Source organism: Camarhynchus parvulus, chromosome 3 (genome assembly GCF_901933205.1).
Source record: "Camarhynchus parvulus chromosome 3, STF_HiC, whole genome shotgun sequence".
Lineage (NCBI taxonomy): Eukaryota > Metazoa > Chordata > Aves > Passeriformes > Thraupidae > Camarhynchus > Camarhynchus parvulus.
In genome coordinates, this window is record NC_044573.1 from 34,693,985 (window position 1) to 34,982,342 (window position 288,358).

At 40.0% G+C, this 288,358-nt stretch overlaps 6 protein-coding genes and 1 long non-coding RNA gene across 14 annotated transcripts; 3 read left to right on the forward strand and 4 right to left on the reverse strand.

Moving 5' to 3' along the window:
- The first annotated feature begins 5,051 nt into the window (after positions 1-5,051).
- VIT (vitrin) lies at positions 5,052-57,790 on the forward strand. Of its 4 annotated transcripts, XM_030946460.1 has the most exons (19): positions 5,052-5,299; positions 13,517-13,935; positions 18,796-18,865; positions 20,586-20,651; positions 21,621-21,777; positions 23,633-23,766; positions 28,350-28,427; positions 31,777-31,857; positions 33,598-33,798; positions 34,310-34,360; positions 39,083-39,121; positions 39,881-39,943; positions 44,030-44,077; positions 48,492-48,554; positions 51,205-51,352; positions 51,962-52,065; positions 52,562-52,788; positions 54,811-55,324; positions 55,652-57,790. In XM_030946460.1, the coding sequence occupies exons 3-19, from the start codon at positions 18,835-18,837 to the stop codon at positions 55,828-55,830; spliced, it is 2,184 nt and encodes a 727-aa protein (XP_030802320.1). In that variant the 5' UTR covers positions 5,052-5,299; positions 13,517-13,935; positions 18,796-18,834; the 3' UTR covers positions 55,831-57,790. The 4 variants fall into 4 exon arrangements, with proteins under 4 accessions (XP_030802320.1, XP_030802319.1, XP_030802322.1 ...); XM_030946459.1 differs by lacking the exon at positions 13,517-13,935; XM_030946462.1 differs by lacking the exons at positions 13,517-13,935; positions 44,030-44,077.
- Positions 38,626-49,744, reverse strand: LOC115902732. The gene is made up of 3 exons (XR_004060630.1): positions 48,783-49,744; positions 39,336-39,442; positions 38,626-38,734 (listed from the first exon to the last, which is right to left on the reverse strand). It is a non-coding gene; the product is annotated as an uncharacterized LOC115902732 (long non-coding RNA).
- A 3,544-nt stretch (positions 57,791-61,334) lies between the features above and the next one.
- Positions 61,335-129,139, reverse strand: STRN (striatin). 3 transcript variants are annotated; one of them, XM_030946457.1, is made up of 19 exons: positions 128,749-129,139; positions 115,883-115,986; positions 108,607-108,680; positions 106,178-106,256; positions 104,178-104,342; positions 92,676-92,811; positions 90,719-90,854; positions 86,901-87,011; positions 84,519-84,605; positions 83,818-83,961; positions 81,529-81,665; positions 77,751-77,926; positions 76,749-76,796; positions 75,954-76,075; positions 74,941-75,108; positions 72,587-72,727; positions 70,201-70,305; positions 69,266-69,352; positions 61,335-69,179 (listed from the first exon to the last, which is right to left on the reverse strand). In XM_030946457.1, exons 1-19 carry the CDS (start codon positions 129,049-129,051, stop codon positions 69,010-69,012), a joined length of 2,493 nt encoding a protein of 830 aa, XP_030802317.1. In that variant the 5' UTR covers positions 129,052-129,139; the 3' UTR covers positions 61,335-69,009. The 3 variants fall into 3 exon arrangements, with proteins under 3 accessions (XP_030802317.1, XP_030802315.1, XP_030802318.1); XM_030946455.1 differs by having other exon boundaries at positions 70,201-70,308; XM_030946458.1 differs by lacking the exon at positions 84,519-84,605 and having other exon boundaries at positions 68,806-69,179; positions 70,201-70,308.
- A 3,052-nt stretch (positions 129,140-132,191) lies between these two features.
- HEATR5B (HEAT repeat containing 5B) lies at positions 132,192-188,356 on the reverse strand. 2 transcript variants are annotated; one of them, XM_030944415.1, is made up of 37 exons: positions 188,078-188,356; positions 187,370-187,464; positions 185,426-185,594; positions 184,791-185,002; positions 183,109-183,217; positions 181,989-182,138; positions 181,339-181,510; positions 180,801-180,958; positions 179,659-179,908; positions 178,012-178,167; positions 176,373-176,623; positions 175,806-175,917; positions 174,426-174,578; positions 174,035-174,134; positions 173,556-173,665; positions 172,496-172,659; positions 170,257-170,432; positions 168,895-169,000; positions 167,312-167,502; positions 165,622-165,781; positions 163,210-163,399; positions 161,718-161,887; positions 159,284-159,428; positions 158,165-158,404; positions 156,053-156,304; positions 153,911-154,092; positions 152,746-152,814; positions 150,409-150,588; positions 149,503-149,740; positions 148,603-148,863; positions 147,527-147,654; positions 147,197-147,341; positions 142,486-142,755; positions 140,374-140,598; positions 137,913-138,064; positions 134,780-134,993; positions 132,192-133,146 (listed from the first exon to the last, which is right to left on the reverse strand). In XM_030944415.1, the coding sequence occupies exons 3-37, from the start codon at positions 185,549-185,551 to the stop codon at positions 132,842-132,844; spliced, it is 6,222 nt and encodes a 2,073-aa protein (XP_030800275.1). In that variant the 5' UTR covers positions 185,552-185,594; positions 187,370-187,464; positions 188,078-188,356; the 3' UTR covers positions 132,192-132,841. The 2 variants fall into 2 exon arrangements, with proteins under 2 accessions (XP_030800275.1, XP_030800274.1); XM_030944414.1 differs by lacking the exon at positions 187,370-187,464.
- A 23-nt stretch (positions 188,357-188,379) lies between these two features.
- Positions 188,380-196,886, forward strand: GPATCH11 (G-patch domain containing 11). 2 transcript variants are annotated; one of them, XM_030944417.1, is made up of 9 exons: positions 188,380-188,853; positions 188,946-189,172; positions 190,012-190,053; positions 190,133-190,253; positions 190,948-191,038; positions 192,168-192,272; positions 193,022-193,103; positions 193,682-193,766; positions 196,431-196,886. In XM_030944417.1, exons 1-8 carry the CDS (start codon positions 188,813-188,815, stop codon positions 193,735-193,737), a joined length of 765 nt encoding a protein of 254 aa, XP_030800277.1. In that variant the 5' UTR covers positions 188,380-188,812; the 3' UTR covers positions 193,738-193,766; positions 196,431-196,886. The 2 variants fall into 2 exon arrangements, with proteins under 2 accessions (XP_030800277.1, XP_030800276.1); XM_030944416.1 differs by having other exon boundaries at positions 188,381-188,849.
- On the reverse strand, positions 194,701-215,588 carry EIF2AK2 (eukaryotic translation initiation factor 2 alpha kinase 2). The gene is made up of 16 exons (XM_030944738.1): positions 215,503-215,588; positions 214,829-214,955; positions 211,281-211,395; positions 209,977-210,155; positions 208,993-209,095; positions 207,230-207,291; positions 206,326-206,416; positions 205,852-205,892; positions 205,550-205,684; positions 204,998-205,117; positions 203,806-203,913; positions 202,016-202,208; positions 199,263-199,388; positions 198,445-198,540; positions 196,793-196,855; positions 194,701-196,702 (listed from the first exon to the last, which is right to left on the reverse strand). Exons 2-16 carry the CDS (start codon positions 214,930-214,932, stop codon positions 196,583-196,585), a joined length of 1,656 nt encoding a protein of 551 aa, XP_030800598.1. The 5' UTR covers positions 214,933-214,955; positions 215,503-215,588; the 3' UTR covers positions 194,701-196,582.
- A 3,184-nt stretch (positions 215,589-218,772) lies between these two features.
- NANP (N-acetylneuraminic acid phosphatase) lies at positions 218,773-223,206 on the forward strand. Its single transcript, XM_030945329.1, has 2 exons — positions 218,773-218,945; positions 219,127-223,206. Exons 1-2 carry the CDS (start codon positions 218,856-218,858, stop codon positions 219,820-219,822), a joined length of 786 nt encoding a protein of 261 aa, XP_030801189.1. The 5' UTR covers positions 218,773-218,855; the 3' UTR covers positions 219,823-223,206.
- Positions 223,207-288,358: the final 65,152 nt, after the last annotated feature.

The following is a 288,358-nucleotide window of genomic DNA, read 5'->3' on the forward strand; positions in this document are numbered from 1 at the left end:
GTATACATCCATTTAGCCAAGCATGCCAACATTATGCATTCATTTGGCCCATGAGGTCTCCTCATTCATAAAAAAGTGAAAACAGAGCCCTGGCTACCCAATGGCTCTAATTATTTAAAGATGTTTCTGATGCTGGCAAGGACTACAGCACACATAATTTAGCCTCCCTACCTTTCTCAAAAACTAGACAAACACATCAATGTACTTTATATAAGCCTTACAGAACATTGGTTGTTTTATTTACCTCAGGCCTATTTCAATATAAGTGCTTTAAGTAGCTAAAGCCAAACAATGTTAACCCCCTAGTTGCCTTGCCATCACAATTACACTAACTTCCCACTCTGTTGTCGCTGACTTTTTTTTTTTTAGGTATAAATGGTTTTTAAGAAGAATTTGCCTTAAGTGTAATAATGCATAAATTATGATTTTATTTAATGGAGTTTGAGAAATGTGGAAAAACTGCAGAATTTGAACTCCACTTGTTAGGAGTTAACTCTAACATGTGCAACCATGCTCTTTGAACAGAGCCAGCACTGCCAGGCTGTGCGTGACATCTTGGGGTGTTGTAAGATTCTGCTCTCTGATTCCTGTGGTAGTATTTGGTTGAAAAGGCTCGAGGGTAATTGCTTGAGAGCAGAAAACTTTTTCCTTTCCGTCTAAGCACCTGGATGGGATTCAATGTGGCATAGCTACATGTTGTCTTGCAGAAATCATTTAATTTGTGTTTTCTGTCCTTGCATGCAGTCAGGACTGCCTTACTAAGCCCGCCCTGATAGCTGAGCAGGTACATTCAGCACTTGCTGTGTAATTATCACAAGCCAGGTAGTTCAGTCTTGGGTCTTATATATTTCCTGTTCATAACCTGGAGAGCAAATGATTCCATGGTTTTAGAAGAGTGGCCACAGCCTCATGCCCGATGAGCAGTGTGCACTTTGGGTCCCACAATGGGACAAAGATCTGGTATGTGAGAAACTCTCTACCTTCCAGTAAGAAAAAATTCCCAGACAAAGTTTTGATTTCTCTAAAAATTGTGCAGGCATATCTTGTTTTATAACATACCTGAAGAGTATTTTCTTTGCCTATGCCTACAGCAGCAGAACCAGAAATTCCTCCTGAGTGTTGGGGAGAGGAACAGAATGGGTTGGACTGGTGCACACACCTGAATCTATATGCCTGTCAGCCCTTTGCACAGACCTCTTGGAAGCAATTTATGGCCTTTGAAATGACCATCTTCTGCTTTCACTTAGATTTTGACCTACTCTGTGAACCTATTACACAGTAAAACATTTCTCTCTTTCTCTTTCAACAAAAGTTTGACCTATTCATGTGAATCACTACAGAAAGGCCAGCTATGATCAAAAGATAATGGACCAAGTCAGTAATGAACTCGGACTGAATTTAGACATGTAAGCACAAGAAGTGCAAAACTACAGCTTTTTCTGATGGTTCCCCCACAGTAGCCTCTTCTCAGATCAGGGGCCATAGCAGTTGGTGAGCATCAAACCCAGAACATGTGAGTTAATTGCATTTCAAAATAGGGCAGATTTTCCCTTTTTCATTTACCTGTGAATGACTGCATGCAGAGAGAGGGAATCATGAGGAATCCTACATTTTTGTGTTGGCTGAAATATGTAAGTCCACTAGTTATGTTGTTAAAAAATGCTTTGTTAAAAATTGTTGAAGTCAGATTTTAATGAGGATTAGATTAAGTCCAGTGAGCTTCCCTTTAGTGAAGTCAGATTTTCAGCTGCCACCACCTAGCTCTTACCCAAAGCAATGGGTGACAAACACTGAGTGCCTTAAAAATTCTGCATGACAGATGATCTCAAAATGCAAATTTATTTAACGGTCTGTGACTAAGGTCTCTATCAGCAAGTGTCTAGTCTTCCAGGTTGCTGCTGCCTCTATTTGAAAATACGAAACTTCCTTACTGAATCTTGGCCAGATTATCTCCTCTGTCAGACCTAACACTGCCTACATACATCTTATCTCTCTTTCTGCTGTTTTATCTTCCAGAGTGAAGTTAATATCTGAGTAGGTCACTACATTTTCTTCAAAAACTAAAGGACCTTCTCAGCTCTCTTTGACTCGCTGGTCTTATTCACCGGCTGCTTCAGGGGACAGATGAGAGGTCTGCATTCTTTTGCTTTCAGGCTTTGTTTCAATGGATCATGATAAATCCTACTTTAACTAACATGCACATGAAAATAGAGCACAGTAAAACTCAAAAACTACTACCACAAATACTACTAAGATTTAGCAGAAAACTAACTGAGGTGGAGGCCTCAGACTCGAAGCAAAGGTGGAAGGCATGAACACATACAGATAGGGAGCACTTGTCCATCCCCTAGACAATCATGTTCAATACCTTTTGTGTTCAGATTAGTGGTTTCCTGACTGCACAGCCATCTCTTTTGCAAACAAATCTTTCCCTGTGGCAAATCCCTGTACCAAAGTAGAGCCATTCAACATGGTCTACCTCTTGTTTCTGCTCTTTGTGTTGTCAGCTCCTGGGTGGCTGGAAATTGCCTCTGTCAGGAAAGAGCACAGGCGACAGCACTCGGAAATGTTGTGATAAAAAGAGACAGTTAGTGCCCTCCTCAGTCTTTTGTTTTGATACTCCTCAGTTCTCCATTACAATCGATAATGAGAGGCTGAATACCCTGAATAATAACAAACCAGATAGTTTTCTTTTTCTGCCTACTCAGTGTTTCTGCTCCACAGTTCCTGGGATGCTCATTTCCAGGATGCCAGGTTAACTCTCAGGCAGCAATGCAGAAACATGCCACCCAACTGGCAGCATTCTTGACCCTGAGCCAGGAGTGGAGCCAGCAAGGCTGGGAGAGTGAGGTGGGTGCAGAGTGGACAGGGCTGCACCATTGCTGTGTTTCTGGAAGCAACAATGCTGTCTTCTCACACCACTGCATTTGAGCAAAGTGCTGCCAGGACCATGCTGGCTTCTTGCCCGTGGTATAATTTACCCACAAATAAGATAATTCATCCATGGAAAATGAAAAGTGGATCTATCAGCTGTTTCTTTTGTAAAACTGCCACCCTGCAGCAACAACAAAGCAGCATGACCTTGGTCATGCCCTGTTGCTCTTGCTTTGATGCCTTGTTGACAACATTCCACATGCCAACAGCTACAACCCTCAGTGAGCTGACACAGGCAGCAGGAGCTGAACCTCAGCAGGACTTTTTGCCTGTACCATCATCCCAATCATCTCCTGTGTCTGCCTTCTCAGTTCCATCACTCAACAACACCAGTCCAGCTGGTTTGATGCAGTCCTGTTGCGTGCTCTGCAGGTGCCTCTGCCACCCAGCCATGGTTTGGTTTGCCAGCTTAGTCTTCAGTCCTCTCACTTGCACTGGTTTGAGATCAAGATTCCTTGGTAACCCACTGACCTGAGACTGTAAAGCAATACAGGCAAATCAGCATCTACATAGATTCCCATGGATTTCTGAAAATAAGCTGCTTGAATGGAAAGTAAGTGGCTAAAGACTAGTGAAGGTCTGTGCCCAAAGATTTTTGATCCATCAGCATCTGCAGGTAAGGAGTTGTCATGGAGACTTCAGTCTTTCACCAGCACTGGGAAGTGGCACATAGCCACTTAGCTACAGAACCCCAGTAGTTAGATATTTGTCCCCTTCTACCTACGTACCTCTAAACCTGCAGTCCTAAGATCTTGGTCCTTTTGTCCCTCATTGTCTGCATAATTAAACCTCACAAAGCCTTATAACAAAGGTGATAATATTCTGAAATTGTTAACTTGAATTAACAATATGTGGGGCACTGGGGGGGGGGGCGGAGTTTCAGGGTTTTTCCATAGATCTTCTAGGTAGAACTGCTAACAGGTTTGCTGTCTGAAGAGGCTTTTTGCCAGTCCAGTGCATCCTGCCTTGCATGGACTCACCATGGCAAGCCAGAGCTCCTGTATTAAGAGTATCAAATGAATTATGGATCATTATATCCTAGTGACACAGTTGGAGCTTGCTGATAAACTTTTGATATTGTACTGTGTATTAATATGCTGAGCTGTTACACAGTTTCTGCAGGTACTGGAGCAGATATTTACAAGTACCAGGTAATCACCTTCCCTTTGAACTAAAGGCATTTAGGAGACTGTTAAATCAGGAATTACATTTCTTTCTAATGTGTGTTTTGAAGTCAATCTCCTGTATTTATATTAATTTTTTTTTCATCCATAATGATCTTAGATTAAACAGTGTATGTTCAGCCATGGATGTTATCTATACACTTCCAAATACCTAAGTAGAATTGCATATTACAGTTTACATTCTAGTATCTTGGAACAAGATACCAGCACTTTCTGTGATAATCCCATAAATGCTATGATCTTCATTATCTTAATGCATTTTTCTTCTTAAAGTTACCTAAGAATTTTAGGACATCTGCATACAGATACTTAAAGAAACTAGTCCTTTTGTATATCTCATTTGGCCAGGTCACACTTAAAAAGTACCAGCTTTTTAGCCTTTGAGAGCATTTTATTAAATCCTCACATCCAACTTCATCAGAAAGAACCCTCATGCAATACTTCTACTTCTCTGTGCCCAGACTTGCAGAGTTATTCTGTCACTAATCCTCTGTCTTCAGGGAAACTGCTGGGGGAATACGATGCTATTCACATAAGTAAAGGCATCACAGTCTGTCTCTTCAAAAGACATTTTTTTCTCTTTAAACCTGATCTGCATCTAACTAAACTGGTAGCTATAATCTTCAAGGCTGTGTGGTTTACTCTCATCTACTAGTTCTAGTCATTTCACCACAGTGCTGAACTGCACGGGGAGACTGAAAAAAAATGAACCACAACATCAGTTGAGTAAAGCTTCACTTCCCAAAAGAGAAAAACTTGACAAATCTGACAGGCTAGTGCAAAAGGAGCATAGAAATCCCTACCAAAAATATGTGGGAGGGAATGTATATTTAAAATAGGACCGCCTAATTCAGCTGCTAAATCAGTGTAAGGAGCTCTGCAGTCCGTGTGTGCGGGAGGGAAAGACAGAGAGAGAGAGACAGAGAGGGAGAGAGGAGCAGAGGGAAGGAGGGGGGGGGGAGAGAGAGAGCAATGTGCCTTTCACAGAGCTCGGAGCTTGATGGGAATGTTTGATTAGCTCCTCTCTGAAAGAAAAAAGGTGTCCAGGCCTCCCTCTGCTGCCCGCCTCTCCTTCTCTAGAATAATGTTGGCTGGAGTTTGGGATACAGAAAAGCTTGGAAAAAAACCCACTTTCATACTGTGTGGAGAAAAGGAATAAAAAGTTGCACACCTCAAGCAAGGTAATTCTGATGTTGTTTTTCTGCTACATTTATTTAGCGGGGAGAGGGGGAAGTTGTGCTTTTTGCCTGTTGATAATAGTTAAATATTTTCAGTGCTGGGAACTGTAGGGACATAATGTTTTATTTAGCATTCCAGCTATGTGCTTAGGATCAAAGACCTGAGAAGATGAAGACATAAATGTAGAATGAAACTGTACTTTACTATATACTTCATAAAGTATTTATGAAAGCATTAAGCCCCTGCTGTTAAAGTGGACACATATACTCACTGCTTGAACAGCGAAGGCTTAACTATGTGATAAAGAATGATGTATATAAGCCACACACCAATAGCCATTTATTCAAGCCTTCTGTTCAAATAGTTTGTGATAGGCAATGCAACTTGTTCCTCAGTTTAAAACTGTTTTGGTTTCAAGACTTTTTCACAAACTCTTTTTGATCAGTAGGAAGGTGTGTTTTGTATCATTAGTAAACACGACCTGATACTGGGGAACACTAATCTCCAAGGCACAGAATGGAAAATGGTATTATTCCAGGGATGTGTGTTTCTGTGTTGTGAACTCTCTTGGTAATGGATCGATACAGAGTGTGAACAGTACAGTAGCCTAGACTCCATACATCCTTTTGTGCTGAGTGCTTGTTTTGGTGGTGAAGCTCCAAAAATGAATAGCATTGTCAAGCCTGCCACAGCCATTCAGCTCTCTGCAGAGAGATTAGAGTCTTGATAAGTCTCTTCAAAATGTGATTTCTCTCCAACCAGTACAAACATGAACCAAATGCCCCAAGCTAAATATCAACTCTAGCTAATATTCTAGAGTTTATGGGACCTACACCACATTCAGAGCAAAAAGCAAAATTACACTTTACAGAGGCAAATCCTCCTTAGAGCACACTGTTTTTGCTCTAACCCCTCCAAATTTTAAACAAAACATCACAACAAGAAAACACACAGAGAAAATTTTGTTTAGATGTCTTTTAAAATACATTTTACTGAGAAAAGCCATGGAGTTGTATATGTTTATAGCTTGTGTTTTCCTACATACATCCTGAAGTTAAAAACATTTTGCATTCTTGTTCTACACTCAAAGAAAATCTATGTTTTTCTGTGTTACCATATTCTTCAGACTTTACTCAGTTCATCACTTGAACGACAGTTGTGACTGTAAGACTGGTCTCCTTCAGAGATGCAAAGAGAACTCAAGCAAAAATAACTGCATTACAAACACATTGATTTTCAAATACTAAGTATCTTATATTAAACAGATTTACTTTGCTTGCATGTTTTGCTTAATCCTTTGAGTTGCTGGGATTGTTCTCACTGGGATGATAAAAAGGACTTCCTGTCTTTTAGTTATTCAGTACATAAAAAGTATTTTTTAAGAAATATTTTTTAATGTACTGCCAATACTTTGTTTCCACCTGAAGTAGTAATATTGTGTTCTTAACCTGGACTTTAATTGTTCATACCTTTACTTAATGTAAGACATTACTATCCCTAGTGGTCTAATAGCAGCACTTACCACTGAGTGGTTGAACCAAGCAATTTTACTAGCAACACCAGGTTTCCTCACACTTGGAATGCAAGAAAGATACTCCTCTTGGAGTCTCTTTTATCTATAAGGATAAGATGATACAAAAGCCTTTCCTTTTGAGGAGGCATCAATAAGGTGTTCCCTTTTCACCTAGTTACTGACTTTCACAGAAGTAGTAGGAAATTAATTATTACACTCCTTTTTGTCAAAATTAATTGGAGTATTTCTAAAAGGGCACTACCTGAGCCACAGTGAACACAGAAGCTGAAAAACAGGCCAATTACTTCATGTGAAATGTCGGAATTATTTATTATTTCTGGCCATTGCTTCTTAGAAAACATTGCTAAAAATAAAACCAATGTTTATGTAACAATGGCATCAAAAACTTGACTGTATCTGGTCTGCCTGGAGAATTTTGAACTTTTCCCTTTCCCTCTCTGAACCACAAATAAAACTCTAGTTAGAAAACACTTCACATGACATCCACAGCTTCTCTGGCCAAGCTGTGGCAGTGCCTCAGCACCCTCACCATGAAGAATTTCTTCCTAATATCTAATCTAAACCTACTCTCTTTTAGTTTAAGTGTTGATAGTTAAGTCATTTAAGGCACCTGGTTGAAATGAGCAAGAAAAAGTGATAACTCAGTTTCCTACCTGCAACTCTGACTGTATTCCTGAAAAAAAAATGTGCTGTGGCACTTGTAGACATGAACTGCTCCTATAGTGGGACTGGCACGGGCAGGGGCCAGAGGAGAGAGCTGTGTGCTGGTCCACTGCAATTGGCTGGGCTGGCAGGGTCTTTTCTGCATGGGTAATGAAAAACAAAAGTCTGGAAATTCCTGGCAGTCCTGGAGGGATGTCCTGGCCCCCTGAAGCTGTGGGTACACACCAGGACTCCTCCAGCCTGCTGCAGCATCAGCTGAGGTTTAGGTTTCTCATTCAGGGCTCAGGAAGTGGACGCTGAACATATAATATGTCCTTCCTTCTGAAAACCTGTCCATCATACAGATTCCATTAATCTGTGTTGAAAAACAGAAACATAGAACTGCAAAAGTGATGGTTTGGGGTTTGATTTTTTTAAATAAAAGAAAAATAATAATCATAGCATGCATTGTACAAAAAGCAGGGAGAACGCAGCTGCAGTAGTTGCAGATCTGCCCTCCACATCTTGTGGAGTAGATTTTTAAATCCAGAGTCGGGGAGAGAAATAGGTGCTTAACACCTACTTAGAGCACTTCAATTCCTCTTTTGAACTTGCCGGGGCACAAGGAGCCCCCTTGTCCCAGCGCTGCCTGGGGAGCCTGTGCCGGAGCTCAGCTGGGACCCGGGACAATGCAGCCCCTGTTCTGGGCCCGGCTGTCGCACAGGGACTATAATTATCTCTCTTCTAATGACCAGCCAGGCAAGATAACAGTTTTCATGCTATGTTTAGAAAACAATGTCTTACTACAAATTGACGGTTCATTCGTCCGTAAAAGAGCCTCTCTAACAGTCCTAAAGCAGCTGCCACTCTTTTGCATCCCAGTTCCTTTATTTGCTGCACATTTCCCTCTTGGAAAACCTGGGTAAATGCTGCACAGGCAGCACAGCTTCCTGCTGCCACATGAGAGGCTCAGAAAGGTGCAGAAATGCCCAGAAAATCTGTGGCTGTTTAGATTGTATCTGTTAGGAAATTAAACTCTGCCTGTCTGTCCTGCCAGAGCCTGCGCTGCCCTTGCGAACTCTCTAAGCCCCCAGCTCAAAGGGGCTGCAGGCAGCGCTGGGAGCCCAGGGCAGGAGTAAAAGTGCTTTGTGATAATGCCCGGTGGAAAGCAAGCTGATGCTAAAAGAGGGATGTGAAGGGGCTTGTTCAGATACAACGGGAGCATGAACTGATAAACTTTTCTTCCAGCACAGTGGCCCATAGAGAAGCCAGGATCTACTGAAATTCTGTAGGCTCCAAAGGCGCCAGTGGGGCAGCTGTACTGGCCAGCTGTGATTGCAGCTTGTGTGGGTGTAGCTGCCCCTTGCAAACACCAGGAGCTGCCAGGTTTGGGCAGTCCTGGCAGCATGGCACTCATGGGCTAGCTACCCGAGTATTTGCTCTGGCTCTGCAAACATTCTGCACCTAACTCTGTTCTGGGGCAGCTCTACATTTAGTGCTGTCTGAGGGCTGCTACCACATCCCCTGCAGGTGCCCTGCCAGCAGAGAACAGAGCCCATTCCCTCATTCTGCAGCTAGCTCCCCCTCATCTCTCTTGCCATCTTCTCCGTTCTGCTCTCCAGCAGGACTTAGCTGTGTTGTCTTGGGCTGCCTTTCCTCTTTGGGCTCATTTTTCTGTGACTGAGACCTGAGAAAAAAAAACCAAACATACAGAAAGTGTTGATCAGAAAGAAAATTTCCCAATGGCTTGGAAGCATCAATACTTCTCATGAAAATTCATTTTAATTTAAAAAAACCAACCAAAGAAAAAATAAACAAAACCAAAACCCAAAAACAAAACAAAAAACCCAAAACCAACCAACCAACCAAAAAACCCCCGCCCCAAAAAAAAAACCACTATCTGCAGCTTTTTCCTTCCCTTTTTAAGCAGAACACCCAAATCTATATCTCATTTCCTGAATTGGAAATACATTCCCATTTGGAAGAGTATTTATAACCATCTCTGGTCCATTCAAATTATCTATGCTTAAGCAGTTCTTAACATCAGTCTTGCTGTAGAGGCTGAACAGACTTCCTAGCACCCATGAAGTCCATCCCATCTTTGCTTTATCTCCAGAACTTCAGAGTGCATTAAGAGGTCAGTGGCACATTAAGTACACAATCTGTGTCAGTTATCCTTTATGTGCCTCATTCTACTGAACATCCCACAGACACAGATATAAAAAATACATTCAGCTTGCACTTGTAAACTGTTGCTCAGCCTATCACCTTATAAAATATTTTTGTAAATATAAGACATGTAACACAGCAGCCAGCAGTCCTTCAGCTGGCAGCCTGTTTCATATGAAAAAGGCACAGAATTGCCAAGTGACTGGTACACATGCGCCAAAATGTTCGGGAAGATTCTGAATGTTCTTGTGTAGCTTCACGCAGTCCTTTAATGTCCCCACCAGGATGATCTGGGGATTTCCAACACCTTCAGGCTTGTACACAAAACTGTGGAAATTTTTACCTCTCAAAAATCATACATTTACAGGGAAGTTTGGACACGGCCATGTCTGTGCCTCTCCATCTCCCTGCCAGGTTCCTTTAGGGACTCAGAAGGCTCCATTCTTTCTTGTTTCCCCCAAATACATCATTTACCCTTCAGCCCATAGAACAGGGGTGAGACATAGAGGAAAGCTGGCAGCAGGGCTGTGTATTCTGGCTGTGGACAACGTCAGTGAGTCAGAGCTACAAAAGGGTAAGCACTCCCTGACTACAGGGCTATTTTCACAGCTGCCAGCCAGCTGAGGATGATGGGAATCCATCCTGCTTGCCTTGGTGGGAGCCCATCCTTCTCACCTCTTCTGCAATGCATCTCCAACACTTGAAAATTTTGTCCTTCTGGGCTTGGTTGAAGAAGTTTTAGGACATGAAGCACAGAAAGAAAGAGACTGTTTGGAAATGAGGCTGCATGGGAAGGAGAGGAGTGTCCGGATGTGGGGGGTGAGAGGTTAGAGAAGTTTAGAGTAGATCCAACGGAGCAACTTTGTACAAATGTTATAAGGGCAAATATTGACACCACGTAAGTCATAAAAGCCTACTTGCACCCTGTTTTGGAGAAAGCCTTTCCACCAAACTGCATCTCAGAATAGGTGGTAATTTGGGACAGAAACTCAGTCTTCTGTGGTCTACATCTTCTATTATTGTTGGTGAAATCTGTATGTAGAAAGAAATACATAGGTTAGGCAATAATTAGATTTGAAGTAGAAGCTCATATGGTAATCTCCTGAAGCCAAAGTTCAAAATTCCTGAGCATGGAAGTAGATTATGCAATACTGAGGACTGTAGGCTTCGTTTGTTTTCAAAACAAAAGACCACAAATTACAAGTTCCTGCTCCAAGTCCAAGTGGTTTCCCTTTTTGATCTTGGTCGCTCAGAAACAGAATCCTGTGATCCACCTCTATGCAAAACAGCAGGTTTTAAAATACTCTAATATGCAAAATTAGTAAAACAGCGTTAGCCTGGTTCTAAGATACATTTCTCAGCAATTTCTGGCTGCACCTACACTGTCACAGTATCCAGGACTGGGCTCTGAAGGCCACTTTCTCTGCCACCATGTTTTCTAGCTTTTCATTTCCCCTCCAGGGCACTCAGATCCTGAGGAATGTAGTTTTGGAAGCTTAGCTATTCCTCAGGTTGTCCACATGACCCATATGTTAGAGAGACCAGTGCTGCCAGTTGCCAAGGGCTGCCAGCACTCAGACCATAAGGCTGCACAGCTTGGCCCTCACCGTGTCTTGTCTCTCACCAGCACCTCCACCAACAGCATGTCTTCAGGAAACCAGCATAACTCCTAATAGCCTCATTTATAATGCTGGCACTCATTCCAATCCATAGCTCACTTTCCTCCCAAAAGCAGCTTGGAGCCCTGAGATGTCTTCTTCAGTCATCAAAAAATGGAAACACTACTCATTGGTCCACAGTTTCCAAACTGTTCCCCAGAACAGCCCCATCAGGTGAGAGACATCAGCCTGAGTGCCCCTGTTGGGTTGCAGTGGGCTGCAGAGCAGCACCAGCAGTCTGTAGCAAAGCCAAGGCAGCAATGACCACTGCCTGGGAAGGGCCATGGGCAGCGTGGCCATGCAGAACATCCTGGGATGTGGGGCCGGGCATCCTGGCCCTCAGCAGCTGACCCTGCAAGGAGGCAAGCCATTGGGAGGTCCCAACAAAGCAGCAGTAGAAGATGACTGAGGGGCGGAAGGTGGTTTGGGGTTGTTTTCTGCTTTGCATTTGGTAACAACCTCCCTTGTTGCAAAGGTTGGTTTTTTCTAAGCTAAAGGTATCAGAAAGATATTTAACTGAGAAGGCTTGGAGAAAACATTTCCAAACAGAAGTAATGTACTTTTGAAAAGTACAAAATATAAAAAGGAAAATGTTATGCAGTGCAAGGAGCATGAGACTATCATTTTTAAGAGATTGCAAAAGTGAAACTAATTTCTTAACTTCAGTTTACTGGTTTCCACCACAGAACTGAATTTCAGCTTAGCTTTTCAAAATGCTTTCTACAGCATTCCCATGCTTCCTGATTTGCTGGAGACCTTTCATGAAAGATATTTCCTTGATCAAGCTGTCATTACTAGACATAAATGAATTTCATTGCTTCCTACCTTACTTCAAACAAGTGCTAAATGCCAGGGTAGTTCCAGGGGTTTATTTTGTTTTTTTTTAATTACAAATGTTTTCTGAATCCTTATCCAACCAGTCCTTGGCTTTGGCATGGGACATCACTAGTAATACTAGCTGTAGGAGATACTGGATCAATAAAAGTTTTCTGTGAGCTGTTATATAAATTTACTAGCATGCTTAAGGATGAGATTGGCTTTTGATCTAGACATATAATTCACTTTTTTAGTAAAGGGTTATGTGTAGCTTTAAGCAGAGAGTAAACATCCTACAGTTTCTCTAAATTTCTGCTTCTAATTTTCCACCTAAAAAAAAAATGTTGTTTTGTTTGAACATGCTACAGAAATTCCAAAACTATCCCCAGGGTTATGTGCAGCTTTTTCAGTGCCTTTAACAGAAATTCTTTGCTTTTAGACTAAATATGTACCTTCAGGGCAATTCTGACACACGACACTAATTCTTAGTTTGCAGGCAGCACAATAGCATGGTTACTCAGTGCTCTTTATTGTGCATCCAATCTGAGAAACCATGTATTGCACTTTAAAAAGTCACTTTGACTTGTTTAAACCATCTGTTGGAAATAGAAAATGGCACATTTTCTAAAAAAAAAAAAATAAGAAAAGGAAAGAAATGTGGCCACAAATCTCATGCTACAAAGCTAGCACAGCCCTCCGGCAAGGCTGAATTGCAAGTACTTTCCTCTGCCCTCTATTTCTTGGGGAAATTGCAGTGCCAGAGATTGATGGCACCTGGCTGTGGTCTGAATGATGTTAAGCAGAAGTAATAGTCAAACTAGAAAAGTAGGAAAAGTTTGCCTGAGAGTGAGTGGGGCAGATACGTGAGCAGACAAAAGCCATGGTGGGGAGGAGAACAGAGGGAGGAAGTTTTCTGGACAGGGATTCACAGGTTTAAGCAAACAGCAATTCCCAATGAGGCATGAAATCTGTGAATCAAAATGAAAAATTAAAGCATAATACATTAGCAGAAACCAGGAAAGTACAGTGTAATGGCCCCCAAAGAAATCATAATCCAGATAGTCCAAATTATATTTTCTCTGTGGGTGGGTGACATATTCTAAATGTATCTCTTCCTTTGCTGGAAGGGGCCGGTCAGACCAATATAATTGATGGTTTTCTTGCTGAGACAGATGAAAATGTATAATCATTGCAGTTTTATTTAAGCTCTGAGAAAGGTCTGGCAAGTTGAATCACATTCTAGTCTTAAATAAATTACCTTCTGAAAGAGCTCTGTGGAAAGCAGAGAAGTCATCATCACTGTTACTTCAAACTTATGTTTTAATTTCAGGGCATTGCATGAACACAAAATGAGTACTGCAGGGCTGCTTACATGTTTCTATTTGTCTCTAAATTTTTAGGTATATCATCTCTTCATTATACCTACCTGAATGAGAGCTATTTTGAACTAAATTCTTCTTGCCAACCTGCATATAAACATTTGTTTAACCACCTCAGAAAAAAATTACTCCTGTGCCCAAGGTGCAACTTAGGGAGAATTCAGACCTCTGAATCCACCCATACCTCACTTCAATGACTTGAGAGTGACTTGACAGGTACCCCACAAGAGGTACTGGCTGCCAGCGGTCCCCACAGCCCTCTTGAGAGTCAGAAACCTCATAAAGAAGAGCAGGCACCATTTAAAACATTATGTGGCAGCCACAACAATCCATATCTTGTCATAAGAAGCAAGTGGTGAGAACCCTTAATCAGGGATAACTGTCCATGGCCTAAGGGAATTTGGACCCATGTTTTCCTCATCACAGAAGAAATATGAAAGGTGAGTGTTCACTCACCTTTTCTTATGGCAGCAGGTGATGAAGTCTATGATATTTTTAAATTCCTGGATGCATATATTCTATTTCAGACCACACAAAGAGTAAAGTCTATGCTCCCATGCAGACAAGCTCACCTCACAAAATAGCACCTTGGATCTTACATGTTGTGACCTGGCCTGGTACACCTACAGGTCAGTCCAAGCCTCCATAATGAGCTATAGCTATCAATTCAACCTTTCTGTCTCAACAAAACTCAGTTCCTCCAGTTTTTCAAAAAACAGCCACTTAGATACTTTTTTTAATGTACAGACTTTCAGAGCAACGCAGTGCACTGAGGGTACATAACTTCATCCCTCTGACAAGAAAGGGGGTGAAACAAAATCACGTGGGGCCAGTGCTAGTCATATCACCAGGGGTGCTCCAAAACAAACAGTTCTTGCACTGCCAAACAAGGTACAATACCATGGGTATAGAGTATGAGCATGAAACAAAGAAAGGGTTAAACAATAATTAAAAAAAAGGCGACAACAACAACAAAAAAAAAAGAAATCTAAAACGTTTTCCTCTAGAAGATGATGATCAGCTCTTGTTTATCTGAACCAGTTTACTCACACCTACACCAAGCCCACTTGATTTTCCCAGAAAGGGCACATATTTAACTCAACCCACAGTGCTTAGAGATCCTGCTGCTAACTCCACGCTACTTGCTCAAATAGATTTCAGACAAAGTCCACTTCTGTTTTTCTTTATGGTGTCAGTGTTGCTGAGATATTAGAACCCCTTGAAAAGGGAAACAATGACACACACTATTGTGGTACAAAGAGAGTATACAAATTAATTTCTGTGGCACAGGAGATTACAGGAGATAAACTGCTTACTCCTGCAGAGGCAAAGCACATGGCACTAGCAAAGAATTTCAGCTTGCACATGGAACGGACAGCAGTGCCTGACACCAAAAATCAAGGACTTACAATCTGCACTTCCTCCAGAAAATGTTGCAGTTTGCCATACAGTGACAGTTATGTGCATTTAAACCATCTGTTTGTTTGTAGTACATAGCAGCTCTCTCCAATCTTTATAAAAGTCAAGTTGCTAATAAAAGGTCAGTATAAAAAATCTCACTTTATACACAGAAAGAATAGCTTGCTAATTCTGTCTCTTCACTAACATTCAAGAGTTTTCAAGTGTTTGTGGTCAGGAAAAAGTAATCAACATTCCTTCAAAAAGGACTCTGACTTTAAAAGGTAAAATATCAGCAGCTCTGGGAAACACTGAAGGAGGTACTTCTTACTACATTTGTACTTAGCAGGAATTGAAGCACATGTTAATGTAATGCATATGTAATAGCTTCTCTGGCATAAAGGTAACTGCTGTTATGACAGTCTGAAAGATTTACATGGGAACAGGTACTCTGATAAACAGAGATCCAGCATACAATTGAGGAGATTTAATAGTGTGTAGTCACTTCTTCCCAGTTCTGACTGGGACTGTAAATACTGCCTTAACAGAAATCTAATTAGGAGAAGTCTCAGCAAAACTCATGCTCCAGACTAGTACAAAGCAGAAACTTTTCAGTTTGTTTTAATGGGATCTATTAATTTTGTAAAGGAACAAAGGAAGTACAACTTTGTATTTAATAGCAAAGTGTCATTCTTGATCTACAGATAAAACATCCCCAAGCCTCTCAGTGGATCTACACAGACTAAAGTCTGTTGTAGGCATGGATGGGAGCCCTGCTTTCCCTTTCCTTCCCAGAGGAACAAAAAAACCCACTGCTTTTTTCCAAGCTGTTGCTCCCTTTAGCAGTGTGAAGGAGCAGATGCCACACTAGTGCACAGTGTAGGAGATCTCACACAGCTTAAATCAGGTGACACCCTAGGCCCCAAAAACAATGAATGCACACAGATTACCACTACAGAAAGCCTGGAGCTTCTATGCCTGATACTTAATAGGCAGCAATGTAAATCCTCCTGTGCATTTCCCCATGTGACAGCGCAGGGTCTGAGGGCCAGGACCACCCCTTGGAGTGCTGTCACCAGAGCTGTGTCACAGGATGTCTGTGCATTTCTCCTGATATGCAGAAATTATTATAGTGGCAAAAACTAGTAAAAATATAGTAGAAATTATTATAGTGGCAAACCCAAGTTTCTTTACTATTACAATTTATTTCCATGAGGATACTAGCACTAACACAGATACAGAGTCCACAATAAGATGTTTTTCTGTTTAGCTGTGACAACAAAGCTGTTAAGTAAATCTAACAGCCTTGTCTAAATGCTTCCAGTATTTCTTGTTGATAAACATCTGTTATTGCAGGCTAAGGGATTGGCTGAACTCAGCTGAACCCCTGACAGGCTTTAAGTCTTAAATCCTTTTAGATTTACTGGCTTCTTTCCACAGTGAATTCATAATAATTTAGGAATAAAAGCCCACTTTCTGTTACCTTGACAAGAAATGCCCACCAGCCAACTAGGCAGAGAATGCAACTGGAGCCAAGCCGAGGGTGCTGTCACCCAAGAGGACTGGGGTGGCTCCTGGGGTGGTTGGCCATGCCCCGGGGACAGCAGGGCTGGGGACAGCAGGGCCTCCAGGAAGCAGTGGGAAGTCTTGTGCAGCCCTGGTGATACAGGTGGTTATATGTTTTGTAAGACAGGAAAAGTTAGGCACTGTTGGACTCTCCCCACACAACACACAGCAGCCCACCCATGAAGCCAGATTTTACATGGATGCTTTACCATCTCAGACCTCTTCTGCTGTAATTAAACTGGTGATGAAAAACATCTCAGCATCAAGCCAAATACTGCCACGAAAAATTCCCACAGATCTCTTTGACTTTAAATAAAAATGCCAATGCTGAATTTATTCACCGCAAATTTTGGGAATGCTCATATTAAGATGTCTTTTGCAAAGTCTAAGCCAGTGTCAGTATAATCTTTAATGGTGCATGGTAGTTCTGCAAATGAATTGCAACTCTTTTTCTGCCTCTTCTTTTTCTGTGATTGACTTAAAGTGAGAATTCATTGAAGGGGAGCAATTGTTTGATACCTCTGATGTGTTAGTGGGTTGAAACATAAAAGAAGGAGAAAAGCATCTGAGCTAAGTTTCTCTGAGCATTCTTCTACATCTTGGTGCTATTTCTTTTAACAGCTTCACAGTAGAAATAAACTTCTGGAAATGCTTAAAGTGGATTTTTGTTCCAAAAGATGGGCAACTCTTTTTAATAGAAACTTACCATGAGAGCAGAATATCACCACTTAACTGCTCTTGCTGATATGGCTTGCACAACCAGGGGTCACCCCCACTGCACTGCCCACGTTCTTCAGAAAGACACAGTGACTGTGTTGAGCCACTTTCCATGTCCCCCAGATTCAGTTCAGTGGCTTCTGAGAAACCTCTGCCACTTTCAGCTTTAGCAGCCTAGCAGGAACCTTTTTCCAGGAGATCACCAAGGAAAGACATTGTGCTCTTAGGAAGTGACACTGTTAGTATGCCCTGGCACTTGAAGTTCTCCAGCTGGAGCACAGAAGTAAAAATCAGAGGTGGATCTGCTCTATGTAAAAAGAATTATAAATTATATAGAGCCAGAACTGGCTGAACTCAGTTTAGATTAGCATACTATTTTAGTCATCCTCATTCATAGCATGTGGCTTGCTTGAAAAAGAAGAGCAATTAAAGTAAAAATATGGAAACATTTTATATGAAGACAGAATGAAGATATTTTTTTCTCTTACTCTCCTCTATCTTCCTTGTTCTCTAAATTTCTTTCTGGGGTTACCACAGCCCTGCTTCTGAGTATATGAATTGCTATGTGAAATCAGATTAAATCTGCCATTTTTCCAGGAAGCAGATATCTTGCTTTCCCTGGTCATAACCAGCTTTAGCATTCTTATTTAACATTCCTATTTTCTTTCTGGATAGCTAGCTCTTTTTTTTTTTTTTTTTTTAACAAATCTTTCCCCTTGTAAGCATGTAATAAGTTTCTCTGAAGATCAAGTTTATTTTGATCCTTGATATTCACCCTGTACAACAGACAAATATATTCTCCCTTTCAGACTTTTTACTCTATTTGTCAAATATCATGTAGTACTTTAATGACTATGATTAACTCTGAGTGCCCAACACCGGATTCCCTCAAGAATCATGAAATAATAGCAAAAGCAGCAGGTGATGCTCAGGAGGGGCTGAGAGGGGTTATCTCTGATAAGTTTGAATTCTTGTAGCCTGGCCAAGAGCTTCAGGGATGGCAGGGGTCATGAACCATGTATGCAGACCCAGAAAAAATGTTTTCCAGATGTTCTGACAGAATCCTCTTAATCTCAGGTGCTCACATATAAGTACACACATACACATCCTCAGAAAAGGAAAGAAATCAGTAATTTGGCTCACAAATGATGGAACAATTGCAAAATACTTCATGCAACATCTTTCAGGAGTAAATGGATTTATGTTCCCCTTATCTATGTGAGATTACCTGGTGTGCTTTGATGTGCAGAAAGGACGATTCTTTGATCATTTCTTAGAAGAGCAGTGAACAGATTTGAGTAGATGTCAGAACATGTCCATGCCCACCGTGCCCGCTCCTGACGCTGGTTTCTGAAATAAGTATGTGAAATCTTGGTTTCTGGAGCAAAAGACAAATTTTGGAGAGAAGTAAAAATTATTCCATGGCAGTGTGATAGCCCAAACACCACCTCCTCTGGGGATATCAGTTGTTCTAAAAAGTGTAATAAGAGGATGCCGCATGTGAGGACTGTGAAAGGTTAAAGAAGAGCACACAGTCCCTCTGTCCCCAGCATTTCAGTGTCATCTGCCTTACCTCCAAATGTAGGTACAGCCTGATGTACTTGTCTTTTCCTTTTCAGTGCTCCTTAGTGACGTATCCAGATTTTGCTTCACTCACCATGAAGGCCACAGTCATTGCAACCTTCTTTGGTAAGTACAGTTGATGTGCTGCAATTTGTAGTTCATGGGTTTGTACTCTCCCATCCTGGATGCCCAGTCGCTACTGACTGTTTCTCTTCCCTTTGGACTCCATGGCTGATGAAGCTCTCAGCGGCAGGTGTAAGCCTTGGCACAGCTTTTCAGAAACGGGCTACACAAACTTCTTGGCTTTGGTATAGAAAAAATATTAATTACTTGCACAGATCTCCAAGTATATGAGCAGTTACATGCAGTCCATATCAGGTGGGCCTGAAAAGTGCCTGTAATGTAAAGATGCCCTCTAAAGAAAAATCAGCTCTTTCAATTCTCCCTGTTCTTGTTCTTTCCATGAACAAGATGGTACCAAAAGGTTATAAATGTGTCTTATTTTCTTTCCCCTGGCAGTCAGACAGGATCTCACTTTTTGGGAACATGTAGAAACTCCAGAACTTGCAATTCATCTTACATGAACACACTGGCTGTGACATTCCCAGGCAATATTCCCTCTAGCTGTTATCCTCAAGTCTGTCAGGACAGTTGTTCTTAGTTCACATTACAGCCATCTATGTAGTTCTTCTACATAAATTAACAGATTACTTTCCCCACATTAGATTGTGCTGCAACATTCCAAGTAGTTGAGATATTGCACTTTATTTTCCACTCATGCATTCCCTTTTTTTCACTAACTACAATTTTGCCTTGGTTACACAACTGCACAGGCGACAAAAGGCCCAAATATTGCCCCCTGCACTGTCACTTCAGACAGTGTGAGACTGCTTTAAGTTTTGAGCAAGTTCTAGGTGTGATTAAGTCTACAAACTCTCTGCAATCAGTCTAGGGGGAGAAGAGCATAAAAGAAGGAAATTACTTCTGTTGCATATTCTAGTAATATTAGTTTAGCAAAGGATAAAAGGATCAGCTGACACATTATAGAGAGTTTCAATTCCCTTTGAAAGCTCAGAGAAGGGAAAGGTGAATAGGAAAGTCAAGATATTTGTAATGAAGTTATCAATTACCCATAATACAATGCTTACAAAATAAGCACAGAGAATAAAGAGATTTTGTATGTTATCACTTAGCAAGTAAACATAACATGGTAAGCTACAGGCATATATTGGGATGTAACTTTTAAAGTAACAGCAAATGTCTCTTTTACACTTTTCAAGTCATAATCCTGCTTACTGAAGAAAATGGGTACCCTTACTGGGACATGCCACCCTAGAACCACCCACAGACTGTAATGCTGCCCAGTATCCCTCACCTGCTGCCACCAGTGAGTGAAATGTCACAGCACAACATTACAGAAAAACCTTCCCAAATGGTTATTAAGAAGAATTTTTGGCTCCCGAAATTCCCAGTTGCTTTAAGCACAGAGCACATTTTTTCATTAACATCCATATTGCACCAATTACAAAGAGTTCCCACTGCTTGTGGAAATATTTTTGTGGTTTTCTGGACCACATGGACTCCATGGCATCTTTAGATAGTAAATTACATAGATGAATGTGTGAACTGAACTGACCTTTAATGCCTTTCAGAGAGCTTCCCCACAGCAGATGCCATCTTGACTGCAAAGTTAACCACCAAGTAGAAACCTAAATGTGTCTGAGAATATTCCTATTTTAGGTTTTCACCCTGTTAATTCAAATTTGAGAAATCTCATGCAGAGGAGCTTGTGGTGACTGATGTTGATAGCCCACCTTTTTCCTGATACTATGTTTATTTGTTCTAGGTGTGTTTCTTACATGTACATACACAGCCAAGGAAGCCACAAAGAAGACAAAAAAGGCTAAGCTGTGTAAGTGGTCTCAGTATAATTTTGGGCTGTTTTACAGCAGACATGTCCAGTGCATAAGAAAGGTGCAAAATAAGATTATATTCTGGTAACTCTTCACGGCTGTCTAGAGTCAGTGGCATTATATGTTAGTTAAAAGACTCTTTAATTGAAAACAAATCATTGAGTAAAGTGTATGCCACTTAACATTTATAAAGGGAAAATTTTGTAATTCACTGCTAAAATGTGCCTTCATAGGTCATTAGGTAGCACACAAGGATCATAGCAAGCACTAAGGTTTTCACAGAGAGAGAGAGAAATAAATATGTGAAATAGACCATCTGTAACACAAAGCACATGTCGCTGATTGGTGTGACACAAGTGGTGCATCTCTGTGCACTAGCATGTTTAACTTTCAGCTATTCTGCTGCAGGAGCATTTCTGTCCACAGATTATTTTGCTCATGTAGCTGACAAACAAGCCTGCTGCAAGGTTGTAAACACACACTTAAATCCCTTGTCCAAAGTAAATTGTACCCAGCAGAAAGTTTTAAAAATTAAGGGCAAGATAATGGGCTGTGACTTCAGCCTGACATAAAGATGGAATGGAGCTACATGAGCACAGTGGGAGGCTTGGGAAGCATCCCCACCCCCTCCTTCCCACGTGTTAACCACAGGCTGGGTGACTACACTTCTTTCTCTCTCCAGCCAAGTGTCATAACAGATATTTCCTTCAGAGAAGAGAACACTGAAGGTCAGAAATACCCACAGGCCTCCTTCTTCCGTCCTTAGTTACTGCCACATCCCTTGGTATAGGGGTTATTATGTGTTATGTTGTAGATGGAGAAGACACAGATGTCTTGTATCCCAAAACCATTGATATGAAGGCTTGGTAGGAGGGCATTCCTGTCACTCAGTTACTCACTGTTTCATGACAAGATCTCTCAGCCATAAAAGCATTCAATCTGACTTGACCAAGATTTTGTGCTCACAGATGTACCCCAGATTGATTGTGATGTCAAGGCAGGGAAGATAATCAATCCAGAATTCATTGCAAAATGCCCTCCTGGATGTCAAGATGTAAAACACCGTGTTTATGGCACAGACATTTATGCTTCTTTCTCCAGTGTCTGCAATGCTGCAATTCACAGGTGAGTGAGTTGACATGAGTGAGGCACTCAGACAAAATTGTCATTTCAGTGCAGGGAGATTCTGACTTTTCAAATTCTTTACACTTCCCACTTGTAGGTTTGATTGCAGGCTGCTGTAGAAAACCTGAGACAAATTCCATGTGTGATGGCATGGATCCATTCTTACAAAGTGCTGTCAATCCTGTAGTCCTATAGAAATTTGTTGTGTTTGAAGAAATTTCTCAACTTTTGGAGAAGTGTCTTGAGATTTCAAGATCTCTCATTCATGCATAACAAATTACTATTGTACTATTATTATTCAAGTGGAAGATAGAGATGGAGCTGCTACAACTAATAAATCTTCAGAAAAAAATAGGCATATCACCAGTGATGAATACATATAACTCACATACTTCTGGGATTGGTTTGGTTCTCTGGGTTTGAATTTAATTGTCCTTGACTTCAAAGACTGAATAATGTGCTTTCCTGCTACATAAAAGGACACTGCACAAGGAAATGACTAACATAAATTTTGTAGCAAAAGTTTTTCAGAGTTTTATTAGCCATGCAAAAATGTGCATAAAATTCTAACGGAGAATAACTGCACAACCAAAATACACTGCAGCTGGAGCTGGGATGCACAGGCAGGATGCATCCAGCCAAAAATGCAGCAAGAAGTTCTAAAGCCTGATTGACAACTTGACTTAGTTCAGAGTTATTTGAGCTATGCCGTGCTCCCGGTTCTGTGAAATGCCTGGGATCTCGGCAAAGTGGGATAGTTAAGGCTTTGGGATTTCCCCCCTTGCCCAGGCTGAGGTGCTGTGTGCGCGCAGCGCTGCCGCCTCCTGGCTGCAGCTTTGCCCTCGCTGCGGACACGACTGCCAGGGGACGGCTTTCCAGCCGCAAATCCCTCCCTCACATACTGGTGCACAATGGGAATTGTCTCGGCGGGCAGAATTAGTCCCAAAGGGAAGTTAAAAAATACTGGTAGCAATACTGCAATCTCCCTGCAGCCTGGCTGCCTGTATTGTTACAGCGAGGACTTCAGTTTTTCTTATTTGACAGCTGGGTTTGGCTTTGTTAGCTTGCAATTCCACAGACAGTGAATTTCTTCTCCATACATTTATTTTAACAGCAGCTTCTCACCATTACCACAGCAAAATGCACTTCTAACATATTTTTCAATCCTGTTTGCTGCCCAGTACTTATTTTCCTGCCTGCTCATTACTGCCAGCCCTACAATTCCCCTGCAGCTGCAGCTGGTTCCCAGCTGACCTGCTGTCCTAGTGATGCCAGAGCAGGCTGCATACACTGCAGGATTCCTGTTTGTCTGGAGGTACATGTTACAGTGTGTGTTAAACACCATTTGATGTGCACCACACCTGGAGTCTGCCAGGTTTTCTACAGTTTCCAGCAATATTGTGTCCAGTTTACTCCAGGTTGAGGTCAGAAATGTGCTTGGATTTTTGCAGAAAACATACTGAGAGTCAAAGAAAACACTTTCTGTCTTGAGTTTGGCCTGAAAGCTCCTCTGAGAACCTCTGCTTGCATCTTGAGTCATTCAATCAAGCTTGCAGGAATTGTAAAGAAGGCAGTAGCTTTTCCTTGTGTGCAACTAGGTCAAGCTTAAACAGAGGACCAGCAGATCAGTGGGAAGAGCAAACAGATCCTGACAGCACTTTGCAACAAACTGCTCTTCTTTATGTGGAAGGAGCACAAACATTTCTTAGCAGCAGGCTTAGTAGTGACATCCCAGCACCACCACCACCCCTGGTTTAAAGGTGAAAGGAATCGCTTCCTACCTCTTGCACTGTAGAAGGTTTTTAAAGGTTTTTGTGGCGTTTGTCCCCTCAGACACTTTGTTTCCTCCTTGCAGTGGTATAATTGACAACACAGGTGGGAAGGTTCTTGTCCAGAAAGTCGCCGGGCACTCTGGTTACCGCGGGAGCTTCTCCAATGGTGTCCGGTCCCTGTCACTGCCGCGCTGGAGGGAATCCTTCCTGGTGTCAGGTACAGTTCTGGGCTGGGGCACTCCCCTCCTGCTCCCCACCACTGAGTGCTGAGCAGCAGTGGGCAGAGGGGGAGGCAGCCTCTCGTTTTGCACACCTGGTTAATCACCACAGGCCCACCCCCCAGCTTTGGCAGGAATAGTGCATTTGAAACACTTCTCCTTCTGGGCTTCCCCTGTAGCCTGCAAGGAGACCTGCACCCTGCCAGGGGCGTGCTCAGCCCAGCCCAGGTCTGAGCCCACTGCAGGAGGTGATGGCTGCTCTGGACTGAGCCTTGGAAGGCACCTTAACTCCAGTTCTTGATGCATAGAATCTCCTGCTCTTCACCCTGGAAAGCAGTGCTGCTGAGGGAACTGAAAGGCCTTTTGGCCATTTGAAACATCCTCAGCCTGCACCTGAGTTTGTATCTCCTGAAATTACTTCAGACTTATGTCAAGCCCCATATAGCTCTGCTGTATGTATGCAAACCTTATATTAAGCAACTTGACTGGTGCATCCCAAGTATGTCAGGAACTCTCTCCACCTCTGTTAGTCAAATAGTTTTGATATCTAATCAGTGCAGGTCAATCCATCTTGCTTTAATGCTCATTCCCTTTTCCTCCCCATAGTATATATAGGAACACACTTGGAATTGCCAACAAAATTCACAGATAAGGTTTTTTTGCAAATTAGATCCCCTTTATACCAGCTTCAGATTATCTTAAACCCACTTGCAATCACTCCACCTTTGTGAAAGAGGTTTTGCTTGACCTTGCTTTCCATGAAAATTCTAAATCCAACTTCTTGATACATTGGGCCAGTTCTTGCTGGTCTGCACTTTTGGAGGTTTAAGAAAGGCACAACCAATTGATGTTAGTTAACTACATCATTCCTGGAAAAATCAACAACTCAAGCAACTGAACAGCTGCTAAAAATAATGTCCTTTTCATGTGAAAATCTGTAGACAGCAAAAGAGGTCTGAGAAACAGACCAAAACAAACTGTCATCTTAATTTTGCATTCATGTATTTGGATGCACTTTTTTACAGTAGTCTGCCATGGGTATACCATATTATGAGAAGGATTTATTTTGGATGAGTGGGAATTTCCTGGAATAGCTGAATTGCTATTTGTACTTGTTGCAGTTTATTTCTCCAACAAACAGCACATTGTAATTCTGGTACATAAGTGGGAAATTGGATTTTTTTTTTTTTTACCTCAGCAGCTGCTCAGTTGTCATCCTGTAAAACTGTAGAAATTCTTCCATGAAACTGTAGTAATTTTTTATTTATGATAATAAGACTTTATTCTTAATTAATGAGGCACTATAAAAGAAGATACAAGAGAAAGTTACAAGAGCATATCAAAGGAGATGATGAGAAAGCTAGGTATGTGTAGGCAGGATGAGATTTATCCCCTGTGCACTTAATTCTAGGCATACTGAGTTCTCTCACTCATGACAGTAGAACTCTTAATTTATAAACTAGCTCAAATGTAAATCTCACATATCATATAACATACATTCTGTATTTTATATATGAACAGGAAGAAAACTTTCACCATACCTACTGAAGATGTGAGAAATTTTGAATTTTAGAGAAATTTAGAATACTAAAACCAGGAAGGCTGTGCTACTCATCTCAGCAGCCTGAGGCTGAATGCATACAGATCTTTTCAGAAAGAGAGGAGTTGGGGATGGATTTTTTATGATTATGAGTCATAAGAAGCCGGAGCTGCATAAAGCATTGCCCAATAAAAATATAAAGTCACCTAAGGCATTAATTTCAGGACAGCTTTAGAGCTTTAGAATTGAGTCCCCTATTCTCCAGCTGAATTCTCTTTCATCAGAGCAGACCTATGTACAATACTGCACTCTGGAAATGTGCCAACAGCTTACTCCTAGTTAGGATATTGTCACCAAGTTTGTGATGTTTAAATTGTGAATGAACATCTACACAAAAGAGCACAGAAGAGGAATCCTTGGGGGACACAGGGAACAAAGTGGCATGATTTAGGGGCAGTGGAGAAGGAGGTCTGTCCTCTGCCATTAAAGCAGCCAGCACACCAGGAGGTATGCAAACGCTTTGGTGCTCACTTTCAAGCACTGAAATGCCTTGGCACTCAGCTGAATGACTCCATTCAGTTTAGTGGGAGTTTTGCAGCTAGTGGGTTAAGAAAATAGTCCTGAACTTCTGGGTTTGCTAGTCACAAATAAGTGTGAGAGGGCGAACAGCCACTGCACTATAGCAGCCACCATGCCACAGCTTGTATTTCAATGGCCACAGCTGATGTTTTCAGCCCACAAGAAAACACATTTTTAAGTATGTTAAGCAAACTCCAACCTAGATGTAACTCTTTCCCAATAGTGAAAAAGACATATTAGCATTGCCCCAGAGAGCAGGGCCAGATTCAGGTCAGGCCTCAGGCCTACCTCTTAGTCACAAATGGGATGCAAATTGCTGTTGATCAAAAATGCCAGAATCCAGCCTCCCCACCCTAGCTGGTGTATTTTCACAGCAGCAGGCTTCAGGTTTGCATTAGAAATCAGTTTAGCACAGAAATATACCAAATTAAGATCAGACTATCATGCTATTGCTGCATCCATGTATCAATTGCTCATACTGACAACTCATTCTCTGTTTGGGATAAAGGAAAGCATTTCAAAATCGTCTGTGATCCTGTAACTTTTCTGTCTTTCTACCAAATTAGCAGATCTCCCTAGTCTTTCTTGGCTCTTGGTCCCAGTTTTAGCTAAGAGGGAAGTGGATGTGAAAACCTGCTGCCCTTCACTTAAACCAGCTTCTGTGAGAGAAGCCCAGAAGGCAAGAAGGAATCCCTTTCCATTTTGTCCACTCATGCTAACTTACCAGCTCTGGTCTCTGGTGGATCAGTGTTGAATTTAGTGGAGCTGCTCTCAGCTTACATCACTGTAAATGAGAAATGGAATGGCTTTTTACATCATTACCTCATTAATAACTCTAACTTCTTTATCTGTGGTTTTGCAATGACATCTGAAATTTCAGAGAAGAGCAAAACAAAGGAGATAAAGACATGAAAAGGGACAGAAGACAGGGACTCTGCAGCTCCATGGACATCCCTGCCCATTAGAGTTCCTCTAGCATGTACCTTTCTTTCTGTGCCATTGATGCCTTGGAGGGGCCACCTAGAGGCTGGACAGAGTTAAGAGAATAAAGTAGGTGTTCATTAAAGGCCTTCAATAGATACACCTTGGGCAGTGCAAAGGCCTCACAGAGGTTACACCCCAGATGGATGACAGTCCCCAGTTTCTAAGACAGTATAAGTTTGGTCTATTTGTACATCAGAGGCTAATTGTCCAATTATAGCTTCAGGTAAGGAAGTCATATTCCCCAGGTTTGCTTCCTCCCCTGATTCACTTTTGTTTATACTTTCTGGAGTCTGAGACAGAAGGTGTCCTTTGTTTTCAGGTCTGTAAGGATTGTTTTTACCTGATAAAAATGTGAAGGGAGCTTACTAATACTCTGTATGGAGTTCAGAGTTATACACTAATTCAATACCAGTTCTGAAAAATATAAAAGCTAAAAACTTAAGGCATCACCATCACAGGAGAAACAGTCCTCAGTTCCCAGGAGTGGCTCAGTCTGTAGGAATTCATTCTGTTCAGTGCTGTTGGTCTCTGTATTAATCACCCAGGAGGACAACTGGCATGCTTGCAGAGCCATATGTACCTCCTGAAAGAATCCCCCAAGGGAATAGAGGAGGGATCATCATGACTCAGGTTTTGCAGGACCAGAGGTGCTCCAGATACATGACACAGCACAGCATCTTGTAGAGACAGTCACCAGGGTCTGGAACACCTACATCCCTCAACTCCTAGAGGCCAAAGCAGTATTCCCTGCTGGGCTTTTCTGCAACACTTTTCACTCAGTCATGCGTGTGATTGTAAAAACTGTCCCAAGAGATGGAATTGCATGGCCACACGTACTAACAGAGATGGTGTCTGCTCTGGCACGAAAGAGATTTGTGGTTTAAAGCTTAACTGGGAAACGTACCTCATTGTTTCAAGACAGGACTCTCATTTTAGATCTAAATATAGGCACCATATGTTCCCACACACAAGCACAGCCTTCTCTCACTGTTATTACTGCAAAAGACTGTTGCCAGAAATGGCATCTTGCAGAAGTGAGGTCAGAGAAGAATGCTGTGTGCATGATGAAATGAATCCCACATCAAACATGCTTTCCAAGTCAACTGCACAGACAGGCATTGGAGAAGGCTGCCTAGGGAAGCTGTGGGTTTAATTAAAAGTTGTACAGATGTCTTTCAGGAATGGTCCCCTTGTGCTTAATATCATTTGAGAGCAAAAGAATGAACTAACTGGCCTCTGCAAATCCTCCCCAGTACTATGTTTTCATGCTTTCTAACTCCTTTTTTATGATTCTGGATTTAAGCACCAATATTTTTAGTGGTATGGTCTTGACATTCTACCATCAGATGAAAGAAATCTTTATGAAAATGAGTTGGGCAGTAAAGAAGAGGGATCTGATTCTGAATGCTTATGTTAGATGAGAAATTTATGAAGAAAACAGAATATTTTGTGATGCCTTCTAATATATATTTTTTGTAGAGGGCAAGCCAAGAAAAGGTGTGACATATCCATCAACCCTTGAATATTCGTCTTCAAAAAGTACAGCTGTTAAATCAGGCAAGTATTTGTGACTGACTTTCCCTTACATCCATTCACAACTATCTGTCATAGCTTCTCAGTTGTATATTACAAAGACATAACTATTCAGAGGCAGAAGCTCATGCATCCATTAGTATGCCATCCAAATCCCTCACGGTATTTTTTTATCTTAAGCATATGGAAATCATCTCCGACATTTTCTATTTTTTGGTCATACCATGTTTCACAGACTTCCGTTTCCAAATGCTTTCCCCCTTGCTTTAGATCTGTTACTGAATATGATGGTGGACTGGTTATATGCAAGCATTTGAGGTTACATATGTTGTTTTCTCCTAATGCTACTCATGTTATCTCTTGGGATAGTCAGTGCTGAGAGTATAATATTAAATAGTAATATAATACAAATGAAAGAAATGGGAATGCACAGCAGCTTAACTAAGAATGCTACAATTTATAAATACTCTGTATAACCATTTTAGTCAGCATCCTACTCTGTAAGACTCAATTCAGTTTAAATAATTCAGTTGTCTGAAGAGATCTTTGATCAAGTTTCACACTGGTGGGTAGCTGACATTCAAATGCACATGGATTACCTCTGTCACTGAAATGACACTTGGTTTTGCTCCCTGTTACAGCTATGTAAGGTTCAGACTCTCCCTTGGGGATGCAAACAAAAAGAAAACAATGTCCCATACTACAGTGCACTTCCCTTACACAGTCCTTTTGCTGATTGCTGAGCCTGAGCCTTCCTGGGCATATCCACTGTGAGCTGTGGTATAAGGAAACATGCTGTATCTTCATGAATTCAAATGCCTGGCATTGGGTGCATTCATCCAAGACCACAGAGAGGTTACTGGGAGACCTCCTCTTTTCCTGTACATTATTGTTTGGTCCTTGGAAGAAAAGTACAGAGCTCTTTTCTCACAGAAACATAGAATCACCATGGTCAGAAAAGGTCATCAAGTACAACTCACACTGCCAGGTCCATCATAACCCTGTCCTTAAGTGCCACATCTTTCAAATATCTCCAGGGATGGTAACTTTATCACTTCCCTGGAAAGCCTGCTCCAATGCTTGATAACACTTTCTGTGAAGAAATTCTTTCTAATATCCAGTCTAAACCTCCCTTGGAGCAACCTGAGGCCATTTCCTCTTGACTGACCCCCACCTCACTACAACCTCCTTTCAGGTACTTGTAGAGAGCCTTTAAGTCCCCTCTGAGCCTTGGGATTTTTTTTTTCCAGGCTAGAACAACTGAGTTCCCTCAGCTGCTCCTCATAAGACTTGTGCTCCAGCCCCTTCACCAGCTTTGTTGCCCTTCATCTTTATATTTTCAGTTAAACAAAAGCCAATTTAAATCTCAAAGCTGTAGTTGTTCAGACCAAATATGTGCAGCTCAATTACATGCCTTTAATTTGTAATACCTTTACATTTACAATCAAATAGGTACAGATTTGTATATTTTTTGACCACATATGCAGAAATTACTTGACCCAAATATTATGCTCTGTTAGAAGGGAGGGCAATACCTTAGGAATCTTGACTTTTTCTGAGAAATGTTCCTTAAATCACAGCTCATCATTCCCAACTGTAGCCACACTTGAAACATCAGCCCAAACATTTCAGAGCAGACCAGAGACAATCACAGCCAGGACTGAGCTTAGCCGGCAGTAAGCAATGGTCTCTTCCACCAGTGCCAAAAGCCATGTAATGTAAGAATCAGTGTAGAGATGGGGAGCATCATCAGTCAGGGTTCTGTCATAGAAACAAAATACCAGAAACTTGTTCCTGCAGCAAACCAAAGACACAAGTCCTCACTTTGTTCCTGAATCAAATAGGGTGAATGAAATGCCAGGATTCTAACAACACAGACAGTGCATTCATGCAGAGAAAGGCCAGGATTATCAGAGGAGCAAGCAACTGTTACATCAAACCCAATGCCACTGCCTGATTTTGCCCATCCTTGTCCCACAGGTAACAAAGAGATCCATTGTTCACAATCTATCTTCCTCAGGCCCTGCTTGGCCCTATCAGCCCTCCTTAGATCTGCCACCTCAGCTCAGCCATCTCAGCTGTTCTCTGTTAGAAACAGCATGTCTTTCAGATAAAAGTCTCTGCAATATGCAGCCACGGCCATTTTGTGAAAGAGAATTTCCTACTTACTTTTTAATATTAAAGAAGCTACTTTTTTCTTTTAATTTAATTACAGAGACCACACTGTTCACTTTGATACTTAAATCCATTATCTGCAGGAGGCAAAAGCAGTCCTTTGAGTATTACACTCACTGCTGTCAGATTAACAAAAAAGTCCTGCTTCATACCTGATCAGCTGTCAGAGATGCAATTTTAGTCCTCATCCCAGAGATGCCAGAGATTCATAGTCCCTGACATTTCTTTAAATGCTCCTGGTGGTTACAGTGCCTCTCAAATTCTGGGCACGGCAAGAAAAGCCTTCCCAAAATTGTAACTCTTCACAGCTGCTCAAAACTATTAAAAGATGTTTAGAAAAAACAGTACAAAATTTTAGGAAAACATTAACACTGCAATAAATTCTCTAACAGTTCAATGCTGCCAAAAGAGCTAGAGAATAACAAAAAAAAAACCCGAAACAACAACAACAACATAACCAACAAAAAATAAAATCAAAACAAAAAACCAACACAAAAAAAAACCAACCAAACAAACAAAACAAAAAAAAAAAAAAACAAGAAAAAAGGGAATAAGAAAATCCTCCAGTACTCAGTCAGATTAAAAAGCAGAAGCAGATTATTTTGTCAGGTAGCAGTAAATAAACTAAAATAAGTGTTCCAAGTATTTTGGTGTCTCTGGGTCTTAGAAATAAAAAAAGAACAAAAAAAATCTCCCTTTTCCTTCTAAGACAGTCCATGGCATCCAGGATTTGGCCCCATAATGATCTCAAAATGTCAGACAAGAAAGAAATACATCTGAACATGAAGTAGTGACTGAAAGATTACACATTAGCAAGTATTTCCCAAACAACATACACACATCATGACCCTGGTTCTCAGAACATGCTCCTGCTCAGAGGAAAAAAATATGATGCATTAAATCTTATGAGTATTGGCTTATTGGTGGCAAACCCCCATACTTCAGAAATTCTATGGATACTGACAGGAGCTTTTGGGCTGTAAAAATGCCAAAGTTTGGCATGAAAGATAGGGGGTGACTACTCCTTAGTCATCACTTTTTCCCAGTAGGTGATAAAGCTCTGTTTGGACTGCCAAACCTTCCTAATGGCATGTGACAGGACGCCTTCCTTTGGGGACTGATAATCTCTAAATGGGAGACTTGAAATTATTTTCTTTACACCTTTACACCTTTTCTAATGTGCTCAATTTTGCTTCAGAGCCCAATAAACCAGAGCAAGACCTAAAAGGTACGAAGAGTGCAGACCCTGCTAACACATCAGAAAAAGCATCAGATCAAGGTAAGGGCTGGGGATCTTGGTGCTCTTTACAGTGTCCAACCCACCCAATCTGCCTGCAGGTACTTATAGGGAGCGTTTTGACACTGGTTACACAGACAGCTTTACCTCCCCCATCCAAGCTCCTTTCCACAGCCCCTTTCCTACCAAACCAAACTGAAATGGAGCTTGAAGGGCTTCTGGTAATTCCGAGAAGAGGGCACTCACAGAGTTTAATTTCTGCCTGTGCTTTGGATGAGTTCAGGTTTTGTGAAGTTGAAAACCTTGCATTATGGTTCTTGGCAATCTCCTATGCAGTGCCCTGCAAACCCTTTGAAGATACAGTGAAAGAGATGGGTACCCAGCCTGCTGGAGCACTGGAAACAGCTTCCTCTTGTGTTAAAGGATCCACGAGAAACCCAGCCAACATGCACCAAGGCAACAGCTTTTCTTTGCTCTTACTATGCTGCTTCCTCAGCTTTTCTGCTAATACTGTTAGCTTCCAGCTTCCTTGCTCCTCACAGGCTGGGGTATAAAGCTGGCCAGTGCGCCTGCTCCCTACTCCAGCAGCACAGGATCGCAGGGGAAGACTCACTGTGCCCTCTGTTTTCTTTTTTTAAGCACAGTTTCATGGAGCAGTGCACTGTTCAGCCCAAAAAGAGCCATTCATGCTGATTTTTTCAGCTGAGTTGTTTTGTTTTTCTTCTGAGCCCTCTTTCAGCATTATTCCATTAAAACTGTCTGAGATCTGAGTTTTTCACTGCCTAGCATTAGGTGATAATTAATCCACCAGACAGTTTCACAACGATGCCTTCCAAGAGGAGAACATCCAGAAATAGCAGTAGAACACAAGCTTGTGTTGTGCAGCAGTGAATGGAGTGTGCACCATTCCCTTTCAATGTAAACACTGTGCCAGGCCATCCCCAGGGCTATCAGCAGCGAGGAGAGGAACGAGACCAAGGTTAACATGGAATATATTTTAGGGCAGTTTTTTGTAGCTAGATGGAAAAGAAAACAGTGAAGAACCTTTTTTGATAAAATGACTTGGAAGAATCTAAACTTGTTGACTATTTTTATAAGGATATTTAGGATGTATATTTTGCGACTAGAATTGTTACTGTTCTCACAACAGATGATATATTTTAAAAGTAGTAGCAACTGTGAGATGAGTCAATCTTAGATGAGATTGGCAACCTCCAGGTGGTGATCTCCCCCACTCTCCTCAGCCAAAGCCCTGATACTCCCTGTTCTGGCTCTGACCCTCTCCCCCAAATCATCCTTATCTAAAACTTGTCTTTCTGTCAAAAACATTTCAGTGCTGCAATTTTTTCTGGTCTATGACTCAGATTGGCCATCTTTACTACCAGATGCCAGCTGATTTCCATTTATATGGACCTTCTAAGTGCTTAATTACACTGAGAAAGGAAGATGCCAAAACAGAATCTGCAACTGGCTGGTTGAACCATTTCATAGGTCTGAGACATTTGTCAGTTTGATGAGTGTTCCTGGGCAAAGCAGAAAAGTGTGGGGGGAGCATTAATGCTGCAACAGGCTGCTGTCAGCGCCCTCTGAGAGCAGAGCATCACACAGGCACCTGCGCTACACATCCACAATGAAGGCACTAATGGCTCCACAGATGAGGGTGCTTGTAGGCATCCTGAAGAGAGTGCCAGTTTCTGGGTTACCTTAAACATTGAGTGCTGCTGCTGACACTTCCATACATGTCACACATCCAGCCACAGTGACACGTCAATGTTCCTACAGGGGACACAGCCCGCAAAGAGCATCAGACAACTCCAGTGCTGACCCCAGCCACAGAAATGGCCACCACCACCCCCACACCTACCACCACGACGACAGAGCCTTCCACCACAGTGCCACAGCCAACCACAACCCCTGCAGCACCCAGAACCACAGCAGCTCCAGCCAAGGCCAGACCTGGACTGCACAGGGGCAGAGATATGGGTCAGTAGCATGGATGTTTGCATTGCTTTCCTCCTGACTGACAGCTCTCCTAAAATTTAAGGAACAAGATATACAGCTGGATATACCAGGATTTAGAGGATCATGAGTTCAGTAATTCAATGTAGAAATACTAGGAGTGGGAAAAAAATTTTTAAGTCCAGCAGACCAATTCATGTGAGAGTAAGCTCTCCATCCCCAAATGCTGTGATGATTTTCAGGTATAGAAGTCAATAAATAGTTCTTTGATTCTCATGTCTAGACTGAGAGATCAACAGATAGGTGAAAACTCATTTTAGAATTAATTTTGTGATAACTTTCAATAGATTAAAGCTGTAATATATTTTTTGTAACAGCTTTTGAATTTTTAAGATTAAAACACTGTGAAGGAATTATCATCCTTTTTTTTTTGCACACCTGATTTTCCTTAATCTTTCCTTCTCCATTTATTGTTATTCATTAGCATTGTAGGGATTCACTTCAATAGCTGAAAATTAAAATCTCTTCTTTTTAGGTTCTAGCAGTGTCCACCCAGCATATGCATCTGTGGTAGCTGCAGCAGCAAGTAAGTATGGTGTAGTAAGTAAGTATGCCACAAGGCATGCAGCACAGTGGGTTTTAGGGCAGCAATGATTCAATGAACTTTTAAACCTCAGCAAACTCAATGACTGAATCCAAGTCTGGATTTAAACTGAAAAAACAGATGCTTGTCCTGAATGTCAAAGATGCTGATCACCCACAGTTCTGAGGAAGTGTTTCTAGTGAGTATCTGCTCATTTCAGCTGTGACAAAAACTGGGCTTTGCAAAACTTGAGACAAAGATTTTGCTGTTTGAATCATGTTTCCCTATTACTTCCTTCTATCATACTCTTTCAAAAGGAGGCTTGGTTTAGTTGTAAAATACACAATGCAGAGGCCTGCAGAGCCATCTAGGCTTACGGCTGAAAGCTCTGAAATGCTGACATACTTTAAAGCACTTCTCTCAAAAATCCCGGGCTGTGGTTCTGAGCCTGGCATACATGTGATGTTATTCCTGGCTTGCCACTTGTTATTGACAGCAGGATGGCAGCTGCTCAGAGCTCTGCATCTCAGTCCAGGAGCCTGCTCCCAGCCCAGCCCACAGCCTGCAATGCAAGTGTATAGAGGTGTTTTCCCATACACTGTGCAATTGCTCAGCTGTGCAGTCAAGAAAAGGAGAATATTTTCAACTGTTTGAAAGGTTCTGAGCATGGGGATATGATTGCTTTTGGGTGAAAGGGAGCTGGGCTATCATTAGCTTTCATGCTCCATAGCTATTTCTGAGTGCTTTCAACTCAGCTTTCCTCTCACATTACTGCAGTCATCCCCAGTGCCAAGTAATCCACAGCCAAGAACATGGCAGGGCAAGTATCTTTTGGGTAATTCAAGTCTTGAGGGGAAGCACAATTAAGTAAAATTTAGTTGTAAGTGCAGAATAAAGGCAGGGGCTGGAGGGGTTAATCTTATCAAGTCAAATGTGCAGGTAGGTATGTGCATGGCAGGATTTACAGAAGTGACCACATAGTTCAAAAGGGTTTAAATTCTGTGGAAATCTGCATCATTCAGTACCTAATGTGCCTGCTAACTTGGTTCTGCTTGTTGCTTTCTTTTCCATTTCCTATTCCTACAGGCTGAGTACAGAGGAAGCCTTTATTGTCTTTGCTAGCAATTAGGTAACCCTGTTAGAGGTTCCCCAGCCAGGAAGATATGCATGTTGAGAGTAGAGTTTTGGCAACACTGAAATCAGTGGGAAGGTTGTATTTGCTTTAATAAGACAAGTAATTTAGTAAAAAAAATTGAAGACAAACCCCCCCCCAAAAAAAACAAAACCAAAAAACCAACCAAGGACCCCAAAACAAAACCTTCACTAATTTTCCAATGTTTTCAGTGGTCACTTAATTGTAATTTGGATGCATCTTTCTTCACTATTTTCTTCACTGAAGTCCTAAGCATAAATTAATTCCCAAAATATTAAAGTGATCACAGCTAAGAATGGGTTATTGTGAGCTGGAGTGGTAGAGACCCACTTCTGATTCCACAGACTTCATTTCTAGGATTATGTCCAGCATGTCAGTACCTGATATTCCTGAATTCTCCTGACCCCTTCTTGATTCCGAAAGACAAGAGCTGGATAAATTAAAAAATATAGAAAGTACAAATACAGTCTTGATGTCATGACCACATATAAAGCAGTTTTCTCTGTCTGAGGAGCCTTTAGGACCCACTGCTATTAGTCAGGCCAGAGTTTCTGATTGTTGATATTAACCAGAGTTTGGCTTGACTGAACAGAATCAGATGTTCTCCTGTCCATCCTGGCTCACAGAGACTCACAGATCTACCTCTCACTGTGCATTGGTAGCTTGCCTGCAAAAGACACCTCAAAAGTCAACAGCTATGAAACAGAGCACAGTCAGAATGAACACACCCTTTCCATTTCCAGCCACTGGCACTGGCAATAGTTCACAGGAGCAAAAGAAAAGCAGCAGTTTTAGAGCACGAGATTTAGATTAGAGCATGAGAGCAGGGGCAAAACTGCTGCCCTAGTTCTTGCTGTTCTTTCCCCTTTATCTTCTGCTTGTCAGAGTAACATAAAAATAATGGAGACTCTGCTCCATTGCCAGACCCCTGCTTCAAAGACTTGATGTGCCAAAACTGCTAAATGAAAAACACTGATGTGACTAGTGTGCCATGTGACAGCTGGTTCCTGCCTGCCCTACCAGGGCTTCTGCCTCTGTCCAACAGCAGCTAACCCAGCACACTCCCAAGGGCCACAGGCTCACTTTTCTCTCGCATTCCAGCTCTTCAAGCAATCCTCTCCTGCACAGCAGTTTGCACCCTAGATGAGGCTTGGGTCTAAATCCAGTGCTTCTGTGAGCACTGCAATCAGAAATCATGTCATGATCCTTGGTGCCATGTCGAAGCACTGAGCTTGCAACCAAGCATGAGGCAGCAAAAGCCTGGGCATCATCAGGTGAGGTGCTTTCCTGTCCTCTGTGTCTAGATGGGGTCAATGTTTGCATCTATTTTCTATTTTCAAACAGGGACTCTAAGCTGGGCACTGCCTACCATGGTGCACGACACAGATTTCATCCCCAGCTGTGCCTTAATAGGGCAGTAAACAGAAAAGTATTGAAAGGACATGAGACAGTGTTAGAGTAAGTGCTGGAGAGGGCATTGGAAGCTCTTCTCCAGCAGGAACACCAGTAGGGCTCATGCCTTCAGGAAGCACTGGACAAACATTCCGTCCTGGCACCAGGGAGAACAGCTGGTGTTTATTTTTGGATGCTGCCTTTCTCCCCAAGTTATCCCTGACTACTTAACCCATCAAGGGTGCTGACCAAGGTGCAGATGGCCAGGCATATTTTGTGCACAGAGTAGCTCCTTTTATTGTCAAATCAGTTCTCATTATTCACAAGGTTCACTCTAAATTGCACTTAAACTGCTGTCTCATAATTTCCTGCTTCCATGCCTCCCTGCTCACCATAGAACTTGCCAAACAAGGTTTCTCTGCTTCACTACTTTGATTTTTGACATGATTCTTGGAGTTTGCCTGGGACTGTCCATCCCCAGTTTGTTACAGACTTCTCCTAGTCCTACTTGGCCTCCAGCTTGCACAGAGCTCTGTTCTAATGAACACATTTTCCCATGCGACAGCCTCACTGGCATCTCAGATTTGAAAGAAGAACAAGCCTTGCAACATGGAAGTGCAATTCCAACTTTTCCTCTTCTACCACCTCCATGTTTGTCCTAGCCAACAAAAGCATGGCAGGAAGCCGCTCACTGCGGGGATGGGGGTAATGTGCCTTTGGGAGGTACAGCAAGAGGGAGCAGCTCTGTGGCCCAGCACAGTCAATAAGTGCACAGAGAGAAATCAACATTGCTAACATCAAAATCAAATTTAAAAGTGGCATGAAATACTTGGATACTGAGGTAATCTCTCCTTTACCCTCTTGTACTCAGTTTCCTCTGACCTTGTAAAGAGTGTTAGATACACACTGGGGCTCAGTCATGGCAAACATGAGACAAGGGCAGCTCTGAGACCCAGAGTTGATTTTCTACCACCCCTTTGGCACATACTGATCTCCTGTGTGCAAAGCCTGCCCTGCACTATCCCATACAACACCGACTGCTGCACACACAGATTTTCCCCTCCAAAATCTGAATACTCACCCTGGTATAGCTGTGGTCCATCTGGAGCCTTACAAGCTTAGAGTTTAAAAGCCTTGCCAGTTTTGGCAGATGAGCCCATTACTTCCATAAACAGGATCTCTTTGGCATTTGGAGTTTACAAGGTCTCTCAGGACAGCTCCTAGAAATCCCATCAAATGGCTTCTAGTGGCCTGGAAGGTTCAAATTTGGGTCAAACACAAGCTACTGACTGTCACCTAATTTTGCAATGTCAAGCTCCCAAGGAGCAGCAATTCCTGTTTCCTGAGACAACCATTCAAAATGGTCTCATTGATGACATCTTATTGATCAAATAACCTCCCAGGCCCTTGCCAGTGTTCACAGAGTCCAGTAGAACATTCCCACTGATTTCACCAGGCTTTCAAAATAATCTTTCTGGGAAAACTAATGAATAAAGGCTTGTTAAAGGATAAGTTTGTTAACAGGCTTCTTAAGAATAATTAATTAAATGAACGGCATTATTAAAGACACGGTTTTTATCTGCAAATGATTTGAGCCTTTAGTATTTTTGAACAATGGGAATTTAATAACCCAATCACCTTTAAAAAAACCCTTTGTGTAGAAGACATGTCAGACACATGAATTCTCCCACATTATTTTTCCATTGTCTCATTACTTACGGTCTGCCTGCTTGCTCATATCCACTTAATCTCTGCAGAAAGGGTACTATCTGGTCTGGGGGGTGGTTTTGGGGTTAAAACCTTCCTCACACAACCAGGACAATTGGATGGTACTGAAATAGAGATAAACACAGATCACCAGTGTGAGTGGGAGAAAGAAAATTACAAAGGAGAGCAAATCACAGAGGTAACTGCAGATCTTTTAAATGCAGACCAGAGACTTGTAGAAGTAATATCCATAACTAAAGGGAACAGACAGATCTGTATGACAGACAGAGAAGACAGTCCTTTTTTAAGCAGGCTCAAAATATATCTAAGAAAGTCTATTAATGACAACTCTATATATGAACCATTAATTCTGACAGCTACGAAGTGAGACTCAGTGAAAAAGCTAGGTAGCAGTAGTAGTGAACCAAACATGGTGTAATAAATCACACTTTTCCACTTTGATGTCTACTTAGGACAGGTTCAGGCCGCACAAGGAAGAGGACAGAATACAGGTATGTTTAAATTTAACAACAACCAGTAGATTTGTACTGCTCAAATACTAGAAAACCCTGTGTTTAAGTTCCATGTGCTAACCAATATAATATTTTAAAAGCATTCAGGGGCACTTCCACCTCTGCAAGTAACAGGAATATTTTACTACACAATACAGGTAAAAGGATTACAATCCTCCTCTATTTCCTCCCCACAAATATTTTTACCACTTACATATTCCAAGTCATGCAGTAACACACTGTTTTTCCCTCCTAACCATGTTCATAGCAGGCTGCAGTGAGAAGAGATATCACAGCGGTCGTTGAGTGACAACAGTGTAACTTGAAAGGAAAAAAGTAAACAAGATTGATTAAGCATAGAATTGTTCTCAAAAAGTAGTCTAAAATCATTTATAGAGGTCTTTTATAACATTTGCTGTTGCAAACTGAGAGGAGAACGTTGTGTCTGTGTAAGTGTGCAGGACAAAGGCCTGACCCAGCTCGCAGGCCCTGAGCACTGTCAGCATCCCAGGACCCACTGCCAGCTGTTCCAGAGGACCAGCCAATAGCTGAATGTGCAGCACCTACTAACACCTACACTCTTTTGCCAGCCTCTTTCAGCCCTTTTAAATTAATTCATAATTTCCATCTTCCTTTTCTGTGTGGTTTGAAAACATGCAGAAAGACAGTTTGGGACCACTGCATTCCCTGGGATGATGCTCCTCTCTCCCCACCCACTGGCATCCATTTAACCTCTTGCCTCTTTGTCTGATCATGCAGGTACTCAGCACCAAGAGCCTGTTGCCACCTTCCAGAGGGCTGCCAGCTCTCCAGTCCACCTGGGTGAGCAAGACTGCTAGCAGCAGATTTTCCACTCTCTTTAACAGTTTTAGCAACCACAAATTAGCACTTGTACTGCACTTTGTTTTCCTGGAGGAGGACCAGGGCAAGACACGTGCACTGAACACCAACTAGCAGCTTCCTGAAAGGGGAAGGCAAAGCAAAGCTCAGTCACAGATGACCTGGTGTTTCAGGCCGTGGGAATCAACATCTACAAAGTGTTTTCAATTTATCTTATCTGTTAGTCAAAACAGGAAACAAACAACCAGCTCTGTGCAGCCCTTCAGGTCTTTGGGAGAGCTAGTTCCTCTGTTCCTGTGGTTTCCAGAAACCTCTAGGCTGACTGTGAAAGTAGAGGCTGCTTTTAATACTGAGAGTTGAAACATCACCTGTACTGTTCTCTCTTCCTGGAAGTGCAATTGACCCTTCCCCAGCAAGCAGCCCAGTGAGCAGGCACTTCCCAACAACTTCCCAGGGGCTCCAGAGCTCTCAGCACACACACCAATCACTAACTCTCCCATGATGGACAGCAGAGTTTCTCAGGGACAGATTTTGCCTGGGAGCACCCGGCAGGGGGGGCAGGATGGGAGCCAGGTTGCAGCAACCTATGCAGGGCTGCACCGAGGCTGCAGGGCCACAGAGCCCCACAGGAGCAGCAGAGCAGGTCCAGGGGTGGTTCCCAGAATGACCTGACAGCCCAGGCTGCCAGGCAAGTCCCCAGCCATGGGGCAGGTCTGACCAGCTGAGGCAGGGCACCAGGTAAGGGAGGCAAGGTCTGGGCTGAGATAGTGCAGCACAAGCCTAGGCACAGGTACAAGGAGCAAAGGAGAGGGTGTGCACCTCTGTGCTGTCCCATGGATGCTTCCCACAGCCCTGGCCAAGGCAAGGGTTGCCATGTACCAGTGCTGACCTCTGGCATGGGCAGCCAAACCCACTGGGAGGGAGAGACTGCAGCAGATGAGGGTGTCCCTGGGCCCCGAGGGCTTTGGTGAGAACCGGGAATCACAGGAGGAGTATTGTGGCAGGGAAGAGCCAAGTGGTCATTCACATTGAGGTTAGAGGATGTTATTATGCAGGATATGTTATTATCTTTCCAGATAATTTCAGTCAAGTAATCTCACCCAGCAGTCTCTTGGTCAAAATGACAATTTGTAGTTGGTCTAGTTGCAGCATATTTAAAATGCACTTGTCCTAAGATGTACTCCATTCCCTCACTTTTCTACTCCTCATTTCAATCTCCTTCTCTTCTTTCTGTTTTCCATCTGTGTTTGTCTTTTTCATACATTTTTGTCCATACCAAATGATGTGCTGGCTAATTCTCAGGCTAGCCAAATCTTTGCCAGAAAAACAGGAGAATACTGCTGAGTCTTACTTAAATCAAAGTCACTATTTCACCCCACCTAATTGCTTAAGGCACCTTAAGGTCACCCTAAAGAGATTAAAAGGTACAAATTTTCCATCATAAATTATTCTGCTTTCTTCACCACAGAACAAGAAGGGAAAAAAATACAAATGCATATTTGCTGTATTCCCAGTAAGTCCTGATCCTTTTTTCAGTCCAGAATGTGGCAGCTCAGATGTGTTGCTTTCAAGCAGCAAACTTTTCTAACAATCAAAGGAAAATTCCTGAACAAGTCCTTGCTTTCTTGGAAAGGCAGGTTGTTCTTAATCCCACCAAGAGCGTGCAAACAGCAGAGATCAATCCTGAGAGCTTGGCCATGATGTTGAGGAACTTCCTCTCATCAGCTCAGGCTGCCAGAAAAGGAAAATGCCTTCCCCAACACACCAGTTACTTGTGCAATGCACATTAACTCCCTTGAAATCCCATACTCACTTAGTCTTGAGTTTTTAAGAATGTTTTTTAAAGCAATTATACTGAATAGTTTTGGTGGTGTCTTTTTTTTTTTTCAAGAGACCAGTCTTGGAGTATCTTAAAAATCAACCCTTTTTTTAATGGGCATCTTCGAGCGAGCCCTAGTTATAAAAATAATAATTTCACTTTCAGATATACATTTCATGGACAGCTTTCTTCATTATGTGTCTAGGACAATATGCAATAAATAGAGCTTTATCCTGGATAAACAGGTCTCTCAAAAAGCTGTATGCTCTGCATATTTGCAGCCAGCTACTCCAAATTCTTATCCTGTACTTCTCTTGTGTGCTTGGTACTTATCTTCTTCATTAGGATAGTAAACTGCCACAGAAAGTTCTAAATGGGTGAACCGAGAAGACTGGTTGAAGAAACATCAGACAGCTACCCACAGGGATTTGGACAGACTAGAGTACCTGTGGACATCTGAGCTAAAGAAGTTGTTAATTGTAAATCTAGAAAAACCTCACCATTGTTCCTACTGATAGAAACCAGTCTTTTTCAGCATCTCCCTGTCTTTCTGAAAAGCATCTGCCTGTAACATAACAGAGATGTTAGAGAAGCCTGGTTTCTGAGGGCGCTCCCTGACAATGAGGTGGCAGCAGAAACAAACCTGTGACACGTGAGATGAGCACATTCCATTGCTCTGATCCTTCAGCTCACATCCCTACATATGAAGAAGAGAAAAGAGGGCAAATCTTTGTGCAGCTCCTCAGCTGGTCCCATTTGCCATACAGTTCCTACTGGTTTAAACAGGTTTGCCACTGCAACTCACAGAGCACCATATTTGTACAGAAGATTTGAGAAGTGCAGGGTCTTCTTCATAATTTGCTCTTTGTCTGTTTTTTCTTTTTGGCTGGTCAGGATGAAAAGCAGCCTCATATGAATCTTCCTTTCCCACGGTCACTGGTGCTCCTCCAGCCTGGGAGGGGGAAGAACACCTTTGGAGATTATCTACTCACAAACTGGTTTCATTGACATTTGTTCTTCTCAGCATTCAGGAGACATGTTGGCCACTTTGATAACAAATGAGCATCAGCCCTTCTCTGTGGGTAGGGTCCTGTGCTCTGCAACCATCACCCCTAGCTCCTGTTGGTGCTGTTTGCTCATGGCTCTGCTGAAGGATGTATAAAACTGGCAAATAACACTGCCAGAATATAGAAATATTCCTCCTGGTTTTCCTCTTGTTTCTTTTCCCATTACCCAGGTCTGCCCTTTCTTTACCTGATTTCTCCTTCTAAGTACAATCACAAAAAAACTTCTGTGTGCTTCATGATTGACTTAGCCCTTTGCTGTCCTCAGTTTTTAGATCCTTCATAGGGTGTTTAAGTAGTGCTTAGCATAAGGAGGGAAATTACCCTACCCTAAGGGAGACCACGCACCTTATTCAGCCATCAGACTCATCCAACAAGTCTTCCTCCCAAAGAGAAGCTGGCAGCTCCTCATGGGAAAGGCAATCTAAGGACAAGCTCAGTGCTCTCTAGGCTGGAGGACACTGGCAAGCTCATGCACAACTTTGTTGAAGCCTATATTGTAGTTCACCCACTGCCTCTGGTCAAGAGCACGCCAGCTCTGTGCAGCTTATTGAGTCTCCAATAGAGTTAAATCTTTTCTTCCTTGGATTCCCAGGAACTGTTTCTGTCCTAGTTAGATGCAAGGGCATTCATCTGGCTGCAACCCAGATGCAAAACATCACTTTTGGAAACATCTGTCAGCAGGTTCCAAAAACAAAGACATTTTGGGGTTTATTTATAAGGGTAGAAATTTAGATGAAGTTATCTATGCCTAATAACTGTGAAGCAATTTTTAGAGAATTTCTTTGTGCTTTAGTGGGCTGACAGGATAGAGAAATCTGTAGGTGAGAGGTCCTCGCAGATTTTCAGTGAGAAACAACTTAAACAAAAAAATATACTGCAGTCTCTGCCTCAGTATCAATGCAATTTAGAGGAACAAGACCAAAACAGATCTAGTGAGGTGTATTCAAAACCTTAAAAAAGGTTAGTGCTCGGAGGGCAGGGATACAATGCTCCTAATTACGGCTTGAAATGTGCACATAAAAGTTCCCAGGTTTACTGATTTCCTTGGCTCCTTTGTTGTTAATTTAAGTATTTGAGTTATTGTCTAAACTGACCTCTCTTCATTGACTCAGAGCTGTGTGACCCCTAGTATTTGCACTACTATCAGTTAAAGTTTTTTTTTTTCTCTTTCATGTGTGAAAGCAATGGAAATAGACTCATGGAAACCTGGACTGAGCCTTTTTGACACAGGTAAATATTTAAAGCATCCAGTAACTAGTCTGGGAATAAGTGGTTTCCATCACACATGGGTAAAGCTAAATCTATTTATTCATCAGGCCCACGACACTGGTGATAACAATCTCGTTCTGAGAAGTAATTACAGCATTTTAAATTGTAAATAAGGTATGTTATTTACATCTTAGCAGATTATTCTGTGCTTTCGTCACTCTCGAGTTCCTGCTTAAAGCAGGAGCAGAAGAGAGGAGCTCTGGAAAGAGTTGGCAGCTACACTGCAGGAAAGGGATTCTAGCTACTGGAATCCATTTGTAAATGAGAAGGTATTTTGGGAATGCCACAGCTGAGATCACAGTTTAGAGCTGCAATCAGTGCAGAACATGACAGATTATCCTGATGTCAATGTACTTAGGGAAGACATTCAGATAAGAAAAGGAGGGTTTGTGTCAAACATAAAGAATAATGAACATCGTTGAAATTTTCTGACATTTTATCCTTCAAAAATGACAATATGGAGATAAGAATATTTTATGAGTACTGGTGAAGCAAAAAAACCCCTACATTTGTAACAAGCTCTAGTAGCAACAAGACCAAGACTTGTGCAACCCTTAATCAGGAGCAGCTTCCAACTGCAGATTTAACAGCTCCCTTTCCTTGGGAACATTAAAGCAGACTGCACAAGACACAGATCAATTCATGACATGGTACTCTCCCTCTCCCCAGGGGCCTCACCATCCAATACAAGAGATCTTTCCCACCACAGGTTTTGATGCTGGAGAGGGCTGTGCTGGTGGCCCTTGTAAAGGCCATTCCCTTGAATATTCTTCTTACTTCAATGCTACCAGTGTGCTTATTCAGGAAAAACTACAACATGAGGACCAGGGTGCAGAGGGATATTTTGAGGCAGAAAATGACAGATTGCATTAAATGCAATGAAAGGTTGGGCATGGGGGAAGGGATGTTGTATTAATAGTATCTCAGCAACTGAAGTGCCAGCAGAGACTAGTGTGATAAAGTCTGATGGATTCAGATTGTCACTTCAAAGGAGTGGTTTCTGGCGTGGATGTAATCAGTGCTGTCTTACTTAAATGAATGGGAAGTTTAATCAGTATGGACAGCTGTGACAGTCAGTGAAGGGAACTTTAATTAGCATGGCGTAGACTGCCCACACAGTGAGCTGAAATTCCCATGGCAATACCAACAATAAATTGGACTGGCAGAACAGGGAGCCCCATAGAGACTGACCGCCTCCCCAATTAGTTGGGGAAGAGTATTTGGTAGGTGACCTTATTGTTCCACTATGCACAAATCAGCCAGCTGACCCACAACCTTCAAGACCTGATAACTGCACTGGCAAATAAAAATGAAAAAAGCAGCACTGCCTACACATGAGTTTTCCATGCTGACAAAGCTAATGTCAGCTGTATGCCTGGGAAAAGAATATGGATTTTACAGGATGTACATAAATGCATGAGGCAAATAGCTATCTATGAATTATCCTTCATATACAATTTAGTTGCTAAAATGGATGGCACATGTTAATTTCTAATTTCACGACAGTGTTAAATCCACCTACTTTCTGTTCTGCAAATAAGGCAAGGTGGGGGAGAAATGCACATATGGGATACCAAGCTGGCACATGTAAGATATGCTCTGTGCAGGCTGCAGGATGAAGCGTGGCTTTGGTCTGTTGCTGAGGAACTATTATGTGTCTGTGTAATTAAAGTCTGTACTGGAACATACACAGTCAGGAAGGCAGGCTGATGACTATTTCAGGTTAAAAAAAAAACTACACAATCATTTTCATCCATGTGGTTGGCAAAGAGAGGTTGTGTATGGTCAAATCATGTTGCCTTTAACTTCCACATCAGATAAACTAACCATAGACTTGCATAAGACTTGCCTTCCCTCAAAGGCAGGTTTGGTTTGTGTCAGCAAGACTTCAGGCCTGAGAGGTCAGAAATGTTTCCTGCAGCAGATATCACTGGATATCTGCTGCAGGAACTGTTTGGTGTCAGCCCTGTTCCACATTATTTTTCCTCAGTCAGGAACAGGTGGCCAGCCTCAGGCAGTGCTGCCCCAGCACCACCACTCTACCTCTGCCTGCCGGTGTTTCCTCCATCCAAATGGGTTCCCATAGGCAAATACAGAACACCAGGTGCACTCTTCCCTGTTCCCTGCCTGGGAGCTCATCCCCAGTGCGCAAGACAAGAGGCAGGAGCCAGCAGAGTGCTGGACAACAGCTCCAGCCATAAGAGATGAAGCCAGTCAAAGCCTGGCTTGCCAGCCTGCTTTTGAATGCATCCAGACTGCTCTGGCACAAGAGGGCCAGCTCCACTAACTGTGGGAGAGGCTTTTCTGTCACAAGAGCCAGTGCCAGGATGGTGGAGAGCTCCTGTTCCCAGTCCAGAAAGTATCTTGTCCAAAGCTTGGGCAGGGGCACAGGGAAGCTCCAGGCACTGCAGGCACCACAGACACAGTGACAAAAAGCAGCACCAGCCCTGGAGCTCTCCTAACCTGGCCAGACATAGCAGGGAAATTCTCAAACAAAGCACACAAAGTAATCACCAACTCTTGCTGTAAACACAGTAGGGCAACTCTCTGTGCTGTTTGCCTGCTTCACTCACAGGCAGCCCTGTGGGTTCCCATACAAGGCCAAGCCCAGTGCTCCAGCCAGCTCCACATCCTGGCTCTAGCAACAGCCAACAGCAGATGCCTGGGGACAAGCAAAGCAGAGGTAAATCACTGCTTTGGTGCTGCTGTTATCAGCTCTGTTTGGTCCCTGCAGCAGAAACTTTCCGCACTGGCAGCTGAATTTCAAACTGAGAAGCCAAAGCACCCCTGTCGGGTACGGATGCTGCCGTGTGCTGAAGCCTCCGTGCAGGGATCAGTACCAATCAGGTCAGCTTTACACCAGGTCCTGCACACTCAGACTTAATACAAACATGGTCCCTCACCCAAAACTATGTGCAGATTTCAGCATGCAGCTAGAAGGACTCAAAAATGTTGTATTTGACAATTCTGAGAGGTAAAATTTTAGACTTAACTGGAATAGAAATAGGAGTGGTTACAGACGGGGATGGAGCTGGTACTTCCCTCCATTTTCTTCACAGTACTCTGCCTTATTATGGCTTGGTCCTTAATACCTTCAGCAACCAGCTTTGGCTGTCACATCTTCCATCATATTTAGGTGGTGACCTTCCCTGATGTCCCTTTACAAACACTGCCGCTCTCATGCTTGGCTTGCTCATGGCTGCCTGCTGTGGAGAGACAAACTCTGTGGTACCTAGTAATTTCTATACTTCTCTTTATAGAGCTCACACTTTCTAAAATTCCTTTTTCACTGTGTCTCTGAAGTCAGTAATCTTTCCTCAGCTTACTTGGTGATGAAGATTTAAGGAAGTCTTCCTCCTAGTTTTCTTTAAAAATCTAACATGCAGTTTACAAAAATAATAAGCTGTTCTGCTGTTCTTTATATCAACAGCTTTCTGGTGAGTGTTCAGTTTGCAGCTTGTCTGATCACTGCTGTCTCTTTTGAGGATTATCCCAGCTAAATCCCCTTAATCTTGTCATGCTGTACTGAAAAGACACATCTCTTTTCCCTTGCTTGGAAGGGAGATGCTGGACTGTAGGAGAGTCTTGACAGACATTCAAGTCATGAGTGAAGTCCAGCATTTTTAGACCTGATGCCAGCCTGATGGTGTCCTGTAAGTCAGTACCTTTCACAAGGCCATCAACTCATCTTTTCAAGGCTGCTACCACCCAAATACTTCACTAGAATCCACTAGTGACCCATGAGACCTTCCATCGACTTAACCCTAGCTCTGTTACCCTGTTTCTTTTGTGCTTTGCAAAATAACCCAGACTTCTAGGGGCACCTGAGGAGCTGTGGCTTGCATTGCTTCCCCAGCTGTAATGAGCTGGAGTCAGCTGCTGCCTGTGCTTTCCTCTCCAGACAGAAAACAACTTGATAAATCTGTTGTTTATCCTCTTCGGACATTGTGCAGCTTATTGTAAGGCACAGTGAGCCAGTGGGGTGGCCGTGCTGGTTTTCAGGAGAAGATTGCCAGGAGTCACCATCCCACACAGTGGCCACCAGCCACACTCAGCTCCTGAGGAGCCCACTACTTGTGCATGATGCTCCCAAGCCCTTGCAGTTAGGGAAATGACTCCCAAAGGGAAATGCCTTAAAGCAGGTGCTAGGAGAGATTTTGGTGGCATTCCTAGAAATGTCTCTGCTCTTGTTTTACCCCAGGAGTGATGTAGATGAAAAAAGATAAGCTCCAAGGATGTCCTCCCCATCCCCATTTCCTTCCCACATCAATCCTCAGGCCAGGGGGTCTCTGCAGTGACCCTGTTCCCCACTTCCTTAAGGAGCAAGGGCAGCCACCAAGCACACACTGATAGATCCTTTCCTTTTTCTGTTTAGGCTTCAGTTCAAAGGAAGAATTGAATCCAAAGCCGCTGGAATCCATCTCCCAGGGGAACCAGAGTATGTACTTCAGAATTAACTTCATAATTAAGCGACATTATTAATTACATATTGCTAGAATGCATTCAAATTAAATAGAAAAAGGTAAGTTTTCAAGAAAGCCTAAGAAAATCCAGGAGCACATTTTTCCCTTGCAGAGAAAAAGTGAGCACTCTCTGCTGACCCCTCATACACAGAACTGGTTTTTGCTTCTACAGGGAAGGAAATAACAGCCAAAATTTAGCTTACCTGGGCAGTGAGATGGTGGCTGCTCCCTACCACCTCTTCCTAGGCAGTATCAGCTCCAAGCTCCCAGAAGAGCTCCTTCACTCAGGTACTTTGGTGGCAGAGGACAGCAATCCAGTGCGCTGCAGAGCAGGCTCCCATGGCTATGCTGTGTGCAGGCACCCTTCTTACAGCAGTGGGTGGGAGGGAAGGAAACCACCTGAGAAAGGGACCCAATGCCTGCCACAGCCAGGAGGGAGAGGATGCAGAGGGATCATCAAGGATCACCCAAGTTCAGAGAAGAAAATGCAGATTCCCCTACTCTGAAATCTTCTACAGCCCTTTAAGAAGGCAGATTTACCCATTATTCCATCTTTAGTTGAGGCCCAAAGTAGCAGAAGAGAAAGCAAGTTCTTAGTGGATAGATGGTGTTGCCTGCCACCTCTTCATTGGAAGCCACCCCAAAGAGAGGGTTCACCCTTCCAACAGTGCCTGGGTCCTCTCTTGCCCATCCTCGGGCAGCTGAACACTGTCTGGACTCTTTACAGTAACTACTGAACCAAATGTCTATGTATTCACAGGAATTCCTCTTAATATTTAAAGAATTCTTTTCCCTATCAAAGATGTCAAATACACCTGAAACTGATACAGAAATAAGGGAAAGAAGAAGAAAAAGGGAAGGCTCTGCCCTACAGAGCCCATTGCCCTGGAGAAAAGCAGAGCTTGGTGCAGTGAAGACACCAGCAAGGACAGCTGTGTTTCCAGCGCTTAAACTGAAATTAGTCACACCAGAAACAAAATTTTCATCCCACTGACAACTCTAGGACCATAAAAGTCCCGTTTCAGATCTTGCCTCCCTGCAAATCAGAAAGTGCTCACCTCCCTGTGAAGGACCTCAGCCTGTGCTCTTGCAGTGTCCCTCTCATGTCCCAGCACTGAATCAGAATCCTCCCCAGAAACCAAGTCTGTCTATAAGTGTATGTAAATCTTTGCCTCCCCAGACCCTGCTGGCTAACAAACTGCCCACTTCCCACATACAGATCTCATGAACTAGTTCCCTTTGAAGGACAAGAAATCCAGGAAAACTTGGCTGTTAATTGAAGTATTTGTTGTGGGTTCCCGACCCTGCCTCACGATGTGCTGTGAGCGGACACGGTTCTCAGTCACGCTCCTGTAATTCAGCATTATTAGAATTAGAAAAAAGAGACAGCTATGGGAGAAAAAATTGAAGGTAATGAGATGGGAGGCAGTTGCATAAGCCACTAAGAACAATTGGTGCTTTGTAGCCTTCGGGCTACCTAATGATTAAAACACAGTAGTTTGAACAGTCTGATTGGTAGGAGGCATCATCAGAGGGAAATCAAGAGATGGGGATGACCCAGACGCTGGAGGGGGAAAATGTTAATTAGCGCTCTAGTTAAGCCAAATTTTGATCCTGCTCCAGTCGCAGACCGAAGTGGTGAATGTTTCACCACTAACTTAGAGAAATGTGAAAGTAGGTTGGCAGAGATAAAGACAGCATTTGCAGCACAAAGATGAGGTTCATCTGTGTAATTAAAAGGAAGACTTTGTATGGGTCCAGGCATACCTTTTACAGAACATCGCTTTCAGCCCAGAGAGGAAACACACAGCACACTGCTGCTGCTGCACACACGGGTACAAGGCTACAACAACATGCAAAGGAACAGTCCCCACTCAGTCTGAACATCCCAAGCAAAATCACCATCCTTGATGTTAGCTCCAGCCCAGAAGGAAACTGATGAACAATTCTCATTCAGAAGTGTAGAGCTGCCAGGATTGTTGTCAGTAATCCAGGATTGCAATTGCTTTGAAGAGATCCCACAGTGTCCTTCCCCTGAGGCAAATCCCAGGCATCACACATTTCAGGAACTTCCCTCCCTTCTGAGACACATTAACACAGTAACTGTTCCTGTTATGTCTATTAGATCAATTAAGTCCATAAGTGTCACCAAGGAAATCTCCTTAGTTTGTCCTCTGCAGGTGGCCAGACCACAAAATCCAAAAACCATGGCTGGTTTTACAAACTCCCATCATCTCTGGGCTGCAAATAAAGTGCACTGAGCCCAAGACATGGCTCTGAGGGCACAGGATATACAAGTCAGCTTGCTCCTGTGGGGCTGACCTCCCTGACCCCCAAAATGCCGTGCTCCCAGACTGACTCCTGTGAAAAGATTCTTGCCCTTTTGTCACACAGTCAAGCTTAGATGTTGTATGGGACAAAGTCATGCCAAGAACTGTGTTTACCAACCAGTAGGACAGACTTGAGCTGCCAACTGTGACTTGTCCTTGTCAAAGGCTTTTTTGTAGAGTTTACACAGCAGGACAAGTCACTGGATGCAGAGTTTTTAGGCCTTTGCTGCTTGCAAGAAGCACAGCAATCAGAAAAGACTAAAAATATTTCCCGTGTTTCTTTATCTCTCCTCAGATTGCAAGGTTGATTTGTCCTTCCTAATGGATGGGAGCTGGAGCATTGGCAAACGCCGCTTTCAGCTCCAGAAGCGGTTCCTTGGTAACATGGCTCAAGCCCTTGGCATCGGCAGTGCTGGTCCTCTGATGGGCATTGTTCAGTATGGGTAAGAGCTTCCCAGACATTCCCATTGCCACAGGACATGACTGCACACTCTAGCAGCTGTAGCTCTGTAGCACTCACATTGCCTGAAAAAAATCCCTTTGCCCAGGATTTTTCTCCTGGGAAGCTGAGAAGCCTCAAAGAAAAGGAAAACAATTCTTTTCTCATTTGCTTCTCCTGTGTTGCGCTCACGTGTGGAATGTGTTTGGAGATTGTTTACCCACAGGTGATATTGTTTCATTGGATTCTGGTGTAAGTTGTTTTGACTTTTGGCCAATCAGTGCCAAGCTGCGTCGAAACTCTGGGAAGAGTCACAAGTTTTCATTGTTATCTTTTTAGCATTCTTTCTGTATTCTTTAGTATAGTATAGTATTCTTTAATATAATATAGTATAATAAAGTAATAAATTAGCTTCTGAGAACATGGAGTCAGATGCATCATTCCTGCCTTCGTGGGGACATTTCCCAACAAATACAATATAGCTCTAAACTGATACGTGCTAAAGGCCTCCCTCCACCTTGAGGTCAGGAGCCAGGTAGCACAGACCAGCCCTATGGCTTTTGTGTTGTATGTGAAGAAAAACACTGACATTTGCTCTAATTTCTCCTTTTAGTGATGACCCTTCCACAGAATTTAATTTAAAAACTTATGCCAACTCCAAGGATCTAAGGAATGCCATTGAGAAAATTCAACAGAAAGGGGGACTTTCCAATGTTGGTAGGTGATGGGACTGCTTGCACTTCCTCCGCTCAGGGAGGGCTCCAGAGCCTGGGCTAATAGCAAGCCCACACCTCCTCGCAGGATACAGAGGCTGGGAGCAAACAGCGCTTAGTGCTGGGGCCAGGCTGGTGAGGGAGCACTGCTCCCACCATGACCTGCATGTGTTGATCCCAGGCCATGCAAATCCATCACAAGTTGACAGGACATAGAGGCAGTTCCCATCAATGCTTTGGGGATCCTTGATAACCCAGCTCATCACCCCCAGCCTCTATGGGGCATAGGGAGGGCGCTCAGTGTAGGACGGCTTGGGAAGCACTGGCATCAGTAGCAGTGGTCTCCCTTCCTGCTCACACAGCCACTGTGTGAGCTGCTTTCCCCAGCTCTCTGCAGCCTCCAACACTTGAGTCCGCTCTCTGCCTACTATTTAATGGGATATTATCAGATAGAGTGCTTCCAGATCCATAACTCCTCATCAACTCCTCTTCTATTGCAGGGAAGGCACTTTCATTTGTAAACAAAAACTTCTTTCTGGATGCAAATGGAAACCGAGGTGGAGCACCCAACGTGGTTGTAGTGATGGTGGATGGGTGGCCAACCGACCGAGTGGAAGAGGCCTCCAGGCTGGCCAGAGAATCAGGGATCAACATTTTCTTTGTCACTGTTGAAGCAGCTGCTCAAAGTGAAAAGCAGAATGTTATTGAACCGAACTTTGTGGACAAGGTAATTAGTGGGCTGAGTCTGACCAGGACTGAGTCTGACTAAACTTTCCAGCCTACTTTGTTCAGGGCATTTCCCTTTCCTTCTTCTCACTAATGGTTATTTCTTTTCCTTCTTGTCTTGAGTCTTTCTGTATGAAAACCAGACAGTAATGCTGAGGTCAGAAAGGGAATGAAGTCAGTAAAATTCTGGTTAGAGGTACATCATTGAGCAAATGGCTTTTGACCAAGTAAACCTTAGCACACACCTGCAGTTGTACTGACATGAGCAGCTTTCCAAATACAGAGTAAATGACAAAGTACAATTGCAGCTTGAGCAATTTGGAATTGTTTTTTACACAAACTTCTTGCTGTGCATCTCCCACTAGGGAAAGGGTGAGGAGCCCTGTCAGTCTAATGTCAATGTTGCATTTACAAACAGGTTCCACATAAGCAAAGGTTGGCACAGTCCCAACATAAGCATATCCTAGTTTTTCAGCTATACTGGATAACTCAAACATTCTCTTTTCACTGTTGATGAAGTCTATTTTTCAGTTACTTGTTTCTGCTGCTATGGACTTCATGGTAGCACTTGGAAAAAGGGTAAATCTCTGCCATATGCAGATAAAAAAAGAGAATGCAAGCTTTGATTGATTTGTGTTTGGCACCAATACTAGCTGTCTGATAACAGTGCTTCAGAACAAGCTGGTACCCAGTTAGGGCATGAGATACCTACCAAGTGACAGACCAGGCTGGGCCTAGGAAACAGGGTTATCTGGTATTTTCAGAAAACAGATTCCCATCTGAGCTGGTTCGCTCTGCCATGAAATAATCTCCCATGAGTTTCAGAGCTGCTCCAAAGAGCTGCACTATCTCTGGTCAGCATATAATTGGATTGTAGTCTCATTTGCATTTAATGTTTTTTAAAGAATAAAGCTACAGCAAATCTCTGCAAACCTGCCAGGGACACAGCAGAAATGAGAGCAGAGTGGGCTCAGAACAGAAAGGTAAGGAGGGAATGGTGGCTTGATACTGCTGCATCATAACACTAAAATAGAAGTGAGACAGAAGAGCAAATGAGAGCAGGACACCATGAGGAACCCGCACTGGAGGGAACTGTAACTCCCTTGGAGCCGTTAGGCTTTGTGCAAGTCACAACCAGTGTCTTGGTCTTTAAAAACAGTCAGATACGCACACCATCACAAAGCTGGTGGATAAAGCCTGGTTTAACAAAATATTCTCACCCAGAGAACTGAGGAATTGGCCTTTAAGAAGCACTAAAGCCAAAGACAATTTGATCCAGCCTGTTTGCATCACTGTCCGCCTTGCCCCACCCTTCTCCTCCTCCACCCCTTGACTTTTCCCATGTCCTCTTCTGTGCCAGCCCTACTTCCTACCCACACTCACCTGACTCCCACTGACCCTATAGAAGCTGCCCACAGATCTGGCCCTTATGAGTATTTACTTATAAAAGTTAATGGGTTTCATTTTGGTTTTTTTACTATTTGGCAGAGCCAACACAATGAGCCTGGGTTTTCTTTGCTTAGAAAGGTATGAACCAAGTTATCTGCAGCTTAAGCCCCAGGTTTCACTTCAAAGTAGTAGGGTTTGTCAGCAGGCAAAGCTTTCTTTCTTGTCCTGAATGACAGGAGCTGAAGTTGCTACCTGGCAAACACACTGTAATGTCCATGGGAGCCACACTAAGAGCACCTCTGTGATTTGGATGTTTTTCCCACGAACAATGTGACTCACATAAAAAAGCCTGACAGGTGGCAAACTTGCTTTTTACAGTTTTTTCACTACTATAATATCAGCTCCATCCCACAGTTTAAAAAAAAAAAGGCAGGAAAAACTGTCACATTACACAAGTATCTGTGATGTTACACTGACATCATTTCCCAGGGAAGCAGATGGTGATTGCAGGAGAGGCCATTTCAGACTCCAGCACTGCTCTTTCCAGGAGCCTATATTTACAATTTAGCTACATCCCCTAGCAGGAACAGACAGACTGAATTTCCATTGCATTTATCCTTGTGTTGCCTCGCAGGCAGTGTGCAGGACAAGTGGTTTCTATTCCATCAATGTGCCCAGCTGGTTCAGCCTGCACAAGGTGGTGCAGCCCCTGGTGAAGCGGGTGTGTGACACCGAGCGCCTGGCTTGCAGCAAGACGTGCCTCAACGCCGCCGACATCGGCTTCGTCATCGATGGCTCCAGCAGCGTCGGCACCGGCAACTTCCGCACGGTTCTGCAGTTCGTGGCCAACATCAGCAAGGAGTTTGAGATTTCGGACACCGACACGCGCATCGGGGCGGTGCAGTACACCTACGAGCAGAGGCTGGAGTTCAGCTTTGACAAGTACAGCACAAAGCAGGACGTGCTGAACGCCATCAAAAGGATCAGCTACTGGAGTGGGGGAACCAGCACGGGAGCAGCCATCAGCTACGCCTCAGAGCAGCTGTTCAGCAAGTCCAAACCCAACAAAAGGAAGATCATGATTCTCATCACAGATGGCAGGTCTTACGATGATGTCAGCGTGCCAGCCATGGCAGCTCACCAAAATGGTAAGGTCTTCTATCACTGCCTGCTCTCCCCTTGTGCCTCAGCACTTATCCAGGCCAGATAAATGCAGCTTGCTGTAATTTGAAGGCACTGGATGAAACCTTATGAAGCAAGAGTAGTACTTTTCTCTGGATTCCCACTGAGGTCCAACAAGATCAGCATCTGTTTAATAGCTGAATAAGGAACTTCAGAAAAAAAAAAACTTATAAATCATCACAAATGCAGCAATGCCTAGGAGACCTCAAACTACATTTGCAGTATTGGTCTTAAATTAGATTTACCGCAATGACAATTTTAGTGCTTTTTCTAAACTTTGGGTTTTTTTCCAGGAGTCATCGCTTATTCCATTGGAGTTGCTTGGGCAGCCCCAGATGAACTGGAAGCCATTGCATCAGACCCTGCTAAGGAGCATTCCTTCTTTGTGGATGACTTTGACAACCTCTACCGCTATGTTAATCAGCTCATCCAAAACATTTGCACAGAGTTTAATTCCCAGCCACGGAACTGATGGACTCCAGCAAGGCAGGACCCTTGGGTACTGTGCTAAAGGCATGACAAGTGCCACAGAAATAATGCCAGCCCTCAGTTCAAGAAACACTGGAGGTGCTTTCCTCTGGCACTTTCCAGTCAGCAAGGTTGATTGCAGCTCTGTCCCTATGCATGATAATGCTCTGCGTAGAGTGTTGATTTTTTTTTTCATTGTGGGCATCATAAACTCTGATTTAGATGAACAGCAGAAGAGGCAGTGAACATGGAGGAAATAACTGCAGGTGTTTGAAGAGCTGCTTCTAGCACAGAGCCCCAGACTGCCCAATTCTCACCTTAGGATACACACAAATTCCTTAAAAGTGCCTCCTGCTCCCTGAAGTGTCCAGGTTCCTTCAGGGAGTGGCCAAGCTGCTGAGCTGCTGTGGTAGAAACACCTCATGTGGCACTGCCCACCAGATGACACACAGATCAGGGCTCAAATACCAGATGGAGGGGGAACACAATTTGAGTACCTTCTTAAAGGCAGGTACTCTCTCCACACTGCTGTCTTGTCAGTAAGTTAAGCTTCAGCTAGTGTCAACTCAAGCACTGGGATTTATCCAAACCCTGAGAAACTGGAAAGCAAGAGAGAGGAAATGTTCAAACCCCAGGACCCTATAACTCTGCCTCCTTTACAACCCTACAACCCCAATAAAGCCCCAAATCCACAAGGCAGCCAACATGCAGGAACTGGAATCTAGTCTCCCACAACATTGCATTAATTACTTGACCTTGAGACGTGTCTTTTCCCTCACCTTCCTCCTTCACTCTTGGATGGTTCAAAGCCTGCAGGACCACAGGAGTGTTGCCAGGACACAGGAGACTCTGAGAAAAACTGTGGGTTTAAGCTGCTCACAATCACTAAAGCATTTAAGACTCACCACTCTGTCATTAAACCAACACTCAGAAGTGCAGTCTCTAGTGTCAGGAGAGCTATTCAAGAGCCATTAACAGGATTTAAGATGGAATTATCTGAAGTTCTGTATTATACACTGGGAAAAGCAGAATTTCAAGCATTTAGATACTCTCCCTCAAATTTAGGACCAGCTTTTCTTTTATGGACTGATTTCAAAATGTACCTATTACAGCCCTGGATCTGTCAGAACACACAGTGATTTCTTAAGTGTAGAACTACCCATGTCACTACCCAGTGCAGGAGGAGGGACACACAAGGAGGACCAAAATAACTGCACTCTATATAGGAAGCAGCAGTTGCTGGTTATGTTCCATCCAGTATCATTAAAGAAAATACATTCATTAAGCAAAGTTATCAAAGGAGCCAATAAAAACATGAGTGTTCACACTCCTTACAGAAATCAAAGCCATGCTGTGCCAGGCTTGTGGAACTAACAGGAAATGGAAAGAAATTAAAACTCAGATGTGCCATATTACTTGCAAATCAGGCTCTTTACAGCATTTATAGTTTTAATAACCATAAGCCAAGATATTTATTAGCCACATAAATTCTAATTGAATTGCCATAAGGGAAACTCATTTTATCAGCAAAAGTAGGACTATTTTTTAAATCATTATGTTTGGAAATATGACTGAAGTAGCTTATAACCTGTCAACTAAGTAAGCATAACACAAATTAATGAAAACAGCAGATTCTGCATGATCCCCCTGGTGGGGTAACAAAAGCCAGGCTGGGGTCCTCTCAAGAGGTTATCAAAACCAGTTTTGGATGAAACAGTGGTTTTACACAGTGAAAGTTCATCACTTCCCCTTAGAAGAAACATTAAGTTCCAGCTTTAACTGAGTATCATCAATTCAACCATTCTAGCCATACTGAAAGCCCAGGACACTGTCAGCATCCACAAATACATTTGTATGCAGAGTTTTTACCACTAATCTCTGCTGCCGCACTTCACAGCAGTAGCTTTTGGCTTGAAAAAATGATTAAGGACAGAGAGTTAGGCATGCGGCATGAGCAGAGCAACTCCTGATATCCCCCATCTCCTGACCCAGCTCCTCATTACCCTTCTGCTGAACACATCTTTCTCTGTCAACAGGGGACATTACATGGCCTGGACAAAACTCAAACCCACTAACTAAATTTACTGGGGACTTCAGTTCAGACACCAGATTTATTGTCTAAAAAACCTGTTTGTTTGGGGCTTGATTTGGGGCTGCCTGAGAAAAAGGCCTAAATCCTAACTTACAGTTACTCTTAATGCTGTGGGTTTAATTTTTAATGCAGCAGCTCACCACCACATATTGTTCTCCATACCGAATGTACTCTTGCAGCTCCAAAGACTGGTACCCTACAGAGACTCCCCAGTGCTTCACTTGTGCCAGTGGTGGCCGAGACATTGGGAGCAGCTAGAGCACACATGCTCTTCAGGATGTGCTAAGGGATATATGCATATGGGATATAACTTTTCCCTAAAGCTTAAAGTTTAAGCAATGACATTAAGCTTTCAAATGCTTTTTCACAGGAAAGTTGCACAGCTATATTTTGTCAAACATTTATAAGGGACACTTCAGGATTTGTTGTTCAAACGGTTTATCTTAAGTTTACAGAACAACTATGGTGCTTGTTTCTCAACGTGCATTTTTATTTACTTCTTGGGACGATCTTGAAATTGTCAAAACTCAAACTGTGAAAGTTGTTTAATCAAACTCTTATCTAAACATAGATGTCCTATTCTTAAGCACCGTAAACTTAAGTGGAAGTCTCAAAATTTTGAATACATCCTTCCATGCAATCACAGAAGACACTCCTCTTCACCTTTACCTTTCATAGCAATCAAATCACTTGCCACCTACTAAAGTCTCTAAATACTGTTAGATTAAAAAAACAAGGTAACTTACATATATAGATAAATGTTCAAAGGGGTATATTTGTTTGAAGAAACTAGAACTCCTTCTGTAACATATACAAGCTATTTTGAGCTTATCAACATAAGTTGCTATATCTTTTGCAATAAAATTGTCCTAAAGGCACATGCAGTGCATGTCATCTCATATGGGGTTAAAAAATAAACAGCAAATACAGACCATAACACTTTAGTTTCTGAAACACAGCTGAGGTTATTACTACATTATGGAAGACTTAGCAAGGTTGGCAAAGCCCTGGGTGCTTCACTGTTGTCCTTTTACATGCTAAGATGAAAAAGATCCTTTGAGTGAGCTACCACAAAATTACCTGTCAGAGGCATCAGTTAACTGAAGCAGAGCCTAATGACTGAAGGGCATCAAAATTATATATACTTTTCAAGGTCTGCAAGATCATGTCTTATTTGGAATCAGACTTCTTTTGGAAGCTGAAAAAATATGACAGTGGCTTTACACACTTTCTAGATGTGGGACTGAATCAAAGGAGGATCTAGATGTCCAGTCACTTGATGCTGAGCAACTTAGTTTCAGATGTCTGACCAGTTCAGTGGAACCTGCTGTCTGCCAGAGGCATGCCCAAGAAAAGAGATGGAAGCTGTCTGACCTAGTCACTGCATGCACATTCTAGAGGGTGTTGTCTGATCACCCTCTCCCTAAGAAATAAGCTTCTTTGCACTCAGAGTTGGCTGGTGGCTTATCAGTGCTCAGCAACCACAGTGCAGAACACCCACCTGGAAATACCTACTGATGTCCATGCTCTGGAAACCTGGCAGAGCTCAGTTTCAGCATCTCCTGCCAACTCCAGCATTAGCCACTCACATTTTCAGTGAGCCACCAAATTCAATTAAGCATTCAGCCATCTCTTCAGAGAGAAGTATCTCAAATTCCTGTCTCCCCAGAGCAGGACACAGCATTTCTGCTGTCACTGTGCCCCCTGCACAGAAGGTATTGCCCCCAGTGTGCATCTCCCGCTCCTCAGTTGCTGCTTTGCTGGTTTGGAAAGAGGAGACTTTCTCCATGGCTGCTGCTGACAGGGGGGCAGACAAGCTTCCCCTTCCTCCTCGCACTCATTCCCCCACGGCTCTTCAGCACACAGGGGGAACCATACCAGTAATCAGGAAAAGCTCTGGAGTTAAGCATCCAGCCAGGATCAACCCAATCTAAATATATTTAGGGATTCAACACCCTACCTGTAACCCCACAGGAAATCATCCACGTCATCTACTTAGAAAGCCAAAGCAAGCAGTAGGTATTATCAGAAATATTATCTAGACACCAAATTTAAGTCATTTTTCTGTGGTATACATACCTTAAATTACTTCATGGTTGAACAAAGCCACTAGCACTCTGCTAGCTATTTTCCTCTGTCCATGAACAACATTATAGAAACAACTTGATCCCTTTTCTTTTCCACTCCCATCTCATTTCAAGACATCTTGGACAATATCAGGTCATTTACATTTGCTAAGTCATCTACATATTGAAAACATTACAAATGTACATCTATGCAGCTGAATGCTTCAAATTCCTCAAAATAATAATTTTTCCTTTTTAAACTGGGGGAGGAAGGGGAATGAGGGTTTTAGCACCGCATCAGCAACACTACTCACAGTCAACTGTGTCAGTCTTACTGAAAGGCAAGAAACATGTTATTTTCCTTAACACCAGTTTAACCCATTCTCTGATTTCTAATGAGAACTCTGATAGTGCAGTTCAAGAATTCCAGCACTTGTAGAAATTGCTTCTTTTTAAGCACAAGAAATTGTATAAGTTCCACTGTATCATCAAGTATACACACTTTTCTCACATACAAATCATCATGGGGCCAAGTCACAGGCAAACCCATAAGCATGTTAAGAATGCCTCCCCCATGTGAGGGTCACTCATATGTTATTCACTAAATCTTCTCTCCCCCTACCTCAGGAATCTTCTATAGGCATTCACAGTGGCGTGAATGAGATTGTACTGCCAATTCACAAAGCGATTCCTCCTTTCCTGTGAGGCAGGAAGACGAGTAGGACCAAATCAGGCTATTTTATACCTACCAAGAAAAGCTGAGAACTTCACTTACCCACCTACAAGCTCAGAAAAAACAGGATGGGCTCACTGACAACAACTTGTTCTGCGCAGGTCTGTGTAGGTTCTCCTGCCACCCGCTCACGGTGCCGTTCTGAGCACCTTCCTGTAGAGACACAGCTGCCATCTGTGGTGTGTGCTTTGCTCTCCCTCATCCTCTCCCCAAGGGCAGAACCACACGTTTATTTTTGCACTGAATGAACGCTGTCCTTAGGGAGAGCCACGTGTCTGGCTGTGAACAACGCCTGCAGACAGCCCAGCTCCTGCAGAACTGCACCCCTTCTGCATGTCTGCTCACACCCCACATTCACCCCCACAGGGGTACCATGTGCCCTAGCACATGGAAGGATGTGGGGTGTCAACAGAGCCAAGCTGGCACAGCAGGACGAAATCAAGACATACGGAGAACAGAAAAACCAAGGCACTCCTGTGACCAGTAACGCGCTCCACAGTTCAGGAGGAATTTCACATGCAGTTACCTCAAGCCCCTCCAAACAAGTCTACTTCCCCCTTCTAGCACTTGTATCTTGTGATAAAATGCAGAATTATGAACACAATGCAAAATGTTGAAAAATAGTATTTATTAGCACCCAATTTACATAATTATATGGTACAAATGACACTTGCTGCTGCAACATTAAATAAAGCTGCTCTTAAAAACCATTGCTTATTTCTGGAAGTCTGTGTGATTTTGCTCAGCACAGAATGCGGGTACAGTACACAGATACCCCACTTCACTACTGCCATACCAACACAAATACCTGCATGGTTACCTCAATGGGGTCTCATTTTAAATGGCACACTAACATAAGCAGATCTATATAATTTTAAATGACAAAATATTTATTTGACTTATTCAGGCAAGTGAATGTAGCTTTAAATATAACCTATCCAAGAAGTTTCACAAAATATGAATTGCAGTGAAAAAGAGAAAGTTCAGGGCTGCACTTGAGAAGCTCAAAATTACACTGGCATATTTCAAAATAATCTCCCTCTGAATTTTCTATCTTTGCCATTTTAGATATTTATCCAGCATTTTAAACTACTGAGTTTTAGTAAGAAGTTTAAGACTAAGTTTCTGAATAAGCATTTCCATTTAAAGCAAAAATTTATACTTGTAATAATAAATGCTAAACAAATCTTTGGAGATTGAATCACTTTCCTTTTTCTCATGTCCCATGATTAATAAGCCTTTTCAAAATTATGAAATATATTACATTTATGGATGCTTACTCTCAAGAAAACTATTTCCTTCATAAATTAGAAAACAGAATTTCTCACTCAAAATAACATTCACTTTTGTACAACAGTTGCATTTAAACAAGGTAATTTTGGTGGTACTGCAATTCTGACACAGCCTTGTACTGAGCCATACACAAAAAACTGACAAGTAGACTATTACTCAACAAGTAGGTACTTCTCATTTGGATCCAAAATTCTGCAAGATACTTGAAGACCAACATTGTTTCAAAGTAGTCATTCAAAACTGGTGTATAAAATCATAACCTAGCCACACTTCTGAAGGGGAATCTTAATTTCCTTAAGCTGTTTGTCTACCAGCCACAGTAGCCTTTTCATATCAACAATCTGCAATGGAAGTGACCCAAAACAGAAGGGAAGCCACTGAAATTACTAACATGTTAGTGGTTATCACCTATAGTAACTTCTCCTAAAGAGAGCTGTCAGGTATCTCTAAGTTCCAGCAGAAAAGAAAAAAGTGTATTAATATAGGCAACAACAACAAAAAAAATTCCTAGCTACAGTCCATATGGCAAAGAAATTTGTCTTTTTCAGCCTGACAGTTAACTGGAGATAATTATGCAAAATACAATGCAAAGCTGACAAGCGTCAACAGAGAACCTTACAGCAACAAAAGTCATCTCATCATGGAGTTCCTTCTACAAGTTTTTCCAGATGCACTATTCAAGGAAAAAATAACACAAGACCACTTTTCAGTTTGCTTGGACTATAAAGGTACAAGAAATCATTAGCTAGCATGCTCAGTTTGCATTTCCAAAAGAAGCGCTAACACATATGAGACACTTTTCAAAACTGATGCACATTTGCAAATGTCCAACTTCAAGGAAACAATTCTAGGAGCCATATATCTGAAAACAAGCTACATTCGAAAGCACTGTATCTTGATGACAGGAAGCATAAAAAAATAAATTCTTAATGGAAAAATATTAGCTTGAAGTCCATCATTTATCCCTTATACAATGTTTTTGGCTGCTTTTCACAAGTAATCCAAAAATAATGACAATATTTGGCTTGGCAATAAGTTTTCCTTTCCCTTTCAGAATAGTACAAATCCAACTGTATAAATCTTTTCTCAACCCCACAGTCTAATACTCTGGTGTGAGGACCAAGGGTTACTCAAAATAGCCAGGAAGTAATTTTGGGAGCCTGCAATTCAAACTTAAGGGAACCAAAGAAGGCTGGCCTGGAGGACCATGTCAATCCAAGGCTTTGAGCAGCTTAGAAACACATACACGTGGTATGGTTTAAACACTGGTGTGATCTCCCAGGATCACAGCATGGCTTGGCAGCATGAGCAGGGCAAAAGCAGTCTAACACACAATACCACAATCTACACTTAGGCAGGAAGAAGTTGGGCTAAGAATATAATATTGTTAAATGCCTTTTTAGCTCAGCCATAGTTTGGATTTTGTAGTCTAACAAGAAGTCTCTCCTGACAACAAACCAGATGAGCTCCACAAATTATACTATTCAACTGGATTTATGCCTTCTGTAGTGGAATCCACATTCTCAAAAATATCTTAAATGATACAACAATTCATAAGCTTTCACAACTGACTACAGAGCAGCAAAATCAACTCAGAAGGCAGGCTAAGAGATAACATACCAAAATTAAATAATCTGCGTGTAAGGAGGTACAAATCAGTCTTTTGGTGGTGAGAGGGCTGGGCTGAAGCTGAAGCTTCAACCACCCTTCAAAAAAACACTCCAAGAGAAAAATCAGAAGTTCTTCATGACATCCTGCAGTAAGTGCTCACTGCAGATGAGATTTTAAGATTCTCAGAAAATGTATCCTAAAGGGAAATTTAAGTGGGAAGATAAAAAGCACATATCAAAAGGATAGATAACCTGCACAGGTATGTTCATTAGCACAGGCACACACATTTTTTTAAAGGTCACATTTCCAATCATCCTCCCTCCTAGGAACATTCCCACCAGCTAAACAAGAGTGTTTGCCTGAACAAGGACTATTTAAACAAGAGTCATCCTAGTCTCATTCCCCAGCCTCCCCAAGAGTTTGTTCATTTGCTCTGCTGTATTTAACACTATATTTTACAATAGGGGTTATTTTTTTAAAACACCCTGACATAATTGGATGGACCAACACTGCTGTCCATCAGTTTCTCTGCTGCTCAGTAGGAATGTGGCAGAGGCTTTCAGTGGCAGCTAACAGGCAAATCATTCCCATAACTCTGTATCTAAGCTTACAGAAACTGATGATGAAAGAGTCAAGACTGTTCACCTATTGTCACTCTCTTCAACTAAACATGTTATCAGATTCGCATAAAATATTCTCAACACCTTCATGTCCTTATGGAAAAAATGAGCTTCCTGAAACATCTGAGCATTTTTTCAAGGAAATCTTTCCACCTTCTCAGACACTCAATAGTAACAACTATGCTAAGTATCTCTACGATGCTCAGGAACAGCAGCTGCCCAAGAAAACTCGTATTGCCATGTCAAAGATTGGCCACATCTTATACAAATCAATTTACCACATGGAAGAAGTTAACTATTGTATTCTGATTTCTTCATTTCTCACAGTGTAGTCCAAACCAGCTTCCACTAAACAGCCACAAATTTCAGCACAGGACAACCACAATGGCTGCATTTCTTCCTTAATGCATCTCAGGTTGACTAGGCATTTCACACAGGCACCAAGCAGGCTCTTGGATACCTGGGACAGTCAGTCTGCAAACACACTGTCAAGCCACAGCCTGCAAATGTTTCCAAATACTTGATAGGCATTAGTAAAACCAAGACTTGATTATCTGATCATTATGCCTGCTTTTCAATTGTTTGTTTTCACACTTCTGCCCATCAAAAGCTGCTCAAAGAACACAAGTTTACAGAAATTGATGCTCCCCAAAATTACACTGTTAAAACCTAAGGAGGCAGAGAAAGGCAACACATCTGTGATCCAAGAAATGTACTGAAAAGGTACTGTAGCTAAGTCCTTTATCTCTCATACATTTATTCAAAAGAACAAATCTCTGGTTACTTTAAATTCACAACTGAAAAACAGTATTGTATGACCTAATCACAAAACTGGATGGTGAACACCACACATGTACTCAACCAAATTACATGGGACTGCTTTAACATGATGTTATTTGAAAATACACATCCTAAAAGAACAGGCTACAGTACATGGCATGTAGTTCTACAGGCTTCTTGCTAAAGAACATAGTTTATCAAAATAAAGATGGATGAGATGAAAGGAGCAAATCTTTTATGTGGAAGTTTTCTCTCTGAGGCCCAAAAATAAATGCAGACACTAGGACTTTGTAAGAGTGACACAATATATCTAGAACTTCTTCCAAGTCACTCCAAATAATTCTGTGCAAGTGTTTTGGTAACTGAATCAAATATGTGACAGCAAGCAGCCCAGTGAAGTAAATTAGAGTAAAAGTGAGAGTACTTAAACTAGTGGACCAATTTTCAACATACAGAAGGACTGAAAATTCTCCCATTAAATTAATTAGTATAACCAAAATCATTAGCACAGGCTAACATAGACAAAAAATTATATGAGCTAACCATTAAAAAATTACCAAGTAAATTAGATATGGGAAAAATAGTAATGGTAAAATGCTATATACTGACATTGCAGAAAAATGTTTTTTTCCAAGAATAAGTCATGGGTCCAGTTTTGTTTACACTTTGGATATATGTATCACACTAATGAAAGTTACTAATTACACTGAACCAGGAAAAACTGCACAGAAAAGGGGAACAAATAAAGATAATTTAGTGCCCTCAGAAGTTCAAAACTTGGATAATCATGAAACAGGAATTAAGTCTCTAGCTGCAAAAGAATCATAACATACTAAAAGTGAAGAAGAAACTTGAAAAGCAGCAATGCTCAAATGTTATTTAAAGGAGTTGTCATAAATAAAGAAATATGATTTAAGTTTGTCAGACATCAAAAGCTTGGTCTTCCTACAAAAGCATCATGTTAGAGAGGATAAATCCAAACAAATAACAACCACAATTAATAGATGACCCTCAGACTAAGTCCAACAAATGATGCATGTGGAATGGTGGTATGGACACCAATATCTGGAGAACGGAGCTTAAAGGATGAAAACAAGCAAATGTTGTGCAAAAAAAAGCAGACTAAAAAATAGCTTGAAGAAAGCAGAAAGGAATGAAAATATACAGACAGAACCAGGGTGTGCATGGAGGTTCCAAATTACAAAGACTATGAAGAGTATGTAAAATGGCACAAAAGATAGCTTGGAATACTGGCATGAAATTACAAAAAAGAGCTACTAAATATTACATAAATCCTCCTGCCAGTGAGATGTAGTCATTGTAATAATCTTTAAAAGGAAGCCTAATTGTTTTAGAACATATAAAATCTCACTGGCCAAGACAATATTAGAATGCACAAGTCTACAACCCCGCTTTAGCAAGCAGATGGACTAGATAACCTAAATAATTTTTTCAACCTTATCTCCTACGATGATGCTCAGAAGATCTGACAGGCTCATGCACAATACCCTGCAGTCCTACAAGTATGTGAGCAAGTACAGTAAAAAGACATTGACATCAATTATGAAGACAAGCACAAAAATATATATATTCCACAACCTCTTCGTAAGGCTACATTTGTTTTGTTTTGTTTTTTAAAGGCACCTCATCCTCTAGCTATTGCCAGCTTTTAAAAAAATCACTTTTCAGTTTGAGCAAGAGCTCAAGAGTGAGAAGGAAACATCTTTCAATTCACATTTGAACAGCCACTTCTTACATTCCAATTGTAATCAGAATGACAGTCTTTAAAAACAAGCATGCTGGCCTATTAGTTTTTATGTACAGCAATTTAAACAACTGTGACTACATATTGTATTGTGTAAGCAAAAACACAACATTCATTTCATACTCACACCATTATCCTTTGTATACACAAACTCAAGAGAACTCTTAATATTAAAACATTAAAATGCACCCATGGAGTCTTCCCTTACTAGACACATTTAATACATGTTTACAATATATATACACATATATAATATACATAACTTTTAGAATTTCTCAAATAAATTTTTGTAATTTTCTCTTCAAAAAGAAATAACATAATGACACTGAAAGAATGAGTCAAGTACACAAAACTCTCACAAAGTTGAATGCTCAGTTTTGCAGCCAAGTTTCCTCCTTTTCATCATAACCAAAACATTTTATAAAAACTAAATAATCTGTATTATTATTGTAGTCATCTGTTTCATGGTAAAAGTTCTAATCTTATCTAAGGAAATATATTGCATATCAATATCATGAACTGACATATGTGAATATTCTGAGCAATAAAAGGTATTCCAGAATATTTTAGCAGTACATATAATGTGTAGCAGGCTCAAACAGCACAGGTCAACCTTTTATTCTAAACAATATACTTGTTTTAAACTCTGAGATCAACTTCAAATGTGGTCCCATCCCCAAATGGCACTCTAAAAACAACATAGTCAAACCTCATGTTGATATCTTTCGATGACTCCTGCTTATGAAGTGTCAGTTTAAAGGTAAGGATTAATTTATCAGTTTCCAGTCTTAACCTCAGGCTGGTATATGAAGAGGTGCACTGGGTTCTTTCCTACTCATATCAGCACCAGAAATCAACTCCAGCAGAAATTCTGCTTTCCATTCCCATCAGAGAAAAACACCAACTTCATGCTTATGAATAGTAATAATTCTGATGATGACACATAACAGAAAAGAACCCACTCACTTTCCTTTAAGAAGGGACAAAAAGACTAACAGATTGGATTAAAAGTTATTTGTCAAATCAACAGAGAAGCTCTGAATAGATAAACAAAGCACATCTGCTGAGTAATTACGAGAAGCACTCATTCTTCAGGTAACCCAATTAACGGCACATACACCCAGTGAAGTGGACAAGGTAAAAAGTCCCTCAAATGGTGCAGCTGGGAAATATTCTAGCAGTAGCAGAATCTCTCAAACTGATGCAGCTTTGTACAGTTTCCACCTATTCCACTAAAAGGACTCATACAAAGCATCAGATTTAATCTTCAAACAAAGTATTTCACTGTTATCCATAATGCCCAGAATGATATCCTTTTTAGCAGGAACAGAAAGAGGAGACGAATGTTTGATAGCTAAAGTTGTAGGACAGCTTCTTTGGAAAGCTTTGTGATAATTTCTTGTGCCAGATCTCCAAGAATAAACAGCATTAAAATCTGAATAAGTTAAATTTGCTACTACAGTATGCACAGACTGTGTCAGTCTGTTGTTAATTGGGATTTAGACAAAAGGCTCAGTTTCTAGCCATACGCTAATACAGGCTTAAAAAATTATATCATTTTTTTTGCAAACAAAATATTTACTGAGAAACACAGAAGATGTAACAGAAACTTTACTGCATTTTAATGTATGTTAGTAATTTGCCTTCCTTTAATTGCATTTATCTTAGGCTAGCAGCCAGGTGGCTGAGATTAACTATCTGCTACTGCTCTCTGAACAAGATCTACTTTATTCATACACCAAAGGGATGACAAAGTGCCTCTCACATGATACAGTAAAAAGCATGTGAACTGACTTTGAATCACTTTTTCCAGGTGATTTGAGTATATTAAGATTCTTCAATGAGAAGCATCCTAGGAAGTTTCCCTCTTTTCCTACTCCCTGATGCAATTAGACCCCTTCTTTCCAGTACTCCATTTTATTAATAGAGACTACGTAGACCTAGTTTCACCCAAGGCCTGCCTGGACGAAAATTCACACCCTCTACATAAAAGCTTTTTTTTTTTTTAACTATTTGAAACTGAGAGATTCCAAGCCCTCAGCACCAGCTGAGCTCACAGAAACCAGAACAAACGTCAATTTAGAAAACAGCACCCTGCAAAACTACACACTTACAAACATTCTCTGAATTATAGGGCAAGATAAAACAACTCAAGCCCTCCTCTTCTCTTTTGTGCAGCTGGTTAAATATATACAAAGCTAAAGTTGAATGGGAAGCACTCTGTCATACAAACACTTTAGCCAGGGCATCTGCTCCTGCACTGGCAATATAACATTTGGATGGGTGGAAAGCCACATCATGAATGGACTCATCAAATTTTTTGCGATGGGCAGTAAATTCTTGGATGCAGGTCTTGCTTTCAAGATTCCACAAGCGAATCGAGCAGTCATGGCCTAAAGAAAGGAAAAACAGTTTTCTTTATAATTTGCATGCCTCCCACCATTATGAGAAAAAGAAAATGAAATCTGAATGTACTTACTGCCAGACATCAAATACAAGCCATTAGGATCAACAGCTAAACTTGTAACTGCATCTAAGTGAGCTACCATGGAGTGGATCAGTTTTCCTTTGAAAGAAAAGATTTATTTAGGTTATTTTCTGCAATTAAGTTTGTTGTCTGTATTCACTGCTTATGACCCTATCACAGCTGATATAACCCCAAGAGATCTTGTCCCATGACTGAATCATTAAAATTGTAGAAGTCAGTATTGGAATGTTTACAGTTCCCAAGAACCACAGTAGCAGTATCACCAACGTTTATGAGACCATTGCTTTAAGCCACGCTGACACTGCAATCACTGTGCATTTTAAATATCTGCCCCTTAAGCGAATTAATGGAGTTCTCAGGTAATATCTTGAATGGGTAGGAAGGCAGGGGCTGAGCATACTAGAAGCAATGTACATAAACTACCTGGGAATAGGGGATAGTGTTAGTTGTCTCAGAGAGAATTAATGTTTTATCACAGCTTATTATAATGACAGCAATAATTTCATGTTAAAAATAAGAACTCATGGGTCAAATGTGGCAGAGGTCTAGGAAGCACTAAAGGAGTGCCAGAGGTTCCTGCTCTCAAGAGCATAATAATACAGACAATCAACAGAAGAAACATAAACATAAGAACATGAAGATTTTGAAAAAGATTCAGTTTATGTTAAATATTTATAAACCCCATACATAGAGCATTCTAAAAGAACGGACAGAGAGATCCAAGTTCCTCATCACTTTGCCAACAAAGCTTTAAATGAACTGGCAATCTTTACACTCTAATGGTGATGAGAGATTTCTGCTTCAGAGGCTATCCAATTCTTCACATCCCTCAGCATTTGTGTGAATAATACTGATCATAACAAAATTGGGACTACGATTTATATTACACAATGCCTATGGCTAAGACCTGCTGGAAAGATGCATACCTGTGTTGTTGTCATAGAATTTGATGTGTCTGTCTTCATGAGCAGTGATACTAATTGGAAGAGTTGGATGGCTGATGACTCTGTTTATCTGACAGGAAGAACTGACTGCTAAGAAAAAACCCACACACATCAGTATAAGTAAGTTGCTAAGTTCTTTGAAAGACTGCTACTAAGAAATAAATATGTAGTCAATCTAATTTGCAAAATACTTCTTAAATACATATCCTGGCAACTCTCAGCTAGCACCTTATGTTATGTGCTTTCCTCTAAAATACTTTCCAAACTACACAAGACAGAGACTTACATAAAACATATGTATGCCAAATAAGGTCCAGCTTTTGGACATGGTTTTAGATAGGCACATCAGGCAAAAATGTGAAACCAAAAACTGAGTGAAAACACCTCATTCACACACATTCTCTTGCCAAGTCAAACTTTTTCGTAACACACAGGACAGGTAAATAAACACTGCAGGCAATATGTTTGAAGCAAACCAAATCTACCCCTTATTATCTGATGTGTATGTATTGAAATTATTATTGAAAAAAGGATGCTCGATTATTCATAGGAGAGCCAATTTCCTAGCCTTCAGTAATTCTGAAATAGCATGCATATATATAGATATATATACACACAGAGAAAAAAAGTATAGGAATTTTCTGGTTAGAAATCCAGGCATTGGTATGACGCACAGGTTAATGCAAGAGGTGTCTTAAAAGTCATAGATTATGAAAAAACCCACAAATAGTCATTACACAGAAAATCAAAATACAGATATTGTCTTTCATGTTGACTGTATTTAGCTAAGTTGCTTCCAAAGAACATTCGCACAATTTAATCTAAATTCTTACTAAAATAAACAAAATAGAAGGTTCACTTCCTGTTAAAATGGTAAAGATCCATTTTACACCTTTCTATAAAAATCTGAATCACAAGGCAGTGTCAGCATCCACAGGACACTTAGAAATTATGAACGTATAAATTCAGGAAAAAAATTCCACATTCATATTCACAAACATCCCTAAAGTTACTAAAAGCACATGAACCTTCATCACGGCCAGCCATCCTCACAGTTTAAAAATGCCAAGCAGAGGCTTATACTGAGCAGAAGAGTCCCTAAATAGTGCATAGGGCATTTCAGGTGACGTTTTCCTCTTGTCTAGTTCTTGTAGAAATAATAACTTATTTCTTTAAAATACATGTAAGCTTTATAGTACTGTTACATAACCAAAGATACTAAACAGGGACTGCTGGTTGCCATATCAGGGTCTTCTTTTCCTAAAGGAACATTACGGAATTACAGCAAGGAGTAGGTGCAAAAAACAGAAGGGAGAAAGGGAGGGAAGAAGAAAGGTGGCTTCCACTGAATTGCTTTAACTAATTTAGAACTGTTTTTGAGACAGGAACAAAGATGTGGGTTAAAAGAAGACATCCAGCACAGTAAGGAATAACCTAAAGAAGAGACATGGAACTTTTCATTTGCTCTTATAAAATTACAGTCATTTCAATATTTTAAAACACACAAGCAAAGCCAACAAGAATGGTTTAGTGCTTTTTAAAAATATAATTAAATAGGAGAATTCAGTGACATAAATCCCCAAGAGTGAGGGGAAAAATACCAAAATTTTAAAAGACTCAGTGTTTTACCTTTGTGGCCTGAATATGAACCCTTATGCCTCAGCTCATTCTGGTCTCTTTTGTAAAGTCATTGTAAAATAATGTACTAACAGCAGGCTCTTCACAGTATCCTCTAAAACTTCTAGTATTGGTCACTGACATGATCCAAGGCATTATATGGATCACAAGGAGACCCTGTGAATTAATATGCTTTCACTGGAGCTTTGCTTTCCTCCCTCAGTGAAAATTTCAACTAAAGCCCACGTCCAAATGAGACAAGAGTGCAATAAAGCTTAGAACATGGATACCTCTGAAGAAAAATAAAAATCATTGACACACACTCCCAATTTAAAAAAAAATTTAACATTAAATTTTTGCCTCTTTTGCAGTTCTGGACTGAAGAGAAAATGGATATATTGAATCTGCAAAAAATCACAAAGCCTTATTAAAGAAAGTTGTGCTTTTTCTCATGCTACTTGAAGAGTAGCATTTCCTCTCATTCCCTTGAAGAGGAATTCAGAGTGTGAGCTTGTTTCAATCTTATTTCAGAAGTATACACATTCTTCTGCTACTGCAATACCTGTGAGGTCTGTTGTAGTAGTAACAATTTACTGTTATATATCAGAACACAGCTTCTAACATTATCCATCTTATAATCTCTCATGACACGCCTAATTCTTTGGAAGCACTGAAAAGATTATCAACAGTATCCATCTTAAACAAGCAATTTTTTTTTTCCTTTAGTTGATTTGGGGTTTTTGATACATACTAGTATCCACATTGGACTCCAGGGTAAGAATTCGCTGCCGTGTCTCCATGTTAAAAATGCTAGTGTGTCCACTGTTAAATGATGCTACCATGAGGCTTGGGTCACTGCTCACAAGGTCTACTGATGAAGGGATTCCCATTTCTAGAAAACAATGTAGAGAAGATATAGTTGGTGTAAAGAAAACGAAAACAAAAATTAAACAAAAAAAATCCTTACAAAAAAAGTAAGCACTTCAACACCAAAAGGACCCCAATTATCAAAGGAAATGTTGCATTCTAAAATATAAATTATGCCAATCTAAATAGCTTTCCCTGTATAATAACTATTTTAATACTATTTTTTTGGATACGTGTATTAACAACTTTCTTTAAAAAAATGCTGTATCTGGAACTGCAGCTATGCAGAAATCTACTTTAAAACTAAGAAAGCAAGAACTCCCTGTCCCCTTCTCCTTCCTTTAACTGTAACAGCAATTCTCAAAAAAACTCCACCAAACTCCATTGTTTTGAGTAAAAGGACATGAAATTGAAGAGTATAACAAGTGACATGACAGATAATTAATGTTGTTATAATTAACTTGGACAAAATCAGAGCTTAATAAAACAGCAAAGTTCTCCAGGTGCAGATTTTACACACTGGAACTGTCATCATGTACAGTTATATAAATACATTATAAACTTGTATTTCAAAGCTCCTGCCTTTTGTGGTATATATTTGATCTCCTTATACTGTAGCTATCTGCACACTACAGGACAGAAGGTCAAATCAGCAAAGCTTGGGCATAGGATATATTCCTTAGGATTTTTCTCTTCAAATGTCCTGTTCACCACCTGCTATGTGAAAGAACAACACCAGTTGCAACAGACGTTGGGAGGAGGAGGAAAAGATAGAGAGTGAGAAACTGAATTTTAAGCAACCTAATGTTGGATCATAGATTCAGATAACACAGGAATACCATCACATCCCTGTAAACTCTATAGAGATTCATGGGAGAAATAGCTTTCTGAGACACAGGACCTCAGGAATGGCAGTAGTTACCTACAAGTACCCAAAAAAAAGCCAAAAAGGATTGGTGTGAGAAGAAAACACATTGATTCTCAAGTGACCTTTTCTATCACTGCCATGCATGCTTCCTGGTAAGCAGGAATCTGCAGCTTCCTGGTAAGCCTACAATGGTTAATCTGAACTACTTGAATAATGAGTGACAGATATTTTAGGGGTTTGTTACAGGTTATCAATAAGCCATAGGAAAACTGAGCTTTCAGTCTTTGGATTTCACAACTGGGCTTCATTCCAGTTTAGAATACAAAAAAAAAAAAGCCCTAATGTTAGGGCTATTATATTGCCTCTGTGAGGGAAGACTACTCCTCCTTCTCCCTTAGTTTAATAATTAAAACCAAAACAACTCACAGTAACAAACTCCAAAACTCTACCAGGAAGTTTTCAAAGCAGGCAAATAGGCAAGCTGGCAATAAGAAGTCTGCATACCTTTAGAAACATAGTTTTGCTAAAACTAAAATACATGGAATGTTTCTATTTTGCTCAGTCTGTTTCAACTAACAAGCAATGGCATATCTGACCAGCTTTACACTATAATTTGATATGTCCATTCAGCTGTGTCAAAGTTTATTTTGCCTCAAAGTTTTTCTGAAGAGACATGGAACTGTCTCAGCTCATGGGCTGTCTTTAATGACTATCAGCTGTAAGAGAGTTTGGCCATGTCAATGGGCTTGTTCTGGAGCACTCTGGCTCAGACAGACAGCAACTTCCAGAAATTAGATTCTAACCAGTGGGATTTTCACTTGTGCATGACATTTCAGTAACTAACTCTAAAGGAGCACTTTTTTTTCAACTAGTACTGTTTAGAATCACTAGGTTATTGTTATTTAGTTGAGCTGCAAACTCAGAAATTCAATTGGAATCTCTGTGTTAGAGGCACAAGGAACGAATCTGGAAGGTACAATGACACTGGCCTGAGATGAAACACGGATTACTCCAAACCTCCACTGAGGAAGAAAGGGCTTTTCATTCTGGACAAACCAAAAGCAAGGGTCTAGTGGAAACTCAAGTTTGAATGGGAATTATGGAGTTAATACACTATCCTCAACAATGCTAGTAACATCAGCAGAGCATCTGCAGCAGTTGGCTTTCAGATGTATCTAACTGTCCCCCTGAATGATGGTATATATTCAGGTAATGTCAGAGAAGGGTTGCAAAATTTACTCTTCCTAAAAACATTCATAAAGATACAAAACTCAGAAAGAAGTACGGAGAATTTTTCTATTCAGTAGCCAAAATTATGTCAGTCTGAACAGTGATGCTCATGAACTTCAGGATAGGGTAATTTTCTGTACCTTGATTATCATTAAAGATATTGAGAGCTGGAGCAATTTCTGTAGCTTTCCACAAACGTATAGTGCCGTCTGCTGAACAGGACAGCAAACGCTGGTGAGCTCCACTGTAAACCAGACCCCACACTGCATCAGTATGGCCTACAAAAGCACCTCTTAGAACAGAAGGATCTGTGAACCAAACACAACAAAACACATTTCAAAACAAAATCTGAATTAAGCCAATAGCTGTATCTTAGCCCATGTTTAGACACCAACCTCTAGAAGATAATTGATAAAAAATCCCAAGATCAATCACATCATATCAATACAGACGTCTTAATTATTCTGGCATTAAGATGCTTGAATTTCAGCAGCATATGTGACATTCAATTACCCAGTTTACAACTAAAGGAACAAAACAATGCTTCAGCAGAAGGGACACTGCTGACTTTGACAAAACACACTTCATTGTTAAAATTCACTTTCAAACAGCTATTAATGCCACAGCAGTCCTTTTTATGCAGAAGCTAGCTTTGAGACCAACTGCATCTGAAGGTACCACAAGTGCAAAATAAATCATAAAACCCAGACACAAGGCCGATATCCACTCAAATCTAGTAAATTTTACTGAACTGTGCCTTTTTAGCTGTTTGTACCAACATTAACAGCTTTGGTGTCAGACTATAAAACCTTTTTATCTCAACTCCACAGAAATTTGTCAAAAAAATACACATTTCCTGTACTTTCCAAATAATCAGGTTTACTCCAGTACTTCCAAAACCTGTACTTTAGACTAGCTGTTTCTAAAAGCTGTGATGAGATCGAGGCCTTTTTTAAGAAAATGACATTTTATCTTGCCATCAAGCAGTAGTATCAGCATTAAAACAAAAGTTTACTTAAGTAATTGAAGATAACATTCAATTTGCTGTTTTAAACTCTCACAGAAGCATTATCTACAAGTTATACGATTTTAGTGACATAACATTACTGCCACTAAACTTATCATTTCACTGCTGTGTGCAACAGCAACGTACCATAAGAGTCATAGGGGTCAATGTTTGGGTTGGTTGTGTTCCAGCCATGGATGAGGCCATCTGTTCCCCCACTGTAGCACTGCTCACCATTACTGCTCATCACCACACAGAGCACTGGTCCACTGGAAGAAAGCCCCAAAGAAACACTGACTGTTAACGTTTTCATTACATGCAATACAGTGTCAATCTTAAGAATTTCCATGTTGGATACAATTCACTTGCTGCATGGATTGCAACAAAAATTCTGCGTAATGAAATCATGTGCTACAAGACTTCCCACAAAAATACCCGCCACAATATCTTGTAACACAGCTGATATCAGAACAATTAATCATTATGCACATGAAATGTGAAAAACATCACAATTTAAAATCTAGGATCTTATATTTCACTTAAACACATTTTTTCTCTTTTCTAAAGATTTAAGGCGCTTTCATGAAATCATCTCAGTAGATTTAAATTCATGGCATTCATTCTTCTTCGGTTTCATTCCACATACGCAAGTATGTGTCAAAAAGGCAAAAGCTGCAATGATGAACAGAACACCTGAACAAATTTGAATTGTATCATTTGTAGGTTTTTCATTTAAAAATTGTGGTATATCTGACTTCAGACATAAATAACTATGCAGAAGGAAGCAGAATATATGCAGATATTCTAAACAACATAGGAACTAAAAGCATCACATGAAATCGGTAGCTGATAAGGTGGAAATTACTTCTTTAAAAAATTCTGTTTCTGTTTGAAAATCTTAGCTTTCTCAAAATATGACAGTATTTCTCAGGAAATACTTACTTATGTGCTCGGAAGGTATATATTGGCTCTACATCAAGAGAAGCACTCCTAAATGAAGTATGAAAAAAATGTTAACATGTGTACCATCTTATACAATGCTTCACAAAAATCTGCCAGAATCACTAAATTCTTAAAATCCCTGCTACATCTTTTGCAGTGTTTCTCCCACAACTTCCTCTCCCAACATGATTTTTCACGGGTCTAGGAACTATTTGTAGTCTTTCAAAACATGACAGGACTGGTTGTTTGGATTTTTGTTTGAAGACCTTCAAGGTACTTCAGAGACCCATCAAACAAGCAGCTAGGTACACCAATGGAACAGGAGTGGAGAGACATTAGCATCACATGGAATGTATCATTAATCGTTCTTACTGGAGCAAAGGAGTTTTGGACTCAAAGTTTTTCTATCAACACTGAAGTGCTTCAAAATTTGCTGCTCTGGACTTTATCAATGCAAGGGAGGACTGTGTTATGCCCAGTTCTCCTCAAAGGGGTCATGTACTCCCTTAACCACATCAGCCCCACTACGAATTTCCTCTGATTTCTGGAAATTCCCAGCGATTTGCAAGAGACAGTTAACAAAGGAACCTGGCAACATCTTAGTGTTTCAAGCTGTCCCATGTATATGCATGTATGTGTATACATACATATGCATATATATATAAATGCATCCTATACATTTATATACACATGCAAGCACACTAACAGGCCGCATCCAAATATCTTCACTAGTAAATTAATTTGTCATGTTATCTACAAGGAAAATATAAAAACATGAATGGTTTTCATCTTCACAAACAAAACACATTCACAAACACACATGGATTTTTTCTGGCATTCTTTAGGCATCTCCACCCTTCTCTGAGAGCTTGTTTTCCTAGTCTTAAATTCAGGGAACACTTTCCATTAACTGTAAGAGCCATTCAGTGAAACAGTATCTAGGTTTTGGTTTTCCTTCATAAATTAAAATTGGTTTTGAAGAAAATAAAGAAAAATTCTTACTTTTTTGCTGGGGCTGTTTTTTGTAAATTCCACATTTTTAATGTATGGTCCTCTGAAGCTGTTATTAAGACTGGTTCAACTGGATGAAAAGCGAGACCTCTTATTCCATCAAAGTGACTTCTTAACGTAAACTTGGGGTTCCAAGTCTTTCTCAATGCATCCTTATTGTTGGCTATCTAATAAAAAAAAATGCCAAACTTGTAATTAAGCTGGAAGGCACAACAAAATGAAGAAATCAAAAATTTAGTTTGGCATTTTCAGAAGATGTCAAATTACCTCACCCACTTTTCACAATAACCTGCTCTCAAACAACAGTCCACTTAACACTAACCAGACACTTCAAAATGAGAACCAAGGTAGGCATATTCCATACGAGCAATGTCATGTCCACAGTGATAAATTCTATGCAAATCTGAAATAATCTCATGTCTGTCAAATTACACACTTCAAAAGCACTGATACTTCAATTAATACAGTTAAGTGTTTAAAATTTGATCTATGGCTCATTCACTTACAAAGTTCGGCTTGACTCACCAAGGTGCAGTCCCTGAATATCCAAAGTACTACTGACATAACACCTCTAAAGAAAAGATCTGAGAGAAACAGAGAAGTCTCTAGAAGTACAGAAAGGAACACAACCTAACTTACCCAGCTAAGGCAACACAAGCTCTGTAATAATGCATGACAAGTAAAGTTTGCCAGAATAGGAAAAAAAAAAAGCAAAAGGGACTTGGCTACACACTAAGAATCTAACTGGCAGGCAATAAGGTATCATGTATACAGACACAATTATTTGGCAATAAATGCATTGTAGATGATCCAAAATAATGCCTTTTAATAAAATAAGTTACTTCAATATTGCTCCTCTGAACAAATATTGACACAAAATGCTGAACAGACTTTTTCACTGTCAGTCAACAATGTCATGAGTTAAATTTACTTTTCTGTAACCACTGCTGATGATGGTTATGAAAAACCAAGAAAACAAACAGTTGTACTGATGTTTATCATGTCAAAATCTAAAGATAATTCCAAATAATTTGTATCTTTAACTGCAAAGATGAGAGAACTATTTTGAGCCACTTCAAGAAACATTTCATCCTGGGGAGTGGGTGCGAAAGAGGAGGTTTAAGAACAGAAGTGCTTTTTCTTAAGCTTCGTTACATCTGGATTTAACAATAAAAATATAAATAAATTAAAAGGTTCTATAGATTTTAAACAAGGAGAAACGAGCCACAAGAAACAGCAGGTTTAGTCTCATCATATTTCTTAGTAATGACATATAGCCTTGCTCAGGGAGACAAGTCAGTTTCTTTGCCAGTTTACTGAGCCAAGTTGGCTCAGTGAGGGAACAGACAAATGCTTGAGCTGGTACAAGGATGGGGCAGGACTGCACAGTTAGCAGCTCTGGCAGGTTTTCTGAGGACTGGCCAAGAAAGTCTCAGCAAAAAGGGTACAAGATGTACAGATATCTGGAGAGGAATTTGGTCGCCTCAACATAGGCACCTAATGCCAATCAGGTGCTGGAGGGAACCTGCCTCCCCTCCAGGTGCCATACCAGCAGAACAGGTTCTGTGTCACATCTGCAAAAGCCACAAAGATACCTCAGATGGTCTAACAGTGAATTCCAGTCCTGGCATGATAAAATTCTCCATTTGCTGGACATTCATTCAAAAATGTCCTTCCAAACGGACTCCAAGATGGGCACTTTCACTTCATAAACTGGAAAGTAGATGGAAGGCAGTCCCAGCTAACAGACCAGCAGCAGAGCTGGAAACAGATTCTAGCCCTGGCACATCACCCACCTGGCTGCACCACATCACTCTACCCACCAGTCTCACAAGCTCTGAGGCTGGTTACTCACACAGCACACAACCTCCTTCTGTCTCTCCCCACCAAAGCACAACTGTGAGGTAATCCAAGGCCTGAAAAGCACTTTGGGGGGATGCCAACTCCAAAATTAGCACCTGATCTGGATTTGCCACTTATAATAATACTCATGTCTATACAAAATTGAAAACTAATTTAAAACAAATTGAAAACTAAAGACAGCAATGACAGGTACTTCTCTTGTTCAAAGTTGTAAGAAATCAAACAAGGGCCTACTGCAAAGTCCAAAACCTCCAAATCAGTACTCAACATTAAATGCAATGATTTCATAGTTCAGTCACTCTTATCTAAAATCTATTACAATTTTATGAAGATGATTAATCTATCCATAAGACTAGGGGAAAAAACCAGAGCCAACCAAAGTGAACATTTGTCAAGAATGTATAAAGGAAGGAAAAAGAAAAGGCAAACTTAAGTGTATTGGCTAGAAATCTGGAAAATTTAGTTTTGTTTAATTTGTAATTTTAGATACTCTAAAAACCAATATACAAAAGAAAAAAATTGTCTTTTAAGTAATAAATTAATAACCTTCATTGCCAAGTGAAAACCATTCTTCAATTTACAGTCAAAGCACTATATAAAAAACTGAAACCATGAAATGAGGTAGGCTAATGTTGCCATTTTTTTGAGGAAAATAATCTAGCAAAAATGTCAGAGAGATGAAAGGAACCAAAAATGGGAAAAGTGTCTGCCACTCTTGAAAGCAAATATATTTAAAGACTGATTCACGTGATCTTTCAACTTAATTCTCCATATGATTCAAAACTGACACTTAAAAATAAATACTAAGCTTTCACTAATCATACCTGATTCACATTTGGCAGCCAGATGTATGAAATAGTCCAAAATAAAAACATTATCCGTAAGCTAAACTTACAATAAAACTTGAAATAGGAACACCAGCCTGTCATTTTGCTTCAATAAAGTGCACAGTAACCAGAGCAAATAGTTTTGTAAATGTTTTTTTTTAAATGTCAGCACTAGAAAAAGGTAAGAGTTGAGGTAACCATGACTATGAATTCCTGATCACAGGACTTCATACAGGCATTGGACAAATGAACAAATAGAAGTTAATATTCTCTACCATGCAGGAAAGGACTGGAGTGGATAAAGAAGTGCTACTCCATAAATGAAAGCTGTTAGTTCAGGATACTGAGACATGAACAAACAGAACATTTATATGGACACTTGCACAATGAAGTCAAGCAGTGAAAGCATCTTGTACAGATGGGTTAGCTTTGCCATGTTCTCTGAATTTAAAATCCAGCCTTGGATTTTTAGGAGTACCTGTAACAGCAATTTATTTGTACATTACCATACCCCTTTCTGAAGACATAGTTAGGGAAAATTAGTTCTTAAAAACATTAGGAACTGTCACCCTTACAAGCACCCTTCTAATACCTGCAGGATGCTATTCAAGCACTCCTCAGCCTCCTAACAGCTAAGCAAGACCACCTCCCTTAACATCTACTCATCATTCAGAAGCTACTGGATACTCTTCAATTTCTCTACAATCCTTTTGAAGTGGAGTGGCCCAAAACTGCATACAGCCCATGTAAAAGGGACATAAATGTCTCTTAATCTGCTGGCCATGATACTCCTAATTTTGCTCAGTCACTGGGGTTGCATGTGCCCAGATGTACCACTATCACTAATTTACTTTCAACTACTTGCATAACATGGCAGGCAAATGAGAGGAGAGGGGCTTGCAGAGAGCTTGAATGCTGCTGTGTACGGGAAAGACTCCTTTGCCAAATAAAACTTTGTGACATCCTCTGGCAGCATAATGTTAACTGGTGAATGTTTTCTGCTGAGTCTACACACAAGTAACTTGCATCTGCCTTCAACAAGACAGAAGAATGTTGAGTTACCATTAATAACCACTTACATCATAAGTCAGTGAATCTGCCTCATTTGCTACTGTAAGGCCTGCCAGTTCTCCAAGACCCAGTTCATTTTCAAGGGCTTCATCTGTTCCCATAATGAAAGATTTCCCTGAGGATGGAGGGAATGTTAAAGCTTCCACTGCAAGAAAACAAAACAAACAGAATCCTGAAACATAGATTTATACTACAGTGTACAATAAAAGCACATTTTCCACTTTTAGAACGCTACATATCTGTCAAGTAGCCGAGGGCAAAAAGATCCACAGAGATGCATAGAAAAACAGCTATTCCAAAGATAATCACTGTACTTACCAATAAGCAGCACCCTCTGAACACACCTACACTTGAGGTGTGTGCAACTCCAGACAGTAAACAGAGCCAGCCACGGGCAGGAAGGGTGTGCTACCATTAATCCATATATAATGCACAAGTAACACAGAAAACACCTTCCCCAACTCAACTACAAAATACAGCAAATAGATATTGAAGAAGGAACAGAAATGTAGATAAAAACAGCTGGTGGGAGCAGCCTAAATCAAAGCCCTTCAAGCACGGCTCTTTGAATAGGTCTCTTAGTTATTACCTTTTCATCACAAACATCTTTCACCTCCTCCACCCCAAAGCCTACACTACAGTTCTCTTTTCCTGTCTTTTGAGCTCACAATGCAGTATTTCACTCAACACACAATACATACAGGACACCAAATCTGAAAACTTCCTAGAATAAAAAAATGTGTGCACAAAATATGGAGTGTCAGGTTTATAAAGAAATACACAGCTAAAATTAATACCGAACTCAGACTGGTAACAATCAGCTGTCCTTTTTTTGTGAGAATCCATGTGAGTCTCTGAATTAAAAAACACATTACTGAGAGGACATGAAAATAGAGCTCTGCTAATACAGCTCTCAGTACATGTGAGAAAAGTTGGAAAGGGAACATTCAACAAAAAATTCTTCCACTTCACAAAGCGTTGCTAAGTTACCCCCTTCTTTCATGAAGAAAATCACTGAGCATGAAGGAAGCAGAACTACTGAGATCTTTGGTAGCCATTCCACACACAAGAGCTTTTTATGCATCTTAATTATAACTTGGCCAACCTACTTTTTCACTCTCACTGAAAGACTGCTAAGTGGAACTCATGTTTTGCACTTTTTTCAAAACACATATTTACCATTTTAATAGAGCACATGATATCACAGAATCATAGAATGGTTTGGGTTGGAAAGGACCTTACAGATCACCATGTTCCAGCCCCCTGCCATGGGCAGAGACACCTTCCACTTGATGGGGTTGTTCAAAGCACCATCCAGCTTGGCATGGAACACTTCCAGGGACAGGGCATCCACAGCTTCTCTGGACAACCTGTTCGGTGTCTCACTACCCTCACAGTAAAGAATTTCTTCCTAATACCCAATCTACACTTGCCCTCTTTTGAGTCTGAAACCATTCTCCCTTGTGCTGTCACTACATGCCCACATAAGATGTCCCCCTCCAGCTCTCTTGCAGGCCCCCTTCAGCTACTGGAAGGCTGCCATATTTAACAAATTAATATAGTTTCATATCCTATATGTTATTATGATCGATATTATAGCAATTCAAATATTAAATCAAATGAATGACTCAGCATTTTTCAGACTTAATAGTAGTGCTTCATTACAAAGATGCATGTGTGGCTCTCCATACTCGGACTAGCCCCTGTGAGAATTTCTCCTAATTTTTGGAACACATTATGGAAATTAATACACTGGCAAGCTGCAAGTTGTTCTGTATGATTCACAACACAATCATGCTTCACCACACATGCTTTTGAAAGCTATAGTAAGGCATTTGTGTTTACCTGCACATCCTCTATATTTGTACTTTGGAAAAAAGGGCATGCTTGTGTGTGTGTGTGTGTATGTATACATACATACATTTAAAATTATGTCAATGGGGAAAAAAATGATGCTCTTATGTCCTCAGACTTTCCGGCCCACACTTGTCTGCCAGGCCTGAGCACAAACAAAAGCAAGTGATTAAGGATGGTCATATTACAAAGCCACTAAGTGCCAAATTATTTTTTCCATTGTGCTCAAAGATATTCAGCCAAGACTCGAACTTAGGTAGGTGTCTTGACCTTACTAATAGTGACCATAATGGAGGAATAGGAATGTCATTTATTACACCTAAAACTTAGGTGCAATACCAAATCAGAATTTGTAAAGTGCTTGGAAAGTCAGAGAGAATAATTCTTAAGTAACTATAAACATCCACCCTCTACAAAGGGGAATGCACTTTTTTAATATTTACCTTCATCCGTCCTGTTTATCTCATGTTCAATGAGCCTTGAACTACTGGGCCTAGAAGAAGGTGCAACAGATGGCTGTAATGAAGGGAGATCATCAACATCTCTCAAGTTTGCAAGCATATCTTGCAGCTTGGACCTGTTGGGCCCTAACCAGAAAAAAACAAAAAAATTAAAGGGTTTAGGCATAGTTCACGATGACACTCCTTATATCAGATATGCTACAGCAGCACATGCAATAATGGATCCTACCTTGCATTATGACATTACCACAGAAAAACTAATGAGCACTTATTTCAGCAGTAACTAATCATCCAGCATGAAATGAATTTCAAGAAGAAAGTGATAGAAGCAGCTGAGAATTGTGAACGCACAATTTTCCCCATATGAATGGACTCATAGTGCTACTTGTACGGGATGTTGAGGAATGCCGCCAACTGAGTCACACTTTAGATAATTAGAATATTTACTTTGCTAAAACAATAGCTGACATCCATGAATATTTTAGAATTTGTGCATCAGGTACTTTGTGCAGCATATTCTTATGACAACATTATAATTTAAATTTATTTGTGCAGTAGTGTAGTATCATGAACTATATAATCCAAGAAGTTATACTTATATTAAAATAAAAATGCAACTGGATTCACTGGCCTAGTTCCTGAAGCTACATATGGTGAAGACCCATGCCCTTCTTGACACTTACCTGTGCTTTGCTCCATCATTTTCCCACATCCCTGTTTTGACTGTTTTATATAGGATTGAGGCTGAAACATATCTTCGGTAGTTTTTCCTGTTGTAAGTTTAATTAAGAATGGGAAAATGTCTTACCCATAGTCCATTATGTTTTTTCCTAGACCAGTAAATAATACAGCTATTTTCAAGCAGCTTTAACACAGTAGTGTACTCTAATATATGTATTCTCTCATAAAACCATTCTATGATTCTATCCTCTTATTACTTCACAGGAATGTTTACTACAGCCTTGCAAAATCATGAGTTTACTAATGCAGTTGCAAACACTACTTTGTCCACCCTAATCATAATGACTGATAATACACTAAATTGTATTTAACTTGTCTGTCACCAAAATATTACTCAATCCAGAAAAACACTAACAAGGATTTTGCAAGATTGTTTTACTGTAATATGTGCTTCATAAAACCAGTATTTTACTTAGTAGCAGTTCAGAGGCTAAGCACCATATATGATTAAATTAAAGTCATAGAAACAAACTTTGTAAAATTTAATGTTATTTAGTTCCTTCTTCTTTCTCCAGACAGCCTCCCTCACATTCTTCTTCACTATGTGCAATATTATGAATAACTGAAAACAGGCTCTGATTCTTCCTGATTTTTCTGCATTGATGGCCCTCCAATGATGGTTTGTCCATGGAAAGATGCTTAATTTCACTGCTACAGTAAACCACTTTGTCTCCCAAGATCAAACCAATCAAATCAATCCAAAAGGCACTGAGCAGCAATTATCTTCATGAAGGAGCACTGGATGTCCAAGTGCTGCCTTTCCATTGTGATTTTTTATCATAATGATATAAAACATATTCCAATAATGTCTGCATCTATATTAAGTTTTATCATCAAAAATAAAAAGACAACAGATGTTCAAGAACAGAATTTCAAAACTTGGATTAAATAATTTCTGCTAGACTAATCCCACAGCTATTTACTCTGAACTATATAACATGTCTGTGTATTTTAAAAATAACAGACAAGTTACAAAAATCACTTTCATTGTAATCATACATTGGCATGCCCTATCTTTAACCATAAAGAAATTTAGAATCAATTTTGTTAAACATGAACACTTTAGTTAGCTCAGATTCTTGTCAGATTTGCAATGAACTTCCAGTAAATTAAATTATTCCAAAGATGACAAAAATATCACTTGAGAAATTTAAAGCAAGGTAATTTGCCTTTTTTTTGTTTTTAATTTGGAAAAAAAGGAGATGTTTAGTTTTTGTTATTTCATAACATAATTTCAGCCAAATAACCAACTGCTGAGCAGCAGCTAATGAGAATATCAATACAAAAAGTAATAAAACAAGTCGGCCTCATGCGAGGCTCTGACATATTTACATCATTGTGCATATCTCTTTGGAAGTGAGAATTTCCTTGGTATTCATAAGCATCTTGCCACAAAGGGAGAAATATCCCTGAAATTTCTTACCAGGCTACATGCAATATTATTAATATACATCTTTCACACATGAATTCTCAATATGGCTAGGTCTTTGAAACACAGCCATGAATAAAGTGTTTCATTTTAAACACTCCATCTCCATCTAAGTTCAAAAAATTTAATGGCTTACCTATCAAAACCAATTGATTTTACAAAACATATCTGTATTTCAAGAAATGTAACAAAAAATACAGGGCTAGAAACTGTATTTCAGATACTGTTCACAGGTGGTTTTTTTTTAAATAAAAATACCCAACTTTTTTGAAGTCTAGTCCCAGAGGTACGAAAATTAATAAATAAATCCTGTGATTTACAAATAAACTGATGGTCATAGTTGTTTCCTATTTCGAGCCCTGCATAACAAATTATGATGACAGCATGACTTTCATGTTGTGAATGTCAAGTATAAACAGGGGTAGAAATTAACCTGTTTTCTCCCACTGTCATCTAATAGGATACTCAAGAGAGTTTCCAGTTTGGTCTCTTTGTTTGTTTATTTATATACCAGACTTTAACTCATCCTGTGAAACTGGCATGTTTCCAGCTAAGAAAGGATTCTGAAGTCTTCTGTATTAAAGTGTGAAGTATTAAAACAATGCCTTTTACAATTTAAATATCTGAGTAACAAAAGTACAAAACATGCTCAAAGCAAGAATTTTTAACTAATCCAACACTTGGTTGGAAGAAGTTATATCTAATCCAACTATTTATCAGGTAACTTGATTATCTGTCATTAATTTCAACCCCTGAGAACTGGTGAACAGGAAAGCAGTCAGGAGCAGCAAAGTAAAAGAGTAAGTAATTTTAGGAAAACATTGAAAGAGAGATAGAATTAAGGGTGTGAAAGATGTGAGATTTATGATTTTAAGGTGCAATGTTTTCCACTTACTCTTCACCCCCTTTTTCCCCTTGCGCTCCTTTTTGTATTGTTCCTTGAGTTTGGTTATAACTCCCTGGTCGACATTCCAGGCTTCAGGCATGAGACACTGGTCTTCCTTTTCTAAACAAAGTGAAACAAATGAAACATCCTTTTTCAATAATGTCACCAAGTGATCTCCACTGAAGGAGGCAACAGTTGCTGTCAACGTTTGTCTTTTATTTTAAATAGACAGAAATAGCACCAAGCCTGTGAAAACTGCAAAACTGCTACTCACATTCCACTTCTGTTTGCTCAGAATGTTCTTATTAAAAATTGAGATGAAATTTCACATGTTTAATTCTCATAACCAAGCACATAGCTGTCCATAAATGTAAGCAACATTTACTTTACAATAAGTCAGGACACATTTTTCATCTTTCTCTTTCCTCCAGGGAAAGAATTATTATATCTAGAAGAAACAGCTATGTTACTTGTCTACATAACTTTACAACTCACATGTTGTGTACTGCATTTCAAATTCTCATTTTATTGCTTTTGTGCTATGTTGTCATTTACACAAAGCAGTAGCACGTTTTAATAATTTTGGAACACAATATTCATGTCATCATGGTTTAAATAAACCCCATAGAGCACTAAAGCCATGAAACTTTACAAAAAGGTGAAGGCCTGAGGTAGTAATCTTTGGAAAAAAAGTCCAAAACATTTCAGCGTACCTAATGCAAAAACATCCCCACATTTTGGTTTGGATTTGCTTTTTTTCCTAAACAGCTCCCTCAAATTGTTTCCTCTGTGAAATGATACAGCATGGAAGAATCCTTCCAATTCTAGAGTATTCAGAGATTTTGAGCAAAACATGTTGCGTGAGTTCAAATCCCCCAAGCAATTTTTCCATATATGGAGGCTGTCCTGAGGCAGCTTAGAAAAATAATCCGTGAGAGAAGGGGAGGCATTACAGCTCTTCCTTGTATATATTTTCTTGACCATTACAGCTCCAAAATCTTTGAAATGCATTATCTTTTCGCTTTGTTTTTCTCATTAAAATCTTAACCTTATTATTTAAAGATTAATTCCTTTCAGACCAAGTTTGCTTTCTACATTGATAAGCTATTCTAGATCTTTCAAAATACAAACAATAATAAACTTATCCTCAGACTAAGCTGCAGAACCTAAATGTCTGTAGAGGAAGCACAACATTATCAATCACAGTCTGAAGGAGTCACTATGACTGGCCAGAAGATAAAAACTACACATAGGTTATTAATATGACTGACTTGTCAAAAATGAATAGTGCTAAAAAAGACCTAGGGATCCTCTATCAACATCAAATTCAACAGGATTCAGCAACATACTCCTGCAGCAAGAGCAACCAACAATATCCTGGGCTGTATTAACAAGAATGTAACCAAGAGGGTGAAGAAAGCGACTGTTCCCCTGTGTTGGGCACTTGTGAGACCACAATTTGGAGTATCCAAGACAATATTTTTAATGCTGAGAGACCTTTTAGGTAGAGTCCTAAGTACCTATTATTGGCATAGTGTAGCAAGTCTAAGGGAGCCACTAAGACTGTGCAGGCAGCTGGAGCAGATGAGCTTCAAGGAGGGGCTGAGACTACTGTGAGAGTTCAGTGATGCCAAAAAAAGGCATCTTAGCGTGGCTTCTAACTACCTGATATACAGATTTTGAGAAAATAGAGCCTGACTCTGCTCAGAGTTGCATCACAGAGGGAAAAGATACTTTTTAAGGTGCTCTCTCACTCCTTTGAACCCTTCAGTCATGATCCTATACTCATGGAGTGCCAGATTAACTTAAGACAAAGTTTATCAGTTTAAGCAAAGCTATGAAAATAAGCATTAGTAAGCTGAAGAGAGACTCTAAAATAGATAGTATATGGGCTAAGTCATGTCCTCTTAATGCATATACCTCAATTACCACTAATGAGCAAGAATTGCATAAAGAATTCAAAAATATATGAGAAAATCATACTTCAGAGAAACAAGTATCTAGTCTTTCTGGAATGAACTAGGTTATAAGTTTTAATCATGCTTTTCCTCCCTGGCTAGACAAGACTTTTTTTCCCTCCTCCAGCAAAAAAAAAAAAAAAAAGTTTAAATAGATTTTTATTAGGTTGTTGCCAGGAAAGCACCCAATATATTAATTTTCTGCAGACTGTCCCAGCATGCTTCCCACATGTCCAACAGATACTATTCAACTTCAGAAGTGGATCCTGAACTACAGCTATTCAAGTGCTTAATAGCTTAAAAATTACCAGAAAACATTTGAGGACCTTTCAAGTCAAATGGGTTCAACAGTTTACTGTAACTGAACAATAATACTTGGAATCTAAAATGAAGAAAGAATTTCCTCTGTTGCTGCTGTCCCTCACTACAACATTACTCTACTGTACTACATTTAACAGTTTCACTTAAGCTCACCTAAGTGATTTACAACAGCAGTTCTTTGAAGAAGCTAAGTCTTACAGAGTTACCATAAAAGACACAGGCTGTGTAAGAAGTAATTGAAAAACATGAACACCTCCAACACAAACAAACTTTTTTGCATTTCTGGAAATGAAAGGACTACTTTTAATAACAATTTATTTTAAATGTTAGACTTCTGCTCACTTGTACTCAGCTGTCATCAATAAAAGCAAAAATAAACCAGAAGTGAGAATTTGAGAACAAAAAGCTCCTGTTGGCATACTGACTTTTTGGTGACACAAGTAATAGCTGCACTGACCCTGCATAAATGGATAAAATTTTAGTATTAAAGAGCAGTATCCAATTTTTCTTTTAAGAGCAGTATTTCTAGATTTGTTTGGTGAGTGACTGCTGATATCTAATGATCAGCAGATCCTGACTGCTGTATCTAATGATATTACAACATGCTCTTAAGCAGAGACTATATCACACTGGACAGTAACTTGGAGTCCAACCAGGAGACGGACATGGCTTCAGTGAAATACAGCATCTTGGAGATGCTCATGTGAGAGCCACAGCTACCATGGCTTATCTGTCTGTCACAGTTGCAGCTCCATCATAAAGCTCAATTATTTCCCATCATCTTCAATGGCTCCATGTCCACCTATCTTTAAGACTTTCCAGGGCAGCTTAAGCAGGAATCAACTTCCCATCAAAATATTTAACCAGTTCTTTTCTTTCTCCCCTTCTCTATACCAAGGGTTTGGGCAGAATAATCATGCCAAGGTAAAGTGGAGATGGCGGCCAGGTTGCAGGGCATGAACCTCAAAGGACAGAGAGCAGTTTGTGAAATGTCTCTCTATGACTAGTGGCCCTAAAGATATATTATTCTGCTAAATTATCAAAGAAAGTTTGAGCAGCTGAAGAGTTCATATTAACTAAATTACTAATCCACAATAGGAGTACAACTCATTTGGATTTTATGACTCACATTACTCTGTGCATCAAAGAGAAAAAGCAAAGATGACAAAATAACTTTCATATCATAATTGTAAAATACAGCTTTATCAGAGCCCTTCATGTGCATGGGTCACTGGAAAAATACACTGAAATGCCACTCATAAAATTTAAATTCTATCTGCCTTAGAATTAATGAAAAGGAAAAATGACCCGAGGCAGAAACCTTGAAGATTCTTTACACTGAAACAGTTTACAGAAAAAAAGAGATTATATCAAGAGGACTTCAGTCTACCAATTATTTATCGATAATAAAATAAAAACAGAAATAGAAGAAATAATCAAAAGATGCTGTGATCCTGACAGAGATCTCATTCAATGAACTGATCAGTCAGAATATGTTCTTAGCACACTTTTTTTTTTCTCCTGGTATGATCCATCAAATTTCCTTACCCCAGTCTGTCCCATCTCCTGAACTTCTCGATTCCCCATCACCATCATCTGAGGTAACCAAAAAGTCAAACTCTTTCAAAGCTTCTTCTGTATCTCTGTCTTCACTGCTGTCAGATAGCACTCTTTTCCTTACAATCTGAAGGGTCAGAAAGTACAGGGAAAAAAATGCTGAATTAAGTTACAAACACATTTTTAATCCAAGCAGTACTGTCTTGTCCTCTACACAAAATCCAAACAGGAAGTTGAAGAGGAAGCAGAAAAGTACACATTAATAAGCAAATCTGGAATAATACATAGACTTTGTTCAAACTTCTAAGTGAAAATGGAACTTGTGTGTAACTCTTTCTTCCTGTGACCATCAATAATCAATCACGGGGATAATAAATCTACACTAATCTACACCACTACTATCTTTTTCTTTAATACTATAAATGTACAAACTCTCTCTTAAAAGATTTCTGAAAAACACATAAAACACATAAGCAAAACTCAAGAATGCCACAGAAAAGACTTCAGTAAAACCAAACTCACTTTGCTTTTCTGAAAATAGCTAACTTTCAATTCTGAAATAATTCTCTATGTGGACCAAGACTCAACTCCAGGAAACAAATAAACCAACCCCAAACCCCACAACTGACAAGAGCTGATTTTCTTAGACTTTGTAAGTCATTCCATCCTGAATGCTTTCTCAGATGGTATTGACACTTAAACATGTTGCTTTTCATGTTCAAACTGAATTTCCCTTTCAGATTCAAAAGCAAATTCTGGTAAAAGAAAAAAATATACTATTTAATGAAGAATTTCATTTTAATCTTTCTACAAATTTACTTTTCCCTCAATAATCAAAACGAACTCGATTCTTTGCAGTTATCTGACCAACTGGTAAGCTGATGCCATGATACATGAAAAGTGTACCATAATTTTTACTTCTACAGAAATGGAAAATTTCCATTAATCACAATGTTTTGACTTGGACCCTTGCTAAGGGTCAGTTTGTAAAGACTCCAAGCTCATGAGGATGACTCATTGTATTTCCTCTAAATACAGTGAACGAATTTTTAAACCTGAAGCAATTCTAAACTTCAAGCTTCATTTCTTCAGCAGGCTTAGTGAACATACTGAATTACACAAGACTTAACAGAAGAGTCTCAGACATTAGTTCACAGTCCATGAATGACAGGAAAGATCTGGAAAGATCCCCTTTAAAAATGCCATAAAACTAATTGGTTCTTTAGTGTTACTTCGTAAAACTGACCATAAAAACAATCACATCCATCATCTCTTATCTGCTTCAATTTTTAGGAAACACAATTCACTGAATAAATATTAATTTTAAAGAAGAGTACTGATTGCATGTATCTATGTGATCATATGAACAAATCATATAGCAAAGTATAGATCATGAGTGAGGTTAAGGCCTTTGACTGAACAAACAAAAAAATTTCTTAACTACATTAGAGTTCTTCCAGTTACACCTCTTCCTTCCACAAGTTATAAATATAAGTGTATTTCAGTTTTGTACTCCAAGACATTTTTTTACAAGTAATTTTAAGTATCATTACCTTTTTAATAAATATTCAAGAATAAATATTGATATGCAATGTTATGAACAATACCTTCAAACTAAGCTGAGAACTGTCAAAAAGGACATTGATACCTTAAAAATTCTGTTCCAGTATCTATCAAAAATACTAGTCAGTATGGAATAGTAAAGAGACAATTTTAGAAAAATTTAATCTAACTTAGAGCAATAAAGATGGCAAAGCATAACTTGTATGCAAAAACTTAGAAATGCATATATAATTCCTCTTATGCACACATGCTTGGACAGAACATCATAAAGATGCATTAATGATTTGCATGTGTACATACATAGTCATATACTTTGCTTATAAGCACCTCATTAATCTCATTTTTTCTGTTCTTCGTAACTTTTTCAATTATTTTTTCCACTCACTGTTGCAGTATCAATGATTGTTTTCTCTCTTCCTTCAATATCTTCTTCATCCTCCTCATCACTAAAGTCTGCAGCTGCATTTTCAAGAAATTTGAAGGTCTCTAGCAGAGAGGCAGAGTCAGTCAATTCAGGTTTCCTAAACAACAACAACAATCACCATCATGAGAGAAAAGAAATCACAATGAAGTCTCTTTTGCAATTACTAAGCTGTTTTGTATTATTATGCACAACATATAAGACTAAAATAAGCCTACAAGTAAAAATGGACTGTTAATAGCTAAAATTCTTGTGGCCAAAGAACTAAACAATATACATAAAGTATATTATTAGAACCAACAATTATTCTTAGTATGACTGCCATTACTAGGACAGAGACTTCAATATTTTATTTGAAAAGCATTCAAAAGCAACATTCATTTGACACATGCCCAAAACAACATCAATTCTGCTATGCCATTACTGAAAACCTCAGCAACAAGGACATAAACCACAGCTACCAAGCTGGGCTCCCACATGTACATCAGGGTACAGAACAACTTTGCTACTGCTAGGTGATGTTCCTCATCTTGCTGGCAAACACCAAACTCTATATCTATCATTCATTAGCTTTTAAGACATGATAAATACGCCACTATAAAAGAATATAATGGGAAAATATCACTGATGACTAAATAATATTTGAATTTACATTAAACAAATAAGGAAATGGATGAAGATGGGTAAAATTATGACTCTGCTGGCAGAAATTTAGGCAGTGCCTCAGAACAGGAAGCATAAGGGTTGTTATATTAACAACAGAAGAGGAAGAATCTAAGAAACAGGACTGTAACAATTACTAAAACTCTGACAAAAGTACAGATAAAGCAGTCCTAAAATTATCAACAGGATCTGTGTTTTCTATGCAGAAGATGCACTTCTCCATCAACCCCTGAAAGATACAGTGAACAAAATACATTCATCTTGAATTGTTACAATTCCTTCCAATAAAACCTGGTACAATCTTTAGATGGCTTTGAAGCAGTGAAGACAAGCTTTACTGTTTTCTTACCTTTAATCAGAAGAGTTTTTCATAGTTCATCACTAAATGCACGTCATCTTGATTCTCACAATCACTGAAACAGCAGAAGTCTCCCCCTCTCTCCTCTCAGAATTGCAGCCCTAAATTGTCTTATGCAGTCACCCTTAGTACCAGCAAGTGCCTTGCTTCTGCTAAGCTTTTCAAAAGGTTCAATCAGCTAACACACCTATACAGTAAGGCTTTGCAATCCCCCTGCAGTGTGAGCACCTGATCATCCATCCATCTCCACTTACTCCAGTGTTTCATCATAACGCTTTCCAAAGGTCTATTACAGGAAGCATCCAAGGGCAAAAGCTTTGATGTGTAATAAGGCATGATAAGCAGCACACTTCCTTCTTTCCAAAGTCTCTGCTCAAGCAGTTCTATGCTTACATGACAATAATCAGCAGAAGTGGCTTTTTCATAGCCCCAGTATATCTGCATTTCATTAAGACAATTTGCTACTCTACTTTTTTTCCATTTACTAACCATTATCAGCCAAAAATGCCAATAGAGATTTCACTTTCATTAGAAATTCTGCATACACAGCAGCCTCATAATATATGTAATATACCTCCATATGCATTATATTTTCATGGTCATTGTTTTTTCCACGAATATTCCTTCCACTTTTCCAGATCTTAACTTAGATCTAAGAACAATCTTAAGCAAGTTTCAAATTTGCCCTGCTTCCAGCAGTATTGTGACCCTTGTTTCTATGACAAACCTGAAAACATCCTGTGACATCTTTATTTTTCCTTACGTAATCACTACTTTGGCAACCTATAACACCTCATGAATCTGTAGTAATAATGTACATTTTCACAGAAATCCTATGGTACGGCTGCCTTGCTGTTTCCAACAGAAAAAAATCTTGGTAAGACAACACTTGTAATGTGTTTCATTTGACTAACTTCTTGACTTTCAGCAAATTCTGAGAGTCTGTGTCTACTTTTTTTTAACTAAATCATCAAACCACAACTATTTCTGGGTATTTTTCCTCTGTATTTTGCCATGTAAAAATCTGCCATGCAGAAACACTATGGCTGATATCTATAATAGCAATTCTCAGACATACTCCAGGTAAACAGCAATATATGAACTAATACCAACCATGGACTATAAAATTTTAATTAAGAGACCTTACTATTAAGAAACAGATTCCTTCTACAGGTCCAAGTATTTGCAGCAAATCATACCAGACTTGGCTCTGTACTCATTTGCTCTTAAACCTGGCTCTCTCACACTGAAGTTCAAAGAGACTACCAAAAGAGGTATCTTTTTTTTTTTTGATTAACTGCTCTGATTTCAACTGTCCTATTAATTATTACACATTTTAGTGGGCAGGATATATGTACACACATATTGTATATGCATTTACATGGGGAGCAGGGGTAAATGGGTATCTCAAGCACTGGGAAACATGGTAGCTTATTTATAAGGTACTTCAAAACTCCTGTACAGTACAGATATGTACAGTCAGCATAGTGCCACAGAAAACTATTTGTGCTAAGACACAACTTCCAAGAAAGAATTCTTAAAACCCAAAAAGAAAAACAGAAAGAGACAGAATACTTAAACTATCCAAGGGTTCTACAGAAAGATAGTTTCAAGCTGACAGACAGGCTGATTTCCTATACTGTACCCCAATAAACCTTAGCAGTCAAATCAAAGGTGATTTAATAATTTGAGCTATTTGTCATCCTTTAGCAGCATATGAACATAATGCATTTTGGATAATGCTGTCAGCATGAATACTTTAGAAGAACATAAAATGTATTGAAGAAAATGTCTGGCCTTAGCTAATTTATGCTATGTACTTTGATGGATACTTCAAGCTTGCTTGCTTCATTAATTTTCCATCTCTCTCTTATCTCTCTCTTTTTTTCATTTTTTCTCTTAGAGGGTTATTCACAAAGCAACTTAAAAAAGCAGAAGGCCCAAAAATATATTCAGAGATAGGGTAGTAAAATAAATAACTTTAAATTCCGTTTTAGAAAAAGAAACACAATTTGACATTTCCAGGGCTTTTCTAGCTTCGAGTATTTTTTAAATAAATCAATGAGTGAAAACAACAGAATCAAGCTCCAAAAGTGGGGACTGATACAAACTGTGATATCACAAGCACATGTGAGGCAAGGTTCAGGGCCCATTGCAAATAGAGACCAAAAAGCCTGAAAAGGTCTCAACAAAGACAATTCCTTCCTCTCTTCTGAACTGTCCTGTATCACAACATATTTAAGGAAGAACATAATTTTCAAAGCGCAAGAACTTCGGTGCAGCTTTTTCCTTCCTCCCCAGCCATACTGTCTAAAGAAAACCAGCTGGGGAAGAATGAACCAGAACTCCCAGACAGCAGGAGAAGCTATGGAACCTGCCAAAGCAGAAAGCAGAGAGCAGCCAGACTGTGGCAAGGCATCCTCAACGCTGTGCTCCTCAGCTGCTTGTTCTGAATCTCTTTCCCACTGCTCCTTCCTCAGCTGGCCTCTGTAACAGCACTCTTGCATGCTTTTCTCTCCAGCACCTAACTTTGTGTCTTCTTTCCTTGAAGGTCCCATCCCAGGTGACTCAGCATTTCCTAACTAACCAACCCAACAAAAATCATTTCAACAGTATCATATCTTCTATGCCATACTGTTATCTCTGTCCATCACATTCTCCTTTCCAGTAGCCTTATCCAGGCAGACAGGCAATTCTTTGGGGCAGAGATATTACCCTGCCACTCCTGCCTACCCACAATTAGGTACAACAGGACTAACTGCTTCCCATGGGCATAACAATAATTACTGCCAGAGGCAACTGTAGCTAGACTAATGCTGCTGGATTTTCCTTCTTACTACAATAGACGGGCAGCGCACAGATTTTGTGAATATCACTCCTAAAACAGGGAACTTCTGATTCCCAAAGGTAAGAAATGTTTTCCTGTTTAAAACACAAAATTCTTGTTACAAATGGGATGGTAACTGAAGTACTTACATCCCTTAAAATAACATGATACTGAAATCACATGAGTATTTTCCTCCTCAGGAGAAGCTGACAGAATTCTGAGTAGCCATGATGGCTGTGAAAATCTGATCCCAATTTGTATTTTACAGGCTGTTCAATTATTCAGATTTGTGTTAACCCCTTGGCCCCTCTAAGACTAAAAATAATAGTATCTTCCCATGAAATCAAAAAAATATGATTTGTGGATATTTCATATATACTATTTAAATAAAGAAAGCCAGGCTTTGCTGGGCTCTGCAGGTCATAACATCAACTCTTCCTCTTCTGCCAACAGTGACACACCTTGAGACAAGCATTTTGTGTAAAGATCCACTTGGTTCTGACACTGAAATATTGCCAGCTTTAAAAAATGTATAGCTCAGACTGAACGTACTTGCTCTCAACATTTAATATTCATGATCTTAACATAAATCCTGTTTCTTAGTGAGTGAAATGCAGAAGCCATAACCTACAGGCAAGGTGAAGTTCTTTTGTGGAAACTACAACAGGATGCTGATGATACCTTTCCAGCTCCCAGTGTGATCCAGAACATTTCAAATTGCAAAGTCAAGTTTAACTTAGACTAAAGTCACATTATAGACATGTATTTTCTTTGTAACTAACACACTCTATTTTTCTATCATTACCTTCTCTTTTGTTGATAATAACCCTGGAAAGTCTGTGGTCATGTCCAGGGAGAATCTCAAATTTCTCCCATGAACTGTCCAACCAAAAGAACATTAACTGCCTGAGTCCTACTCACAGCCTCAAAGGAAAGAACAGAGGGTTTTTTTGTTTGTTTATTTTATCCAAGACATACACAAGTTATCTTAAATAAAACCAGGATTTTATTGATAAATTCAGAAGCAGGAAGAAATACCACAATAAAGTTAAATAAATACAAGTTCAGCTTAGGCTGAGAAATGCTCCTGGGAGCTTGTACAGCTGGAAAAAACCTGTTGAGACCCAGGATTCAGAGCTGTTCTACCATACGCTTTCTTGAGCCATTTTCTTTGGTTCAGTTTCCTACTACTATCAAAATAGCTACTGCATAGTCTTCATGAATTTTATTAATTTCCCACAGAATTTAGTTATCATATGTTTTAAAACAGTCTTTTCAATGTGGCTAGTTAAATTCTATCAAACTGTACTCATTAAATAAATGCATGCAAATTCACTGAGGAGTGCCTTTAAGAACAGTTCATCAGATGTTCAACACTGTAAAATCTTTCATAATGTAGCACAGAAAATATCAAAATAATTTATAAAACTATAGAACAGTTAAAATCATCAACATTTACACACAATGAACACAGGCCAGGCTAACAGTCTGTCACAACCTTCGAAATCCCCTATGAAGTCACACCACACAATGCAAGAACTAGTGCAATATGTATTACAAATGGTAAGCAACACTTACAAAATGGTTTGCATATAAATTGGAATTGCAAAGGAATGACATTTAAAAAGCAAGGACCACTTCTCTTGCCAAATCTAGTCAGCTAACTATAATATATCAAACAAATAAGTTTTATAAAGAATTTAAAAAAAAACCCTAATATTTGAGGTACCAGAGTAACTCTTGTAAGTTATTTCTCCATTCACCTCCCCTCTCTTTGCTTCTCTCTCTCTCCAACTGCACAACTTCTGTGTCTTTCTGCCCATTCTTTCTGTCCTGTGAGTCTTATGTGACATTTCCAAAAACCATCTCTCAAACTCTTAAGCCACAGAATGGTGCCAATTAAAAGTGTGGTCCATTTGTACTTCTTTCTTCACAAAAACACCCAATTTATCTACTTTTTTTTCCTGCTTTAGTGCATCTGTTGAAAGTATCCAGATCTGGCCTAAATAAGGTACCTTTGAAATGCCTGTTAGCTCACTGCAAGATGGAGGTAGGGAAAAACAGAAAAAAGGTGAAAAAAAAATCCAAAATCCATTTGCTTTATTCCCCTTAATGTTTTGGTGGGTTTTTTTCCTTTTTGTAATTCAACATCTACTTGCATACTATTTTGGAAATCTTTCTTATGGCAGCTCTTACCTGAGGTTTATAAATTCAGAGGTATTTTCCCAAATAAACCATTTTATAAGCTAGTCAACAAACAACATTCATCAGCCAGTATGCAGCATTTTCATTACTTGGGCCAGTGTTAATAGGATTTAGAGATGCAAAAGAGTTACATAGTCTTCTGGTATACAAAGATGGTCATTCACTGAAGTGTCAGTTGGAATGACTTCTGTATATCAGAAAGATAAAGTTTTCAAATTTTTTATTTTTTGAAAAGGTCTTCAGATTTGCTTTCAAATGCTGAGGTTTGATTTTGCTCATGTAAAGTATAGGCAGTGGAAGCCCTTGGCAGTTCAATAAGAAAAGAAAAGGCAGCAGGTAAGTTTAGAGAGAGACTGATACATCACTGAGGACCATTTTTCTTTAAGACGTTTCTATTGGCTATTTATAGTTCTAATGATCAAACCCTTAGCAAGAACTAATCTATACCATTTTTATACATAGACATTTGTATCTATGCATATATATACACATATGTTTGGTATATCCTCATTCCTTTCCAGTTCTATTCCTTTATTATATTTGCTTCCACTCATACTAAATGGTAGTCAAATACACACCTTCAAGAAGGTAAACTAATTTGACTGTTTAGGTTTCACTCAGTAAGATAAAGCTACTAAAAATGAGGTAATAAATGAACTAAAGATACTTAAGTACTCTCATGTTTTCAAGGCTACAAGCTACATTTGCAGGCAGCTTTCATTTCTGTTTCAGTTTGTTGGAGGAAAGCACCCATTCCTCTCACTGCAAGTGTTAGGAATTTAAATCATTATTATGAGGTTATTATTTTAGTATCTATTTTTGAGTCCAGTCATGCCAAGTGGTACTTATCTTTTGTAATGCAAGTGGACTGATTGAAGAAACTGAAAACTGATTCCCTTTTAAATTCCATGAAATAAGTGAAAACAGGACTATATCTAGCTCACGTTATCATATTAACATTTCATTTATGGATTCAAAATCTTGCAGGGTGCATTCAAAATCCACATGATGTCTTTCTTGAGTGCTAAAGTTTTCAAGAGGATCTGTACATCAGCAAATAAATAGGCAATGTAAGAATACAAGTCTGGCCAAACATGCAGCAGCTAGTAATACAAAGTCTGAGGTTATTTCACCTAAGGATGAAGAGAAACTGATTTGGCTTAAAACAGAGTCAGACAACAGTAGTGTGTTCATCACTGTACCAAAGCAAGGGGAACTTCTCTGAAGAAACTGCAATAATTCAGGATATACAAAACTAAGCTGAGAGGTTATAAGGGACCGGACAGCAATTTTCTAAAACAACTAGAGCCTAGCAGAATTCAAGTTACATATCCTCTGCTGCAAATAAATGTTATTGTATTAAGTATCTGCACGACATTAATCATCATACGCTTCTACATACCAAAGCAAACAGCATCAGCTTCACAATAATCACCCCTATCGTTCTCACTAGCCTTTCCCACAAAAAGGCTCAACTCAGTGTTGGCATCCCAAACACTGAGTGTCCAAACCTCGGCTGTTGAAATAGGTAAAAAGGACAGACAACAAGATAAAACTCATATAATAGGCAAATACTGCTGTAACAACTTAAAAATCTGTAAAAGCTGTAGTAAGCTGAACAGAGGAAAAACATCCTCCCTACCTACCATGAAGTATACACTTCACACATCCCCAAGGTCAGAGGAAAAATGCCAGGCATTATCTTTAAAACAATCAAAGGCATTAGAAAATATTAAAAAATAAGCAAAGTGTGGGTTTCCACTGTGCCCAGTACAATCAGAGCAAGTCACAGAGGTATTTCAGAAGAAGGCTGAGTAGCAGCAAAAATCACTATGCACAGATGAATACATGCACAAAAACTGTGCTAAAATCTGACTGTGTTGAGAAGTAGATCAGCTCTTCCATTTTTTCCCTGGAATTTTTTGGAATACTAATTTATTTTGTGCTCCACCACTTTCATTTCACTAAGAAAGTAGTGGTTGATTATCAAACAAATAATGAAAACATAAAGGAAGTTTTGTTTCCTATCGCCAATACTACCTCTCTCCTCTCAAAGAGATAACCATATGGCAGCATAAAAGCATCAAATACGATCTCCTTCCTTTCTTTGGAATTTATCATGAGTGTTCAGTTGTACAGAAGGCAGTTGAGCCAATCTGTTCTTTCTGCAATTTACACTGCTATATGGAGAAATCTTTAAGGAAACTAAAAGCTAGTGTGCCTTCCATTTTTCTATTCTGGAAATGCATCATTAAATCAATACTCCTCCTGTTTTTCACAGTACCATTTTCCCCTCTATTGCACATTATCTTCATCACATTCTTTCCAAACTCCTATTGATTTGTCTTTATCGTTTCCCATCCCCAAGGTTTCTCTTTACTCCAGTCCTGTAATCCACTTCTCACATTTTTCACTCCACGTAAACAGTATTCTAAAACACTGACTAAAAATGCACAGATTCAACTGGGTGCATGCTATGCAGTTCTTCCAAGACCAAACAGATCAAAAATGCTATGAGCTGTCTTTTCTCACTTCAACAGAGCTGCATTCCTTGTTAGACTATATCCATTTTCATGCGTTACCTTCTGCCCAGTGCTCTGCTCTTCAAATGTAACTAAAACATCTTCAGGCTGACCAGTGTCCTCAGACTTGCAAGCAAATATTTGACATCAATGTTCATTATATGTTTGCAACAGGAAAATCTGCCAAACTGCATTGGCTTGAGCAGTTCACAGGCTTCTCTGGTGATAGACAGCAAAGCTTTCTCCTATGAAGAGTTTCACTGTACCCATACAGTCACTGAGAGTCTTCAGTCTGCATTTTAGTTTGCAACTGTCTCAACATCTCATGGTCGTGGCAAACACTCACATATGACCTTAAACTTCCTGGAACTGCACTAAGGTTTTGTTTGGTTTCTTGTTCTTCCAATTTCTCACCATAACTTTCCTCTTCTACCACTACCAAACTGCAGACACTTGTTCACTGCACTCCTTCCAACTGTAAAAGCCTGCTGCAGCCCAAATCCATTTTTCACTTTACATACACACAAGGATGAACAAGAGGCTGCTAAAGGAAGGGCCAGTCCTTTTGCCCTCACAGCAAGCAGCCTAGCACTGGTGAGGTTGCTTCAATGAATGCATCTTCCTCAACAGTAAACCAGAACTTAGCTGAATCACCTACATTTTCCTAGTTCTGCCAACCAGCTAGGAAAGCATTCAATTAGGGTTTCAAACACTCATTAAAAATTTCAGTTGAGTTCAGGAGTTGCATCCTGAGTTCAGGAGCAACACCCATATGCCTTAGACCTGTGTCATCTATTCAATGCTATACTTTTCAAAGAGAAGCTGTTCTATATAGGCTGAAGTTATGCTGGCATTACATGAGGCAGGGTAACAGGTAAATATGAGCTTATTTCTCATTTTGCATCTACCACAAAGCTGCACTTTGAAAGCTCAGAGGTAAGTAATGATGCAGTTGGAAGAAGGTGAACCGTGCCAGATGTCACAGAAACACTGAGGTAGCACAAGATGAAATAGCTGTTAAATAACAGGCAGTCTCTGCCAGGAAGTAAGCCACAGAATGCTTCCTGAAAGAAAAATTATAAGAGGTGGTCTGCAAGTGTGACTGAAGCACCCAGAAGAATCACAGCATTGAGAAGCAGTCCTGTACTTAGATTGATCATGGAATTCTAGTAAAATCCTGACTTTTTTTCCTTCTGGTGAGGGAGATCTCAGTGGACATCCAGAAATTCAAAATCACCCATGTTCAACATGACCATGTTGAACAAGAACCCTGGAAAATTTTACCACTGTAAAGCCTTTGAGTCCCTTCTTGTTCATTATCTTATCAAAACACATCCCTAAGCTCTACAATGCAGTCTGCCATCTCAGGCATCACAAGCAAGAAAAGTTTTTCAAAGTGTTCAGCCTGACCAGCCTTGCAGCTGATAAGCTAGTACAGCCACAATGGAAGGGAATTAATTTTTCTCCATCACTGAATATCCTCAGCAACAGGGTAAACTACAAAGTGTTAAACCTAATGTCAGATCTATCCCAAAACCAAGCAGATAGGAAAGAAATGCAAATATGTCCAAAACTGCTATATTAAAACCACTGTCCCAGTATTTCAACCATCAAGTAACTACCTTATACACACATCCACCTTCTTCAAAACTATGTAAATACACAAAAATAAATTTTAAAGTGTAAGAGGAGAAAGCTTTATTTACACACTTCCCCTTCACCAGAAATCAAACCAGAACTGTTATTGCAAGCTATCAAGCATTCCTTGTTCTTCAAAACAAAGCTGCTGTACATAAACGACATGACTTGTCAACTATGTAGCAACACAATATATTTTAGTAGCTTGCAGGTTTTCTCACACATTCAGGTTTTCCATCTCACAGCATTATATTTAATTATGTAACAACGAACTTCTGCCCTTATGTAACCTGTTGGCCTGAAGTTGCTGCAGCTATCAGGAGGGTATAATGAAATCTTACAAATGCTTTTTAGAAGATAGGATGTATATATAACAGTATTAGGTCTTAGAAAATAAAGGTCTTGAATTTTTTTCCATGAATATAGAAAAGGAAAAAAGAGTGAGGATTTCTGAGGAAAGCTGTGCTACTACTGGAAATAGCTACCTCATCTACTGTTCCTACAATTCTGCATAATTTTCATTATTTTTCCAGTTTTGCAACTACAGTATCTTAAACAAGAATGAACAGACTGCTTTTCTGAAGCCTTTAGAGTTAAGTTTAACTTACTTTTTTTTCTTTTTTAACACTGCATGGAAAAGAGAAGAAAATGGGAAAAACACCTCTTAAGTTTTAACATTACTTAAGAGAAGAAGTGAGAACCAACTTTTACTGTCTTTGACTGACTTTCCATAGTATTTAGAAATATTAAAATGCAGAAATTAGCACCTTACACTTCAGTCACATTTACATATGTCAGTAGAAAACCAAAAACTTTTCGGACTCAGAATGTAATGAGTGACTTTGTTTTTCAGATTTAGCAAAAAAATTCCCTCTCTTATATAGCTTATCATGTTGTAGTCAGCACAGACCAGAAGAGCAAAGCCTGCAACCTACACAGTAAAGTGTCCAGCAACACAAACAAACCATTAACTTGAAACAACACTGACTTCTAAACACTTAGCAATCATATCTCAAAAGAGGCTTGATTTGACTTAGTGCTGCCATCCAACTGGAAAAAAAATTTACAATGCTTTCAAGATTTGACTCTAAAGAATTACTTCCATACTTATTGCTTAATATAATAAAATTAGTTAGAATTGCTCTAATCTCAAACTAGGAAAAAATCCTGAAATCTTCTCAGTAAACAAAATTTTGTTCAACACCACTAAGTGCATTTATGCAGAAATAGAACAAAGTCATCTTGATGCTTACCCGATCATTGCGTTTTCTTTAATCTGGCCCTCTGTGCCATTTACCATTGGCTCTTGATTTCTGTTCTCTTTTTCTGAAGCATCACTTGAGAGGCCCAATAAAGCTCGCACTCGTTTTGATTTCACATCCAATATCGTGTCGGTGTAGCCCACTTCTTGTAGATACCTGAAGGAAGAGAACTCATGCTAATCTCCTCTGCACATGTCACTTCTGCAAAACATGAAATTCCTTCCTGAACTTCTCCCTGAACTCATCCTCAATCCCTTAGCTTAGCAACTGGCTGAACTTCTCCCTGAACTCATCCTCAATCCCTAAGCTTAGCAAACTCCAGTGCTGAGCTAGTGAAACATGCTTGTAAATCATCCTGTACCAGCTGCAGAGGGATCGCCTCTTGCAGTACCAGCCTCTACAGTCACTGAGAAAAAAAAATATCAGAGAGCCTAGCAGTCAGAGGTTATACAATACGTTATTCATTCATCTACTAAAATGGATGGAAAAGCACTTTCAATTAAAATACTTACAACTGCTTTATAAAAATCACCACAGTCGCATGCACAAGCATTTTTATTATTTGACACATGGAAACTAGATACAAGAAGCAGTAGATATGTTACTTATGTAAACATTATTAGAAGCCTAGAAATTTGAATAAAACCTAAATTCTTTAGCTGTGGCCATTAGTAAGAGCTGTTATTTATGATGAACTAGACTTGATCAAATCTGTCTTGCCTTTCCTTTATTCTGCAATGGATCTGCAAAAATTTGTCTTCCACATAAAGACTGAACAGCAAAAATCATTGTATAGATTTCACAGCCCAAAGTTGGCTCTGTAGTTTTAAAGTTGGCTCTTTCACCAATATGCCACGTTGCCCTTGAGAGAAACAGGAGGGAAATAATGATTTCAAAAAGAAAAAGTAGAAATTGGTTTGTGTCCTTCCCTCTAGAACATGGAGTTAATAGCAGAGAATTGATTAAATTTTCAATATTCTAGACAACTCTGAAAAAAGGAAATGCTATTTTACAGTGACAGCTGCTACAAATCAGGAACATGCACTTCTCCTGCAAGAACATTCTCCTCCAATTATTTAGTATCATTCACATAACCACATTAGGAGAGAAATACTGATTGTTGGCTACAGAAAAATCAAACAAGTCACCTATGCAAAAGAGAGTCTGTCAGTAATATGCACTCTATATTCAGCAGTGCGTCACTCCTGCATGAACGGCGCTGAGACGGAATGACTCGTCTTCAAAATCACTGATCCAAGTCAAAATCACTCTAGTTACATTTATTCAACATGCAGGCAACGATTTGAGCTCTTGCAAAAGAGAAGCCTGGACAAGCCATCCAACGAATTTAAATTTGTACAACTCCTTGGAAAAAGGTCTTTAATATAAGTTCCAGACCATCCTTACTGTCTCAGTCCCCTCTCATTTAATCCTCTGTAACACACCAGACATCATGGCAATTAATTTATACTATGATCACAAGTCAAAAATTAATTCCGATTAAGAGACATTTGTTTCATTGAGATGAACAGAGAATTAGAAAACATCTAGTCTAACCTTCTGGATGTTAATCTTTTCTGCAACTTAAGCAAGCCAAAATAAAAGTTTTCCTTCTCCAATGCCAGCTGTTTTTATTTTACACAGCTCTTAGCAGAATCACATGTGTCTTTTGCCTTTTAATTGCAATATGTCATGACCCACTGTTCTCCCAAGCAGATTGGCTTATTATACTCCATGAAAGAAAAGCAAATGAGATCAGGTGTTTGTGATTTGACAAGGCTTCTCATCTGAAGTTATGAAATATTAATTTTTTTAAAACCCAAGGAAAAGGAGTGCAGAAGCTCAATGAACTTCATCACACACACTAGCTTTTCTTTCAGTAAAATACAACTGAAAAAAAATAATCAAAAAATCAAATACCATCACCATCATATTTCATTAGCAGATTCTTTCTTTGCATTCAGTATTTGAGTCCTTTTTTCAACACTTACTGTCTTAACAGCTGTCGTCCTTGTTTCCATATTAGCTGGCTGTTCTGTGGTGGCTGAATCTCTGTCTCATTCCCTTCATCTGAAAAAGATTATTTTATTACATTTTTTTTCTTTTTCCTATTTGCATAAAAGATGCCCATCCACAAAAAAAGTGATCTGCCTGAGAATGATTAGGAATGGTTTAATACCAAAATTCAAAGTGCAAATAATGGAGAAAAAAAATGCACACAGCACATAATTGTAGTACTATATACACATAAAGATTTCCAGGTACATCCTACTCTATGAGAGCAAGTTCCACTAGTCCTAACTCCTAAGCACTCCTACTCTATGAGAACAAGTTCCTATCTCCTTTAGGGGCACATAATGTCAGTCAATCTGCAGTCCAATTTTTGCTTTGGCCTCCCAAGATAATTACTGCTCACAATAAGTCTGAATACAAATATCTTTAACTGCTAACTGCAGCATGATATTGGTTTACAACTTCCCAATTTTTTTATATTTGACAGTTCAACATAAATCAACAGATCTACTTGCATCAATTTAATCCTTATTTGCATTAGTTTTGTAGAAACAAACAAACAAACAATAGGGACTATTTTTTAACTTGTAAAGTTGTTAAAAAATTTTCAGCACATTTTCCCCAACCATGAATTTGTAACCAAAAGTTACTACTCCAGGAAAAAAAAAAAATTAAAAAATATCATGTGGCTATGTGGCTGTTCTTTTAAGAAAACTATCAGAATGCTGGCAACCAACAGCTACACATTTATTCCATATACAGCTTCACAGCACATGATGGTGGGTTTTTTCCTCTCCTCAAGGAGATGCATATGCTTCCCAAGATAAAATGCCTTGGTTTATTATCTATGAAAGCCTCTATAAAACTTTAAAACTTTGTGGTCCAAACACTGAAGGATGAACAAACTTCCTGTGTAAACAAGACTTAAGAACCAGAAAAACCTGTGGTATACTCCTATGAGTAACTTGATATGTGACGTGTGAAAGCTATTATTCTCATCAGGAAGTCACTTACCTTTAAACAACTCAATTAATACAACACAAAAAAACCCCACCACCTACCCAAAGAAGCTATTAAATACTAATCAGAATTCACATGCAAGGCGAGATATATGAATTTTAGACATCTCATATTCACAAATCTATTTAATAGCAACCACAGGAAATAATCAAGTGCACAATCATCTTCCCATGACAACTGGACACAGCTGGATCCAATGCACAGCTACCAAAGCTCAGTCTATAATTATTAAAACATGACTGGGGTAAATCTGCCTGAAAATTCTTTTTGAAAGCAAAATCCACTCTTCTGAAGGCACTGTTAAGTATATCCAGTGGCAAGAATTCTCTTGTGCTTAGTCTCTTCAAAAGTGATGACTGCTAGCAGTAGCAGTCGTTTACAGATAAGAGTGAAGAGACTTGCATTATGAGGAAATTATAGCAGAAGATATAGTATATATAGTATACAGGGATAAATTGTATAAATAATTTTATTTTTAAAGTACCCCTTTACCAGGAGATTGAAATCTTTCTTCTAAAATTGTGTTACAGACTCACCAAGAGATCATAAAGAAAACAACAAGGATCCATGTGGAAGAACTACTACCAACATTTTGACTTTTTTTCATGACTGGGCAGGGAAAATAGGGACAGGGTGAGGGGAACACATCAAGACACAACATAAGTATCTATCAAAGACAACTCCAAAATAGCATCAGAACAAAGTTTTTTTTATAAGTCATCAGTCCAGATTTGATACAGAATGAAAATACACATTTCTGGTAGCTGTATATAGAATACAATGGGATAAATGAGAATAATGGAATTTTAACTGAAGTATTTCCACAATGTTGACTTTGCAGAATTAATGCACAGTCTAGACTCTGCTGGGCAAGCCAGGCCTTGCACTACATTCCTCAGCTGGAAACTGGAGCAATGTGCTGTAGATGCATCCTGAAAAATTACAAAAAATCCCCATGGTTGTCTAGGGCTGTGGGATGATCCGGACAAAGTTTTCTAAAGGTCCAGAAAGAGACTGAGGTCTTCTACTTAGTAGCACCAAATTCAATATTTCTTCAGTTATGGAAATAAAGCTGATAATTGCATGAAATAAAATTTCTAAAAAACTCATTAAAAACTTGGACAAGAAAAGCCTGGTGTAAAGCTCTGCTAGTTGGTATGGGGTTGGATTTTTTGTTTGGGGGTCTTTTCACGACCTTCTAAATCCAATGAGGTAAGAAATCACCATGACAGTCAGCTAGACCATCCCCTCCATAAACCAAGCGACAGAGATGAGATTTGCAGACATTCTATGCTCTGCCTTTACGTATAGATGGTTCCAATTTTGTTGTACATAACACAGTTAAGCTTTTATGCCAGTAATAAACTCACTCTCATTAAATTCTTACCAGAATCATAGTTCGGTGGCTTCATATCTCCCTGATTCAATTCTGTGCCATATTTTAATTTGTGGTATTTAGCCCTGCAAGGAAACCAAACAAAAAAAATTTTAAAAATCTATTAGTACATTTAAAGGATATCTCTAAACACATAAATGTCATCTGTTTTCAATTGAATAGCCACTCCTTTCTTCTAGGCTGGGAACAAAGCAAACCAAGTAATTTTACCATGATTTCAGATAGGTAATTTTATTGAAATATTTTTTTCCAAGGGTTACATGTAATTGCATAGTGAATACTGAGGAAACACGCAGAGCGGTTGACTGCAGATTTTACAAAATGTCCTTGCTACAGAAAAGGTTCCTTCCCTGTGGACACAAGCAACTCTTCTGCTTCCCTTCCCAACCCCCCAGCCTTTCCTTTTTAGCCAACGTTTATGAAACATTTTTACTACCCATGTCAGTTCAGTGCCATCTACTTCGTATCTCATACTGTCACTCCATTAGGCAAACTTTAGTTTTATCCTTCGAAATGCTGTGCTCTCCAACAGCAGCAGGCCCTCAGCCAAAACTATTCTAAACAAGACTTAGCAATGACAGCTCACCCACACCACTTTCTCTCAAAGCTGCTAGGTCTGCCACTTGACCAAGTGCAAAAATGGAGACTTCCAAAATTATTTAGGTTTCAAAAGGTCTAATATAATAAGCCCCACAAAGCATGCCATACAATGAACAAGAGTAGCTACAAAAAAAATGGAAAAGCTTTTTAATTTGAGAAGCTTCATCCTAAAGACTCAGTATGTACAGACTTTGAAATACACATAATAACACCACAGTAGAACAGTATTATACATGCACATGTAAATTATTCAAGATTCATTACAGTAGTCTTATAACACTGCAGTAGAGAAAGTGAGGCAAAGTGAGCCTTTTCTAGTTTTGCAATCTGTTCCCTCCTTCTCTGACACTCACCATAACTTTAAAAGTACAAAACTGCAAGTTTTATACCTTCACAACTGGGTAGAAGAGTGGCACTTGCACCAGTTCCTACTCTAAACAAAAGGCTGAGAACTCAGGAAATGCTGCGTGTGCAGCCTGGAAGTAGTGGAACAATCAAACAGCTCACACGTACACGCAGTTCAAACGCAAATGTACAAAGTGAAGTGTAGGGTAGCAAGAAAAAGGCTGAAAAAGACAAAAAAAATAAATCTCTCATATGCACCAACGTGAGAAGGAATTTCATTCGCTCCACTAGGCACAAGGGAGCTCTTCTACTTAAAATTTATTTTTAAAAAATTTAATGGGTTTGACACTTTGTAATTGTATGAGGCAAGTTTTCACTAAAATCGCATGACTATATCACGAACAGCTGCAGAAAATGTTTTCAAGTTACCTGCACCTATAGATTGCTTCTTAAACATCTTCATTATATTACTGTTTTCTTTTGCCTTTTCCTATTTCATCAAGAAAACCCATTACTTCTAACAAAATAGTGCTGAAGAATGCTTCGTAGTTCTTACGTTTCAATTTCGACAGTAATAGCTTCCTACTAATCCAGGTGCATTTTAATTATAATAAGCATTTAATTCTGACTGAGAAGGGTAAGTGAAGAGTGAAGAAGTGCCTCTTAGGCATAGCAACATCAACAGATGAAGGAACTAACTCTCAAGAACCAGAGCACTAAGCTCTAACTCAGCTGAGCAGCAATCAACAAGGAAAAGAGAAAGGATGTGCTTGAACTGTATTAAAGGCAATAGATGGAAGTTAAACATTTTGGTCAGTACAGAAAAGAATAACCAAGAGTAGAACAAAATCAAAGCTGAATGCTCAATCAAAATATTTATCTTTCCTTTTCCAACTATCCATTTCTTACATGTTACCCTAGTAAAACAACTGCCTCTCATTATTGTTAAATATTGATGCTATGTATACTTTTCTCCCACCACCACTAATGAAAAGCAATGATTAATCAAGAATTAAGAAATCCTCCACTTTGCAACCAACTTATAAGAGTACAATTTTCTATGCAGTCATGAAATCAAGAGACCTTAATATGTAATCTATTTTGATATGACTTAACAGAAACAAATAATACTCTGCTCTAATCTGGATTACTGACATATGTTGTGTTCTACTTCATTCCTTCAAAGAATTCAGGAAGAAGTTAGTTTTGCAGCAGTTGACATTTGCTTTTAGTTTGTGGGTTTTATACAAAGTTCCACTATGCTCTATGCGTTCACTAATTTTCTTATCAAGTTTTGTTAATCATTTCCAGCCTAAGTAAAATGTTTGCTAGGTTCACTGAAAGGATCATTCTTTGGACCTTTCCTGTTCCTCAGATCTCATGTTCTCCAAAATCTGCCTTTCAAAGATTCAGACTGCAGTTTTTTAAACTTCTCAGTATATTTATTTCAATCTCCTAAATCCATGGTTGCTCACTTTTAGTTCGCTCCCCTCTTAAATCAACAGTAATAGTCTTTTTTCTTACTGAACTTTTCCCCACTCATCAAAAGCATTATAAAATCATTTCACCAAAATGAGAATATTCATTCTAAATCCATTTAAAATTGTTAGTAACCAGGATTTTCTAACTGGTTCAACCTCATAACACAACAGCTTTTAAAGCTTTTGGTGCTATTCTTTACTTCAAGAGGATAACGTAGATGACATGGTCTTGTACACCACTGGCCCTTTAAATTTATTTTAGGGCCAAACTGGATTAAGATTTCATCTTTCAGAGGACCTAACTTTGTATATTGCAGGCAGAGACCAGTAGCACTAGAGAAAAGGCAGAACAGTGTTCTAACAAAGAGGCAACTGAAGAGATGAAAAGCCCCAAAAAGAAATCCTTATTTCCAATATTGCTGGAAAAGTTAAAAACAAAGTTATAGAGCTCTGACTGCACAAAATGATAAAAAAACCCCAGTGCTACAATCAAACCTGAATTAAATTCAATTGGTATAAATTCAGGTCTCTGAGCAGGACACACACTTGAAACAGAAGCATGAGTATCATGCCAGAGTATGTGACACACTGAACTCATCTTCAGTTGAGGTGAGCTTCTAAAGTTCAGAAAAATATTACCAAAAACTCCCATAAAATCAATATAGAGCACTAATAGGTTATCTAGGAAATATCTTCCACATTTCTTCAGGCAGTATGAGATTTATTATTAGATGCTTTTTATGATACAGTTCAAAATGTCACAGGTATGAAAGATAAACAACCTTCTTTCTAAAATGCACTAAGAAAAGAGCTGAACACCATGACTCAAACTCCAGGACTAGAAGGGAGTCTTGACCCTTCAGTTACACATATTGCAATCAAAGGGTATAAAACTCTTCACAAAATAACCTTTAATTCTTTTCTACACAAATTCAAAATATCACTTATTCTATTAGCACATTTTAATTTAATCTGTTTTTACAATGACAGAATATCTGCTCTCCACCTGTAATGCTTAATTTTTTCACTTTTGCAGAAATCACAGGGTCCATTTATTAACAGCTTTAAAATGACCTTCTGCAGCTCACCTTGAACTCTAGCTCACACATCCCAGTAGTGTGATACTACCATCACAAAAAAGAGATAAAGTATATTTTGTGTAAAAAAAGTACAAAGAAAATGAAAGTTTCTTCAACCTTTTTATCTTCTGGTCAAAAAAAAGGACAGTGGTTTGGTGGCAGGGGAGAAAAAGAAACAAAGATTTATTATCTGAAACTTGTTCAACTTCAATTATTTACCTTCCATTTCTGAAAATTACATATGAATTATTAACAGTATGCAGAGACAGAAAAATGACTTGAAAATGGCTACCTGAAAGATACAACTTAATAGAAGGTATTTTCTATCTGAAGACTAGCCTTCCAGTTATTTGAAAGAAAGCTATTTTAGCACTGTGAAACTATGTTCCTGGGTAGATGCCCTTACTCAGATAAGCATGAGTATTACCACTGCTCTGGCTTCTGCCCTTCATTACACAATTCTCCTCTTTTGATAAGCAGTATTTTCATCAAACTATGTGTCTTCTATTTAGTGATTGGAAACATTCAACATGGCTGCCACACAAGAACTGCTTAGGAAAATGCTAAAAGCTTTCATCCACGTTTCCTAAGACTGACTGCAGTGAAACTTTTCTGAATACTTCACACAGAAACAAATTTGATTCCAGTCAAAAAAAGCCACTATTTCTTGGAAATATCTGTCGCCAGACCTGAAGCATCTGATCCAGCTGTGCTGAGGGAGCCTGCCAAAACATCCGTAGAAGATCTGGGAGCTGCCGCCAAATCAAGAGACATAAACAAGAACGACTGCCAGGAACAGCACGGCGAGATATTCTACCCAAGGGAGAAGGCGCCAGCCTTACACTGATCAGACACATCAGTGCAGAAAACAACATAAAATTAAATCAACTGTTTCTAGAGACATGGCTCAGGAGTCCAGCTCTTTGGTTGAAATATGTTAAGACAGGAAGTGAGCTAGACTACCCGAAATAGGACATGTACTTGAGAGAAACAGTACTATGTTTCAGCTAGCTCCTGAAAATCCAGAGGCACCAGTGCAACTTACTGGTGGTGGAGCAAGTATTGATAAAGTCATAAAAAGTAATCCTCAACTCTGAACAGCCTCACAGTGCAATCTACTGGATGCTGGCAAAACTACATCAAAACTACTATTGAAAAATGCTAGCACTTAACTATGCACTAGCTCCTTCTAAGCTCCTTGCTACTTCACCTACTAAGACTCTTCAGCAGAAATAACCTGGCTTGATATACACACAACAAGAAGGTAACCTCACAATTACTGACATAAAGACTAAACATTAAACTAAATTTGCCAGAAAAACATGACCATCAGTAGTAAAACTTATTTTCTACCTTACCCACGCTACAATGACATGACATGAAATAGAGAACAACAACAGTGGTCCCAAAGTTGTTAATTTACAGTAAAATTTGAAACTATTAGGTTGATAAAAGAAATGCAGAGCAACCACTATAAATAACAGCTCATAAAAGCATGTACCTGAGAAAACAAATGTTTCTCATTTCTTTTTCATGGTTTCCTGAGGGCATTATGAACATGGAGTACTTGGGCCCACAATTTCATATTCTGTTCTGTTACTCATAATCTATTTCGTCCAGCTGAGAAAGATCTGAAATACTACACAGCCAGAGCAGCAATGAAGGAATACAGGAATGATTCCCTGCCCCCTCACAGCGCACCAACCTTCCCCAGACTTGATAGTAATGTCTTCCTCCTACCTTGGAGGATCTCATTTTCCAGCTCTAAGAACCCAATGGAAAATGCCAGCATCCTGATTATTGCCTGACCAGGCTGACAGCTGATTTAGGAAAATGCTGGGAAAGGGAGCAGTGCTTCCAAGCTCAGTATGTTGCCGTTCTTTGAAGTATCAAGCAAGAGCACTTGCGGGGAGATAATTCCAGCAGAAATACAAGACTGTTTCTTTAGAAACTAGCAAATAAAACTGCAGTTTAAAACTACAAACTCATAAATAGCTGTCTCCAGCATACACACCAGTCACAAGCACCACATCTGCTTACAGAACTACCGGTACTGGAACTGTCACACTGGATCAGATCAGCTGACTGTAGCCTACCGACCTGAGTAACCAAGGCTAATGCCACACACAGCAGAAAAACACGCAACATCAAAAATAGTGATGTAAAAACTGTAATAAGAAGCCACCAAGTGTTTTTTCCTAATCCTGACAGGACTGCTGCATTAAGTTTTAAATGTCATAATTTAGGTGGATTTTACATTATAAAACTGAGGGACATTTTCACCATCCATATGGAAGTTTGATTTTTGGTTTTTTTAATGTTACAAAGTTTCTCTGATAGTACACAAAAATGTATTTACATTGTCTGATGATTTTAAATTGCTAACTTCTGTGGGTTATGAACATGAAGTGTTAGAGGTACTTTTACATAATCAGGAATAGCTCCACCAGTTTTGAAATACAAGAAATCTTCACAGAAATATATATATAACTTAGAGTATATTTTTAGCTGAACCAATGACACTAAGCTCTGTAATTATGCTTCAAATGTAAGCCTTTCCACAGCCATAAACTGCAAACTCCATTGTGCATACATTTTGTAATTTTCTGTGCTCTTTGATGTAATACTGGTATCACAACAGAACCCAGGCAAAAAGAGTATCTACCTTAAGGATTCCTCCAAGAACTCCCCAAAGAAGAAAATACACTGGAGTCCTGGGGCTACTGCTGGCCAGAACCCTGGCTGCATCCCTATGCTAGTGGATTAACTGGTTGCTACCAGAAAGAGACAAACTGGATGGTAGAAGACACATCTTGTGCTAAAATAGCCCACATAAGATGAGCAAATCTGAATGCAATACAGTAATGTAACTACTGGTGTCCTTTTAAAATTATCTACCAGTGATGTTCTATTCCTCCTTTGCATATGCGTGTATTTGAAATCTTATTTCTACTAAACAAACTATTTTAGAGGCTTCTTTTATTAAAGAGAAGCAGGAATTATCTAACAGAAAAATGATAATGTAAGCAATGACTGCTTTGCAGCAGTACCATAAATATACTCTTTATTCAAGAATTTTAAAAGACATTTCACTAATTAAAAGAATTTAAACTAAACTTGGCCTGAAATAAATCCGTTGAACAGAGAGATTTCTGAATTTCTGTTTGCCTCAAAGGTTAGAATAACAGGAAAGTATACATAAGAATAAAATGGTAAACTCGGGATTTGTACTAAAATGTCCATGAACAAAGAAATAGACATTGATTAACTGGTAAACATAAACATTTTTGCAATCACACAATTAACCTCCAGAAGATATTCTTGTACAGTCTCTCATACTGAAAAGGTTAAAAACTTAGCAAGATTAAAAACCAGAAATTATTAGACTGAAGACAGTTATTCAAGATTTCAGTTGACACGTATTAATAAACAAAGTTATTACGCTGAACAAAATTAAAATACACTGTAATTCTGGAGTATAATCTGTACAGTTCAGTGGAATTTCACCAAGGGAAAGCATTCATTATTGATCAGCTATGGGTTTTGCTAGCATGTTTTTCCAGCCATGCTGTTTTAGCTGTTGTTCTTATCATAATGCAGACGTTTAGACTAGTGGTTTTATTTAGTACAGTAAAATTTGTCAATCTGAGAACTGAATAGAGACAGAAAAAATATCTCTTGGTTTTGTCAAATACAGAGGCAAAAATAACGTTTCTGTCTTCAGCATTTCTTCATCACATACTCATCACAAAAGCAGCATACCTTTCCTGTTTGAGTGCATATTCCAGCATTTTGATTCTTCGCACTAGATCCTTCTTCAGATTTTCCTGTCCTTTCCTTTCACCTTGAAGAAAGGCGATCTGGGCCTGCAAAAGCAAGTGTTCAATTTAGAATCTGCTTGCTCAAACTTATTCAGCTTAGCTCTTAAGTGTGTGTGTCTTCCAAAGTTAATTTAATATTCATTTGTAGAGTTCAAAAAGACTTGGCTTACTATGCTTCATAAACATTAAACACTTACAAAAACCACTGCAGAGATAAGCCTTCTAAACAGCATGCTCACTAAAATAAAAAAAAAGGAAAGAAAAAGATAAGAAATAAAGCAATTTTGGTTTGTTTAACAGGGTTTGTTTTCTCTCTTGGATAAACACTCCATAAAGGATAAGGAATGGATAAAATAAGCATACAAAAAGCCTTCAGCAGATAAAAGTATTCACCAACAATAAGCAAGAGAAGATGATAAAGTATTTTTGCTCACTAACTGAAGTAGTGTACAATTAAGATATCATTCTATAGATACATGTCAGATACATGACACTAGTAAAAAAAACCTGATGTAAACCATGTTCAGCTAAAATAAGAACAAAAAAACTAAACCCCTGTTTGTAATACAGGGTTAAGCGTTAATTATGATACTTACTAAAATAGGTTAAGGAAAGCTCTCCAGAAATACTATAATTAAGAGAGGAAGAAAAAGGAAAACAGGGAAAGGTATTTTGGTGAGGGAGACAAGGAGAGAAATGGTACATAAGTAAATAAAAGTGAAGTAGAAAATAGACAGCTAACCTCTATCAACTTCCAGCACAAGTATTTAGTTGCCTGTGAAAAATCTCCTTTAAATAGATAATTACAACAAACACAAGATATTAATTCCTAATCACAAAGGAAGAACTCCCTGATTTTCTACCTAATGCTCAAATCATGAGGCAAGTTCTTACACTTGCTCAACTCACAAATACACTTTTAGGCAAAAATACCTGCAGGCAGTCACCACTTCGTGCCTCAGCCTCACCTGCCATTTCCAGGATCAGAAGCTTTCTGCACCTCTACAGCCAAGTCACCAGGCATCTCATCTGTGTCTTGAGAAGCACAGACAGGATAAATGGCAACTGGTCTACACAATCAGCTGTTGAGCATGACAACCTATAATCCTTTCATTTAAATAAATGCTCAGGAAAGTGGGATTAAAAATGAGCAGGAATATCCTATCCTCACCTGTTACAACCTTGCAAGCAGTCCCCAGATATTTTAGTTAATGGAAATAGCTGCTTCCAAAGAATCTGACTGCAGATTTTCACCCCAAGGCGAGAAAAAACCAAGTCACTAAATGTCATTTTCTCTCCAACAACTATAAAGAGAAGGCACACAACTAACTCAGTTGAATTTTGGTGACCAGGAAAGATGAATCTTACACCAAAAGCCCATTTGTTGGTGGCCAGCAATAGCAGCTGCTCTAAAATATCACACCAGCTGACATAATTTTATTGCTCAAGTACAGTCAGTAAATAGCTTGACAGACACCTGAAGGATCCTTCACTGCCAGTCACCAACTAGATCAGCCAGTTTATGACAAGAGAAAAACACTGGCTGCTCTCCAACTAAGTCACTCTTCTCCTTCAAAAGGGCAAATACATTTGAATTCCAAAAAAAAAAAAAGTCAGTTGAATCAAAAGAAAGATCTCTCACTCTGGCATTAACTACAATTGAATTCTAATGTCAACTTTATGCTCAGGTTTAAAGAAAGGCACAGGAGAAATAAATGCTGATGCTGGAGTCAGCATTTCCTACGCTGAGGAATGTAACTGAGCGAGAAGCATCCCAACTCAACAAGGTCAGCATCCCTCCCAAGAGGAGCATCTCAGGCACATGTAACTTAGTTTGCAGTAACTGCACAGACACACAGATTCTCACTCCCTATCTCCACACAGTCCCAGCAGAACTGACACACAGTCTTCCCATCAAAAGGGAGAGAACATCAAACGTACTTTTAAAAACAGAAATCATGGTGTAAATATGTATTTGGCTGGAATGAAGAAGATCATCCAATGCCATCAGGACACAAGCTGAAGTGATCTATTATGTGACCTGCTGTCTGCAAGCAATTTCTAGCCAAGAATGAACTGACTGAACATGCTGGAATGAAGCATTTTTACCCAGAAGGCTGGCAAACAACGCGGCTCACACACTGCTACACTACAAAGGTCAAAGCAGCATTTCTGTTCTAACAGCTGAGGCTAAAGTCATCTTCCACTGGTAGCAGCCTAAACTAAATTAAAAAATGCAACTTCTCAGTAGTTTTAACAGTTTCCTTTTGTAAGACAGAGAGACATAAATGGATATGACTGAGAATTATCATACCACATCTCCTTCATGTGGACATCTTTTGTTGTCAGTAATACCTCCATACTCTTAATGATGTCTTAGAAGTTTTCTTTTTCCTGGATTTTCAAGAAGTACTTGTGTTTCTTACTTAAAATGCACACAGCAACAACAGACGAATCTCCAGCCCTACACAAGCTTATTGCTAGGATCCTTCAAGGTTAATAAATATATAATTTACAGATAGGAAGTTTTACTGGGACTTCCAGAAACTGAGAATAATTTTGCTCTCTCCTTGGAGGCTGCATGGTTTCTAGCATAGTTTGTTCATGCTTTTCTTCAGAGTAGCATCCTTATGCCTAATACTCACTATTTTTGAAGAATTCTGGCTCTGGAAATGAGAATACTTATATTTGATCATTTTTGTAACTTAGAGAAATATTCCCTTTCTTTTCCACAAGATGTTAGCAACCCTTAAATATATATATATATATAAATATATATATATAAATGTTGTTGACTTCCTAATACTGGCTTAGCAGCCATAACAACATAATTAAATCATGAAATCACATCTTAGTAAGTCCAGATTTTACCAATGTTTAAAATGTACACTGAAATTTATAATTCCTTGAATCATTTGTACATGTACTGAGTAATTACAATTACATCAGCCTCAGTGGACAATAAAAATCAGTTATACATGTAAGCTTAAATGTTATTTGAGAAATTCTCAATACCGATATTCAGATTTGCTTATATTGCACGGAAGGACAGTATTAAAATAATAACTGAAATTTTATATTAACAATAATGTACTAACAGTTCATAACGTCTTAAGCAGATTTCATTCTTTAAATTTTCATTCTTTTGGCAATTCACCGAAAATATGCAAAGGTACCTAAATATTCATACCATAAAATAAAACACTTTGCAGATAAATGCAAACTGAATAAACAAGTACAATGAGTTGAAATATCTAAAATGACAAATTATGACATGTAGAAGTATTTTCACAGTCTCTAGAACAATCCAGTGGCAACTGTAGGATCACTATTTCCAACTAAAACACATAGACAACGCCTGTCTAAATGTCTGTGCAAACACTTAATGTGCAGGAGGTCTGGGTTGAAACATGATGAAAATTGTAACTGAACGGCACAACTACATTTTTCTCATGTTTCAGGCACAAATGACAGAACTTTACCAATAGACTGAGACTCCACAGGTGACTTCCCATGGCTGCAGCTTTAACCCAAATCAAATCTGCAGCCTGAGCTACACCTGAGGAAGAAGAGGAGCAAAGGAGATTCCCTTCCACTTTGAGTAATCTGCAACACTGTTCTACACTCGTGTTTTGGCCACTCCTGGGAAAGTTTGCCAAAAATTTCAAGAATTCGCAAATACTCCCAACAAACAGGTTCTGTGACAACTGACCTTCTAGGTAATAAGGTTAAAATGCATCAAGTTGTAAGCCAGTCTTTGCAAACCTCAAAATTGCCTATGGGGATCCCGCAAAACCTCGTATTGTTCCTTGCCTTATGGGTGGGGCGCATCGTCTCCATAAAGCACCCGGCCCCGCTGGCTCCACGGCAAGAATCAAGGCAGGACCCGCCTCGGGTTTATTCCAGGCTAAGTGCTACAAGTTACTGTATTCCAACTCAACTGTGACATTAAGATCAAGAGAGAAGGAGAAAACAAAATCAACAAAAAAGCCAAAATCAAACCAAACAAAAATAGCCACCACAAAACCAGAGAACACTGGAAAAAGACATGCCTGGAACTGTCTATTTCAGCTGCAATTGTTGAGTCCAGGGTTTTTTTTTCCACTTCATCTCACAGAATTTTTTTGTATGACCAACTGCAACGTAGCCTAGAAGTGTCATACACATGGTCTACATTATAGCACTCTACTACCTTAACTAGTCCACTTCTTTATTAAGAGGTTTCAAAAATAACATTCATTCTTATATTAAAAAAATTTTCCAAGACAACAACACTAGTGTTCTACAAAATTCCCCAAAGGACTCTAATGTCATGTTACTTTGAAGCAGACAAAAAGGTGATACAATGTTTTAGGTAGCACTGGGCTAGAAACAACTCTTTCTATAAATGTTGTTGACTTCCTAATACTGGCTTAGCAGCCTAACAACATAATTAAATCATGAAATCACATCTTAGTAAGTCCAGATTTTACCAATGTTTAAAATGTACACTGAAATTTATAATTCCTTGAATCAGTAACAAGCATGTTTAAAATATATTATATTTAGACATCTTTTTAGGCTTATATCTTGACACTACCTAAGAGCAGGAGATAAAAAAATTCTCCTCTTTAACAGGAAATTTAAAAAAATAAACATACTATGACTGCTAAACAACTGGTGCACATTTAGTATCAACTTCTATCAATTTCCTTTTTACAGCTATTTCAAGTTAAAAGGCAATTTTTTTTTAATTCATAAAACTCAAAAATTATAAAAAGCCTTTCTATTTTTCTCTAAAATATCTACTATAATATTTTAAAGTAAACCTCACTTCAAATTTATGGGCATTCAAAGGTCAACAGACATAATTTGACAAACAGCTACTAAGACACACAATTCTCTACATAATGCTTCCATAATTCAACAACCAGGTCTTCAGAGGTTGAGAGAAAGAGGACAAAAGGGTGGGGGGGAAACTGCAGGGAAAGTATTGCAAAAAATATGCAGATATCTAAAATAACTAAATACATTATAGAGATGAATCAATCTGGAGCTGTTGTGCTAACCGGTCTACCAAGATCTGCCAGAAGGATTCTACAGGCTGCCAGGGTACTCAGTATTTTAGACTATAGCTGGCTCACTGAAGTACTATATATTTAAGTATATTTGTAAGTAAGTGTAGGCATGCCCCAGGGGTGAGAAGAAAAGACAGGGAAGGGGGAAGGGAAATATCAATGGTCTAGTACAACTAGGGAACAATTTTAAGAGGCACCATACTTCACATCACTACACACACCTACTCGCACTCTGTGCCAAGAGAGGCTAGGAAGCTTTTGTAATTCCTGCAGCCACTTAAGATAACAAAACTCAAGTGGGGCCACAGGCTGAAACGACTGGCAGGCACCAAGGCATATTTAACTTCACCCCACACAGAAGGTACTTCATCCCATTTATCCCTCACATGCTCTCACTGGATGATAGCACCTCATGAGACCAATGCAGAGCACGATCGGCTACTGACACCTTATTTTTGTTGGACTTTTCAGAGATGTCCTAAAACTGGCATCAGATACAAACCCAGAAAAAGCATCCAAAAGAAATCAAAGATTTCATTTACAGTAAAAAAACTTTGGATGAAAATGCCATCTTCTTACGTTCTTTGTCTTTTTCAAACAATGTTTTCAAAGAGAAAACACTGCTTGAAGAACAAATTCAGTGAGACTGAAAAACTCCTAATAAATGATGCAGAATTTATTCACAAATTGTACCTGGCAATACCTTGCTTACTCTAATGTAGGCATCTCAAAACCAGGAAGATTTGTTTTTCTGCAGTTTGAAGTGTTTTACTACATAGATCTCTTTTCAGATAGCCAGTCTTTCTTTTATCCTCTCTTCAGTGCTGCCTTTCAGTGTTCTAGCAATTTTAAGCATCTAAACAGTTGCCAAGCAATGTATAGTCAGCTTATTTAATCATTCTTCATAAGCAAAATTTTTCTCACCAGTCCTTTCTGTGGTACACGTACTTAAGTGGTGAACATTAACTTTTTTTTGACCCAAGAGCATATGCCACATACACCAACACAAGCACAAAGAGAGTGCAGCTTTTAATTCTATTATGTAATTCTATAAGCAACACTGCAAAGGCATGTCACAAAATAATCACATATTATGAGCTGGAGTCTAAATTGCAAATGCTCAAATTCCTTTCCACTTGCTGTACAAGAAGGGCAGAAATGCAGCGACAGCAGTCAGCAGCAGGACTGATAAACAGACCCATGGCCCACATTTGAACAGACAATGGGAGTTCACAGGCCCAATGAATCACTTGGGCTATGGCAAGACAAGGGAGAAAAAATCTGGAGATTTTTAGATTTGGCTTCAGTAACAGAAAGAGGAGTGAACCAGACTTGACCACACAAGCATTTGCAGAGGCAATTTGCACACTGCAGTTCCTCACTCCTACATCCAGGATCTGCTACTCCTTGTATTCAGGCATGCATAACCACTCTGAACTGACTTGGGCATCAAGTGAAACAAATAAAAAATAAGTGATTTTGTTCTTACCTCCTGTTTACAAGCTAGGATACGAATATCATGCATGCCATTTTTGCTCCAATGCTTTTGCAATCCTGCCCTATGTGACTGCACTAAAGCAAAACATATTCCTGACTAAGACCAGAAAAAATGCAGTCTTTCCTCACTGCAATCCTTAATTTAACTTCTTTATCACTGGGTTATTTTCAAAAACACTCAACAGTAGCGAGCATATAGTGAACTTTTTTCAAATGGGAAAAGAACATCTGGATGAGTTCATCTACAGGCCCATAGAGAACAGGTCACTCAGATAAAATGAACTTTTGTTTTCACATTTCAGAGTATTTTTACTTCTAGTTTATTGTCTGCAAAGCTTGGATTCTGAGCACTCTGAAATTATTCCAAAGAACTCTTTCAGGTATCCAAGCATTTCTCAGCATTTAAAGCTAAAACATAAGGATCCCTCACCAATTTCAGTTTTTGCCACTTTTTAACTAAGAAATGTAGAAATGAGGACTTGACAAGGCTCACCAGCCTTGTTAAGCCAAATACATGAGTAGGTTACTGACCAATACTTACTTTCTCTGAAAACTGTTTACTGATAACAGTTTTAGTTACAGCTTGGTATTTGTACAGTCTTACTTCTTTTAGCATTAAATTAAGATGAACCAAAAGTCTCAGGCAATTCACGTGGTCTTCCTTGGGGAATTTCACACAGACCATTCTAAAATTAGCAAATAAAGTTTCTGTGTCTACTGAAACGTCAATAGAGGCTAAGCTATATTTGCAACTTGTTGTTCAAACAGTGCCGAGTTACTTATCTCTGATGCAATAAAATTGCCATAAACCAAGACCCTCAAAAGAAAAAGAAGGGCTACATTTTGAGTAAGATAGAGATACAAATTTAATTTAAAATGTTCACCAATAAAGACACTTAGGATGTTTCACCATATGCTAACCTGGCCCTGAAAACCAAAGTTTTCCACCTAGAACACAGTAATCTATTCCATTTTTGCTCAACCAAGAAAAACAGAAAAATGCCTTTTTCTTTGTGCAAGTATAACTTTCCATGAGACGAGTTTGAAAGTTTTAAAGACCACTTGGAGACAATGTAACATTATAAAATTCTCTCAGTTCATACTACATCAATATTTACAGCACCATTTTCCTAAAGGATTTAGGCTATTTAAGAAACATATTTTCATTATACTTAAACTAAATTACAGGTTTGACAGATATATGAACTGAAATATCTGATGCTATGAAATTATCAGATCAATCATACAAAAAAAATCCACCTATAAAAACCAGATGCACACCTGCAAAAACATTGAAAACATTGTCTCATCAGTTTGTACTTACATTCTACATCTACAAACATCTGAATTTCTGACAATCACTGAACATTTACTCTCACTGGTCCTCTTCACTTAAGTAAAAGAAGCCATGACAGCATATCAATGATCATATTGGAATTAGCTGGCAAACATGCATATAAGTAGAGGAGAATACAGTTTGCTTCACAAGACTCTGTCAAATATAAAGTTTGCAAAAAAAACCTTGTGAAAGAGAGGCTATCTGGTAGTCACCAAGGCCCATTTAGCATCATTTTTCCCAAATAAACACACCTCAGTATTGTGACCACAGCTTGTTTTCTTCTGCCTTTCATTTGATTTATCTGATACATTTATATAAAACAATAAAGTTGAAATTATTGCTTTTCTGCAGTGGAGATGTACGTAACATTAATCACTGGTGGTTCTTTTGTACTATCTGCCTTATGAGAAAAAATATTTCATAGAAGACTTTTACAGCACTTCTGCCAATTCATCTTCCACTGAGAATCTCAGAAATTTGACCTAAATCATCACACTTGAAAATCTTATACAAAACTTCTTCAAATTTTGTCTATTTTCCATTTTATTGGTCAAACTGTATCTTTAGGACTTTTCCATTAACTTAATAACTGATTTCACCAACTCACTGCTCATTACTTTTTCTCTGAACAACGTTTTCAGATTATCCAGCTATCAGAACAACTTCTAACTAGAAATTTAATCCAACAAGAGGACCGTTATCTAAAAGCCAACAAACTGTAAATATCAACAATTTCTGAATCAAGTAACAAATGTCCTAAACCACACTATAAATAGTCACAGCCATCTGTCTGATTTGCCCCTTCTCCTCATTACTTTAACTTGTCTATCTCCAAGGACACAATCTTACCACGTAGCAGGCCTGGTTTCATCGCCTGCCTCTTGCAGGAGAAAAGCAGCAGCAAGGGGCAAGATCTCCATCCGTGATTCCCCCCCAGAGAGCTAACATTACTAAATCTGACTTCCATACCGATCTCAAGTGCCTATCTATTACTTCCATCACATTCCTTCTATTACAGCTGTTTGCTATCATTTAACCACATTTTATCTCATTTCATTATCTCTCCCTATCATTTGGGTGGTGTTTTCTTGTTCTTTTGGCACTGTCTTACAAGGACTATTTTTAACAAAGCTGTAGAAACACAAGCACATTGTATCCACCCATTCTCCCTAATTTCCTTGCAAACCTTTTCAAAGGAAAGTTTACCCAGGAAAAGTAATTTTCATGTAACGCTATCAGGTCCCACCACTCGTATGGAGTCTACTACTCCAAAGAAACAAGTTACTGGTTAGAGGAAATGAAAACTTCAGCAGTGATGAGGACAAAAGTTAGAAAATTCCTTTGCAGGATGGGGGGTTGTCCATAAACACAGTTACAGCATAGCAGTTTGTTGCAATTTAGAGCATTTGTGAAATGCGGAGAAATGCCAATATCAGCAAATCTGCACTTTTGCCAGAAGAATGTTTGTCACAAGCAAAACCTTCCACAGCAACATATGCATTGCTTGTAAAGACAACATTTGTAGCCAAAACAAAAGCCACACATACACACACCTTCCAAGTTCATCCAGCCTTGTTGCTTGCTGGAACAAGGACATGCATTGGCGGCGCTGGGCTCTTTGGGGTCCCAGCCCCCGGGGCAGAGCCCCCATTGCTTGCCCAGGGGTGACAGATTGCTAATTAAAAGGGAAATAACATCCGAAAGAGACAGTCACTCCCAACCAGTCAGAAGACCCATGGTTAGGGCAAGACACCAGTATGGGAGGCAGTTCAACCCCTGCTGGCCTCAAGCAAAGATATGGATTTCAGTGCCCTGCACGCACATTTGATCAAACCCTTTGCTATTTTTGGATGGGCTTGTCCAACACACAATGACAACTCTGAACTGTCTCTGTGTCAGTTCAGAAAAATGCAGAATGAAAAAACCTGAAGTCTAAAACTTGTAGAACAGGAAATCCTGTCTTGTCAACTCTCCCAAGCAGCTGCTAGAAGAACCTAAGAAAAGGAAAATCACTAATTTCTGAAAAGATATGAAAATAGATTATAATGCCATAAAGCACTGTTTGTGAATCCTTAAATGAGGATTAATAACGTTAGTATTCATCCTAGTTAATTACTTCACAGGGCATCACGAAAGTCTATTCTTAGGATAATTTTCCAATCTGCAGATGTCAAAGTAGTGTAAACAGAAAGCAAGCATTAAAAGTTAAATATGTAATCAGCAGATAAGCATCTAGGGGAACCCCATATTAATCTGTTTTCATTCTTATTTGATATACACAGCTTACTAATGATGCTTACATAGATATAAATACTGAAGTCCTCTTTTGCCTTGAATGAGGAAGATTATATAATAGAGGCAACAATAATTTCAAAAGGTTCAAGAAAAATAATTAGAAAATCAGAATAAACATGAATATTTGCCAGGGAAAGCAAAATACAGGCACTGATAGGGAGAAAAGCCTTGGGAAGGCAGTACTAGACCAGTAACTAAGAACAGATTAAACTGCCCAGCTTGCTAACTCACATATGTTATGAGCTTGGGTGTGTGTCACTTGAACAAGCACCACAGAACACAACAGGAAGGTATTCTATCTGTCCATCACACTTAGTTCCACACAGTTAATTAGAAGGATAAGAAAAAGAGAAAATAAAAAGAAGCCCAGAGAGGAAGAAAAGGAAGTCAGGAAATCACAATGGGACTGACTTCCAAGGTATTTTTTGGAGAGAGGGTAGAGTGGAACTAACCAACAACTACAGAGCAGAAGCCAAGCACAGTAATAGTGTGGCATAAGGTATCCCAAGTATTCCAATATCATGGCAGGTAAGGAACCAGAGATAAAGAAGTCTACCTCTTAGAAACTAGATGAATTGCAGGAAAAAATTATAGCGTACTAAGACCACCACACGAAATAGGTCCTTTGCCCCACAGCATCCCAAGAGTGGATGGATAATCTAGCACTGGAATTTGCATTGGATAAAAGTACAATGAGGAGTACTGCATCTTTATCTTTGGAGACAAACTGGGAGACCTCAAATTTCCATTATTCTGTTAAACATTTCCAAATATACAGGCCAACAAAGTGCTTCAGAAGGAGCACAGACCAGGCCTTTAATTAACACTGCTCATGCTTGAGGTGCACAATTTCTAAAAGCCACCTTGTAGCTGCTGAACCCCTACCACAAACCTCTCAGAGGGATTCAAGAACATTCATCTGCAAATGGTCACAGCAGACGTTAACGCCTGATGTCTGTAGAGATAGCCAAGAATTTTGCACCTTCCTGAACATGACTCTGCAGCAGATATATGCTGTTACAGCTCATGGCAATGCCAGCCACAGCTAATTATAACTTTATTGAGATGTTTTGGCAAGAGTCAAAGGCATTCAAGCAAACAACTTGTGATGGGGTTATCTGCCACTGATAATACATGACTTCTGCAAATAGTCTAAATACTCAATTTCTTTCCTCCTCTCTCATCCTTAACACCAAGCTTTTGAGGGATACCTGGGGGAGGAGGAGGGAAGTCATGCTGCTGAAGGATGTGATAAATATGCAAAGTGTTATTGCTTTTAATACACTGGCAAAATTTCCTAGGTCCTGTAAAACAGATTTTTTTTCTCCAAAGCAATATTTGATATCTGAATCAGATATGAATATATGTCAAGATATTTATGGGCCTCCACTGGATATATGACACATGAGGTTATTCCTATACATAGCTAAGCTAGTAACTTTCTACACAGTATTTACTAGATGTAGTGAATAGAAATATGATTCAGTTACTAACCAATTTCTCACTGAATCAGGGAAGTTAAAATAAAAATTACTCTCTTGTTCTCATGACCACTTCCTTTAAATTCCTACAAGGGAACTCTCATTAAAGAATGTCACACCTACCACTCTTGTCAGAGTGGTTGTTTGATGTATGTAGAAAGTAAAATGTGAAAGATGGAAAAACCAACCCAATAACCAAAAAAACAGAGAAGTGGTTTGCATTACTAAACAGACTCAAGACTCTCTTGACAAAGACTGTACTTTCATAGAAAGAAGAGATGGACAGGAAGAAAGAGACAAAGAAAGGAGACTTAAAAAAGAAACCCATAGACACTTTTCAGTCTCAAACATGGCCAAATAAAAACCAAACAGTGGGCTGCTAGCAATATGGCCAGCGTTAAGGTTTAACACAGGAATTTTCTTGTAAACAACACCAAAGAGGAACGAAGGTTGCACTATCGACTGTTATTGGAGTTAATGCAACGTGCCCATCACTGAAGTATCTGACAGCAATGGCTCTAGGCCAGGAGCTCACAAGTTCTTTTAACCACAAGATCACTATCAGTCCTTTCATGCATTAATGAGCGTATCAACCCCACTGGTTTTCAAACGAAAACACTACATAACGTGCCCCGTAGTACCGAAGGGGATCCAGCCGGTCCCGCGGGCCGGGCCCCTATGCGGGCGGGGCGGCACCGCGGGCCGGGGGCAGCCGCGGCACAACGGGGGCGCGCAGCTCGCGGGGGGCAGATTGTGACAGGGCTTATGAAACTGGTGACAAGTTGGGGCGGCCGACCCCGAGGGGCATCCGGAAAACCCCGGGAGGAGGCGAGAGCGGCACAGCGCGCCGGGGCCGCTCCCCGCCGGGCCGGGCTATTGCGCTCCCCGCCGGGCCGGGCTATTCCGCTCCCCGCCGGGGCGGCCGCCACGTCCCACCCCCTGCCCGGCCACGGCGGGGGGCGGCCGCCCTCGGGGGCAGCGGAATAGCCCGGCCGGCCGCTCCCTCTCGGGGAGGAGGACAAGCAGCGGCAGCGCCCAGGGCGGCCGCTCCCCTCCAGCTACGTAGAGCCGGGGGACACGGAGGGGGAGCGGCCGCCGAAGCCGGGGCTGTGGGGGGGTAGAAGGTCGCGGGTGTTACCTGCAGCTCCGCCCGCTCCGCCTCCCACTCGGCGCGCTCCGCCTCGAAGCGGCCCCACTCGTGCTGCAGGAAATGCAGGATGCCCGGCACGCTGTATTGAGCCCGGGACGCCGAAAGCGGCGCGGCGGCTCCGGAGGCTGAGACTCCCCCTCCTCCGCCGCCTCCTGCCGCCGCCGCCGCGGCCGCCGCTGCCGCCGCCTCGCCCGGCTCCAGCCCCGGCCCGCCCGCCGGCGGCGGCAGCAGGAGGGCGTTGTTATTGTTATTGTTGCTGAAGAAGACGCCGGGCCCCGCTTGCTCGTCCATGGCCGGGCCGGGTCCGCCTGGCTCGCCGCCGGCGCTCCCGCCGCGTCCCGGCAGCAGCAGCAGCAGCAACAACCGGGGCGCGTCCCGCCCGCCGTCACCGCCTGACAGCCGCCCCCGCCCGCCGCTACGGTGGCCCGGCGGGGACAGCATCGGGGAGCGATTCGCCCGCCGCCTCGCGCGGCATCCTGGGAATTGTAGTTCCGATGGATGGCGGGGAGGTTTCCTCGATCGCCGCCCTCTTCCCGCGCCGTCCGTAATCCCAGGGATGGCGTTGGGACGGCTGAGCTTTAGCGCCGGGACGTGCGGTCCGGCCGGCTGGGCGGGTCGCCGGCGGGAGGGGCCGGGCAGGGGCAGTCCCTGCAGCAGGAGCACAGGTTAACGGTCACCTCCAGCTCCGAGCGGGATTGGCACGGTTTGGGCTCTCCCGCAGCCCATCCCAGGAACACGGGAAGGGTGGGGGTCCCGCATCAATCCCACGTGCTCCCATCGGGCCCTGCCCTGGCACCTCCGGCTTTTCTGTTTCCTCCCTGTTCTGAGCAGCGCTCGGCCTCTCACTGCCAAAAGCTGGAAACCCTGCCCAAGGCTACGGGGGTTTCTTGAACATCCTTTGCAATGTTGGGAAGGAGAGCGACACAACATTTTTCAGGAATTGCCACGCTGCCTGCTTCGCGAAAAAAGGGAAAAGAGGGGCCTGTGGGATTGGGGGCGGAGGATGTCGGCAGCACTGCCCTCTCCCCATGGCACCAGGGGCCGAAGCGGGGCTCCCTTCCCACGCCATGTGCGCCCCAGCAGCAGAGCCCTGCTGAGGGCAGACAAGGCGCCGCTCCATCGGGCTGTGCCGAGGGCCAGCAGCACCGTGTACAAGGTGCTGTGTGCCACCACGGCGGTGCCACGGGGCTCCCGAGGGCGATGGCCCCGCTTGTGCCCCTCGCCATGGGCCGGGCGCACCGGGAGCGGCCCCGCTGCCTTCTCCAGCCGCGGGTCCTGTTTCGGTGTGGCTGCTCCGAAACCGCAGCCGCCTGCCTCGTAACCCTGCCCGCGGAGCTGGAGCTGCGGCTGCTGGACCATCTCTCTGGGAGAGACCACTAAGGAAGCTGACTTAGAGCATCAGGAGAGCAGCTGGGAACGGGAGCGACAACACAGGACAGGGAGCGTGATCTGGGGGACCTCGGCGAGGAACCCGTGTAGAACAAGGCTCACCCAGAAGGGAAGGAAACAGCAGAGAGAGAGATGAAAGATGTGAAGGGGAAGCGGAGCAAACAGTTTCATTAAAAAGCACATTTAAAAGGCTATTGACAAAGAAAAAGATGAAAAGGACGGTGACAAACAACAATAAGCACTACGGCCATTTCAAGTTACTTCAGTTTTTTTAATCAAATGGAATTTGATGCCAAAATATTGTGTAAAACCACATGATAATAACTTTAGTATCACGAGCAAGCAGAGAAGCAAACGAGGACTAAACTGGGGAAGGATGTATACAAACGAGAGTTGTGCATGTTGCAGACAGCCACACAAAATACAAAGAAAAACCTCTCCCTTCTCTATCCCTCTACATCTATCTAGTGCCATTTTCCCTTCTAACTTTTTTCTATTGTTCTACTGACTCCTTAGTTATGCTTGATTGCTACACTTCCCTCCCCACCTCCGAATTTTCAGACATCTTGTCAACTAGAGTCTAACCAAAACTTAAAAGTGCTGAGATAAAACTTCAGGCAAACAAAACATGATTATAGACAAAATCTTTCCAAGAAGTCATTAATTCCTAGAACTACTTGGTGGAGGGGAAGGAATCTAAAACAGGTTATAAACTTGTTTTCTGTTTTACTTGCAAAATGTTTGTGTTGAATTTGGAATTGGAAGAGTCCTTAACACTTTCAAATGTTAAACTGGTTCAGAACCTCTAAGCAAAACAGATTTGAAATGCTGGACAGACTTATTAGAAAGGGATGTATTTAAATCAATTTAATTCCCACTACCTATAGTAAGATGAAAAAATTAGTAAAGTTACTTTCCTTCTCATGTACAGCACATTGTTTTTACTTCTGCATATATCTTTACTCCTGCAGAACAACGGAACAAGACTTGATTATTATCTTTACCAAAAAAAATTGATATTAGAGTATGCACCACTTGCTGTGTCCTCACTTTAGTACTAAAACATTCACTGTGAAATCAAAGCATTTCTGATTTTATGTTAAATATTTTGCACACAGCCAACTTACCATAGGGCGAAAGAGCATTATCTTGACCATTTTGCATAGGTACTCAAAGGGATATTAGATAAGGTCTTAGAGGAAAATAGAAAGCCTAGAGGGAAGTATCTATGCAAAAATAGTGATCTACAAATATTTTAAGCAGATATTAGTCATATTCAATTATATTTACTATCCCTTTGTTATATTTGAAATTGAAGCATCTGAAATATGCAGTTTTTACAGAGTATACAGAGAAACATCAGAGATGAAACTCAGCAGGCCTAGTAGAGACCTCTGGTTATGTTACTTCTCTCTATAAAGCAAAATGTATAGAAAGATCCCTATAAAAGCCCATAAATTCAACAGCTGTGTCAAAAAATTCATGTAAGTCAGTCTTATATACACAAGAAAATACGTGGTTCCTCACTTCTGCCAATAGGAAGGGTGAGGCCTGGCAGCAAACAGACACTGGGAGTCCCTGGCTGTGCATGCAAGGTTAGCACAGTACATGAGCTAAAAGCCCCAAAATCTGCACATCAGACTCACTCAGATGGGAGAGAAGCCAGGTGCTTTTGAAAAAAAGCCTGGCAGGGGAAGGAAAAACTGGAGGAGCCTGGCTCCCACCTGTGTTCTGCCCCCTAAGTCAGTACAGTGCAAAGTGCTCCAGTACCTCAGCTTGCAAACTTGATCAAGGACTACAGGTATGGTGTATCCAGAAAATAAAATCTAGCAGGAAGGTTAAATACCTATGAGTCTGGACAAAGGGCAGATCACTGACTCATCACATATTCAACCAGTTGCTGGCAGAACAGGAAGACTGCAAACACAAAACACCTTACAAGGGCCAAGATCTACACCTACAAAAATGCAGATAGAAGGCAGTTCTCTTTAAAAACTCAGTTTCCAGTGCATTCTCAAATTTATATTCGAAGAGATTGGGGATTAGATTCTTTGCATCCTTTATTCATTTTCAAGCATGGAAACGGATTTGAAAGAGATATACACCACATAAATAAGGACAACTTATTAAGACAGCATGCTTGATCATTCACCTTAAGAAAGGCTGAAAATTTTCAATTATTTTGTTGTGGGGTTTTGGGTTTTTTTTCATGCAAGCTGAAACAATCGACGAAGTCCCTTTCCCTATTATTTTTTTAAATAAAAGGAAAAAATTAATTCTTCTACACTAGAAATTCCCCATGGTACAGGGTAAGTACTTCATAACAGTTTTTCCTCTTCACTCCATCCCCACTGTGTTAGTGTGTTGGCACAATGGTGGGATAACAATCACCAGATTTCAAAAACCACCGGAGGGTTTGAGATAGCTTTTAAAAATAAATAAAACTATTTAGATACAGAATAATTTTTGGTGGATAATTTATAACAGAAATTCATAAATATGATCACAATTTCCTAAAAATCTATACAAATACAAGTCACACCACTTCCCTTGTAATGCATGGATTTCAAGTAATTACACAAAGCTCCATTAGACAGCCTTTCACACACAAATTACACACGAAATTAGACATGTATGCAGGGATAATGTAATGCTTCTGACTACTTAATGGTCCAAAAATAATAAAAGTAATTCAGAAAAAGCTAGTTTTCAGTTTAATTGTCGGGGTGGAATGTACTGTGGGTGGTGGTTGCCTAGCAGCTGCTTTTGCTTTGCTGGCCTGACTTGCTCGGACTGCAGTTTCTAGACGTGTTTTCAATTCAGGAGCAGCTCCCATTACTGTCTTGAAAGCATGTGGGTAAAGTGGACCAATGTGCATTAGGTTCTGAAGTGCAAACTCGTGAAGATCCTTAGATGCTGTAGATGCAGAAGCAAAGGCATTTTCATTCAGTAAATAGGAGATCAGAGTGGGAACAAGAAGGGCAAGCAATTGTACTCCTAAAAATGAAAGAAAAAAAAGTGGAATTACCATATCAGAGAATGAAACAAAAAAAATTATCAGCTACTACACAGGTAAGGAAAAGTAATATTGTTTTCAGAACTCACAGTAGAAACTGTAATCAAAAAATTATCAAATTAAAACAACTGAAATGTAGATGGCTTCCTGTGCTTTGATCAGTCCCATCTGTCTTACCAGGACTGGATTTAAGATTTCTATTATTGTTCATTACAGTTATGTTGATCCTGATGCTTATTTTGAGATGCTTTTGCACCATCCAATTGCAGATCATTGATGAAAGATTTTAAGATGTAGAGTGCCTATCACATTAAAGGATTTCGAACACTTTTCAGGCAGACAGAAATGTTATTCAATTGAATTTGAGTATCCACCTCCCCAAGCGAGTGTAAGTGAACTGATACCAGAAAGCAAGTGTTCACAAAAAAGTCAGGGACAGTTATCTGCTATTATTTATGTTGTATTGGTCTGGGAGATCCTTAATTCAAAAACTAGCAGGGCAGCTATACTTCAGCTAGCATGACCTAGTAAGGCCACAGCCCAAAATGGCAAAGGGATCAAGAGGGTTGACCTTGAGAACAAAAAAGGCAGCTAAACTTAAGCAACAAGGAAAATTTTTGTACCTAGAAAGAATTTAAGTACAAAGTACCTTTGTACTTAAATTACACCTTTGAAATGTGTAACCTGGTAATTGTACATTTTAAGCTCAAAGAACTTAAAAATTAATGGTAACTCATTTATCGAAATTGTTTTAGATTACCAGAGTATTAATTATTTTTTCTTCTAGGTTCTGACTAATTCATACTCATGCAGTGAATGTCTCCAGCCAGCAAATCAGATGATCTGTTTCCTCATTTGTTTCAGTTACTTTCTCATTTTCATTTCACCTGTGTTTCAAACAACTGTTCCACAAACAGAATGAGGCTCAAGAAATTTTATATTCTATCAAAAAAGAGGAACTCCAACAAGGAGTGCAATGGGGGAAAAAACCCACAAAAACCAACAAAAAAAAAAAAAAGTCCAAAAAACCCTACACAAAACCAATAGTAGTATTCTTACAAGGAACTTTTTCAGCATTTGAAGTCAAATGTCAAAGACAGTAAGTCTTCAGAATGCCCATGGTTTCAGCTGAAGAATAACTAACTCAAAGATAAACTGTAAGTAATGTATTCTATCCAGTGAATCTTGCTTCATCTACAATCAAGATACTCTGACCAGTATGATTCAATTTTTTGGGCTCTTTAGCTAAAACTTGTTGAGCTGGTAGAAGCAATCTGATAAAAGTCTACTAAAATAATTAAGTTAACAATGAGAAAAAGTAAATTGAAACAGCATGAAATACAAATATCCAAACAGAATAAAATACCACTTATTACTGCAGTTCATGTTTAAATTTTTTTCCTGCAATCACCAGAAATGCAAAGGTCACAGCATATCATGCTGTATATGCTATGCAAGTTCATGTATACAAAAGTTCAATCACTGCAATTACAAAAGCATGTTGCACACATAGTCCATTTGTGATTATGCCATTGAGTTCCTAACTGCAACATTTCTAATGTTCAATATTCTATTTTAGCATTACTCATTTCTCTAGAAAACCTAAATACTTACTATTCTGCTCCTCACCAAGGGCAACCAACGTTTCCAGGACTTTAATTCCTTCCTGGACTGCTAAAAGCTCCAGATTGTTGTTTGGGCGGCTCCTTTCCACAGCTTTCAACTTCTCAACCATGACAGGGGCCAGTGAATGAATATATGGAGTGGACAGGGCACGATTGGTGTGTTGGAACACAGAAAGCAGAAGCTGGTAACATTTGGCTTGAACCTAATCAAATCAAGATAAATACATTGTCCTCAAAGTTATTTGTTAATTCAGTGAATATAATAAACTCTGTTATCTCTGATTAAATAAATAAAAAGACTACTAAATGGGAAGAAAACATATTAAGTAAGAGGAAAGAAGCAACACAGCCCTGCTAATAAAGCAGTATTAGCCCAGTGTTCAATAAAAGGAAGGACAATTAGAAAGAACATGCAGGTACTAAGTAGCAGTAACAACATAAACCCTGAGAAAATAAAGACATAGTTAATATCACACCAGTCAGTCACACCAGTTCACAGTGAACTGCATCTTTAGGTCTCAGAATTCCCAGCTCTAACAGTAACTTAATCTTCAAAATCGTGATATGCTATTCCAATTCCAGAAAGGCAACACTGCCCATAAAAATGACTCAGAACAAAGTGATCTTATTGTTCTAATACAAGCCAAGGCTGTAGCCAAAAGTGTCAGGCCTTTCCATCCTTGCTTCTCATTCTCCATTTTGTGCTGGTAGTAGCCTAGGACTATATGAGCTGATCACAGAATGCCCTCCTTGTCATTCCTCTATTTTATTTTTTATCCTCCTCCCTCCCTGTGGAAAGCAGAGATTATTAAAGCCAAGGTTTGGGAAAATGACCCACTGATGATCTTGTTCAGATGAATTTATGAATACATTTTTGGGGGCGTACAAAGATCTTCCTCCAAAATCCACCACAAATAACCCAGCATTTTTGAAAAGGTGAAGCCTCACAACAAATGTGAGAATAAAACATTGCACGTGTTTTCTAACTGCACTCAAGTCCAAACAGGATGAGTTATTGAGCACATGCTGAACAGAAATGTTCTAGAGGAAGTATTACTGAACAAAATGATCTGTGAGGAGATCCAGGGACTAGTGGAAATACAAATATATAAATAAAAATATTGAATAAAAGTCATAGATTATAAAAACTACTGGTAATAAAATATGAGTTACAAGCTCATATTACTGTTAATTCAATAGAATACAGCTGCAGGTTTTCTATACAATTCAATATTTAAGGTCTGAAATAATAACAGTTCTCATATAATTTGTATGCTTTGTAACAGAGCTCCACAGAAGAACGTTTTTCCTTAATGCCTTACCATCATCTCTGACCTTCTCAACAAATTTTACCTCTATCCTTCCATATTGTTACAAATAATTCTCTTCCTTTTCTGTCTTTCTTTAAACTTCATTCCTTATTAGCTGTTAAAGATGATTAGATTAACCTTTGAAATAAGGAGTAGAAGTATTTTCTTAAATGCAATCATATTTCAAAAGAGTTTTATGACTGCATCTGACAGCAGAATTTCATCCAAGTTTTTTTTCCTTTGAACTGTGTAATACAAAACTTTGGACCATTGTGCATTCCTGGAAGTCTACAAAAACTCCTGAAAGGTAAAATCAGAGCTTCTTCAAAGCATAAGAGTCACACTCTCATGTGCGTTGAAAGACTTGGATCTCTCAACTGAGTTATCTTGTTGGAACAAAAGGGAATTGAGCTCACCAGACTTCTGGTTATTACTATACATGATATTTGACCTTTTCATGTGGTAATAGTTTCAAAAATACTCCTGTATTTCTTTTAAGGCATCAGTAGTTTCTTTGGAAGAGTCTTCTCCTTAATCAGTTCAATGCACTCAGTGCAATCACTATCATGCTTTTATTACAAACAGGTGTCTCGTCACTGACTGCAACAAGGAATATTTTACATTTAAAAAGCCAGAATGAACACACAAGTATTACAGAGTATTTGCTCTGCCCATTGGTGAGAAGAGAGTGGACACCATTTGGCTGCTCTCCAAACTTGCTCTGTGTGTTACAAAAATAGTGGTAAGTTCCAGCTGATGGGCAGCTTTCCAGCAGGGTAATGGGCAACCACGTACTTCTCTCTCGCTGTTCGTGTGTTTATACAGAGCTCAGAGACAGTACGACATTAAAGTTTCACTTAATACAACTGACATTTCCACTTGCACAATAAAATTCTAAGTAGCTTTCCATCCAGAGTCAGGCTGCAGAATCAACTGAATTTTATGTTCATCCTGGAGAACACCTGTCCTGTTATGGAGAATTATCAGTCCAAACATGATTTTAAATCCTCACTGTGACTGCATCCGCATTTTTTGTGTGTTTTTCTTCTCAGGAATCCGTGCAGTGTTTGCTTGTGGAAACATCACAGATTTTTCTCCTTAGCTCCCACCTGCAGATTTGTATACCCACTCAAACTGATACATACATGGCTGGAAAAGTTAAGCTTAACTATCCATACAGTGCATTAGTCTGCTTGACCCAAACCAGCCTACAACTTTTTTAACTTTCCTCCTCAATGACAAAGTAATTCAGAAGGCATTTCACAAAGGCATGCCAAAGGGCAGAAGTGAAATTATGAAACAAATGAATCATGATATATAGACATTCTGACGGTGCCCACAAAATTATATTTTTGCTCCCAAACTGAGTTTTGTATGAACACACAAAATAAGCACAGGTTTTGCACAAACAAATATAAAATTGATCAGAAATGTGGGCTGTAATTTTATCTATGGAAAAAATGGTTTAGTTTGTATTATAAAAGATCAACACTAATGTTAAAATGTCACCCCTCTATGTTTACCAACCTTTTCATCTGATAAAACTTCATATACCAGAAACTGGTTTTGCCTTTTAAAAAGCTGAACTCAAGAGCCTGGCACAAGGCCATGAACACTTTATCTAGAAGCACTAAGTTTGGATTATTTTGCTCATGAGTTTCAATAATGCATTGTTGAAAATTCTAGTTATCCTGACAGCAGTACCTGTCCCTGAAGTAAAGGCATCACAAAACACTGAGGAAATGTGTTAAATATATCACAATTAGTTTCTGCTGGCTGCATGTCACTCACATCCCTATAACATGATCTTACCCAAGGATCAGAAGAATTCAATGCACTTCTAAATCTGTTCATACATCCATTTTGTAAAGACTGCACTCCAATTATTTCAGTGCTTGCAGACAAGAGGAAGAGAGCAATAGCTGTAAGTATGCTTACTTCATCAAGAATAGGTTTAGAGGCTTCTGAAAAACAAAAGCGAACATGCTGTTAGCTTATTCCAAAAAGGCTTTAGCATTTATTTAGTAAAATCCAGTGAACACAGATAAAACTCATAAAGAGGAAATATATGTATGTGACGGTGGTCACAAGGGTTCTTGGGGTGAAGGAAGAGACGAGATCTTTGACTCCATTACAGAAGGCTTGATTTATTATACTATACTATACTAAAAAAGAAAAGGAAAGGAGAGTTCTAGAAGCTGCTAACTTAAGCTAAGAAAAGTAAAGAATGATAACACACAAGCTGGCCTTGACAGACTCTCAGAGCTAGCTCTGCTGTGACTAGTCACTGAACTAAAACATCCACACCAGAACTAATCACAGATCTCCTTGTTGCATTCCACAGCAGCAGACAATCTATTGTTTACATCTTGTTGCTGAAACTCTCAGCTTCAGCAGGAAAAATCCTGAGAGAGGATTTTTCATAAAAGAAATGTCTGTGACATATGTACTTGAAATTATTCGCAACTGCATATGCATTTACTTATTATAGTATCATTGTTGACTGTGACTGACAAAAATCTGAGCAACTCTATTCTAAAAGTTGTTTTAACAGTTGTTTTAAGTCAATCTTTCTGAAACTTAAGTATCAAGGAAAGCATCACCACCCACTTTCTCAGATCAAGTCATGCTTTTTGTTTTCAGTGTGTAAACAAGAGGAAAAAAGATATTTTTAGATCTTTTCCCCATTAAAGGTCTACTTCACTTTTTAAAATTATTATCTTCAGCTGATACAGCAAAGTAAGAAATAGATATCCAGCATGGCAACAACTTTTACTTAACATGAGGTTTCACAGAACAGACTGGTTGATCTGACAGCCAATTGTCACCAACAGGAACAGTCCTACTTTAACCTATCCTGCCTTTCAAATAGCCTGTATTTGCCATTGTCACAATTTTTTTTTCCTGGTATAAGTTCTGTCTTCACAGATCTCATTCATGAATTCACAACAGGAACAAAAATATGTATATATAAACTATTATATATTAAAAGCACTGCTCTGCTGGTCTGTTTGGCCACACTGGTTCTGCTCTCCCCTGACAGGCACAAAGAAACAGCATATATTAAGTCAGCAAAAAGGAAAAACAGCATGCCTGCCCTTTACAGATATCAGCTAGTCACTTAACTGGCTTAGCCATAATGTAAAACCTCACTTCAAAAAAATACTCCAAGCATTTTAAGTGACATTTTTTCTTAAATTATTTAAATTATTTTAAATTTACATAGTTTGAATTTTATTGAATGATGAGGTTTGAAATTGAATGTAGTGGACCTTGCTTAGATTTTTGCGTCTGTGATCTATCACACTTCACAGAAGACTGGAAAGGAAAACACACACTCTTGCAAGGAACCTAGAAAAATTTCTGACGCCTGCAAAAAGGTCTCCAGCCAGTGATGTTTCTGGAAAGAGGGCCTGTGAAATCTCTACAGTAACTAAAGGCTGGAAAACAAGAGCTGATGTGACAAATCAAATTAGAAGTTTGGCTTGGTTAACACAAACCTAGTGATCCTCCCCCTTTGGACATTCCAGAATCATTTGCAATTACCTCCTCATTCCCCATCTCTCACATGAGTGACTCCATTCAAGCCTCTCTTCACTCTCTACAAATGGCTCCTTGGCAATGCAATGGGATGTTTTTCTCACTGACTACCACTATGCAAATGGCAAATCTTTGTGTCTCTTTTGCTAACTATGCAGCTAAGACTGTACATCTTTTTCACTTTTTTCAAGGGCAAGGCAAAGCATGTATGTGAACCATAAGAGGTGGTCTGCAGTTGTCTGAAGAGACAGTAACCATTGTGCTGGTTAGTAACAGGGATTTTTTGGCCAGGATTTCTTTCTCACCAAAGAAAGCTTTTAACGGTGTTGTGAGTATCCTACTCCAGTATGAACCTTTCCACAACTATCTGTGGCTGTCTTCCCACTCATTCACTTTAACACTGACTGTCATTAAGATTAAATGACTTGTGCCAGCATAAAAACTGAGAGGCTGATGCCAGATGCATTGCAAAAGGGAAAACTTCTAACTGGAAGTTATGATCAACACTGTCAAAGAAGACAGACCAAAGACACAGCTGAAGTGAGAATTCCTGAGATGTAACTACTTTGTTAAAGTCAATGTTGTGCTTTTCTTCAATAAAATTGTTAAGCAACTGATGAGTTTTGCTCATTCAGGTCTTACATTAAGTTATAGGCAGATACCATACTTGCATTTTCATTACAGTAAACTAGTTTTTCTTAAATTTTAACTCCTGCACTGGGAAACCACTTACCAGGCTGAGAGTCTTCCAAGATAGATGCCAGAGTGCTGCGGATAAGACCTGTCCATTGTTTCTGAGTTTCATCAGTCTTGACTGTTGGAAGAGTAACAATAGTTTTTATCCCTTGAAGAGCTGCAGTGACTGGAGGGAGGACCTGATTGTCTGCTGACTTTACTGCTGTTTCTTTCAATACCCTTGTTATCAGAAATAGGATAGTGGGTAAGATTGTCATACACCCTAAAAAAGAAGGAAAAAAAAAGAAAAGATAAAATAGAATTTTTAAAGTGTGGTAGATAAGCTCTTTGTCTTTCTCAATATGGATGCGTATGGTTGGAGACAAAGGAGATGAGATAAAGTGCAATTCAGGTAACAAGTGATATGTGGCATTCACCATTTTATCACCAAATTCATTCATCAGTGCTACTGAAGTGTATCATAACACAAGTCATACAAGCCAACAATTGAAATGCTGCTGTCAGCATTTCAGGAATTCACATTCAGGAATGATGATTTAGCTATTAAAGCTTCGTCCCACATGGCATGTGATACAAGGTATGTCATCCAGATTGCTAAGAACCTTAGAAAAGGATCTACATGTCACTAGGGTCTTATAAACAGCAAAAATAAGAGGTCTGGAAACAAGTATCCAAACTAAGTTACTGCACTTTCTGAGTAAGGTGGTGTGCCTCACCTTACCAGAAGCAAATAAAGGAAGTGGTTTGGGTGTCTCAAATCGCGGACAAAGGCTGTAGCAGTTTCAATAACACATGCAGACAGACTTTAAGCCCCTACAGGACTGAAAGAAGAGCGCTGCTGGGTTTAAGCATGCAAAATCAATCTACAGATCACTTCAGACAGTCAAGCCTCTTTCCATATCTCTTCTATGCTTCATTTTCCCACATCTGTGGAAACCCAAATCCTGCCATTTTCCTACTTCTGGGAAGGCTGTGAGGATAAACACATGAAGTGAAACAATTATGACAGGAAGGGACTGCTCTTTAAACTAGTAGTCATTTCTGAGCTACTTGCAGTGGCCGCTTGCCAAATGCTGGGAGTAACTAACACCCTCACTCCAGACAACAGAGAAGTAATACTGTTACTCTTTTTGCCCACCCTCTTTCCCATCACCTTCTCAAAAAAAAAAAAAAACCCACACAAAAAAACCAAAAAAAACCAAAAAAAAAACCAAAAAAAAAAACCAACAAAGCAAACATCAGGCATTAAATAAAAACAGGACATGACTCCAACTCAAAATCTGTTGTTCGTTAAAAAAGTGCAAGGCACAAATTCACAAAATTTCTGTTTGAAGACAAGCCATATTGTCTTTAGAGCATAACTTTGTCCAAATATGTTATTTGCAGTGCATCTCATTAGGGAACTAACTTTAAAATGTCTCATCTGTAAGAATGGGTGACTCTTGGGACAACAATCTCAAGAAAAAGATTCTTGAGACAACAGTCAAGCAATTTGCTCTCCAAAAAGCAAAAGTCAAAGAGCACAGCTTCCCATGTAATTGTGTCCTTTACCCATGAACTTCACTCAGTGCAATTATCCCAGCTTACACACATCCTTTGTGACAGTCTTCCTGGGCAGAAGAAAGCTCCATTTAGTTTATAATCACATTGGGAATGACTGACAGCCAACGGCTGCAAGGCCAAGTGTACCACAGATGAATTATGCTGTTTTTCACCCAGTAGGATTGTCTTTTCATACAGCTGCTGCTTTTCATGAACTTTTCAGGAATTTCATTATCTCCAGAATGTCTTTGTTCTTTAACAATATGATTAAAAATTTCCCAAAAGGTTTCAAAAGCATGAAAAAAGGGGGGAAAAAACCAACAACGAAATCAGATTGGTACAGCGGCTTAAAATCTAACTGTGTTATTGAAACTCCTACAGCCTTTGTCCACAGAGCTAATTTCCTCAGCAAATATGCAGCACACATGCAAACTTAAAATCAAAGTTCCTTTATGCTACTCACTGGAAAAGCCTGAATTTTCTTTAGTTAATTACCTAAATATTATTAATGCTATGAATTAAAGCATTCATAGCAATGTATTTACATTTTTTTTAGCATCATATCCTCACTGTGCTAGCACTCACACATATCCTGTGAGTGTCCTACCTGCTGGAGAACACAGGGAAGGCAGGTCAGACAGAATATTAACGGTGGCAGCCACAAGACGAGCGCTTTCCTCAGAGAGGTGGGATTTGGCAGCAACGTGACTTGGAGAATCCGACACTTTTGAACTCAGGTGGGGCATGTGTCGTACTAGGATGAACATCAGCAACTCCATGGCTGCAAAAACTAGAGATTTTCCAGGCACAAGACCACCACTCTCACCTCCCTCTCCTAAAGCAAGAGGATTTTCTTTTTCTTCATTATCATCTTCATCTGAAAAAGGAAAGAAATGTCTGAGGAGACAGTTTAGATGCCACTCCAAAAATTACATGACACACTCTTCACAAAGAAGTTAAGAATCAAGAAGAAAAAGTTGCTTTACAGTAAGATAGGACAAACATGGCTCATGTCAGAATAAATGTTTTAGTTAGAATGATTTAAAGGGGTTTAAAATGCCTTAGAAGTACTGTGATTGCAACAATACTTAATAAAAATCATGCTGGAACTAGAAAACAAATGTGGTCTTGCACAAAATAAAACTACAGCTAATTATCTTGCTTCTCTTAAAAATGATCATAAAATTAACAGCAACCAATGACAAATAAACAGCCAGGACAATTTTTTTTTAAATTTAATAGCTATTAATTAAATGTTCCACTCTGACAAAATCTTATTCTAGCCTAAATTGATTATGAAATAAGAGAACAGAAAAGCACTGTAGGATTCTATGTCTATGTCCAGCTGAGTGTATTCAGTTCAAAAAGTCTCTCTTTTGATGGCAGCTTGGCCAGCTGCAGTCTTTCCTTCTCCCATTAAACAGCAACAGAGATTCAGTAAGGCAAAGCTGGCCTGAACTACCCCTATAGAGCTCCTACGAATTTAAATGATTGCTACTGTTATCACATTCATCAATCTGAAAAAAGCAGCTTACTGGGCTGACAGTAAACAATTCCATTAATTCATATGAAGGAACAGAGCCTGCATTTTCAGTTGTTCATGCTGGTTCCTCAAGTTCCAGCAAAATTTTCTCCCTGTTTTTACATGGAAAGCGGACAAAAGCTATCAGCTGGGGGTTTTTCTATCAACAGTACATTGTGCCAGATTAAGATAGTAATTTTCCTTAATAAGAGAATACTCCCTGGGGTTTACTTCACTTCTTTCAGGTAACAGAAAATCTGGCGGACCTATCCAACTTAACCAGGTATCAATGAACTATTTCCCAGGTCGCCTCTTGGAAACTAATTTACCTAGCACAGATGGAAACAGTGTATCTGAGATTTTTTTTTTAATGGTAAAGGAATGATTGAACAGAGAGACTCTCTCTTAAAAGGAAGAGGTTGCTGGAAGTACCTCAGAAAGTAGCTTTCAGACTGCTGAGTATCTCCAAGCATAGAGATACCACATCCCTGGGCACCTGCTCTTCTGCTTCACCGCTCCCACAGTGACTAATTTTTCCTGGTATCCCATCTGGATTCCCACTGCTGCAGTTTGTGTACATTGCCTCTTGTCCTTCCACCACATGCCTTTCAGAAGACTCTGGATTGTCCTTGTCTTTAAATCCCCTCTAAGAAGGGGGTTTGCTAGTCTATCCCATATTAACCCTCTCTTCTGCAGACTAAGTTAGTTCAGCTCTCTCAGCCTCTCCTCACAGGTCACACACTTCACCTCCCTAAGCAGCTTAGTGGACTTCCATTGAACTTCCTTCATGTTTGTCAACAGCTGTCTTACTCAGAATGAGGAGGAAGGGCAAAGAAAACTAGACACTGGCATGTGATACATGCCGGTGTCTTTTCTAACACAGCCCAATAACAGAGGTTGCATAGGTCAGCATTGCACAGGTTTCACACCAGAGATTCACACACACAACTCCTCCTCTGGCAAATCTGCTATCCAATCTGTCAGCCCATCAGCCTATACCAATGCACATTCCACCCCAAATGCAGGATTTTGCATTTGTCTTTGCTGAACTTCAGCAGGTTCTCAGACCTGCAGTTCAAAATTCCCCTAAAGGGAGCACCACCCTCCAGCACACCCACCACCTGCCCAGTTTGGTATCATCCACAAATTTGCTGAGAGTACACTCTCTCCTATCTGTCCTGTGTGCTTAACAGTAGCAGACTCAATACTGATCTCTAAAGAACACCAGTTGCAACCAGCTTCCAGTCAGACTTGAATCACCAAACTCCATTCAAGCACAGCAGTCCAACAAATTATTCTCCTACTTTTCAGTCCACATCACTCAACTTGACAATGATATTGTAGAGTACTGGGTCAAAAGCCTTGCAGAAGTCTGAGTAAACAATATTCACCACTCCACCTCCAAAGGCAGTTATTTCATCACAGAGGGTGATGAGGCATTAATTGCCCTCAGTAAGTCCGTGCTATTTCAAATCACATTCTTCTACTTCATGTACTAAGAAGTGGTTTCAAAAGAAATTTACTCAAAAACCTTTCAACAAGCACAGCAGGCTTACTGGCAAGTTCACTCAAACCCCACCTCAAATCTTACTCAAAGTTAAGTCACAGCATTTCATTTTTGCCATTCATTGAAAAGCTTCCTTGAGCACCACAGCTTTACAAAGGTGACTGGAACAAACTTAGCATGTCATCAGCCAGCTCCCTCAGATGCATCACATCTGGTTCCAGGGTAGGGCTGGCTTTTTTGTGAGCAGTCCCTAACTGGATGCTCACCTGCTCTCCCAAGGCTTGTTCATTAGACATAGACACAGGAGGGGGAAGCAAGAAGATAACAGTGCCTTAGTTTTTCCTCTAGTGTGTTTTGTCATTAGATCACCCAATCCATTCAGCAGCAGGTCCAAATTTCCTCTGCTGACAATATATCTATAAAAGTTGTTCTTGCCACACTGGACATTCATCATCAGTCTCAGCTCCACCTAAATTGTGCTTTCCCAATTCCACTCCCCCACACTCAGGAAGACTTCAGTAGTCTTCCTTGGCAGTTTGGCTCCATTTCCAACATCCAAGCACTTCCATGTCACATTTGAGCTCAGTCAGAAGCTCCTGTTCAGCCAAGTCAGCCTCCTGCCATGATCATTGTGAATGAGCTTTATTTTGTCACCAAAGATGAACAATCCCTCTTTCCTTTGCCCTTCAGGAAAGTTTACCACAAAATTTCATCTACAAGATCTCATCTACAAGCTCCCTGAACAAGTCAAAGTCTGACAAGCCAAGCCAAAGCTTTTGCTCTGCTACTCATTTTCTTTCTTTCCCTTGAAATTATGACCTCCATTATCACATAGCTGGTACAGCCAGAACTACCATTAACCTTTGTAACCATTTCTTCTGTATAAGTGCAGAGCAAATCCACTGAGCCCCACCCTCATCCCTCATCTGGACTGTCCAGCATCTGGACTGAAGAAGTCTGTGCTTTGTACACTTCTGAGTGTTAGCCTCCAGCAGTGTCACCCTTCCAGCACATGACTGGATGGTAAAAGCCTTCCATGAGACTCCTATAGCTTGACTGGAATGCTTTTCTGGGTTGGTTTAACATGGCTTCATTCACCTTCCCTTCTTGATTAGGCAGCCTGTAGCTCCTGACTGGTATCACCCTTCACTTTCATTCAGTGTTATCAGTTCTGATCTGTCAAAGTAGGACAGCTGGCTCCTTTCCCCCTCAGTGTTCTCCAATTGGATATCTGGAGATAGAGCCTTTTGTTGCTGGAAGTCACAGTATTGCAGCCACCACCTTCATGCAAGTGTCATCCTCCAGGGCCATATTCCAGTATAGTCTGTGGCTGTCTCTCCTGAGAAACATGGGACTTCAGCTCCTGCACATGCAGGACCTCTGAAGAACATTTCATTCCTGCATTTACCTTTCCCGACACCACAGATTCTGCTCACCTTCACAAGCATTTCCTTCATGTCTCACAGGTGAGACCAATGTCATTTCCAGCTATGGCTGCACAGACAAGCCTCTGGAGCACAGGCACATCAGCATTTTCACCTGAATTTCAAACTGGTCATTAGACCTCTGATGTAGCAGAGGTGATTGTCCCTCAGTCAGCAGACTGTTGTATGCCACTGCCACCATTATGCTGACTCCAGCAGTCCTGTACAGTCTTGAGCAGCACTTCTGGGCAGCATGAGCATGACTTTCCATGCCAACTGCCTTGCTCCTGTTGCACACCCCGTTCCCAGAGATCCTGGTAGCTGACACACCCTGAGTGCCCTCAATAAGTGAAGTAAGAACCCAGGTGCAAGATCTTCCTGGCAAGATCTCCTGGGCAGGCAACTTTCCATACTGGTTTCAGGAGCAGTTCACTCACCTCACGGATGTCAGTTGTGCCAGGGACACATCACAATACCCTGTACTGCTGGCTAAATCATTAAACTTCAGAAAAAAGGTAAATGAAGTGTTAAGGAGGCAGTCAGTAGAGAAACATTAAGGAAACTGAACAAGGTATTAATAAGGGGTGTGCTGGGTATAACTTCCACCACTCCTACTCCAGAAAAATTACTGAAAATCATGACATGAAATGAGAATGATCAGAGGAAGAAAAAATACAGATTACAAGAGTTAAGAAGTCAGCAACAAATTATCTGTAATAATCATAGACATAACCAAAATTATTTGTAGAATACACAGCATTTTCCTCCTAAGTGTAACAATAGTCTAATGCAACTGAGTTCCTTTCCCAATATGAAAATTTGTTGCTTTTGCTCTGCAAAGCAAGCCACGTTTACAGAATCTTACTTAGCGTGTTCCTTTTTTCCTGCAAATAATCTTGAGCTGCTCTTACTATCTGCTGGACAACTCCTGTAACCAGCAGCTGGACTGAAGGAGGATCCCAGGTCAGGAGGAGTCGGTGAAGCACACTCAAGAGTTCAACACCAAGGAGCTGCAGTGAAACAAAATACACAGAAAAACATTCATTAGGACTAAACAATTCCTAATTGTTATGTCACTTGCTTATGATGAACAAATATTTTCTCACACAAAAAATAATTACAGCTCTTGTAATCATCATTGATGAAAGTCCAAGACCTGGAAAAAGCTGATTGTTACAACATGTTCATACATTACCTGATCCTCTGCAATATGGATCCTGGCACAAGGGGAATCCAATAAAGTATGCAGTGCTTGTAAGCAAGATGTAACATGCTCTACGGGCTCTTCAGGTCTTGGGGAACACAGAAACTGTATGCTAACACCTGAAAAGAGCAATAGTTAAAAAGAATGTTCATACCATCATAAAATCAAGTTTTCATTTAAATTTTTTTGTAAGTATAGCAGGTTCTTAAAAACTTTAAAAGACAGCTGTTTTTCTCAATTCTTCTTCCTTTCAATTAAAAGAGAGTCTATGCACAAGAATTGTATTCACTTCTTCTTCTTCTGCATCATGTCTTCCCCAAAATTTGGCAGGATAAATAATGTACATTGACAACAAGCAATTTAGGATTACTGAACAGAAATCCATACTTTGTTCTAAAGATCTGCAAGTCAGAGATATGAATCCTTCAGTTGTAAATTGAGTTTCATTTTCTTGAACTCCTTTAGATGTAAAGACAAACTAAATAAAGTTAAGCTCCAAAAATCAAGCAATATTCATCTGCTACATATGGCACTTAATTCCAGATTTAAATGTCTGTATCTCAGCAAACTTCTGGCATTCCTCAATATAAGAGATTACATCCACCTCTTAAAGCTGTTAGGTAATGACAAAGGGGAAACAGTGAATGCTACTCACAGATGAAAAACTGATGCAAAAGCTACTCCATGTGACTTGCTAAATATCACTCTCTACTAAGCAGTGTTTTATAGGGGTGTGTATTTCAATTAAGCTCACAGCTTTTGCATCTTTGAAGCATAACATTTTATATCACCTGCATTATACTACAGTGTACAACAGTTCCTACTCATTTTAGTCAACTACATAAATCACAATAATCACACTGACAAATATTCTGTCAAAGCTACAAAGAACACAGAAGGTAGAGAGATAAGAGAGGGAGGATGAGACAGAGATTTTCAAAACTTTACTGTCCAGACATGTAACGAATTTTAAACTTCACAGATTTCAAGCAAAGTATCTTTTCTCATTTTCATAGTGTTTCATACCACAACATGCTGCTACTGAATTCTAAACTTGTAACTCTTACCCAAAATTAAATGCATTCTATCTTTGTTTATTTCTGGCAAAGATTTAGTGGTAGGTGGAGTCCCAGGTGTCTGGTTTAGCATAATGGATGTAGCACGTTTCTGGGAACTGGGCATTGCTGCAGCAGTCTCTTCTGTTGACTCTGACACGTTAAATCCTGTACTGTTCAGCCAAAGTGCCACTGCATGTAGGATGGGAGCCCAGGAGTTTCGGTAATGCAGTCTAGCTGTGTCAATTGTTTCTGGAGTGTAAAATGCTCCTCCTGTTAAATTAACAAAGCAAAGATAAATTCTAAGATTCTCTGCAAGTAACAGATAAAAAGCATGCACTCAGAATTTGTTAGTATATTTATTCTGGGTGTGCTTGACACAAACATAATCAGGTATAATACTTGTTAGTGGCAGTACATTCCAACTCTCCTTGTGTAGCAGCAATATTAGTACCTGTCATGAGAAAGTGCGCTGGTCTCAATAAAGCAGTAAGAAGAGAGCAAGAAAGGCAAGCACAGTAATCAGATCTTGCAGCATTTTTCATAAAGAGCATTCAGTCTTAATTCAGTAAAATAGTGTAAAGCAGTGTCTGCTCTAATCTCAGGGGCTATGTTTTTCATACAACCAAAATTTTTTTGCATTTGATACTAAAGTGTAAGAGGTGAAGAAGTACTCTTAATTCCACAAGGACATAGTTTTAATGATCTCAGTGATTTGAATAAAGAGTATATTCATTTCAAATTGAAGGAAAGAAGATTCAAAGTTAGAAAATACTGCTATTAAATGGTCAGGTAGGAATCTATCACTTGCATAAAAAATATGCATGCCAAATCATTTACAGAATAATTCTGAATGTCCAGCTACAGTTTCTTTCTGTTTTGCAGAACACAACAAGAAATTTCAGTGCATACCATCTGGTGGAAGCTGGGTAGCAAACTCAGCCGGTAGAGTTAAAAGAGCGTAATCTTTCAGAGCAGCCAACCAGAGCCGGCTCAGTGCCGGCAGTTCAGGTTGTACAAGCGTTATCAAACTGTCCGGTGGCAACTCATCCACGGTACCAAAATCATCCTCATCCTCCTCTGTGCTCTTTGAAATACGCTTGGGTTTGGTTTCTGCTTCTTTCTTAATTTTCATGGCAACGACATACACCTAGAAATAAAACATGTCAAAGTGTGTGCTGTGAGATTCTAAAAAGAAAGGAAAGCAGCAGCCTTTCCCATGTGAATGTAACAGATTCCATGCGGATAAAATTCACTAGAAAATTACTGGAAAAAGGAGATTTTCAACACGACTCCATTTTATTTAAATACTTTCTTTTATTTCTACCAGTATATATATAATGCTTAGATTCATAAATGGGACTTTCCTAAAACAATCTGGTCACACACTTTCTTTCTAAAGATGTGTCAATTATAAACACTTGACAGTGTTAAGTAGCTAGCTGGTTAGCTAGTTAACTAACTGCAATATTTTCCCAAAATATATTTTAAGGTTATTTGATTTTTAGGATTTTTTATTTTCTTGTTTGTGGGGTTTTTTTTCAAGTTTAAGAGCAGTAAGATGGGAAGAAATTCAAAATCTGATATGGTATGAGTGTGCATTTTTACACAGAAAAGTGCAGCAAAACAAAGAACAAACAAGCCTCAATGTAACTATGGCTCAACAGAAGGGCAGAGAAAGATACTGAGCTTAAAACATCCCAGAGTAGAACTGAAAAAAGTTAGGAGAAAGGCATGTACAGGTAGTATGAGGTGTGAGCCTGCTATTACACTGTAAAATGTTTCCAAACTTTGGCAGATTTGACGGTCATGGCTTACCTCAGCCCATGCTTTGAGAACAGCCAGTTTTTCCATAGTAGTTGCACTCTCTCGGTAAAGCTGGCTAGAAGATCCCTTTCCTGCTTGCACTTTATCCAGGGAAGAGACAAGAAGGTTGTGAACTCGGCGAAGATCATTCAGGTCACTTACAACCCCACTTCCTATCCAAGCGCTACATACCTAGACAACAAAGTTTAGAATCACTCTAAACTAGCAAAACAACCCAACAACCTTAAAAATGAAAACAAAAAAAAATTAGTAAGAAAACCAAACCCAAAACAACCAAGAGGAAAACTTAGCCACTGTCTTCCTGCTTAAGACAAATAAATCAGGTTTTCCTTTTTTTTATCCCCAGCCATGACAACAGAATTGCTCATGTGAGTGGTTACAAAGGCTGTATTTGCAATGCATATTACAAGAGAACTTAAGAGACATGGAAAATATTTTTAAAATTTTTCAATCCTCCATAAATAGGTTGTAACAATTTTTTTATTCTGTTCCCAAGTGTCTAGTCAAATCATTCAGGTAATGAGTCACTGCATTCTCTGTGAAGAACATACTGGACAGAAATCAACAACAGTGTATCTTTAAAACCCTCAACATCTCAAATCAATACAAAAGGCTCCATACTAGTGGGAAGTTTTCAAATTATTTACGTCAAGAAAACACCTAGAAATTATTTGAAAGATTGAGCTATGATTTGGAACCCACAGTTCTATACCTAGAACAATCTGTCCACAATGGTGGACAGACAGTTGGGTGTCTCTCAACTTTTCATTTGAATTAAATGGATCCAAACAGGTACTTAAAATAACAAACATCACACAGACTGGCTGCTCCTGACTAATGCTATACATTGTTTCAGAGGATGAATGCCACATTCATGCCGGATCTAATGCAGGCAATAGAAGAATTCTGGTGCAGCTGCTTTTCGACAAAGAGAAAAAGGGACAAATTCTTTCAGAAGAGTTGCTCTTATTCTGGAGATTATTCTATAAGGATGAGGATCAGAAGCAAAAAAACTCACAGAACTCAAGCAGTTCAGGTTTTACAAACTTTTTTTACAAGCCATTTTTGACCTTTCTCAAATTTATTTATTTTGCTTTTAAAGACCCAGTTCCATGAAATCCTTTGGGGAAGGAACACTCTTATGGTCTGGAATGATGGACATATTTTAAAAAAACAACTTAAACACAAACACTAGAAGTGTCCCAAACAGGTGCAGAAAGCTGTTGAAAACTTCTCACAAAACTGTTCTTCATTCACAGTAGGAATAAGACCAGCTTCAATCCTGCTGCTGAGCAAGTCAACATCTGTTTCACTAATGACATAAAACTCTAACAACATCCAACTCCTTCAGGGAAGCTCATCTCTGTCCATGTAACTTCTAGAGAGAGTTAAATATCCAAACCTAATCTCCAAGCATTTGATCCTGTAAGTGAACACATCTGCTTTGAAATTGGGTGAATAGAGAAGATTTTGACAAGTTATAAGGAATGTCAAATGTTTTCACACAAACTGCCTCTTCATTTAAACGTGCAGAAACATTCTGTAAATCTGGATGAACATATTTTTTCCTACAAGTAGATACCAAGTTATGCTGTAATTGAGCAATCCTTGCAAGTTTTACTGAAAATTAGAAGTGTAAAAGAACAAAACAAAAGCACACTCCTGATGACACAAATTTACTAAACAGAACTCAGAAACACAGTTATTTTTAAAACTAATGTTTGCATAGCTAACAAAACTGCTGTTTAAACAGTAGTTTCTTTAGCTGTGAAAACCACATACTACTACAGCTATGTTGCTGATAGTTGATTTAAATGGCAGTACACAAGATCATATGCAGGAAAACAATCCCACACACATTCAGAAAAAAAAATCTTTCAGCAAACTTTCACTGACAAATTGTTACTATGACTGTAATGAGAATGCTCAGATCTTCTAAATTCTAAAACAGAGCATTAAACTGAACAGAAGTTTAGTGTTTAAAGGTAATTGTCAGTAATCCAAATATCTGATAAGACTGAAAAACAATAAATAAACTTCTACTGGTCTCATTAAGCAAAGGGGTTTTTTTCCTTTTTTTTTCCTTGCAGGATTGATATGTAGACATAGTTAGTTCCAGATACATTTTTGATGTAGCTCTCTAAAAGGACTTCTGCACATCTGAGAAACAAAATATATTACTAGGAACCTCAAAAGATGTTGCAAAAACATGACAGCTAAAGTTTACAACATCTTCCAGCCATTTGATGCTATTTCTCTTTTGCATCCTTCTTCCAAAGAGAAGGAAAATTAGTTTTGCTTATAGTATGTGAACGCTTTCCACTGTACCTGACAGGCCTTCGCAGTTATATCAGATGGTGTATCTTGGGAAAAAGCTGGCCTCAGAGCAGCCCCAACCTGTTGATAACAAGAAACGTTAAAAATCCAACCACAATAGGGACACAGTGTTGTTTATCTCATCTTGTTTAAGGCTCAAGGACAAGTACAGAACAAGCAAGACAAAATTGCCAAATTTGGCATTGTAGTTACATCCCAAAATTATCCTTGCTGTCTAGCAAACATTTGCAATAGCAGTCTTTAAACAACAACAACAAAGTCCTAAACTACCATTTTTCCTGCTTGCCCCATTGCCTTTTTAAGTCTCAACTACCTTTGTGAAATATGTGGGATTATCTTCCCTATGTTAATGAGTATCCTTTTAATCACTACAGTATCACAGGCGCAACTTCTGTTAAGGATCAATAAGCCAATGACAATTTGATGTCCAAAGGAACAGCAATGTGAAGTTAAATGTTTACGGTTGGATTTGCATCAAGTCTGCAAAGTGACAAATACTGACTGAAAAATGCCTTTTAGGGGCAGTTGCTATATGTCAATATTTTTCTGAAACAAATGGAACCAAGTCCAAGAGAAAGAAGCAATGGTTACAGCACTACAGTAGGAAGAAGAAAAAGGCAGGAAATGAAAAGGATGAAAGTCTGCCTTTAGAAGTATTTGGAAAGATCTTGACGACAGAGTAAAAACAAAAGGGGTGAAAGAGTTAAGCTATGCAACAAAAAAGGCACAATAATATCCCCAAATAAATCTTTAATTTCCCACTTCCCACTGATATACTTTTGTAGTTTTTCTTTGAACAGAAGTACATTCACTAATTCCCAAAACCGATTAATTAGATTAAATCTAAAATTGAGTGAAAAATATTTTCCAATTCCTAGTTCTACAAACTAATAGCCACTTCTGCCAAAAATTAAAAGTAACTTACAATATTTGGCTTTCAACCTACTGAATTTTAATTTTATTAGCTACTAAATTACAATAGATAGAATGAGATACAAAAATAAAATTTGAAGAGGTAAGTGAGTCTTTGTAGCACATTTTCACACACAGAAGAATTTCCTCACAGCTTTTTTTCAAATTACAAAATGTTCTCAAAGCTAATACTGGCATATTGGCATAAATACACTATTTCCTGAAGTTATGGAGGAGGTCTCACATTTGCCTGATACTGCTCCAGTATCACATGGCCTGGAAACTCTGGCTCGGGAACGGATGCAAATTTCTTGATGATGTCCTCGAGAGCCTGAAGCCCCGCCATGCGCAGCTGGTTGCTGTGGTCTGTGGCAGCCATGAATGCCATCCGGATAAGGTCAGAGAGATGGAGTACCAAGAAGTCATCTTAGAACAAAACAGAAAGAACTATTCAGTAACTTAAAAGATAGCTAACATGATGAATACGTGCAGTATTTTCTTCATTGACATGCATGAATTTTACCTATTTGTTTTCAAAGGTCCACATTTAATGCATGGAAGAAGCAGGAAAGAATGCAACCTAGTTTTCTTTCTTGTTTTCCACTTTGCCTCCCCCCACAAAGTGATTCTGTGGCTTTTATTCCTAAGACAACCTTAAAAACTGAACAGAAATTGTGTAGAATGAAGTATGTAAATGTGGCTAAGTAGCTTAGAATATATTAAAAAATTTAGTAAAGCTAATTTGAATGATCCCCCAAACATACAGAAAATCTTCATGGCAATTCCTGCTCCTGCTCAAGTCCTATGCTTACAGTGACCCCTGCTGATATCAACACCTACATCCAAGTATGCCTCTGGTGCTCCTCCCAAAAACCACATGCAAGGCTGTAAGCATGCAGACAAGCAAAATACATAGCTTGGTAACATTTCTGAAAGGATTATTCTTCTCTAGGTAGTCATTTTATTGCTTTTCTTACTCTCAGTTTGAAATTACCACATGTTGTACAACTAACATGAAAATAAATTATTTAACAACATCCACTGTTACTAATGAAACCCATAAGTTGCCTAAGCTATTTTCAAGTCTCAAGGTAGAAAAGGAAAATGTTTTTGTGGCTGAAACTTTTCAGAGGTGAATCAGTAAAGAAAGACTGAAATACAGTGATAAAGCCTGCACTTTTTCAGACCATCAGAGACAATAGTAAAATCTGAACATTTTAGAAGCTGCACTTGGTGGGGACAGAATTTTGCTGAGTTTTCCTTTTTACAACGATACCGAACACATCAAAATTCACTTTAAATAAATGCTTAAATAAATAGATAAAATTTTCCAGATTATGATACGCGATTCTCTGCAGGACCCTATAAGCAGCAGTTATTTCGTTATTTTGTTTGTAATGCAAAGGCACGACAAAATAAACTTTCCTGAAATTGCTCCTTCCTAGTCTTCAGTGGTCTTGGCCTCAAATCAAGTCAAAAACCAGATTCTCACAAAAGCAATGCACAGTGCTGGAACCAGGCTGCACTAAAGCACAACAGGCAAAGACCTGATAACTCTCCATATCATACCAGACACCCTCAACAACACAGACACCAAAATCCATTCATGTCACACATTCTAGGATGCTCACAGCATTCATCCTACATACACAAAGTCCTCATGAGCACTACACAGGTGAATCCAAACAACCACAAACGGGGACAACTCAAGGACAGACACCTCACACCATCTGAAAAACATTTCTTCACAAAACTACTATGCCATCTAGGACCTCTCAATTGTGATCCTCTAACTCATAAAACTATCTTTGGAACATGAGCTTGAAAACTAAGATTTATCACTCTCATGGATACCAAAAGAACAAACCTTATAAAGTCTCTGTCTTTTTGTAACTCCCTCCCACATCCCCCTCCTTCTGCAACCAATGCCATGGCAATAATTACCTAGCTTGATCCCTTCTTTTTTTCTTTTTTACCATCTCTTTAGATTGGAGATGCTAAAACAATCTCAAGTTTAATTCATTGCTGTCATTACATTAAACTCTGAAAACACTCCCAGCTTGCCCTTAGCTAGAAGTTTATTGCTTCTGTTTCAGAATTGAGAAAACCCTTGCATCTCTAAGGTTTTTTTCCCCTTAAGCAGACCAGTCTTTCAGAACTGGTATGTTCCAGAAAACCTCACTCTTTGTGCTCACAGTACTGTAACTAGAGTGGTTGTAAAGACACAGTTTTATTGATTATTGCTGGGCATTTCCTTCGGTTTTGACCGTCTGAATGAAAGAGTAAGTGCTTATTATTTTTTTTCTTGGTTGTGTAATCTTAAGCTGTAAAGAGGTGTCAAAATGAAAATAAAAAAATTAAGAACAAAACCAAAGCATGCAATTACTTTTTGGGTTTTTAAGTCTGGCTGAACGAGCCAGTGCCAGGTCGAAGTGAGCCTTGTTGGCATTCTCACACAGCATGATCACCCGGCACAGACAGTCTGCCGCAAACACGCGAGTGGCCCAGCGAGGTGCCACAGAAGGCTTGGACTTATCCTCTTCACCCAAGGTGGTAAACATTGTGTCATCATCCATCTCATCCTTCTTCTCCAACTCCTCATCCTTCCCTCCTCCCAAGGGAGCAGCAGTGCTCATGTCTATGACATGGAACAATTAAAAGGAAGAAAAACATGCCACTGTTAAAATCCACAGAAGGCAGTTAAGGACATGAGCTCAAGCCTTTCCTTATACTGAGATTCAGAACAGACTAATTCTTCTGTAGAAACACTTGACAAATGTCCAAAAGCAAGAGTGTATCATTAAAAGAAATGGTTTTCACCTCTGTTCTGGGTTAAATTACCCTTTATTTGTCTTACATGATATGAGATAAATTCCTGTGAATATTAATTCTCCACAGTTACCAACTATAGCTGAATCCCCTATCTAAATTGCCCAGTTCTGTAAATTAACCCATTAAATTGCCAATAAATAAGATAAGGCTCAGAATTAAAAGAATTATCAGGCTCAGAATAAAAGAATCAGCTTAGCTTTGAATTATTCAGCTCCCACTTCAAGTGGAAGACAAAAAAGCAAGTTAAACTGAAACAAAATTACAAAGTTCCACGCCATGGACAGCTATGCAGCCAAACAGGCCACTGATAGTACCCAAAAATGTGACTAACATTCAAAAAATTATTTTCTCTAGGTGTAGGTTAGAGACTTCATTTCAGAAAATAAAAATTATTTCAGGGATTACATAAAAAACCAAAGGCCCAACATGGACCAAAAAATCCATCACCAAACATGCACGAATACTTTTGCTATTCAGAAATGAAAACATAAATCCTCAATGACAAGGTCTAAATTAGCAAAATGCCAAAACAGTGACAAAAATTACCCCAGCAATAATTAGAAGAGAATTAAAGGAAACTATTGCAATGCATGCTTCTTAGAAACTAAGGCATGCTTCTCAGAAAGTCTAAATTTAAGCAACTGAAGGGCCAAGACATTCAATAAAGAAAAAGGCTATGGCAAATCAAACATGGATGAGGCTAATGCATAACAACAGCATTTTGAGAAGGCATCCAGGACCTTATGTGGCTGATTTGTAAATCTCTGCTTAAAAGCAAACCACATTTTGGTCATATGCCAGTTAGCTGGATCATAGGAGATCAAAGTGAAGTTGCTGGCTTACAATACACCTGAGAGATTCATTTAAATATGGTTTTCTCTGAGACATGTCACCTACTAATAAATAAATAAGAAATTGGACAACCATGTAAAAATTTTAAGACCCATCCCACATGAAATAACAAAAAGCCATGCCAATTTAAAACTCAGGAAATGAGGTCTTTCTCACTGGGCAGATTTGTGGTAACCACATTGCATAAAGAAATTATTGGTAGCATTACTCATCAGTAAATGTAAAGCTGGCAGCATTTAGAAACAGCTTCAGGATGAACTCACACATGCCAATAAACAAGCATAAATGCAATGGAAATGAGCAGATTCTGCGTCATAACCATCCTACAAGCTGAAAAACAGGAATAAGGTCTCAGAGGACAAAATCTGTGCAAACAAATCTGCAAGGCTGAATAACAAACAAAAATTTCATCACCATGGTAACCCAGCATCACATCAGTAATTCATGAAACCTCATAAAAGAAAGCTCAGAATGTGTACAGAGGTCTTCTCTCTGTACAACCCTGATGCATACAGGCTAAAAAGGATGTCTGCTTTCATTAAGATACTGAAATGTCAGACTTACAAACACCGTTCTTCTCCATTGGAAATCCTACTTCAAGCAGCTAACTTTTTCCTTTTACAAGCAATATTCTGAAACATAACATCGATAATTCCTTCTTTCTATGGCAGTTTAATTGCACTACAATCAAATTCTGTATACAATATAACCTGCATTTTAACTAGGATAAAAGAGAAGCTCCAAACCAATATTGCCAGAACACACTAATGCTAAGGACATACCATCATTTATGTGAATGAGACAGAACACTTACCACTGGAAGCTGCAAGGACATCCTTACAAAGCATGAGCCAGTGAGAAAGGTTTTCCACTGCCAGAGATGAGAGCATGTGTCCCAGAGTGTCATGGATATCTGAGCACAGTTTCCGATCAGTCTCCCGATCCAGCATCCCGAACAGGACGCCCTCCAGGCCTGTCTCTGTTATATTAACCCCCTGATGCCGGCAGTGAGTGTCACGCCGAGAGCCAGCCCCTGGTGCAAAAGGATTCATGTCTGCAAAGCGAGAATGAGAAAGCTTTTCTAAAATCAGGAACTCAGTTCTAAACTTTGATGCAACAGACTTGAATTGGTCATTGTGTACCTGTGTGTGTATAGCTCAAAGATCACCAAGATGATACTGATATTTTTCTGAATCAACACTAGAAAGATTTCTAATACAGCAATTAATTTCATCTGCAAGGCAAATAACACCTCCAAGTATCAGTTAAAAAAGTAAAAAAAACCCCTCTCTTCAAGGCACATGGCCCATGAATTCGTAAAAAACCTAACAGTATTGGACTCTAAAGACTCTTCTCAGAGACAGACATCGCTGGTATCATTTGAGTAAGGTCACAATTCTACATTTGTGTGAAGACTGTGCTGATCAACATTGTTGAGCCTCGTATTTTCAAAATAAAATTATACATGTAATAATTAGACCAGCCAGCAAAGTCCACGGGGATTGCAGATATGATGCTAACAGAATATAACACAACCAGGCATCTGGATCAAACAGCACACCATTAAGTCAATTTTCAAAATAACAAGAGCTATAATACTAGAAAAACTGTAAAATGATTCCACTGTGTATATACCGTGTTCCCTATTTCATTGCCAGCCTTAATGAGAGAGAGGTTTAAGTCTGAATTTCACAAATAATTAAATAATAAATTTGTTGAAATAATAAATTTGTTAAATTATAAACAAAATTCCAGAGGTAAAAGCAGGGGTGTGGCCAGAAGTTACTGAAATCAGAAGGGACAGTTAAGGGGTTTTCTCACTAAGGGTACAAGGGGCTTTTGGGCTTTTCCCCTTCTTTCTGAAGGCAAAGCACACATATGCACACATGTGCATTCAACTGTTGCAAAAAGGCCATGTGAAAGAAATACATACTGATGGCACTGTTCTCCTTGTCTCCAGCGTTCTTTGCCAAGCTCATGGCATATTCACACACTTCTGACGCTTCCCTCTGAGCGAGCTGCCGCAAACACGCCACTGCAGCCCGGCGCAGCAGCAAGTGAGAGCTGCACAAATGGACCTGAAAGTCAAACCCATCACAGGTGAGTGAACTGCTGCACCCCAGTGTCAATAACTCAATGCTGCTAAGGACTAAAACCATTCAATTTTTCAGTTGTGCCCATGTGTGAGCTACTGGGAATCAAGTTCTGAAGATTCAGAAGTAAGAACTTTTCATAATATACAAATATCAAAATATAGCTGACATACACAGAGGTGACAGCTGTCTGGCTAAAGAGATAAAAGCTTAAATATTGGAACTACTGCGCCAGTATGATTTAGATTAATTACAGTTTCCAATTTGTTGCACTCCAGTACTACTCTGCCTGATATTCTGCTATAGCTGTAAATCACTTTCTTTTAAACAAAAAAGCCATTATCAAGTGCACTGCACATGACAGCTATAATAAAACCTGCATTTCACATTAGTAACAGAATCTATAGCATTAAGTTACTAAAAGTGCCTCTCAATAAGACAGCATAAGATTTTTTTGCTAATTCCTTTGAATCATCTAAAGCAGAAGCAAATATTTTCCTTACAGAAGAACTGTGTATGGTCTCTATTTTCCTGAGAGGAAATAGCTCCACAGAAAAGTGAATGTTTTTCCACAGTGGAAGAGGTGAAGAATGCCCTTTAAGAAACTCTAACTCTTTATTTACTCCAGGGTAATTTGGTTTCAAAAAACCAAATATCCATTTGCTTTCTTGGTATTAGGTTATTATGGGGATGGAAAATGCTTCCCTAAATGAAAGGGTTCTACAGTTTATAAAGCATTTTAACAGTACATCTTTATTCCACATATGAATATACAAGAATTTAGTCCTAAAAAAACAGACAGTCTTTAAAGAATTTCTAAATATCACAACTGATGTTGTTTCAATCACCTAAAACACAGAACATTTGGGAGATTCATTAATGTAAAGGGTATTCCATGATTCAAGCTACAAAACAAATAACTATAAGTTATGAAGCCAATGCAGGAAGAAGAAATTAAAACGAGAGTGTGGAACTGCATGGTTTAATTCTGATACCTGGCATTAATTCCATTCTGAAGAGTTGGCTAATGGTGCAGGTAAGGCAGACCTTGCCTACATTTGCATTTGCAGGATGAAGAAATGCCCAAGACAACTCAGAGGTAATCCTAACAAACTAAGTATAACTTGAGAGTAAGGAATATGAGAAAGGAAAAAAAAAATAGCTTTCATTTAGCAGAAGACCATAAACTAACAGGAGAGAAACAAGAGAAAACCATGGGAAAAGATTTCAAAACAGCACTGTTTATTCATGTATGAACTTCATTGTCTGTAACATCACCCACTGGTATTTACAGAGTAAATAGGGATTATTTCTCATGTTGTACATTATATTCATACAAAAGAGCTTATCTCCTTCTGGGTGTGTTGCACTCCTCTCATGCAAAATTTTGTGAAGGGACAAGTGACATATTCTGTAAATACACTGCACTCCCAGGAGCGCTTGGGGCAGGGTGGGGCTTGGGTGTGCACAGGGCTGAGGAGAAGCACCTAATCATGAGAGGATGCCCTAGGGAAAATCTGGATGGCATGCGAAGAAAAAGGTCCAGTGTTGACATAAGGATTGCATTCCTTCAGGTAACACTGAGTCATCAGCGCTGCAAAGAATGGCATAAACAACTTTGCAAAACATCTAACAGACATTAGGGAGAAGCTTTTAAAATATCTCAGTATTGGACTACTGAACCCTCTAAAAATAACTTTTACAATAGTAATTATTAAAAAAAAAAAAACCACCAACCTACACCAAAACCACACCCACACCACCTTTCCTCTTATATTCATATTTGGTATGTTTTGGGTTCAAGCCTTTGACTTACTTCCAGGCCTAAGCCAGGACTTGCTGACAGAACACTAATGAAAGAAGGTAGCAACATTAACAGCAGCAGCACCAGAGTTTGTATGTCATCCCCTAATATTCTGACAGTGGTAACATAAATACAAAATCTGCTACCTTTCCCCAGCTTGCTCACTTCCCTCTTTGCATGCAACTAGCTGGAGCAAACAGAGCATTTCAGAACCATTTTTACTCAGTTATATTATTCATAAATGCTTGCTATCTTACACTATTGAGGGTGAAAAAGAATCAGCCCCTATGACTTCAGTTTGGGCAGCATTCTGAAAATATGTAAAATGGTTTGGGGACTCCAGGGTTTTGCAAATATTACTTGCTTATTACATATGGCTATCCTTGCCATCTTGCTAAATATTTCCCCTGTCCTCTGCAAAGCACATGCATAAAACTTGGAAGACCAAAAGGGATGCATTTGATACTCACACAAAGACTGGGAACCAGACTGGACAGGTTGACATGCCGTGGTGCAAACATATGAAGCTGCTGAAGGCAGGATATAGCAGCTGCCTGAACAAGTGAGTCTGAATGGTCTTGTGTGATTGCACATCCCACCAAACAGGAAGAACGGATTGTTGAAATCGTAGCTCCATTACCTAATCATGTAAGAGGATATCCTTAACACAGCAAAACTTTTCTATCACATCTGCAGACTTTAAACCTTTGAGAAGCAAGAATTATTAAAGCTTCAATACACAAAAAAAGAGTTCTCAAATTAACATGCAACTTTTCTGATTTACCATGCAAATGAGAAACATTGCAGAGTGTTTCAGTATCTCTTTTTTAGCTCAGTGAAATAACATGCTGTCCAAATGAAATTCTGCATCGATAATATCCAGTCAGAAATATTGTGAGACCTATCTTCCCAGGTCATGAAACCAGTTAATTATCTGAAGTTAGATTTTAAAAGTCTCTTTCATTCTATATATGTATAAGCAACATTTCACGCACTGAGCCATTTCCTAAAATATCAGGTAAGTCTTTTAAGTTCATATTTAATCTATGCAGACAATTTTAATTAGCTCCAACAGATGAGTAGCTCTCATCTATGCTCTACTAGAACAAGCATTTTAAAAGAACAGTATTTAATTTGAAGAACAATCCAATTCTGCATTTTAAGAATTAACCCACATCAGGTTTATAAAAATATTTTCAATTACAGAAATATAACCTGCAGAAGACATTCTACTCAAGTTGTTATTTTAAAAGTTAACCATATTCCAGGTCAAAAGGTTAACAGATACACAAGTTCAATTAAACCATCTAGAACTATGTCATAACTAAAATCTTAAGTCTAGCCATTTAGAGTTAAAATTCCATTAGTGGCTCTCTGGCATTGTATCAAACACCATCCTATAAATATTCCTAAAAATCCCAGTTAGACAAAGTTACAAATCTGTGGTTTTAACACCTGAGGCACAGAATTTCAGACACAGTGTTTGGCATGACAAGATTTTAAGTATCTACAATAAGGTACAGAGATCTAAGGATATCAAGAACGAATGGAAATTAGTTATAGTTCACAGTATCATCCATTGTATCAAACTTAAGCTCTTGCCATCAGTTTAAAATAAAATAAACACATGTTAAAAAAATGGAGGAAAAAGCTTGTCTGATGCCCCACAAAGATACACACAGTAAAACATGCAGCAAGGGTTTCATGGCTTACCTACCACGCAAATTTACCATTAGCCAAAACACCATACCTCACTGCAACTTCTTTATACAAATCTCAAACTGCAGTCAGAAAAGCCCCAGTCATAAGGAGGATCAAAATGAGGTTGTTTGCAGGACTGTAACTGAAAGAGGTAACATCGCCTCCCCCACCTGCAACTAACTAACTATATTCTTCCATTTAAGGTTAAAATATCATCTTTATCCAAGGTAGATTTTTTTTTCACATCAAATTGCCACTAACCTTGCAGCTCAGGCCCAACAGTAGTGATTATAGCCCCAAGGCACCTGCCCAGGCACTGATGCACTTCTGTGTGCGACGGAGGGACAGTCAAGAGCAGAGTGAGAACAAGCGAGAGCGTCGGCTCCACGTACCCACGGTACATTGGTCCACTGGAATCCACGATCAAGGCAAGGGAATGGAGAGACCAGGTCTACCAAAAACACAAAGGAATGTTTTTCAGTAATGCAATCAGGAAATTAAACAGTTTTTTATGCAGTTGGAGCCTAGCTCCGTACTCCCATTCTTAAATGCGTCTAATTCTCGACTCTGACTCCAGAAGTGTTTCCAAATTTCCCAGACCTCAAGCAATCACCTGAGAGTTTAAATATATCTAACATATTGTTTAGTTATCTGCAGTTCTGGGAATAATGGAAATAAGGTGACAAAGAATTTGAGAAAAAAATATTCTTAAGCACTTCAAGGAAGAAAAATACAAGCACAAACAACACATCCACTTAAAACAAAAAGGAAAAAAGAAAAGTGACTTGAAACAGGAGAAAGAGCGAATCATTCCACTATAAAACTGGAGGCAGAGTCTGAAATGGGCAGCTTACAAAGCCCTTAGCAGAGATGGTCTTTTATATTCCAGTAGGAAACTATTTTCATGACAAGCTGAAAGGTTCAGATGCATCTTTCTAACTTTCTTATTAGCAGGTACAAGAGAAAAAAGAAGTATTGTTCAGTCAGTGTACTATAGCATGAGGGAAAAAATGGTGAAAGATAGACCTATTTCAGTTGAAGGTGAGTAAACAACAAAAGAGCAAAGTAATTTATTGTAATTGTCAAAGCAAGAAGCAGGTAAGAGGACTGTCCTTTTAGATACTGACGTTTCACTGGAAGTAAATTCCACCGACAGACCTGAAAGCATTAGCTTGCTCTCCGTAACACCCTACTAAATGATCTTACTTCAGAATTTTCTCACATTAAACACATGACTAAGATAAAAGACTATTACTATTACAAAGCTAGACTCTTAGGAATAAGCTGGAAAACCTGCCTTTAAAATTTCTACTTTTTAATCCTCTCTGATGCAATCCAAAAACCATTAGCAGTAGCAATCATCTAACTACCTCTACAGTCCTAATCCTGTGGTAGCACATTACAGCTTATCCTTTCATGCCTGTAAACTTCCATTATTCATACTTCCATACAGTTTCTGTGTAACCACACTGATTCAGTGAGGGATGAGGTTTAAAAGCTTAGTTTTTCACAGTGGCTGGGTGCTCTATTCTCAACAAAAAGTAAGGCAGATATGCAAGTTCAGCCTGGACTTCCCCTTTATACTTCTTTTTCTTTTTTTTTTTTCATAAAACATTAATCTTTCCAATTTCTTTTTGAAATTATTGGTACACAATTATATGCCTCAAATTACCCACTCATACTTGAAGTTGGTTACGCATGCAAATTGCACATTGTCTTTCCTTAAACTAAGAAAATTCAAAAGAGACTTAAAGTTGCATTTATAGATTTTTTTTTAACATTATCTCCAAAAACACACTAGGCTTGTCTTCCCAACTGATAAACCTAGTAACTTTGATTTTTTTTTCTATTGCTCTGAGGAAAAGAAATAAGAAGGTACTCAAGTGCATGTTCTATCAAGTTAACAGTAAACCAAGGTGTAAGTATGATTCTTTATAGCTACTGGGGGCTTCATCTTCTCAGGCTGTGGGTATAAAGTGCCACTACTCTCCAAAACCATTACTCTTTCAACAGCATGTTTAGTCCCCTTTCTACTATACCAGCAACTTTCAGCAGTCAAGTCATCCTCTTGTGAGACTTCACATCTATAGTCCACAGTAGATAGAAACCCCTCCCTATCCTAGACTTGGTTCCTACTGATTCCCCTTCGGCCCCCTAACTGCAATTTAGCTTGCAACAGATTTCTGTGCTCATAATATAACCCTGCAAAGATGATGGCCTGTGTATGTGATACTTGACAGAGGAAACTACAGCTCATCACCTGAGACTCCTGTAAGCGATTACATGTCAGTTATCAGCTAGCTATCAAAAGCTTCCTTTTAGGCAGCTAAGGCAACACTAACACATGTTGCTTTAAAGGCAGTTTGGAGTACGCCCACAGAGCATCACTCTGGCACAGCGGACAAGCAGACACATGTCCTTTCGAATTCACCGGACCACTTCCAACTGCCGCTCTAAATAGCTATGAAGTTACACTTTAATTACACTGTATCTTTGGGATTCTGTACTCTGGGAGTTTATAAGAAAAGATTCACTTTCTTCATGCTCCCTGGCACATGCTACATCTATTAAAACTGACAACGTCTACTACAGAGTATCTGAACAGGTCATTTAAAATTTAATCTTCATCTTGAACATTTTAAGTAATTTTGTGGTGATTTGTTTTTTTTTTACCTGGACTTCAGGAGAGGTTCCATCTTGTGCCAAAGCCAAGAGGATACTGACACTAGTTTTCAAATGCTGTCCAGAACCTATTCCACCAACATAGCGATGGAGACAACCCAGAGCCAAGGAATGGCCTGTTCTTGATACAACATCTCGAGCAGATTTTAATCTATCAATGTTAAAATATAAAGAAATCACTTCATTCAGTAAGTTTGTTACACAGAATCTTAGAAGTACTACAACAGTGCAAAAGACTAATAAAGTTTTGCAGGCCATCTTATAAAATCTTGAGAAGCCTAAACAACAGCAGAAACAATGTATTTACTCTAGATTGCTATCAATCCAGGTTACATATAAAACAAGAGGAAAAAAGGTATTTTAATAATTATTTTCTTTTTTTCTGGTCAGAACTTGACCTTTTATATGAAGAAGAATTTAGACAGATATAGAAAAAGAATCCAGATTTTACAAGTGTTTCAGAGCAGACTAATTTAATAATCATTCCAAAACCACTGGTGTAAAAAGGAATTAAGAATTAAAAAATGACAACACACACTGAGAAATGACAAACTGGCAAATCCATTTTTTTTATATAGCTGTTTTCTTCTACAGCTGATTTTTATGCCTTTTCCATGAGAGCCTTTTAATTTTTTTAAACAGCCCTTTAGAATGAAACTAAAACAGAATGAGTAGCATTTTGAATGATTTGGTTGTAGGAAGTTGTATGCATTGACTTATTGAGTATTTTCCACAATACTGCTTCTGAATGCATGTCACATACATCACCTGGTAATTAGATGCCTTTTCAGTGGTGAGGAAGAGAGATAAAAGAAGGGATTTCCTAATAAGGACAAAGATTTTTTTCCCCAGGTTGACTGTATATGAGAGACATGCATGCTCTTGGCCATCAGCAAACAACAAAGTAAATGCACATCTCAAATACAAAAAAAACCACTGGGCTGTCAACAGAATGACAACCATTAACAACTTACAAGTTAATCTAGATAAGAAACCAAGGAAAGTCCCAGTAATAGAAATTCAATGAAAGACAGCAAGGATGATGTACTTTATTACAAGATGAAAGGGTGAGAAAAATTTAACTACTCAGAGGTAAGAGAGCTGGACTGAGGCCATGTTCATGCACCTAACCCAGCCAAAAACATGGGCTGCAGTCCTGAGGCAGCTGCATTCTGATTCAGAAATACGCTGATGCCTTAAATTTAAGCAAGAAATTGGGACACATACTATCTTGTTGCTTCTACCAGATATCTTCCTAAAGACCCAAGATAAACAACAGAATATGAAAAAAACACGGGCCAGTAAATCAGTTAAATCAATGTGTAAAGAGTGAAACAGAACCACTATTACATAATTGACGTTACAGACATACTTAATGTAAGCTGTGCTTATCCATCTGATAAAGTTTAGTCACCTTCAGGTAACTCCTCAAAAGTTGTTCACCAGTATCATTTCACATTCCAAGTGTTTAACAATTCAGTTTTTATTCCTCACATGAAATAAATCCAAAAGAGAAGAATCTGTTTAAAGTTTTCTTAGATCTATGTAACCATAGGGATCAAGCACGAAAGAAGAGAATAATGAATATTGTATTTAGAAAAGGAATCTTCCAAACTACATTAAATTACATATTATATTAAATTGCTATTTTATTTCATTTTCTGAATTAAAATCAACTTACTTATCAAAACTGTACTGAGCCATTCTAGCAATGAAAGAGGCTTCTCCAACCACTTGAGCCATTCTGCCGAGAGCTTCACCTGCTGCACATCTCAGAATAGGGTTAGGATTATCAAGGGCACCCATTACAAGCGTCAAAGCAGATTTGCGGACTTCTTCTGGTCCTAATGTGCTTTTATTCTCAGCTAAACCCTGCATTAAAAATTAAAAAAAAAAAAAAAGAAGAAGAAGAAGAATCCAAACACCCAATGTAGGGGAGAAGAAAATATATTTCAGACCATCAATGAAAACTATGCGCTTTTGCTTTTGTTTCAGTTTGTGGTAGTTCATCCTAAAATAAATTGGTTGAAAACATTTGAAACCCAAAATCAACAACATCCTGGGTCTCATTATGTTTGCCAATATTCTACCTATTTCACATACAGGAAGACCTGTTGCACCAGTCTTTTTAATCAAATGCATTACCTACATGCACCCTAATCCTACCAAATCTGATCTAGCTTTACATGGGACACCTCAGGAAAAAAAAAAAAAAGAGAAGCTTTAAAAATCTAACAGCAAAAATCTAATAGGAAAACCACAGACCAGTCACATTTCTACAAGAATCACTTAAATTGAAGACATTATAGATACATAAAAGTATTTTTTTCTTTATAATCACATCCTTCCAAACATTTATACAGCCTCTTATATGAACACTCTACAAAACAGTAACACTAAACAGCGCTTTTGCAGTTTCTTTTACTCTGGGAGAAATAATTAAACACATGTAAAGCAAAAACACTGCACGTACTATAGAGCAAGAAGTCAAAGGTTCTACCTTAGATCATAATTTTCTGAAGTGCTCACTTCAGTTCAATTTTGCCCATTTTTTGACCACTTGGCATGGCATGGGAGCTTCCAGAAATCTGCCTCAGAATCTACATTTCAACTTGTAGCAATGTAAATCACATTTTTAAGAACAACGCAAAGAACTGAGGTGCTGTTTTGCCAATGTATTTTGCCAATCAACCAAAGACATGGAGCTCCAGTAACAGTTTAATCTGGGCAGTGATTATTTGTGACTTGCTGTCTTACTTTCTGATTTGCATCAGGTTGCATTTCCACGTCTAGACAGAGAGCACACAGCAGTAGCTGCAGTCAGTGGGACTGGGCATAAGCACCTAGAACTCTGTGCAATAAGGCAACCAAAATGTAAACCCAAAGCTATTCAGTTAGACGGCCACATCTGCACAATACTCTGTGACTTGAGAGGTTTTCTAAATATACATGATAAAGTACTTAAATCCTTGAATCCAGTGTAAATAAAACCACAGGACTGAAGATGAAAAGACAGTCTGAATACTATAGAATGCTGAATACTATAGAATGCTGATGAGTGTAGAACGCAGTCATGAGCCTCATCTGTTCTCTGTACTGATACATGAAGATAAGAGCTTAAGTTGGTATCCAGAAAAAAATTCAATTCTGGAATTTTCAAATTTTTGAATTCTTGAGTAACTTTAGTAACACTCTTCTACCAGCCCTTTGTGCTGAATGCAAACTGATGAACTTGGGCTTTCATTACAAGTTTACCAGTCCTACCTTCAAGGCACTAAGAACAGCAGTAAAGATATTAAGCTGCACAGCTTGCTGGCGAACACCTTTAGCCTGCTTGACACATTCAGCAAAGTGATCCAACATCTGTAATCTAAAAAAAAGGAAAGAACATAATTGAAGCGATAGCCTTTCAAAATACAAACTGAAGCACAGCTGGTAAAAACCACACACATCAAAAGGGCCTTTTAAGTTCAGTAGCAGAATTTATGCTTCAGGGGCTGCAGAAGGTATCTGCTATAAGCAGTAACAGCAGAGCTGCTCTGAACATCCCTTTGCTGGTTCTTCTAGTTCATCCACAAATATTTACTCTTCCTTTGAAGAAAACACCACCAAGAGGAAGTGAATCTTCAGGTGCATTTGGCTGTATAATTAGAAAGCTATGAGGACCAGAGTGGAAAAATTATGTCTTTCCACTACAATTTAAAATAGTGTTACCCTTCGTATTTGTTGTTCTGTTTCTATTGTTTTTCCCATTTAATGTCCATTCCTGCCCCCACTCCTCCCCAGAAAACATTACTGGGAGGAGGAATATCCCCTTGAAGATAGCAAAAACAGGAATATAATGAATAATCTGTATTCTTAATTACTCAGCAGTTCCCAAGGTACATCTTTTCACCATTAACAACAGGTATAGACCAGGGTGAATTACCCCAAGATGGTCTCAAGTCTATCCTGCACTTACTACAAAATGAGGTTCACTGCTATGAAAAAACTGCTCCCAAAAGATTTGCATTGAAAGCTGATTTTACTTTGAAATGCTTCTTAGAACTGTTTTCACCCTGTGCTCAGGGACAAATTGCCTAAACTGAGTAACAAAATTAGTCCTGACAACTCATAACTCTGTAGAGGTAATGTGAAACACAAAGGAAAATAAGTTGAATTCCATTTCCTCTTTTTCACTGTGCATACAATTCCTTGCTGACTATAAATCAAATGGTCTTACTTGTGGCAGCCAAATGAAATTCAGTGGAGGCCCCTGCTGTTTTCAAGGCTGATTTGAAGTTAAGTGCAATGGGTACTTTTGCAGGAAATTTTGGTTGCAGAGATATTACTACTGTTAAATGCAGTATGAAAAGAGAAGAATCTAGTCTCCATCTCTAAACACTAATCTTCAGAAAAGATAAAACTGAGGAAATCACTTTATTTCTGAAGTGACTACACACATTCTGGAATCCTGAGACACAATGGACATCAAATACTAAACTCTAAATTTAAAGACAGTTGATACCTTAGTCAATTCTTATTTCAGGAAAACAAACAAACAAACAAATAAAAAAGTCCCCAACACAACATTACCCAGAGAAACAATGCATTAGGCTCTGAAATTGAACACTGATGTAAACTGACCTATGTTTGTAAGAGACATGAGGAAAAACCACACCAAAGAGAGCCACAGATGCATCAATGACAGATACTCCCAAAGGAAGAGGACCAGGTACAGCTTCACCAGCAGGGATGCGCAAATAAATAGAAGAGGGATCATGTTCCAGAGCACCACTTCCAGATGCACTGTTTGGCTGAAGCTGCAAAATTCCACACAACATCAATACCTCTGAATATATCTTTGCACACAAGATTTGGAACTAGAGATAACTAAGATACATATGCAGTAGTTAAAACAAGAGAATAGCTTCCAAGCACCTGAATACAAGTGCAGTATCCTCATGCATACACATTAGCATTTATAGGGTCAGCTGAATTCTGAAGGGTTAAAATCGTTAACAGCCAGATAAATACACAAACTATCACTTCTGGCATTAAGAGATCAAAATTAAGAGAAAAGCAGATTAATTCTGGTACTAATAGTAGCTTCTGGACCATTGAATATGAAGCACCATTTCAGATAGAAGGTTATTCAGTCACTCTCTGAGCACAGAGTTACAGTACAGCGTATTAAATGATCCGTTTTGGCTATGATATGCCCCACCAAGAAAGAATTAGGAACACTACTAAAATTATAAACTCTCCTATAATCAAGAAAATACTTCCTAACCATCATTCTTTCATGAAACACCATTAAACAATCATCTATTTTCTCTGAAGAAAATTCTATATTCTTATCAATTATTTAATCGTGAAACAAAATTAGAGTCTCGTAGGTCTGCATTCTTCTTTTAGAAGGCCAGAAAACACAGCAAGGTTTGTTGACACCTCTATATCATTAAAAAATGAAACATTACTAAGCACAAGAGAATCATAGAATGATAGAAAGGTAGGGGTTGGAATGGATCCTAAAGATCACCTAGTCCCAAGGCTACCCTACCATGGGCAGGGACATCTTCCACTAGAACAGGTTGCTCAAGGCCTTATCCACCCTGGCTTTGAACACTGCCAGGGCTGGGGCATCCAAATGACTGCCCCCATGGCAATCACCAGTGTCTCACCACTCTCACAGTGAAAAATTTCTTCCTAATATCTAACCTAAATTCCCCCTTTCAATTTGTGCATGTTACTCCTTGTCCTATCACTACACTTCCAGATGAAGAGTCCCCCTCCAGCTTCCCTGTAGGCCCCCTTCAGATACTGGAAAGTTGTTCTGAAGTCTCCAAGCAACCTTCTCTTCTTCTCCAGGATGAACAGCCCCAACTGTCTCAGCCCATCTTCACAGGGGAGGTGCTCCAGTCCTCCTATCAACTTTGTGCCCCTTGTCTGGACCTGCTCCCAACAGCTCCATGTCCTCCTTATGTTTGGGACACAAGAGCAGAGGGGCAGAACCACCTCTTTATCCTGCTGGCCACACTGCTTTTGATGCAGCCCAAGATTCCAGTGGCTTTCTGGGTTGTGAGCACACACTGCCAGTGTCCTGTGACAGACTACAGATCTCCACTTACCAAAAGCACCACTGTTTTACAGGCAGGAAGTGGAAAAAAAAAAAGGGGGGGAGGGAAAGGAGGGAGTGAAAAAGCTCTGTGCACTGAAGCCTGCACTGGAAGTCTACTATGTCCTCCACAACAAACAAAAGTTTGTAAAACTCCTTTTTGCTTTGACATGATGATCTTGGCTCAGAAAGCTTCCCACACCCTTGGTATCAGTCTTGGCTTTTGGATCTGCTCCAATCAAACCTTCTGAGACACCCTCCTATTATTAGATGGCTGCTGCAGAAGAGGAATTTTCAGCCAACAACATTGTGTCAACACTTTCAAATGAAATGTAAGATTTCTCACTACACCTATAAAACCAGTTAAATCTTGTTTTGCTACAACACCATTTGCAATATTGATATTTTGACAGCAGTTTCATTATGAACATGTTAGGTGGAACCTGAATTTCTCCTAATTCAAAAAACTTTATATGAGAACAACTTCTAGGCTAGGAAGATTGGAAGGGATATTGAGTTAGGTTTCTTTTTAAAAGAAATGAGGCTGGTTCACTAAGCACAACCCTATGAGTAGCATTATGCAATTTATATCTCAGCTGTAGGTGGTTTTTAATCAAAACAGTACCCTGGAGATGGAAGCACTTACATCTAAAAAATCTCTGAAATAAGACTAAAAACAAGTTACGAAGCTCCAGTTTTAGAAGGCTTCCCCACACACACATCACACAGACAGGGCAGATAATTCATTCTTCTAGCTTTTTTTGTTACCTGATCTTCAATTGACTTATGATCTGTTTCCTGCAGCCAAGAGCCAAGCAGAACACTATCATCATAATGACAAAGAGACCTTAGGAGTGATGTGGTTGTATTAGCAGAGTTGTCTGTCAAAGTAAATTCTGCTACCAGCTCTCGAAGAAGCGCATTAAATGATCCTAGAAAGACAGACATTAAAAAGAATCATCAGTGCTTCTTAGCCAGAACATTTCAGCCAGGGATCAGAAGTTATAAATGTACCATTACCTCAATTTTAGAGGTAGCCAACAGAGAACTAAACCTGACAATACTAGAGTTGAGAGCAAGGCTTCAAATGGAACCGTAGGCTCTCAATTCCCAAATCAGGGGTACCCAAATACCTGAACAATAGGTAAGGTTGGAAACCACTGGAGGTCATCTAGCCCCACCTTCTGCTCAAGCAGAATCTACTAGAGCACAGAATTAGCAATTACTCAGAATTGTGTCCTGTTCTAAACAACAAATTGGGCCAGGATGACAATCCAGATGTAGAAAAAAAACCTGTTCATCCACATGATCATGTAGATAAAATGAATTAACAAAAAACCAAAGAAATCCAAAAAGTTAATCTTGTCAGACTGTGTGATAGTGGTTGGCAATTTACTAATAGCAGATCTGTGTAATAGATCAAATCAGGTTTAAAAAGGAAAACAACCAAACCAACCAAATAAAAAAACCCAAATGTAACCAAAACGAAACTTCCACTGTCACATCTGTTTTTCAGTATACCAAGAAATAAAGTTCTCTATCTTTTAAGTAACAATGACTTAAAAAACTGTTATTTGATCTCAGACCATGATCTCCATACCTCTTAATCCTACAAAGGGGACCATAACTGCTATACTCCAAGTGTTACTCTATGAATGCTTTGCAATACTCATACTCAGTAGCCATACTGTCAAGATGAGGGATATAGTAAAAAATTCTTGGAGATTCCCCAAATAATATCTTGACTTTTACAGTTGCTTCAAAGATATGCATCACAAGTACTAAGCAGAATTTTTACTTTAACAAAAACTGGTAAAAATTTATGTACCTTCATATGTCTTTGGAGGCAATAAAGCCAATATATCATAAAGTCTTAAACGAACCATAGCTGCACTGGCTTTGAGATGAGCTCCATGGGCTTTAATTACTGATGGAATGCTATAGAATTAAAAATGAAAAAGAGAAACCAGAAATGTTGCAGTTACAGAAGAGAATATTTTCAGATTTCTTTTCACAGGATATAACTCTAGGCAAGGCAAGAAAACAGTGTTCAGAGAACCACTCTGAACAACATTACTCAATTAATGATACATTTTTAGAAGTAATTGTACAGAGAAAACTTTAATTACAAACTCAACAAACTCACATTATAGGCTGCCATAAATCAGTGACATGCACTTCCTCAGAAGTTCTGTTCTAATTACAGGTGGGGCAGGGGAAGGGGCAGACACCAAACCACAAAACCTAACTAGTGTTCTAGTATTTCAAGACCAGGAAAAGACAAAAGAGCAGAAACTGCCAACTTACTGTGACATCATTGTCATGGCACATTCTATGGGTGTCATCAGTTTCCTGATCACATCCTCAGTAAGGAGCTCAGGGCAGTGAGCAACAAAGCTTCTCATAGCTAGTAATAGAACAGTTTAAATTAAACTTTCACTGAAACAAACAAATATAAGACATAAACAAGATACAAATTCTGAGAATATCAAAAGAGCAGCAATTAAAAATGTTTATTCAAAGACTGTGCAATCTGTTCATAAAATTGTATGTCAAAGCCAGGACATACTGATGAAAATCTGACATATTTTACTCCTTTTCAAAGAAAGAGGGGAAGTTACAGGAGTTCTCTCTGCAATACTTGGGATCATGTTTTGGTTGACTGCACAGGTATAATCTCAAAGTCTGAATTTCTTACCACACAGAGCTCCAGCACGGCCTTCCAGCGTTACTTGCCAGGTGAATGAATCTCCTCTTGCCTTCTCTGCTTCCAGTTCCTTCAGAGAACGTGGGAACACATTTCGCCACAGCAGCAACATCTTAGGCAGATGATACCGGACAACAGAAGGACCTAAGTTAAAAAAAATATGACAGTATAATAAAAATGTGTATTTAAGTGTGAAAAATCTGCTGTGAAGGCTTTTGCTCTTCAAACTATTTTTGTCTTACTTCACTTCTCTTCCTTTCTGCCCTACTTGGAACAATGAAAACCAAATGAAATTCTTTCTCATTCCTACGTTGAAAGTGTGGCAAGTAAGTACTATACATCACATCTGCTTGTGGGTATCACTCCTAAAATAGGAAACAAACTACCCTACCCACTGTCATGCCATACAGAACCATGGTCAACTGTCTTTTTACTATTTTTTTATTCTGGCTTCTATTTTTTTAATATTAATTTTGAAGGCAGGTTCTTTAGCCTGCTCTACCCTGCCCATAAAATAAATAGAAAAACAACTGATAGTTATTGATTATGTAAATTAGTTTAACGGTCAAGTTTTTTTTGAAACTTCCGAAAAAGATCCAGTGCAAGTACATTAAGAAGATATTGGAGGACAGCCACAATAAGAATACACTGTTAGAAAAATATGAAGATAAACTGGTAAAAGAGACAATTTAGAGAAACAAGATGAAACACAAATGGTATTTGATGAGAGATCAAAATATTGCAAAATGCATCACAACTTTATCATATTTTCCCATATAAAAGAAACTCAAAACCAAAGAGAAAAGAACACCACTGCTGCCACTGCTGCAAAATTCAAGAGTATACTTATAACCTCTGAAAATGCAGCTTATGGTATTTCTGTAATGGCAGATACAAACATGAGGCTGGCTTTTTAAAAAGAAAACCAAAGGGCTTTTAAACTGACAACTCTTCTAACGCAGTGCTGTTGCCTACCTAGAGACACACATGCAACTTGTTGGAATGCTCACTGGGTTTCATTTACTGTCCATTTCTTCTGTACCACAGTATTAAGGAATGAAGAGTATGGGTAATTTTGTCCTTTCAGAGAATGACTAAAGGTTGGGTTTCTAAAACCAGAACTGGATATTTTTTTCAGGTATGACACCTTCTACCATACTTCAGCTTAGATAAGCACTAATATTTCACTTATCCCCAGCACAACGTTGCTGAAGTAATTGGAAAGTGCACTTACACTCTGCTTCCCCTGTATAAATTCTCTTGTACTGGATAATGAGTCCATTATGTGTAAAGACCACTTGCCAGAGTGGATAATCAGAAGAGTTGGACAAGCTTTAAAATAAAAAGAAAAATCAAACCATTTTTACAAACCTAAAGTCATAAGTGCTCCAAGTAAAAGCCATCCAGCTTGAGTCCGCTGCAAGGAGAGCCTGCTGTTCTGAGCAGCAGTTCGTAACAGATCCTCAGCAATACTGACCACCATCTGCACCAGAGCAAAACACAGGGGCTTTTAGAAACATAAACGAAGCCACTGCAAGCTACTTCTACTTGTTCACTCTTACAGACTAAAGATGTTCTCAAACCATTTGAATTGACCTTCCATAAAGAATGAATGCAGATTACATTTCATGCTGATCATTAGCGTTTTTCCTATGATAATACAGCCAGTAATATTCTCTTCAGCAATTATTTCAGCAATTTTTCAATATTTCAATTTCTCTTCATCAAATTTGAAAGAGAAAGAGAGGAAAAGAGCTGTTAAATATTGTAACTGAGGTTTTAAAACCATGTGCCCTGGCCACTACTCTTGCATAAGGCACAAGCTCAGTTTCAATAATGCTTTAACTCATTAGCATGCCACCCATTTTGCAAAGCTATTACTTGTAGATAAAAAGGTATCTTTTAGTGCACTCACAGATGAAACATTCACTATCTCACCTTTCCTTTGGCATGAGGAATGCCTAGAGGACACTGATGCACACCACCTAACAAAGCAGCCATTGCAAAACTGTAGCCACTAACAGCTTCAGGGGAGGTCTTCAGATTGTTGAGTCTTTCTGCACATCTGTCTAAAAATGGAGTCAACTGAAAGGGCAATGCCACAGCTACACACCGCAAGCACCAGGCAGCAGCTAGTCGAGCAGCCATGCTGGGATGAAGAAGAACTGAAGTTACTGTCTCCAACAGACCTACAGAAATGAGAGGTTGCAGTCTTTAACTCATGATGCACTTTTTAATATACATACCCTTTTAAATATACATAGACAAGTAAACTGAATCAATACTAGACAGCCAATGTGAAAGTTAAGAAAGTCAGAATTAAAGTACTTGGATTTGCTGACTTTGCCTTTTCAGGAAAGACAGTACTTGTTACTAGCATTATGCTGCTCCCCATCAGGTTTTGTCAGCAAAGGTGGAGCTGTCAGAGACACAGCACTGACTCCTACTACTTAAACACTGAAAAGAGGCAGCAGTGTTATAGAAGAGAATAGGCAATGGATGAGACAATTCCCATAATATTTTACAGATTGCCAATAACAGAGCAACAATAACACTGATCTTTGGGTTTGCTTCACACTATAGCCAAGCACATGCTGTAGATGTCACTGACTCCTGTACTCTGCTTTTAACACGGTGCTGTCCACCCTGCGGCAAGTTTATATCCTTCTACACTCTCCAAACTCCTGTGCCTACCTAATCCCACTTTCTAAATGCACCCTTCAGTTCAATTTGTCTCCACACAAACACTTTCTTTAGTCCAAATCTTCAAAGCCCCTGCTGCTGCTTGCTTTCTTTGGAGCTGGCGAACAACTTCTACCTGCTGAGTTCACGGCAGCTAACAGAAATAATACTGAAATACAGTCCCCTCTGTTCTTATGGGACACAGCTGCCAGAAGGAATAAATATGAGCAGTCTTCCCTACTCCAAAGCTGGCACAAAATCACCATGGGAAGAATGTCATATGCAACAAGACAACAGTCTATATGATGAAGTGTCTAAAGAAGCTTGTACTTCCAGTGGAAAAAACATAGGCCTCCACAAACTCAATAAACTAAAAGCTGCAACACTACAGAATAAATGTGGTTTCAGATACTGAAACAAACAAGAAGAAAATCCCACACCAACTTCAGCCAAAGAACTACTTCTTTTAAAGGGGCCTACCAACAGCTTCATCTCGACAAAATACTTTTGCCTCCCCCCAGAAATTTGGTACTTAAAGGCAATGTTTTCTAGGAGCAAATATTTCAGACCTTACATAGCAAAACAATATATTTCCTATAAAACCATTATTGTAAACAAACCAATACCAAAAATTACCACTTCACTCACCCTCAGAAAGAGCTTCAGAAAGACTCCTATCCAAACAGCTGTTCAATAATTGGTCAGACTTGAACTAAAGTTAGGGTACTACACATAGTGAGGTGGACAGATGTAGTTATCTGGAGTACTACTACAGGAAGTACCAATTTCATAGATTTATTTCTTTCATATTCATTTATTATTTAACTAGATTTAATGATATTTTATATTCATTGCTCAAATGCCTCACTTAATCTATTTCCATTTATTTGCATACCAATAGAGGGTTCTTGAATAAGAGGAGATGCAGTGGCATTCAGACTCTGAACCAGACTACCCAGTTCCTGGAGGGCACACACCATGACGTGCTGGCTTGCAGCTACATCAGCAGCTCCTGATTTATTTTCACTGTTAGCATCATTCACTACTGCTTCTGCAGAAAAGAAAACAAAAATGTCTTGCTATGATTAGAATCCAACCCGAGCATTCACAGGACAGAGTGACAGTTTCATTTTGACATCAATCCTACATTAAAACAAAAGCACAAGTCTGGTCATAATGAAAACTAACAAAACAAACACATTCAGCAGGGAAAGAATTTTATAGCTATCAGCCAAACACAGTTGTCCAAAGACCATAAAAAACAGATGCCCAGCAGTTACTATGGATAGCAAAGCACTAAGAGGTCGGACAAACAGTGTAACTGTATGTGTGCATCTATACAGTAACAAAATATACAATCTTGACATATCTAGGTTCTGCACACAAATTTGCATGCATGTATGTTCAGTGAAACTAAAAAAGAGACCTTTAGTAAATAATTAATCACAATTTCTAATCATCTCAGTGTAATCCAATTGAGTTCCTTAATCCCATAGTATGTTCTCCTACAAAATATCCCAGAAGCAGCAACTATCTCTTCAAAAAGGGACTTCAGTACCAGCTTAATGTTTGTGTGTCTACTACAGAAGAAATTTAGAGAATGGTCTACTGTATATGAACGGAAGCAATTATTACCAAGTAAAAATTCTTCCCATTTTTCATGACATTAATGAGAAATACTCAAAAATATATAAGTTCTTCAAAATATCCAAATACACAACTGAATTTCCTGCAACTTTGACAAGGTGTCAGGAGGAGAATTTTCTGCAACTGTTTCGTCTCAGAAACAGCATTTTCAATGGACTTGTTCTCTTGGAAGTAGTACTTACAGTAATGAGAAACCTTTTCCATGCCTACTCCATCAAAAAATTGTTACAAGAAGAACAAGCCAAAGTTTTTAAATCAAATTCATTTCCGTATGTTAAGCATTGTTTTAAGCTCCAATTAGATGGCAGCAGAAAACAAAGATATGTTTGGTAAATAAAATGATGACTATTTCCAATTTACTCTTTTAAATCTCCAGCTTGAGCTATTTCCTTTCATAAGAAACAGATGCCAAGAGAGTTTTGTTAGCCCTCTTAGTGATTCCATATTCTTCAAAGTTTTGCAAAGGGGTCATATTCTTCAGATTACATCATTTTTATCACAAAATCCAATTGGATATTAGTACGGATATTAGCAGGGGAGACACAAGGATCTACAAGATCTTGAGCTACAGGATTTTTAACACTGTTAGTAAAGAACTCTGCATGACTTTCAATACAACCTATCCCAAGATAGATGGCAAATGCACAGTTTTCTTCTCCACTTCCATTCTAGGCTTTTGACAATGCATTTGCTACCTGGGATAACAACCCAGCGTCATACAATCACTTTTGAAGCAGAACTCAACCTCTGAACATTTGAAACAGAAAGCAAATGAACTATCATGTCCCATAAGAACAAAATTACTCCTCACAGTAGAAGAAAGCTAAAAAATGGCTGCCTCAGTAAAATGACAGTAACTTTCAGGTGCTCTTGAATGAAGAAAAATGGTTCTCACCCACTGCCTTCATTTGTTTACCAATGGCTTGACATATTTCTTTGGCAGCTGCAATCTGTGCTTTCTCCCCCAGCAAGCTGCCCACAGTTGCTCTCAGGATGAAGGACACACATCTTCGAGAGTAAACAGCCTCCACATGGGTCTGGGTTGCACGAGGGTGGGATACCAGATCAAGCACGTGGGACAGAAAGGTGGCAAAGTTGCGCTCCAGCCACTGCCCTCCCAGTGTTGTAACGAACACAACGTAGGCCTGCAGATCCAGAAGTCACACACACAGCAACCCAGTTAAAACAGAAACAAAAGACTGTGTGAAACTACAGCCAGATTCTAATGCACAATAGTAGCAACACCAGTCAGCAATAAGCAGCCCTAACCTAATGAGGTTACTCAGCACGAAAAATTCAGTATTCATATCTTTGCTGCTGAAACTCAACTTTCTCCAGTACCAAGAGCAGCCCTTGTACTGTGATGCTTAAAATACACTTTGGATGACAGCAAAAATCCACAGTTCATTGCTTTAAATGTGTCTCTTTCTAAAAAAGTTAAGAACATCATGTACATAGAAGAAACATCAATGTGTTCCAGCTCACAATGAAAACCTGGAATATTCACCAAGTTCACCTGAAAAAGGCTGAGACAAAATAAAGGGTTTCACAAAATAACCTATGATCAAAGAATCTGGATTCTGGGAAGGTACTTCAGCATACTGAAATACAAGTCAGCACGAGAATGTCTGAATTTGAAGAGATGCTGCTGCCACCTTTGTCTCTCAGACAAGAGGAGCTTCCACATTCAGGAGCCACAAAAGGGTAACAGAGCATCCTCTCTAAAAAGAAACTAAATTTTAAAAAGGAACTAAAGTATTTAACATACTAAGTTTTCTAATATTTTTGCAAGTTAATCTCACCTAATATACACTGATCAAGTAAGTTTTCCTTAGCTCATATTTTAATCCATTGTCACTGCATATCAATAATAGAAGAAAGTAGATAGGGGAATGATACCTCATGTACATATCACAAAACAGAAGAGTCAAATTAGACCTGTAAATTAACTTACACAGAAATAGAGAACAGAAATGTGTATTTTTCCTACTAAAAGGAATTATGTATAAATTTTACTTCATTCAAAAAATTACAAACCTGGGTAACACCAACTCGCACTTCCCTATTGACAGATCCTCCCACTTTTAACATCTCTCCACCACTCTTCAGGAACCCAGATCCTCCTCGCAGAAATCCTGTGGCCATGAGCTCCAAGACCTCCTCAAGTGTGGCTCTCCTCACATTTTGCCGCATCACTTTTTAAAAAGAAAAGTAATTATTTGTTCCCAAAGCTCCAACCAACACAAGCAATGATCTCTAAACCAGACTTATTAATTCAAAATTGTCTTGCAAAAACAAATCTACCCAATATTTCAGATAACAATTTATTTGCATGCTTAAAAACAAGCCACTTCTCCCAGGTGGCTTTTGATAGTTTGCTCTGTCTTTTCTTTGTATGACTACAACAGAGATTCTGCTTCTGATTCTTTTTAGCTTATTGTTTGTAAAACAAACAATCCATCTACAAGCTTCCATCTATTGGAACAACAATGTGTCATGCAGCACTGTCAATGTAACATGGTACTGAAGGTGCCGAGTCTGGCAATGTAGACATGGAATCCAGAAGGGCTCATACCTGTTGCTTGTTTTGGTATCAGTGCTGTAGCCATGACTGTCCCCAAAAGCTTTGACACTGCAACTCGCACACCATAGTTCGAGTTTTCCAGAGCTTTAAAGCAGAGTGTTGCAACATTCTCTAGTTCAGCTGTCCACATAAACACCGCTTCATTCTGTAATTCCAGCAGACACTGTAGGAAAAATAGACTTGCTAAGCACCAGGAGAGCATTCTTACATTTTATCTAAGTATCAGGCTGCAATCATCAGGTTTATTCAGAAAGTATTTTAATATGAAAATTTCAATAATTAATTTAGACACACTCTCCCACATGTCAACTATCTCAGCTGAATAAACAATCAGAAGAATCACGGAAGAGGCTAATACATAAATTTAAAAATTAAAAGAAAGCTCTACAGAACCATGTTACCAAAAACCTCTCCCACTGAGGCTCACTGATAATATATTCTCTATATCATACTTTTTTATCAAGTGGGGAATACAGTACTACAGTACCAATCAAATATCTGACCCTCTAGTGTAAACTAAAGGACTTACCTTGTCCAAGTAACTACCAAATTTCCTTTCCTGAACAACAGGTGCCAGGTCAAGTGCAGGCACTCCCTAGTCACAGCCCAAGAATGTGTGTGGCTGGTGAGAAGACACCCACCTTAGCCACTGCACAGCGCACAGCCATCGATCTGTCCGTCAGCAGAGAACGGGCATTCTTATAAATATCACGGTGACAAGAAGCTGCTGCTCCTCCAAGTCCATTGAGGACTTTCTGCAAACTCATCAGGATTTCACTGCGGCCCTGAGACTGCACACACACAAAAATATTGTTGAAAAATGTGGACACAGCAGTTACACTGAGAACCAGGTGTATACTTACACATTTTCCTGCTTCTATGCAGGAATGTTTTTGAAAACGTTGAAAATGAAGGCATATATCACTGATACATAGCTGATTTTAAATAGAAGTAAACACCACACACAGCTTTACTTAAAGTCCCTCAGTTGTGACATAAATTGAGCCCAGGCAATCCAAGGAACTGGCTCTAGGTAAAATGCTTCTGCACTGCCCCACTACTTATCAACTGCAGATTTGGGGCAAAAAAAGGAGAAAGCAGCTGGTAAGAGAAAATGGGAAGCCCAAGTAAGATAGCAGCTTCATGCTGTACCTGCACACAGGCAGGTAGTTACAATCTGAGAGCACACACACACACATAAATAAATACATTAAATAAATAAATAAATAAGCAATCACACAGGTACAACAACACAGCTGAAGAAAACAGCTGGCGCCACAAGACCCGCACAGTCAATATTCCAACTTGTCCCAACAAGAGCTATTTGCACGAAATCAGACGCACTGACAGCCCAGGATACATTCTCTCAATATTATGACACACTCTCTCTTTTCAGGACACAATGTATTCTGCTCACATGCAGAGTAACAACCTCCCCAGCAAAATTTAAGCATTCATTATTAATTTTAACAACTAAATGTTTATTCAGAGTACATGGGCAAAAACCCTAAAACAGTAGTTAGAAATGACAGATACAGTCATTTCTGAATTTTAATTACTGACACCACTACGAAGTAACTATTACAATATTCATATGACAAAGTCTAAACTCTCTGCAGTAGACTTGAAACTAGCTAGGTAAGTGATTTGCATCCTTCAGTGCAGAAGAAAAACAATCTAGACAATCTGGCAAACAATGCTGGAGGAAGCAAGTTTCAGTTTAAAATGGAATTAAGACCACGTAAACAAACTGAAACTTACCTCTGCACTTTTCAGAGACTTTAACAGGTTATTCACAGTTTCTGGAAAAGAACTACCCAGCATTCTCCCCATTTTTTCATAAAATGCTCCAACACATGCCACAGCAGCCCTATGAGAAAACAGAGAAAAAGAGTACACATATTAACATATCTTCCAAATGAAAACAAATAGTTAAGTAGAAATGTATGTTCTAATCAACATTGATGAATAAAAATCTATTTGCTATTCACTACTTATACTGGCTGTTTAACATAGCCCATCTAAAGAATATTTTGTTTACCAAAAAAAAAGCAACAGAAAAGTCACCAGATTTTAAGAATATAAATGTATTTGAAAAGGTATTACTATAGGATCTACATATAGAGTAAAAAATTCTGGAGAAAACAAGATAGGCTGAAATCCCAGCAAGATTAGGGTTTTGTGTCTCAATAAACTGTCTCTTTGCTAAGCAAAAAAGCCTCTAGCCTGTAATATAACCTGACACATTTTTGTAGATACTGAAATATGGGGTTTTTTGAAGACTAAGAACTTAAAATGCAAAAATTATTGCATAACACAGGAAAATTTACAGGCATTGCAAAATCTCTGGATCCAATTATTCACATATTTTTCTTGCTCTGCCATTTGAGATTAGGAATACTTAGTTATCACCACACTGCAGTTATATACACCAACTGTTCCAGGACAGTCACAGAAACAGCTCCTGAACACATGCACTTTTTCATTACAAAGGAATGAGGCTTTTTTAAAATCTGTAATTGCTGGCTAAATAGTATTTTAGCAAAGTTACATCACAAGCTCATTACAGCCTCCCCTTTAATGGGCACATGTCCATTAAAAAACCTTCTGGACTATGACTTGGTAGCATAAATTTCAGAGCATATTATAGCAGAAAATACTTCCCATTTACACAAGTTCCTCATACAGCTGCAAGAGCTAGAAATAAGAGGACAGTATCTGCCCAAACAGTGACTATTTCAGATTTTATTGTCAAATCCTATTGTTGTCATAATGTCTGAAGGCAAGACCAAATTTGGGTTCACAAGACACCAAGAACATATGAAGCATTACATGGGAAAGTACCAAAAACAGTGTCAGTGGAAGTTGTTTGTGGCATTAACCAAATTCCTAAATGAGACTGCTCCTATGACTAAAGACAAACTGGATCACACATCCATGCACACACATATCCAGATGTAGAGAATCTGCTTGAGACACCTGTGCAGCTTAGCATGGTATGGGAATAGAAAAGGCAATGTTTGATGGGAAAAAACTTGATTATTTGGTTACAATGCTCTAGGCACAGGTAACACTCTGGTTTGACAATCTGCAGGTTCCACCTTCAATGGAATACCTGAGCACAATCAGCAGCAATTCCACTGGTAGAAAGCCTTCATTGATGGTTATCTTCTCCATGCCATAAGCAGGTGAAGAGTCATAACACAGTACCTTGCCTATAGAAAACCATTTCACTTTCACAGAGACATGTATGTGTCACCTTTGAGCCCTGCCCTCCACAAGCTCAATCCAGCACTTTTCTCTGCTACCTGTATCAAGTATATGTAACTCTAAACAACGACACAAAGTATAAATAAACATAGCATGAACAATATACAGGCAGATTCTTCTGTAATATCCAGGACCACTTGGCTTAAAAATCATTCCCCTTTCCCCAAACATACAGTTTGGTGGGCAGGTAGGCTGCAGTATCATCTTTGCTCTTGATGATGTCGTTACACTTGTCAAGCGTCTGAAAAACAGTAAATGTGTCTCCGATGCTGTAGAGAGCAGCCAGATTTTTTGCAAGCAGCTTCCGTGTGGGTGGCCCAGGGGAACTGCTGATGAGCCCTGTTAGCTGTTCTACAAGTTTCTTCTGTTTTTCCTTGACATCTGTCTGTTAACAGATCAAAAATAAATACGAAAAGTAGTTTAATCCACTGTGTAATCCAGAAAAATCTACAAGAAATGGAAGTAAACTTTATACCACTCCCAGCTGTATATAACTCAGTAAATTGCTTGTCTCAGAGAGATATGAGATACATTCAACAACAGCAGAGACAGATGCTAAATGCTCAGAATTAGCTGCTGTCCTATTTCATTTTTACTTTTTAAAAATACTTACCAGCTGCCTACTGACTGCCTAAAATTAAACGTTTAAAATCTACAAATTAGCACACAGACTCTTCAGGCTGAATCTGAAACCATACAGGTCCCATCTGGCCATTACCTGTAAACCTTCTCTGGCATGAAATTAATATAAATGTTTTTTAAAAGAGAGTTTATTTAGAAATAAAGGGGGAAAAACCCATTAAATTACCTTGTTAGCAGCTACCAGCACTTTATCCAAAAATCTCAACCATTCAAAGATAAAAACTGGTCTCTTTGCTTCTGTGATTTGAGCTAATGCTTCCTCATTCAGTAACAAACTATGAGCCAGCTCCATAATGGGTTGAATTCCAATTTTATTGCAAATTTGTGTAGAAACTCTAAAATAAAAATGCAAATATTAGTATAAAGTACAGTACATCAGCACAAAGCTTTGAAAATCAAATGAAAATATTCAGCTTGCTTAGACTTAGCTAAATAGCCCCACATAAAAGCTACTCACATATTTACAAACTGAGTCCATTCATTAGTATTTCAGGGAGCAGAGCTGTTAATTGTAAAAAGAGCACCTACAGGCAATTTCAGGGCACAAACTCTCAGCCAAGAAAAATACACCAAAGTCCCTGCTTAAAAAAGGTAAAGGAATCATCTCACTGACTCCACTTACATGAAAGAGAAAAAGGATTGTTGCAAGTCAAGACCCTTGAGCACACTCCCAAAGCTGGGCCATGAACCTGGCTCCCTTCTCCACACCCTTCAATAGCCAAGCTGAGGGGATGAGCCTGCCACAAGTAGGAATTTCCAGCCAACACAAGTTTGGGAGAAGCAGGAACAGGGATAGGATTTGGCATCACTTGACCTAAGATTTCCCTGATCCCACTAGTCTTGCTTTAAGTGCTGGACAAGCAAGCTCCTCGAAATTCAGCAACCTTAGGGGTGACAGCCCAAAACACAAGCAACAGCCAAACTACTGCAGGTGTCCCCAGCGTGCAAAATCCTGCAGATGGAACACTGGTGATCCTGCTCAATCAATGGGGCTGGCATCAAAGCACTACCAAAAGCACACTGTCAGTGTAAGCAAACACTCTGCCAACTTCATCTTAGCAAACCACTTGAAGAAAAGTGTGCTTTTGAACACAGAGCTGACAGAAGGAAAAAACCCACAAAATTTACCCAAAATGACAACATTAAATCAACAACCTTCAGCAAAAAGAAACCCAAGAAGCAAAAAAGCAAACCAACCCCAAAACCTGAATGCAGAGATGCTGAAACTAGGATCCCAGGCAAAAAAAGAGAAAGCAACACAACTACAGAGTATTATGTAAGACATCAGCTTTCAACAGGCATCATCTTTTGACAGCTGCACTGCTCCACTTTTGCTCTCAAGAGCTCTCAGCTGCTTCCTCATTCATGATCAAACTCAACAAATTCTTAAAGTCAAATGAAGTGGCTTAAATAATTTTTTTTAAATAGTCCCCAACTGAGACATTAGTAAGGTGATATATTAATACTGCACTATTAACGATGTATTATTCTAAATCCACCTTAATGATGAAACAAAAGCATCACACTGTCTTTAATGTTAAGGCTGTTCCCTGCACTTCAGCACTTGGCATATTTCTCACTTTGTACAGTTCCAGCAAAGGTGGAAGAGCCACATACGGAAGCACATACAGCCCTCCCTAACTCCTCCAAAAGACATTTTCCATCAGGTTTTTTTTGTTTTTTCTTTACGTTTATAAAGAACTGAGAAGGCATTGCCTGTCAGTAACTCAGACACATCACCTCAAAACACCTTTACATGAGAGCAGAGACACAATGAACGATGGGACTGTGATTCTTTGGACATCATCCCAGAGATCTGCGCTGCTTGTCACACCGAAACAGCACATAAGTACCATAAGCACTGTTGACAGCACAGCCCAGTATTCCTTTTCCTCCCCACATACAAGGTTTCATTTGCCCCTGGCCATAAGAGCCATGGACACCTTATGCACCTTCCCCACTACATCTAAAATGTAGGAAACACAGGGGCTAAGCAACAAAACGTGCACATACACTCAGCTGTGCTGGTGAAGCGCAAGGCATCCGACACAAGAACAATTACACAAATATTCAGCTACCTGAAGAGTCAGTCTAACACAGAGCTACTTACATAGACAATCCAAACCTCACTGACACTGGCCAAAGGTTTGCTCCAAAAAGCAGTGAGAAGCCTACCGAGTTCTACCGATCCAGGACAGGATCTTGCTGTGAATGTTACAAGAAATAAATACACTGTGATCTCCCGCGGGATGCAGAGCCAAAGCCGATCAAAGCCAACCAGCAGCCAGTAGGGTATGCTGGAGCATTAGAGATTCGAAAACGTTCAGAGGTACTAAAATTCCTTTCTATTTCCAAACTGTTTTCCTATGCCTAAATCAACTACTTGTATCTTCATCACGCGTGCACTTCAGTGAAGTGAGATAGCCGAGAAACAGGCAACTTTAGGCGAAGCCACACACTCCTGAAGGACTCCATCGGGTGAAAAGGTTTTCATTCCTGGGTCCCCTGCCTGTACTGGCTACTTTAGTAAGCTGCAGCAGCTCTCAGGGCATCATGCCTGGCTCCGAAAGCCCCTCAGGAGGTACCGCAGCGGTGCAGCGCCGGCCGGCAGGGATGGATGCTCAGGCAATGCCGCTGAGGAGCCGATGCCAGGGGAACGATTCCCGCTGCTTTCCCAGCGCTGCTTTCCCAGGGCTCATCCCCACACGCAGACGCGCACAGCGACCCCCACACCTCGGCCAGCGCCGAGGGGAAGCGCGGAGCCTGCCCCGCTCCGCCGCAGCCGCCGGCCCGCACCGCGCCGCTCACGGTCACTTACGCTCCTCCCGAGCGCCGGCCGAGTCCCGCCAGCTCCGGGCCGCGCCAGGCGCGACACCGCGGCCCCGGGGCCGCTCACGGTCACGGACAGGCGTGGGCGCGCTGCGCCGCGCTCGCCCTCGGCACCATCACCGGCGAGCTCGGCCGCTTCGGCCCCGTCCGTGCTCAGCTCCGGCAGGCGAAGAGGGGCAGTGAGGGGGACACGAGCGGCGCTGCTCCCAGCCGGCCCCGATGCAGCCGGGTCGCGCGGAGGCACCGCGGCCGCGCAGCAGGAAGCGGGAGAGGCGCAGGCGCCGGCGGGCGGGGGCGGCCCTGCGCAGGCGCCGCGGAGCGGGCCGGGCCGGGTCGGGCCCGGTGGATGCGTGGTTCCCGGGCTGCTCCCGCCGCTGTCCCCGCGGAGCGGCCGGGCCGGGTCGGGCCCCGTGGGTGCGCGCTGTCCCTGCTCCTGGCGCTTGGCTGCATCTCGCGGGGCTCCCGGGCGTGGAGCGGCGTCGCGGCCGCCCGTAGTTGGCGGTAGCGAGCCCGGGAAGACGCGCTGTGGGCTTGGGGGCGGGCGCGGGTGCCCCGGGACTGGCAGGGGACAGCCCGGCCCGGCGGGTTCAGGTGTTTTCGTCCCACGGCCCCTCCGTCCCCCACCTCGCAGGGGACGCACAGAGAAATAAAATGCTCGGTAACACGCACTGACGGTGTCCACTGGCGAGGCGTCGGCATAGAGGCGTGCTAAGCATGGAGGGAGATGAAGAGGAAGACTATATGTCTGATTTATTTATTAAGTAAGTAGGTATTTCTTTTTTTCACCCCTCTTAAGTGATTGTAAACCTGTTAAAAAAACAAACACGCTAATATTTGCTGGAATTACTAACTCGCAGACAGGATGTCAGGCCAGGCTTGCCCATGGTGAGGCGCGTGAAGGAAGCTATTCAGAAAGAAGAAAAGCAAAAAGAAGCCAATGAGAAGAACAGACAAAAAAGCATAAAAGAAGAAGAAAAAGAGAGACGTGACTTGGTGCTGAAAAGTGCATTGGGCAATGAGAACAAAGGCTTTGCTTTGCTCCAGAAGATGGGCTACAAGAGTGGCCAGGCCCTTGGCAAAAGTGGTAAGTTTGTCACTCTCTGGAAATGTGTGTCCGTTTTCATTTATACCTTTATATTTTACAGACTGCAGCTGTCACTTCATTTGTTGACAGGTCAGTAAGTGCCTCTTGGAGAGACATAGCATTACAGAACTGTGAAGGTGCTGTGACAGAAGAGAGCAAATCCCTAAAACTGAAGTAAAAATAGTACAGAGTATTGAGGGATGCGCGGGAAGAGCAGCACTTGCAGCTCAGTAAGTGCACTTGCGTACCTGCATAGCTACAGGAATCGCATTAAGGATGTTTTGATGGTTTTGCAAAGCTAATAGTGTTCACAAAAACATCAGACCCTCTTGAAATTTATAGGTGGATTTTGAAAAAGAAACAGTGCACACTGGCCTACCCTTATGAAGCCTTAATGGACGAAGTAAAATCAATAAAACAAGGAATTAATAACTGCTGTGCCAGTTCAGCATCTCTGGCAGACAACCACAATGAACTGGCCCAGACAGATTCTTTTTATTCTTCATCATTGTTGTGAGATTGCAGAATGAAAAGGCTCCAGAAGGCAGTAAGAAAGCAGTCTTCATCACAGGCATCTTACACCTGTCACATCAATGCCTTTTCTTTCAGTTTGGTCCTGTCATGAAAAAGTACATAGAATTCTAGTAGACAAGCCAAAACAGAGAGGGACTTTCCAGTACAGCTGTGTCAGTTGTAGTGCACTAAATATATATTGATTGGGAAGTTTTCAACTTCCAAGTAAAAAAACCACAATGGCAAATGCCTACTTGAATATACTGCACAAATCATTGTTTGAGAAGAACTCAGGTTTTTAAATTGACTTTTTTTTTCCCTCACAGGAGAAGGCATTGTTGAACCTATTCCTCTGAACATAAAAACAGGTTTGTGGTGTTTTCTGATTTATTTGATTGGATATCAGAGCTTCTCAACTGCTTACATTCATCTTTTAAACTTACATAGGCAGAAGTGGGCTTGGTCATGAGGAATTAAAAAAGCGAAAAGCTGAAGAAAAACTGGAAAACTATAGACAAAAACTCCATATGAAAAAACAAGCCAATGAACAAGCTGCAGATCAGTTCAGGTAAAGTCATACAACTGATATTCCAAGGAATGTCTAAATAGCAACTCTTTTTATGCTTGGTGTTTGATTATTCTTTTAATGTGCTAGTATTTTTGAATGTTTTGAATGAAGGGTGAGAGTTACAATACAGAGTAATTGTTTCTCAGTTCTAAAGCAAAAGTAAATGAACACTGTAATGCTAAAAGCATGTGCTGCACCATTTAGTTTTGTAATTGTTAATAATGCAAACAGTATAGATACTAACTTTTCTCAAGTCATATGCAGCTTTTTTAATTGGAGAAACATATATTTTGAAATATAAAATCCACAGATATTCCTGAGTACTGTTGGTACAACAAAACTCAGAGTACATTTTTAAAGATTGTAATGTTTTGGTTTTTTCCTGGTCTTCTTTTAATATGTGGAGAAGCTGAGGAAAGGCTCTATCTTTTGCAGATGTTTAGTGAACCACTTTTTTTATGTCTTAGGAAAATCTAATGAAGAAACAGTGTAGTGTGGTCAAAAAAGGTATCTTGAAGGTATAATTCCTAAGAAATACAATGTACTCCCACAGAAATGTCAGAATGACTTCTTAACTTCAATGTTGTTCAGGTCTGAGAAAATTAGTAGGAATAGAATCTTAGATTTTGGGGTCTTGTAATGCCTCTGTCACTGTGTGTCTGCCTGCTTATTTACTTCTGCTTGTTCTTAACAGAATAAGATTCAAAACCAAACAAGAAGAACGTAAGATGGAAGGGGACCTGCGAAAAAGCCAGAGGGCCTGCCAGCAACTAGACATGCAAAAAGTGAGACCTGGGGGATTTTCTGGAGGGCTGGAAGGAAAACTTAAGAGGTTAGAGATACAGGCTGCAATATAGTGGTTCAGTTCTTGGAAGTTCTCTAAAATTGTGGGGTAACTAGCTTAAGTCTTGATGTTTGGCAACACTTCAGTCCTCTTAAAATATTTCAAAGTCTGTTTGTACCATTAAGATAGTTGAAGGTGCACAACAACCTCATGGTAACTTACATGAGGACCTGTGGTTTTGCTTCTGGATTTTTGTGGTTACTTCTGAGCTGTTTGCATATTTTCCAGTAGCCAGTATCAGGCCTTGCTCTATAATGGTGCTTCAAGTGAGGGAACAACATCATCATGCAGTGATTGACATTGTGGAAGTCATTGTGTTCAGCCTTCCTCCTCAAGCAGTCACTTAAAGCAGGTTGTCCATAACCAGGCAGATCTTTAGTACCTCCAAGAATGGGGATCATCATTGAGGGAGTCAGCAAATTCACCAAAGTAGCATTAAAAGCAAACAAAAATAGCCACACAAAACTAAGTACGTTCCACTTGCAAGGAATAACATGGGTAATAGTAGTGAACCACTATGCATTTTTGCCACTGGAAAACTTAAAGGTTTGGGTTTTTTCCCTCTATTAACCAGGTAGAAGTTAATACCACCTCATAAATTTTGCTGAGATTGTTCATTATTACTTAGTTTGCTTCAGATGAAGTCACCTAAATTAAGCTTAGATCATCCTTGTTTACTTTTCTTCCTTTAACTTTACCTGAGGTGAACTAGGAAGTACTGTGTGATCTCTTGATAACATAACTTGGGGCATATCTTCAACTGATAAACACGAGTATCTGCTCACAGGCTTGGTGTGAGATTACATTGCTGTGTAGCCTTGCACATACCAAACATAGATGAAATAGAACTAGATGTTAGCATTGGCATGCATTACATTGTTAAAAAAAAAAGGCAAAAAAAATTCTTGTGGACTGGTGTACTTACCTACAGCTTTAGTAATTCTTGGTTATACTATACATTTAAGTTTTAAAGGCTAACAGCTCACTTCCTAGAAATTAGTTTTATCCATCATTTTACAAGAATATTTACAAAGACAGATAATTTCCATTTAAATCCCTTGTTATTTAAGGATATTGATGTTCCCAAGGAGACTTGGTTTTGGATAGAACCTGAAGAGGAAGACAAAAAGGGTGAGGAAGACAAGGAAGATGAATGCACAAGCTCAGACTTAAGTGTAAGTTTAAGCTCTTCAACTGAATTAATTGCTTAATTCAAAATGAAATTTAATATTCCTTGAAACCTTGTGTATCTATACATACATGTTTCCCACACTGTAGTAAAGGGTCTCTTTGCAGTCCCAGAGTAGTCACTTTTATGGCAGTTACATGATAAATTATAAAATATTAAACCACTGATATATTGCTCATGTGTTTTGAGGCTGATCTTTGAAAAAATTAGCCTAGAAATTAAAATTTTAAATTTTTTTGCCTTAGCCAAAATACACAAGATCACAAGTATTTGCTTTTGAGTTTTAATTTGGTTGGAAGTTTAGAGTCACTAATTTCTGAAAATGCTTCACAGATTATCTCAAGATGGACATTGGAAATACATATTTTTAAGAAGAACTAGATCACACAGCTGTTGTTAGCCTTATGTGTTTGATTAGCATTACAGATTAGATGTGAAATAATCCCCAGAAGATATCATATACATGAAATCAGAGAGCTAAGTAATATTTTTAGCTCTCTCTTCAGTGCAGGTTTCTTAGCTGGAAAGAAGGATAAGCAAACAGCCATTAACTTTCCAGAGATCATGAATTCCTATGCACTCTTCTACAAATGTGGGAAACTTCATGTCTTACTGAGCTCCAGTATTGTAATGTGTACAGCATTAGGTTAAACACTTTGTTTTAGCACACCAGTAGCTGAAAGCGATTTATGTCATGTGAGGCCCAGGTCATCACATACCTGTACATATCTCTAGGTATCAGAAAAGCTGCACATCCTGACGGCCTACTTGAGAGAGGAGCACTTCTATTGCATTTGGTGTGGAACAACCTATGAAGGTGAGAGTGAACCAAGCTTTTGTAGGTGCTTTGCTTTGCTTATGCAGCTAGACTCCAGCTGTAGAATAGATCCTTGGTTTTTCTCCTACTGCAGCTTCCAAATCTACATAGCAAATTTACCTTCCAGGCTGCTGGTTTTTGCACAAAGTTTTGTACATATTGTTATTGTGATTGTAAGCCAAGTTTTAGGTTTATATGCAGAAAAACTGAAAGCAAACAAACAAAAAAAAAACCCACACAACAAAACACAGCAAACAATACTGAAATTTATTTGAATTTATATTAAAATTTAATTCGTTTTGAGAAAACATAATTCAGATATTCAAACCAATACCATAAAAAGCTGCAAAAGTTGGCAGGTGTTTCTGAAACAATTAGAACACCATCCACTTTCACAACACCAAAGAGAGAATTTGTCTTTGTTTTTAAATTTGTTTTAAAACAAATTTGAGAGTTACTAACTTGTAAACCTTGAATTCTATTTAATCTGTTCTACATGGATTCTAGAAATATTTCTAGCAACCATTTTTTCCTTCCCTGAGCTGCAATTACTCACTTTTTTCCTGCATATCCCATAGACTCTGAAGATTTATCTTCAAACTGTCCTGGAGACAGTGCTGCAGATCATGACTAAAGCCAGTCTAAAGAAGAAGCCCTAGATAAGTATGTATAATTCATAGTATCTTTTAAAAGGCTTGGAGCTATGCCATACTCAAGAATTCATACCAAAGTATGCAGAAAAAGAGTTTAAGTTGACAAGCTAAATTCATGTTTTCTGTTTGATGCACAATTTAACAGGAATTAAAAGTTGGTATTTGTAATTGAACTAACAATATTGAGAGGTAGGTTGAGTCTCTCACATCTTTGTTTATGCGCTGCCCAACTGGTAATAAAATTCAAGTATGAGTAAAGGCATAATTATTGGCCAATCACTTTATTGCATAATGTGTTAAACCAGTTTTTTTCATCTTTACAGAGATGCCTAAATTCCAGACTGGTTTTGCTCACCATCTTAAATCTGGTGGGAAAAAAAAAAACTTGTGAAACATGACAGTGACATTACTTGAACCAATATTCTGTTGTATATAAAAATGAATATTTTCCATAATTAAATAGAATTAGATCATGATGATGGTGGGTTTTCAATTTTTTTACATAAAATATATTTTGATAGACCTTTTATTTTTAGGTAACAGCAGTTACTACTATAACTAGCCATTTATAAAAAGTTAATGCTGAAATATACTATGCAGGGAAAATATATCAAATATATCAAAAACTCCTGGTGCAAACTACTGTTACAAACTGGTACAGTATTACTTAACAGCAGGAAAGTAATGACACTACTTTGCTCTGTCCAAAAACTGTAAAGGAAATGCAGCCAAGAGATTGTCCATTTTCATATTATGAATAGTTTCATAGAATTGTTTAGGTTGGAACAGACTTTTAAGATCATCAAATCCAACTATGTGTTAATTTTATATAGATAAAACAATTCTATATTTATATAAATCAAATTTATTTATATAGATTTAACATACTTTATATGTTTATTTTTATATAACCAATAGATTAAAGAGAAGAGAAAGCAGCAATAGTAGTATTCTGTCTGTAAGGATATATAATTTCTCACAGATCTTGACCACTGCAAAGAAATACTAATTAGTTTAGCATAATGAAATACTTTATGAATTCCAGTCAAGGATAAGGTTAGGAAAGCATAAAGCCCTGATGGAATTCAGTCTGGCCAGGGATGTCAAGGAGAAGATCAGATTCCAGAAAACCTGAAGAACCTAGAGGTTCACAAGTCCATGGGACCTGCTGACATGCATCCACTGGTCCTGAGGGAACTGGCAAATGAAGTTGCTTGAGTTGGAATTGTTCAGCCTGGAAAAGAGAAGGCTCTGCAGAGACCTTAGAGAAGCCTTTCAGTACCTAAAGGGGGCTGCCAAGAGAGCTGGAAGGGGATTTTTTCCAAGGGCATGTAGTGACAGGACAAGGGTGAATGGCTTCAAAGTGAAAGGTTGAGATAAGATATTAGGAAGAAATTCTTTACTACAAAGATGATGAAGCACTGGAACAGGTTTCCTAGAGAAGCTGTGGATACCCCATTGCTGGCAGTGTTCAAAGCCAGGTTAAACAAGGCCTTGAGTAATGTCATCTACTGGAAAGTGTCCCTGCCTGGGGCAGGGGGGGGTTGAAATTGGATGATCTTTAAGGTTCCTTCCAACCCAAGCCATTCTATGATTCTATATATGTCATTCATGATAAAGAGAAAAAAAGAAAGCAGTGTAAGGCCTTAAAAATTATACCATCACATTCTTATTTAGCAACAAATACTTGCACCAGAACATCAGTAATTTCCCTAAGAATATAAATACTGCACTATTTCTTTTAGAGCAGTCACCCACTTTTAACCCATTCAGCGTTTCAGAAAAAGCATACAGTACTTCACATATTACCTATTTTTTTGCTTAGAAATCTCTGCTCATTTGCCCTTATGGGGTTATGTTGACAGTGAACAGTTTGACAAGATAGAGCTCAAAGACAAGCACCTGTCTTTTCACAAATGAAGAGTAGCAGAGAACCTGCCGTTCCCTTTTGTGGGGCTGGCAGTGGGCACACCAGAGGTGCTAAGTACAGTTATTAAGGGTTAAGCATGCCTCAGTATTACAATAAGGAACTAAAACCTGGAAGCATGGGAATGTTTAAAGTGCTCTTTCAGCCTAGGATTTCGAATGGTTACTACTGAGGCAATTTTCTTATAATGAGGAGAATTTTCCTATATTAATAGCACCTTGAATGTTCCTTTGCAAAAAAAACAACCATAAAAACCTAAAGTTTTCAAAAATTGAGATTTGTTCTAAATTTGATTTCCTAAAAGCTGAATGTTTAACATTTAAAGAAATCCTCATTTTACAAGTTTAAATTCTAGAGCACTAAAGGTGCTAGGTCATCAGCAGCTGTGAAGAGATAGAAAACTTAACTGCTGAAATTCAGTGAAGAATAACGTGCACCTATTTCCTTTTCTGCCAAAACTAGTATTGGTACTAATGGAGCATTCTAGTAATTATTAACAATATCACTGAACAAATCAGAAAGGTTTGAGTCACATACCACCAGACAGCAGTTCTTCCATGGAATACAATAGATAACCTTAAGGGATAATGGGTGCAGCACATGCAGGGATTTGGCACAACCCAGTTAGCACTTTAGCACATCAGCATGATCTTGGAGGGGAAAAGGAGTGGGTACTTATTGTACAAAACAGTCCAGCTCATCCACAACCTATGTTTCCAGATAAAAACTGCATGTGATTTCTTGCAGACTTGCCCTGTCCTGGTTGCAGCTGGCAGATGTGAATGGTGAAGTGGCCAAGACACACCCCAAGTCTTGCTGTTGCTTCTGACATCTGTTGTCATTTCATCAATTGTAATAAATTCATCAAACTCTGGATTTAACACAGTGTGAAAGGACATTCAATGAGAATAATTTCCAAGTGCCTTCTTTTTATGAACAGACTTAAGAAGGTCAAGTAAATAAGATACAGTGATTCTTCCTGAAGGGTCTGTTGAAAGCATCTTTCTGATTAAGGATGCCTGAAAAAAAATTAAATGTCAATAGTTTGTTTTTTTGGTGTTTTTTTTTTTTTATTAAAAAAGTACCAAAAATATATTAAAATCCCATACCTCTGTGGGAAATTTCTTGTTGAAGGACTCTGGAAGTTCACCTTTTCTAGCAGAAGACCATATCTGAAATGCATAAAAGAGAATAGTTTTCGTATGCTTTCATTTGTTATGTTTTGTATCTCCACTTTATAACCCATATAGTTTACTGAAGTATTTAGGAAAACACAAATCTACAGGAAATGTAAGGCTTCAAAAGGTAACCATAAACAGTTTGAAAGTTGGGGCTTTTTTCATTTGGTTGTGCTTTGGTTTGGTTTTATGGCCTTTTCATCAACTATTATCCATTTCTAAGCTTAAAAGCTTCACACACAACAATTGTTTCAATCTTCCTCTATTTATGTCAATCTGCCTCTATTTCAGAATCATTATCTTTCTTTCCTTAATTTAAAAGTAATGGATTTATATTGCCTAATGACATTGAAAGAAAAGAAAAAAGCAAGACAACTGAATTTCTGTTTCCAAGCCAAGCAGGTGTGCTTCCTCCTTTTTATCATATCCAGTACCACACATTTATTTCTATGTCATTGCATAAAATGCTACATGGACTTCAAAGCAACTAACAAAAGATTTGTCATTATGTGCTTTAGAAATGGATTTTTGTTAATTTCTTTTCCATATGACAGTGTCTCTCACAACATCCTGATAGCCAAGCTCAGGAAGAGCAAGCTGGACAAATGGATGGGGAGGTGGACTGAGAACTGGCTGAACAGCAGGTCCCAGAGGGTCACACTCAGCAGGACAGGGTCTAGTAGGAAGCCTGTCACCAGTGGTGTCCTCCTAGCTTCAATACTGAGCCCAGTAGTGTTTAACTTGTTCATCAATGACCTGGATGGAGGGGCAGATGCCTCCTCAGCAGGTTCACAGATGACACAAAGCTGGGAGGAGTGGCCAATGCCCCAGAGGGCTGTGCAGGCCTTGGGAAGGACTTCAACAGGCTGGAGAGATGGGCAGGGAGGAACCTTGTGAGATTCAACAAAAGAAAATGCAGGGTCTTGCACCTGGGGAGAAATAACCCTGGGCAGTAACACCGGCTGGTGGCTGACCTGCTGGAAAGCAGCTCTGTAGAAAAGGACCTGGGGGTCCTGGTGGGCAACAAGCCATCCATGAGCCGGCAGTGTGTCCTTGTGGCCAAGAAGGCCAATGGGATCCTGGGGTGCATTAGGAAGAGCAGTGCCAGCAGGCGAAGGGAGCTGATCCTGCCCCTCTGCCCAGCCCTGGTGAGGCACATCTGGAGTGCTGAGTCCAGTCCTGGCTCCTCAGGACAAGAGAGACATGGAGCCCCTGGAGTGGCTCCAGTGCAGGGTAACAAAGATGACTGAGGCTCTGGAGCATCTCTCTAATGAGGAAAGGCTGAGGGAGCTGGGCCTGTTCAGCCTGGAGAAGAGGCCCTGAGAGGGGAAATCATCAATGTCTGTGAGCATCTGAAGGGAGTAGTAGGACAGAAGTGGAATAAACTGTAGTATTTCCCTCAGTTATGACATTTCACCTGAGGTCTGAGGACTTATAGGCTTTATGGAAACTAATTAAGGAAAAATATGTAAATAGAGATAGTACTCAAGTTTAAAAGATTCCTTCTAGAACTATCAATAAGTGATACCAGAAGCAAGGCAAAACAACAACAGTAGGAGTTTTTAAATTTAAAGATTACCTACCTTACTTTTTTCATGACCAGTGATCGCTGAAAGAATTTCAAACCAAATTAATCCCAATGCATAAATATCTACTTCCTTTCCATATCTGGCCCCAGTCTAGAAAGATTAGAACAGAACAATACAAGTATCAAATCCAACTGGAGAACATCACTTCCTAAAGCAAAATTTGAAGTCAGCAGAAATTTCTACCCCATGGCTACAGGACTGGCCGTTCTCAATATCGTTCTTAGTTGTTAACCCTTTCTGCCTCAGACCTGTTAAATAGTGACTATTATGTCACACTGAACACCCTGAAATTAAGACTTCTACAGACCTATACAGATAAAGCATGCCAATATTGCCCTGTGACAAATAATGAAACAAACAGAGAAGCTCAAATTATGCAATTAACAGGGGCTCAGACCTGTTAAATAGTGACTATTATGTCACACTGAACACCCTGAAATTAAGACTTCTACAGACCTATACAGATAAAGCATGCCAATATTGCCCTGTGACAAATAATGAAACAAACAGAGAAGCTCAAATTATGCAATTAACAGGGGCCCTAAATTCAAATTTAAATATATGTATGGCAGCCTGGTTTTACAACAGCATTACTTACAGCATGCAGTGTCAGACCGTATGCTCACACAGAGCAAAAATCTCTACCACACTTGTGGTAAAGCTTTCTCCAGAGTACAGTTATTCTCTCATACAGTCATACCAGGGAACTTTAGGCAACTTGCTTTATTACTGAGATTAGGATTGAGAACATCCAATGCTGAGTTTATCATGCACATCTAATTACAGAGACACTAATATAGCAGGATAATTACCTGTTCTGGTGCCATATACGATCTTGTTCCTCTGTTTTCAGTCAGAGTCTCAAATGCCACAGAAGTCACAAGACCAAAGTCACCTATTTTTATTTTATTATCATGTGATATGAATATATTCTGAGGCTATTTTCATATATATAAATAAAAAGAAGAAAAAAAAATCACCAAATGATCAAGGTTTAATCACCATACCAAGCATAATCAGCCACAGAAGTGTTTCCCCTAAAATCTGATGATTGTTCAGAAAGTAGCATTAAGAAACTGATGGTGTGGAAAGAGGAAAAAGTTGAATCAATTTTTAAAAACACAAACTAAATTTCAAGTAGAACATTCTGCAGTAACTGCATCTTTTTTTCCACTAGCTCAGTCATAGCTGTGCCATGCTTTAACTGCTCTTCAAATACACTGTGCATATAACAGTCTATATCCCAAAGTGCTTTTCACTCTTCAATCCTAGACAGAACTCGATACACTTAGGCAAAGCATTTAGTCTTACATGGAATTCCACTCAAGTCAGAGTTTCTCCTAGGCACAGAAGGATCATGTGTACTAAATGAAATGCAGAGCTAAGGCTTACTACAGGTATCTCAGAGTATCATGTTCACAATAAACTTCCCCTTTTTAAATTTGACAGTGTCATGGCTTAAGGCCAGTTGGCAACTAAGCACCACGCAGTGGAATGGGAGGGAGAATCAAAAGTAAACTTGAAAGCTGTGTTAAAAACAGTTTAGTAATTGAAGCAAAAGAAAAATTTAATAATAATGTTAAATAATAATGATAATAAAAGGATTTAAAAAACCAAAACAAGGAGAAACAAGTTATGCACAGTACAATTGCTCACCACCCACTGACTGATGCCAGAACCCATTCCTGAGCCCAGATCAGCCCCTCTTCCATGTAAAAAAAGTCATTTGACTTAAAATAAACACTACCTAGTAGCAACCACAACATCAGTGTGTTATCAGCATTACTATAATACTGAACCCAAAACCGCACTGTACCACCCACTGAAAAGAAATTAACTGTATCCTAGCCAAAATGAGAACATGAAGTCAAACAACTAAAAAGATAACTATATGTGCTTCAATGAAGTTTCCCAAAGAAGATAAAGAAACTACCCTTCTGAATGTTTTTAAAACAAAACCAAATAGCCTCATGCTGTCTTTTACTCAAAGAAGCTCCAGTGGACCATAAGGCCAGGAGATACTTAATAGTCAACAGGAAGAGATCTTCATGTAAAGAATGCTTTGTGTAGTTGTTCTGTTCAAGTCTGACCTTGACCACCCATATTTAATATAGTACCTATAGCTAGCTACACTATTTAATGACTTGGTTCCTACCAGGTACAAATTACTTTAATCTCAGCTTGAACCTATCCTGCAACTTTGATTGTGGGCTATGGAGATCTCAGATGGCCAAGCACCTAAGCTGACAGCAGATTACAGAGGAGAGGAAAGCTCCTCAATTCAAACACAGGTAGAAGAGTTAGCAGTATAACTTGGTTCTGTTCAGGAGAGGGCTAATTTAGACAGCAATCAGTGGGGCATACATGGCTAGGACAAGGCGGTTATTCTATACCACCTCATGTCATTTTCTGGGAATGGGTGTAGGATTCGCTTCGGATCATGGGAGCATGGCATGATCAGGCAGGGCTCCACAGTGAACTTCTTGCATGTGAATCATCCTCTGTTTTTAGACTTCTGGTTTTAATGTTGTTATTGTTTTTGTCTGTGTTTGTTTTCTTATCTCATTGCTGTTTCTAGTAAATTGTTCTTGTCTCAACTGGTGCTCTTTACCTTCTGTGCCTCCAGTTCTCCTCTCCAGCCTGCCACAGGGGAAGGGGAAGTGAGCAAGCAGCATGTGGATTCAGTAGGAGCATTAATGGGAGAATACCACTCCTGATTGACCACAGCCTCATCCCTACCTCAGCTTGTAGAGCGTCAGACCCCTAATCTCCAGGTCAAGGGTTTGAACGCCATATTGGGCATCAAATATGGCCAGGGTGTGGAGGGGATCAAGTGAGGCACTTGTGGGTACACTGGAGCTGCCTGCTGTGAAGGGACTTCAGTCCCAGCTGTGAAGGTCTCTGGTGGTGGGAATCTGACTGCCAGAGTGGCTCCTGAGTGGTCAGGCAGGGAATTTAACTTAACCCTAGGAATGCCACCACACTAATGATTTTTTTCACTAAATGAGTGATTTAAAACTTGGTAAGAAACATTATAGCTTGCATCCTGAAGCCATTAAGGCTTTGTCCCTTAGAATCTTTGTATTGAAATAAAATCATCTTATGACTGTGCACATCTAGAGACTGAAAGTCTATCCAAAACTGTAGCATTCAAACATTTGTATGCATACACAAGACAAAAGTAACTAGAGGATGTTGTTATCAAACACAGCATGTATTAGGATAGATAAACTACCCCTTTATAATATGGCAAGAGCCACTTTCTAGACTCCACTTTTCTTTTTCCAATTGGTAGACTTGTGACCCAGTAACACACTGAAAATGACTGTTAGCTGATGACTACTGATTCTTTGAACTGTTGTATTCTGAGATCTTCCAAGTTCATTTGATTTTGGGATGAGGTTCAGCCAGCTGCTGAAAGAGAATCAATCACTAGCAATATCCAAAGAAGCACACTAGGGTACATAACAGAGTAAGCGAAGACTATAAACAATTTAATATTCTCTGCAATTTCAGTAAGTATACTACCTTTAACTTTTTTTTTTTTTTTACCTATCCTACATACCTTGAGGTCTCGATGAATTAAGTCTTCAGAATGAATACATTCCACTCCTTTCACTATTTGTAAAAAATTGTTTTGTGCCATTTCATGATACTTTCGATCTTTGGTAGTTTTTATAATCCAGTCTTCCAATGTCCCTTGTTCACAGAATTCCATTTGGATGAAAAGACAGAGAATTTCTTGGTCTGAATTCCAGCTTCAAAAGAAAATTACATACCATATTGAAATTGACAAGATACAATTCCTCCCAAGTCATCTTCAACAGCCCTTTTTGCTAATAATTATTTTTGGAGTTACCCAAAACAAAGTCTGTGAGTCCCTTAATTTTAGGAAAAATCCTACAGCGATTTGAATTAAATAAAAAGGACTGCAACCCAAAGCATCTCTACTCAGTTGCTACATATTCCTCGAATATTTCTGAAGTTTTGGTTGCTTTCTAGTTTCACACTGGTTTTCTGAAAGCCCAAGTTCCATTTCCCTCATACCCAGAAGTATGTCCTATCTAGGAAGAAATACTATTATCCTTGGCTCCATCTGGCCTTGAAGGACCTTGTGGAAGACCCTGACACGTTTCTGCTCAAGAGATCAGCCTTCCTATCCTGCCCAGAATGGTCAGGTTCTTTCCAACTCTGTCCTGTCAAGAAGGTAATGCAGTGACATTGCTCTGCTAGTCACAGGAACCCTTCTGAGCACTGGAAATCTAGATTAAATATATTCACCCATCTGGCAGCCTCACACATTCCAGAGAAGCCCATAAGGTAGGCTGAGGCTGGAGATGGTATGGGGAAGGAAAATACAAAGAGAAGCATGCACTGGTTTTCCCTAGGTACGCTGTGTGATGAATGCCCTTGGATAAAGCTGCTTGAAGCACTGAAAGAACAAGCATTAAATGGCTCGGGACTCTGCAGCCTTGAGGTCAGGGCACAAATTCCAGTCTGGGCTCTTGGCTTTGGGGACATTTTTTTCTTTTACCCAATAACTGTTTAATGTAAAATATATACATGATATTGAGGCTCCAACATATTAACAGTTCTGTTTTGACATACTTTTCCCCCCCATTTTACTGCTCACTTAATGAGCACAATAATGGAGAGGTATCACACTAGCCATAATTTTGAAGCCATTAATATTTTATGGCTCTAAGTAAGTATGGCAGCCTATGTGAAGAGTATGAATTCACAGCTAGTAAAAAAAGCTTACCACAAAAGCTTGGAAAAGTTAATAGTTTAACTTACAAGTAAAACTCTCACCCTACTGGTTTACCAGAAGTCTCAGTGTTAAAAGGCTACCTCTAAATTAAAGAGCATTTCATTTTGTATTCCTTTTCTAAACAATCAAAACTGTTTCAAGCATCATGGTTAAAATACTAACTTAGGGAAATAATTAAATCCATGATAGCTACTGGTTGACCAGTACTTATTATAAAAAGGAAACTTCTGATCAGGAATTTGGTACCCAAGTGACAGACAATTTTTTCTGTTGTTAATTCTTGCCCCACATTTTGAGTTCTGCATTCTTACTCTCCTCTGTAAATTCATTATGTTCCATATATTGAGAGAGGAGTGAAATATAAAATTATATAATGTACTTTACTAATCAAGGAAAAGAAGATGCAAATATACTTAATGACACACAACCTGCTGCTGGAAATACTGTGCCTTTTTTCCTGGCAGTATGATTGCACGTGTGTACATTTATATTTGTAAAATAATTGATAACCAGTTATGAATAGCATGATGTTCACTACAGCTGTGAAAAAAGTTTGTGAATACAAACTATTATTTTGTAGTTACCTTGAGCCTGAGTACTTGATATGGTCGTACCCTTTCCAGCTGCAATGATAGCGCACTATGTTCTCATGTGAAAGTCGTGCCAGTCCTTGTGCTTCACGCTCTACTTTGCTATCAGGAGGGGTGAAAGAATTTTAAAAAAAAAAGGCATCTCCCTACTACAATGTAACACAAAGTTTAATAAAAGATAGGCTATCAAGTAGCAGAATACAGATAGTTTTACATTAATTAAGAAACAAAGCATATTATTCTCTTTCATATAAGTTCAAAGGTCAAAACTGAAGTTACAAATCTGATGGGTTGTCTTTCATCTGCTCAGTTACTCAAAGTGCAAAAAGTGGTTTAACCCCATTACAAATCAAATCCCCACTCAAAAAAGCTGAAAAAGCAGGTAGCTGCAAACCTGCCAGCACAGCAGCAGTTATTACTTGAAGAATCAGTAGAAGGTTCTCAGTATAGTTCTCAGGATAGCAATACCAATGAAAATAACGTGTATTTGCAAACAACGCAAGAATCCAAAGGGAAATGTACATATTACACAATTTAAGGGACAAGTATCTCCAACAGTTTAAAACCTTTTCAATAGATAACCTAAAAGAAATTAATTTTTTCAACTGCTGATAAAATACTCCACTAGGTAACAGAAAATTCTTTTTTAAAAAAATTAAGATCATCTTTCTCTCTTGAGATTTACAAAAGATAAGCAACACAGCATGAGAGTAATGACTACTTGGGTCAGATATAAGCATTTTCCCATTACAGAATTTATTACTTGGATTTTTTTCTATTTTCCATAATTATAGTTATTTTGCATTACTGATATGGAAATTTTCCATGTAGCCTGTCAAAAGTAACAGGGGTGCTTTCAATGTTTTAATAATCATCAGGTTTTCTTCAAACACATTTTGCAAGATTAGCAACCAGAGCACTACTGTGTTCAGGAAAAAGAGAACTTAACATACCTACATTTTTACAGCTCCAGCAAAAATTAACCCACTACATGCAAAAATTAACAAAGGTTCAGGACCACTTTCAGCTTCACTTGGAAATAAAAAAAACAGTTCACTAAAAAGGACAGATAATTAATGTTATCTAATCACCTAAATGCTCCTAGTATTGTTGAAGAGAGAAAATAAAGTATTAAAGTCTTGATTAAGGTTGTCCTGAAAGACAGAAGCAAACATTCAGTACATACTCTGTGAATTCAACTCGTTTGATGGCATAGGTTGTCTTATCACACTTCGATGTTGCCTTGAAAACATTCCCAAAACCACCTGCACCAATAGGCTTTATTTTTTCAAAAAGTTCGAGAAATCTTTAAAAACAAAAAAGGAAAACCACATTTAATTATACCTAATTTTCAATTAAGAATATAACAATAATCTTGACAGATTTAATACATCTACTGCAATATCATTCTACAGTCATCATTTGACCAATCTACAGGTCTAAATCACAGCCTTGGGGATGAAAACAACAAGGGAAACTGACCCTTCCAGGCCTGTCAGGTAACTACCCTCACACCTTCACATGAATGACATTTGGTTGTAAGCTTCAAATACCATTGCTTGTCAATTTCTGTGCTAGATTTGAAATTTCCAGGAAAAAAATCTAATATCAATTTTCTTTGAAAGTTCTTTTCACAACAGTATTTTCCTTCCTTCTACCACAAATAAAGAAGCAAATCTAGAGTCATACATTCAGTTATTCTCTTACAAATATTAATTTAAAAAAAAATCCTCCTTACGTTTTATTGACCGTGTGTGGTCTCCCATTCTCTTTTCCAGTATTTGTGTCCACATCTGGCAAACCTTCACTGGAATCTGACATATTTTTTTCCTCTTCCTTGTTTCTTACATTAGCAAAATTAGCTGCCAATTTTCTTTAAGAAGGATAAAAGCAAAATTTATAATGAGCCATTTTTCTAACACGTGATGAGAAAAAATATATACCTCCCAATAGCAGCATTTCTTTACTAGAGATAGAAAAAATAAAGTTATTTAAGGTATATATTGTTTAGAGAAGATAGAAATCTAGAAGTAAACATACCTTTCAGTTCTGGCCTTCAGGACAGAACTTGGTGCGTTTCTCTACATGGAAAACAGAAAAAAAAGCCTGAGGTATCCTGAATATTTTCACTGCAGTCTGTTTAAAACATGTCTGATAATGTATCTAGGAATTGCCTATAAACACAAGCATACCTTATGTAAACAATGTCATAAGAATGAATCTTAGCTCAGTGTTTTTCACATATGCTATGCATAACACTATCATTGCAAAAAATGAGCTCAGTTTGACCCTTTTCTTGGGACTACTGGCATTTGTTAAACACTATGTAAATTTGATCCACAATACAGAAGGAAATGACTAATGGTTAACACTACTGAACGTTCTTAGGAAAAACACATGAATTTTCTAATGATTAGTGGATAAAAGAACAAACTGATGTTACACTCTGACAAGAAGCATGCCCTATTCAGGGTCTAAAATGTAATTATGAGGAAGACTATTTTCATACTGTACCTGAAAAGGTGAAGGCTTTTCACATATTGCCATGTCTTTCATCTTTTCTACCAACTTTGCAGATGAATCAGCAAAGCAAATGGTGTTTTTACTGAAAAATAATTGACTATTTTTAGGTGAAAATAACACAATAATAAATAAAATTATTATCACAAGAAAAGAAGTACCAAAAAAATCACAGTTTTTAAAGCAAAACCTGAAAAGACATTAACAATCATGACTGATTTAAACTACAAAACGTCCTACTTGAAAGCTATTAAAAGAACAACACTTTGTAGTATTCTCCTTTATTTCTATTATAAAATGAGTCTATGATATCTAGAAGATAGAAGAAAGTAAAAGTGGTAGTGGCACTACAGGTAAACTGCTGGTTTTTAAATCACATCTCAAACTTAATGTGTGTTCAGTTTCTTTTGCTAAGCAAATTTTTCCCTTTGGTGGAAATGAAGATTCACGTAGAATGAAAAAGGGGGGGAAAAAGAAAAATGGGAGAGAAAAAAGCAGAATATGGAGCACAGGACAGTATTGAAATTGAATTACACTGTGTTCACAAGACTGTCTCAATAGGAAAATGAGTGTTAAAATGGTATGAAATAGTGCTATTGAATGAAGTAGGGCAATCCATTTACATCACAGAAAAAATGCTTCTGAAAGAACTACCTATGTTAAAATGTGAACAAATCAGAAAGCTCTAAACTTACTATAAGCTATCCCATACAGACTCACATAAAACTGCACAAGTAGAACAAACTGTGCTCTGAAGTTTAAGGAACAGAAGTTAAAATTAGATTGCTTTATACTGCAATAAAACAATAAAATTATATATTTTATTTAGAATTAGAGCACATTACCCTCTAAGATTACTAAATATATTGTTATCACATTAGCAGTGAACCCAACTTACTCTGAGTCAGACTCAGCTGGCACTTGAGAGGAATTACTGTTATAAGATCTTTCGGTTTCCATCTGGAAAAAAGAAAAGCCAAGAATGTTTAACAAAATCACATAAACAAATCTCTAGAGCAAAAGATGTCACCCAGAGAGGGCAGAGGGAAGATTACAGGGTCCTAAGAGCAAGTTGGTAAGTGCACTAAACATTCAAAGCCCTGCAGAAGAAAGGCACCTGCCCAATTTCCACTCAGGGAAAGGAAAAACACAGGGCCCTGTCACAGTGAGCATACTATACAGACATATTTACAAAAGTAGAGTCTGGATTCTATTCAAAACCAGGATAAGAGTAAGAGTAATGAAAAGCAAATATCTTTGTTGTTTGCTGCATGTGCAACTGCTGTGTGGAAAATGAGATATATGTAGGCTTTGACATATGTAATCAGCAGAATTGAAAATCTGAGTCAGTACAACTTGACATTCAATGTCCTCAGCATGAAAACACTGCAAAACTCATAACTAAATTAGGGTTGAATTAAAAAAAACAAACTTATCCCAAATACTTAGTAGAGGTTTTCCCCTTCCTCCCATCACCTATGTCATAAGAGCATTAAAGTAACATTAAAAGCAACAACTACAATGGATATACCATCACCTCACAAAAAGTAAACAAAATTTCTTCTTTTTTTTTAATGTTTCCTGGTAGTTCATCACAATATTATGCACACAAAAACATAGGGTTTATGTTTAAATGAGAACAAACAAACCCCTTTTTTAAATATAGGTGTACTGGACCTTTACTACATTTTGCCAGATTACATTGTTTGTTACACAGACATCACTGAGAATTAATAAAAATTAAAACCAAACGTAAACAACCCAACTGAAATTTAGACTATATGGCATACAAGTTGTTTGAGGTAATAAATTTCAGACTTCAATGAAAATAAAAAGATCCATGGGTCTGCAACAAAGGAAGATATTAAGAAAGGCTCCTAGATCTATAATAGGATGTTAAATAATTACATGGTTGACTTAAAAACAACTCTAAAAGCATTGAAAATTCACAGTAACAGCCAAATAATTTAAAAAGTACTTAAAAATAAAAAAGGCTTCTTTCCTCCCCCATACTGCCATTCCTTTCTTTAAACTACCTTCCATTTAGTTAGTTCATATGTCCTGTACATTTCAGAAGTGGGTTTGGATCATTATTAGAATTCTGATAGTTTTTTGCACATATGGAAATAACAGCTGCCAACATGAATACAACAGCTCTGCTCTCCAGAGGATGGTGTCAGCAATTGTTTCAGAGGTCTCTGCCTTGGAACACTACAGAAGGCAAGTCCTGTTGATTCTGACTCCTGCTTTTGCCTCTCACATTACACAATAGATTTTTGATCCAACAGAAGACAGTAAAAGAAGTATGTTCATAGCCTGCCAGCCCAATAACACTTCTCATAGAAGACAACAGGTATACGAGTTGGAATTTTAAAATTTTTAAATGTGTGCATCCTTGAATGACAACATATCAGACCTATTCTGAAACACAGAGAGATATCAATTGTTAGCAGTTTGGTTTTTTTAATCCAGAATACAGAAGCACAACATAAATTCTACTAACAGTAGCCCAACCAACATACTAAAATATGGATTGTTTCCTTCCTCAATGGAATCCATGGAATATGCTTTTAAATACAATAAAGAAATTGGTTCAAAGATGTAAACTTCTGTGATAAGGCTAAATATAGCACACACTGTCAGAGAGCTTTCCTTATTTACCTTCTTATACGCTTCCTTTGCAGCAGCTTTTTTTGCAGCAGCTAGGGAAGGTCCAGTGCCCTTTCCAAACAAACGACCATCAATTGTACAGCTAATAGAATACCTGTAAAATACAACAGGGAATCAAGTCTTATGTCCCATATAACAAATCTCAATTTAATGATTTTTAAACACTACAATCAAGCAACATTATAGAATGGAAATCTGAAGTAGACATCTTCAGGACAGCGTTTTCAATATACATTTAATCTAATTAATAATCGTAGGTAACTACCATTGTGCCTTAAAGATAAGTCAGTGGAAAGTAGCACTGCAGAAGGGCACCTGTGTATCCTGGTCACTGGCCAGCTGAACCTGAGTCAGCAGTGCCCTGGCAGCCAGGGGGGCCAACCCTGTCCTGGGGGCCATCAGGCACAGCATCACCAGCAGGGCAAGGGAGGGGATTGTGCTGCTCGGCTCTGCACTGGGGTGGCCTCATCTCAAGTCCTGTGTGCAGTTTTGGGTGCCATAATATAAAAATGACATTAAGCTATTGAGGAGTGTTCAAAGGACAACAACAAAGATGGTGAAGGGCCTATGAGGAGCAGCTGAGGGCACTTGTTGTGTTCAGCCTGGAGGAGTCTGAGGGGAGATATCACTGCAGCTACAGCTTCCTCATGAGGGGAACAGGAGGGGCAGGCACTGATCTCTCTGGTAACCAGTGACACGACTCAAAGAGAGAGCATGAAGCTGAATCAGGATAAGTTTAGGACAGATATCAGGAAAAGATTCTTCACCCAGAGGGTGCCTGGGCACTGGAACAGCTCCCCAGGGAAGTGGTCACAGCACCAGCCTGGCAGAGCTCAAGAAGCTTTTGGAAAATGCTCTCAGGCAGATGGTGTGACTCCTTCTAAAGATTCAGCTAACATGACCAAGGATAATTAATGTAGCATTAGTAAACACAAAAAGTATTAGAAGGAAGCAGGAAAGTAAATTATATCTTACATGGGAGCATGGGGATCTCCAGTACAATTTTTGTCAGGATAATAAACTCGGTAACCCGTCTTTTGTGAAAAAGTATTTAATAGGCTGATATAATCCTTATCTGGCGCAGGTGATGAGGTTGTTGAGGTTGTTTGAGCTGTTGTTAAATCTGCAGCTGCCATATTTGAGGGACTCTTAGGCTATAAAACAAACAAAACAGGTAACTTGAAAACTTAAGTTTAAAAATACATTAAGATAAACAGTGCACAAGAACTAATATAGCTGCAAGGTTTGTCCACATTTCAAAACATTCTTAAGAAACCCCAAGTTTCCATTAACTGAGTCCTTTGTGGCAAAGGACAGACATCCCAAGCATAATTATTACATTTTGAATAAACATAAAAGTGGCTTTCCAAGTACTACACTTTTGCCTTTAACAACCTCTCACCATGCCTCATCCCACCCCTTTCAGGAAAATATAGAGAACAAGCTGTGAAGAAGGGATGGCAGCAGGATGCTGCTGATGCTCCCATTTAGCAAGGGCTGCAAATGCTCCTGTGCAAGAGGTGAAAGCAGGACTTTTCAGCTGTCTCATGATTAGTCAACATCAGTAACGTACCAGCAGACATACTGCAATTGTGTTAATGACAGTGACACAATAAAAACCATATAGAAATAGGTAAGGAAAGATTTCACTCAAAAAGGTGCTAAGAAGTATTCAGAGCTGGAAAGAAAAATAAAGAATGGCAAATAAAGGAGGGCAAAACACTTGGCAGAAACTAAGGAGCAAAATTCAAACCTAGACTTAATCAAGGAAGGAGAGAGTATATAACTAGCTGTACTGTAAAGAATATAATTAAAAGAAAAAAAAGATTAATTAGAACAAGTGAAAGTGATCAATTTCATTAGCAGAGTGGCAACAGACATGCTGAGTAATGCCCTGCAAATGTTTTGTAGACATTGAATCATATAACAATTGTCAAGATATAAAAGGACAACTGCCCACTTTGGATACACCAAGGTGTATCCAAACACATTTGCTTAACAAAAGCAAATACATTTCCTTATCCTCCTATAACAGCAGAGGATGAAACACAATATTAGATATCAACCCTATTGGAAAAAAATAAGGAAAACAATTCAGTGATAAAAAGTTGAAAAGTGATGAATAAGACAAAAACAAAGACAACTTGAATAATTAGAAACTGTTTTAAATTAAACAACATGTTATCAAAAATTTACTTTCACACATGCAACATTTACTACATTACATGTGATGTACACTGCTTAGTAACCCCCAATACTTAATCCTACTGTTTACTCACCTGTTTCTCAATCATTTCCCATGTTTCTTTTGCTGCTACTGCATTCGCTTCTTTTTTACTTTTACCAGTGCCTCTACCATATTCCTCACCATTTATTTTGACAACAACTGTGAACCTGCAATGAAGGAAACTTGTCTAAAACATTGCTACATTTTTCCCACATATATACTTTAATAACCTTATCGGATTAAACATTGGGTTTATTACCTACAAAGCACTATAGGATAACTATGGGAAGTACTAAAGCATTAATGTGTTTTTCTTATATCAAACCAGTGATTATCATAATTCTTTAGTATAAATACTTTTTAAATTTTCCTCTCTAGTAACAAATACATGCACTTCATTAGTTCCAACAGTACTTTTGACTGCTTAACTACTTTTTAAAATCAAAATAATTTAGTTTTTAAAAGCATAAGAATGGATGAGGTCAGCATTGTTACAAGCAAGGTCATGAAGCCCTAACAACAGGACACATCTCAGTGTGACACTACACGGAGGAAAGATTAGCTAATTTTGGTTTCATGAAACCAGATGCGACATTACACTCACCCTTAGTACCCTGTGATGTACATTGCTTAATAAGAGCAAAAACCACGTCTGGTGCTTGTGAGACATGAATTTAAAGGCAGTCATAAAAAAAACCCCACCAAAACAACAACAACAAAAAATTACCAACAAACACAAGCCCCAGTCCTGCCTTTCTGTGCTCAGTTGCTGATCCCTTCCCTCTCTGTTCCTCCATTCCACAACTGTGCATGTCCTGCTTCCCATATGGCAATTCCATGAGTCAGAATGGGAATCTGATGCAGCTCAGGACTGGCAGGACTGGATCTGGATGGGATGGGGCTAACTTTCTTCAGGGCAGCCAGAATGGTGATGTGTTGTGGCTTTGGAACTAACACAGAGTTAATGTTTTACCTACTGCTGAGTAGTGCTTGCACAGCACAAAAGTTGTTTTCTTTTTCCCACTCTGGCCTTCCAGGAAGCAGAGGAATGGTAGGTGTGTGAAGCTGGGAAGAGACACAACAAAGGCAGGTGGCCAGAGGGATATTCCATGCCATATGGCATCACACTCAGCAATAAAAGCTGGGAGATGAAGAAGGAAGAGGGGATACCCATGGCTATGGTATTTACCTTCCCAAGTACACACTGGACATGATGAAGCCCCACTTTCTTGGGAACATCTGCCAGCTGATGGGAAGGAGTAGCCAACTTTCTTATTTTGCTTTGGTTGCACATCCAGCTATGCTTCGTCTATTAAACTGTCTTTATCTCAATCCACAAGTTTTTTCTTCCTTTCACCTTTCTGATTCTCTCCCTGTCCCACTGGGGGGAAGTGAGTAGGTAGCTGGGGGTTTCACTACCTTCTGGGGTCAACCCACTGCTGTGCCCTAATAATGAACGGTTGCATTTCAGACAAATCAGTCCTTACAGATCTGACTTGTCCTGCAGCTGCAAATCCCCTAATGTTTCTGATACTGCCTTTGCAACAGAGGAGAAAACAACAACTGGATTTCTGCCTGGGGCAGCAGCATACACTTGCACCAAGTTAAAGTGACTATTAGAGTCTCAGAGCACCTCAGTGCTTCAGATTGCAGCAGTGTGTAAATGCTCACAGCCAACAAGATGGATTCACACAGTCAAGGTACAGCACCATGAGCTCCTCTGTGGGAAAACTGCTCTCAAATAGTGTAGTGACTTTAGGAACTCACTTTTTTCATTATTCCAACCTCATTCTCCACTTCCCTTTAATGAAGTATTTGGGTGGGATGAAGATGCAGAATGAAGTGCTTGCTCTCATTGTGTAAGCAAGGCTTAATAAGAAATCTTAAGGGGGCAAACAGTAGGAAAAGGCACCCCCATAATGTGCCATATATTCTACACATAGGAAACAACAAAGAAAAAACAAAACATGTAAGAAAGGTTGTTCTTTGGGAAAGAGTTTATCAGTCAACCCATACCTAAGTGGTGAATACTACACACATTCAGCTATGACACTGCATCAAAATACACCATTTATTTAAGCATCCTGAGGAAATCTTCAGTGAGTCTCCATGACCAAGCTGAGGACTACCTGCAGGAGCGATACGAGTTGGTCATAAGTGCAGAGTCATTCACCATGAACCCCAAGGCAATAAGCAATTCCCAGACTTGACAGGGTTAGTGGCCTAACTGTCCACTCTCTGTGTTCCCAGACCACAAAAGCTCAGGACTGAGCCACCCTGGTCTCCTTTAACCTTCCTACATTGTGTTCAGCACCGGCCCTGTCAGACCCAGTACTGGAAGCAGCCTCAGCACCAGAACCATCTTAGGATGGGAGGTATCTCTGCATCATGCCTCAGACAGCTGCAAGGTGACTGATGAGATGGGACACAGAACAGCAGAGTTAGGGAGCTAGCACACAACCAGCAGTGGTCAATGCATCCAGAACACCAGGAAAGAGCAGCATAAGGGACTGAAGGTTTACAGCACACATCACTACAGCCAGACACTTTACACTGTATCCTTGGAATACCCCAAGGTACCCAGGATTTTCCTAGATGTCACACAATGGGCTGAATTTCATTTGTGAATGTAGCAGAACACACCGAAAAATAATGAAAAACCACAACAAATGGAATAAACAACTTGGAATGTATGTAATTTCTGTCAGTCCCATGCCATCACTTTTGAAAAATGAAGATGTTGCTGTGTGATCACAGCTGTGGTCTTTACTGCAATAAGAGTTACTCTTTTGAATTACATGAGCCACATGGGTAAAAAAATAAGATAACTATTAACATTTGAGATCCAAATAATACCTATTAATTTATTGTGAGATATTAGACAGATTTAAGACTAAATCTGTATAGACACTGCTGTCTGACAACATGGAACACATCAAAAGAAATGTATTCATTATTAGCATAAGCCTTGTCTTCATACAAACTAGCAAAAATTCTTTTTAAAAATCATGCAAGGAAATATTACAGATCTTGAGTACCTACAACCTTTGGCAAGGGAAAAAATACACTGTGTCAGTGTTAAAAAATAAAATACATTCCATCACCTGTAATTGTCTCTAAAAGGGAAAGCAAAACTTCTTAAGCAAAACACCCTCTTCTTGTAAGAGATGTTAAAAAATACACTACACATTAAATATGCTAGCATGAAATCAGTTAATACATCCAACCTTTTTGATTAGAACTCAACAATGCTTTGTAAACACTTTGCTTTGTAGATTTCAAATCATAAACTGAAATTCTTGCTGTAACCCAATCCACCTTCTGAGAGGAGATGCATAATATACAATACAGTTACTAGTAAGTAACAGGTGCATTGCTGGTACTTTCTGAAAAAGAGCCATCACCCTTGAAATAAGTTTTCTCCTTAAACTGTATCACATTATGTCTTCCCCATGCACCTGCCATTCAATTAATTGTTTCACCCAGTTTTCCCACTACACATGTGCTTTCAGCAAATTAATATTTGTGACTGCAAGCTTTACACAGTTTGTTCATTGCAGGAAAAGCCCTGGTCATTATTGACACGCAGAGTAAACTTACTCAGGATCATGATCTGGGCCCGTTTTTTTGATGGTGTCGTAATCCACTTTATATTTATGTATTTGACCGTAACGGTTGACCTTCGTCATATACTCACGATCCATTTTGACACAATCTTCAATAGATGCTGCAAAGTAACATTCAAAGATGTGTCTGTTGCTCTAAACATGCAATAAAGGCAGCCCCTAATCCTAGTAGATAGGTCACAGCTAAGATATAAAATAGAAAATTGGTGCCAGTAACAAAGTTCATGGGAAACTAATTCGAATTTCTAATTCAAATGACTGGTCTGCAAAATGTTTTGGAAGTCATTGCTTGGAATAAGGGTTTAGAAAGCAGAGTGGAAAATTCAGTGATTAGAGAAGATTCCTGAGCAGATTTAGATTCCTGAGCAGATTTCTTGACAGAAAAAGACAATCATTTACTGATTTCTGTGGGAGGAAAACAATCAGAAACATTTCTCCAGAATTAGAATCGTTTCCTGCAGAAGAGAACCCGACGGCACTTAACATATCCCTTCGATCAGCGGTGACGCCAGGCGTAGCCGCACGGACCAAAGATGACCCCAGGCTGCCGTCACCGAGCGCGGCGGGCCAGGTCTCTGCAGCCGGGCTGCGAGCACCCCATCTCGCAGGGACCCTGCCCTTCCTCCCGCGCCCCCGCCCCGCCGGTACCTCCGAGCTGCTGCCGACGCTCCGGGACCCGCGGACGCTCCTGCAGCCTGCCCGACCCGGCCCGGCCCGGCGCGCTGCGCAGACCGCGCCCGGTTTCGTTTCCCGCAGCGCCGGCCCGCGTTAGAACGAAAACGAAACCGAAAGGGACGCGAGGGCGGGAGAGCCACGCAGGGAGCAGGGCGGCTCTGGGCTGAGGCCGCGGGGAGCCGCGCTCTGCCCGGCACAAGGAGCGGCGCCTCCGCCGCCTGCGCTCTGCCCGGCGCACCCGAGCTTACGGGGAACCGGGGCTCCGAGGCAGGCAAGCGGCTTCGCAAACACCTGAGCCCCTGGCCTTGGCCCTGACTCGCTGGCGCCTTTTCCTGTTACCGTAACCACACCCTGTAGCTCCGCAACATGGCCAGCGGAGTGGGCACCCAAATACATCCAAAGCCCACAAGCCCAAGAGCCCCCGGGGTTTTATACCCTCAAAGTCTCCCCAGGGCGTGAGTCCTGCTCTTCCTTCTCGCCTTCTCCTGCCTCCCCCGCTCTGTTCATCCATCGCACTGGCGTCACCTTACCCAAAAGGTCGGCAGTCACCGGCTGTTACTCTCAGTTGTCCATCCACCTGGCTGCTGTCACCTGTCTTCATGTCCTTTGTTATCCCAAAGGCTGGGAATTCATGGCCTCTTGTCTCGAGCTCCAACCAGGAGCCCAATCTGCATTTCAATCTGCAGATTGCAGGCCAAGACACCTGTGTGAGAAGCATTCCTCAACACACTGAGCTTGAAATATATTACGGCTATCACTGAACATGAATGCACTTCATAATAAATCTCTTACTGGGATAAAGGAAAAAAATCAGTCACCAAATTAATAATATATTCTGTGGAACTGGGAAAGAAAAATCTCCAAGATTAGTTTTCAAGGGCTAGATGTAAAGGGTGGAGCAAATTACTTCCACTGTGCACACAGGTCACTACTCCTGATCACCCAGATTTGATTTCCACCCCCTACCAGGTGAAACCTCCAGCAGAAACCAGACAGCTGTAGAAAAAGAAAACAGCAGTAAGGCTTAGGTCTTCCTCAGTATGAGGAAACAACTTGGGCACCCAGGAAGCTTATCTGCTCTCTCATAGTGCTAATACAACCAAAAAGGAGCCCATTGAGACACCAGTGGAGATGCAGGAAAAAACCATCAGAGAGTTCTAAATGTTGGACTCTTAAACATAATCATCTTGTAGCAAAAAAAAGGAGAAAACTCTTGTTTAAAGATACCAAACTGGCATTCTTACATTATCACTTCTAGGACGTGCACTCTATCTTATGTTTCAGCTTGTCTCCTACTCAAGTTTCCAATGACTGTTCTTTTCCTGGTTCTCAGCTTCTGCTGAGAGGGATTTCCAGCCTCTAGTGAGCCTGCAGAACAAGGAGCAGGAGAAAAAGGAGAAAGTAACACACTTGCTGATAGATAAATGGTCCAAATGGCCTTTGAAAACACAAACATTAATTTTATGTAAAAGTACCTTTTTCCAAAAGTACACATAGGATCCACTGCTCACTGCCTGTAATGTAGGGCTCTCTGAAACAAATGCCATCTTCCTCAGTAGAATGCATCCTATTTTTAAGTCACTCTTCTGTGTAAATTCTGAAAAACAGTAATTCAGTAGAGGCACATGAAATCCACATGCCTAACACCTTTTCTGTCTTATCAAGCAAAACCAGCATATTTTATTAGAACCAGCTAGAGTAATTTTATTAAAACTCCTCTTATTGCCTTAACTACAGGATCCTTAGCCGTCTCTGTTTCTTCTCATAATCCACCTCTCTCCTTAAAGGCTTGTCTTCTGTACTTTTACTTGCCATATGCCAAGCTTTTGGGCACAATTACATTGGCCTTGCAATGTTTTCTATCAGATAAGAAGATTGCTATCAAAGATGCGGTTTTTAGAACTGAAAGCGACCTGGAGTGAGCTTCCAGTTTTTTGGTAAAAGACAAAACACTGGAAGTTTTTTGTTTCCTCCAGCTTTATGAATTGCAGTTAATGATTAATGCCTAATTAAGATTAGCAGGATTAAACACAAATCAAATTAAGCAAACTTGCTAGATGGCTGTGAAAAAAAACCCTTGTGTTTCTCAAAACATTATCAATGAACAAGACACTGTTAAACTTCACCTTGGGGAAAATCATCAATTCTGAAACAGCCTTTGGTATATACACCTAAAAATCCTGTTCTATAAAGCCATTCAGGCTTTCATTCAAATGCCTTTGAGATTCATTTGCTCTATAAAATATTCACCTTTGGAGTTTCAAATAATCCATTATTGTATGGATTCTCAAAATAGTGGTGTTACAGTGGAGTAACTGACTTTGGCTTTATTAGGAACACTTGTTGATGAATAATTCAATCCCCGTGCTGTGGCTGCTGTGCCCAGAGGTAAATGCAGGACATGCTCCAGAAGGTAACAGGGAAGCTGGGAAAGCCGAACTGAACCGAATCTTTTGCGGGCGCCTCCTCTTCCTCCTTCGTGCAGGTCCCTGTTCACGGAGTGCTTCGGAGTGAAAAGCTGCAGACTTCGGCATCTTTGGGCGTCACGCTGCGACCCCGTGCCTTACGGACCTGTGTGGTGCCGCTCCCTAAGGCTGGGACAGGCTTCCCCAGCGGCAGCAGCCGCTGGCCCGGGGCTGGCACAGCCAGCCAAACTGCCGCCAACAGCCGCGAGCGGGCAGGCCGGCCCGGGTGGAAGCGCTGCGGGGGGAATTCTTGCACGGCAAAGCTGTTCCCTGGCAGCATCTCAACAGGTTATTTTCCAATCAGCTGCCAGCTGTCCCGTTGCCTCGTCCAGAAAGCATTCCTACACAGAGGAAAAAAACCGAAGCAAAACACCAAACATCGAAACACACACCCCAAATACCGCGGCACGGGCCCGCCCAGGGCACGCCCGGGGCGCCGTAGAGCCGCTCCTGCTCCCGGGCTCAGCCACGGCCCCGCCCACGGCCCGCACGGCGAGGGGCGCGCCGCCACTCCCAGCGGTAGCCGGGGCAGGGGAGCTCCTGCGGCCTTTCTGCCCTGCCCGGCGCCACCCCCAGCCCACACAAGCTGCTAGGATTCGGGCAAGGTCTACCCATAGCCCATTCCAGAGCGCTGCGCCCCTTCTGCCCTCTTTTTCTGGGGGGCGGGAGGGGCACCCGGGAGCGCCGAGCCCCTCCCGCCGCCCCGCTCGCCCCGGTTCTGGCCCGGGCCCCGCCCCGCGGGCCTGACGTGAGGGGCGGGCCCGGGGCGGCCCTGTCGCGCTGTGCCCGGCACGGGCGGCTCTGCCGGCGGTCGGGCGCCCCTCCGCCGCCCGAGCGGGGCGGCTCGCGGGAGGCGGCGCCATGGGGCTGCACGGCGTCAAGGCGGTGTTCTTCGACCTGGACAACACGCTGATCGACACGGCTGCGGCGGGGCGGCGCGCCATCGAGGAGGTACTGCCTCTGTCCCCTTCCGACGCGGGGCCCGCGGCCACTGCAGCTCCCGGCCCGGCGGCGGTGCCGGTGCCACGCGTGTCCCGCTCCCTCCCCCGCTGACACGCGGCCGGGCGCCGCTCCCGGGAGCGCGCCGCGCGGCCCCGCAGCGCCCTGACGCGCGCCCCCGCGTCCCTTGCAGGTGATAAGCGCGCTGCAGTCCAAGCACCACTACGGGGAGGGAGAGGCCCGCGCCGTCTGCGATAAGGTGCAGGCCAAGCTCCTCAAGGAGTGCCACGATCCCGCCAAGATGTGCATCACAGACCTGCGGATTTCGCACTGGGAGGAGGCGATCCAGGAGACCATCGGCGGGGAGGCGAACCGCGACCTGGCGGCCGAGTGCTATTACCTGTGGAAGACGACGCGGCTGCAGCACCTGACGCTGGCCGAAGACACGCGGGCCATGCTCACCGAGCTGCGGAAAGGCCTCCGCCTGCTGCTCCTCACCAACGGCGAGCGGCAGACGCAGAGGGAGAAGATCGAGGCGTGCGCCTGCCAGCCCTACTTCGATGCCATCGTTGTGGGGGGAGAGCAGAAAGAGGAGAAACCGGCGGCATCCATATTTCATTACTGTTGCGATCTCCTGGGGGTGCAGCCCGCGGAGTGTGTGATGGTCGGTGACTCTCTAGATACAGATATTCAAGGAGGCCTGAATGCTGGCTTGAAAGCAACGGTCTGGTTAAACAAAGCAATGACTGCCCCAGTAGATACCTCCCCCGTACCTCATTATATTATTTCTTCTGTACTGGATCTTCCAGCAGTGTTACAGAAGATGGAGCACAACGCTAATGCTAAGTTAGAAACTGACCATATGGCTGGTAGCAATGAAGCACATTGATGATGATTCCAGCATACAGAGACCTGCTGAGCTGTTAGGTGACAGATGCTCTTTTTAAAAGTCTGACCCTAGAAGTTTGAACTCATCTATGGTCTCTTTTAAACAGCAGAGGGATGAATAAGAGCACAGTTGTCAGTGAAAACCAGACAGAAGCACAGAATTATATTAATTTAAATGATGGAAGTGCAGTTAATTTAAAGCGACTGCCTCTGTCTGGAAATTATTTTGACAGACGATTGCAGATGTCTGTCTGTCTCTGACCTAAGTTGCCAGTCTCTTGTATTTATAGTGGAAAAGAAAGTTTGAATGTTCTGAGCTTTCACATGCTTTGCTGACTTGTAAGCTTAGCAGAATCTTCAGTTCTGACCTTGTATGCAGTGTGTAAGAGAAGGTGAGAGTGTGGTACAATTTGGTAAATCCTCACAACTGACCTACAGTTTATCTCAGGAACTGGAGTGAATTTCTTTATTTCTCAGACTATTAGAAATGCTCTACCTTTGATCTTTTGTACAAGTTTTAGAATTTTTTTCAGACTTTGCAGTGGTTTTTCTTTTATGGAACTTTTATCTCTTGCCAAAAGTACTTAAAAGTACATTAAAATTTGCTTTTTTATCGGGGACCATTTATCAGAGGGACTTGATGAATAAGCTTTTACTTTATATTATCTTGGTGCTTATGCAGTTATGCAGTATACTTGTAATTCAGATTATGATGAAATGGATAAAACAGGGATATTTTCAATAGTGCTGCTGTACTGTCAGACTCTTCAGAACCTAATATTATTCTGTCTGATTCTATCAGTGAATTTTGATCAGACTTTTTGGAGAAACTGTTCTTGGTCTTGCTCAGGTGTATGACTACTCAGATTGAACTGTAGGACTGTTTTAATGGCACTGCTACGTAATCCCTCCTTACTCCAGTTTGCATGTGTAATTCATGTGATTTATTCTGAAGAAAATACAACCTAATTGTCTGTAAATGACTCTCATCACTCTCTTCCAGGAAACTGGAAAATTATGTCCTATGTATTACAGTACTGTATACAACTTTATAAGGTATATGTGATATTTCCACTACATGCAGGAGATGACTCTCTAAAACAGTAAGGTTTCTCTTTCCCAGATCATGACATTAATTTATTTTTTTCTGTGCCTCATATTCTTACTACATAATATTAAATGGAAATGTAAACACTTGTTGGCAAGTCTGTGGTTTTCAACCCTATTTGCTATATATTCACCAGAATGAGTATCAGACCATATATGAGAAATCAAATTTTATATTTTAGAATAATTCCATGACAGATCTTTTGAGAACAGGGGTTTTAGGCTACTGGCAGAAGAGTCTCTGGTATGTGGGCAGCAATTGGAAGTACAGAAACCTACTATGAAATGGTTGTGTAGAAGAAACTCTGTATACAAAAAACATTCATGTCAAATTAAACAAAGGAACCTAAGTTAATGCAGTTAAGTCTTGCATAGGATGGCAGTCAGTTTAGAGGAGGCTGTTACTGGTTTGGGTTAAATTATTTGATAAGGAGTTTAGTTTGGATCAAAATATGTTGCTCCTACATTGAGGAAGGGGGAAAAAAGAAAATAAATACTCGCTAAATTTGTAACCCCTTTCCCAATTGTCTATAAGAAAAGGTAAAGCTGTCCACATTCCTTGTCTTACCTGGCCAAGATTGCTGAGACATGGGGTCAAAGAAGAGTACAGAGACAGACCCCACCTATTCCTTTGTGGAAATGGGCATATACTGAAAACAATCCAATTACACTAATACAATAACATGAACCAGTGGCACTGACTTGTCACACCTTCTGAAGGAAGAGGCCTCAGTTAAGACTTTGGTTTCCATTTGAAGAGCATGGAAGCAGTCACTGGTTTAGCTGATGAGCAAAGCATTGCTAATAACATTTCTTAGAACCGATGATTGAGACAAGAATAATAAAGATCATTGAGCCTGTCAGGGATACTGTGCAAAAATAGAAATGTATCCAAACGATTAGAGGGATCCCTGAAGTAATCTAACATCTAATGCATCTAATACAAAAGCAACAACTTTGCTTACAACAGCATCCCAAAGGAGCTACAGGGTAACTCACTCTGCCCTGTTTGCGCAGCAAGCAGCAGGGTAGTAGAACTTAGGTCAGAATGAGGTTTCTGATACAGCTCATATTTAAAATGACAAATAGTAATAATTCACAAGTCTGTCCATGGGCTTGAAGGAGATATAGATCTAGAGATATATATTACACCAGGTTACCATTTTTTAATCTAAGTTGAGGCTCATATTCTCTTGCCACTGCATGGTTCTGAAGTGACATGCTGAGCCTGCTTATTGTATAAAGGGTCTCTTGTTTTAGAAGAGACTGCTCTTTGTTTTGCACATGGCCAGCCATTTCTTTTCATCTCTGACTCTGAAAAACCACAGTAACTGCGCACTCAGGTGACAGTGTGGTCTGTAGAGGCCGCACCCGAGTATATTTTTCCATTTCTGAGTTCTGTACCAGGCTGAATGTGGCTGCTGGTGTCCAGAGAGGGAAACACTGTTATGATGCTTCTATAAAACAAGGAGAAACAATAGAAGACTTTTCTCTGTCTAGGGCCATTCTTAAAAGTAGTTACCCAATAAGCTGGATTAGGTGTCTGGAGTATCTCTAAATACTCAAGATGTTTTTCTTGGATAGAGCTGTTGCAGGAAGGATAATGAAAAATAATTATATTTAGTAAATTGGAAGCATAATTCTAGTGATGGGATAATTTTCACATCAGAAGCAGGAACAAATAAATTAAACAGTCTAGTAACAGTTCCCATTAAGTTCTGGTTTTGCTTAGTGTTATGCTCTATTAGCTAAGTTATCTGGTTTAAACTATGTTGCCAAAACATGCAAAATAAAAAGACAAAAAGGAAATTCCATCTATTTTTTTAAAACCTTTTTTTTCCCCGATAAATATTACCTCCTGAGGTTAATCTGCAGTAACTTTGACTTCATAGAAATGAACTGAAACAATAGTTTAATACCCACTGTATTCTAATTCTTGATTTAAAATAACCCATGTACTAGCTAATAAAAGTATTTTTGTGGAAGGGGCTAACAGCAGGCCTGTTAGCTAAAGGAGCAAGAAGAAGCTGAGAAGCAAGAAGCTGATAAGGACCTCTCTCCAAAGCTGTTACCAAGGAGACCGAGGGAAGAGATGAATTGAAGAAAGATGAGGAGAGAACTTTGTAGCTGGATGAAGTATTTTTAGAAAGTTAGCTGAAGACACTGTTACTTTTCACCAATGGTGTTATGTTGATTTATTGTGGCCGATAGTTGGGATAGAAGAAGCATAAACAATTAGAAAGTGTATTAAAGGTCAGCCATTTTCAATAATAAAGAGTTGCCATCTGAGACTGCTTGTCGTCTCTGCTTTGTGTCGTGACAATCTCAGCAATGACATACTTTGTTTATAAAATCTATGTTTGAACACTCTGAATTGCTGTGGATAAATACAACAAAGGGCAAGAGTTCTGTTTGTTTTTTAAAATAGCACAGAATTAGGATTTGAAATCCATGACCTTATGTTTAGATGTGGTGACTGGGTGTAGTTTCTGTCATTTCAAACAGAGGCTGGGACACAATTCTGTGTTTATGAAGAGTCATGGCCAGACTGTGTCTGTTGAATTGCCAGCTACATTTCAGTGGTAGTTGAACCTGACTTGCCAAGCTGAATGCCAGCTCACTTAAGCCTACGTGTCCTGACGTCATGGCATTGGCTGCTGCAAGGGCATAAGAACAGACTGCAAGCAGAGAAGATCAGTAAATACAGAAATCTCAAGTCCAGGAGACCCATTCTGGCAGGTTATGGGTGCACAAAGCCATATCTGAGCTATTGCTACACTGACCTCTGTGACTTAGGAGAGGGGGAGAGTGGGAGGTTGCTCACCTTGGGGGTTTTTTGGCTACAGAAAAGCAAGCTGCTCCCTTACCTTTTTCTGTTGGGTAATGGAACAAATAGTCCATCTCCTGGATGTGTGGAGATAGGTGCAAAGGTAGAAAGGTACTTTAAGTTACTGCAGATAAGAGTAGGACATTAAACAGTACAGGAGGGCTCAGCTTCTATCATGGGCACTTGGCCATGCCAGCAAGCTGTCTGCAGCATCACACACCTGCACAGCAGAGCCTTTCTGTTCTTGTGGAGAAAGCCTTGCATATGGAAGGCATTAAGCTGGACAGTGACAGCCTCAGAAATGAGGGTGTTTTCTTAGAAATCTTATAAAGTGACCTGAATGTTTCATGCAGGAAATAAGCATGTTTCATTAGGGTACTAAATTAATGCAAAGACGTAAGATGTTTGGGTTAAAGTTAACGTTTTCCTGCTCCCTGTAGCTTAAGGTTTTCATGTTTCCTGAAAGAGTGACAATAGACAACTTGCTGTGCCCTTGCTAACCACAACCAACTCAGTTTGTCTTTTCCTCTGAAGTTTCTCTTATGTGACGCCTGTGTTCGGGCTTTGAACTGAATTGAAGTAGTCTGGCCCATCACAGCAATTTCTCCTCTTCACATATGTAGCGATTTGTTTTTCAGCTTCGGCTCTAAAATGTGCCAGGTTATTGTGAGGCCTTTAAAAAACAATTTAAAATCCTACCTTAATTCTGTACTAACAAAACTCATCATCTGGAAATCATTTGAACATGTTGAGAAGTACGACAAAGAGAACGGCGATGTATCTCTGCTGTACGTAGCATATACTGTTCTTTTGTGCGCAGCTTTTGCCATCAGCCTTGCAGTGGGATTGTCTCCATTATACCCCGCTTTCTAGATCACACCGTGCTCATACAAGAGCCACAACAATGCAGAGATGATGTCAGCTGTGCTTAAAGCTAAAACTGCAACTTTTTGCCTGTGTTGCTAGGGCCCTAGAACGCATTGCCCACTCCTATATCATATTTTGACCTTTTACTTCCTCTGCTAGAAACAAGGTTGCATGAGAGCCTTCTGCTGAACAGCCCTCAAATGCTGGGGAAAAAATGTCCTTTAAAAATATGAAATTAATCTATGGTGCTAATATATGAAATTGCAGTTCTTCAAAAGTGCAAGCCATGTTTCTCAAGTCAACACTTCGCCAAAGACCAGAATATAATGTCTCATAGGGTCTGATTTAACACAGGAAAAATATTGCCATTTACATTAGTGGACCTTCACAAATTTAAGTAAGATTTGCATGGTCATTTCTGTGAGATAATCTGCAAGTGACATCTGCTTTCCACTTCTCCTTCCTCAGCTTATTCATCTTCATCATCTGTTTTGTCAGCTGCATTTCCATATCTTTCTGAATCACAACAATATCTAGCATTTGGGATGAAGTTGGCAGAGGACCACAATAAAGACCACTGGAACACAGCCATCTTCTGTTGTAAGGTCATTTTAAGTATCAGCTTCACAGCAACTGTGTGCTGCAAGCATGTACGTGTTTTAAATGGTCTTTCCTGCAAACAAACTTCCATTCATATCACACAGACCTGGCAAATTTTTCACTAAAAAAACAAAAACAAAAAACTAAAAATCCTTTGGGGGTGAAAAAACAAAAGAGAAAAAAAGTGCCTCCAAACAAAATCTCTTGGTCATCTACACACTCCCTGAGGAAGTGACCTTTCTCACCTGGACCTCACTCTGGAAAGATCCAACTGGAAGTGAAACCATTACATGTCAAAACACATCAACTACGCAAATATCTGCTGTATTAGTTCTTCTGCTATGTGAGTGTTAAGAGTCACAGTAAATTCTTCTATTTTAGTCTTATGAATTAGGCCAATGAGTATCCTCAAAGTTACTGTGCTGTTTTCATCTGTTCACTAATGTGTTGTAGGTCTGTCTGTTTGATAAAGTCAGGATTAACAGTTTTCGTTTGTGCTGCTGGTGGAGTGGTCTTTGCTGTTAATGATGTGGCCTGTTAAATTGCACTGGGGTTAGGATTTATCAGGAAGTCTGCAGTGGATGGACTGACAGCCTTTGTTTTCCAAACTGTTGATGCCTTCCATTGTGTTTTGTTACAGACTTTTAAATGAGAAGGGTCCTGAATGTTCTAAGTCCTTTTTTTCCTTTCAGGAAGAAAGTGCATAAACTACACAAACAGTTTGTTTATTTTCCTTTCAGTAAATGTAACTGGGTAAAAATACTTTTCTGCTTCCATCCGTCTCATCTGAAAGTACTTCAAAAGTGCCTAACAACTTTGTATCTAAGCTACTTTGATATATTTGTTATCTTTATCCTGATATTTGTGACACATTATAGTCTGTTTAAAAAACTGCCACCCCTACTGCTGCAGCCAGAGGTTCATCTTACTACTGTATAATTATAGTTTTACACTGTATTTCTAGGCTGTACCTCAAAATGAAATCAAGCGCCTACTTTAGAGACACTTTGAGGTAAATCTATCTAGTTCACAGTTTCTGTTTGTTTTATTTCGAAAACTGTATCCCTGCTTAATGGTGCTCTGTCCGTACAACTGATGTTCCATTTGTTTTTTCTGTGGAGCAGCAGTGTTTGTACAGATTTGCTGGGTGAGAAGCATGCAAGATATGTAGGCAAAACACAGAAAAAAAACTTTTTGCCTTTAGGATTTGCATTTCCCATAATTTACAAGCCTTGGCAGTTTTTAGGGTGACTTAACATGGTTCTCTGCAGCTTAAGTTCTGTTACCAGTGAATGATGAGGAAAAAAGATGCTTTTGAATACTGTGTAATGATTTTCAAAGACTGCCAAGAAGAATTGTAATTGGCCTAGATCCTCCGTTTGACACTGTTTCTCACAATATGCTCATAATCAAACTCAAGAAGTGTGGACAGGATGAGTCAACAATGAGCCAGATTGAGAGCTGGCTCAATGGCAGGTCCCAAACAGTTGTGATTGGTGGAACAGAGTCTAGCTGGAGGCCTGTCACTAGTGGTGTCCTCCAGAGGTTTAACTTGTTCATCCATGAGTTGGATGAAGAGGCAGAGGAAGTTCAAGAGGTTCATTGATGACGCAAAGCTGGGAGGAGTGGCCAACGCCCCAGAGGGCTCAGAAGCCCTTCAGAAGGATCCCAACAGACTGGAGAGATGGGCAGAGAGGAACATTCTGAAATTCTGCAAAGGGAGATGCAGGATCCTGCACCTGGGGAGGAATAACCCCAGGCACCAGTACAGGCTAAGGAACAATCTGCTGGAAAGCAGCTCTGCAGACAGGGACCTGGGGGTCCTGGTGGGCAACAAGCCATCCATGAGCCGGCAGTGTGTCCTTGTGACCAAGAAGGCCAATGGAATCCTGGGGTGCGTTAGGAAGAGCAGTGCCAGCAGGTGAAGGGAGCTGATCCTGCCCCTCTGCCCAGCCCTGGTGAGGCACATCTGGAGTGCTGAGTCCAGTTCTGGCTCCTCAGGACAAGAGAGACATGGAGCCCCTGGAGTGGCTCCAGTGCAGGGTAACAAAGATGATTGAGGCTCTGGAGCATCTCTCTAATGAGGAAAGGCTGAGGGAGCTGGGCCTGTTCAGCCTGGAGAAGAGGCCCTGAGAGGGGAAATCATCAATGTCTGTGAGCATCTGAAGGGAGGTGCCAGGAGGATGGAGCCAGGCTCTGCTCCGTGGTGCCAAGCAATAGGACAGGAGGCAATGGGCAGAAACTGATGCACAGGAAGTTCCACCTGAACATGAGGAGCAGCTTGTCAGGTATCAGAAGGTTCATACGGGCATAAAACATTTTAAGGATATTCAAAAATATGCCCCACTGTTTCCTATTCGGTTTTGTCTTAAGAAGGATCGGTGCTACATTTGAGGTTGTATGTACATGCCTGTATAATGGGGCTTGCTTAAGAAAATGTGGCTGTTTTTTTTTTCTGTATTGCTGAGTGTTAAGTGATGTCCTTAAGGAGTCAGAGATGCTAATAAGCTATTCTTTGCACATTAGAAAATTCAAATGTATTTCAGGATTTTTTTGATGGATAATTTAGGAGTGAAGAAAGAGAAAATAATAGGACTATTTCTTGATTGTAGGCAGCCAGTGTTTGGAGTACAGTTGAAAAGAAACTCTTATCATATTGGTATTTAAAAGTACACATCCTGATTATACTCATAGAATTTCATAAAATCTTTCTGCTTTTTTTAATACAATAAAATTTATGAAAGATATCAGTAACAAAGATAATGCAATTAGTACTCTGCTGGAGACTTCATTCTCACTTTTATTGTTCCCCCAGCAGGTGGCATTAGAGGTTTGTTAGATGTAGATCCAACCACAATTTTTTGCTGTTGTTTTGTTGTTGGTGGTTGTTGTTTATTTATTTGTTACAACGTTCTTGATTTTTAAAAATAAAACATACCTGGTACACATAAATTAGTTCAGAGCAGTCTTCTTTTCAATTCACACTACTCTCCAGGCATCATAAATTGAGATCCCATTTTGCTGGGCATTGTAAACATATATGACAAAATAGCCTTCCTTAGAAGAGGTTTTGATATAGGTGGATAAGTATTATTTTTATTTTAAGTATGAGGATCTGTGGTGTATTTTGCAAACTACATAACAGTCAGTTGAAAATGAGCATCACAGTCAACATCAGAAACAAGTTTATTATACCATCATGGTGCCAAATAAAATCCAGCTTTCTAAAGTACTGGTGCTCTTGTGCTTGAGCTGAATTTGCTTTAAATCATAAAGGTATTTGATTTATTTAAGGGAAAAAGAAGTTTTTCCCCTGCAGCTAATGTTGCAGTAGCATCTTTATGATTTCAAAAGTCTCCTGATGAGCTCCTCTTCCTATAAATATGAACACAGTAGCACTGTATTTCTATGACTTCATGTAAAAGAATTACTATATAAGCTGTTGTCTTCTACTGCATTGTATTTTTCTCACTCTGGGGACTTCTTGTCTGTGCCCCCAGACCAGCAATTCAGGCTGGTTCTACAGTCAGCAGCCCTGTTCCTCTTTGGACACCTGAAGAAGTGGCAGATTTTCCTTCACATGCCCAGTGTTTAGCATCTGCCCCGGCTACTGCCTTAGATTTTGGCACACAGTGATGGCTTTAGGTCCCCCCTGAGGAAGCCTGGCGCACGGGCAGGGATTTCTGCTGTTTCCTCAAGGCTCAGCAGGTGGCGGCTGGGGACCAGTTTCTCAGCAGACGCAGCCCACAGTCTGCAACAGCCCAGCGCAAGTGCCCCATCACAGGCTGCCTCCTTCCCAGCCGTCACACCGGCCCTGAGAGAGCAGAAAAACTGACCAACACCTGCAGTGGGCTTCTGCAGCTCAGAAATCTGTGCCACATGGTGTAGTGGGTTTTGTACAGCAGATTTGGCTCCCAATAGATGCTTGCTGGGTAGACAGGACGGGTGCCCAACATGCCGGTGAGCCATCTGCACCTCCAGGGCTGCCAGACTTCCAGCAGCACAGCTGGACCTGCTGCTACTTGTCCAGTCAACCAGAGCAGGGAAATGTTTAAGAACCCCTAGGTTTTGTCCTGACAGAATCTATAAGATTACAAAGAGAACATGCTGAGAGAATAAAGGGTGTTCCCACTGTGAGGTACAGAAATACTGCTGGCTCCATCTTAGCAGAGACAGAAACAAGACTCAGCAAAACAGTGGCTGGCTAACACATAGAAAGCTTGGGGCTGGGACACGGCTCAGGGCTGATATGTCCAGCCCTGGTTAATGGCCTTGGCCACTGAACATGAGGCAAAACCTTCCCTGAAGCTCTCCAAGCCAAGGACAGCAGCATGGTAGCAGGGCTTATCCATAAAATAAAAATAAGCAGTGCTTTGCAGTGGCTCAAAACATTCACTTGCACTCAGCAACTCCTCTCGCCCCCGAGAGCATGGCTGTACAGAAGTATTCCCACAGGAAAGCACCCCGACAAGTACTTGTGAATTAGAGTACACACAAAAGCCCACATTTCTGCACTGGCTGCATCTTGTCCTAAAAGCACTTGGAACATTTTGAGGCTTTCTCAATAGACCTAGTATTAGAGGAGGTCTTTTCAAATATTAAATGATATTATCAGATGTTTGCACAGAGAAAATGCTCTTACACAATCCCCAGGATCTTTCCCTGATGCTCAGAAGGCAGGATGCTACCTTGTCTAAATGACTGCCTGTGTGACACACCCACCAGCTGTTGGGAATACAATTATTTCAATGGATCTTTGGGTCTTAATCAGGCCAGAATGACATGAAATATCAGAACTTTGGTGCTTAAAGTCTGGAATAGTGAGTATAAAGGTCAGTGCAGCTGTATCACATGACTAACTAGAAATTTCATGCCTCATGCTGTATTTGTCGTCTTCCTTTTGCTTTTTCTGCCCATCCAGATACTCTCTCTTGTCTCACCACTTTTCAGGATGTATTTGTTAAGCTCCTTTGGGTGACCAATCTTACTACACATTTCTTCAGTGCCTAGCATAAAATAAGCACAGAAGGGTGGCCAGTGTATCATACCTAAAGTAAACACAGCTAATAACTTTTTTGTTTTAACAGATAGTATTTCTTTACTGTGCAATGAAAAGCAGACCTCCTAAAACTTTAGTGCTTTTCCTTGCACTGAAGACAGCAAATTTAGAAGGTGGAAAGGCAAAAAATCCAACATGCTTGCAGATTTCCAGGTCATACCAGAGTAATAGCTGGTATTTGTCCTATCCTAACTTGCTGTATTTTGGCTCAGACTCCAGTTGTGCTTTCACCGGAGTGCATAGAGAAGATCTTTGTTAAGAGTAAAGTCTGTATAATTAAGGAAAGCAGTGGAAAAGTCTGACTTGCTGCTCGTGAAGTTAATGCTATCACATGGCCTTGGCAAACATTTTAGCTACTGTCTTACCTCACTGTAGTGAGGCAACGCAGGGGTGGTGTCCTCTCTTACAGATCAAAGTCAGTGGGAATTCCCTTTAAACAAAAGTAGCAGCTGTTACTTGCATGAGGCTGAGGGATCATGTTTACCTGGAATTTCCCAGAACAAAACCCATAGATGCTGGCAGGTATTTGTCAGCATGTGGCAATCTGGCATGCAGAGGAACACAGTTCATAGTGAGTGCTTTAGCCTGAACACTGCTTGGAAGAAAGTGGAGAAATCCTGAGCACTGACACCAAAGATCTCTGCAGGTGAGTGCAAGGCAAGTGGGAATTACATCAATTCAGGAATGCAGAATTAATTCCCAGAACAGCATGTTGTGATTTCCAAAATATAAATGATTTCTGAAAGGATAAACTAGTTTGTGGAGGGAACATCCAAAAGAATATGGTGAACAGAATGGTCTGGGTACAGCTTATGCCACTTTTCAAACCTGTTCATAGTCCTCTGGATGGCGTCCCATTCTTCAGGGTGTCATCTTCAAACTTGCTGAGGGTGCAAGTTCAAACTCAATCTCTTAATCTATGTCATTGATGAAGATATTAAACAATGCTGGTCCCAGTACAGACCCCTGAGGAACACTGCTTGTCACTGATCTCCATCAGCTCACTGAGCCATTGACCATTGTCCTGGAATGCAACAATCCAATAAATTCCTCATCCACCAAACAGTCCACCCATCAAACCCAACTCTCTCCAATTCGGAGAGAAGGATGTCATGGATGACCGTGCCAAAAGCTTCACAGAAATCCAGACAAATGACCTATGTAGTAAACAAGGTACTGCGGATGATTTGAGCCAGAAATAAGAAATTTTTAAGATACTGCTTTAAAATAATATATTTCTATAAGTACACACTAACAATTTACCTCTGAAAATGTGATATTACTGGACTTAAGAACTTTTGATGTGAACTTTTCACTGGGAAGAATTTCTCAGTAAAGCTATGCACTGCACAAGTACCAGCTGAATACCAGCTCTCACAAAGCAAGGGAAGCCCTATTAGGATTTCAACAGGTGCAAGCACTATCCATCTGGTCTCAGATTTAAACTTATGTTTGTACCTGTTTTAAGCAGATTCTCTGTGACTCACCTATGTGATAAACACAAGCACACACAGCTTTCAGAACGGGTCAGGTTAGAAGGGACCAGAGTGGCGCATCTGGTCCAGCCTCCCTGCTCAAAGAGGGGCATCCCAGAGCACATGGCACAGGATTTCATCCAGACAATTCTGAAATGTCTTCAGTCAGGGGGACTTCACAACCTCTCTGGACAGTCTGTTCCAGTGCTCAGTCACCCAGACAGTAAAGAAGTTCTTCCACACATTCAGGTGGAACTTCCTGTGCATCAGTTTCTGCCCATTGCCTCCTGTCCTGTTGCTTGGCACCACGGAGCAGAGCCTGGCTCCATCCTCCTGGCACCTCCCTTCAGATGCTCACAGACATTGATGATTTCCCCTCTCAGGGCCTCTTCTCCAGGCTGAACAGGCCCAGCTCCCTCAGCCTTTCCTCATTAGAGAGATGCTCCAGAGCCTCAGTCATCTTTGTTACCCTGCACTGGAGCCACTCCAGGGGCTCCATGTCTCTCTTGTCCTGAGGAGCCAGAACTGGACTCAGCACTCCAGATGTGCCTCACCAGGGCTGGGCAGAGGGGCAGGATCAGCTCCCTTGACCTGCTGGCACTGCTCTTCCTAACGCACCCCAGGATTCCATTGGCCTTCTTGGCCACCAAATGCAGATGACTCCCTGACTCTGTTCATTGTTACAGCTCTGATCATTTCAATTTATTTTTAAAACATTCACATGGATCTTTTTAACCCTCTCATTTTCCTCTAGAGTCTGCAAATACTTTTCCACTGAAGTTTTTTCAACAACTTCTCCCTAGATTGTAGATTGTAGCCAGCTTTCCTAAGTTGTATATCTTTTATTGCTAAGTTGAATCAGAAATTTTCTGTATCTTTTCTTCAGGAAGAAAGGCAGACTAACAAAAAAATGGCTCGTGAATTAGAACTGTCATTCTAATATGCTGATCAGCTGATATAGCAAGCCATCATTTATCTTAGTAAGTGTTACTACATATATTTCTACTTAATATATTGAGCATAAACAATACATTTGTAACATAATTTTGGTGAATAAACAGAGTAACTATTATTTCTAGCATCAAGTATTGGCAGCAGTGTGTTTGTCAGCCTCTGTTTGGTGTGAGGATACATGCCAGAAGTTCTGTCGAAATATTTACACTTTCACCCACATTTTATTTTTCATTATTTGTTTGCTGTAACCACCTCAGTTAGTCTCTGCAGACCCCTGTAAAAACGTGCCGGTCCAATTCTGTGTTACTTGAGAGACAGTGATTCAGCAGTAATGGCTTTTTTGCATACATGAAAATCAGTTTGTTGCTGCTGCCAAGCTAAACAAACTGTGGCCTCTCTCCAGAAAAAAAAGGAAAAGAACTCCTTATTTGAACCCAAGATGTTGTTGTAAGTTTATCTTAATGAGTTGGTTATAGTCTTCAGCACTCGTTTTTTAATTATTTGGAGGAATCCTCTTGGACTCAGTAAAACGGCATAGTAGGATATTTATCTGGGCTAGAAAAATCCAATTATCAGAAACAAGTGGACAGCTTTTCTAAACAACATCCATTACATTCTGTAGGATCCCAGTTTTAATTAAAAGAAACAAAGCCCTGGTGTTCTGGGTACAAAGAAGAACTCCAGACTTTCCAGTCTGGTTCAGGCTCAGCTGCCAGTTCTGTCTTCCTCTGGCTTTATCTATATTCAAAGTCATACCAATTTAACTCCCAAGCAGTTTTTAATCACAGTTAATGAAATAGATGCTAACTGCTGCAGAAATGCACTTAATTTGATTTAAACAAGGTTTATAGAAACCTAGTTAATTGAGTTTATCACCACCTCCAACTGGTGTATATAACTCTTAAAACTGAATAAAAAGTGTCTTCAGATTATATGACTAAATTTAAATTGTACAGCATAATTTTGAAGGTAAATGTTCCCTACACTAGGGACTCCCAGTTTGGAAGATGATTTAGACAGCCAGAATCACCATGGAAAGACCAAAAGAAGAACTCCACAAATCACCAGCTTGGGGCTGAGGATCATCAGGCCTAGGTTTGCACTGAGAGCTGCCCCTTGCACTGTGAAACCATAGCTGGACAGGAATTTAATGTGCTGTTATTATAATAGGATGAGCTTCAGTGAGTAACAAATAAAAGAGCTGCAATGTGTATGAAAAGGACTGGATAAAATATTAAATGAAACCAGTGTGCCATGACAGCATAGCAGCGAAGCCAATTGTTTTCAACAGCTGACAGGTATTTCTGTTTTATACACTGGAAAAAAAATGCAGATATGTGCACATTAAATTATAGCTGGCACTAAGGAGATATAGTTCCTACCCAAAGGAGCAAGAGTTCTAAATAAACTTTCTAAATTGCAAAAGGAAAAAGTCACTGATTTATAAAAGAATAGTTCAAAGTGATGAACTGTCCTAATGGTGATAAGATACCTTATTCTGATGGTTACATTCTTCTGCTAAAAGAGAAAAATAATTTCCCTTTCCCAGATGCAAGAAAATCTCATATTTTGAGATTTTTAACTGTTACTTATTTTCTCACGGCATGTTAATAATGTATCCTCAAACTCAGCTAAACACATCTACCCACAAATAAAGAGAAATCTTTTTAATAAGGATATCTATTTAAAATTAATGTCGTGGGTCATGAAAACCTAATTTGTTTTTGAAGAAAATTATCATCTGATATGATTAACAATATTTTTGCCCTTGCCTGTTCAACCTCAAATGAATCTCAAATTATTTTGCCTGTAGTTGGGATTTCCCCTTTTTCAACAACTCCATATGCTCCTTTATATAACCCATTGGCATTGAAGCCAAGACACTATTCACTATTTTAAGAATCCAGCAGAGAGGACAAAAATCCTACAGCAATACTGAACATAGGTAATAGCAGTGAAGGAAGTTGCACAAATGAACAACTGAGGAGCTTCATTTAGCAGACTTAGTGTGACCAGAGACTGCACCAGCACCACTGCCAGGGGCTAGCAGTATCACCTATCCATAGCCCAGGTCACAGGTGAAGCAGCTCCTATTTTATTTTGGGGCTCAGATCACCTAAGTGCCCACACTGCATATGTTTTCATTTGCTGCTGGGCTTCAGTCTAGAAAAAAACAACTTGTTCCATTGGTGACAGAGCCCAAAACATTTTCTCTGAAAACCAGCAAGAGTGCATATTAGTTAGCTGACTATATTAATTAGTAGCTCCTAAAAGACATCCCTCAGTCTCAGCTCTCACCAGGCTGAACAGAGCACACCTCCTCCTATGTCACTCACCCCACACCATGAGGAGGGTGCTCCAACAGTTATGTCCCAAGATGACATGTAGTTTTACAGGACTCCCAATTCCTCCAAAGTAACTGAAAGCTGCCTTTACCATTCCTTCCTCCCTGCAGTAATAAACTTTAACTTGATTAGGAAGTGTAAATGTCACAGGTAAGATCTGAGATGGTGTCAGCTGGAGTAGGGCCACATAAGAGAGAGAAGAAGCTCTGCTGGTGTACATCAGCTGAGCATCTGACCAAGCTTCCATGTCAGGGATGTCTCTTCTGGTTCTTCTTCTCTCTTTCTCCTTTTCTCTCTCCTTCATTCCTTATTTCTCTTTCTTCCTTCCTTCTTTTCCTTCTTTCCTTCTTTCTTTCTTGCTCTCTTTCTCTCTTTTTGTTTCTCTCGCCCCCTTTCTCCATTTTTCTCTCTCCTTCTCTCTCTTTATTTTAATCTCTATCTCTCCCACATTTCCTCTCTTTCCTCTTTTCTCACTTTCTTCATCTCTTGCCCTCTTTCTTTCTCTCTACACAACCGATATTCAGGTGTTTTCTGACTTCTGCAATGGCACTGCAGGACTTAGCACTGCAAATGAGAAGAGCAGTGCAGGGAGTCCACTCCCCTTTCCCGACAGCTGTCAGCACCAGGTGTTGCAGGGGACAAGGAAGGAGGCACACTCAGCAGCTCCAGCCACTGTGGAGCGCTCAGTTGTGAACGCAGCGAGGAGAGAGGACACAGACCCCTTGCACACAGATAGACTATTTCAGCTCTCTGGAATATTTACTTTCCTTAGGTAAGTACCTGATTTGATTTTGTATTTTACTAATTCTGTCTGTCAATTCTATTCTTAGAGTTCTCTACCAAACTGACATTCATTTTAGTCTTTCCTGTACACATACTCTGCGAAAGTGGTGATCAAACGAAATTTTAAAATACCTTTGTGTCATTACTCTTTTAGGAAAAGATGCTGAACTGATGTCTAAAACATACTTGTCTGCATGTATCTGTAGTATTTTGCCTTGCATACACCTTCTCTTCAAACCTCAAGCAATATAGTCATCTCTACTTTTCCTTTGTATGAAAGGCTCTTAATTCCTTTACTATTATTCTTATTTTTTATTTGTCTTATATTCTAATTGAGATTCTTATTACTGAACTACCTATTCCCAGTTCTTTTTCTTGATTATTTTTTTGTTCTACTTTTAAAAATCCACCAAAAATTTCCAAAAAAGCTAATTACATGAAAATGAGGGTAATGCAGAAGCTGTTACAATCTGGAGCAATTTACATGGCTTGAACAAGTTAGCATTTTCTGAGAATACACTTTGAAGCAGCTAAGTTTCATGGGAAAATGGAAAGAACTTAATTACACTGGAGTACAATGCTATGTTGTCACCCTTACCATCATATTTAATAGCAGAAAACAGTTTGATAGTTTTCGTCTTAGAAATAATTGAAGTGTTACATCACTTTTAGATACAAGCAATTTTTTTTAACTCCTTCTTTATAAAAAAATGTAATCTCAAGTCTAACAGTTTGGAAAAGATTTGAGAATACTGATTACATCTGGGAGACAGTTTGGAATATTTAGTTTCCAAAGAAATCTCTGAAGCTGAGTTTGACTAAATTATTTTTTAAAAGTAAGAGATGTCAAACCAACACTTTGCATTCATTCTGAAGGCAACTGTGCTTTCATTTTTCCTGTCTAGTGAGGGAGTTTAGAAACCATTAATTCACACATTTCTAGTCTTTTTTCTCCAATCTAATGGGCACATAATTTTAGAAAAACTACATTAAGACAACAAAAACAAGTGGGTAATTCCCAGAGTATGGATTGCAGATAATTCAGAAGGATATGGAAAGTGGTAGTGCTTTTAGGTAAAAACATGCTGACAAAATAGTTCCTCTCTTTCACCCCACAACATTTTTGTAGGGTCACAGGGGTCTTTAATAAGAAAAAAAATCCTTGAGAAGCACTGAGTTCCCCCAAAACACCTATTTTGACAAAGAGAGAAGTGGTCATGACAGCATTATCATCAGAATGCTCTTTGCTCTCCTCAGGATCTCATGACTTTCCAAATAATAGGAAAGCTCACCACCACTTCAATGGATAATGAAGGACCACCATGGCCACTTGAGGAGTTAGACTAAGTAATCTCCTGAGAAAAGGACAACTTGTGTTTGCACCTTTTCATGCCAGGAAAGCAGCATGATTTTTCAGTGTTTTGATGATGATGATGATTACTATTATTACTATTGTTTCGTTCACATTATACCCATGCTTAGATGTGCTGCAGGGGAAAGAGCCCACAGCAGGGGAGCCAATGAAGGAGAAGAGCCAAGGTGTCTCCTCCACCTCCTTGCCTGTCGTGGTCACCTGCACCCCAGGACAGGCATGTCAGAGTGACCCAGCTGGTGTCTGCTCTTGAACTGCACCCAAATTTCAGAGAAGCTCAAAACCTTCCCTCCCTTTGTTTAGGAGACAGTAGCGAGGGTTTCTTAGCTGCAGGAACACCCAAACAATAAGGCTGGCTAAGGCACATACAGTGTATTTAATTTCCCGTGGGAGTTTTGCTGCTTAGGGGAGCATTGTACAGGCAGATATGGCAGAGGTAGTGCCAAGGCTTATTTAATTTAATTACAGTGCCTCATTACTGACAAACATCCATTCCAGTCCATGAAAGGTGTAGGCTATTTTATAGAGGGCCTTGTGGCTCCCATTTATTTTCTCCTGAGTTTGATCTTGCTAGGTATTTGAACTAGATGCCATCAGGCAGCAACAAATGCTTATTATTATATAATGAAGGAGGAGGGTTAAGCAGGAGGTGGAAAATTTCTGAAACAGAACCTTAGCTGAACAAGAAAACTGAAAGAGTAAAGTGTGCAAGGTGTGGATATATCCATATTTCTCTCTGTATACATGTATAGATAGACATAGCCTATATATACACACAGATTCCATAATGAAACATAATTTATTTTTATGTCTTCCTACATCAGAGCTGGGTTTTCTTAAAGCACTTTGTAAGACCACTGGGTGTTCACAATGGTCTTTTTCTTCAAGACCTTCTTTTCACCAATGGACCATGCCACTGGGTGAAACTTAAAATTAGGGGTAGGAGAGCTCTTCTAAGGATTCATGAGCCCCACAGTCCCTGCTAGGGAACGGTAGCGATGGACTATTCACTGCCATGCTTGTTTCTGACCACAGATGAATGATCATGCAGTTCACAGTGTCATACGAGTGTTCAATAGGATAAGTTTGGGGATAAAATGTGTACCTGTAATTTTACTCACTTTATCCTTCCCCACGTGTCTTGTGGAGCAATGAAAATTCCAGGTTTGTGAATACCGGCTTGCCCCCAGCCATGCTCAAACACTGTGCTCATGCCCCCAAGACTACAACAGAGGTCAAGCTGAACTGACCAAAGCTCCTGAGGATGACAAACCCTGATCTGCCGCATTTTAAGATTTCCTGCCTCTTCTGCTTAAATTGATGGAAGTAAAAAAAGGAAACACTGCAAGACAGAGAGAAATACTAAGACCACAGGTATGGCCAACCTGCAGCCTGCAGGTGATATGAGAAGGCCTTCTGTCAGATATCACGTGTTAGTAGCAAGAAGTGTAGCAGGAAGGAGTGTTTTGGATTTAGGAATTGTAATTAAAAGCAGGAGGCTGCAGCAGTAGCAGCAATGTTGTGAGTCTCCCTAGCACATTGTCTGTGTGCACACAGTGAGCTAATGAAGCAGTCCATACGTTTTATCCCTGTCAGCAGAGGCTGGCAATGGAGCAGTAACCTGGGGAACAGGATCGTACTGGATGGTGTGAAGAGGTTTAGTACAACAAGTAAGGATTTCAGGAGGGTATTTGGCATGTCATGTGAGTCTTACCAGAAGCTGTAGATGAGCAGATTTAAGTATATATATGGCAAGGTAGGTCAAAACTAGCTGAAAGTGATTGAACAGGATGTTTTGCAGACCTAGCAAGAGAGGTCCAGAGAGGCTGGAAGAGAGGAGGAAGCAGTCAGTAGCCAGGAGCAGGCACTGCCCATAGCAGCATGCATGAGTGCCATTGAGCTGTGCCCAGTCTGGGTCACACAGCCACAGACACTGGGGAGGGAGCACCACAGCATCTGAGGGATGCCCAGGAAAGAAAGTGGCTGATCCAGATCATCTATCAGGGCAGAATGTGTAAGACCTTGCTGGTGTCAGTGAACACAGCAGAGACTGGGGCGGGGAGGAAACAAGGGAGCCTCCTGAACTACAAAGTCCCCCACAGCCTTTCCATTACAGGTGATTCTCACTTGGCTGTGGGGGCAATCCCTGTGTCCTGTGTTGAGAGAATGAGAAAGTGATTTTGCATGTATGGATTTCAGAGCTGGCATACAAGACAGTGCCCTGGTCTCTGTATCACCAGCATGAAGATGTGAGAAAAATCTGTGCTTCCAACAGGTTTTGCTCAATATACAGAGGAGGTCTGCAACCTCTGGCACTGCTCTTTTGCAAGGTATTCCATGGCCTGCACCTCACATCACAGCACCTCAGGGATTATCTCACAGCGGGTGTAAAACACCTCCTTATCTGATGGCACCTGGTGCCTTTCTTCTTACACACCTTTTATGTCCTGGCACGCCACCTCCTGCCACATCTTCTGGCTCTCTCCAGTTAAAAGGTAGGTATCCAGCTGACAGACTGCTCACCTTCTGTGTGTCATTGTGTGAGGCTCTCAGGATCTTTAGCTGGTCACCGTGACCTTGAGAAACGTTAAAAGTCTCTTTTCTCAGCCTGAGCACTTGAAGAATGAGTCAGAGCTCCTCAGTTCTTGGTCTCGAGGTTGTTTATTGTGTCTTATCTATAAAAGTTTTTCTTGCCCTGCTGAGGTTCATCAGGACAGTTCCAGGCACACTGCCTGCCCCCAGGGCAGTGTTATGTCTTTATACTAAAATCTATGTGTACAATGTTTGCAATTACTTCCCAATACCTATCACCTATGTTAGACAGTGAGTTTCTATCTAAACCAATCTGTAAGTGCCAACATCACAGCAGAAGATAGAGGCTAAGATGAAGAAGGAGAAAGGCAGGACACGCCCAGATCCCTCCATCTTGCCCCCTGAACCTCCATTCTAGAAACCTCAAAATCTACTTTTTCACCTTGTGATAACTCCACTATTATTCTACTTAAACTGTTCTGGCTTGCTGATCTTCATATAAGGTTGGTAACTTGCTCCACGGGTCATAATCTAAACCACAGGTGTTTCAGGCTCCATGCCAGGGCTTCTGAGCCCCCTGGCAGGGGTCTTGGGCACTCTGGGTTCCAACATGAGGCAGCAAAATTTGAAGCAAAAAATGGCAAGTTTCTCATGTGGGAGCAGAGTGATGTAGGGGTTAAGGAAAGCGTTGAGGTTAAAATCACATCAGCACTCAGAACAGGACTCCAGATTTGGCTAGAACTTGGGGGAAAAAAGAGGATTTGTGCCTTGTGGAAGAAGGGGCAGGCAGCTCAGGAGGACTACATGGATATTAGCAGATTGTGAAGGAAGAAAATAAGGAGGATCAAAGATGAACTAGAATTTAATCTGGCTACTGTTATAAAAGAAAATAAAACATGTTTAAATACACAGCAACAAAAGGAGGGCTAAAGAGAATCTCCATCCTTTGCTGGGTGAGGGGGGAAACACAAAGGATGAGAAGAGAGCTGAGGTACTTAATGCCTCCTTTGCCTCAGTTGTTAATAGTGAGGATTACCCAGCTGTCCAAAGGGTACCCAGCCCCTTGAACAGGAAAACAGTGATGGGGAGCAGAAAGAAAGCCCCCATTACTCAAGGGGAAGTTGTCAGTGACCTGCTGAACCACTCAGAAATGAAAAAGTCCACAGGGTCAGATGGGATCCACCCAAGGGTACTTAGGGAGCTGGCAGAGAGGCTCACCAAACCACTTTCCATCATCTACCAGCAGTTTTATCTTACCAGCGACATCCCAGTTGACTGGAATTTAGCAAATGTGATGCCCATCAACAAGAAGGGTCATAAGGAGGGTCTGGGGAGCTACAAGTCTGTCTGTCAGTCTGACCTCAGTGCCTGGGAGGGTTATGGAGCAGAACAACTTGAGTGCATGTACAGGACAACCAGGGAATCAAGCCCAGTGAGAACGGATTTATGAAAGGCAAGTCCTCCCTGACCACTTGGTCTCCTTTTTTTCCAGGGTGACCCACCTAGTGGGTGAGGGAAAGGCTGTGGATGCATTTACATAGACTTTAGTGAAGTGTTTGACACTGCGTCCCACAACATTCTCCTGGAGAAACTGGTTGCTCATGGCCTGGATGGATGCACCCTTTGCTGAGTGAAAACCTACCTGGGTGGCTGGGCCCAGAGAGTGATGGGGGATGGAGTTACATCCAGCTGGTGGCAGGTCACAAGTGGTGCTCCCCAGGACTCAGTGTTTGGCCCAGTCTGGTTTAATACCTTTATCAACAACCTGGACAAGGGAATCTAGGGCAGTCACAGTCACTTTCCAGAGAGCAACAGGTTTCTTGGCAGTGGAGGATGAACTGTACGTATGTCAGCCACCCCGGGGTACAGGGTGAAACTGAAGATGGGAGCCTTCACTGTTATCCTGGGGAAGCAGAGGTGCAAAGGGCACTGGGAGGAGTTGGGGCTCCTCTCAAACAGCACTGGGGAGCAAACCCACAGCCAGCAGACACCTTCATGGGTATTTCACCCTGGCAGCTTGTGCACCCCATTCCTGAAAGTCAGAAGCAGATGTACTTGCCTCACCCTTTTCCTGGCTCGTTGGCAAGTTTTGGATGGGCTCTGCCCTGGCAAACCCATTGCTCACAGTCAGCAGAAAGCTTTCAACTACATAACCAAGATGCCCTGCTCTGTGACTCATTAGCACTACCAACTTAGGGAGTTGAGTAAGTCATTAATTTCTTCCAGAAATATCATTTTCCCTTGGTAGCTTTCCAGGCTAATGTTGCCAAAGCCTTCCTGGATGGTACAGGTAATACCCTTTCTCTTTTATGTTCATTTTAAGTTCCCAGGACAAGCTGTTAGCCAGGTATGTCTCCCTGGGCATGACACCAGTCAGCAGGACCAAAACTCGCTCAGATTCTATTTCCTCCCTGAAAGCCTAGCTCTAATCTTCTGTCGGAAAAAAAAGAAAAATAAGAGAAAAAAAGAGCTATTGTCCAATTTACAGCACAATTCCTCATTCCTAAACAGCTGGAACATCAAGTCCTTCTGCAAAACTCACACCACTACAAACCAGTGACACATAATTAAATAATAGTTCCAGCTTGCAGCAAACAGGCACCTAGAGCATAAAACCATGTTTCCCTCTAGAGCCCTTGTCCTCTTCACTTTTTGAGCAGGTTTTAGGAATCCTAGTCCTTTTCAAAAAGTCACACACAGAAATATGTGAAAGGATCTGCAAAACACATCATGTTTTGTTAAGATAGCACAGCCTTAGTGGTCTTAAAACACTGACACTATTTTTTAATGACTCTCCCCAAACAATACTTCAACTTCTCTTGGCCCTAGATAAGACAGGCACAATGGGAGAACCTGATTCAGTTTCTTGTTACATTTTTAAGCAGTATTTGAAAATCTGACTTCATGAATCCTTTCCTTTCACTCACCACAATCTTCCTCTTCTTTACTTCCGATTAACACTGTTAGAGCTCAGGGCTGACCTTGGCTCTTGAAACCAAAGGCAAGACTCTTGTGATCAGGCATTCACCAATAGATAAGAAAAACATACCGAATGTCAGTGTTCAAATACTCCTCGTAAGGAAACATGTCTGTTTCCCGGTTAAAAGAGACCATGGCCACGTGTGGGTCACACTTGGCTTCCACTACAGTTTGTAGGAATTAATTTTCTCAAATATCTTCATTGTCCTGGTTCTGCAGTAACTGGATTTCATTTCATTTCCATGGATAGGAGGATTTACCCCAAGTGACTTGCAAGGGACTGGCAAATCAGCTCATGTAATATAAAAAGTTGGAAATGCATGCATTCTGAGTACAGTTCTTCGCATGAAATTTCATTCCAAATGCCAGTCCAAACCTGCCATTACAGTTTCTTACATAAATGACATTTAAGAGTGTGAGCATTAATGGGAAAGTTACAGTCACATTAATGGGAAAGTTACAGCACAGTACTTACAGTCACATTCACTTTCTCACCAAAAGAACTTAAAGCATGTTTTAAACAGACATATCTCTGTTTCCTCACATCATGTATTTAATTAGAATAGATAAATCAAATTACTTCCTTTGCCTGTACACATAAAATCCCTGTGTAATTACAGAAGAGAAGGCCATCCTGCAGGCCATTTTGTGGCATTATAAATGTGCTGATTCACCTGATCTTGAGCCAAGCTCCACTTTAATCTTCTGAGTCTTGTTTTAGTTTGAGGAACAGCCAAACACACCCAGTTGGCAGTAGAGATTAGGTTCCCCACTATTCAGTAAAACAGACAAATAAAGTAGTTACTTTTCTGAGATAGGTTTGGGGTGTTTGGTTTGGTTTTTTTTGTTTTTTTGTTGTTTTTTTTTTTAATAGCAAACTACTGTAATCCATAAGATCCATAAGGATTTAATGAAAAAAGAGGAGGGGGCGGGGGTAGGGAAGATTGATAGGCACTTCTATTATGTATTGGCTAATTAACAGGTGCAGAACTGTTCTTTGGGTCAAGAAACACTTGCTTTAGTTGCTACACAGTGTCCCTACTGCCTTCAGTATGAAGTGATCCTGACCTACAAATAACGAATAACAGTGTTAGTACAAGTAACAGTGGTAGCAGGAATAGGGACGGTGATGATGATTGTCATGATGACAATAACAACTTTCAGCTGTGACTGCAAACAGTGTCCCAACAACTAGTGACCAACAGACTTGATCCTGGTTTCAAATGCCCATCACAAATCCAGACAGAAGAGCTGCAGAGAGCAGGTGATGGTACAGCTGGCTTTCTGGAACAGCATGGCCTGTGAACTCTTGTTCAGCAGCTGAGATCTTGGATTCCTATCTGTGCTTGAGCAATGGTCTGTTCCTGGCAGAAACACCCAGCTTTGGCGTGGGGGCTCCAAGTGCTAGAGACTTTCTCAACTCCTCCCATTTCAGCAGCTAATCATGCCCAGTGTTAAATCTGGCAGGTTTCAACTTTGAGAAACTATATCTTGTCCTGACTTTATCTGTTAGATTAAAGAGTCCCACAGTTTCAGGTATCCTCCCCTTCACACACACACTCAGACTGATTGAATTCCCCTCTCTGCAATTAGTTAAATGTACTGTGTCCATCAGCCTCCCCTCACCCGAATCACTGCTCTCTCCCAGCTCTTTGCAATTGGCCCCAGCCCAGTGGCACTGATGGCAAGGGGATCTGCCATGGTTCTGCCCTCCTCTCCCATCCCACACTCCTGGTGCTGGGGTGCTCAGCATTCTGTGGCCCCCAAATATGTCCCCTTGGGCAAGACACCCTTGACATGGACACCCTTTGGTACCAGCCTCCTGAGCACCCACAGAAATGATACAGACCCCTTGGCCCAGGCTTTGTCACTGCTTGGTTGCTCCTATCACAATGAAGGAGCCAGAGTGTGCTTTTTTCCCCCCTCTGGCCTTCCTTAGCTGTTAATTCCTATTCCTCTGATTTTTGTGCCATCTGAAACTGTGTCCTCAGTAAGCCAGAATCCTCTGTTTCTTCCATTTCACTGGTGAATTCCAGACAGGCTTTTCATGTGACTCATTCCCCAGGAAACACATTTTACCAGAATCTCCTGCGGATTGGTATTTCCTCACTAACTCTTCGTGATTCCTTCAGACCTTCAGTTAAATCAGCTGATGACTTCTGGACCACTGCATTTTAGGCAGCGACTGCAACAGGAACAGAGTCAATACCCCAGGGCTTAAGTCTGGCTCTGATTTCTTACAAGCATCCTTGCTTTACCCAGAAACATTTTTCCCCTTTTAATCAGACATTGAATCTTGGAATCCAGTCTTTGCTAGGAAATTTTCTTCAGCATGGTGTACATGTGAGTGCCATGGGCCCAGCAAGTTTCCACTGTACCTGGATGAATCTGGTCATGAATATCCTTGCTGTGTGCTCTACAAAGAAGTTCTGCATAGCCTGGGGGTGGTCAGCTCCAACAGGGAGGTGCTTTAGACTGAAGCCACACCAGACTTTGCAGGCAGTTTTTTTATCTATTTTCTAAAACTCTTATACCCAAAAACTGTCCCAAGTCCTCAAATAATCAGTTCTATGGCTTTGCTTCTTATTTTAGTGCAGTTCACATGATTTTTTTTCTTGGTCAGACACACTTTTCTACCATAGTAGAAAAGCAGATGGTTTCCTTCTGTAAAACTCAGGAGGAAATCCTAGTTGAACAAAACAAATCAGAAGTATCAGAAAGAGTAATCAAAACCAAAATGTTTATGGATGATATTGCCCTTGCTGCCTAAAGGAAGGGACAGACTAGGAATTGCTCGAGTTCATTTAAACTTATTATCCTGCATATTCAGTGGTGAACATTGAAGAATTGCAGCCTCAACTTATGCCAGGGGAGTGGCTGTCTTTCAGACTCACTCACAGGACCAAGGTGAGCACTGACTTTCCAGCCAATGTAGTCACTCTACATGAGGCCTTTTAGAGGTCCAGAGAAGAAAGTGAACTGGAACTTCCCTGGGAGATAAAGCTGAACATCATGCAATTTCAGAACTGGCAGATGGTGAAGGCTCCCTTTGTTTCTGCTGGAGACTGGCTACCCACACAATTGTACTACAGCAAGGGCACTGAGGATGCAGAGTACAAAGCAATGTTTAGTGACAGTGCCATAAAAGGCAGACAAGGAAGGCAAAACCAAAACAGAAATTCTCTGCAGCACACAGATAGAGGCCACTCAGTCTTGGGAGCAAGTTGATAATGAATGGTGAACGAATATGCAAACATCACATTTCTGCAGATTTCTGGCCTGAAGGCCTGCAGTCAATATCCTCATGACCTCACATTTGAGATATAAGTTGCCACCGTTTCAGTGTTCTAAACCTATAATGAACCAAAAGCAAACACTCACAGATGAACACATCTTGTACTGCCTGGTTGTTGAAGTGATAAAAAAACCACTTTCTTTGCCAGTATCCCATGCATGTCGGAACTCAGTAATAGAATGTTTTGATCTACCAGCCTGCTATGTTGACATACTGAAACAAAAAGTGCTTCCACTCAGCCAAAACCACATATCTTGGCAATCTGCAGCCTGAAAGACAACAAAGACGTAGGCTGAAAACTTGGCAACTGTCCTGGCACGCTACACCTTGGGATTAGCGAGTCAGTCACGCTATGCTGGCTCTGGTTTTACCATAATGCAGTAACACAATGGGAAATTCTGGAGCGCTGGTCTTCAACACATTGTCTCTGCTGGCTTTCAGGAGCTGCTGCAGAAGCACGGTAAATCCCTGAGCTAGGAAGTTATGCTCCTTTCCATAATCCCCTCCTGGCGAATGAAAGGCGTTAAATGGAGGAAAACACTGCTTGCTGCAACTCCCTTTCTCTTACCTGCCCATTCTCTATTGCAGGTCTTTTCTAAGACCTGAACCATTGCACCATGAATATTACACTTGCACATCTTTTTTTAAGCACTAGCAAACACATTTAGAGTTCACATACCAGATTAAGCTGGGCATCCTGCAGGCAGATTACCAGAGGTCTCTATGCTTGGTGAAAAGACACTGGCATGTTTCTAGTGGGGTACTAGCCTGGAGGAGAGCGAAAGAGAGAGAATGAGAATAACTTTGGGTTACTAGGAGAGGCTAGGGCGATTTCCAGCAGGAGGCATTAATCAACCTAATGTCCTCTGGATGGACTGCGATACCCAAGGTAAATAGCCATCATGGTAATTGCATATGAACTAGTATGAATTGCATAAGGGAACTAGTAAACACCCGGGTTAGTTTTATTAACTCTAACACAATGCTGAAAACATGGGAGCCAACTTAATCTCTGCTACTTCACCATCTGGCCTTACTCTGCAGAATGATGTCTGTGAAAACATTAAGTCAGTGCTTGAGCACCTAAGAAAATGTAAAGACTCTACTGTAAAAGTCTTATAACACAATAAATTTCAGCTCTTTGGACTAAAACCAGTGAATAAATGGTGTGCCATTAAAATGGTGCTGTTAGATGCAAAAATCTGTTGTTTCACTGTAGATGATAAAAGAAAAGAATTCACAGGAAAATCAGGAAAGTAAATGTGATGTATAAAAGGAAAAATAACAGAAATGTTCTGAAGATCACGTCTAGTAGGTATATGGATAAGTTGAGCATATTGATGAAAAGCTGTAGAATTTCTGCAAAGTGAAATCATATGTCACAAACTTCCTAGTGTTATCTGAAAGTAATAAATGTTCAAACAAATCAAATATCACTCATATTCTCTAGCTGGGTTTCTAGAAAGTGTTCGAAGTGGGTCACTCACAGGACACTTAGAGAAATTCAACTGACCAAGAAAATGAGAGAGAGACTTTTCAGGTGGAAAAAGGCTGTTAGGAGTCAAGGATTAACAGTGGGAATAAAGTGCGGTGTAAAGATACGTCTTTTTACTGTCTTTTCTGCCGCACCCAAAGTGTGGCAGAAAGTGTGTCTTTTCTATCACACTTTCCTCCCCTCATCTTGAAACCTGGGATCAACCAGGCACAATATTTTTCATTTATTAATTTTTAAGATTCTGTTCATAACTTGAGAATATAGTACTGTAGATATTTTCCCTTTTCAGTGCCGCTTAAGAGGGAAACACTGGCACCATGGAAGAAGGGAGGCAGCAAGAGTGCCCATTCTGGTGACAGAAGACCAAACGTTGCGCCTGCGTTTGGCAAGGACTTAGCAAACAGTAAACCAGTGATTCTACACTCAATACCAGCAAAAGTTCTCAAACAAACAGCTATAAAATCAACTTGAAATTGCTTAGAAGACATCAGCAAGACTGAAAATAATCAGCATGGGGATCTGAAGAACAGTCTCTGACCCAGTGGATAAGTTGGAAGCATTAGATCCAGATATTTCTTGACTTCTGTACGGTTTTTAGTAGCATCACATGATACTCACAAAAGAAAGTTAATGGACATTGGTACAGCTGGTTGGAAACAGCTGGTTGGAAACACAGTTTGAAGGAGCGTGCCTCAGGAATTTGGTGTCCATCTTTATATGTGTTCCTGCAAGGGCCTTTCCTGAGCAAAGTAATCAACATTCTAGTGAACAGCTGAGAGGACAGAGAAAAGTGGGCTGAAATGTGGCACACCATGTTGGAGGTTTGTGAACCATCAAGGACTAGAATTCAAGCTAACTGTGAGGGATCACAAAGAGCAAAACCCAAACAAGGATGACATTCAGAAATGACTGCATGGTGCCATACTTGAGAAAGAAAAATCAAGCATGCAAATAAGTGCTTGGTGCAAAAGGGAGGCTGAGGTTTGAGGCTGATTCTAAGCAGAATATGAAGTAATAATTTCATGTTGTTAATTCATCTCAGCTGTACTAATAGCAGCATCATGCATATCTCACAGGAGATAATGACAGTTTTCTTCTCTTTCCCAGAAAAGACCTCAAATGCCTCATTGTGTTTGGTTATAAAAGACATGGAGAAACAGGAGAGAGAGAGTCTGGGTTACAAGACATTGAAGCACTGACCATGAGAGAAGATTGTTCTTGCTTACCCCAGGCACAAGCAGGTTAGGTTTGGGGAGGGTGATTAGATAGCAATCTTCAGATGGATTGCTCTAAAGGTTATTTGAGAGAGGACCATGATAAACTTGTCTCCACAGTTACTCAGAGAAAATAAAATGAAATTATATAAATTTGCAGCAAAGAAGATTTAATTTATGCATTGGGAAAAACCCAACCGTTTTTTTTAGGAGTCCTGAAATAGCAGAATAGACTCATTAGGCATGCTGAAAGCTTGCAGAAACCCACTGGACAAACCCTTTCAGGTAATGCCTAAATGCAGTTCCTCCTATAACAATGAAAAGATTTTACATAGATCTTCTTTAAAGGCTCTTCCAAACACGATCTTCTAAGCTAACAAGTTCATTTTTAAGTAGCAAATCTTTGAAATTACATATATATGTAAATTTACCAGGTTTCATTCACACTGAGCTTTAGTCAACTTTATATGCAGTAATAGCTGGCCTGCATGTTGCACTTCACTGATTTGTGTATGACTGTTTTGATATCTGCTGTTCTCAGCTCTGCCAAAGAACATGCTGACCTTTTATGCTTTACCAACAATTCTTCTACCATCCACCAGTAAATGAGGAAACAAGTGAAAGGTGATGATTCTGCAGTATCTGCTGTCCATGCTGGGATACTGCCTACAGGCTATAACTGAAAACCCACTGAATGAGTACAGCCCATGTGAATCACTGTTAAGAGGCATTCAGTTCATTTACAGCTCCATGCACCCCTATAAAATCACATCTTGGTTGCCAAGAACATGTCTCTGATATTTAAAGATTTTTTTTTTAACTGCTGAGGGGAAACAATAGTCTGACAAAAATTAATTCATAGATGTGAAGTTTTGCTCAGTGTTCTGTGAAAACTGGTAAGAAACCTGTTGATACACTGTGTGGCATCTTTATAGAACAGAATATGCTGAATACAAATAGGAAACAGATGTCTTCTAAGTGAAAAGATCAATTCTAATCTGTCATTACATGCTAACTTTTTCTCTTCCCTCACATTAATATGTTCTTCAGTTTTTCATTTTCTTTTTTAAGTGACGCTGCTGTTGTTACTGATTGGATTGTTACAGAATATTTTGTGAAAGTCAGGGTTATTTTTTTTCCCAGAAGTAAATGTGAAGTTCTCATTCAGTGAAAATATAACCTTACAGTATAAAAGAAGGCTTAGGTTTTTAGGACATTTACCTACCCTGATGACCACTTGTACACAGGCTGTGTACAGACTACAACTACTACTATCACTATTTATTCACACACACTTTCTGTTTTTCATCACAGGCCAGGCTTTGTAGAACAGGCACAGAGGTATTACCTGTAGTATCTCTGCTTATCCTGTGTCAGATCTTGTAAAAAATGGAACATCACCTCATTCACAGACCCTAAACACTGGCCACAGTTAGGAGGTGGAATCCAGAGAATGAAGTGCTGTTCTCACACGAGCATACAGCAATAGAGGAAAGAAAAAGCCTAAGATTGAAGGAAAACAATTTAAAGTATCTTTCAGATAAAATCTGACATGCCTGCTTGAATTAGAGGATGCAAAAACAATAGAAGGGCACAAAACTGAAGTGACAATAATGAGAAAACAACCAGTAATGTATGGTAAATTCATTTATTTCATTGCTCTCCTGATTGTCTGAGAGCAGAAATCTTTCACCAAAGTGCAGTGTTAATAATGCCAGTCAGGCCTAACACCTCTTTGATCTAAGGTGCTATAGCAGACAGCAACAGCAATTTTCAGCTGGCTGCCATGGAAACATAGCTATTTTTCATGCAGATGTGTTCAGATGTGAAGTTTATGGGTTTAGGTGGAACAGATACAAAATTCAATAGCTTTTCATGGCATAAAATCTTCTGTCTCATTTTAGCTACACTTGCCATTTGGAGATTTCGTATTAATCCCAGTCTGTAAACCAGAGCAACATTACTGAATGTGAAGCTGAGAGAACCATCCAAGCAGCAAAAATTGTCATGAAAACTCAGACAACCACATTTTGAGCAGTCCTGCTTTTGGCCAAAGAGATCTGTTGGGTAGCTAAAAACCTGCTGGTTTCATGCCCTCTTGTCTGCAGTCACTTTCCAGAGGAGAGGAATTGTGTTGGAATTTCAGTTTGATTGTGCACCTTCCAACACACAAGCCAGTTCAGCAGTGATGCAAATATATTCTTGTCTGTGAAACATCTACAGGGCTGTGTGTTATGGATGAGCAACACTGTTTTATCCCTGAGTTCATTCAGGACTTGGCATGAGTGTCTTTATGAGTTACCTTTGTGCCATTTTTTTTCCTTAAAATTGTCTGAAATAATTTTAATGTTTTAGGACACTCTGCCTCTGAATAGAACATACTTTAAGATACTCATAATGTGAAAATCTGCTATGTATCCTACAGCCCCAAAGAAAGTACTGAAAAAGGGAAAAAAAATGAGCAGAAATGGCTTTGACCCGTCATTGTACCTTTTGGACGAAGTTGGTCCAGCAGCCCAAGTAAATCCTCACAGGATTTACTCAACTGCAAGTTGGCCTAGATCTTGCAAAGAGCAGCATTTCTGGACAGAAGTGCCTCTACATGATTTTACCACTTCCTGGTCGCCAGTAAAGCCAGTCCTGTTTCTGACACATTTCTCATGGCCATGACTGGGAGAGTTTATTAGATGACTGTTCTTTGCCATCTTAATTCCTGACCTGAAGCGTCATCCCTCTTCATTTTCAAAGCCATAATACCCCTTTTATAGATCTCTGTCCCTCTAATCCAGATCACAAACATGTTTTTCAGCTTCTGGGTAATACAACTGTGCAGGTGAGTATTTTGGTCCAGTATACATAACTGTATTGCAAAATGATATTCATATCCTGTCAGATGATTGGAGTAAAAAACGTGTTGTCTTTTGGACAGCCAACAACATCAAAGATGTATCCATATCATAATCTGATAATGTTTCTCATAGTGGACCAAGAACTCAGTCATGTGCTTTCTTCTCCTTAAACTTACAATCTTCATGAAAGATACTGGAAAACACTTTTAACGCCTGTACTAATAACCTCTGAGAACTGAGAAACAGCACAATGGCAGCAGAGGTAAACAATGGGAAGAAAGTAAATCAATAGGCTTACTCTGCTATGCAAATTTAAAAATTTACATTTGCTGAATTAATGCCAATTGACATGACTAAGAAAAATATTGGCCCTTCTGTTGGGCAAATTACATTCATATACATGGTTCATGAAATGAAGAAATCTGGACATATGTGATGCTGGAAGAAATGTGAAAAATGAGGACTGGTGTAGAGGTGCAACCTGAATACGAAATTGCAAATCAAGCTGCCACGGGGTGGGGAGCCTCGTAGCAGAGCAGATGATGGATAACTCTGTGGTTTGCTGAGCGAACAGCATGGGCTGTAGCCTGGGCAGAAAGGCAGCAACAGTTAAATTCTGCACTGATTATGAGTTTATAGTCCTACTTAGTCTGTTTAAATGTGGTAGGTCCCTGAATATGCTATATTCTTATGCCTCAGCCAGGTGACTGTCAGCTCTGATCCTGTAATGGCAACTTTTCTTGACTTGGTAACACCCTACACAAGATGAGTAGGCTCAGCTACTCCCTTTTAACTAGAAATGCCTCACTGATGCCTGATGCTGCAGCTATAGACTTATCCTGGCAATTTGTCACACAAATACAGTTTTGCAAGCAAATTTATTCAAATACTTCTACTAATGATGATTCTACTTGTCCTCTAAACTTAATTTCCAGGGCTAATTCTTTAAGCCATTGGTTGGGGCTGGATGGGTGAGAGAGGATCACTTCATGGTCTCCTGCTGACCGTGCAGATGAGAGGTGAGGAGCAAAGACACTGCTTTCCTCATCCACTCCCTGTGTCTCCACTTGGTCTTTGTAATGTTGAAAAGATTTTCACAACGAACAGTGCCAGTGACTTGATTAGTAAGAAATCTGAGCCTTGGATGGATGCAGAATTGAAACAGAGAAATGAGAAGGAGTTAAAGAAACAGCAAAAGGGACTTCGGTGCCTGTACTTGTTTTTCTTGGATAGACTTTGGACTGTTCACCTCGTCTCTCAGAAATTATTTGGGTGAACTGGTGACTCCATGGTGTTTATTATTTTAATTACCATTGAACCATGCAGATGAAATTTACTGAATCATAAATCAGTAGACAGATGTATTCTGCATATTGTCATACACCACTATAAATTTAGGAAAAGAGCAAGATTTTACTTACCACATTTAATTGGGCACAGAACAGAAGGGCTCAGGAATTTATAGCCAATGCTTTCATCCATTAAAAACAAGAGATTTTTCTGATTTGTAAATTATTGGTTTAATTCCATTTGAATCATGTCAGCAGGAGCACCTTGGAATCATTATTGTTTCTGGGGCTTGACGTTTTTGAGGGATGTCCACAGGAGGGAAGAGCAAAAATTGGGAGGAGCACAGAATGAAGCACACTGCAAATAATTAAAAGATAAAGGGAGCTGAGTTCAAAAACCTATTGATTCCTGTTTTATCCCAGCTGGTGGCCAGTGTAGAAAGCATGTTAGAAGGACAGAAAATAAGGATTCTTCATTGGCACCAAATGGGTCATAAAATGCAAGTGAAACTGCCAAAGGCCCTTAGGGACACAGGCAACTGTTTTCCTGCTCTCAGTTACAGGGGAAGGTTGCTTTATGTGGCCATCCCTTTGCTGTACCCAGATTTTACAAAATATAAAGGCTCTTGAGAGGAATGAACTTTGAATTAGTTATTAGCAGAATTCATTTCTTTTCTTCCCTTCAACAAATGGCATCAGCCCTGCATGTGAGAGATGAAAAGACAGCAGTAACAATGCACATCCATGAGTGGCAATCCCAGGATGCAAGGAAGTGTGGATCTGCCAAGCAGAGAGAGAAATGGACAAAGCAGATGTTGCATGGCAGGGTCTGTCACAGGTGATCCAACGCTCCAAGTTTCTTTAACTTTTTTTTAACTTCCAATAAAAATCCTTTGGATGCTGGAATTTCCTATAAAGACAAAAATTGTTCTCTCTGTGCAGTGTTTAGAGTATAATACCAATTACAGGCCAGTTTGAATGCTCACACAAAGTGCCTTCATTACACATCTTGTTGTCAGCTTCTTGCTGATAATATGTGATAGAAATAACTATTAATACTTGCATTGTGGCAAAATAGGAAAGTAAATACCTTAGAAAACAGTGGTTCTGACAGCAGGCAGCCTTTTCAGAAAGTATATATTCTGTGATTTTGAAGCAACATGTCCTGGCTAACAAGATTGCCCTCACCAGTGGAAAGCATTGTGTCATTAACATAATGCCAATAACCTTAAAGACCTAAACCGCTTGCTTTATCCAATGTCCTACACGACACCAAACACAGAGTTGGACCCTACCCTTGGCAAAGGAAGTACTGGATTTTTCACAGGCACCTTTAATCCCAGCAGGCAGAGAGAGCTCAAGGAATACTGCAGGGGGTTGCTTCCCAGTATTGGCCTTTCCACCAGTCACGCTTCGTTGGGTCTTGCTGGGCCTCTTCAGCAGCAGACATGCCTGGCATCATCATGCACCAAAAAACAACAAAAAGAGCTCAGATGGCTTCAAAGGACGTGGGATCTGCAGCCCAGGCTGAGGGGGGCTGACAAAGAGCGAAGAAAAGTCAGGCTTCAGTAACTTTTAATGACAGCTCTCGTTAGGATTAAGAAAACAACTCAGCCATTGCCCTGTGATTCAGTCTGAAGGCTTGCCCATCACCCTTGTGCTGCAGGTTGCAATGCCATGGAGGAGGCTGTTATCCTCAAAATTAATAATTTGGAGCCACAGTATCAAGTGTGCAATGCCACGATGCAAAACGTCGCTGCTGTCTGCCAGACTGCAGACTGACTGCTGCCACTTCAGCCATTCCATCTTTTTGCAGGATCCTGTTTCACCCATCAACCTACATTCTTGTTCCAAGTGGAAAAAAGTAAGTTGTGTCAGCTAAGGCTGTCTTCGTCTTCTTTCCCAGGTCCCCTAATCAGCCCAGATGGACACTTAGAAATAGCACTGACTGGAAAAATCACAAATAAATTACCATCCTTCATTTGTCACATTTCTTAGTATTTATTTGGCTAACAGAAAGGAAGGCTTAACATTTTAGCTCTTATCATCCTTTCCTGCTTTTACTGGAAATATAAACTGTTGAAGCAAAAATCAGTGGTCAGGATTTGTAGGAGTCAATGGATTCCCAAGCTTTTGAAACTCTCCAGAAATGCCATATACTTGACCTTTTCCTCATCAGTCCCACATGAGCCCTTGGATATCTTTTTGGCTGTAAGAGCATTGTGTCTGCCAACATCACAGACAAAATCTGTCCAAGTCTTAGTACTTTGGCCACATCTTCTGTGATGCTCTACTGAGGATAAACTCTTTTCATTACTCACCTCTCAGTAACTTTCCTGTGTCAAGAATGGACTATGTTCTCATTCGATGAGTGAGACAAAGTGAAAATCCAGCTGTTGATACTTCTTTTCTTTTGAGAAAGAAATAATATTTATTTACTATGATTTGTGCTGCAATAGGTCTGGAAAGCCCCAGTGGAGACACAAGCCCTGGAATGATATGGGCTATACATGAGATACAGCTACACATCCTGAAAGTTTACAATCTAAAAGAAGAAGACAAACAACTCTGATGTTATTGCAGACAAAAAGTATCGCATATCATGAAATTAAATAGTCCCAGTGGGAGAGAGATATGCTTGGGTCTGTGGATAAGATTGGCAGAAATTCATCCCCTGAGAGTAACAGTATAAAATATAAGCTTAGAACAACATCAATTACCATACATTTAATAATTTAAATGATGTATACTTCATCGGTGCCTCAATTAACACTAGACTAGCCCATTTATTTCAGTGCTTGGATATCTTCTCTACTATCTGGATTTCTGCTGTAATACTGATAAAGTAATGTTTTATCATCAATTCCTGTTTCTCAGGAATTTTCATTCTCTAAAATAGCTATTTGTAGCAGTTATCTTGGACTTGCAATAGCTTCCCGTCAAGAATTCAGATGTATCATATGACTGTTATTTTAACATCATTTGTGTATTCAGCTCCACAGAATTATGAAATGTAATTAGGAGAAGGGATTTAGAGAATTTACATGTAAGACATTTCACAGTCATTAGCAACATCAGCAAAGCCCTGTTGGACCAACAAAGGATGGCAGAGAGAAATGCTTCTTTTTTTTCTGGTGTTCTGGAGTGGTTTTCCCATTTCTTGATTCTAGACATTTTTTTCAAGCAAAACCTAGTTCCAGGAGCATGGGAAATCACCCTAGATTTACATTCATACACTGTGGGGGACAAAAGCCTGATCCTATACAATAAATCATTTTCCATTTCATTTCAATACGGAACCACATGACAGCACACTGGGGAAAATGGAAATGTAATGGTATCACAGCTGCTCATGGGCACATTAGCAAGAGGACAAACACAGGATAATACTGAGTTCAGAAGTTCAGATCCAGCACAGGGTTATAAAAACTGAATTACAATCTTTTCTGGACTCAAATCCTTGGGGCAACTACTCCCCTGACACACACACATGGTGTCTTGTGTCCTACAGCAGAATTACTTGGTGCTTAAAATGACAACTTTCAAGTGTGAGTATTTCTTCCCTTCCCCCACTATCTTCATTAATTTCTCATAAGACCCAAAACCTCGTCCTTTTTCTGATAATTATGGAAGTTACAAACCAACAGAATACCAGTTTTGGAATACTTTTAAATCCTATTTTTAGCATAATGGAAATGTCATAGCAATAGCCTGATGCATGCACATGTATTAATAGCTTTTTTTTTCCAGGAATAAAGAAGTCTATGAAGTGAACATACTTCTTAGTGTATGTAAAAATCTATTGAATTTTAATGTCTCAGGGTGTGAAAAATCAACACTTAACCTAAGGTTCTCACCATGTTTTGATGGAAGCATCACTCCTACATCAAAATGGCTACCAGGTTGGCTGGAAGAGTGGGAAGGAGAAAAATGCTGTGGAGAATGTACAGGGTTCACCTTCTCCCATTAACTCATACACCTTCACTGGCTGACAAACAGACTGCCCCAAAAGCACCACCTCAGCCAGAATAAGGCTTTGTGATGGTTTTCACACTGCTAAAGGTATTTGTAGGAAATGGAACTCTCTGAGGCCCGAAGCCCATCAGCTCCTTCGCCTACACTCCACAGCTCAGAGCAAGCAGAGCCACAACAGTAATCTTCCCTGACTTTTGCTTTAATCACCAATCCTGACTTTCTTTGCTGTTTTAATTCAGAGCAGAGCCTGAAGCAGGAAGAAGGTATGGGGAGAGGACTAGGGGTCACTCATGTATCTCCTGGGAGGGCTCCTGCCCACTACAGCTGAAACCATGGAGGTTTTTGTGGAACACCAAAGGAACAGACCCATAGGGATAGGCCAAGCGAGACACTGGAGTAATTTAGCAGAATGGTGGGTTTGTGTCTGTGACTTGCTGCTGTGCTCCTTTCAGACAGTGATCCAAGAGGAAACTGTCAGACAGTGAGAGGACACGTACTGAAGAGATTTATTGACTTGTGTGGCCCCAAAAAGACCTAGTTGTTTCTGTGTTCAGTGGGTCTCCAATTTGTTTTCACTCGCTATTTTCCTAACAAGATTTCCAATCTCTCTATCTCTTTGTCTCTCTCAAACACACACTCTCTCTCTCCATCTATCTTTTCCATCAGAGAACCTAAAATAAGCCTTTTAAATCTGAATGTAAGGTTGCCAAACATTGCAGTAGGATTTGGCAACACTTGGGCTATTACCGAATTCCTGAATATGACAATATATTCTAAAACAATGGATTTCATAGCAACAATGAACTCCATCCCAATCTAGGGAAATGAGCCGAGTGCAATATCCACCATGCCCCTGCCTCACAGGAGATATACATAATAATTTGGCCAAAAGCAATGGTTACATGTCATGGTAATTTAGCAAAAAACAGTCAGAGAGCTACTGAAATATGCTCCCTTCAACACACCTTGCATAATATTTCTCCTGCCGAATTTATGTTTCTTTTCTCATCTTTAGGAATCACTAGAGCTACAGCTCCCCTTCTTTAACCTAGGATCATTTCTCACTCTTTTGGTTGGCCCACCATAGCCTCATGCCATTCCAGCACCATTTCACTACAAGCAAAATCTATGTACCAATTTGTACTATGCATTTCCTTTTCCTTCATGCCTAGATTTTACTAAAACAATTGTATACTTACACAGTCATCTACAACAAACTAAAGTAAAAGCGCTTTAAAACTTATTTCTTTCCAGAAGGGAAGGAAATAGGTTTTGTTACTGTTTCATTTCTAGGATCCCCTTAGGGGCTTGCATAGGTATGTTTTGCTGCAGGCTTACTGCATTGCCTGTGATTTCCACTCAAAGGACCCTGGAACAAACAAAAATCATAATCTTTTCCCCCCATCTATCTCAAACAATATCAGAGAGTAGAGAAGAACCCTCATTTGTCTTTTTTAAAATGATATTTTAATTACTCATGTCATGCCTCAGCAAAATGGCAAGCCTTTTGTTAAAACGGGGCTTAATTGCATTATGAAGCCTTCATGGGACCCTTGCACATAAAGCGCTTTTCTTCAGACTTTCAAGACCTAAATTTGCAGTTGGCTCCTGACCAGCGCACTCGAGCAGATAGGCACGTAGGTAGCGGGCAGACCCCGTGTCGATGAAGTAATCACAACTGACTGCCTCGCATGTGCTATGCCACAAATTTACCCACAAACAAAAATTGCATCTGCATCTTGGTTTTCATTTTGAATTCATTCAGGAAAAAAAACCTAACCTAAAAACATCCCCAGCCCTTAGTATGTCAGAAAGCATGGAGACACCTTCACGGACTGTTGGCTACGCCTCAGCAAAGCTTTACAACAATCTGTTAGACAAAAAAGAGACTGATGCAGATACCTTAATAAGCATCCCATCTGTGAGGTCATCGGGATATTTCAAACAACTTTCAGCTCTCATTAGTTTAGTGGATTCCACAAGCATGTCCTTATCTTTTGTAACTTTTGCAGCCAAACTTCCTGGGAAAGCCTCTGAGCTGGGTGACATTCCTACCCATGGGTCAGTCTGCAGTAATGAGCTGCCAATTTATGTGTCCTGTGCACTCCCAGCCAGTATATGTTTATATTAACCTTTACGTTGAGAATTTTTTCCTTTATCCATGTAATTCTCTGGGTTCTACCATGCAAATCTCATTATTTCTAATAGGCTGCAATTAGGATATCCAAGCTGTTGATCACAGTCATTTCCAAAACTGACGGGCATTTTCCAAGAATAAATGGTTTGGGTTTTTTTTTACTATATTAGTGATGGAATGTGTAACAGAGATTATGCCTGAAAATGATGACTAGTGGAGTTGGAGGCATGAGGGAATCTTTATCAGCTCTCTGGGTTTCTACCTTCAATTAACACAGGAGGTATAGCATAGTCTGTTGCTTCACATAAAAGACACTATGCATGATGTTGCATGGAAATGAGATTTACAATTTTTCAAGTCTGCTAGGCCTGAATGAGTAAATGGGTATTTATTACAATTTCTTACAGTTTTATGCACTCAAAAGGGATAAAACAGGTTCATCAGTGCTTGCCCACATGTTAGGTCTTCATTGCACTAATGAGTACCCCTTTAAAGGGGATGTTGTAATGCTATTTTCTTTTCTAATAACTCCCATGTCTGCATTCAGCATTTATTGGACTGAACCATTCCGCTGCTTAAGGTACAAGAGGGTAATACCCACAGTCCTTATTCAGATCTTTCTTCTGCTGCTGAAGTCTTTTCTGAGTTTTGCATGAAGGACATGGGTGGAAAAAGAGAACTGGTGAAACACTGATAACAGATGAAGAAGTAAGAAGAAATGCCACAGGATGTTCGCCTGCGGGACCATAAAAGGTAAAACCGAAATAGAAGAGGATGGAAAAAGCAAGGGCAGCCTGAGGAGAGAGCCAAAAGGTGTGTGCGTGGTTGGTGGGATGTCTGCTCAAGGCAGAACAAGTGGACAAATATGATTTGGGGAAGAAAGTGGAAAATGGAGGCTGAGCAGAAAATATTTCAGTATTTCAGGACTGGAGTAGTTAACATCCAGACTAAAGTTTTGGTGGGAATGCTGAAGTAGCAGTAAAATAGGGAAGAGATTACAGAAAAATGCCTGAATGGGAGCAGTGCAAATGAGGAGTAAATCCTCAAATATTATCATCATCTGAAAATCCCAAAGTGAGCAGGGCAATGATGAAGGTTAGGAAGGACAGAGTAGGATGGGAGAGACTGATTTCGCACTTTTAGGTACAAAGTTGTATTCTGATCACATTTTGTATTCCAACTGTTTTCATTTTCATCCACTGTAAAGAGAACATAAGTTTTATTCCTCCTTTATTAACCTTCCTTCTCCAGCACTGTGTGTTGGCTCACTTAATGTGCACAACAACTTCCTTTTCAAAGCAAATAGAAAACAGCTATGAGTAACTACATGACTTGAGTAAGAAGGGGAAAAGCCTCCATTCCTGACTTTCTCAGCTACCTACTGCCTAAACAGGTTGCTATGCCTTCCCATAGATTCCAACCAAAATTAATAAGACATGGGAAAATCTGCTAGGAAGTATCACTCAGGTCATATTCCATAACCAGGAAAGACCTTGAGTTTGGATGTAATGGGATCTGTGGGTTTGATAACAATTAATCTCATTTCCTCTTTATCTAACATGCTATTTTTATTCTGCCCTGACTATTTACAGTTTGCAGTAAACACCAGCAATATCTTTGCTGTTGGTACTTCTCAGAACCACTCCACACAGAGGTGTCTTCGGAACTGCATTCATGATCTGCTCTCCCAGGCAGGCTGACTTCTAGGTTTCTCCTTTTACTTTTCTTATTCTCCCTAAAAGTCCTATAAAATATGAACTTAAACTCAACATCATCACATGCTTAGTGATATTCATTTGTGTTTTCCTGAGAGTTTTCATTTTTACAACTTGTGTGCTCATATGGAGTCAGTGTGGTTTCCTTTCATTGTTCCATAAAATAAAATAGCTCACATTTGAAAAGGGAATTTCAACCACAGTAAAATCATCTTCCTGTCTCAGAGAAAAATGTTTCTGGGGTGGGTTAAACACTATGTCTTCCACATGCAAGTCTTATGCAATTCAGAACAGAAAAATGCATTGTTGGACCACAGAAAAAGTGAGGTGAGGAAGAGAGGTTAAATAACCAGTGCTGGGGAATGAGAAGTAATAGGCAATACTTTTCAAAATATTTCTGCAAAGATATATATACAAAAACAGTATTTGCAGCAGAGACTGAAGATTTATGTGTGTTTTATGATCCTGAAGTAGCACACAAAAACCATTCATGAAACACAAAACTTTTGCTGTGGATGTCCTTGGAAGATGTCAGCTTTCCTATAATTTGTGATATGGGATGTTAACTTTTGGAACTGACAGGAGTACAGACATCTAGAAAGAGAGAACATTTAACCCAAATGGGTTAAATAAGGTCTTGGTCTCCTCTCTTAAAAAATCTTCACAGGAAGCCTCTTCATAAGACTTGCAGTAAAAGCAAAGAGTAATGTTTTAGGCAGTTAAGATTGCAATATTTCTTTGGGTTTTTTAACTTTTACATCTCAGTCTGATGATTCACATGATGATGTGTGATGATGATAACTGTCCTGCAGAACCAAGTTAAAGAATACAATTTAGTGCTTTCATCAACAGTTGAATGACAGGTTGTCAATAGTCAGTGTGCTCATTCTGATTATTTGGGAAGAAACTCATCCGTAAGATGCCTTTTCTCTCTGTTTCCTGGAAGGTCACAGAGATGCAATAAAGGCAGCTTTGCTCCTAGGAGACTGGCATAGCCTTGCACGCTGCCATCTCCATCTGAGGGCACAAAACACTGCCTGCTTCTAGCCCCACAAAGAGCTGACCTCAAGCTGCAGATATGTGCTTACAGATACAAAGACTTACACAAATGAAAAAAAATGTAAAGCAAGTAAGATCATCAGGAAGAACAACAACTGCTGTCAGAAACCTGATTTATTCTCTGTAAGATAAACAAAAGCAGCATTTATGGGTAATTATTAGCCCTCCTGTATCCTTCATATATTAATTACTCTATTGTAGGGTGTTTTTGTGGGGTAGACATAGCCTAGATTTCAATGCAGTGGCTTAAACATGGGTGTTTAGAGGCATCTAAACCATGTCCTGGATCTCTTTTCTCCCAGGCGCCACCTAGAAGTTCAGGTGTATCCTGTAGATACACATACACATCTGCATTACTTTATATGTCTTGCACAGCTGTCTCAAACACACATGTATGAGAAATTAGTGATTCAAGGAGGGATGAGCAAATTCCTGGAGGATCTAGCAGGCAGAGAGTCTGCAGAGCAATACCCCTGGGCCCAGAGCCCTGCCTGTAATCAGACAGTGAAGGTCATCACAATATAGACAGACAATTCCTTCAGCAGGTGGTAGTCTAGATTTGTCAGTAAGCAACAGGAGAGTAGAGAAGATGCTCAAAACAATTTGGTCACTGTAAGTTCTGCCACATGGGTGAGAAGGGACCCTGCTCACATACCAACCCCTCTGCCCTGGGAACACTCCTCTCTGCAAACACAGAACTGCACACAATGCATGAAGTGATGGAGAACCTGCCTCACTCCCGGACACACCTCTCTAGTTTCTCAAGCCTGGAAGGTTCTTCCCTCCCTTAGGACATCATCAAAGGAAGGAGACAGCAAAGCCAGGCTTGAAGTGGAAACATAATCTACTACTCAGTGCACAAATGGTCTTACCCTGTGGTACTATAGGAAATGCAAACGACTTATCCCTCCCAGCAAACCTGTGCCATTCAGCACCATACCAAAGTGTGGCCATGACTGATCATTTCTGGCTAGCTGACCAACCCAGTGATGTGAGTGCCCACACAGGCCTAATGGAAACCTAGTGCCTTCTAAACTGCCAGCATGAAAACAAGATAAACTTCCATCAGATTGTCATCAGACCAATTTTAATTTCCAGAGCTAAACAATCCCTTCTGCTGAAGGCTCCAGATGGGATAAAAAGAATGCAAATCACAATCTAATCAGTGTGATAGAAAGGGAAGATGTGGGAGCAGAGCTTTGTTTTCTACTATTTGAAACCCAGCCAATAAGTCATTTAATCTGCAGCGACATGTATAGTACCAGTAGCTTGCAAATGAGATGATTAATATCAATTTTAAATTTTTTTTTTAAGATGTGAAGTTGAAGATAGTGTCCTGTAGGCAGGTAGAATACCACCTCTGGCAACATCCAAATAGTCTGAAAGAATCAAGCATCGAATTTCTTTCAGTAACCTGTGTAAGTACTTAGCCAATTTCAGCAGATACAATCTCACTTATAACATTTCTTGCAATTTCTTTCACATTGTTTTCAATTGGATCTCTTGAAGGTTTTGTTTTGGAAATCAGTTGATATAGAGAGAGGTTTTTAAATTAAATCCCCTCTTTTCCCTAATATTTACTTTTTTCTCCATATCTGACTAAGCTTGTACTGCAATAACTCATTGCTTTCTAATCTGGAAAGGTGCTTCATGCTTATCAGTAGGTGCTGATAGTTTTTTCCCTGCTTTGTATTTACGAGGGAATTAGCCATGAAGAGAGATAGCAGGTCAAACAAAGCCCTGCAGAAAAGCAGCCATGTAAGATTCACTCTTTCAGCTTGTATCCTCCATTTACATTTAGACAAGACCTACTTCTAGTAGATATTTAAAATACACCAAAATAGCAGACTCAAAAAATGCATGTGGGAGCTCACTCTGCCCCGGCTGGAGCAATCTCTGTGACACACAAACAGGTTTGGCATCGAGGTAAAAGAGGAATGGTAACAAAAGGAATTTATGAGGGCTGTGCAAGATCCTCATTGTCTTGTGTAAATATTCTCTCTTTCCAGATTTAAGTTGAAGTCCCATATGGAGAAACTTCAAGGGTTGCCAACTGCTTCTAGCATTAACCCACATTTCTACAGATTCACATGATAAATTGATATATCTCTGTTACATTAAAAAAATTGAGTAAAGTTTTTTTTCAAAAGAGTCAAACATTTGTAAAATAAATTGAACTCTAGCTTTCATTATCTTTCTTAATTGCTCAAATCCCCCAGTCCCCTTCAATCCCATAAGCAGATATCCCATTTTTAAAACATTTGTTCCAGCACATACTGCACTAATTTTATTAAGGTGATTCCATTTCTGCTGTGGTTGAAACTGTGGTGGTGATTTTGCTGTACAGCTCACTGACAATAACACAGGAAAAAGAACCAAAGAGAAAGCCCAGTATGGATTAGACTTTTGCAAGTATTTCTGTACATCTGGATAGACATGCAGAAGTGATGTCACTGAAGAGAATGGGATGAAACACCACTCAAAGGTAAGTGCTTACAGTAAGGTACATAATTAAGCTTCCACAGCCAACAGACATAATGTATTTATCATGGAGAGTAAGAGCGTGGACAAACCCTAGAGGCAACTAATGAAAGGACATGCTCTTCAGAGTTTCTTGCTGCAGGCTCAGTTAAATGATTCTTATTAGAGCTCCAGGCAAATACCCTGTAGGATGGAGAATATGGGTTCAGTGTTGGCTGAACTCAGCTACCCTTACGGAGAGGGGTTTGCCCTGAAGAAAGGCAGGGCTTTGATAGACCAGTTTTAAACTCATTCATGTGAAGTGGCACAAAATTGAAGTCCACTTGCAACAGTGAACCTGTTTCAGGACAGCGTCAAATTTGCTACAGCAGGTTTTAATTTGTATGCAAAAGACCACATTCAATGAGCTTGCTGCCAATTAAGATTATTTATAGAGAACATGATGTTTCATTTCAAACCTCACAGTTTCAAGGAAGAGAGAGCAGGCCCTGAATGAATGCAGATAAGAGACTCCCAACAGCGTTGGCATGTGGCAACATTTGGCTGCAGCCAGACATCCCGGAGTGATGTGGCCGTGTGGGCACAAGATGTCTCCGCCCTCCCTTGTCTGGGCTGCCACCCCCCGGCTTGTGAGAGCCATCCTGCCCCTTTCAGCCCAAATGAGCTCAGCCAGTGCCAGCAAAACGTAGTAACTTTAGCTGAGAGAGTCCTGGAAGGAGGAAAGAGGGACATTTTGCAGGAGGTGGAGGCTGCAGCCGGCGCTCCATGGCACAGATGGGCCACAAGCCACATCTGGGGATATTCCACAACAGTGAGCCTTGCTCATGAAGACCACAAAACCTTGCTACTGGTAGGCTCTTTTTGTACAAAACCTTGCTTTTCATGCAAATATTTAAAATTTTAGAAGATATTTTAAACATTTTTGGAAATGTCCCTTTCCTGGCAGGTTTACAGCAAAGCAGGACAAGTTGCAAACACTCTGAAGTCACAGAGCAGCCAGTTGAGAGCACCCCAGGCTCAGAAGCTGCTGAAGGGAAACAGCTGCTGGCAGGTTTTAACAGGCTCCCTCCAATGGAGATTTTTAAAAAGCACAAAACACCACAGCAATCAAAATGTAATGTGCTAACCTGAGGTAAGCCTGAGAATAAGCTTCTGAGGAAAACTTGCTGTTGATTTTCAGAAAGGCACAGCCCAGTGTTTATCCCAACCTATCTGGCCTAGCAGCTAGAGAACCTGTTGGCACAGTGCTTATCCAGTCCTTAATTACAGGTCTTATCTATCAAATGAAAATTCATTAAAAATGAATAGGTGGGCTCCTTGTAGTGATTCTCTGTGGGGATGACACTGTACCTGCAAAATAGGTACACTTTAGGGTCCTGCCAGCTAGCCTGCATTATGCTGAATGTGATGTCAGGAATTGCTCATTATTGCCCGCAGAGAAAAACTGAGGGAGTTTCCAGCAACAACAGTGTTACTGCTAGTGTCACAGATGAGTGAAACCTCAGCTACACTGGTGCTGTGTGTTCAGGAAAAATGGATTCCATCTGAGACAGGTAGGGAAGGACCACAAAGATGGCCAGAGAATGGGAATGCCTGATGCAAGAGAAAACCGAAGGAACTTATCATGACAAAATTAAAACTGAGATATTATATTGCTGCAATTTAATGCCCAGGGACAAGTGCCATGGCAGGAGAAGATCCAGTCAAGCTGACTATCAGAAGGGGAATGCTCTGGTGCAGCCTGCCTGTAGCAGCAGTGAAAGCAAACAACTTCATCTAAGCAGCAGGCAAGAGGTGATAACTTTCTCATGGTCAAGCTGCAAATTACTGATCTGTAGTCTATTACACTGAAAGGAGAATGCTGTAGCATTCTGCATTCATGTTGCATTAATATAGCTCCATATTTCTTAATCCATCAGGTAGAAAAGCATTGCTTTCTGCTGTACACATTTTGAGATGCTTTATTGTTAAAATAATTTAAAATATTCATTAACCAATACCAGTAGATTTAGAGAAGGCTAAAATACAATTATGTGTGAAGCCAGCACTCATAGTCCATCCATCAAAAAGAAAAATATGCATTTTCTGGGAATAGCAAAAAAACTGATATGAAAATTCCCAGTAGTGCTTTCTAAGTGTATATCCAAGGCTGTTCATGTCCCAAATGCCTTACTAACAAGGATGTTTGCCCAATAACAGTGACCAAAAGATGATAATTACTATACCATTTCTATGATCAAGTTTCAAATTAGAGATCAAGACTGGAATATATGTAGAGAGGACAGCATGGATCCCATCCTGATGGGATTTATCTTGTCAGGATTGATAAACAAAACCAAAACTGTCAACCCCACAATGAAAAAACAGGAGTAGGACTTGAGCCATAATAATTATTTGAGTTTTTTGATATTTTAAAATACATAATAGAATTTAAAAAGTGGATTTGACTCATGGTTTGATAGCCCAGGTTTTTCCTGAAACCAGAAAATTCCTGAAATTTACTAAAAGCAAAAGGGAAGTGAAGAAACTGGCATTCACCTGTCATATTTGGGTCCTGTGGGACTGAATTAAAGAGTGTCAATGCTGCATTGGCTCAAGCAAACAAAATGCTCATCTATCAGCTGTTTTAAAAAAATTAGATAAATGGCTTTCTGAGAACAATTATGTTTTCTAGGTATTAAATGGTTTTTTACTCCCCAGGAAGGTAAGTTTGGTGAGAGATCTCTTTGATTTATGAAACACTTTCTTTGTTGCAAAATCCCATCTATAAACAAACAAATTTATTGCAACTTAAGCTGCAGTTGCTCCTATTATTCTGTCAGTTCCAATTAACTTCACCATAATCTGGTACATCAGTTTATTATAACAGGCAGACACGGGTTTCTTCTCATGAGAACCAAGTAATGGATATGGGGAATGAAGACCTTTGTTTTTAATGCTGTAGTCTGTTCTAAAGCAGTGAAAACCAACAACAAGAACGAGAACAATGATGGATCCACAAACATTGTGGATGTGTCATGGTTCAACCCCAGCTGGCAACTATCACACAGACACTGGCTCACTTCTCCCACCCCAGTGGGATGGGCAGCAGAATCAGGAAAAAAAAAACAAACCAACAAAAACTTCAAAAACAGTCTAAGAACTGTTTAATAATTGAAAGAAAGTAAAATATAGTAATACTAGTAATAACAGTAATGAAAAGGGAGATAACAAAAAGAGAGAAAGGAATAAGACTCAAAAAAACAAGCACTGCACGATACAGCTACTCACCAGCTTCTGACTGATGCCCAGCCATTCCCCAGTCAGCCACCAACCCAATTCCAGGTAACACCCCCAGTTTATATATGGAGCATGGCATTCCCTGCCATGGAATATCCCTTTTGGCAGGTCAGGTCAGCTGTCCTGGCCATGCTCCCTCTCAGCTTCTTGTGCACCTCCTTACTCCTCCTTGCAGAGTATGGGAAACTGAAAATTCCCTGAGTTAGAGTAAGCACTGCATAGTAACAGCTAACCATCAGTGTGTTACCAACATCATCCTCATCCCAAATCCCAACCACAGCACTGTATCTGCTACCAGGAAGACAATTAACTCTATCTCAGCCAAAACCAGGACAGGATGTTGTCTACCCAGACTGTGGTAAAGAATTTGACATAATTTCCTGCAGCGTTCTCCTGGAGAAAGCATCTGCTCTTGGCTTGGACAGGTACACTGTTTGCTGGGCAAAAAGCTGGGGGCATGCCCAGGCCCAGAGTGGTGGTGGATGGAGTTGCATGCAGCTGGAAGCCAGTCACAAGTGGTGTTTCCCAGGGCTCAGCGTTGCAGCCAGTCCTGTTTAGTAACCTTCTCAACAACCTGGACAAGAGGATCACGTGCACCCTCAGTCAGTCTGCAGTCAACACCAGGCTGGGCAGGAGCATTGATCTGCTGGATGTTAGGAAGGGTCTGCAGAGGGATTGGGACAGGGTGGATCTATTGGGTGACACCAAATGTATGATGTTCAATTCGGCCAAGTGCTGTGCAGCCTCGAGGAGAAAGACCGGGGGATGCTGGCTGACAGTCACTGTCCATGAGCCAGAGTGTGCCCAGGTGGCCAAGATGGTCAATGGCATCCTGGTCTGTAGCAGCAATGGTGTCCAGCAGGACCAGGCAGTGACAGTCGCACACCCCAAGTACTGTGTCCAGCTCTGGGCCCCTCATTAGTGGGGGGACACTGAGGTGCTGGAGCATGTCCAGAGAGGGGCAACAGAGCTGGTGAAGGGTCTGGAGCACAAGCCCTGCGAGGAGGAGCGGCTGAGGGGTGTTTACCCTGGAGAAAAGGAGGCTCAGGGGAGACCTTATCGCTCTACAACTGCCTGAAAGGAGGGTGTAGTGAGATGAGGCTTGACCTCTTTTCCCAAATAACAAGAGATAGGACAAGAGGAAATGGCCTCAAGTTGCTCCAGGGCAGGTTTAGATTGCGTATGAGAAGAATTTCTTCACAGAAAGAGCTATCAATCACTGGAACAGCTGTCCAGGGAAGTGGTTGAGTCACCATCCCTGAAGGTGTTTAAAAGATATGTAGATATGGCACTTAGGGACACAGTTTAGTGGTGAACTTGGCCATGCTGGGTTAAAGGTTGAACTTGAAAATCTTAGAGGTCTTTTCCAACCTCAACAATTCTATAATTCTATGGTTTTGGTGCTGACCTAAAAGAAGGGCTGTCATTCTTCTCACTGGGAAAATTGCTCATTATGAGACCTTTGCCAGTATCAGTTTAATTGGTTCTGCACCTCTCACTGTAGTGGTAAGGTGCTGCATTCCAACACACAACACCCAGGCAGGCATTAAATGAAAATAAAAGTTTAGTTTAATGATTTTCTCTTGTTGTTTAAACAGTTTAAGTAGATTCAGTTTTTGCCAAATACTTTACACAAAATAAATCATTTGAGAGCCTGGACAGTTATGCTGAAAGAATTAATTACTGCCTGACAACACCTGTCATCACTTTTCCATTGAATCAAAAAACAGATCACAAAGACAGCTATAGCTGAATAAGTTAGCCTCTTATTTACAAAGCAAAAAGTAACTGTGCTCCTTAAAAACTTCAAATATTTTGTTTCATGGCTAATGTTAAAAAGAAATAAAAGTGTTTTAAGAATAAATAAGAAGATAGTCTGAAATGCCTCACTGTGGTTTGCTAAGCACTTTTTCCCAGATGACAAAGCAAGATTTCCTTTTTTTTCCTTGCTCGTGGATCTAGTTTTCACAATGTGGGTGACACAGATGATACAAGTGTGTGTCTACATTGCTCAGCTCTTCCTTCTTGTCTTACCAGAAGGACATAGGGACAATAGCCAGGTCTTTTGTCTCCTACAAGAATTTCACCTTACCTGTACATTCCTTCTCCTGACACAACTCTGCATTCAAAAGAGACATGCCCTGAGGAGACAAAAATTGCTGGAAATGTGCAAATGGTGACCATGCAATCGCCCGGAGGGAGAAGAAACTTGCAGGCTGACATCTTTATGGGAACAAAACAATATATCAACAAATCTCCTCTTCTGCATTATTAGAGGAGATATGGTGTGATTCTTAGGGTTGGCCTGATAAGAGTTGGACTTTCATGATCCTTATGAGTCTCATTCAATTCAGAATATTCTGTGATTTTCTGAGCCAGCAAGCAAAAGAATCCTCCTTTTTGAAGAAGAAGCACTTAGATCTGGAGGTAAACAACTAACATACAAATCATGACCAGCCACAAAAATCGTATTCCATTCAAAACTTACTTGATTTTATGAGCATTCAGGACTTGCTCAAACAAATCCCCCAGGCAAACATTTCCTACAGGGAAACAGGCTCTCCTATCTGTCCAAAATCTTGAAGAAAAAGGGGAGGCTGAATTATTCCCAGAAGATGACAGTGAAAACCCAAAGACTGGAAAAACCCAGAGCAGACACTGACAAAATGCTGTCTGTGTAACTGCAGCACCCCATAGCAGCTATGCACACTCTCAATACAGGCGAAAATCAACACCGGTGAGGGGATTTTTTTAACACTGGTTTACAAGGATGTTTACCTACAGGCTCAAAAGATCAAATTATGAAGAACATTGAACTTGTATGTTTAAATCTGAAGGAGATGATCCATGCAAATTTCACAACTAGCTCAGGTTTTACATCCCTTCCAAGCCTGGTTTTGAGCCCTTTCAAAGTGCTTCTAAAATTCCCACTGCTCACAGAAGTACCCAGTCCTCTTCCCAGTCTCACTTGCTCCTGAGTCTAGTTGCTATTTCTTGGCAATGAGTCTCAAGCTCCAGCTGTAGGTTACATAAAATGCATTTCCTTTAATCTATTTGGGATTTGCTCATATTTCATCTCCCTTGCTCCTGTGTTGTGAGAAAGCACAATAAGTAAAAGCAACAAGTCTAACTGCTCTAAATGCTTTACCATGTTGTCCAATTTTACACATTCCCTTTTGCTTATGCCATCCCAAATGAAAAAGCATCAATCTTTTAATTCTCTATGGAAGTTTGGATTCATTGAAGGAGGCAGAAGCAGCCTCTTTCTGCTCTTCATGTGCTAGAAGGGGAAACTGAGGAAGCTTTGCTACCTCTGCAGTCAGAAGGCGACTGACACATCATGCCTGGTGAGGAATATCTGAAGACATGGAGATCAAATTGCTGGACCAAGCATGATCCAGACAAAGCCAGCTTTTTTTATGCATCAGCCTGAGGCACCCTAAGAAAATTGTTTGCTTGTAGACTTCTTGGTTGTCAGGTGGAGGAAGGCAATGAGTAAATTAGACTGTCAGGTGCTTTCCTGGGTGACTCTGTCTCTGTGCTGTCAGTCACTAACAAAAGCAGCTCCCACCTCACATGTCAATAGATGAAACAGGAGTAATTCATTCAGTCACCTTAAGATGCTTCTAAATCCAGTGCTGCCTTCTTTCCTTTCAAGTCAGAAACCTTACTCCTCTTCTAAAGCATTGCTGACGGCAAATGTTGCAGAGCTGTGCAAATCGTTATTGTTCAAACGCTTTTCTTTAGTTATTGTTAGGTATCAGCATTACCACTTCAAATCCATCTTAGAAATGTATTTCCTAAAAGGAATAGTGATTACAGTGGCCCAAGGAGAATACAAGCTTTGTTCTAGTGAAAGCAAAGACTCAGATTTCAAGTGTCATTGCTGGTTTAATACTTTTCACAGCATAATCTTATTTCTCATAGATATGATATGACAGAAAAACTGAAGACTGCCATGAATGGGTCATACTACATGGGATAAAACTTGCTGTAAGTGGGAATCGTCATATGAAAACTTTTGCATGGAAGTGGACCCAATGTCTCATTCATGCAATGCACATAATTTTTAGAGAGGCCCAAATTCCAAAAACTGAAATACTTGGATTCTCCACAGCTGAGGCCTACTTTATCTTTCTTCCCAGAGCTACTCTACCCCTCTGAGCAACATCAGTGAGTTGGAGAGGTGACTCTTATTGTTTTATAATGCAAAAAAATAAATGCTTCATGCAAAACTAGAAACAATTCACATACTTCTGAAGATATAATGGAAGAGTTGGGGCAGAAATAGATAGTTTTCATATAAAGAAATGCAGATGAGCTGAATGTGTCTAGATTTGGATCCCTACTGTCTTTATCACACTTAGTCATCAAAAAGACTGAGAGCAGGAGTTCTGGCAGCAAATCTCTCCCTAATAGCTGCATATGAGTTTGTTGCTCCTCCAGCAAGAACCAAGTTGTATCAACTGTAAAAAAATAGGAGCTGGGCTGACTGTGATAGACTTCGGGCAAACCACCTGCTTTGGAAACCCAGGGCAATGGCCAAGTTCTGAGCATGCACATTCATAGTATCCAAGATATGCAGACTAAATAGCTTAGAAAAGGCTCAAATGATCCTGGGAAGCAGCCTGCCCCTGCATGGCTGCAGGGCCCTCTCACTGCCCAAAGCCTTGGGCAGCACCAGCATGTACGACATGCCAAGGTGTCTGTCTGTCCCCAGGCCAGCCCCTTCTGGCACTGAGCTCTGGTGGAGCCCCCATCACACCACTGAGAGGGGACAAGGCTCAGAGGAGACCTGCCATCCACAGCCCTCTGAGGATCCAGCTGGGCCTGTGGCTGCCACTGTGAAAAGCCATGCCTGAAGACTTGACTGACAGTCAGAAACTTGGAGAGAAGAAGGAAAAGGAAGACCAGCAACATTCAGTGCTACAGATTAAAGAGTTTATAAATAGGCATTGTAAATGCTGTCACATAAACAACACAACTGGCAAAATATCACTTTGGTTTGGGTCAGTATTTTTTTTGATCAAAAACTTGTGTGCTATCAATGTTCTCTCTTGCACACAGCACGAAGGAGAAGGATGTGACACATCAGGAAAGAAGGAGTGCTGAAGAATGATTAATGCAGCCATGCCTTGTAGCTCTGTAGTGAAAAACTGCATTGAAAAACAATATATATGCAAAAAAAAAAAAATTAAATAGGTGCAGTATCAAGCCCCATGGGGCTCCATAATGCATAAAATGACCAGATGCGGAAGTCAAGAAAAATATGCTCCGAAAGATATTTCATAAAATTCAAGACTTGCACCCACATGAGCACTGCTTCACTTCTGGCCAAGGAATGTGAAACTACTGAACCTGACCCTGTGGATTAGGCTCTTGTGGCTGAATTGTCTATTAAAGGATGACCTTGTGATGAAGTATGCCCTTCAGCAAACCTCTGATGATACATCTCTCTTCTGTTCAGTTTGACTGAAGTTTATAGGAATTCCAGGACCCTGGGGATCTTGATTCCTCTAGTTTAGAGAGGCCAGTGGGTTCAAAAGCTGTTTGTGGGTCATTAAGACACGCATATGTGCAGACAGCAAGTATTGCACTTGCTTTTTCTCTCCAGGAAACTAGCTTAAACCAGACACTCTTCTCATCTGCTCACTGAAAGGAAAGCATCCAAGAGAAATGTGGACAAATATTTTGCAGGACTGCTGCCTACTTCTTTTAAATAATTGCTGCATTAAGGGAAGTTGGAACAGTCTCAGAGATCAACACATAGTTCAGATTTCATGAATAGCTGAGCTTGAAAAGCCAGGAAGGAAAAAAGTCCAAAAAGGCTGTAGGTGGTCAAGCACATCTGCTAAGCCACTTGAACGGGATCAGACTGTGAAAAAACAACAGTGAAAAACAAAGCGATACACGAGTGCTGCAACAGCAATAGGACATAGAGTCTGTACCCTTACCATTTTCTGACAAAAATATCCCAGGTCCTAAAGTCAGCCATGAATCCTGGAGCCAGCACTGGAACCAAAGTGACGTACAGAGATCTGGTTTTACACCATTTAACACATTCGAAGCACATATTTTATATGTCTGTGCTTCCAATGTAAAAAAATAACAAATAGCAAATAGACTTTGCTGCCAAAAGCCATTTCCAGCCTGTTAAACTTCATGAAATTGTTTCAATAAACACAAACAAAAAGAATATAAAAGGAAGCCAATACTTTAATAAACTTAACAATCTTTGGTATTCAGTCCTTTGATGACCCAAAAGGAAAATAAATGTATCAAGTTGGGCATGTGACTGATGGTAATGTTTGTCACTTTTCCTCTAGTAATCTTGTACAATTTGTTATGTTTGTGGTTTACAACTTAGATAAAAACAGACCATCATCCTGAAACACAGGATTTATAAATCTCAAAATACATGCAAATTTGCTTCCGCACAATCAGATTATTTATCTTATTAACAGCTAGTCTGATTACAAAAGCACTACGTGCTCATACTTATAAACCACATTATCAGCTTCATTTAACTTCAGTTGAATTCATGCCCTAACAAGTATTTATCAAAATAAAATGAATGACATCACATATTTGGCCATAAGGTGTTTTACAAGTCATACCTGGCTAGACAGTGTTTATTCCTCAGACTCTTCCGTAATTACAGATATTGCTTAAGGATCAGGTGTGTGTGCTGGTGCTCTGAAACGCTCCGTGTAAACACACCTTGGAAAACTGACTTACCACCTGTGGGGAAGATGATATCATACTTCCTAGGTGGTATTACCATAAACCCTCAGTTCACATTTGCTTGTAATATGAGACATGGGAAACACATGCTGCATGTAGCTAGAAGAAAAAAAATAACACATCTCACTTTTTAATCGTTTCAACGTTCCATAGCACAGCCAAGTATTTTGTGGTGTTTTTTTAGTGTAACGTTCTTTTCTAATGATTCTAGTCTTCATTCTCACTCACAATCTTTCCAAGCTGGTGCCCTCATTGCAGTAAGCCTCTCATGCTTGAAGACATCAGCTTAGTCATAGAGGAAAATTTTAGTGAAAATCAAGGAATCAGCCACATATACCATGGAAAAGCTGGACTGCTGTCACAGAGGTTTAGCCTGAATCCTTCCAACTGTCTCGAAGAAAGTCCAAGTCAAAAAATGCTACTGCATATGCAAAGCCAGAGAGCTGTGAGGAGCACGTGAAGAATCTTATTGGAATACAGAAATGCCTTGTACCAAATCCCACAACAATCCCACATTTCATGTGGTTAACAGGGAAAGTATCTGTCAATTGGGTGCAGTAATTAAATGAGTCCTCCACATCTGCTATGAGCAGAGGCATTTACCATGGACACGGAGCTACTGCACTTGCAGCAACTTCAGAGAGAGAATTTATCCTAGTAGGCATTGATTGCTTTAGAAAGACTCTCTATGAATCTTTCACATCTGCCCAGTTTACAAAATTGCCCTCTTTCTACTTTCTATCCCAACAGCACAGCTATTTTGAATGACAGAAGATATGCCACTGAAATACCAGAGACATTTTCTGAAGAGCTGGAATAGACATTACTGAAGGAAAGAAATTAAAGATAATTTTGATGAAGATGATCCTACTGTACTCTACCCAAATAAACACTACTGTATTTTTTCAAGCATCAAGATAGACTTGCTGGGAGAGCAATGAGAATGAGAAATCAGGAATTAATAAAGTGTTTTCCAAGAAGATGATAAAAATAGTTTCTGCTAAAGTAGAATAGCTGCTCCTGGGGACACATAAACCCCTGTGTCATTCCCATGGAAACGGGGAACATTTTTAATTATCACAACATTGTTATGACAATAAAACTAATAAAAGCAATGTAAATCAAAGGGTGCTACACATCCACATATTTAACTATTATAATTCTTCTCACTGCATCTATTCAACTTTTTTTATTACCTCACAAGACCTTGCTTCAGGACACATAATATTGAAAAGAAACTCCTTCCTGCTTGGAAAAGAGAGGCACAAACTAATACAAATAGCAATCCTAGAGTGATGCGTCACAATATTTATCTTTAAAAATAAAACATTTTTGTTCTACTCACTTGCACTTTTTTTTGAGTACTCTGACCTGTTTTAGAGAAAAAGCAGCACACGGGAATAGCAAGGTACCTGGGAAAAAAAAAATGAACAAGAATCACCATAACTGTGGGGGCTTTAATTTACAAGGAGACTTGGGGGCTCTATCTAAAGAAAACTAAGGGGAGACACCATGTCAGACTTCAAATGTATTCAAGACTGCAGACAGAAGAATTTATTCACTGCATCTTTAATGAATAAAAAGTGATGTGTCTCAACTGCAAGAAGGAAACCTGAAGCATGACATTTGGCAAAGGGCAACAAAGGCCCAGATGTACTGTCAAAGGACAGAGTGGGATCTCCAGAGGGAAGGGTTTCCAGGAGTGCTCAGACACACATCTGTTGGAAGCATTACAGGCATATTTGATCCAGGTTTGGCAGCAACAGGGTGGTCTGTGTTATCCTTGGAGATTCTCCTCAGCCCTCCATGGCTCCAGCTCTGTAATTCTTGTTCTTGGCAATTTCCAGCTGTATTTTTCAGCCACTTTACCTCCTAGGCTGCTTTCTCCACCTTGTGCACAGGGGCACAAAGCCAAGGAACAAGGCATCCCAGTGGGGAGCTCTGTGTCCCCTGGATGCTCACACAGGCATTGCTGGTACTGGGAGACGTGCACCGGCAGCCAAGGTGTGTCTCCAGGTCTCAGCAGGTGAACCATGCAGGGGTTTCCTCTCCCATGAGCCAGGCATGACCCCATCCACAGCAGAGCTGGAGTTTGTCCCAGATGACAACCTGACAGGTGCAACAGAACATGCTCTCCCTGACCACACATGGAGTTGACTTTGTTTTGCCACAATTATTTTCCTGCCATGTTTGGTGTTTTAAATCTGTGTTTTGTTGACAGATTTCCCAAAGGAGTTTATAAGAAGTGCCAAGAAAATATTTCAAGTAGGGTGAGCCGGTATCATCAGCCAGCCTCAGCACTTGGCATTAAGATGGAAGTAAGTGTTGTGCCTAGTTCATATTAATACTGGTCTAACTTGTCAAAACAAGGTTTGGGAATAAGCAGAAGCAGGTGCACATATTTATTCCTCCTGGTATAGAAGATGTTGGGATTTTTTCTCACATTTTCTTAGTAAAATGAAAAATCTGTCAAATGTTATCCATCAGTGAAAGCACTTAGCAAGCTATGCCAGAATGCAAAAAGATACTAGGTATAAAAGATACTAGGTATAAAAGGCCAGGCTGAAGTATGAAAAAGGAACATGAATATGTAGATAAAGTTCAGGAACAGAAGTAATTAAATTTGATTTTATTGCCAAGCAAGTAAAAAATGTAAGGGACGGCCTCTGGGAAGTCCCTAATCATGTGGTTTCATTGTTTTGCTCTCTAAAATGGAATTTTAATAATTACTCACCTCACAAGTGTGCTGTAGTGCTGTGTTTAGGAATGATTGCAAAAGGATCTGTGATTAGCTGACAAAAAAATGTTGTTCACATCATTATCGCTGTGATCTGTGCACATTTATGCAAATACATCTGTGTCCCTAGGTAATTTATTTCAGATGCTGGCTGGAATTTAGATGTAATAACTCCTTACACTTAAATTGTTTTTCTCTAGTTAGTACAATGGATTGACAGAGTTACTTATACTATTACAAACTGGTTTGCTGTACAATCTGGACAGTTGCCTAATCTTAAATCAAGATCAAATAAGGAAGAGCCCAGTATAAATTCATCCTGTAATATGTAACAAGGATGCTGCAGAGCAAAATATATTGAGGAGGGGTACATTAAAATCACAGGAAGCAACTCTTTCCAATATGTCCAGTGTTGTCTTAACAAATAGAATCCACGTACTTACCTTTTGAAATAATGATTTCAGCTGACCTTGATGGAAGAGGCCATTATTGGAGGAGTAATGCTCCACAGAGAGCAAGTCAGGCAACAACTCAGTAATACAGCTCCACAAGCCAAGCTTACTTGGAATATCTCAAATACCTGGGCTATGTAAAACTGCCATGAAATTGCTCTGTCAGTTCAGTTTAGTCCAGATAATTCTAAAGATACATGGTCACCTGTGCAGAGGTAATGCCAGATTAGATAGGATTTCTTTTCATATTGCTCTTATGAGTATCACGTCTCCCTTCGCAGCTGGCATAAAGTGTAAACACTGTGATAGGACAAGTCTGTTGTGCCAGATAACCTGATAGCACAGTGAGGTGGCATTACTGTGCACCCATGGATCCCACAGCTCAGCATGCCAGGAGATGGCTGCCCAGGGAGGAGTGTGCATGCTGTGCTACTTCAGCTTCCAACAATTAAAAGCTTGAAGGAGATCTAAATGAAGGGGTTGCAGTTGTTAATGTTACCAGAAAGGAGGACTGCTCCTCAATGTGAACATCCCTGTCAACTAATGGGATTGAAAAAGCACTCAGGTATGAGTGACATTACCAGGGCAAAGGAGAGTCAGCCTCAGAACCCTGCAAGAGAAAGAGCAGGCAGCTCCCTGGCTGCTTCCACCTGCAGTGTTTGGAAAAAGAGCACCAGGGCCACCACCATCCCTGCTCTGCAAATATACCACAGGCCAAACAATCCTGAAATGAGACATGGTTAAACTCATTCACACCAATCAAAACAAGGTAGAACTATGTACACAACAACAACAGCAAAGAAACACTTTTCTAACTTGGCAAAATCTCCAAAGGGGAGCCTTTTCCACAGCTAACTTGGTACCAAGTTTTTCTTACGTTTAACTCTTGTGTGGTGATCATGTAAGTTCTGCTGGACATCTGTAAGAGCTAGAAAAAACAGCTTTGGCCCATGTCACTTTTTAAGATATCCACCTAAATACTGAAGTCTTTATCAGTCTAAGCAAGGCAAAGGGTTTCCATCACTTAAACTCTGCTCCCAGCTTTTCTCTTCAATACACTGCTTTCATTAATTAAATCTGATAAAATTCCCAGATGCTTATGCAGAGGCTGCCTTCTCAGGCAAGGCTGCCATTCAGGGACATGAGTATTGAAACTGCTGACTATCAGATAGGCACCATGAACCAATATCATTTGTATCGAGTTCTCTGTACTGCTATTACTTCATCTTATTGGTGTTCTGCCTTCTCTGCAGCATACTCAAATCACTTGGGATACTAAGCTTGTTTCCCATGCTTGCAGTCTGCTCAAGCCTTCCTCTCTTACTTGATGTGAAAATGACTTAAACCAAGTGGTCTATCATCTATCTTGATTGGAATAACTTTATAGAAAATGTTATGCTGCTTAAGTCAGTGGGATAATTTAGAAACTATGGAGTGTGTCAAGATTTTTCAAAATGTACTGCCATGCAAAAATGTTTAATATAAGATTAGCATGATTGGCATGATCACGTTTTCTACAGGCAGTATATTAACAGTGGTGCTGCAACCATTCCTTAGTAATACCTACTGAACTATTCGTACCTCCCTCCTCTCTCTCTCCTGGCCTGTGCATTCTTTTGGGAGTAACTTCCCACTTACCTCCACAGCAGTAAGTGCCATGCAGGCAGAGCTCTGCCCACCTTGGAATTTGCAGCAGGTTGTTACTGCTACCCTATTTCACCTTGTATTGTTTCAGACTTAGCATCCATTTTTGTGATCCCTATAGAGCTGAAGATGACAGTAACTGGTTTGTCCTCCTAATGTGATGTCACGGTTCCTATCTGGGAATTTACAATTTTCTGAAGACAGAAGACATAACTCATGCTCCAGCAGCCACAGCTTTGCAAACTGGCCAAATGCAAATGCTGGGTATTAGATAGATATCCTGAACTAATCTCAACCACTCTACTTTCATCTACTTTTTATCTTTAGGAGGACTTCCCCTTGCATGTACAAGTGAAATGTAGGCCTGCTGCTTCCTTACTTCTTCATACCTGCCTCCTCACACTTCTCTTTCAAAAACATAACCCAGGATTACTCTAATGAAGGAAAAGGAAAATATTTTACTATGCTTGTCACATGCTCTTTCACAGCCTGTATGCTGGTGGGCTTTCTTGCTCAGGGGGAAGGGAAAGGTCAAGGCACAGAAATACCCAAGTCTTCTTCACCTTTCACTCCAGGATGCAGTTTATTAGCCAAACATCAAATTCATGAAATAACACAAAGCTATTCCCTGATCCCAAGCCAGCTGCAGGGTCTCCTAGGCTTCCCATGCCAGAAAAAGGGCACACATCTTCATCTAAACCCCTGATGAATCAAGTGACAGGCAGGCAGCCTGTAAAACTTTCCTGACTGTTTAACCCTGTCACAACAGAGTTTGCTGTTGTGAATGTTTTATTCCAGGGCTGGAGCAGGAAGTTTCACACTCTCAAATTTCTAGGTGCAAAAAACTTCAAGGTTGGTTTGGATTTTTGTTTTGATGGTTTTTTGAGGGTTTTTTTGTGGGGTGGTTTTGGTTTTGGTTTTTCGGGGTTTTTTCTGCATCAGTGCTTATAGCAACATTAGGTAATTTTGCTACACTTATTAATAAATAGGTTGTGGACAACAATATGGTTCTGGGGTTTTTTTGTTTGCTTGGGTTTTGTTTGGGTTTTTTAAATTAAAACCTTTATTCCTCAGAAGAAGCCTGTAGAGACATTTACATGTTTATAAATACACTGACCACATAAAGACCAAACGTGTGTTTAAGAGTTCACAACTTTTGGGAAGTTGCTGTTAGATGTGAGTTTTCTACACTCATATTAAGTACCAAGGCAAATGGGGAAGAATTAAAATGCAGATATGCAAAACTTATGGATTTTGGATTCTTAGAACTGAAACCCAGGGTAAATGGTAAACTAACAAGGAAAAATGTTTTTAAAATATACCAAATTCCTCAAGAGGGCAGCTAAGGAGGGTTGCAAGCAAGAAGTAAACAAAAACAAAACAAAAGAAAAAAAAACAGAGGAGAAGCAGGAAAAGAGGGAAAATAAGAAGGATTTATTTTGAAAGGTGATTCAGATAAATGCCTTTTGCTGTACAAGGTCTGTCTTAGCTAGAGAACAGTAGAACAGATACTGGACAGATCCACACACAATGATCATTCCCAATTTTAGGGGGAATCTGAGGCAAAAAAGATTAAATGTGTTTATGATGTCCAGAAACGCAAACTTACACAGAGGTCTTGTAACAATAGGTCCATCTTGCTTTCTGTTATTTTAAAAAACATTTTATGATGCCTTCATTTGTAAGAGTAACACTTGACTTTCTGTACCTTTTCCTGCTGTCACTTGAGAGAAGTGTGAGTAGAAGGTCTGTCCGCTAAATCCCATAAAGATCAATTTAACTCATGTTGCTTTCAACTCCATGGAGATAAGAGGTGGAGCTGGGAATGAACGGGATCCTTTCCCTTTCCTGAACCTCCAAACAAAATGTGTAATTAATTCCTCTGGTGCAGTCTTTAACACTAGGTTAAAACACATAGCAGCAATAAAACCGCTGAAGTTTAAGACCTCAAGGTTAATTTGCCTGGCAGATAAGGACACTTCCTTTCTGCTTGAAGACCTAGCTAACTTGCTGTGAAATCACTGAAAAGAAATCTTTAGCAAACACCTCTAGGCTTTCCCTGTGAGTGAGCAAGTCAGGGTGCAGGCTGACCACTGGACCCCACAACTCCTTGCTGTAACTGTGTGTCTTCTGCTGTAACTATGCAAGTCATGAGGGATGGATATTCTTTCTATCTTGCTGAGGGAGTTTAGGTCAAATGAAACTTCTCCAAACTGTGTGGGGGTTGAGTCCCATTCAACAAAATATGGATCTCCTCTCTATCCAGGCCCCCACACCTCAGTTGAGGTGTGGATCCCCGCACACTCTGCCCTGACTCTGCTGCCATAAATTATCTCATTTTGTAGCCTCCTGCTCCATTTCCAATCTTCTGTGTGCCACGCAAGAGTGTGCACAAACAGGCAGGTGTAAACATTCTACCTGCCTTTTTGCTTAATTTTCATTAAGCATTTATGATCAGTTGCAGGTGCAGCCATGAACAAACTACAGCCTGGATAATGTGATCATACATTCCTTGCCTGAAGAAAGGGCAAGACTTGGTCTCCACACAAAATTGCAATAGAGGCCTTTACATAAGTGGTGGATTAATTAGGAACCAAATCAGGTTCTGTCACTTTAAAACTTTCCTCCACCCTCCATCACCTCCATCCATCAGTTGCCTGCAGCATGTATATTGAGGAATCGCGTGCAAACCTTACCATAACCCAAGGCTTAACATAAACTATGCTCTTTCAGGTCATTGGCAAATAACAGGTATATCCGGTTGTGCCTTTGTACTCGCCTGCACGCAAATTAAAAGCGCATGTAAAGTTACAATAATCAAAGTCAGTCAGGGGGAAAGGGAGGAGAGCAGGGGGATAATAACTGGGGGATCAGGTTATTTATCTTCACAGGGAAGCCACTGGGAGAAGCCTCCTTGCATACCATTTACACCTCAAAAGAGAGATAGGGGCAAATCTGGCTCTTGGCCAAAGCCATCCCCTACAGCACCCTAAGCTGTGCCTAATCCTGTCTTTTCGCTGCAGCTGGTAAAGACACTCTTACCTCCGCTGCTGCTACTTCTTCCCCATGGTGCTGCACAGCATTTTAAGCCTCCTCCTTGGCTGCAGAGTGAGTGTTTCTGTGAGAGACAACAACAGCCAGGATGGACTTTAGGCTCTCCTCATTGGAACAATTTTCTCCTCATGGTCTCAGCTACTGCTACTGTCACCACTTCCAGTGCATTGCTTCTTCTGCAGCTGCTTCAACCCTTATTCCCTGACAGAGCCAGACTCTTCCTGCAGGGTGACCCCACATCTGCCCAGCCACCCCAGGGCAGACACAGGCTCCCACAATGTTCTCCCTTCTAGAGGAAGCCATCAAACCATTGTGCAGCCACCCTGAGCCTGGGTGTGGGTTGCTTGGGAAAGGGAAGAATTTATGGCATTTTATTCCCGTCTTTCTCCTTTGGTGTGCCATGAGATTAACAGACATTAGCAAATGCCTCTTCCCGGAGTGCTGTGACAAGATAAAACCTGCCCTGACTGGCACCTGCAGTCTGTTTCCCTCATAGTCTTTGATCTGCCATTGCTGAAGGTTAGAAGACCTAAATGGCTCAGAAACAGACACTTCCTTGGGTTTGCTTCCAAATGCTAGGAGCATGTAAGTGGCAAGACCACTTATTCTCCCTGAAAAATTTACTGAGGAACAGAGGAAATCTTTTTTATTAATATTATTATTATTAATTGTCTTACAGAAGAAGTCAACCATCTTGATCAAGATTGTACCCCTTACACAGAGCACTTTAAAATTCTCCTAAACTCAATTTTCCATCACTGACCATAGATGCCACAAAGGGAGTTTCCCTTATTCCATTGGTTTGAATATGCATTCTCCAAATCTTTGTTCAAAATAAAAAATATGCAAACAAATAACTCCTATTTCCCTTACCCTGGGGAAGAGCATAAATAATTCTATAGGCTAGGGTATTACCTGCATACATCCCAGTCCCAAGTATTTGAGCAATTTCATTTACCACTGGAATACAGTTACCGCTGGAGGCAAATGCACCAAACCCTTTCACAACAGAGCAGAGGAAGCCAAGAATGCCCTGCTACAGAGGGATGTGCAAATGTTTCCTCAGCTGAATTTAATCAGCCAAATCACAGAAGGTCCTGGTTCAGATTCGTGCATTTTCACCTGAGAGGATACTTCAATTAAGCCAGAGAAGCATAACCTCTGATCCTGGCAGATGAGCTATCACTCTGCAGCTTTTTCACAAATATTATTCAACACTTTATTGACCTACAGTAGTGGAAGGGACAGGAGGGGGGAGCATGTTTCCTGACTCATTTGAGCAGGGCTATCTAAGAGGTGACATTTACAAGCAACTCCTTGACTGACGTGAAATTTATTAGGTCCGTAACATGAACCTCCTTTGGGAAATCCCGGTTAAAGGCCTGTCTCTTCATGATTAAAAGCTGGGGAAAGTCCTCACGATGAAGAAATTATTGCGTTCCTCTTTGGTTCAGCTGCCATCTCAACAATCAATTTGTGCCCAGTGCCACCTCCTCCCTCAGAGCACCTGAAAACCTGAAAGCAGCAGTAGTAAGGATAACAATGGTTTTAAATGCTGAAAACTTCCCATTATAAAATTTCAATCTTCTAGACAAGAAATTACTCCAGGTGCTATGGAATCCATGCCTAATAGTAAAAGAAATTTCAGCATATCCATGTGAATGTGCAGGTAAGCAGAACAGGCTTTCCAAAAGTTACGACAGAAGGCCAAAGAAGAATTCTGAAATTTAACTTGGATTGCTCTAGAGGGGACCAGATTCAAATTGTGTTGTCTATTATTTTGACCACTTGTTCTGCTGTCAAGCACCAAAAATGGCACACACCAAACACAAACTGAAGAACCCAAATTACCAATATTTGTATAATGGAAATTATGATGTTTGTGTCATAGGAAATTATTGGTTGGGAAGTGGTGAGATGAGCATTTATAGGCTGGGATAATCAATGGCTAGGACACTTGGTGGACAATATGGGAAAACCCATATTCTCATCAAGGAACTGCAAGTTTCTTCATTCATCTGCAAGTGCTTCACTGTCTTACCCCTCTGTGCTGAAGGGTCAACCCCCTGCAAGTGTCTACTTGCACAGAGTTCCCTTAGCTGTAATCTCTGAGTTTTCCTTTACTTATAATTTTACCTTACTTTAATAATCTGGTCTGAAATTTTCTATCCCCCCAAAATACATATTTTACAGGGTAATCTTTAGAAAAGTTCTGTCCAAAACCAGTTGAATGTATTCATGAAGACGAGGAAAGTAAGTGTTCATATTAAAACATGAAGTGGCATTTTCTTTGAAAATTTTAGTTTAATGCTCTAATGCAGGGCCTTGACATTTGTCTGGGTAATGTCTTTTCTCACAAATTTGTGCCTTGTGCTCATCCCTTGATAATTCATTCAAATTTGGACAAATGTCCAAACTCTGAAAAACTGTGTTTTGCAAATCCATAGTAAAGACTTTGTAGGACTTCACAGGCAAATCTTCAAAACCTTCAATCCTACAGAATATGCTTCTCCTGTGAGGGGATTAGACTTTGCTTTTAGCTGTAGCCCAGGACTGTTTTGAACAAGCATCTGCCAGTATTCCGAGCATACATGTGCACTGGCACTTTCTAAAATGAAAAATACAGAAATCTTGGAGTTAATAAAGTGTAGTAATTTTGTAGTGTAATTGCACTACAAAATTTGTATCACTACTACTAATACAACACCCAACAAAGTCTGGAAAACAAAGGAGAAATATATCACTGCTTGTTAACATAACTGCTTGTATAACTGCTTGTCCTAAGCAATGTCATAATTTTAAAGCTTTGAAGTGGTCTAGCATATCATAAAGGTTATAAGATTTAGATACTTCAATGAAAAGATGGACATTGGCAACACAGCTCTTGGTTCTGCAAACTTCAAAACCAGTGTGAGGATGCAGAGCTGCCAGATGTCCCTGGGAGCACCCCCGCTGCTGAAGCAGGAGAGTGAGCAAGCACAGCATTTGCCCACACATCACATTTGAGGACAGATGCAATAATGCACACCTTGAGCGGTGTCTAATCTTTCCTAAATGTCATTTAATCCATCTACTTCAGACTACTTCTTTCAGAGCACTTTAAAAGAATTTGTATAGTGTCAGTAAAAAGACACACAGAAAATACCACAGATGAGGGCCCAACAGCATGTAAATTAGATTTTGCTCTTTTACCTTGTAGCAAAAGGCAGTTTAAAAAGGCTTCTCAAAGATATCCACAAAGGTATCATCTCTGTGTTTTCCTCTCAAGAAAGACTAAGCTGTATGGTTTCATCAAGTACTGTCAAGAAAAGGCAGTAAACTTTGGAAAGAAATACTGTAGGAATCAGGCAAAATTCGAAGTCTCAGAATCAAGTTTTATGCTTGAATTAAGTATAACACCATGTCCTCATTTCTGTAATCATACCTGTGCATTGCCTGTGTGGAAGCAGACCACAATGTATGCCTTTAATTCCTAAGTAACATGAAAAATGCAAACAGATGGAGAGGCTACAATTCAGTCTACCACTGAACTGAGCCCCAGCAAATACTGGGAGGTTCCTTGCCTTCCCACAGCAGCTGTTGCAATTTGGCTCAGAATTAGAAGCCAAATTTAGAGTTTTCAATAGCAAGGCAGAATTGAAAATGCGAGCTGGGAAGTCAGTGGGAATGCAGGGAAGAGTGAAAGTCCAAAGAAAGCTGCAAGTTAATGAAGGTTAAGAATGTGATATGCTACCACAAATACATATGCTTTAAAAAGCATACCACAAATGCTTTATTTTAGGCCACAGTGAGTGGCCTAAATAAATAATCCTGAATTATGGAGCCGCAGCTGGCTTCTATGTATGCCTGGCACTCTGGGTAGCACTGAGGATGCGGCTCCTTCTATTTTGCTTACATCTCATGCTTGGCATGACCAGAAATCTGACAAACTGTGCCAAACTAAGAGCCTGCATCAGAAATGATCTCACTACCATCCACACTTGTGGTGCTGCTGTCTCAGGTTGGCTTGAACACTGAGCACTCAGTGCAGTGTAGATAAGCACAGATGGCGACCACAGAGCAGCAGCCATGACGCTGTGGCTGGACTGAGCACAAATCTGCTCCAGGTCTGAAACTACTTGAATCATAATGGTAACCCTCCATCAGGTGGGATCATCACATAAATGTAGTCTGAGTGAGCTGCTGCAAACACAGAGGTGTTCAGGTTCTTATTCTGATTGTAGTATGGCTGTTGTGGTGGTGATTTTCCTGACTTACAGCAGTATTGAGACTACAGTTGAACACTAGTGGTATGTAAGTTCATCTGTACAATTTTAAGCAGCCTGAAACAATAGGATATTGCACTTGGTTATGTTTCCAAGTGATTTGTGTTTTACAGTCATGCTACTTGTTTATTCATCTTATATTGCACATACTTCTATAGTATTTTGCAACACTGAGAATCAGACAATCAGAAACAACATTGCCAAGGATTGTTTAACAACAAACGGCTTGAATCGCACTACAAACTGTAAACAATTTGTACAAGGTCTATGCTGAAGCAACCCCAGGATAAAACATTGCTCAACTAACCCACCTTGGGATTTTGTAAAATTTACAGAGAGGAGGAAAAGACCCATAGTCCCAGGCATGGGAAAGAGAGAAATCTAGTGTGGGAGGGCTCTCCATGGAAAGATGCAAAAGGAAGAGGTAAGAAAAGAAAACAGAGCAGGGTCAAGTCCATGAGAAATTCCAGCTGATGCTCATGAAGATTTATGAGTAGCTTATTCAAAAGCAAAGACAAGGGCTGCCATAATTAGAAGTAAAACTAAGAATTGAGTCTTCAACACCTGATTTAGGTAAGTAATTCTTAACACTTGTAAAAATCTCTTAGGGGTTAAGGAGTTTTCTAGGAAGAGGGAGGACTGTGGCAGACATAAAAATTCTCTCTTAAAGGGCACATGAAGACCCTCTAGGTTTTGCAATTCCTCCTCCTTTATCAAATTTTTACCTCCACAACAAGGATGCTCATCCACACACTGAAGCAACTTTACTCACAGTCATGGAGGTATTGATACCTCCCCCCCATAAACTCTGCATCTGGCATTCCTATCAAATCAATCAAGATTTTTTAGAGATTAGGTCTGAATTCCTCTCCCTTAATCCCAAACCAACTCACTTCAAGCCCTTCTTTTCTTTCCCATATATTATATCAAGTAGGATTTTCTAGACCTCAGAAATAATTCATTTTACATGGTACATATTTTTAGTGATTCAGTCCTCAGTGTCTAACAAAACCAACTCAGGAATCTGGGACTGATTTCAGTAGGACCTGCATCTCAATGAAGTCCCTAGAACTGGGAAAAAAGAACATACATTCTCTAAGAGCAATTCTGAACCCCTATGCTTCTACAAACAAAAGAGGTGAGAAGACTAAATACAGAGGTTGGCAGGAGGGCAATTTGTAGAATATAACAGAGACCAAGGACTAATCAAAGTCACACAGAATCAGAAACTAAAAAATTGGGTGAATGTTCAGTGTCATAGTCAAAAGAATACTCAGGCTGTAATAAATGCAATAGGGAGCCAAATAGTACAGGGGGACCAGGTGGTACTATCACCACAGAAGAAAACACCTAAAATAGGTTTTCTTTCTTTCCTAATGGTGATGGAACTCCTGAAGACCAAAGAGAAGTGAAATAAGAAATTATTAATATTTCCTTGGAGCATTAAAAAAAAAAAAGTACCAGGATTTATAACTCCTAGGCTCCCACCTTAAATTTTGAGTTTGCAAGTCATGATAGTGGAAATGTATTCTTTTCTCTGTACTTCCTGCAAGCAACCAGGAGCAATCCAATTGCAATACAACTAATTTGGTTGCTGAACCAAAGAAAGGGTTTAGGGACTTATTAATGAGAGCTAGAATGCCTGGAGTTTAGGCAACTTTTTACCACAGAAAAGATAAAGAAAAGGGCAAATTTACCTGCTGGCAATAAGAAATGCCCAGCATTTTAATATAGAGTTCAGGTAACTGATCCAAGCTAGTCCTTACCAACCAGATCCAGTGCCTGGAACAGTTCTTCTGTTCAGTGGCAAAAGATCAGTGCCACCCAGATCTCTTTCTGGAACTTTGCCAGAATATGTCCATGTCTCTTCTTTGACATGAGACAGATGAAGGAGGGAGCAGTGACAACTTTTCCATAGCTGAGTGGTTATAGCATGTGAAATTTGGGTTCAAT

Coding starts and splice junctions, on each gene's coding strand:
- VIT (XM_030946460.1), top strand. CDS start 18,835: ATGAAGGCCACAGTCATTGCAACCTTCTTTG. Junction 28,428..31,776: donor AAGTACAGCTGTTAAATCAG/GCAAGTATTTGT, acceptor ATTTTGCTTCAG/AGCCCAATAAACCAGAGCAA. Junction 52,066..52,561: donor AGGGGGACTTTCCAATGTTG/GTAGGTGATGGG, acceptor CTTCTATTGCAG/GGAAGGCACTTTCATTTGTA.
- STRN (XM_030946455.1), bottom strand. CDS start 129,051: ATGGACGAGCAAGCGGGGCCCGGCGTCTTCTTCAGCAACAATAACAAT. Junction 87,012..90,718: donor AGGAGATGGGACAGACTGGG/GTAAGGAAATTT, acceptor CACTTTGTTTAG/AAAAGGAAGACCAGTGTCTC. Junction 72,728..74,940: donor TATCTTTAATGATAATCAAG/GTACAGAAAATT, acceptor ATTGTTTTCTAG/AAATGGGAATCCCTTCATCA.
- HEATR5B (XM_030944414.1), bottom strand. CDS start 185,551: ATGGAGCTGGCTCATAGTTTGTTACTGAATGAGGAAGCATTAGCTCAA. Junction 173,666..174,034: donor GCCATGACAATGATGTCACA/GTAAGTTGGCAG, acceptor TTAATTCTATAG/CATTCCATCAGTAATTAAAG. Junction 150,589..152,745: donor TAACTGCGAAGGCCTGTCAG/GTACAGTGGAAA, acceptor TTTGTTGTCTAG/GTATGTAGCGCTTGGATAGG.
- GPATCH11 (XM_030944416.1), top strand. CDS start 188,803: ATGGAGGGAGATGAAGAGGAAGACTATATGTCTGATTTATTTATTAA. Junction 188,850..188,945: donor ATGTCTGATTTATTTATTAA/GTAAGTAGGTAT, acceptor ACTAACTCGCAG/ACAGGATGTCAGGCCAGGCT. Junction 193,104..193,681: donor GTGTGGAACAACCTATGAAG/GTGAGAGTGAAC, acceptor CATATCCCATAG/ACTCTGAAGATTTATCTTCA.
- EIF2AK2 (XM_030944738.1), bottom strand. CDS start 214,932: ATGGATCGTGAGTATATGACGAAGGTCAACCGTTACGGTCAAATACAT. Junction 205,118..205,549: donor CCACACACGGTCAATAAAAC/GTAAGGAGGATT, acceptor TTGTTTTTAAAG/ATTTCTCGAACTTTTTGAAA. Junction 199,389..202,015: donor TAATTCATCGAGACCTCAAG/GTATGTAGGATA, acceptor ATATGAAAATAG/CCTCAGAATATATTCATATC.
- NANP (XM_030945329.1), top strand. CDS start 218,856: ATGGGGCTGCACGGCGTCAAGGCGGTGTTCTTCGACCTGGACAACACG. Junction 218,946..219,126: donor GGCGGCGCGCCATCGAGGAG/GTACTGCCTCTG, acceptor CGTCCCTTGCAG/GTGATAAGCGCGCTGCAGTC.